Source organism: Phoxinus phoxinus (assembly GCF_949152265.1).
Source record: "Phoxinus phoxinus genome assembly, chromosome: 5".
Taxonomy (NCBI): domain Eukaryota; kingdom Metazoa; phylum Chordata; class Actinopteri; order Cypriniformes; family Leuciscidae; genus Phoxinus; species Phoxinus phoxinus.
The window spans coordinates 31,025,575-31,280,216 of record NC_136880.1 but is presented as its reverse complement, the minus strand read 5'-3'; the positions used below and the strand labels follow the sequence as shown (position 1 = coordinate 31,280,216).

The 254,642-nt window shown below is 37.9% G+C and overlaps 8 protein-coding genes and 1 long non-coding RNA gene across 27 annotated transcripts; 2 read left to right on the top strand and 7 right to left on the bottom strand.

Moving 5' to 3' along the window:
• Nucleotides 1-5,975: 5,975 nt before the first annotated feature.
• Nucleotides 5,976-24,215, bottom strand: smg7 (SMG7 nonsense mediated mRNA decay factor). 4 transcript variants are annotated; one of them, XM_079611993.1, is made up of 23 exons: nucleotides 24,086-24,215; nucleotides 19,857-19,888; nucleotides 19,354-19,471; nucleotides 19,056-19,188; nucleotides 18,613-18,784; nucleotides 18,395-18,466; nucleotides 18,139-18,289; nucleotides 17,880-18,015; nucleotides 17,624-17,786; nucleotides 17,017-17,173; nucleotides 16,621-16,691; nucleotides 16,469-16,529; nucleotides 15,393-15,524; nucleotides 14,629-15,046; nucleotides 14,399-14,540; nucleotides 13,930-14,303; nucleotides 13,387-13,731; nucleotides 11,710-11,859; nucleotides 11,087-11,164; nucleotides 10,633-10,789; nucleotides 10,296-10,466; nucleotides 8,623-8,774; nucleotides 5,976-8,491 (listed from the first exon to the last, which is right to left on the bottom strand). In XM_079611993.1, the coding sequence occupies exons 1-23, from the start codon at nucleotides 24,109-24,111 to the stop codon at nucleotides 8,378-8,380; spliced, it is 3,525 nt and encodes a 1,174-aa protein (XP_079468119.1). In that variant the 5' UTR covers nucleotides 24,112-24,215; the 3' UTR covers nucleotides 5,976-8,377. The 4 variants fall into 4 exon arrangements, with proteins under 4 accessions (XP_079468119.1, XP_079468120.1, XP_079468121.1 ...); XM_079611994.1 differs by having other exon boundaries at nucleotides 15,393-15,503; XM_079611995.1 differs by lacking the exon at nucleotides 11,710-11,859.
• A 3,244-nt stretch (nucleotides 24,216-27,459) lies between these two features.
• LOC306999221 lies at nucleotides 27,460-31,057 on the bottom strand. Its single transcript, XR_013797772.1, has 5 exons — nucleotides 30,925-31,057; nucleotides 29,406-29,454; nucleotides 28,991-29,151; nucleotides 28,818-28,907; nucleotides 27,460-28,246 (listed from the first exon to the last, which is right to left on the bottom strand). It is a non-coding gene; the product is annotated as an uncharacterized lncRNA (long non-coding RNA).
• A 687-nt stretch (nucleotides 31,058-31,744) lies between these two features.
• On the top strand, nucleotides 31,745-41,832 carry nmnat2 (nicotinamide nucleotide adenylyltransferase 2). Its single transcript, XM_079613745.1, has 11 exons — nucleotides 31,745-31,963; nucleotides 34,281-34,369; nucleotides 36,409-36,476; nucleotides 36,642-36,720; nucleotides 36,805-36,922; nucleotides 37,003-37,083; nucleotides 37,695-37,739; nucleotides 38,169-38,245; nucleotides 38,956-39,057; nucleotides 39,213-39,280; nucleotides 39,898-41,832. Exons 1-11 carry the CDS (start codon nucleotides 31,879-31,881, stop codon nucleotides 39,998-40,000), a joined length of 915 nt encoding a protein of 304 aa, XP_079469871.1. The 5' UTR covers nucleotides 31,745-31,878; the 3' UTR covers nucleotides 40,001-41,832.
• Nucleotides 41,833-41,982: 150 nt separating this feature from the next.
• On the bottom strand, nucleotides 41,983-54,574 carry lamc2 (laminin, gamma 2). Its single transcript, XM_079613744.1, has 22 exons — nucleotides 54,367-54,574; nucleotides 51,096-51,272; nucleotides 50,838-50,961; nucleotides 50,611-50,753; nucleotides 50,394-50,525; nucleotides 50,097-50,286; nucleotides 49,061-49,173; nucleotides 48,752-48,967; nucleotides 48,483-48,659; nucleotides 47,973-48,206; nucleotides 47,711-47,847; nucleotides 46,540-46,693; nucleotides 46,240-46,445; nucleotides 45,974-46,053; nucleotides 45,355-45,492; nucleotides 45,080-45,224; nucleotides 44,500-44,649; nucleotides 44,149-44,263; nucleotides 43,351-43,547; nucleotides 42,974-43,132; nucleotides 42,768-42,867; nucleotides 41,983-42,618 (listed from the first exon to the last, which is right to left on the bottom strand). The coding sequence occupies exons 1-22, from the start codon at nucleotides 54,440-54,442 to the stop codon at nucleotides 42,365-42,367; spliced, it is 3,417 nt and encodes a 1,138-aa protein (XP_079469870.1). The 5' UTR covers nucleotides 54,443-54,574; the 3' UTR covers nucleotides 41,983-42,364.
• A 3,931-nt stretch (nucleotides 54,575-58,505) lies between these two features.
• Nucleotides 58,506-116,576, bottom strand: lamc1 (laminin, gamma 1). The gene is made up of 28 exons (XM_079612486.1): nucleotides 115,886-116,576; nucleotides 80,802-81,106; nucleotides 77,884-78,014; nucleotides 75,377-75,543; nucleotides 73,639-73,827; nucleotides 73,214-73,331; nucleotides 71,137-71,235; nucleotides 68,752-68,888; nucleotides 68,512-68,634; nucleotides 68,217-68,406; nucleotides 67,647-67,759; nucleotides 67,256-67,477; nucleotides 66,592-66,780; nucleotides 66,239-66,484; nucleotides 65,479-65,632; nucleotides 65,224-65,366; nucleotides 64,933-65,111; nucleotides 64,691-64,847; nucleotides 64,268-64,473; nucleotides 64,054-64,133; nucleotides 63,828-63,965; nucleotides 63,420-63,564; nucleotides 63,172-63,321; nucleotides 62,544-62,658; nucleotides 61,772-61,971; nucleotides 61,416-61,574; nucleotides 61,231-61,330; nucleotides 58,506-60,651 (listed from the first exon to the last, which is right to left on the bottom strand). Exons 1-28 carry the CDS (start codon nucleotides 116,253-116,255, stop codon nucleotides 60,395-60,397), a joined length of 4,782 nt encoding a protein of 1,593 aa, XP_079468612.1. The 5' UTR covers nucleotides 116,256-116,576; the 3' UTR covers nucleotides 58,506-60,394.
• Nucleotides 116,577-120,189: 3,613 nt separating this feature from the next.
• Nucleotides 120,190-131,651, bottom strand: dhx9 (DEAH (Asp-Glu-Ala-His) box helicase 9). Of its 3 annotated transcripts, none has more exons than XM_079611821.1 (28): nucleotides 131,536-131,651; nucleotides 131,025-131,145; nucleotides 130,779-130,919; nucleotides 130,589-130,697; nucleotides 130,153-130,286; nucleotides 129,912-130,060; nucleotides 128,379-128,425; nucleotides 128,125-128,261; nucleotides 127,869-127,958; nucleotides 127,626-127,787; nucleotides 127,438-127,515; nucleotides 126,972-127,163; nucleotides 126,732-126,873; nucleotides 126,570-126,652; nucleotides 126,325-126,481; nucleotides 126,014-126,111; nucleotides 125,447-125,660; nucleotides 125,231-125,325; nucleotides 125,079-125,152; nucleotides 123,920-124,072; nucleotides 123,673-123,833; nucleotides 123,489-123,600; nucleotides 122,595-122,756; nucleotides 122,362-122,489; nucleotides 122,023-122,252; nucleotides 121,250-121,365; nucleotides 120,905-121,105; nucleotides 120,190-120,796 (listed from the first exon to the last, which is right to left on the bottom strand). In XM_079611821.1, exons 1-28 carry the CDS (start codon nucleotides 131,544-131,546, stop codon nucleotides 120,436-120,438), a joined length of 3,858 nt encoding a protein of 1,285 aa, XP_079467947.1. In that variant the 5' UTR covers nucleotides 131,547-131,651; the 3' UTR covers nucleotides 120,190-120,435. The 3 variants fall into 3 exon arrangements, with proteins under 3 accessions (XP_079467947.1, XP_079467949.1, XP_079467948.1); XM_079611823.1 differs by lacking the exon at nucleotides 131,536-131,651 and adding an exon at nucleotides 128,524-128,663; XM_079611822.1 differs by lacking the exon at nucleotides 131,536-131,651 and having other exon boundaries at nucleotides 131,025-131,139.
• A 606-nt stretch (nucleotides 131,652-132,257) lies between these two features.
• Nucleotides 132,258-207,398, bottom strand: rasal2 (RAS protein activator like 2). Of its 11 annotated transcripts, none has more exons than XM_079611818.1 (19): nucleotides 206,980-207,390; nucleotides 206,474-206,697; nucleotides 173,871-173,998; nucleotides 173,170-173,296; nucleotides 157,717-157,826; nucleotides 153,045-153,157; nucleotides 147,797-147,950; nucleotides 146,510-146,608; nucleotides 145,842-146,396; nucleotides 145,612-145,756; nucleotides 145,331-145,475; nucleotides 143,175-143,411; nucleotides 142,476-142,677; nucleotides 139,880-140,079; nucleotides 138,430-139,378; nucleotides 138,214-138,345; nucleotides 137,920-138,122; nucleotides 136,477-136,564; nucleotides 132,258-133,553 (listed from the first exon to the last, which is right to left on the bottom strand). In XM_079611818.1, exons 2-19 carry the CDS (start codon nucleotides 206,601-206,603, stop codon nucleotides 133,386-133,388), a joined length of 3,885 nt encoding a protein of 1,294 aa, XP_079467944.1. In that variant the 5' UTR covers nucleotides 206,604-206,697; nucleotides 206,980-207,390; the 3' UTR covers nucleotides 132,258-133,385. The 11 variants fall into 11 exon arrangements, with proteins under 11 accessions (XP_079467944.1, XP_079467941.1, XP_079467942.1 ...); XM_079611815.1 differs by lacking the exons at nucleotides 206,474-206,697; nucleotides 206,980-207,390 and adding exons at nucleotides 136,240-136,270; nucleotides 189,998-190,821; XM_079611816.1 differs by lacking the exons at nucleotides 206,474-206,697; nucleotides 206,980-207,390 and adding exons at nucleotides 136,240-136,270; nucleotides 189,998-190,821 and having other exon boundaries at nucleotides 139,880-140,058.
• Nucleotides 207,399-207,916: 518 nt separating this feature from the next.
• On the bottom strand, nucleotides 207,917-210,539 carry ankrd45 (ankyrin repeat domain 45). Of its 2 annotated transcripts, none has more exons than XM_079613186.1 (5): nucleotides 210,257-210,539; nucleotides 208,740-208,907; nucleotides 208,572-208,666; nucleotides 208,320-208,458; nucleotides 207,917-208,110 (listed from the first exon to the last, which is right to left on the bottom strand). In XM_079613186.1, the coding sequence occupies exons 1-5, from the start codon at nucleotides 210,492-210,494 to the stop codon at nucleotides 208,079-208,081; spliced, it is 672 nt and encodes a 223-aa protein (XP_079469312.1). In that variant the 5' UTR covers nucleotides 210,495-210,539; the 3' UTR covers nucleotides 207,917-208,078. The 2 variants fall into 2 exon arrangements, with proteins under 2 accessions (XP_079469312.1, XP_079469313.1); XM_079613187.1 differs by having other exon boundaries at nucleotides 208,320-208,374.
• dynlt4 (dynein light chain Tctex-type 4) lies at nucleotides 209,702-254,048 on the top strand. Of its 3 annotated transcripts, none has more exons than XM_079613183.1 (4): nucleotides 209,702-209,959; nucleotides 240,112-240,224; nucleotides 252,100-252,235; nucleotides 253,242-254,048. In XM_079613183.1, exon 4 carries the CDS (start codon nucleotides 253,253-253,255, stop codon nucleotides 253,943-253,945), a length of 693 nt encoding a protein of 230 aa, XP_079469309.1. In that variant the 5' UTR covers nucleotides 209,702-209,959; nucleotides 240,112-240,224; nucleotides 252,100-252,235; nucleotides 253,242-253,252; the 3' UTR covers nucleotides 253,946-254,048. The 3 variants fall into 3 exon arrangements, with proteins under 3 accessions (XP_079469309.1, XP_079469311.1, XP_079469310.1); XM_079613185.1 differs by lacking the exon at nucleotides 209,702-209,959 and adding an exon at nucleotides 246,067-246,121 and having other exon boundaries at nucleotides 240,204-240,224; nucleotides 252,100-252,177; XM_079613184.1 differs by lacking the exon at nucleotides 209,702-209,959 and adding an exon at nucleotides 246,067-246,121 and having other exon boundaries at nucleotides 240,204-240,224.
• Nucleotides 254,049-254,642: the final 594 nt, after the last annotated feature.

The window sequence follows — 254,642 nt, the reverse complement described above, 5'->3', positions numbered from 1 at the left end:
TAAGTAATATAATATAGACTCATCTGAAATTGGATGTGAAATAGCCAGTTGAAAAGATCCAGTTTGATTTCCTTTCAAAGACAATTCAATCTGCCGGTCCGTCCTCTTGATAAACCCATGTCTGCTCCATTCAGATGCAAACAGGAGACTGGAACAAAAGCCTTCAAAATAGAAACAACAAGACTTTGAGAATCAAACCTGTGATCATTTAGTCTTTCAGTCAGTTATTGGTTTAAAGCTATTAATACCATTTATAAAGGGATGTTCTTTCCAAACAGTGCTATGAGATTTTTGTACAGTCCCTAATGAAGAATGTATCACTGTGGTACTCCCGACACAATGAAAAACGTCAGTACAAAAACCTGACGCAATTGTGCCCTGTTGGGGGGTTGTCTTATACGGAAGAGAGATTGAGAGGCTGTCTTCTGAAAAAAGCTTCTCAGCAGACATTTGACTAAAACTATGTTAAAAACCCATTGCCATGAGATGAAACGCCAAGCTGCAGTGGAAATCTTCATGTCTAAGATGACAGAACAACCTCAGAAGAATCATTCAGCGCAGTGGCAGCTATGTAAACTCTGAGGTTTTTGTATGAGGCAAAGCGAGAAGTGAATCACTGTGGTACCCCAATCCACACTGACACAACTCGAAACAAAAACCAACAGCCATCCTCTGTGTGAAAGAGCAAACAATGACACATCAAACAGAAAAACTTTTCACAAAATATATGGAGAAATTGGTGCCTGAAACACTCGACAAATCGACAATGTACAGTAAGTGAGGAATACTACAGATCCTATACTTTGTGGAGCGGTCTGTAATTACATAATACTTAATAATAGGCCTATATTATTTGTAACAGGCATTATAATTCAATTCAATTCACATTTATTCGTATAGCGGTTTTAATTTTTTCATCATTTCAAAGCAGCTTTACAGAAAGTCTACGAGTCCATATTACAATTTTAGAGTGTTCTAAAGTTATGCATTTCAGAAATGTACATAGTGTCACAGTTAGCTAAAATTTGTATTTAATGCAGAAACAATGAGCTCATTGAAGTAATGAATACTTGTTTGTTAACAAATGATTATGACATTTAGAAAACACATTTATAATGTGTTATTATTAATTGAACTATTAATGTTTTAAGTTTATTGATGTATATTAAAACCATTATTCAAGAATAATTAAGGAATGGTTATTAGTAACTGGTTTCCAAAAAATTTAAAATAACAATAATTCATGCAGACAGTTGCCTGGTGTAATAAATACACATTATACAATTCGAGACTTGATTTCAATTCTTTCAGCATATATATAAACAGATGGAGTTATTTACCAAAGTTGGTGCCCCAAAATCTAGGAGAACACTATAATATATCATGTTAAAAACTCATTGAAAATCATTTATATGTTTGTATAACATAACTTCCCCAAGGCATTCCAAATTATACAAACATAACAATGATATTCAAAGAAATAGCAATAAGAACCAGAGCAGATGCTAACTTTGATTGTTGGCTCCTTGTTTATAACTTAAGTCAATTTTCTCCTCCGGTGCACATTATGAAATCTATTTGAACGGGTTAGTTTCCAATAGGCAGTTAAGGTTATTGTATCACCTCCAAAACTTAGCACTGTGTTGCGATCTGAAATGACATCCAAATAACTGTGCAAAACTATGCAATTTGGCAAATTATTTTATAAATAAATGTGAGGCAAGAAAATGTAGACTAAAAATTGTTTTTGTTTTAAAGAGTAGCCTACATTCTTGTGCTAGAGTTCGTAACGATTGTTAAAATTCTGTGTTGGTTATTTCATTTGTTTCATGTAATTATGTAATTGTGCATAGTAGACTAGAGTGCACTAGTGCAGTTAGTATAGGCTGCACAATTACGAATATTGTAGCTGCATGAGGTATAGGCCTAGTAAATGTTGATAACCTCAATGGCCAGTAGCCTACAACATGCATTGCATACCGTAGCCTATGTAATATCAGAATGGCATTTAAAACTTAGCCTTCAGTAAATGCGGATTCACACCAAGCACCATAACAACGAATATACGGTTTTAAAAATCGTTATTAAATGTCCACAACAAGAAAGAAGAAGAGGAACGATATCTTTGGAATCACCTTTTTTTTCAGCTGATGAACAATAAAAACATTGACAGCCAATCAGAATCCTTCCTGCTTTTAAAGCGGCAGGAAAAAAAAACTTCAGCGGGCATGGTGCGTTCAAGTCATCTCGTATAGATCGTATTTACGAGTTGAACGCACTTGAACGCCACCACAATGTCGTAAACTTTCACGTGCTATGGTAATTATGGTAAATACCAAAAGCCGACGTGGAAAATGCACATGAACACCCCCTCATGTGGTATTTTCCACTGGGCAACTCGTAGAATATTTTGATGCACGAGTTGCCGAGATGAGATAACCTTTGACATTTTCAACATGGCGGAGAGCGACGCAAGCGTTGTGAATGGTAAGCATTGTACACAACTAAACGTTTTTTGCTACTGTTAGCGGATTGTTTTTGTAGCCTATACAATGTTGTGTCATTAACAATTGTAATATAATGCGTTAACACTCAGTGTCAGTTTTAAAAATAAAGTTATGTTTGGTGTTACCTTCCCAGAGCAGATGTTAATACCAGTTCACAAGTGGAAAATATCATAAAAGCACTTGAACACAACACACTGGTAAATACCAGTTCACAAGTGGAAAATATCATCTTTTCCACAGCACGTGAAGGCAGCATAAGCCCCGATCTTTACGAGTTGTGGGCGTGTCACTGAGAAACATGGCGGCATACCACAATACAAGTTATATAGCTTGTCAGGCTTTTTTATTTACTGCGCAGTAAGCTAATTGCCTGCACAGAATATGATAGCATGATAAAATAACAATAATATACAACGATAAAGTTTGCAGTGGCTTCATAAATTAACTAAAAACATTAATAAAAAAAAATCAAAGCACACCTTATGCAAATCTTTGTTATTCATTTTTTAGAACAAGAACCTCACTGTATTTTTGTGTTATTAATTAAGAAAGTATCTTACTCCAACGAAAGTGACTTGAACGCACCAGCCGTCGTAGCTAAACACGACTTCCCACATCATGCCTACGAACTTCCCAGGAGGACATGAACCAGAACGAGATTGGTGCGATTGCGTTGGTGAGCGTGTGCACGCTTGTTATAGTAATTGTTCTTGGTGTGAAGGAGCCTTATGATTTCACTTTTCTAACTTTAGTTAGTGTGTAATGTTGCTGTTTGAGCATAAACATCTACAAAGTTACAAAGCTCAAAGCAAAGGGAGATATTTGCTTTTAAAGAAATAGCTTTTTAAGGACTACAACAAACGGCTGGTAGGAATGACAAGACATTCCTCCTGGGTTAGTGACATCACCAACCCTAAAATTTACATAAACCCCGCCCCCTGAACACGATTTATAGATTATCAAGACAGAATATGCTAATGTGTGTCATGTGTGAGAGAGATAAAAGGACGCAAGCTGTTGAAGCTCCTCCCCCTGTGCCGGGAGCAGCAGCTCATTTGCATTTAAAGGGACAGACACAAAAACGGTGCATTTTTGCTCACCCTCAAAAAGTGACAGTTTTAACGTGCTATATAAAAATATCTGTGGGGTATTTTGAGCCAAAACTTCACACAGACACTGGAAACATCAGAGACTTATTTTACATCTTGTGAAAAGGACATTATACCACCCCTTTAATGTACGAATGTAAGAATATTACATTTATATTAACTTTTAGTTCATATTTATGGCAGTGTTACGAGCTGTCAGGCCATGACTGAGGGTCTGGTCAAACTGAAAATAACATCATATAACAGGGTAGGAAACACATGCATTTTGAAATCAAATGACAAGAGTTTTTGTAGGGGCTCCTCAAAAATTGAATCAACGTGGTCCCAAGTACACACTGAAATATTCTGTGGCAAAAACGGTTCAATGGAGTTTGCATTGAGGAGAGATGATAAGGCAGCTGGCGTATATGTGGTAAGCTGATCTTCAACCACTGTGGTTTCCTGTCAGGAAGTGGGTGAGGAGCTGAGAGGTGTTCTAAGAACAACCCGTCCCCTTCCATTTCTAGACAGCATCAACTTCACAGCTCTTTCCTCTGTGATTTACACTAAGCACCATTTCCCTCTCCTAATTATAAAGTCAATTTTGTACCAACTCAGATTTATGATAAATTAGACAATGAGGAAAATAAATGGTAACACAATGAAGAGAGGTTCTATTTTTCTACATTAACTAAAGCATTATCAAAGAATGTAAAATATTTTTACAGCATTTAGTAATAGTTTCATATTCATTTCTGCATTTTAAGCCGTTGTAAATCAACATTAATGTATTAAACAAATTAAATAATTTATTTATCAATGAACTTTAACCACAATAATGCTGGGAAAAAAATTATGAACATTGTTAACTCATGAAATGTAATGCATTAAATACTATTCAAGATTATAGTAGTGTTACCAATTATATCTTAGTCCATTTAATGAACCATTTCCCCTCTGAAACAATTTCCTGTTAGGCTAGTAGTCCATTTGTATAATATTATCCCATTAAGATGTATAGAATAGAAAAATAATATTCTGAATACATACGGTTAAGTCCCAATACACCATCTAGGCCCAAGTATTAATGTGTACACTAGTATGAACACTATAGAGCTGCACAAAATAAATTGGGAATCAAATTTGAATGTGTTCTCTGTGGTCATGCTTGTCAAAGGTTTAACAGACATAGCCAAATCATTGTCATTTAGGAATGAGATCGCAATCTTTTATAATTTTCAACCAGTTTGTATTGTTACAATGTCTGTAGTACATGTTAAAAGTTTTCTTGTTCTACGTGTTACCTGGACCAAGAAATTCACATTTATTTGTCAGCAAAAGTCTTTTGACAACTGGTAAAAACTACCGATTATACTTCCACATTTTTGTATCCTCACCCACAGACACTCGGATCGACAGAGGGTTGTTAACAGAACAGTTATTGTAAGCCCTTTCACACCAAGAACGAGAACTATAAAGATAACTATATTAACATCCACACCAGGGGACAATATTGTTGTTTATTCTAAGCGCATGCTTGTCTGTCACTTTAAATGCTCCAGCTCGTTACAGCAGGATGGATTCTGATTGGCAGTCAATGTTTTTATCGTTCATCAGCGGATTAAAATCGCTCTGAAAGTGATTGCAACAATATCGTTTCTCTTTGCCGTTATCGTTATAGCTGTGGTGAGGACTCTGCTATTGTTTAATATTACGACTTAGAAATATATCTTTATTGTTATCGTTCTTGGTGTGAACGGTAGGTTTATCACTGAAATTTGTAAAAAAGGAAGCTTTCTTACCTGTACGTGACAGCATTTTGCAGATGTGAGACATGAAGCAATGACCAAATCATATTTCATAATGGTACTAAACATTTTTAACAGCTACAACATAGGATATTGGCTCACAGCATAATACCAGGCACAAACAATAATGTTAAAACGTATGACCCTGTAATCACTTTGGATGTAACGGTCGCCAGTGTCCTGACGGATTAAGACAAACCAAAGTGTGGGGTACAGAAAAGACTCCAAACTCTGCTTATGAGGACATGGTTTATTTTATTAAAGGCATAGCTGATTTCAGCGTTTACAAGTGTCCACAAAGAGACAAGAACACAATAAATCAAGCCCATTATAGAAGGAGATATCCTCAAACCCAACCATTCCCTGACAAAATCCTCTTTAAAAAAAAAAAAAAAAAAAAAAAAAGAATTTGACTGGATATCTCCCTCATCCAAAATACAAGGCATTCTGAAAGATGGATTTCATGCAGAATTTCAAGAGTGGCAGACTCAATTCAGGGTTGGGACAAACCTTCATAGTGGTAAATTTAATGTAAAAAGCTGGCTGTTATTTTTTTAATTATTATTATTTTTAGCTTTATTATTGGAATGTTATGTTACGGCCCAAAGGCGCAAGGCTGTTGTCCTGTGATCAGCATTGTAATGTACATCACTACAGAAGCCACAGTTAAAAGATGGATACTGGACAACAGGGAAAAAAATCCACATTTACAATGCAGTGAGATACAGGGTATCAAAAAAAAGCACATTCACACAAGACTGTGCACTACAAGTCCATCCAAAATAAAAGAATGTTAGACGTCCACAGCAACCAATCAGAGCACAGGCTTCTGAAAACTCCTTGCTGAACGATTCTAAGAGGAAAACAAAAAAATGAACAAAATGGGGTCTCAGCTCCCGCTGAAACTTTGCTTTGCTTATAGAATTATTTTTTTTTTTTGCAAATGATACTTTGACCTAACTCAACTTTTAAGATTCCACGTAATTATTAATTCCTCTTTTTCTTTTTTTTTATACGATTTTAAATGCAACAAGAGAAGCACAATCACACGGCAAATAGACACATCATTTAAAGTTTGTCTTTAATAAAATGTTCTCTACTCAAAAATAAAAACACGCTTTATTCTCATCATACAAGAGAGTACGTCTTTCATATAACCTTCGCCGAACAAAAACGCATTGCTTAACCAGGAAGAATGAACCACTGTGAACGCATTATAGATATCTCAGCCTATCCAACACTAACCCCTGGCCCCAGAACATTTACCAAACAGTGGCACCCATTACAAGGTCTCGAAGGCTTACTCAGTGCTATATCCTCTACTGAAAAGAGAACCGTTAGTTTTCAAAACAATATTCGATTTTGACCTTGAGAGAGAGAGAAAAAACAGGCTGCAAACAGGGCATCTATGATGATGTGACCACTTTCTAGCGTCACTTGACGCTAACCTGAGGCAACCGATGATATACATTACAAGATTTCAGAGTGAAGCAGTATTCGGGCTGACGCGCTTCCTCTTTTTTTAGTGCTTAGCATAACGGGAGCGCGGGAAAGCATCCTTTCGGAGATACGGTCTGTGGTTTTAAACCGATCAGAGTAGTTCCTGTTGAGATGGTACCTGAAAGAAGAACAATTCAGTGGCTGTGAGGTTGCTGTGGGAAAATGGGCTTCCCCCGGCTCGCGTCCCTTTCCGACAAGCCAACAGCGTCGCAGCTTGACCTGTTCGCCCAAGTTTCCAAAACCTTCCCTACAGTGCCAACGTGATCGCGATGCTAACGATTCCTTAAAACAAAAATAGAGAAAGAACAACAAAAGGAAGAGAGAAAACACAGACCAGGCACAAAGAGAGCTGATAAAGCTTAAAACTATTAATAAAAAGGCAGAACAGGAACAAAAGAAGCCGTTATGCTGGTAAGCTAGAGTAAAGAAACGAGGAAAGGAGGGAGAAGGGGAGGCACACATTTATATCGAATGAACTCCCCCGTTAGCAGTAAACTATTGAACATATTTACTGAATAATATTTCAGAGAGCTAAAACTGCTACAGAACAAGTCACAAAATACAGTATTGTTAATAATTGCAGTCTCTATTGCAGCTAATGATACTACATCCTACATCTATAGTCTAACCCCCGACTCCGCTTGATACTGATTGAGCTATAAATGTCGCTATGAGCTTCATAATGGTTCGAACTTTAGAGACGTTCCCTGTCCCGTTCACCAAACTCTTCTTACAAATCAACAGACTGTACATGACAACACCATGATCCATGCCTGTGTCAATCTAAGTCCTAATAGTCGAGCACGTTCTCTAGATGCGCACGTTCACGCCGATTGCATCATCCTTCATTCCGTTTTTTTATTTTTTATTCTGGACATAGCGACACGAATCCCTCTGAGAAAATGAATCCAGACTTGGAATAAAACAAAACCACTCCTTTCTTTTTTTTTTTGTCCCTCGTAAAACCACATCTGCTGTCCATAAACATCCCTTTCCGACACGCACGCCTACACCTAACTCCTCCACGTGCGGCGTGCCGGTCGCACAGAGCGATTTAAGCAGGTGGCATGTGGGCGTCTAGTCCAGAGTCTTAAGTCCAGATGAGACAGGAGAATGACCTTTGACCCCCAGAGGAAGCGAGGTGGCAATCAGAGAGAGTTTGTCCCCTCAGAGTCAGTGTTCTGCAGCGGCTACGTGCTGAGCAGCGTGACAGGTCAGGTGCTTGCACGCCCTCGTTGCCATAGAGGCACAGGGAGAGAGACAGACAGAGTGAGTGAGAGAGAGAGAGGAGAGGAGAGGGCTGCACGTCCCTCGTCGGTCAGGCGAGCGGTTCATTTTGAGCCTGTCGCTTCACATCGTTCGCCGTCTCCAGCCTCCGCGCGCAGATAATGCCGGAAATTTCCGATTGGAGCTTGTGGTGTTTCACCTCTTCTGTTGAATCATGTTTGACACAAGTGCGTCTTCCTGTGGGCTCTCAGTGTGGCGGGTTCATGTTGCCGTGGCCGCGCTGCTGCTTCTGTTTCTGCTGCATCAGGAGCTGCTCCAGCGCAGACGGACCGGGCTGCATCATAGAGCTCGACCAGATTGACTGCAGAAAAGGGGTAGAAGAAAAGGAAAGTGAAGGGATATTAAGACCGAAGAAAAACAACCAAGCAACTGAAAAAATATGTTGTAGCACATCTGCGGTTAGAACGTGTAGACAATAACACAACATGTTACCTTGAAACTGTCAAGGAGGACAGTAGAAGAGTCCTCCATTGGCATGTCCTGGGCTGCCCAGCTGCTGGTTGGCGCCCCCTGGTGCCAGCTGTTGGTCTCTGACACAGACGACGAGGCAGAAGGCAGGTAGTCCAACCCAAAGCCGCTCACACCTGAAGATAGTCATATTTACATACCAACCATAAAGTGTATATATTCAAATATGATTAACAGTTTATTAATTACTTAAAATAACAGAGGCTAGCAGTGGCCAATTATAAATATAGTACACAGTGAATATGACTTGATGACAGAGGAAAGTTGGATTTAGCGCAACATAGTTTGAAGTTGCTCACTCGTGCGTGTCCATTGAGAGTTAAACTCGTCCACACCCCAATTAACACTGTTTAGCATATTTAAAAAGTATTATAGGTTTTGTCTATCCATTTTAAACAGATTTGTTAAAGTTGGAGAAGAGCTCCTGTGCATCTTCTCAGGTTTCATTGCGGTCAAAATAAAAGTCCCACTCACAACACTTATGGCAAAACTTTTAAAAATCTCATCGGCAATGTGACCCTGGACCACAAAACCAGTAATAAGTCGCACGGGTATATTTGTGGCAATAGCCAACAAAACACTGTATGGGTCAAAATTATATATTTTTCTTCTATGCCAAAAATCTTTAGGATATTACCTAATGTAATAATAAGTATTATAAGTAAAGATCATGTTCCATGAAGATATTTTGTATATTTCCTACCTTCAATATATCAACTTTATTTTTGTGAGTAAATGCAACAATATCGCCAAAAGAAGTGGACAACTTTAAAGGCGATTTTCTCAATATTTAGATTTTTTTGCACCCTCAGATTCCCGATTTTCAAATAGTTGTATCTTGGCCAAATATTGTCCTATCCTAACAACCCATACATCAATGGAAAGCTTATTCATTGAGCTTTCAGTTGATGCATAAATATCAATTTAAAGAAATTGACACATAAGACTGGTTTTGTGGTCCAGGGTCACATTATACACTATATTGCCAACAATTTTGGGACACCTGCCTTTTTGGCACATGAACTTTAAAGACCCTTTGCAGCTATAACAGCTTCAACTCTTCTGGGAAGGCTTTCCACAAGGTTTAGGAGTGTGTTTATGGGAATATTTGACCATTCTTCTAGAAGCGTTTTTGTGAGGTTGACTGATGTTAGACGAGAAGGCCTGGCTTGCAGTTTCCGATCTAATTCATACCAAAGATGTTCTATCGGGTTGAGGTCAGGAATCTGACGCTTGTCATTGCACTTGGTGATGTAAGGCTTGGATGCAGCTACTCGGCCATGGAAACCCATTCCATGAAGCTCTCTACGAACTGTTCTTGAGCTAATCTGAAGGCCACACAAAGTTTGGAGGTCTGTAGCTATTGAAAGTTGGCGACTTGAATTTGCTTGAATTCACTGAGCTCTTGAGAGCAACCCATTCTTTCACAAATGTTTCTAGAAGCAGTCTGCATGCCTAGGTGCTTGATTTTATACAGGTGTGGCCATGGAGGTGATTGGAACACCTGAATTCAATGATTTGGAAGGGTGTACTTTTGGCAATATAGTGTATAAATATAACAGCTTTGGCAATATATAGGTCAACCGCTAGAAGAGATACATAGAACAAATAGAGTATGCTCTCAGCATGGGAATTACCAGTCTTATCAGCCTTCCAGCGGTCGGTTCCGCGACGGTCTCTGCTGTCAGGTGTCCCAATGGGGCCGAAGTTGGAGAAGGGCAGGGAGCCGTGGCTGTGGGTGGGTGGGGATGAAGGCAGGCTGCTTGGGTTGGAAGAGTGAGGGGACTGACTGGCTGGTGTTGAGTGATCTATAACAAAAGACAGAAACAGAATATTCAAAAAACGATGCTGTTAGTTCACATGTACAAACCTAAAATAAAGGCTATGAATTAAATTAATTCTCATTATATGATGTCTCCAAGCCATCTAGTTAATGCTCACATACTACAGTAAATCAAAATCACTATATGGTACCTGAGCTAGCAGGAAGGGAGGGGGACCATGGGGTTCCTTCAAATAGGGAGTAGAGCGAGGGCTCCTGGTGCATCATGGGTGCATCCGGCTTAGACGCAGGGGCCATATTTTTACCGTAGGCCTCGCTAAAAATACTGTTGTTCTGGTAGGAGCTGTCCTGTAAAACAGGACAGAAAAAGGAAAGAATAGTATCAGGAAATTCAAACTTGGTTATTGTACTTCTTTAAAAAGTTAACAAGTCAGAGCTGGCAAAAAAAACTGTAACTGTAAATTTTTTAGTAACATTACCAGTCAGTGCATGATTGGCAAGTAAAAATAAAGCAACATCCAGCCCATCAAATACAAATTTTGGTAATGTTTTAAAGGAAAACACTGCCACCTGGTGACTTTTGATCCACAATGCAAAGGAGGGCAAAAGTGTTTGTTTGGGAGAGAAAAAGCATAGCAGCTTTACCTGAATGGAAAATCGGGGGAGAAGAGAAGACTGCCCAATCACATCAGCTCCACTGTCTAGTCGTGATGGATTTGGCAACTAGAGGGAGAAATGCACAAAAGATGAGTATTCTACAGAACACATGCATTCCAACAGATAAATCATTTTTAGGCAAACCACAGAACAAGCAAAAACTGTATTTCCAGATATAGCCACACATTATAACAAATGAAAGATACAGTACCTAATAGCACAATACTTATTTGATACATGTCCAACATTTGGACACATCAGACTGAATTGGTTTTTCTTAAGATCTTAAAACCTTTTTAAAATCTAAAATCTTATTAAATTAGTTTTTTTATAGACAAATACAACTTGTCTAATTTGAATAAGAACCTCTTTTAAATACTGTTTAAAAGTATCCCAGGAAGCATCTCATGATGTTACATGTATGCCATCTCTGTGTTTTTTCTTAATTACGACGACTTATTATACGATTGCTCTAATATATTGGAAACCAATAGATATGTCCAAACTTTCAACTAGTATTGAAAACAGGGACCAGATCGTTTTTATCGATAGAAGCTCATATGAAAACTCTATCCACTCCCACCAGACGACAAGATAGGAGAACTACATACAAACATGTTCCTTCCAGGAGCAGAATTAAGAGGGCCAGCCAAGGCCTGGTAGAAATCATGAGGTTTAGTAAAGAGCAGCTCCTCCTCTTCTTCAAAGTCCGCCAGAGTCTTTAACAGGTCTGGGGGCAGAAGAGGGGAGCTCTTGTTGTCCTAGTGAGAAACAAGGCACAAAAGGGAAGGAAGGAGAGAGAGAGAGAGAGGGAGGGAGGAAAAGGGATGAGAGAAACAGGATGTAAGAAAATAGGAAGCAGCCAGTCAGAGCTATCAGAGAAAAACAGCAGCCTGTGAAGATCAGTGCCATTCTCAACCTGACTTCTGCTCACGGCAGCTGATAAAGCTCTTTGACTGACTCAAATCTAAAATGGTGTTTCAAACACACAAATGAATCACAGAAAGAGTTAGAGGTGGAAACGTGAAAGAAGAGATGAAAAATTTGAAAGCATGCGCTTCTCCACAACCGCTGAGATCAAGTTTCTATAAAACCCAATGTGGATGTAAATGATCCCCAGCTTATGCCGGAAAACCCATGATAATCACAGAATCATAACAGATCTCTTTCAGAGGCTGAGCCTGTATAAACCAAAGGCAAGTGGAAGGAATTGACTGAGAATGAGGAGGACTGAGGTTGTGTTCACAATAGAAAACTTGCTTACTGCTTAGGGAACACTGCACCGAGCAGAATGCTTTGAATAAATAATGTGAAACAAAACACATTATGAAACAATACGTGTTTAAAGCATTAATGAACTACATTGCATGCTCGACCTCATGTCGCATGTTTTAAATTAATGAGTGATGTCCAGTTATTAAAAAGGAAATTAAAACATTCAATCCAAATTTGATTAAAATGCCTAAGCTCTTGCCCTGTCTGAAACGAAGAAAATATATTAAAAAAATAAATGTAATTTTTTTTTAATGTTTAAAAGCATTACCGTTCAAAAGCATGCATTAAATTGGTATAAAGCAAGTGTGGTAGCATTTATAATGTTACAAAAGATTTGTGTGTCAAATAAATGGTGTTCTTCAGAAGTTTCTATTCAAAGAATCCATAAAATTCTTGATTTCCACAAAAATATTAAGCAGCTCAATTGTTTTCAACATTGATGCTATAATATTAGAATGTCATATTAGAAGGATCATGTGACACTGAAGACTGAAGTAATGATGCTGAAAATTCAGCTTTGCCTTCACAAATAAATTACATTTTAAAATATATTCAAATAGACCACAGATATTTTAAAGAAAGTGCAACGCCCACATCTCAAAGTCCAAACAACAACAATAGGTACACAGAACCAAGTCCCTGTCCTACATTTATTTGTCGATAACCCATTACATTTTGCTATACAACACAATACAGATTAACTAATTTGTCACTACTGCAATCTCATTGTGGCTTTACTTGTAATAATATATCACAATATTACTGTTTACTGTATTTTAGATCAAATAAATGCAGTCTTTGAGAGCATAAGATACATCTTTTTTTTAACTTGAGTAGTTTTGGTAGTTTATGCAAATATTTATTTATATTTAAATATAAAATATAGTTAAATTAAAAGTAATATATTTTTTTTAAGTTATCGATTATGCTATTATCATTATTATATTAAGCCTGACACTAATTTCTTGTAACGTACAACAGCTGTATAAACAGAGATGAAAAAGAGTGCTAACTTCATATGGAGGCCCTCTGGGCATGTTTTCCTGGTCGGGGCAGAACACTCCAGGCTGACGTTTGCCCATCCTGTCGACCATTCCGCTCCTGCCCTCTCCTCCCATGTGGTAAGGTGGCTCCCAGTAGAAATCCTGCACTTTGACCTCTGGAAACTTCATCTTTTTGTCCATGCTGGGCTGAGGGGGCTGCATGCTCATAGGGTGATCAAACAGCTTCATTGGGTCCTGGGTGGGCATGAAGAAAGGCTGTTTGACTGGCATCTGCATGGGCATTTTCTGCATGGTGGGCTGAGTTTGGTGCTGGCTCCACATTTGACCAGGCTGTTCAGGCACCTGCATGTAAGCCTGCAAGGACAAAATAAAATGGAGAAAGTAGAGAAAATTCCCAACAAGGTCAGCAACATCAATGTTTCTATGTAGTCTCCATGGTAATCGGACTTGTCAAGAAAACAGGAGAGCAGATATTGAACCTCAGCATCACAAGAGCAAATTAAATCGCCATTCATGTAATACCACATGCTTTAAATAAAGGCGTCGCATTACCTGCTGCATGCTGTGATGATGTGGTGGACTTTTGCCAAGCTGAGAGCTCTGCTTGGTGGGCGACTGCTGCGGTTGCTGTTGCTGTACTTGGAGCTGCACAGATTGCTGCAAGGCTTGTTGGGATGGTTGTGGAGGGGGCGGCTGTGTCTGCTGAGGCTGGGGAGGGCCCTGGTTTAGGGCTCCAGGGCCTGAGGGCCTCTGCTGGCTGTAGGGAATGTGTGAGGGTTTCCCTGTCTGTACAGAATTGGCAGATTGAGGGTGGGAGGAGGTCTGGAGGAAGGGTGCAGGTACGGATACACCTGTGGGGAAGGTGAAGCCCGGGCTCATGGAGAATGCCACGGGAGGTGGAATCACGTATGCTGGTGGAGGGAAGCCTGAGGGAGGAAAAACATGAGGAAATGAGCAATGACTGAACAGTCCATGTATAATAATGTTCAAGTGTGGCATGTATGAAAGAGTCTAAGTGTACCTGGTCTGCTGGGCAGAGGCGGGAAAGCTCCAGGGTGGTGGATGGGGATAAACTGTGAAGAGCATGTGGTTTGAGTCTGTGTGACTGGAGTCTTCCTCACCTCAGGCACTGGAGTCTTCCTTATCTCAGTCTGAGTCTTCACCTTGTAGCAAAAAAAAAAAAAACGAGTTCAAGTTTACACATTTGAATAAGAATTACAGCAAAATGAGGCACAATTGATTCTCCCTTACCTGTTTCCCAGCATCTGTTGTTTTATCATGACTGGTTTTCTTCACCTCACTCTTTCTTTTGCCCTCTTTCTTCTGCTCAATCTTCCCTTGTATTCCATTTCCTTTATTGAATCCAACTCTGTCCTTCCCTGCATCCCTTTGGTGCTGGTTCCGGTTCTGATCTCTACTCTGCTCGCGGGGTTTAATGTTCTCTTTGAAGGTGACCACAGGTCTCTCGCTGCCATCCAGCCCACTGTTCTGGTTCTTTCCAGCCGAGAGGACAGACTTCAGGCCCTGGGTGCTGTCATTGGAGGACTGCTCACCATTAGATGACTCCTGGAGGACTGGTGTGTCTTTTTCCTGTGGCTCTTCTACCACCAGCTCAGGGATATCAGTTATGAAGAGCAGAAGGCCATCACTTATGCGACACTGGATCAACCTGTTCATACCAAAAGCAAAAATTACTTTTTTTGCACATATGCCAGCAAAAAGCTGAGAAAAACTTTTAAAACCGGTAAAAAAAATAATCTGTGAATTACCGGTAGTCACAAAAAGTTCTCAAAAAAAAAGATAATAAAAGAAAAATGTGCTAATAAATGACAACAAGAGAAAGAATAAGGAAAAAGAACAAGATAAAAAATAAGCAAATATAAAAAAAAATTGTATTTTAATGCATATTTTACAGCTAGAAGAAATAAGACCGTTTTGAAGGTGCCAAACTTCAGCAAAGTCTAAGAAAGACCCAAAAAGTCTTGAGTAAGAAATTAATGAAAGTGAAGGCTCACCGTGGTTGGTTGTCAGCCACCCACTTGCCCTGGCTGATAAGTCTTTGGTGTCGGGCATGAACTAACAGGCTCTCCACAACACTCTGATGCCCTTTAGAGAAGTCTAGCATCCTGGAATCATTGAACAACAACCTTAAGGGGAGACACAGCAGGCAAAAACATTGTTTTTTTCACTGGTCAATTTTGAGATTTTGTCTTCAATAACTTGTCTTCTTTCAGACTTACACATTTAGATCTTTATCTTACTAAACTTTGTCTATTTCCGTCTGTAGATTTCTCCTAAATATAACAAAAGTTGGCATTCTAAATCAACATGCTGCTCCGCGATCCCTGTCCGCACCCTGTCATCACATACACCGTTGGAAAGCTCTCTCTCTCCCCTGTACAATGTTTTCGGATCCAAATATGGTAATTTACTTTTTTATCAGCAACCAATCGTGAAAGTACAATGGAGCATTTAACTCTTAAAAGCGAAATCTCATTGGCTGATGTCAATTTCTGACAACGTGATTCTCAAAGTGGGGTTTTTCTCATACTGAGCCAGAAATCTCCACTTCAGCAGCACTTACACCAAACTTTCCAGTTGTATTCCTATCAATAAGGTTTTTACAGAGGGGTTTGTTCATATCATTCAGATTCTGATTTATACAACCTTTTAGAACTAAAAACGGGGCGAATTTTTTTTAATTTTACGGCTGTTGACAGTTTTTTCTGATTAATGGTGTGATAAAAAGAGATATCCAAAATCCCCTCTGTAAAAACCTTTGACTCTAATATGTCAACAAAATGAAACAAGAATTTTGAATCTGGCTTTATCCAATGTTCAGATTTATCTTTTGGAAATATATGCAAATTAGAGCATATTTAATGAGATAATACCTAATTTGCATATTTAAACAAATATTCTAAAAACTTGTAATACAAAAGATATTTCATGCTGATATCCAATAGGTTTTTTTTCCCTATTCACCTGGGGTGTCTCCCCTTAAGAGAACAAGCTAAAAAGCTAAAAGAGTAATGTGTGTAAAATAAAGAGTCAAAACAACAACAGTAATAAATTTATAATGAAGGTTTACCGCAAAGCAGGGCGAAGGGCCAGAAAGCCTTGCAGCTCGAACTCTTCGGGCAATGGAATAACTGTGAAACAAACAATCATGAACATTAACAGAAAGAACTGTTCAAAAGATATTTCATAAGCAAATTTAAAAGTGTGATGCAGCACTCATACCTGACACATTTGACACATCCTCCTCCTTAGGCTCAAAGCTGTTCAGAATGGACACCAGCCATGGCCAGATGCTGTGAAATGCCAAAGATGTGTCATTTTAACAGTATTCAATACCTCAAAATCTTGGCTCAGGCAGAACCATTTTAAGTGTCACCATGAAAAAAATAATACAGACATGGCGTGCAATGGATTGTGGGTATTGTTGCTGGGATTATGCAGATTAAAGAGACTACTACAATTTTAAGAAACTAATACAAGTTCCCTACTAAATACAAACACATTAAAAATGCTAAATCTACAGAACTACTGAAATTTTGTTTTGAAACTGAAATAAAACCTACATCCTCACATAGCATTCAGCCCTATGGTGGAAAGAAAATAGGAAGTCTTTCTTACTATTGGCGCTTTTCCATGGTACTTTCATTAAACACACTGGGTCGAAGCCTCAGCCAGTCCAGAGACACTTTGATGGCAGGAAGAGGGCATTCCCCCATAATCTCCTCTCGGTTCTTATTGAGTAAAGCCCGGCTTAGCATCACGCCCAGGAAAGACACTAGGGAAAGAACATTTTTAACAGTAACATTATGGTTTCCACAAAAATCTTAAGCAGCACAACTGCTTTCAACATTGATAATAGTAAGAAATGTTTCTTGTGCACCAAATCAGCATAGTAAAATGATTTCTGGATAATCATGTGACACTGAAGACTGGAGTAATGATGCTGAAAATTCAGCTTTGCCACCACATGAATAAATCCCATTTTATATTTCCCATATAAAATATATTCAACTAGAGAATTGTTATTTCAAATTATAATATGTCACAATATTACTGTTTACACAGCATTTTTGATTAAATAAATGCAAACTTCTTTCAGAAACTTAAAAAAAAAAAAATGTATCCACCCCCAACTTTCGAATGTGTATATCTTTTAAAACTACAACTGTTTAACCCAGGGTTTAGAAAGAAAGGGTTTGGACGCAGTGTGATATAAAGGACATACTGAAGAGGCCAAGGAGTTGGATCCAGCTGATCTGCTCGTCCGAGCTGTAGCTGTGCTCATCTGCCTCATTGCTGAAGTCTCTGAGGTGGTGCAGTTCAAACAGGTTTATAACCGTGATGTGGACCAGCTGCTGGGAGCTGAAAGCTTTCTGAAGAATCAGCCTCTGTGGAGCGAATCAGTCAGGAGAATATTTGAGTATTCAAATTCAGACCAAGAAAATGATATGAAGTGCTATAGCTGGTGGTTTTGACTGCACCTGGAACTGCTCCTCTAGTTTCTCTCTCAGGGTGTTCAGCTTATCTAGGCTTTTGCAGAGATAAACATGGCCGTGAAACTTGATGAAGGCCTTAATGAAATCAGACACGCTCCATTTTGTTTTGACCTCATCGCGGCTGTGGGTTAAAGAGACGCAAGAGAATTAAGCACTAGTTTCTTACTTGCATATGATAATGTGAGCAAAATATTATGATCCTATAAATGTAAATGTCTGCAAGCCCTTCAAAAGACATTCTGACCTCTCAAGGGCCTTGGAAAGAGCTTTCTGTAGGTTGGTGGAGGCAGCAGGAAATGGGAATTTGACAGCAATGCTCCTGCAGTAGTAGAAGATTGTTGTAAGGTGGTCTCCTTTGGAGGAGGCCAATATGGCCAGCTGATTGTAAGGTTGACCTTAGAGCAGAGGGAGAAAAGTTTCGTTTTGAATTCACTTGTTTTTATTTTCAAATGTCAGTGGTGGGCTTGAGTATGTGAAAACAGGCAGAAACAGATACAAACCATTTGAGGGAACAAGTTGAGCTGCATGTCTGTAGTACGACTCAGCCTGGCTGGTTTGGTTCCGATAACGTGCTGTGGGTTACGTAAAATAAACCACAACCAATGAAACCACCCAGTGAATAACACCCAAATATTTCAGATTTATAAAAGCAGGAGAGCAGGTTGCTAATGCTCTCCCCAAAATTGCTACAAAAACGTCAGCAACTTAGGAACCTCACCAATATCTCCGAGATGGACGAGACAGTGCTGGCAGATGTAGGAACAGGAGCTGGGCTGGGGCTTCACTATGGCGCTGGTGCTGCTCTGTTTATTGCTGATGATGCCAAGCTGAGATGATTTCACACGGCATGGCAAGTCCACATTAAACACCGTGCACAGCTCCTGCAACAACTGAGAATCCAGAAAGAGATTTTAATAAAGGTCACTTTAGGTCATGGGAAACACAGTCAACAAAGAATAACAGAGCTTGTCTTTGGTTGTTTCAACCACAATCTGCTTAACAATGAGCATTGAGCACTGTACAATAACACAGCTTCCTTGTGTGTTTATTTATTTATTATTTGACACCATATTAGCAGCAATGGCTGCATTGCCAAAAGCAACAGCATTTCAATTAAAAAAAACAATTATGATTACAATATCATTTCAATACATTGCTTACTTGTGTGTAGAATCCACTAGCTGCCTCAAGGAACAGGGAGAGATTGGCCTGTACTTCACTTCGATTGGGGTTGGCCCTGTTCTTAGCTTGACTCTGTAGTGTTGTTATTTGATTCTTAAAAGCATGGTTCCAGCTGAAACAAAAGTATTTGAGGGACAAAATGACAGTGAGATCAGATATTTTTGACATAACACACAAACTTAGACAAGGCATGATGCATGTAAATTATGCAAATCATTATGCATTATATTCCATAATAATGATATCATCTAATATATATAATCATTGATATTCTTACAGATCTTGTTCTACTTTCTTGTCCAGGGCGTACTCCAGGTCCGTAACCAGCATTTTCTGGTACAAGTCCTGAAGAGCCTGCCGTGATGTCCAGACCTCCGCAGCACCAAGTTTAGAATCTGCATGACATGTGGAGTGGAACATGTTAAAAAGCTAATGCTGAAGCAGCACTGTAGAACGTGACTGACTGTGTCTAACAGTGCCTTTCAGTTCTCATTTGGAGAAAGATCTGCACGTCTTAGTAACCACATCCAATGCCATGGTTACCAAAGTGACAGGGATAAGATGACAAATATGAAACAGCAATAGACTCAAAGTAAGCTCATGCATCACATCAATAGTTCTAATAATATGTGCAACTTATGACCATTGCCATTATATTATTATTTTAAAGATCACAAGTTAGATAAACGCATCATTGATAGAATGCTAATAAATAAAAAGACATTGACAAAATGCTTAAGTCCTAACTAAATAGACTAAACTGGAGATGGTAGCACATACCTGTCATGTCAGCCTTCAGGGCCTCTGCCTGCCTGCTCAAAACAAGAAATGAATATGTTAATGAGGTGATGATTTAAGAGAGAATCATTGGACAAGGTCTGGTGAACACATCTCTGGAACAAGCACAACAGCATTGCTGTTTAGGGGCTTCAATGTTAGGCTATATATTCACAAACACAAGGCCATTTTGCACCTAATTTTTATTTGTTTTAACGGACCAATAAGCACAGATCAAGTGATGACACACAGCAACATTAAAGCAATGCCATTGGTCTAATTGACATAGAAATGTGTCAAATAGGTAATTGGCAATAATAATAACTTCTTGGTAGATATTTTAGTGGTTGATTTGTTTTTGCTAGCCTGGTCTTGCTCGCGCGTGAGCATGACGCTGAACTTTCATAGGAATTAACTAAAACGCTCCCTCTGCACCGCACCAGTGGACACACACTGTTACGCCATATCACAGCGGCCGTTTCATAGAAATTGAGAGGCAAGTGTGTCAGTAAATAGCTGAAAAAAGTAATGAGGGGCCTTGCTGGTGGGCATGTTCACCTCTTTGGCAATATCCAGTGCCTTCAGCTGGATGACGGCTCTGGTTATGGGTAGCCTCTTATTTATTTTTTGGCTATACTGACAGGCCTGCCGCAATAATCAATATATCGACTTATCACACGATATATGCATATGACCTCGATATTTTTTGGTGACACGATATCTTGCCCTTTATGTTTACATTTTGCCATTCCCACTGTCATCTCATCTGCTCTCCGTGTCAGCAAAAGTTGGGCTCAGTAAGCGCTTTCATTCACACAGCGGATATCAACAGGTGAAAAGGCAGCGTCATTTTGAGACGTTATTGTGTGTTCCTGACAACTACAGACAGTTTGGTAGAATAGGACTGAATCCACATTTAAACCCACAATCCACTGTTCCGGTATATATAAATGTCACAGTGCGAAATGGTGCACGCTCACAGCTAGTATTAAGGCTGTTTCACATGGGACGTGGCAGTAGCAAGTGTCTAGTTCATTTTCACACAGAAAGCTTTTTTTTTTTTAAACCACTGCACGGTTTTTCCATTGTTGTAAAAAAACATCTTTTGCAGCATCTCGTGCATAACGGCATCATAATCATGCGATGCTCAAGTAAAAAAAAAAATTAACAAACCTCTAGAAAAAATGTTTAACAGTAGATATGGCCCGTTGAGGCATCTGTGCCTTTGCTCATATGAACATCTGACAACTATAGGTAGGGTTTAAGATGTTTGAAAGCAACTAAAAAAAAAAAAAGAGCACAAATGTCAGGCATGTAAAAAACTTCCCCAGTGCCCAAAAGCCTCAGACAGTTAAAAAAAGCCATCTTGATAATGTTGCATTGGTAACACACATCCAATAATAGTTGAATACAATAAATGAAGAGTACAATAACAATGTACAAAATACATCATAGAAAACAAACCATTAGCATCAAGGCATAAAAACAATGCAGCACCGGACCAGTTGGACAGGAGACAATTCAATCAACTGTGCTCTCTAGCACACTACCACAACTTGACTGTCGACCTCAAAGCGGTCGCACTCATAACAAATGGTAGATCTCTTGGTCTGGATGCACTATTATATTAAACTTTTCTTTCAGCACTTAATAAAATTGTTAATGAAATCTTTGATTCCTTCCTCTCAAGATCCCACCATCAAGATTCCTTCCATCCTCACACAAACATCCTACCGCTAACCTCTGAATCATCAAAAAATATATATACAAAGACGGCTTCTAGTGTTGTCAAAATTCTCTCAAATGGTTCCAATACTCATTTCTCACAGTATCGATACCAGCATCGCTTTCTCGTTCTCTTCTCTCCGAAAAAGAATTGACACGGCCGTCGCTTCTCACTCGCTTGTCTCATTCGCTCCGGTTGAAGTGTGTTGTGTTTACAGGTCAAGAATTTAAATCCATGAAGCCGTATCTCAAACAGCTCACAATTACCAAATTTAGTTATTTTTCATGGCTTACTGCGCTTAAACACACAATACACACAAATGCAAACAAAATAATGTCAAAATACCCAAGTTGGTGAGTATTCTCATGACTGGCATGGTAATAAAGCTTTAAAATACTGCCGATGCCACTGTATTTTTTGAATGGTAGTATTGTCAACTCAAATACAGTAGTACCGCAAGTAATGTTGTATGTGCGGCAGGTACACTATTCAAAACATTATTCTGAACAACACGCATGTCTGCAAAAACATCGCAAGAGTCTTTGAGTGCTGTTGCCTTTCTGCTATGCCCTGTGTAGAATGATTCTCATCTTATATGGTATTGAGTGTTTCCCGACGCATCAGTTAATTTTGTAATGAGACGTTGCACATCGTTGTTCACGCTGCAGTTTATTAGGAGACAGGGTCTGAAAAGATTTTTTAAATAAGCTGCTCAAACATCACTTTTCAACATCATAATAGATTTAGATAAGAAAGGTATTCTCGCAGTTCGTCCATTGCTAAATGAGCAATGGACGAACTGCGAGAATACCTTTCTTATATACATTGAGATCTTGACCACTTCTGGAAGAGGTGTAATGGTTCGTTTCTAGAACCATCTTTGCGATAAATTCAATTTAATTCATCAACACATTTGCACTCAACATTTGTTCTTATCAATCATATCAATCCTTATAATGTGATTTTAATATTTGTAAATTAATTATGTGTCATAATATACATACTGCCCTCCAGTCAAAGGTGAACATTTTAATATACTGGGCAAAAATGCTCCTGTATGAGTCCTTGTTTTTTTATATTTATGATAGCAATATCACACGAGCTAGAGTGTTGTTTTTCCTAATATTAGCGTGTCTGCAAATTTATTTGTGGATCTCATTCTACTTATTTGAGAATAAGTTTCATTTTTGTGAATCTCTTTACATTCATTTCATATTTATTTGGAATAGAGGAGCAATTCTAACCCGATACTTTTAGCACAACTTCAAATAATAAAAAAGCACCCGCCTAATTTTGTCAAAAAGTCCCTTTCAAACATGTGGGATTGCTTACTTAATGAACTTCCCGTTAAAACAGGCAGCAGAATGAAACCACACACCTAGATCAGGTTAAATGTTGTTATGCAAGCCCTAGATGACATTAAAGCACAACAACATAATAAAGCTTTTCTGCTGTCTCTTGTCAGCAAGTACAACTAGCTGAAATGTGCCGCCCTACTGTCATCACATCACAAACATTTCTTTACAAAACTCCTTAACAACAAACGCATCTTCTCGGCACACAACTTAAAACCTGGCTTCACGATCAAATGGCCTGGATTTGTCATTATCAGCCGCCAAATTTATTTACATACGTTACTCCCTCAGTCGATTCATGTCACGCTGTTTTGAACCAACTCAAGGTTACTGAAGCACATCGGATACTAAAAAATAAAACACTGCCTTGCAAACCAGACATTCTCACAGATAAAGTCTAACGTTAATGTCATCTCTTAAGAAATACGTGTTGTTATTTTTTTTCGGAATGCCTGTTGTCTGTCCGAACCGATGCACGCTAGGTAAAACTATCGAGTGACATGAATAAAACAAGGTCAAAACACACTTGTCATCCACACCTTACATAAAACAACATAACAGCTTTATAAAAGCGAACTGATCATATCAGTTCACTGTCACCAATGGCTCATCACTGTAATTCGTTATTCATGCTGAAATGAAAGGAAAATGGAAACCTATGTAACGTTACAGCAGATACGCAACATATGAAACCTTGTTTTGGTTTGTTTTTTCGGGCTAATTTTCAAAGATAATCATTCACCCGAAGCCTTGCGTGACTAATGGAGCGAGCATGTGTAACCGGATTGTTTTCTGACTTCAACCAGTGGTATGTTTGTAGCTAACGCGGGCTAACATAGCACCTAGCATGCCCTCCTACAACAGCTGCCATGTAGTACACACGACTTCTAGTTAGATCAAGTAAATGTCGCGATTTGACTAACCACCCATCTATCAATGTTTTTGGTAATAGTCAGGACAATACGTCATCCACTTCTGCTTGTATTCAGTTTCGTGTCTCGTTTACAGGCTAGCATGCTAACTAGCCTAGCGTCTAGCACTGACAGCCAATGCTAGCCGAACAACATTCCGATAAACCACATTCGGCCTCAATGATAGAAACACGGTCTCGGTCGCCAATTCGAGTCTGAGAATCTCCGGATTTTACTCACCGTAAGTATTGGGCGCAGAGGTTCATCCTGTCGGATCGCCAGTCTTTTAGACAACGACAGGTTCACAAGCTAAGTCTACTCCCGTCGCCATATTGTCCATCATATCGTCATTGGTAGAAAACGGTCCAGACGTACACAGAAGAGCGCGCTGACCTACGTCACAGGCCCCGCCCCCTTGCTCACTTACAGTAATTACTCTGTAGCCCTATAGTTTGTCCAGATTTTTTATTGCAAAATTTTGAACAATGAACATATCAAAGGTAACCATGAGACCATCAATCATATCAAATCAAATACTTAGATAAACGTGAAAATATTAGCTAATAGAGGAGAACAAAACAAAAAAAGTAAGCTATTTGTCCTTATACAGATTACAACATAGCAAGGCCAAATACTTCTCAAGACTGAGCTGAGGGTTTACATAGCCTACAGTTTGACTTTACAAATTTTTCAGACACGGGCAGTTCTGTGCTATAAAGCAATACATCTAACTACACATTCATGCTGAGTTTAAACAAACATAATTAGGTGCTTTGTATGCTACATTTTTTGTTATTTACTTATAGGCTATATTCATTATTTTATTTTGATTTATTTATTTGTGGATTTTTATTTACTTTATTATCATCATTATTGTATTTTCCAGGCAATTGTTTTGCTCTCCACTGTAACAGTGGGTACGATTCCTCTTAAGACGACTGTAACTTTCTTTAATAAAAAGATAACATCCAAATATGTGTTGAGTAATCACTATAAAAAATAAACATGTGTCAAATCAAAGACATGCTAGGCTTTGAAAGTCAGACAAAACTTTATCACCGCACACTAAGGTTCAATTGCCAATCAAATTGCTTTCAGACCAATTTTACACATTTTACAAGGTCATTATCAAACTGAAACTGCCCGCCCTCCTTGTTGTGTCAAATGATTGGCACAAGCCCTGGTAATATTTATGTTGTGTAATGTTTTAAAGCAGTGTTTCTCAATTCCAGGCCTGCAGACCAAAATGTTTTAGATGTCTCATTTACTAAAACACCGGATTGAACTCATCAGCCTCTTAGTGTGTTGAATACGTCAGTAGATAAACGAAGTGGGTTGAAAAACTATTTTTTTCAAAATGTAACAGAAGTTGCAATAGTCTTTTCTTCCCTTTTGTGGTGGATAGGTCTATATGAGAGTGAAACAGCTTCTCGAACAAGACAACATTTTGGGCGGGACTTGATTTTGTCCATTGAGAATTGATTGGATCGTTGGATCATTGTGGTTTGCTATTGCTGCAATGAGCAACAGGTTGTCCAATAAGTGTCTGCAGAGAAGAGGTGTCGCTGTAAGAGGGAGGTGAAGTTACTTTGATTGTTGAAGTTCATGAGGGCAGGGCACATGCATTTTTTAAATATAATGATGTGCACAGATAAATCATTTATGATAAACACTGCAATATTCCACAAAAATGTGTTGATGAGTTTTTATTTTATGGTGACTTTAATAATTCTGAGAGTTTTGAGTAAAGAAAGACTAACCAAGAAAGACTTGGTTATATTTCCTTATGGTGGGAAACAAACAATAATCCTGCATAACTTCTGAAATATAATGATTTGTTAAACTGAGCTGTTTTCCCCATTTGAAACATGTTTGAGAGCATTATAGAGCTTGTTGTGCTCTTGATGAGTCACACTGTGACTGTAGTGCTTCGAATTCAAACGCCTGTCATCAAGGACGCGTTCGTTGTGCTGATAAACACATCACTGATGCAATGCTAAATATGTGAGGAAAAATGTTGAATCTATTCCCATAAGACATAATACATCTAAAGCTGAACTATATAGAGCACAGGCTTTGATTCAGTGCTGCACACATAGTTTATATGCAGTCAACTATTAGCATTTGCTCATGTTACCAAAACTTTTCAAAAAACTTGTAATACATTTTTAGTTTTTCTTGATGTAAGCAATCAACTCAGTAATTTTCATGGTGATATCTAAAGGTTAAAAATGTTACCCTATTCACATGAGAAAAAGAATGAATAGGCCTATAGGCTACATTTGGGTCTTTTAAACTTTCCCCTAATTGGGATTCTTCTGGGCTTTTTTTTCCTTACTCGGGACATATTGAGGATACAAAATCAGTTGAGTTTGCTTCTGTTGCAATTTGTCCAAGCACTGTAAAAAATGTGGCTGCGATTAGTTAAAATTTGTTGAGATAACTCAAATATCCAACTTAACCAAACTAAACTTAAGTTAACTAAACTTAATATTTTAAGTCAAGCTTGAACACATACTTTTTAAAGTTGAAACAATGTTGGATTTTAAGTTGTGCTAAATAATCGCAGCAAATTTTTTTTACAGTGAGGTTGACCCCCATTTTGGCTTAAAATGACTGGATTAGACTGACTAATTGTTCATTACAATTGTTCTTTGAATGAAGCAGACATTATTATCCAAAGCGATTTACAGATGAGAATAATACAAGCAGAAACTAATGACCCGAGAGCAGAAGCGATTAATCCAGCAGCTTGGTTCAGTAACTGGACTTTTAAATATTCTGGAGTTCAAATATCTTGGACAATATTCGCTGATGACCAGTTATGATTAGTTCGAAAAGCCTGAGAGAGATAAATCCAGTTGGGCTCTGTTCACTTCAAACTGATCTGACTTACACTTTATAGAAGCTTTTGTCTGAGGCAGAAGTAAGCAGTGTTAATGAGGGACACTGGCTTGCCTCTCTTGACTGCTTGTCTGCACATGTGTTTCAAATGTATTTTTAGTGTTGATAAACATGGGGTGCAAATGCAATTTACCCACAGGGGATACCAATCTGCTCCACTGACATTGATAAATTATCATTGCTACTATTATTTTGGAAGGATCATTGATTGTAAATGTAATATTATAAAAGGAAAGTGCAACTGTTCAGAAACACCACAGAGTCTGGCCCAGTTATGTGCCTCTGAAAGAAAAGAAAAAAAAGAATAACACTTTTTCAAAAGCTTTATTTTATGGGCCTACTACTACACTGTAAAAAATATCTACTTGGTTCTACTTAAAAGCATAAGTTAAGCAGCTGCCTCAAAATTTCAAGTAAAAACAAAATGGATTAATGAATTGTTTCAACTCATTATTTTGAGTCTTGTTAAGCTGTGAATTGCCTTCAGCGAGTCAACTTGACTAAACAATTATTGTTGTTTCAACTTTGCTATGCAAGTTCAAAATAAAGTGAACTCATTAATGAGCATTCTGTTCAATTATCCCCATTAGTGGGTTCAACTTAGTAATTTCAATTAAGTAATGTCTTTGAATTAGGGTATCAAGTTAAGATGATCTAAAATAATTTCTTGTTTTAACTTAACAATTAATTATAAACACACACACACGTGTACAAAACATTTTTTTTTATTAAAACCAATGCAGCCAATACAACACTATTCATATTCACCCAATAGAAAATACTTTCCATTAAACACATTAGCTTTTTTCCGTACACAACACTCTTTGTCTCTGGTAAGTTTAATATCTGTTTCAACTGTTTTATATTTTAATCAGCACAAAGATTCATTTAAATTTTACTTTTATAAATCATTAATCGTCTTAATCTGTGATGAACCCTGTTTCTGTGTGTGTTTGTTTGTGGTGTGTGTTTGTATGTATGTGTAGTGTTTGTGGTGTGTGTTTGTGTGTGTGTGTGTGTGTGTGTGTGTATGTGTGGTGTTTGTGGTGTGTGTTTGTGTGTGTGTGTGTGTGTGTGTGTGTGTGTGTGTGTGTGTGTGTGTGTGTGTGTGTGTGTGTGTGTGTGTGTGTGGTGTGCTTGTTTCTTTGTGTGTGTGTGTGGTGTGCTTGTTTCTTTGTGTGTGTGTGTGTGTGTGTTTGTGTACAAAACATTTTTTTTTTTTATTAAAACCAATGTTAAGCCAATACAACACTATTCATATTCACCCAATAGAAAATACTTTCCTTTAAACACATTAGCTTTTCCTTACACAACACTCTTTGTCATGGCAAAGCTGGATGGCACATCCTTAAAGTTGTGAAGCACAACAGTCTCCTTAACCACAACAGCCACATTGAAGACCTCACGTGGAAATGCATCCTGGTTTTCACCTTCATAGCCTATCAACAGGCCAAGTTGCATCCCCTCCATGGCTGCAGTCAGAGTCTCACCATGGGCCTTGAAAAGCAGAAGAAAAAAATAGTGTGAATGTTTGGGTCAAGAAGTGCATGCTCTGCAAAGCTACTTAAGTCTCATAAGCCTTGTTTTCAAACTAATAAAATAGTCTTGGGCTTTCAGGTGTGAGTGTGCATGTTTGTAGGGGCAATGTTGCAAGGTTACTGCAAGGGTGAAAACTTCAGTGTCCTCTCAGATCTGGGTTAAGTGTATGTTGCACTGGGTTCTCTCCCCATCCCTATTCTACCCCTCCTTTCTCCTCCCCCAACGTTGTTCTACCTCTCCTTCCTCCCATCACCACTATTCCACCCAACCCTCATCCTCCCCATCCCTATTCTGCCCCTCACCCCTCCCTGCATCATCACTATTTTGCTGCCACAGGACTTTATCAAGAACCATGAGTGTATCTAATCCAAGCTCTGTGTTAAAGGTTGTGTGTGTGTTTGTTTGTTTGAGTGTGTGTGTGTGTGGGGTGTAGTGAGGTGAGTGGTGTGGTGTGTGTGTGCACGCAAGTGTATATGTGGGTGGGTGCGTTCGTGTATGGGCTGTTATGCATGACAGAAAAAGGTCTTACGTCACACATCCTGATGATGTCTGATGGCTCTTCTCTTAGGTAGTGTGGCAGACCCAGCAGAGCAGCAGTCCTTCTCCTTTCGTTTGTGTCCTACAAGACAAAAATAAGCAGTGTTGAGATTTTATTGCGAACATCTGGTGCCCAATTTTACAATTCTCAGCTCGTCTACTCACGTCTTTCTTCAGACAGTCCAAAATGGCTTTCAGTGCAGGCTTCTTTGCCGACTTGGTCGCAGCTTCGTACACTTCCAGCAGTCTTGGTGTCAGGTCATCAAGTCCGTCGAGGACGACTCAAGAAGGTCTGTGCTTACGACTCTTTCGAACTCTGCCCGAACCTGAGGAGACAAAAAAGACAAAAAGGTTAAGAAATTAGAGAAAAGATTAGTACTAAGTTCACAACGAAGTTTAGCAACAGGACTAGTTCCTTGTTTGTGGTCCGTCAAATGTTTTAAAAGTTCCACATGGGATTGAAAGACGGTAAGACAATCCGGGTAAATACAACTAAAACCTGTTCTTCCACGTCCATGCTTGTCTTTGTAATGATTCACTATAGTCTTTTGAATGTATGAAGCAAAATTGCAAAACTTACAAGTCCACTTCATAAAATGAGTAGCTGAGCCTGGTAAATCATAAAACACCTGAAACACACAAAATAGAAGAAAAGTTTTAGCTGCTAAGAGATGTGAATTGCAAAAATGAACAACGGCACATTTCAAGTTAAGTCTAACTAACAAATTGGATGTATAAATTGTTGTATTGCTCTTTAGCACTAGCTAACGCGACCGATGTTCTGTAATAAGAAACAATAATGGGCTTGCAGCATTCGAGCGGCTGCTAATAATCTAGCACTAAGTTAGTTCGTTAGTATCGCCGCCATGATCGACAGGCAGCTAACGTTAATCAGCTCGCACTGGCAAGCGGACCCCAGCAAGAACAACCGCCTCAGTGGTTCTCCAAAATTATTTTGCAGCCCTGGGCATGAACATACACTACCGTTCAAAAGTTTGGGGTCAGTACGATTTTTAATGTTTTTAAAAGAAGTATCTTCTGCTCACCAAGGCTGCATTTATTTGATTAAAAATACAAACAAAAACATTAATATTGTGAAATAGTATTCCAATTTAAAACAGCTGTTTTCTATTTTAATATATTTTAAACTGTAAATTATTCCTGTGATCAAAGCTGAATTTATCATCATTACTCCAGTCTTCAGTGTCACATGATCCTTCAGAAATCACTATATGATGATTTGATGCTCAAGAAATATTCATTATTATTATCAGTTGAAAAAGGTTGTGTACAATTTTTTTTTCCAAAATTCTTTGATGAATAGAAAGTTCATAAGAACAGCATTTGTTTAAAATAGAATATGTTCTAACATTATAAATGTCTTTACTGTAACTTTTTATCAGTTTAACTCATCCTTCATGAATAAAAGTATTGATTTATTTTATTTATTTCCCCAAAAAATAAAATAAAAACTCTTAATGACCCCAAAATTTTGAATGGTGTTTAATGTTACAAAAGCTTTAGATTTCAGATAAATGCTGTTATTTTTAACTTTCTATTCATCAAAGAATTTTGAAAAAAATTTGTACACAACTGTTTTCAACAGGATCATGTGACACTGAAGACTGAAAATTCAGCTTTGATCACAGGAATAATTTACAGTTTAAAATATATTAAAATAGAAAACAGCTGTTTTAAATTGGAATACTATTTCACAATATTACTGTTCTTGTTTGTATTTTTAATCAAATAAATGCAGCCGTGGTGAGCAGAAGATAAAAGTCTGACTGATCCCAAACTTTTGAACTTTTTAAATGTTATAACCGTTAGTGTATTTGGCCTTGACATACGGTCTATCAGAAATGGTGTTTTCTACAACAGTTTACAGTGAAAACTGGTATTGTCTCAGATAAAGCTTTATCAACCGTCTCTGACTGAACTAAAAGACTGCAAACGTGTTCTAGCTAACATTAACGGACGCTGAAATGTGCCTCGCTTAAATGACATCACAGTTGTCGCACATATCAAAAGGTAACGTTAATCGCGTTATTGGTTTCATCAACGCACATTCATAATATCTACAAAACACGAACACTTACCAATAGCGAACTTGTTCACGCCAACCCGATCGCCTAGTCTGATGGAAAAATGAGGCACCTGGCCGTTTGAAGTGTGACTGCTTGCAGGCGGGAAAAAAGTGCTTGTCTCGTGGCCTCGTCGTCTGTAGTCTCCCGCACATGCGCAAAGAGCTGTCCTCCACTCAATTTAAAATGGCAAGTTCATTCAAGCACCTGTAATTTTTGATTCATTGAAGTAACTTATGAACCTAAATTGAAAGATTGAAAACTCAAACAATTGAGCTGAAATTTCATAACACATTATTTTGTGTCTGAGTTAATGACATATATAAGTTATCATAACTTTTTGATCAGATTATTTTTTACAGTGTATGATTCTCAGTGTATTTTCCTAAAATGTGTGTGTGTGTGTATATATATATATATATATATATATATATATATATACTTTTTACTGCAATAACAAATCAAAATCCTGATTTGTGTGATTTTGTCATTTTCAAGAAATAAACAATTCTAGAAATGATATGTGTAACGCACGTCCAAACGGCTCTAATCGTCTTTTAAAAAAGAAAAGAAAAACAAGAAATTGTATTATTATTTTTTCTGATTTTTTTTATAAAAGCAATACAAAGTAAATTCAATAAGAAATGCATTTCTTTCTTTCTCTCTCTCTCTATCTATTTAATTGTATTATTATTATTATTTACAAAAGAAATATCCCACCGCGTACTAAAAGAAGCGGAACCGGTAAGGTAACATAAGCGTTTTACAGATGACTCGGAACCAAGAGCCCTTGAATCGCATCACTCCGCGCATGTTCCTTTAAGTGCGCAGGAACAGATCGCAGTGACGCTCTGCCTCTCGCGCCTGCCGCAGCCTAATGAACCTCGCCTCTTGCTGCGGTCTTACAACAAAACAAAAGGCCTTGAATCCGCGACATATGTTTAAAAACGATAGATCACCACAAACACAATGACGGAGAACATTAAAACGCATGTCATTTTGCTGTCATGTGGAAGTTTCAACCCCATCACGAAGGGACACATTCATATGTTCGGTAAGTATTTCGCCTATTCTAGAGGGAGTGGATGCTCGAGTTGATTTTTTATTCAGCGTATGTTGTATGAGTATGTAAAGGGGTTTATGGTGACCGTGATGATTTCATACATTGTGATGTCACGCTTGATGATCGATAATCAGTAGATGTCTCTGTAATGAATTCGTATTGTCGATCGCTGTCCAAAGCGAAGGTGCTGAAATGGGCGATGGCCTCAGAACCCAGAATGATCAGATCATCTCTCAGAGCAGATGATGGGGCTGCGCAGCCGCAGGTTTAGCTAACAAATCTATGATTTATGACATTTCAACAAGTGTAATTAATCATTTATCCTGCGAAGGATACTTGACATGCTAGAGCGCTTATACAGGAAGATAAATAACAATCTACTGTAAATTTCACTTCAAGTGAAATAAATATGTAGGATACATTAAAACTCGCATGTTGTCCTGTTAAGAGACTTTATAGACATATCTGATATCTCTTGTCTTCATGCGTCAAATAGAACCTTAAGGAAATTAATAAAGAATTAGATTTTGATATAAATTGAAATAAATTATGGAGTTGATTTAAGACTATTTTGATTTTAAAATGTTTTTTTTTTCCACAGTCATTTTAAGTCTACTTGATTTTTGTTTTAAGTTTTAAATTGACTTTCTAGTTCAATGTCCAAATTGGTTGAAAGTGTAGTGAACTTATCACTGCATGTTGTCATTACATTTTACATTAAAAGCAGACAGTCATTGAAATAAGTTTTCAAATAAATATTGGGATGATTGTTTTACACTTCAGCTTTCTTATATTACAAAGAAATATGTTTGAAAGTCGAACAGATTCACAGCATGAAAACAAGGCAAGCATGAGGAAACGTCACTGCTCTATAAACATTCATCACCAAAATCAATTAAAACCAAAAGACAGACAACCGTTTCAATGAGCTCGAAAGAAAAGATCATCAAAATGAACAATCAATTAATGAATTACTCTTGGGCCTTAAAAGCGTAGATTTGGTTTTATACTTCATGACTTCAAGATTTATTAACAAAATTTCAGCTTGATTTAGATATCCTCCATAAAAAATTATACCAAAAATGGTTTTGGGTCCCTAAAATAAATGCATTGAATTTTCACGTGTTCAGACTTTCTGTGTTCTCACTCCTTATAGTTGTTTAGTTTGATTTGTTTTGTTGTATTTTCTAATAACAGAATATTAAGAAAAATTTGCATGCCTATTTCATTATAAAATGTCAATAATATTTGTCTACAGGTTTGATTAGTTAGGAACATCTTAAACATATTTGCATTTGTAAGTTTCGTCAATCTCAAAAGAGCATGAGGGTTAAAGATTAGCTTTGTAGCAATTATACCATCATGCATGTGACAGAAACTTGACTAAGAGTGCAATTGGGAAAGGAAGAGACACTCAGAGAGCAAGAGAGAGACGTGTCCAACTCCACATTTAAGTGTGCCAATAAACATACTAGGCAGGGAACCAACCTTATAAGAGCTTTGTACTTTCCTTAATTCATTTACTGCAGCTGAGTTTCTCAGTGCATAAGCAACATGAGGAGTTCCACCACCACAGTCCCATCAATACAGTTCTGCTGTTTTCCCCTGAAGCAAAAAGCTTCTGTGTGTCCGTGACCTAATTTTGAAGCCTTCTTCCCCTACTGCATGCCTTTGCATATATTGAGGTACAAAAATAAGAATGGGTTTATGGCACATTCTGAGCAGTGCTTCTGACGGAGATCAGCTGTATCGCTGAACCGCTTACATATCCGAAACCGATAAAGAAACTAAAGATTAAATCAAATACATTTAAATCCTAGCATTTCATCTAAGTTGAATATGTTGGTTTCCTCATTTGTCCTTTCTTTGTAGTTTATTTTGCACACTAGAGATATTTGCTTAGGATGTTTGCTCAGATTATTTAATATGTTATGTCTGCCTCATATTCCCCTGCAGGAGATCTTGTTTCTGACACTCATTTCTGTCAATGTTTTGATGGGGCTTGGGGGTGTGCGGATATATTAGACAGATGAAGCATTGTGCTTACGTCGTGAGAGAAATCAGATATCAGTCATCAGAGTTAAAACACATGGGCTGTGCTCACATAAAATACCTTGCTTCACTTTCTTATGTTTCGAAAATAATTCCTTTCTTTCATCCAAGCTGCACTCTTAAAAATAAAATGTCAACTGTCGATGTCATAAATAACCTTTATTTTTAAAAGTGTACCTTTATAGCACGGCATGGTATGTTACAGAAGTCAAATGATGGCCTTGAGATAATAAGGTAACCTTTTTTTGGTTTGCAGAAAAAGCCAGAGAGTACTTACACAAGACTGGACGATTCATTGTGATTGGGGGTATCATCTCACCTGTACACGATTCCTATGGCAAACCGGTAAGAGAATATGTTCAATTTAAAGTCTAAAGTCAGTTTAGTATTGCATATTTACGCAATATCACAGGAGCAGAGTGCTATTACTTCTTTTATTGCAGATAATCACATCCGATGTTGATATTCAGACCATCGTTGTGTTTGAAAATTGCAGTTCAGTAAACAAAAAGTTATTGTAGATATTGAGCAACTTGCATTTTTAGATACACATTGCCCATTCCTTGGTCTATTTTTGCTTTGTTTGCTGCTCCAAACAAACCTTGGACCCTATCATACACTTGGTGCAATGCAGCGGCATGCGCGACTCAAGTTTTTTTTTTGCTGCTTTCAGCCCGACGCAGTTATCATTTTCGTAACGTTGTTTAAATAGTAAATTGTGCGCCCATGGGCGAGCTGGTCTGAAAACGAGGTGTGTTCAAAACTTCAGGCACATCGGTTCAATACTCGAGTTCACGACTCAATCATCACTCATAAGACTCACAAAGTCTGTTGCTATTTTGAGGTGACTGAAATAGACTCCGCCATTGACCAACTGAAATCTGGTCTAAATCAATATTTTTTTGTTATTTAAAGGGCGCATTAGTAATGTGTGCCTATAGGCAGGTACACAACGCGCGTTCACTCTGCTTATTACACACACAGGGACGTGCAGCAGCTGCAGCACACAAACTAGCCAAATATTAAAAATTAAAGGATTACAATGTAAAATATTATTGTTGTGTACATAAAGATATGGTGGAATCCGGCTTGCCCCGTAGATGGTCTGCTTGCGCGCTTTAACCTCGCGCACAAGCACATCCTTGTGCTCTCTAGAAAAAACTTCAATCTTTCCGCTTGCAAATTCCGCCATGTAAATAGCGAATCCGCCATGGCGCGAGCGCAACTGGCTTTTAAAGGGAATGGGAAATTACACTCCCAAAACACATCAATTACTCCCCAAAGAATAGGGACAACCCTTTTAGACCATGCGCTGGACGCACCGACCATTTTTCCCGTCGTTAAAATAGCAAAAGTGGATTCGATTTCGGATACGCCCTGAGTGCACTTGCGCCGTGCGCTTTAGACCGCTTGTGAGGTTCTAAGCAAAACATGTAATGGTGTTCCTGAATGAATCCGTGTTTTTGTTTTTTTATCATTTGAGGGAATGATTCAGAGACTCACTCATAAAGATATCCACTTGTTTTGTTTCTGAATGAATCAGCATTTTTTAACGAATCGGTTCAATACTCGAGTTCACGACTCAATCTTTTGATGCCATATGTAACCTGAATATCTAACTCACTTAAAATCCCACATAAACAGTGAAAACTCTCACTGTTTTTGAGCTGTTATATCTATTATATTCCATTGAAGTGAGGTCACATCAAAGAAATTTCTGGAAATTTCACAGAGAAGACAGGTTCGTTGTCTAGCACTGCTTACATATAAGTCACTTTCAAATCAAGCAGGTGTCTTTTGGTAAAAATGGACGCATTTACATGACAAATTTGAACCGATTGTAAAATATGCGTGTAGGAATCTTTCGGGAAATCCCAGATTGTGTAGATTCCTATTGAACTGCATTTTGTCTGTGAAAATGTTAAATGTGACTGTACTTTAAGGCTACATCAAATTCTGTTCATGTATGTGAACAAAACCACATGTTAAGTAGGTTCCTGTTTATTTTTGTGCATATAAGGTTTTAATCTGAATCATATGAATCAGCAGAACTCAACTGGAATTAAAAATAACTTTGGCCTAGTTTTCTTCTCTCTTTGCATCAAAATATGAATAATAAATGCTTTAGAAAGCAGGATTCAGTCATTCCAGCTTAAATCTGTTGTGTTGGGAGAGGCATAACGTGTGAAAGAAACAATTTTAGGAATCAATGTGTTTTGAACCCTGATCTAAAAAAAAAAGGCAAATGTTTGAAAAATGGCTTTAGTGTTGATCAAATAGGTTTCCCTTCTTTGTTTTTCACAAGTTCAAAAATGTCCTTTATTGGTAGATGGATGCTAAAGCACTGACTTTTCCTTGTTTCGGTTTCTTTTCTGCCTTTCTAGGGCCTTGTCTCAAGCAGACATCGTCTCACCATGTGTCAGCTGGCAGTTCAGTCGTCTGATTGGATCAGGTAACTGTCAATCAGTCCAAATGGAGCCCGGCAACACCCTCATAAGAATGCTATGCAGCACTTACTTGTACTTCAGCATCCTTGAGCTATATTGATGATGGATAGCTTATATATTTCAGAATGAATTGGACATAAAATGTTTGATGGATTAATGGTGTTTTCCAGAGTGGATCCTTGGGAGAGCTACCAGGACACTTGGCAGACCACCTGCAGTGTTTTGGAGCATCACCGAGACCTAATGAAGGTTAGTCTCAATTTTGTCTTGAATGCTGTACGATTTTTACTTGTACTCCATCTTGAAGTGATAAACTGAGCTGTTCCTCTGCAGAGAGTCACAGGATGCATTCTGTCCAACGTGAACACACCATCCACAACGCCGGTGATTGGCCAGCCCCAAAATGAGACATCTCCTATTTACCAAAACACAGCAAACAAGTCTGTGGCTAGTAAGTGAGATGACCTCTGTTTGGTGTTCTGGAGAACAGGTTCATGATTTTATGATTATCTGATGCCTCTTTTTCTCCAGTTAAGCTTTGGGGAAAGATGAGCGAAAACCTGGGCAAAATATGTTGTGTTCGCCCACACATGGATCGTTTTACTTTTGTTGGTAAGTTGGCATATTCATGTACAGAATTTAATACATAACAAATATACATACCGGTAATATAAATGCTATATAATACAAATATAAATAAAACTTAAATTAAATGAAATATATTAAATGTACCTCTACCTGTCAATCAACAGTTTAATTTTTACTCTGGCTGAAATTAAACATTTGAACTGAATTTATTACGACATGCAGATTCATATTTGATTCATTATTTATATTTGAATATGTGCTACAGTATGATGATTTAATACATTACATTACACTGAATAGACATTACAAAAAGTCTAGAAGTTATTTAATTTTAGTGGTTTTAATTTTGTTATTGCATTATTTTTTATTAATTAACCACACCAAATTAATGCATGAAATGATTTCCCCCAAACTACTTATTTAAGTTGAATGTCACCATTTTAGCCCCTTTCCAGTTTGTGTAAATATAAAATGCCTTGTGGTTGGATTCATGCAGAAATCACATATTTCCGTATAATTATTTTGAATTATTCATACGCCTCGCACAGGATGTGTAACAATTTTACATGACTGTGGTGACTTTCAATGAATCAATCATCCTGTGACCTCTCAAACCTTTCTGTTTTTCTGAACAGACGAAAATGCCAACCTTGGTACAGCAATGCGCTACGAGGAAATTGGTGAGACAATGTGATTTTCCTTGCCATGGTTTTGGTTTTCAAATCAGTCCTTGCTTGTCACTTTGAGTCATCGTCGGAAAATGCAGAGTTTGCCCAGGGAGAGGGGGAAAAAATCACTGTGTATTTCTCCTCAAGAAAATATAAATAACATCAAATAAGACAAACACAGAAAAACAGTTGTCAGAGAAATAGACAGTAGACATCTTTCTATAATATAAGTCATTAAAAGTGATGGTGTTTGTCTATACTGTGGGGAAGAAGGCATCTAGTGCCTCATTCTTCCTCCTCATGGGGAAAATGCGACTTGTTTCTTTTATTTTATCTTATCAAAGTTGTTGTGTTTACCCCTACAGCGAAGGAAAAACATCTCATTACTGTGTCTTGTGTTTTTTATGGTGTGACGTGTAACTGTGATTGTGGCTTGTTCAGAGTTGCGTATCCTGCTCCTTTGTGGCAGTGATCTTCTGGAATCTTTCTGTATCCCTGGCTTGTGGAACGAAAGTGATGTAAGATTCTTTCTTTCTTTCTTTCTTTCTTTCTTTCTTTCTTTCTTTCTTTCTTTCTTTCTTTCTTTCTTTCTTTCTTTCTTTCTTTCTTTCTTTCTTTCTTTCTTTTCTCAAACATGTGTATAAAAATCTATAAAATCTATTATTCTTGCTCATATTTTTTATGTTCACCTAAAATAAAGCAATATCACACTCGTGAGAGTAAGCGCTGTCTCAGGTATAGTCACAGCTTTGTTTATATTCAGACCAATACCGCGGTTACGATTGTGATATACGTAGCTATTATTTCATAGTTCAATAAGCAAGAAGATACTATGGAGTACTTACATTGTAAGTACAAACATTTTGGTTATTTATTTTGCTCCACCACTAAAAAAAAGCGGAATCTAAGCCCTACTTTTTCCTATCCAGCAACTCTAAAGCCCTCAACAACAACAAAAAAATTCATTTAATTATAATTTGTATGATATTTTCATGATTTTGTAACTTGTAATTAAATTCTCAATTGTGCTTACCGCTGGCGTTGTTTTTGGATGTTGTATATATATATATATTTAGTCAACATAAAGTCAACATAAAACTTCACATTACTTTTATAATAACATGCATTGATGAATTTATAGTTATAGTAGACATTATAGTATTGTTAATACAAATCGAGATATGTGTTGTTAAACTGAACTAAATATCAGATTATTATATTCTTCTAGATGGCAGTGATTGTGGGAGATTTTGGGATAGTGGTGGTTCCTCGAGATGGAGTCGATACAGAAAGGATAATGAACCATTCATCTGTGCTCCGAAAGCATAAGGTATTAGTACCAAGCTATTTGCCTTCCTTTGTTAGTTATCATCATTGACTAGTGAAAAAAATTGTTTACAGCTAGTTTTACTACACAGTCAAAGCAGGGGATTTAGAGCATATTTGTTTTGTGACGTTTAAACGGCTTTGCTTTTCCTCTCACAGGACAATATAATCGTGGTAAAGGATGAGGTCGACCACCCGATGTCAATCGTCAGTTCCACCAAGAGCAGGTGCGTGTTCTTTCTGTCATTCATCTGTCCGTTCTGTACCGTAAAGACCCGTTTACACCAAGGGTGATAATGATATTAAAGAATAGCAGAGTCCACTCCTCACCACAACTATAACGATAACGGCACAGAGAAACAATATCGTTGCAATCAATATCGTTGTTTCCACCTAATGAATGATAAAAAAAATTGACAGCCAATCAAATTCCATCCTGCTTTAAAGAGCTTGAGCATTTAAAGCGGCAGACGACAAACTTAATAAACAGAAATATATTGTCTACAGGCGTGGACGCTAAAATATTTAGCGTTATCGTTTTTGGTGAAAATGAGACTCAATGATAAGATAAAGATACTGGTAGTTTTAAATTTAAATTTAAAGCAGCAGACAACATACCTGCAGCGTGCGCTCAGTGTTTCTTTACAAAATGACATCGCCAACTACTGGCCTGACATGCATAATACAGCATTTTTAATCGTTTTCGCATTTCTGTGTGAATGGGGAACGTTTTCGTGCAACTCGAAAAATGCAAAGGAAAAACTTTCCCCTTTTATTACATCGTTGTCATATAAACGCACCCTTCGAGTGAAAGGTCTTAACTCTTAGCTTTTCTCCTTACCAGACTGGCTCTTCAGCACGGTGACGGTCACGTGGTGGACTACCTGAGCCAGCCAGTCATCGACTACATCCTGCAGAGTCAGCTCTACATCAATGCTTCTGGATAGTGTGGGGAAGTCCACTTCCGAACCCGTCCGTCATCCCTGTCTGTCTCTCTGTGTGTAATCTAGAGTATAATCCTCCTGTGCTACCACTGCTTTTCCATGTAGAGGAGCATTAATCTGTCCTCCCCTCTTACTCGTGTCTCATTGGGATGTACAGCACTGTGCCTGAGGGATCTGCTCCACCAATCAGCTTTAAGGGACTGAGTGGGCTTAGGTGCCCAATAGGAGGAAGAGGAGAGAGCCTCGCCGCCACTATGACAGAAAAAGAGTTTGATTGAATGAAATAAACCATTGCCTGCTATAATGTCGGCCTTTGCTGTTGATTTGATACTCTCTGTTCTTGTAGTTGCATGCCTAAGGGTTTTCTTTCAGCGCATGAGTGTTTAAATGACCACGTAGACCATAGTCTGTGGTTACAGTGTTAACTGTGCTTAGACTCATCTCATCTCTAAATACATTTTCTACTCATCAATCAACTGTATGTACAGAAAACGTCTGTCTCATATACTGTATTATGCCTCAATGTTTTGTCTTCAATGTGCATTCATGTATACGTGGAGTATTTGGTTGCACATTAAAGAATGCAGTTTCATTTACTTTGCTTTTGTGCACATTTACTTCTCACACAGCTCCAAATGCTCGACATTTACATGCTGACATGCCACAGATGTGATCTTTAGTCACCGCCTCTGCATCAAACCATTCGTTTTAGTCAAGATTCCTTTCACTTTTTGCTTGTTTTGTGAAGAGACCATGCGCACTGACACCATTTGAGAGCTTTCTGTTCATGTTAGACATGGGCATAAAGAAATTCTATGCTTTTAAAAACTCCTCTATTTGATTGTTAGAACATCTTTTAAATGATTTGAGCTAACATGAAATGTCAGTCAACTGCACATCTAACACTTTTATAAATGAATCAAAGTGTATTTGATAAGAAGAATAACAGATTCAGCGAATTATGCGTATATTGCATAGTTCATTTTGAGCGGCTTTGCAAGTTTACACAAGGCTCTGGCTTTATGATATAAAGACTTCAATATGTTACTGTGATTTCTGTTTTTATATGATATATGATTTCAGCACAAACAAATAGGTGAAATATGATGTTTAATTTTGATCACTTTAACCAGAGACTATCATAAATGAAATTGGAAGCCAGAATCTTCAGAAAAATGAAAACGTATTACAGAACAGAGATTGTAACTTTATAAAATATTCGTTGTGTTACCAACTCATGCCCAGAGTTAACTAGGTTTCCTGTACCTAATATGCTGTTAGATATGTACACTATCACAGACATTGAAGGAGAAATGCCCCCCCCCCCCATTTCATTTTTTGAACGGATTTTACTTCTCTAATATACAAAAACAATTGTTAAACACACATTGATACCTCACTCTTTGCATCAGTATAATTTCATGATTTTATTTCCATTTTTTGCTGAGCAGTCACCATAGTAACTGCTGTGTTAGGAATCACTAGAAGACTTAATAAGAACGTATTCTCAATGTAAAAGATTGTAGGAAATACACCACAAATAATATATTTTTTCACGGTATTGACATGCTACATTCTTCTGTACCTCTTCAATCCTCACTGCTTCCTTGCATTCGTCATGCCTTCATTCAAACTCGTGATCAACAAGAGTAGATATTGTTGATGATATTGTTTGTTTCTTGTATTTTAATTGCCCTCATGCTTTTGAATTGATTATAGAGATTCAGGCTATTCAAATCTCCTTGTATACATATTAAACACCACGTAAGATTATAGGGTTCTGTTTTTAAGATGCTAAAACTGCAGAACTTAATTTTAGATCTTCAATATTATAATTTTATTTTTAAATTAGTGGTCTATGGTGAAAAGCATGTATACGTGTGTCAGCGTAATGTCATATATGAATATATTTTTATTTCATAGTGGCTATTCGATAAGCATTCAACCACTGAAAAAGTATGCTGCCATGACAATAACTCGTGTCCTTGATGAATACTGAATTTAATAAAACAAAACAGAAATCAAAAGAATGAAATTTGTTATGTTGTGCATTTCTTTTATATTTGAATGTGTTTTTCAACAGATGGAGAAGCAACTGGGTGTTACTTCTTCTCAATAACAAATAGTTTCAGATATGGTAAATATCTATGAATTACCCAAATTGAAATATCTTTGGCATCATTTCAAACTTCACAGTCAAAAATATCAAAAAAATAAACTTAAAAAATAAATACTAAAAAAAATCTCTCAAACAGTACAAAATCATGTTATATGCAACAAACACTCTTTAGTTGAAAAGTAGCGTCAGTAAGTTCATAGATTAAACTATGTAACATTGGGATTTGGCCCTGCAGTAACCCAAAGCCTTTACGGCCTTTCAATAGGTGGTGTGTTGTAACAGCCATTTGGAATGTTTTTACGGATCTCCTCTAAGTTGGCAATGTCAGCCAGGATGGTGTCGATGTCATTGATCATGCCTGAAATGCTGGCTCTCTGCTGGGCTTCCTTCTCCTCCAGCTCCCTGAGTCTGGGCCTCAGCTCTTTGTCCACGCGGCCGCGGCTTTTAGCGATGGCGTTCTCTAGGTCGGCCACTCGTTTGTCGTCGACTGTCCCAGGAGTTCCTGGAAAGCAATATTATAGTTATAGTGAATCCTTACTCATCGCTGGAGTTTGGCATTAAGATCAAGTTATGAAAATATTCTGCCTCCAGTCTAAGTTTCCCATACTTGACTGTATATTTAGCATGTAGTGAATTACTGTTAGAACTCACCCAGTGAGCTCATAATATCAGTGATTGTCTTTAAAGTATCACTAACAGCATCCCTGGCATTCTTTGCATTTCCAAGTGCGCCAGTAGACTCCATGACAGCCTGGTTTGACAAACAAAGGGAAGAAACTTTAGCATGCATCTCCGCTGGGGTATGTATGATTTCACATAGTTTTCTCAAATAGTTTTATGTAAGCAGACATTCTTACATTCTTCGCTTGATTAATCTGTGCTTTTGCCTTGTTTTTCTCATCATTCAGTCTGTCCCTAGTTACAGATGCTCCTATATTCAGTCCATCCACGTCCCCTTTCAGTTTAGTGGCAGCTTCCAAAATATCAGAAGAAGACGGAAGAGAATCGGACATTCCCTGTGGAGACACATACAAGCACTCTGTGAGCACATTCAAAACTTTCTGTATACAATTCAAATAGGCCAACTCATCTCAGGTCATTTAGTAAACTTGTGACAGACATTGTGAGAAACTGAACTGGTCTCTCTGTGAAATTTACATAATAATGGCATTGGCACCAAATATTGTTTTTAGAAATGAATTCGGTGAACACTCAAGATAACAGGTCACCATACCTCCAGTCTGGTTGCAGTGTTTGTAAGAGAGTCAATAGTATCCTGAGCATCTCTGTAGTGAGGAGCCATTGCATCCAAAATGTCCTGGGTCTTGGTGTTGTCAGCTATGGCCTTCTGGATGGTGGCATTGATGGCAGGCAGTTTTGCAATGGCAGCATCGGCAAGATCCTTATTACCACCAATCTGGTCATCAAAATCTGAGGAAAGACAAAAGAGACATTTAAGGTAAATTGTGTTGGATAGTTTAAATGATGGTAGAACACTATCTGGAGATATATACACTACTGCTCAAAAGTGCGGGGAGGTAAGACTTTTTCTTAAATAAATTGATACTTTTATTCAGCCAAGGATGCATTAAATGGATCAAATGTGGCAGTAGACATTTATTATGTTACAAAATATTTATATTTAAAATAAATGATGTTCTTTTTAACTTCCTATTTATCAAAGAACCCTAAAAAAATCATGGTTTTCACAAAAATATTAAGCAACACAACTGTTTTTAACATTGATAATAATAAGAAATGTTTCTTGAGCACCAAATCAGCATATAAGAAGGATTATGTGACAAATACTAGAGTAATGTTGTTTACATCACAGTAACAGTTATTTTAAATTGTAATAATATTTCACAATATTCCTTGTTTTTGCTGTATTTTAAATAAAATAAATGCAACCTCTGTGAGCAGAAAAGACGCCTTTCAAAAACATTGAAAATCTTGCCGACCACAAACTTCTGAACGGTAATGTGTATGGTATATGATATTTAATAGCTTAAAATCCATTGTTCATCCGCACCTTTGAGCGTCTCTAATGTCTTTTCCAGACTATCTTTGTTGTTGGCAAAGATTTCCAGAGATTTATTTTTGACTGCGTCAGCTGCGTTTGCCCTGGCAAGAAGTTTGTCTTGGACCTTAAATCAAATAAAAACATTAGTCAAAGTTTCCTGTTGACCCAGGAAATGCACTGAAGGTCAATGTTTCCACAGATATACACAAGTTAGTCTTGTTGCAAATTCTTGGTTAAATATCATCAACATAAAATCAAGCTCATTTTCAGTCATCACATTCTTACACATCTTTCACATATTTTCCAGTGGCTTCTGAGCATCTACAGTATCAGGAAGGTTTAACAGAGGATCTTGTTTACCTGTTGGAAAGTCTTGGCCTTGTTGAGCAGATCTGCTGTCTCTTTCTGTTCATTGAGCATATTCTGCTGAAAGTCCTGGTATTGTGATAGATTCCCCTCCACCATACCCTTCAGATTGTCAAACATGGAAACCACACCAGCAATATCCTTCTGCAGAAACAGAAAGGTTTTGACTAACAACTTCCAGAAACGCAATAGAGTCATACAAGTACACACACTCACACACAAATATACATTTTCAGAGGAACCTGGTTTAAAGGTCTTACTCTGTGATAATTTAGAGGTATAATAATAATAATTAAATTTATATAGCGCTTTACATTTAGAGTTTTTTTTTATGTTGAATGTGAGCTAAGGGAAATTTCGTATCTGATGCTTTCATTGTAGAAACTTTATTTTTACCGGTAATTGTGTACTACACGTTGTTCATTTTATATAGTGTATTTTTTTTAGACTCCAGTAACAGCAGCAAATGGTTTCTGGAAAAGAATCGAGTTGTGAAGAAAGACTTGAGGCTCCTGTATTCCCCTCTTTTTACTCAAACTCTTCCACACATACATATTGAATCCATATTCCCTACCGTCAGAGGCTTCGGAAGTTTCTTCTCCAGGTCAGATAACTGTTTCAGAGTGTTCTGAGCTACTCCGATCTCCTTCCCAGCTGCATCAGTTAGTTTAGTGGCCTTATTATCCATGTCAAGCACTTTGGTGACATCTGCTTCATACCTGAGAACAACATCATTAGAAAGTAAGCTCAGTCCTCTGCACAATGAAGGTAGAACAGTTCTGTACGGAGGAGAGAATGATCTTGTTTAACAATGTTTCTCATTCAAAAGTTGAGCTATAAGCAACTTACTGTCTTTTGAGGTCCTTGACCTTGTCTTTGACCGTATTTTCTCGGCTGATGACACCTCGGATGAGATCTAGGGCTTTCTCAGATTCGGTTAGAGAATTGGCTGCAATGGTCTCCACCGTCACTGCCTCACCTTGATGCCTGGAAAGGAAAACACCAGTCAGTTTTACACATAATTGATGCACAATGTACTGCAGATAAGCAAGTGAAGTGGAAGTCTATTCAATGGTTAAATTAATTTTTAATTATTCTCAAGTGAAAAAACATGCAAAATGCAACTAAATAATGCACAGTTATGATAGCAAAATAAATAGGCTTATCAGCTTTTAATCTTTTGTTGTTGATGTGCTTTGAGTGAGTTTGAGGTCCAATCAAACTCTGGATTTTAATATATTTCAGTGTTTGATTTATGACTTTTGTTCAATAATAATGTCTTCAGTGGATGTTCCATGTAAAGTCTGGAGCTAAAACAGTTCAGAACCACATTTTAATGTGTAACTGTGAAAACTAGTAAAGCCTTTGTTGGCTAAGCAAGTGTCTTATTAGTGCACATGTAGTTATGGGTCACAACATGTTGTGCAGTTTCAGTGTTTGCGGCATTTGAGAAAAACACATGACATACTGCTCAGCGAGATCAGCAGCTCTCTGAACCATATCAGACAAGGTGTCAGCACCCGGCACACCATCACCTGAGGGAATCTCCTGAAATAGACATATTACAAAAATACTGAGAATTTTCAAAACAACAATATTTATACTTACTAACCCTCTTTATGCGAGAATTAAGCTATAGATCACCTTACAACAACCGGCTGAAAACCAAATGCTAAAAAACACACCAATATTAATATAATACCACCCATACAAATATAATAAATAAGTACTCACAGCCTGCTGGATGTCCCGTTTGGCCTGTTGCAGTTTTAACCGGATGTCACTGATGAGGTCACGGATTTCTGAAACTTCCGTTCTGTACTGCTGATCCTTGTTTCTGATCCCATCCACTGTTGTCAACAAAGCCTCCATGTTTCTGTCCTCTCTCAGCTGGGATCGGCTAATGCTCGCCAGTTTATCCTGAAGCTGTTTCTCTGTACCTTTTTGGTATAATTAAAAAACATTAGTCTAACTGAAACAATAACCTAACTAGAAAAAAAATTATTAAACAAAACAAATGAAGGATTTTTGTACCTGTGAGTTCATTTGCTCTGATTTCCAGGTTTTGCACCATGACTTCTGCGGCCCTAATAGCCCGTTCCATCTGAGCGTCGTTGACTGGAACATCACCTCCAATTCCTTTAAATAAATCCTCCATTTCCTGCAGCTGTCGTGCATAAACCTCTATCTGAATTAAAAACACAAAGACCAACATTTATCTACCATAATTTGTCAACATTTATTCTTAATACCTCTACTTTAGCAGCTGCGCAGGGACTGGATCCAACGCTAAATGTCATCCTTTAATGTTTTTTAATCATTTTTAGCCTTGAGTGGGCGTTTTTCCTCTTGTTATATAGGTTTGGTAAATGCAATACAGTTAACAGCATTGAGATTGTGTATGAGATCAGTCTTGACTGTGTGTGCTGGTCCCTGGGCAAACAGCACATTTAATTCCACCCACACAGTCAGTGTTCAAGATCGGCTGCAGAGCAACATACCGTTATATCACTCCAGATAATAAACAATCATCAAACCCAGCAGGATTCTCTCATCTTTTCTTTCACAGCGTAGAGTGTAAAGTGCTTATTTTGACATGATAGCACAAATTAAATGATCGTCATTTTCTCATGGTTAAATCGCACGCACGCGCACGTGCACGCACACACAGTCACACACACACACACGTTTTCATGTTTTATGGGGTCATTCCATAGACATAATGATCTTTATACTGTATAAACTGTATATTCTTTCCCCTAACCATCACAGAATGACTGGTATTACTATCTTTGTGTGGACATTTGGTCCCCTAATGTAGGGTTTACCAGAACCACACACACACACACACACACACACACACGGATGATTAGTAATTTACAGTAAGTAATTATTATTTACAAGGACACATTAAATTGTTTAAAAGTGACAGAAAATAAATGTATAATATCACAAAAGGTTTCTATTTCAAAAGCAGTACAACTGTTTTCAACATTGATGATAACAATAATAATACTAATAAACGTTTCTTAAGCATCAAATCAGTATTTAAAAATTATTTCTGAAGGATCATGTGACACTGAAGACTGGAGTAATGATGCTGAAATTTTTTAATGTAATAATAATTCACAATGTTCCTGTTTTTACAGCATTTTTTATCAAATCATTTAGCATTTCTTTATTTTGTTTTCAGTTCTGCAATTACCTTGCTCTTGACTGGGTTAAAGCAGGATGGACATGTTGATTTCTCACACTTGAGTCCATCGTGACCTTCCTTACACTTGCACTGGCCTTTATCGCTGCATGAATTCGACACAGAGCCCAGACGATTGCAGTTGCAGGCTACAGTGAGAAAAGAAAGCAAAAACTGAGGTGACTTTCACTCTTATGGATTCTGTATTTCACTTTACTGGTATTGTATGCAGCATTATATTTATGCTTGTGAGAGTCAAGGTATTTTTCTGTACCCTGACATGGGTCTGTGGGGTAACTGTGATGGTATCCATCTTCACAGTTCTCACACTTGGGGCCGGTGCTGTGGTTCAGGCACTTCCGACACTCCCCTGTCCGGCGGTCACAGTTGCCGATGGCGTTCTGGTCCACGTGGCCATAGCATTTGCAGGGCTGGCACTGTTTGGGAGGGCCGTACTCTCCCAGGGGGTCTCCATAAAAACCGTCATCACATATTTCGCAACGAGAGCCTTTAAAAACACGACAAACAGAAATAATGAGATTCGTTTTTTATAGTTACATTTAAAGTTCCTCAGTAAATCTAGTGCATGGCTACAGTAGACTTGCAGTATTGTGCATGACTCATATGGATTACTTTTACGCTACTTCTATAGTGCTTTTTGACATACTTTCATTATATTGAAAAGACAAGCCATAAGGAAACATTTGTTTTGATTTTGGGTGTACATTCCCTTTAAGAACCATCTACGTGATGTTTCCCTGCTCTTTTGCTCTGTGTTCCTCACCTGTAGTCCCCAGGGGACAGCGGGCACACATCACATCCTGGGTTCCTGGAACAACATAGCAAGCCTCACCCTCGAGACAAGGACACTTCTGGCAGGAGTTGGACTGTTGGCGGTTGACATAATAACCTTTAGGGCACATCTGCAGATTTGGTATCTCATCAGCCGAGTAACAGCCTCCTGTAAACACAACACATCCACTTTTCTTAGCTCAGGCTTCTTCTTTTTCATAACTGAAACACAAACACGCATTAACCATTGAAATAACAAACCTGTTTCTGGATCACATGTTCCACCCTGACAGGAGCAGGGATCACAGGGGCTTCGGGGGCCTTGACCAGGGAAACGCCTCCTGTATCCAGTGGCACAGCGCTCACAGAACAGTCCATCATAACCATCAGGGCATCTGCACTTTTCTACCCAGACTGCAGGGGTGCCGGGACCCAGTTTAGCTGACACCAGAGAGACATCATCCAGATAACCACGTCCTGTTGTGAAACCAGACACACGTTACGTTCTGTGTGCATGTTTAAAACAGTTTATGCATGTACATAATTGGATTGGAGAGATTAAACACTCACCATTTTCACCAAATGTTCCTCTGATTTTAATGGCTGTAAGATTGCTCAGAAGTGTTTGAAATTCCGTGGACGAGAGCTGCGGTTTCCATTTGCTTCCAAGCTGTTCGTCCAGTCTGTGAAATATGTTAATAAGTATTATCAGCCTTAGACTTATACCTTTAAAACATTTTTTTTTACCAATTCTGGATGATAATGATATTAAATTTCATATAGAAAATTATTTTCATGTTTTGGCTGCTAATAAATTGCAGATATTAAAATTCTATACTCTTTTGTCCAAAAAAATTTAATTAACAACTGAAAATATATTATTTTAAATGTTACATGTGAAATGAATTTAGGTAGTACAGCATTACAATGAACAGTATGAAAAAATGGAAATACATTTTGATTTGCTAAATATTACATTTAAGTGATATTAAATGTATTACTGTTTTTTAATGATTAACATGTGTTAGATGACGAAAAAGGTAATCAATATAAAAACAAGGGAAATGAGCATGCACAATTAAAGAGATTCAACTTACTAATCATATATAGTAAATATTAATATTCTACAAACATTAAGCAGCACAAATGTTTCATTTGATAATAGATAATGTGTTAAATGTTCCTTTAACACCAAATCAGCATATTATAATGATTTCTGAAGGATCATGTGACAAGACTGGCTGCTGAAAATTCAGCTTTGCCATCAAATAAATAAATTACATTTTAAAATATATTAAAATAGAAAACAGTTATTTTGAATTGCAATAATCTTCCACAATATTACTGTTTTTACTGTATTTTTGATCACATAAATACAGCCTTGATGAGCGTAAGAGAAAAATATTTAAAAAATCCTACAAATTACAATCTTTTGAACAGTAGTGTATATATATTGAACAAAACGATCAAACCCTATCTAAAATTGGCCAATAACTGATATGCTACCCATATATAATGCATCCCTAAAAGAAAACTGTAGTCCTAAATAGTAGCAGGGACCAGGGCAGGAAGGACATAAAGATCTATTACTGATGATGTTACTCACTTGAATGTGTAGGCGATTTTCTTTCCACAGGGCACCACAGTTCTCAAGTCTCCTAGTGAAGCAGACACCTTAAGACCTGCTCCTTCCAGCATGACATCAGAGATGGAAGGACGACGGACGCCTCTGTCCAGACGCAGAGAGAAGGTGAGTGTCTGACCGTAGCTCAATGCCTTGTTCCCCAGGTAAGATGCTATATTAAACATAGAAGCACAAGAGTCAAGGAAATGGCAATGCATCAATTATCAATGCAAATTCTGATATTGCCAATAATTAATTTAAAAAAAAGTAATATCATACCGGGAGCAAACAGATAAACAGGAAGGATCTCTTTAGAGATAACCTCAAGGTCTTTGTGAGTGGGAGACCACCTGAATTGCACTTGTGAGGAGCTCAAACCTTGACCAGTGGCAGCCCGCCAGCCCTCAGGTCCTGTGAGACGGGACAAATGAAATGAACAAAGACAACTAAAACCAAACGTGAGTTACTAAGACCAGAGGTTACACATCAAGCTCACCATTTTCAAAAGTTGAAGTGATGTTGTGAATGGAATATCCCTCAGTTGAAGAGCATACACTTGAATGGCCATTGCAAAAGCAGGGCAGACACTCCTCTGTGTTATATGTAAGACGGCCATTGTTACGTGACCGACAGCTTAGCCTGCAGGAGAAGATCGTTAATTAAACCAAACAAACCTATTAATAGTCAGATAGCAGTCAGAGATGTACGGCCCATTATTCTCACCTCAAAGGCTTACATCCATTGGGAGTCACTTGAGAGCCATCATCACAGCGATCACACTTGTCTCCATAAATTCCCGGTTTACACACACACCGTCCCTCATTGTTGCAGAACGGTCCTTGAGAACCTGAACAGAACAAAGCATATGTGCATTTTGAACAACTTAACTACAACAACTTACAGGGTACAACTACAACTTAAACACTTTTAAAGCCACAATTAAAAACATATAACTAACTATATTTGCATTATAAAGCTCACCTGCAGTGTTGCAGTTGCAAGGCACACAGTTGTCTCCTGCCCTCTGGTGGTGGTATCCTTCCTTACAGTTTTCACAGTGCCGCCCTTCTGTGTTTCTCTGGCAGTTTATACAGTACAGTCCTAGATGATCTTCTCTGCAGTACTGAGCTTTACCATGACACGAACAAGTAGTGGAGGCTGCAAGACAACATGTCAAGATGAGTGTCAATAACTTTTCCCTGTTCAAAGAAGAGCCCCTATCAGGGGTGATTCTAGGATTTCAAGGGGCTCAGCCCACAATGAGGGTTTGATTTAAAAAAATAAATAAATTATATATTGTTTGTATAACAGAACAATATTATGTATAACCATTAACAATACAGTAGATTCTACATTACCTATCAAGTCAAACCCTAAATATTGAATCAATTTCTAATCATTTTAAATAATCAGCTAATATTCATAAATATTCATTAAGAATATAGACAAACTTTATATTACTGTAATCAATATGTGGGTAAAATATTTGTTTAAAAATAATTTTTCAACACATAGTTTTAAACACTATTATTGTTTTAACTCTACATAACTTTACAGAAGATCTAAATTTTTCATTTTTATTCAGGGAGATAACATGAAAAATGTGTCATGCTTTAAGTTTAGTGGAGGACTTCTGTCACCTGGTGTGAACCACACACTTTTAACATGAAAATGACATGAAATGACCACTATAACCAGTAGATGGCGGCAGAGGACCATTCATTTGCTCATTTGCCATGTCCACTCCCTTTTATAGTTATTTTCATGTGTTTTGCTTTTGAATTTATTATAAAAAATGTATATCGTAACAAATTTTAGCTATTTTAAGTATGAATTATAGCAAACGTAGGAAAAGTCACAAAGTCTCATGCCATTTAGATGAAAGGAATTTCATTTAAATAAACAAACAAACAAACAAACACATAAATAGCCCATGTTTTACAGTGGATGGGAAACGTAACAGTGGATGCTCTTGAATAGCTCCGACAACATATTATGTAAACTGCATAAAAAAGAACTAGATGCAGATATCATAACAATTTATCAATAAATGCACACACGTTGTCCTCTGCATCTGACGCTGCGCCCCTATAAAGATGTTCTCAACTTTCTATGGTTTAGGAATCTGCTGAATAACTTTTTTTCAGTTTTTTAAAAGAAAGCATCACATTGCTAAACTGGCGCCAGTCAAGTTTTTAGTGGTTTTGCTGTGAGCATGGGAAAGTAACATCTAAAGACCGTCTTATACCTATAAAAAACAAACAAGTGCCACTAATGCCGTAAATAACACCCCGCCCAAAGGTATATTCACTCACTCTCTGGGATATTACATAGACAATTACTCAAACCATAAGCTATAGCATACAATGACAAAACCACAAATGTCTGAGGATCAACAAGCATCTGAAAGACACACCGGACATCCAGGGTGGACGTCTTTTAAAAGGGAAAGAGAAATGCCCTTAGCTGTGTAAGCACATTAGATCATGTAGGATTACCTGCAATAAAACAGCCTAGTCTATGTTCAGCCAGGCCTACAGAATGCTGAACACATAGACAATAATAGATGTTAGATAATAGACTGGCTTTGAAGGTAGGACAAGCTCGCTCTTGTAGGTAATATATCACAAAGATATAATACGGTAATATCAAGTCAGCATGAACCAAACGTCATCCACTCAGAACAGACATTCCATTCCTTCTAATGTGGCAACACCAGGATCCCTCACAGGTGAGCAACACAGGCAGGCAGCAACAACAGCTAAACCTAACCGTAAGACAAGGGTCATCCTAGGACATGTTCAAAATAAACAGTGGACCCTTTGTACCGGTAGACTGATGTTGCGTTTCCAGTTTTAAGTTTTCAAGTTTTATATAGGCTATTTTCTTTTTTTTTCAAATTTATTTATAACAGCCTATGTGTTATATAACATTGGCATTAAATTAAATAGTTAGCAGTAGCACAGTTGCAAGGGTGTTAATACTAGGGCTGAGGGAGTGACTGCAATTAATTTTGATATGTGTCTCTCTTTTGACTGCCATAATTACCCTCTATAGCCTATTTTTTTCTCTTTTGGAAAATTATGGAAACGCTATCGTGGATTTTCTTTTGCTATTGGAGCAAATGGGAATGCAAAAAATATATTTTCTAGTCTCTTGAATTTACCCAAACATGACGAGTTTCGCTTCTGAGCGCCCTGAAAATGTGAAAAGGGCCCATAACAATGTGAGTTGTTGATATTTATGGGGTCGTTCTCACAGAAAAGCAGAGCGCATGCGCGAGATGCTGACAGCAGCTGGACACCTGGACACGTGCAAATCATAGACTGTAAGAAAATAGGTGCAAATATATCGAATGTTTACAAAGAAATACAATTAAATAGAAATACAATAGAGCGCAAAACAAGGCTCAGTGTAACGTGCTGAGCATGGACTTTTTTTCCTAGCTTTTTTTTCCGAATTGAATCATAATTTTTATCGCCTTTTAGCCTAATCCGCCTATTGTTGTAATATAGTGGCATAATTTGTTACATCTAAATAAAGCCTATTCCTGAACAAAAACTTTTTTTAATGTAGCCTTCAAAAACAAGACGACTTTTTAGTCATAAGCATATAGACTGTAAAAAAAAAAAAAAAAAAGCATAGGTCATAGACACTGACTTATGAATGTCTATTCTTACATTCATAATACAAGTTTAAACTCATACGAGTTTAAAATCACAATGGGTTATAGCAGCTATTTTTATAAGATAGGTAGGCCTATATGAGGTAGGCTATAGCCTATGTGGCCAATGTTTGTTGTTCGCTTATATTAGGCTATAGCCTATATATAATCAAGAGTAGGCTAGCCTAGGCCTAAATGCAAGTAGGCTAAAGTGAGACACTTTCTGATCACTGTCACTGTTGTTGTTTACGATGCCAGATACCCTACCCCTCAATAATACAATATAATTTTGGTTAAATTTATGAAGAGAACAGGAAAACCAATATTTAGGAATGTTAAATACAAAACCTTACTTTAGTTGTCCCATTTGGACACCTTAAAGCTTTCTTGGAATGTATTCTGCAATCTGCTTCTTACATTCGGTGATTAGGCTATATACTGTCTTAAAAAAGTCATGCCCACAAATTTTCAGCAATCGGTCTACTTAATTAAAATAGGTCTACTGCAAATTTAAGCCTTTTATGTAGCTACCACTTGTCAACGCACTAATGTAGAAAAAAATTAACATACAGGCAAAACTTCACTTACATTGAACAGTCCCGTGAATTGGATACCAGATGCAAGCTGCGCACAGGAAAATCCAACTGCTCTTCATTTTCCACATCCAAGAAACGAGATGTAACGGCACGATATGAAGGATATTGACGGTCCTCAGCGCGAGACAGACACCTGACGGTTGTGCCAGCTGATCCCTGCGCGCGCATTTAAAAACTTCCAACTTGACAAGCGTGGGCACGTCAAGCTCCGTGTCTCAACTGTATATTTACTCACGAGTGATTCACACAGAATATCCTTCGTGCCTGATAGGAAATGTATCATGCCATTCCTCACATAAAGACGTGTTTGATTAAACGCCTAGCTACCAGAAGTTTAGAACACAGCACAAGAACAATTAAACCCATTGTTTTAAAGTGTGCTATTAAATTATTTAATGCTTGAGGCTGTGCTCTTTTGTGCTTAATATGCAAGATATATAGTAGGACTAGGCCTATTGTTATTAATAAACTGAGAATGCAACAGGCAGCAGTAGCCTATACAAATTGAATAGAAGTCATTTTCTTAGAAATGTATTATTTAAAATTAATTTCCATATATTTTTGAGAAACATTTATAGCCTACAATTAGCCTATATCTAAAATAGAAAAAATATGATATGACTAAAATATTAAGAAAAAACTAAAAAAAAATCTAATTGTAATTATTATTTTCAAAAGAGTTTTCAAGTAGGCCTATGTTTTTAAGGTAATATGGGCCTACACTGTAAAAAATAATGTTGGTTTAACTTAAAAAGTTGTTGCCTTCAAATTTTGAGTTCGTTGTAATTAAAAATTTGAGTTAATACAATGAAGAAGAATGGTTTAATAAACAGAAACTCAAAATAGTAATCGTCACATGTTGTCGAAGTTGATTTGACAAAAGATAAAAAGTTGTGATAAATCATGAAACTATCTATCTATCTATCTATCTATCTATCTATCTATCTATCTATCTATCTATCTATCTATCTATCTATCTATCTATCTATCTATCTATCTATCTATCTATTGTTGTTATTATTATTTATTTAAAGTTTTTATTTTTTTATTTATTGGACTAAATTGTTAGAAGTTCACACCATGGCAAGAGAATGATGGCAAGAGAACCACACCCAAACTGAAGACCAAGCCATGGCTTGGCACCAAACCGAAGCCATGGACATCATAAACAGTCTGAGATTGCAGTTTTCTTCTTTACCACACAATCATCTATGGGTACATTAACTACAATAACTGATCCAATATGAGATTGCATTTCAAGTTTGGGCACATCAGGAACGAAATATAGGCATTACATTTCTGGAAAGTGCCTCACTTTTTGTGAGGGATCTTGTTTGGTATGGTATTGGTAACAAATGAATGAATGTCTAGTCTGAATTGACAGTGTCTATTGGGTGCATGGATCCTGACTTACTGTGGCACTGAATCATATGATGTTTGCCACCTTTTAATCATATTGAAAATGAGTAGGCTAATACATAAAAAAAGCCATTAGATCTTTTGACCGTTGCTTCGAAATCAAAACCACAGCTGTCATCAAAATACCGGAGCAAACTGAACTGCTCTGGAAGAGTCACACTGTAGAACAGCCAAATATATTCCACTCATGAAAAATCCAAAGCCTCAGGGCAGTGAATCTTCTAGTGTGTGCAGTCGGCTACGCCCTGTCACGAACTCTCCGAGAGGAAAGGAGAGACGCTGGGCTGAGTCAGAGGTGTCTCAGCTACGCATTACCAAAACACACCCAAACATCCAGTGCCACACATCTTTAACTTCCACACCTTGTTCCTCACACAGACGCAGCGATCGAGCCCCACCTAAAACCTCTGCAGGAAAACATGCTCAGACCCTTTCCCTCCGGCCGCAGAGAACAGAGTACATCTACCTCTCGCAGGACTGCCAACACCACACCCTCACACACACTGCAACAGGACAGGAGCAACAAACAGCACTCTCATAGATCACTGATGTACAAGAAATAACCTGCCTCTCAGCTATTACATCAAGCAAAACACTGCAATATTCATATTATGTGCGCCATATAAGTTTTGCACAAACTGACTAGAGTGAATGTGTGGCCCCAATATTTTGGACATTTATGTCACACTTTAAATTGTATGAGTGTCAGTGCATTAAATTATGGCATCAGAAAAAGTCAAAAAAAAAAATATATAGCCTAGGCCTATATAAAACAAAATAAAATCAAACTTTCAAAACAAATAATTTCCCAATTTTTTTTTAAGCTTTAAATGATAAAACAGATATAATATTCCAAATTAAAAACACGCATTGCAAAACCATTTGTTTTAAAATTTTGTCATCTATTTGGAAAAATTAACATGACATACACTGAAAAAGTGTGTTTTCTCAGCAATGTCATAGAACCATTTTTGGTTCCCCAAATAACCTTTTAGTGAACAAATCTTAAAAGAACAAGTTTTTTTTAGTGTGAAGAACATTTAAAAAATTTACAGAATCTTTTTCCATTATAAATAACTTCTTGTGTAATTGAAAGGTCCCATGGATGTTGTTCTTCAATACCAATAAAGTATTGAATACCAATACCAATAAAGAACATTCATTTTTAAGAGCTGTTCAATATTATTTTCAATAAGTCAGTTATTTTGTGTTAACAGAAACTTAACTTCAGTTGAACGACCATAAAAATAATGAACTCATTTGATTTGACTCTGCAGATGATATGTGCACATGATAGCTCTTTTACTGTAAATCTAGTCATCAGTCTGGTGGATTTTGAGAAAAACCCTCTTTATCTCTTTTTTTAGAGTCATGACTGCCAGCACATTAAAAGAGAGCCTCTTATGTCAAAGATGTAAATGACTTTTGGAAATACTAAGTTGCTCACAGTCTGTTAAGGACAAAACGGGCACAATGCTTTTCCTTATGTGTCTAGTTCACATTTTGTACTCTCAGGCTTGTGAAAGAGAAAAACACATTTAAAATCGAGTTTGATGAGTATGATGTGCAACCGCATCTGATGATGACCGCTGAATCATAGCCAAGTCTTACTAAATGTATTATATTGCTAATAGTGCTGATTTTGTGTCTCATGAGTGAATCTGTCTGTAATACTGACCAACACGATTAGGTAATGACTCTGTGTCATTTCCTGCACAGCAATAAATACTGTTTACTGCACTGCTATAATGATATGAATATGGTTTGAATTTAACATTGAATTACTGAATTGTAAAGAATCAATCTTCAGCAGTTTTTTTCATTTATATTTTATATATACTATCATTCAAATGTTTGGGGTTGGTTTGATTTTTAAAATTAAAATACAAATCTCTTATGTTAATCAAGGCTGCATTTATTTGATCAAAAATACAGTAAAAACAGTAATAATGTGGAATAATAGTTTTAAATAACTTTTCTATTTTTAAATATTTTAATTTTTAATGTGATGGCAAAGCTGAATTTTCTTCTGTCTTCAGTGTCACAATTCTTCAGAAATCATTCTAGTATGGCAATTTTTTCCTCAAGAAATCGTTCTTATTTTTATTAATGTTGAGAACAGATGTGCGGCTTAATATTTTTTTGGAAACTGTAATAGGCCTACATCTTGAATGTTATTCAAATGACAGTAAGAAATAAAAATCAAATCTGCATAAATTCATGTTCATGCCTTATAGGCTAGTTTTAATATTGTTTTTTATACCTGAACAAATATATTGAAATTATATATAGAAAAAAGGCTCCTTACAATAACATCATACTTGGGGGTTCTTGGCCTCTAAAGTGTGAAAACCACCAAAAGTGTACAAACTGTATCCATCTTATTTTTCAGGTAAAAGCGGGCGTGGCCATTTGTAATTTTAAAGTGTCTGGCTTCTGGTGTCATTCTTCCAGTTATTTTTAGCTGTAGCCTACAAAACAGCTCTTTATGTTGCTTGATATTGCAAACTATATGTTTTCAAAGAACATAATTTAGCAGGCTATGATTTATCGGTTTTTCCTCATGGGGACCAAACAAAAATAAATCCTGGTATTACTATTCTTATGGGGACATTTTGTCCTCGCAACGAAAGAATACCTGAACCACATACACACACATACATAAATTGAATTCTACAATGAAAATGAAGCAAAATCACACGCTGACGAATCCTGTAATAACCACTGTTTATTATTCAAATGTTACGCTCGAATTTACAGGCAAATGGGTAACAAGCAGAGGTGTGTCAGGTCCTGTGAGTGTGTTTATGAATACCTTGATTAAAACAGAGGGAAGGGAGTCTTTAAAAACCATTACACTCTCTAGAACCAAAGGATCACATAAAGACTTGTGCAGCAAACACATACTCTAACTGTAGAACAACAGATCACAAATACTTGATACATTATAAATTAAAAATACTGTTTATACATAAACGTGTACGTGTTGCACTTATGTCCGCAGTGGTAGAGTGGGGAGGTCTATAATACGTCTGATGTCTTATAGTGGCACTTTCCATAGTTGAATCTCGGTGTGACATTGTCGGCTGAGGAACTGCTAAACTCAGCAAACCTGTCAGAGTAAGACTGTAACTGAAGGAACTACGGATACGGTAACAGTAAGAAACAAACAGTGAAATTTACTAAAATCATCATTTGGACTTTAAAGACCTCTTTAACTTAAAATGCAACGTCCACATTTAGAGGATTATGTCCAAAAGTTTAGGCACTAAAATAGATGGTTAACTAGCAACACGTGATTAAGCTTACCATCTCAAGTAAAGCAAATCATTCCGATAAATATGAATTATTAGAGACATATGTGGATGTTCAGACATGATTGGGGGATGTACAAGTTAAAGGGTCAAGACATTACGCATCACCATCCGCTGAAAATTAACCACAAATAAAATAAATGATAGAGCTATGATGCAACACTGAGCCATGTATACAGGCAAGCGTATTATACCACAGAACATATATATATATATGTATATATACACATATAATTATATATATTATGCAGAAGTTTTGGCTGATTTTTTATTTTATTTTTCTCATTAATGAACCGATGAGGTGGCTGGTTAGATCTTGGGTTTAAAATCAGCCGTTCCTGAATCATTTAAGCATATTTACACAAATAACAATTCCTCAACTCTATATTATAATAAAAAAGGAGAAAAAAAAAAAAAACATTCACACAAAAATATAACATTTGAAATAATTATTAGCACCAGTGTATTCAGATAAAAGTCTTGCTACGCCAATGTACAAAGTTGCATAGTGTTGTGTTTTGCTCATGTTAATGTGATTCGCAGGACACCTGTAATAAGCAGCAGCGTCTGAAAAAATAAAAACAAACACAAAACTGAAATGTGTCACAACCATGAAATGTATGAAATCAGCTGAGCCATGCAGGGACTTCTAGTACTGAACAATTTATATACACACGAGCTGAAATACTGCATTTACGTGTACGACTCACTTTATCAGTACCAAATCTAGCACGAGGGGCGAAAGTAGATTACGAACAAATTAAGATTCCTTCACTGTTAGCTTTGAGCGTTACCGATGATGATATACACTAGCTTAAGTAGCAAACTTCCCCTAACAAACGTCTTGGCTTCTGATGGAGTCATATAATTCTGATTCTGTGGTAAAGATCAGAGAGGTTTGAGAGGAAGAGCTGGAGGTGGTGCAGTCATGTGGGTTTAAGGTCTCTAAAAGCTGGCTATAACGCACACACACACACAAATACTCACAAACACACACACACACACACACGCACGCACGCACACACACACACGGCTGGTGAGCGCCATTGCTTGGAGTTCTCTTCACGTATAATTTCTGCATATGAAAAAAAATTAAAAGCTGCTTTTGTCTTCTGTTTGTAAAACATGATCTTGAAGAAACGTGTAGAAATACAAACAAACAATAACCTAATAAAAAGGAAATAAATGCAAATAAGAGATTTTGAAAGGAAACAGCCTGTTTTGGTTGAGGGTGGTGTCTGATGAGGACATTGAAGAACACAGGGAGTGTAGCGTGTGGCGTGGAGGTTAAGGCCGCTCTAGAGACGGGGTGTTGAAGCAGCCTTCCGGCAGAGTGTTCTTGATGTCGTTGAGGTTAGCGATGTCCGCTCGAATCTCTCGGATCTGGCGGTCGTAGTCGCTGATCATGTCCTCCTGGCTCTTGGCGACGTCATTCAGCTCCTTCAGCTTCCTGTCCAGCTCGCTTCCTGCCATCTTGTCCTTGGCGTCTTTTAAGGCGTTATCGATCTGATTCAGCTTGCTCAGATCCACCTTATCGATGTTGCCTGGAAGAGGACAAGGTAGTGCTGTAATTATGTGTGTTAAGATGTGACTATATTTCACAGAACTACATTCTCCTGCACAATATAATGAGGAAATTAAATTTACTGATGCCAAGTTTATTAAGCTAAAAATCAAGTTAAACATTTTCTTTTCATGGCGTTAAAAGCTTGCAAGTTTTCGGTTAAAAGCTAACAGCTTAGCCTATTAGCTTACCAGTGTTTGTTTAGTATGATGTATATACTATACACAATATTTTGAATAAGCATTTATTTTATATTTTAGTTTTTTTCTATTTAGTTTTAGTTTAATTTAATTTCACTATTAGTAATTTTAGTACTTCAAATTAAACTTGTTTATTTCAGTATATATATAAATAAATAAATAAATGTATAAAAGACAAGAATATAAAACATTTAAATTTTTCATTAAAAATAACACTCATGATAACTGGAAAAGCTCTCGATTGACTAGAACAAAATATCATGATAACGATCTTGCATGACTTAAAACGCAAAAATGTTAATGGTTTGTTATTGTCACAATTCGTTATATTGATTGGAAACTACAGTAGATAGTCTTACCGAGCTGGCCTAATAATTCATTGATTGTGGTCAGCACGGTCCTGACAGCATTTTTGGCTTTCCTGGCATTGCCCTCGGCTTCTTTAGCATTATCAGATGCCTGTGAAGAACAGCAAAGTCCATCAAAATACAAATTCTGCAATGAGGTATTAAAACAAGTGGTCGACAAAAAGTCCAAAACGCACCATAGATGCCATCATCATGTCAGCGTCCGCCTCTGCTTTCTTCTTCTCTAGCTCTTTCTCAGCAGCTGTGAGCTGGTCCATCATATTGTTCACCTCTCCATCCAGTTTCATGGTGTCCTCAAAAGCTTTTTCTGCATCCGTCTTAGTTTTCGCCGAACCCTAAATTAGGAAAACGCAGATAACATAATAGTTTAGAATATATAGGCAACTCTTTGATAAAGAGGAGCCATGTGGCTTAAAACATCACATTTGGTAAGAACATGCTATAAACAACTGTGGTGTGACTATTTGATGAAGATACAGACATCCCAGGACTTTATGCTGGTGATATTCTTCATCTGAAACTCAACATGTACCTTCTGTACGTCATTAGCAATCTTCTCCGCTTCCTCTGCCTTTGCCTTAGCCTCTTTAGCATCTGCGGCAGCGTTGCCTAGAGCCGCCTCTGCTCGTCGGGTCTTCTCATTGGCTTCATTGATTGTCGCATTGATTTCTGGGATTCGCCTCATGGCATCCTCAGCAGCAGTTTTGTTGTCATTCACTCTCTTGTCGAAGTCTAAAAGTGAGACAACAATTTTTTTAAATGTATATATTTTAGGGCTCTGAAACGATTAATCGCGATTAATCATCCAAAATAAAAGTTTGTGTTTACATAATAAATATGTCTGTACTGTGTATAATTACTTTGTATATATAAATACACACACATGCTTGTATATATTTAAGTTGCATGTATATACTGTATATTGATTTATATATAATTTATATTATATATAAATAACACATTTTTCTTAAATATATACATGCACGTGTGTATATTTATATATACAAAATAATTATACACAGTACACACACATTTATTATGTAAACACAAACTTTTATTTTGGATGCGATTAATCGTTTCACGGCCCTAATATATTTGTTTAGACATATTTTATTTATTATATATATATATACATATATATATATATATATATATATATATATATATATATATATATATATATATAAAAAATACATATATATATATATATATATATATATATATATTAATTTATTTTCTTTCTTTTTTAATCATTATTTTAGAAAAATAATAATAAAATGCACCATAACCCAAAGGGCCCTCACCTCTGAGGTTGGTCAATATGTCCTGGGCCTCTTGGAAGGTAGATTTGCCTTTTTTTGCTGCCTCCTCAGCCAAAGCTTTCGCTGCGTCTGCACGTGCCAACAACTGATCAGCCGTCTGAAGAAGACAGGGGCAGAAAGAGAGTTGGACAACACTCTGTAAGTTCAGAAATTCTGTACTGACAAGCAATACTGTGGGTGAACAAATACACAATATTATTAACATTCAGTCTTAAAGTAATCATGAAAGTGCCATTTATAAAATGCCAAACTTTATCAAACATCTCAAAAAGTGAACTTACACTCTGAGCAGGTTTCATAAGCACAATGTCTGAGTTCATGGTTCAGCTCTTTCATTAAGAACATGACATTTAACTCAATCAGATTAGGATGTGTCTATGGACTAAGACCAGTGGCATCACTCGTCTCTCATCAGTATCATTTATGTGGCTCCTGGGCCTCGTGGCACGAGCTCCACTCTTACATATGAACCATGTGAAACAGCAGCTGAACTAAAAAAGCAACTGACGATTCTAATCTGTTCTTATTTTAGACCACCATGGCTTCATTTTGAAAGCTAATTTCATACAGCCGAGACAAAGCAAGTACATTAAAGTCAAATCTCATGTACCTGTTGCTCAGTCCTTCCTTTTTCCAGTAGTTTGCGGACCTCTGTCTCTTTGCCCCTCAGGTCCTCTCTCAGGTCGTTGTACTCCTTCTCGGTCTTGTCTATCAGTTTGTCCAGGTCTGACGCCTCCTTCTTAATCTTATTAGCCTCATCCTGTGGGAAACATAATTCAAGAGAATTTGATTATAATAATGCAGCCAAGATGATAGTGTAAATTCAGCAAGAATTAGAAAAAGTTCTGAAATCAGCACCTCTAAAGTTTTGGTGTCGACTGTAGGCAAGCTGGTCAGGTTAGCATAGATCTTCAGAGCTTTGTTTCCTGCCTCTTCTGCTTCAGCGTGTACTTTAGCAGCTTGTTTCTCCAGGTTCTTGGCCAGATCTTTTGCTTCTATATATCTGAGCACATAAGAACAGCATCTTCATTGTAAAGCATGACCATTTGCATTTAAAAATCACTATATATTTTTAAACTTAAAATCAGAATATAAAATGTATAATAAAAGTTAAAACATGATATATGGAGAAAAAATATATATAAATATATATATATATATATATATACTTGATATCCTCAGCTACTGGCTGAACAAAAATTTGATCATTTGTAAGATGCTTTGGTAAGAAAGGAAGTCCTATAAAAAAATATGTCCAGAACGTACTTCCTGTTGAGATCGTCAATGTCGCTGCTTGTCTTGTTTTCACCATCGAGCGCCTTCTTTAACATATTATAAGCCTTCGTGGAAGTGTCATTTGCATCCTTTGCAATCTTTTCAATCTGATCGGCATCTGCTTTATGTCTGTGCAAAGAGCCACAGAAAAGGTTATATAAAACTGTGCTGGCTGGAATGAAAAAGTCTATATTAAGACTGAAATAAAGTAACTCACTTTTCTGACAGTTTACGGGCTTCCTCTGCCAGAAGTGTCATATTATTTGGATCTCCAGAGCTTGTGGGTATTTTAATGTCCTAAAAGTCAAATAGAATGAACATTTTTAAATATTGGCAATTAGGAGACATTTTAATGGACTCCACAATCATTAGCTCAAGTTGTTTGTGGAATATTACGACATGCACTCTTGGCGACGTAGTCGAAATCTCACCACTTTACTGATGGCCTCTTTGGCTTTGTCCAGCTCCTCTCTAGCAGTGTTGATCAGGTTCTCTGCATCACGGACTCGGTTACGTGCTCTATCTGCCTGCGTTCCCGTGTTGTCCACCGTGTTCTTGATGTTCTGCAGTCTGTTCCACTGGTTGTTCAGGGTCTTGTTGATGTTGTTTAGACGGTCCAAAAGGCCTTTATCCACTTCTGTATGATAATAGTGAAAGATAACAGAATAATTATGATGTAAAATTAAATATATCTGCTCTACTAAGTAAAAAAAATAATCAGTCAATTTATTTTTTAAACATGTTTTTCTTATTTTATGCAGTTAATCAACATGATGTCCAATTAAATGGCTTAGATGAAAAAATCAGATTTTTTAAACAAATTATTGACACACTGACACATTGACAGACAATACCTTTGCTAGCCTGAGCCTCTTCCAGTAAGTCCATTATTGTTTTCTCTGCCTCCTTAAGTCTGTCCTCAAAGGCCTTGTCACTCACTGTATTCTCACTGTTGTCCAGATTATCTATCAGATTCTGAAGTTCAAGAAGCTTCTGTCTCTGCTGGTTCACCTGCACAGAAAGAAAACAGACGTATTAGAAGTTGTCTCTTCTGTTATAAAACAAAACGTCCTGGATTCATAAGACAACCTCATACCTTGTCTCTGACCAGGCTGTAACAGTTGGGACACTGCTGGCAGCCTGGAGTGGAGCGGTTGTAGAAGTAGTTCTCCTCACACATGTCGCAGCGACTTCCCACAAAGCCTGGGCGACACTGACAACGGCCATCTTCCTTGCACTGTGCGGACTGAGAACCTTCTGGGTCACAGTCACAAGCTGCAAAAACAAACCAATGGTAAACGGAACAAATCTAAACTCTAAGATAAATTATACAGTAATATTGCATTTAGTAGAACTGCTGACAAGGCAAAACAGCAGGAAACCGTACGTTTGCAACCCGACGAACTGAATCCAAAGAAGTTGACCTCACAGCGCTCACAGTGTTGACCTGTGACCCCAGGTTGGCACTCACATTGGCCACTTCCGATATCACACTGGCCATTTGTGGAGCCAATAGGGTTGCAGTTGCATCTGAGGAAACAAATTCAAAGATTTTAAAGGTTTCAAAAACATGCACTTTTGTTCAATATCCTGTTTGCAATACGGTATCAATGATATATGACAAGAGAGTTAGATTGAATACCTTTCACAGCCTTTGCCGCTCTGTAGGTTGTAGAATCCGGGCTCGCATGCACCACAGTCTCTGTTAATGACATGTGGAAGACACTGACACTGGCCCGTCACCTGCGAGCAGGTCGTCTGCCTGTCTACTGTACCGTATGGAGAACACGAGCACGCTGCAGAGGTGGTCAAATAAATATGTTATATAACAATAATATTATTATAGACTAACATTCAAAAGCTTGGGGTTGGTAAGACTATGTTTTTGAAAAATTGTTATCTTATGCTAATAACCAAGGCCAAAAATGCAGTAAAAACAGTAACATTATTAAAATTTTTAATAAATATTTTCTATTTTAATATTTATATATATATAAATACTTTCTTTATTCATGTGAAGACAAAGCTGAATTTTCTGAATAATTAATCTAGTCACATGATCCTTCATGAAATCATACTATTATGCTCAAGAATAATTTCTTATGTTGAATTTTTTAAAAATATTTTTGTAGAAAAGGGTACCGGTACAATATTTTTCAGTATTCTTTGTTGAATAGAAAGTTCAAAATAACAGTATTTATTTGAAATAGATATATGCATACTTGCTGAATAAAAGTATACATTTCTTTAAAAAACACACAATTTTTAAATGGTAGTGTATCTACAGTATATATACAAAAAAGAAACAAGACTATTCCTTTAAGCTGGCACAACATGGTTTGTCTAGCTCTGAGAAAGGTAAAAAAAGAAAAAAAGAAGCTCTTTGTTCCCGTTTAACTCACATTTGCATTTGTCAGCTACATTTGCGGCACGGGCATCGCCGTAGAAACCCTCTTTGCAACGGTCGCAGAAGACGCCGGCGGTGTTGTAGATGCACTTGAGGCATTCGCCCGACTCTCGGTTACAGTTGCCCACAGCGTTGGGGTCGATGTTGTTATTGCAACTGCAGGCCTGGCATGTCCTGGATCGACCTTTTTCACCAAGAGGGTCCCCAAAGAAGCCGTCGTCACATAGTTCACATCGTTTACCTGGAGACGGTTAATGTTTGGATGATTATATACTGTAATACTTACTATATTTATTTCAGTTGTATACTATACAAGCTCTAAACTCATTGAATTCTCCGAGTCTGTACCTGTGGTTCCAGTTGGGCAGTTTGTACAGACCACCTCTTTGGTCTTGGGCACCACAGCACACGTGGCACCCTCTGGGCAGGGACAGAGTTTACAGTCTGAAGAAGAGCCAACCGTAGAGTCCCCATAGAATCCATCCTTACACCTCTCGCAGCTCATGCCGGCCGTGTTGTGCTGGCAGTTACACATTCCTGGAAGTACAAAACAAAGACACTTTTTAATACCACACATCACCACAAGATGGCAACATTATACAAACACAAAGCCAAAAGTAGCACTAGTGATACTCCGTTTATTGCTGTAGTTTAGTATATTTATAGTGAACTTGGGGTAAGCATGGAATACCTAGAAAAGTCTCAAAATCTATATTCTGTATTCAGCCTATGAGTACTGAATCTTAAGTCTTTCTGGTGTATCTTCATTATGGATTAAGATCTTTGTACCAACTTTCTGGGTAAAATAACAGTTCAAGAAGTGACACTATATAACTAAATTCACATGTAGTATATTTCAATGGCTTTTATCTTCCGTAATGCCCTCATCTTAGATAATAAATAGTGAAACCAATATCCAGCCTGTAGGCTTGAGTCTCCTGAGAGCAGATAAGTAAATGATATATCAACACTAAGGCAATGCAACCCAAATAAGTCAGTTGTGATGACAAACCTGTCACAGGGTCACAGGTGTCACTGTGTCTGTTGCAGTTGCATGGCTCGCAAGGGCTAAAACGGCCCTGCTCAGGTTGGCTCCTCCTATATCCCAGATCACACTTCTCACAGTGCTGCCCCACGTAACCCTGAGGGCACGTACACGTCTCAACCCAACGAGCTGGCGTTCCAGCGCCACGGCGGGCGGTCACAAGGGACACGTTGTCTAAATAGCCAGCACCTACAGCAGAAATGTTATTAAGTTAGTTCAAGTATCAGTTAAAATGACCTTAAGAGTCTCGGCGACAAAACTCAAGGTCATCATAATCAAACAGACATCAAAACACATATGTTGTCTTCATAGAGTGACTAAAAACAAAATCTTTTCTTCAGGGAATTAGTAGACGTACTTCTTGCACTGTAGGTCCCACGAATCATAACAGAAGTCAGATTGTGCAGGAGTTTCTGGAAGTCGGCATGTTTCATTGTGGGTCTCCAAGGGTAGTCAGTGGTATCATGGAGTCTGAATGACAAAATAGATCATATTTAACATTTCAAGCAACTGGACAGCAGATAAGCTACATAGGTGCATAAATCAATTCATTTGCAAAAGATTGAGTTGAATATGAAATCTAAATATTTCATCTTTACAGCAGAACTGCATTTTAAAATGTAACAATGTGTGTAATAACTTCAATGTATTTGATATTTGTGAATATATATATATATATATATAACATTTATATAATATATATATAATATAAATCATATTTATTATTTAATATAATTGTTTATCATATCAACCAGATACAGCCTTGGTAATAATAATAATATATATATATTTTTTAAACTGAGAATACAGAATAGGCGCTAGAGCCATTATAGAGTATTTGAATCTGTTGATGTTAATGACGAAAACAAATTTTGATTCACCACAATTCAATTTCGGCCCTAGTTTAAATAAAAATCAAATCCATTACCTGAACACGAAAGTTTGTGTCTCCTCTCCTGGGTAGGAATTGCCCTGAGCAATAAGCGGCACAGCAACATGAAGCCCCGCCCCCTCCAGCACAACATCCTCCGCTGACAGTCGAGCGTCATGTCTCTGAATCCTGAAGTTCAGCGTGAGGTTCTGACCATAGCTCAGCAGCTGATTACCAAGAAATTTCTCTACAGAAACAAAAAAGAAAACATCCAGGTGATTAGACAACATGTCTTGCTGTCATTTAATGTTCTGCCACTTTAATACAGAGGAAATTGCATCTGTTTTTATACCTGGAGCCACAAAGTAGATGGGAAAGTAGTCTTCAGAGATGAGCGAGATCTCTCGAGAGCTGGGTGACCACTGCACGGGAACGCTGGAACCATCTCTCTGCTGTCCTTTCCAGCTCTCATCGTCTATTCAATGCCATATATTACAGATTTGATTCATTCTCCATGTTACAATCCTTTGGTTGACTTTACAGTGGCACATTAAAGAAATGAGTATATGTTGATTATTAGATGGATGCTCACCCCTGTCGAATGTGGAGGTGATTTTGTGTACGCTGTAGCCCTCGGCGCTGTCACACACAGTGGAATGCTGGAAGCAGAAGCATGGAGTACATCCCTGAGGATTTTGGGGGTCCAGATTGAAGTAGCCCAGTTTACACCTAAGAGTAAGATGCAAAAGTGTATTAGCAATGAGACAGGATGGCTGATTACATGAATGGTAAAGCTAGACTAGTTTTTCAACTAAAACCCCAATTAAACACACTTGAAGTATCGATGGAATTCCTACTGAGGTGTCATAACTGTTTCCTGTCATAACACTATGAATGTGTGGTAATTGTGGTTGTGATTTTGGTATGAATGCCTGGGGGAGTGGTTGGGGTGGGTGGGAGGTTTGAAGCTTGTCTTGTTAAATAAAAAATAAAAAAAACACACTTGAAGCAAATAATCAAGGTATAAGCATACTAGAAACTTCCAGGCAGGCACGTGGAGGCAAGTTGGAGCTAAACTCTGCAGGACAGTGGCCCTCCAGGAGCAGGTTTGGACATGGTTTATGTAGATTTAATTTGAGATTATTTTAGTTTTATTTAATATTTGACAACATGTTTCTGATGAGGGATGTTTCAAATATTTGAATTATAGCCATGACAATTATGCATTTGAAATACAATTTCTATTCCAGTTTTATTCATCTAGATTTTTCTTCATTTGTAAAAAAAAAAAAAAAAAAAAAAAAAAACTTCAAAAGGTGTTGTGAAATGTTGTGCAATGTGATTTATTCAGCATTAAATGATTGAGAAATACTGTTTTTGGATTTGTATGCAGGCCCCAACATAACATGTGGAGTGAGTGAAGTAAACGGGTCATCAGTTAACATCAGTGAGATCATCGTTGAGCCTCTAAAAACAAGCCACGCATTAATCAAGAGCTGGAGCTTCAGCCACACTCTCTTTAGTCCTTCTTGAACCTGTCTTTCCATTTCCGCCCCTCTGTCTGTCTCATACGAGTATATACTGAAGGGATTATCCTGTCCATGTGTGGCCAAACTCGGTGGCTGTGAGGAATGTCACAGCTGACATGTGAGTGAAAGTTTAGAGGTTTTTAATGCAAAGTGCAAAGGGAAGACAGGCAGGAAACTTGGGATTATGCTAAATCAAAATGCAAATGGCAAATACTTAAGATGATTGTTTAAATTAGGGTTTGGCAATTTTAAAAAAGCATGATATACTGTTTAATCAAACTACTAAACAAAAAAAAAAAAAAAAAAGAATACTGAATTCTTTTAATTACTGTACTTTATTCTAATGTTTCTTATCATTAAACATTAAAAAGTTTGGAGTCAGAAAGATTTTTGAAAAAAATATTATTCAGCAAGGATGCATTAAATGCATAATTTTACAAAAAGATTTTTATTTTAAGAAAATGCTGTTCTTTTTATCTTTCGATTAATCAAAGAATCACAAAAAATGTATCCTGGTTTACACAGAAATATTAAGCAGCATACCCGGTTTCAACACTGATAAGAAGAAATTTTTCTTGAGCACCCAATCATCATATTAAAATGATGTGACACTGAACATAGAATAAAGTTATATTAAATAGTAATAATATTTCACAATGTTACTGTTTTACTGTATTTTTGATCAAATAAATGCAGCCTTTGTGAGCATAGGTAAAAAAACCTCTTTAAAAAAACATTTAAAAATCTCAGAACTTTTGAACGATAGTGTGTAGTTTTGATTAGTGTGTAGTTACGATAGTGTGTAGTTATGATTAGTGTGTAGTTACGATAGTGTGTAGTTATGATTCACTTTTTTATTGTGTATTTAAAATTAATCACACTTTTTTTTAAAGACTCACAATGAAATATGTAGATATGACCCATCACAGTCACCAAGCTAGTTAAACTTTGGTGACTGCAAGTCTGGAGGCCCTACATGGTCTGGCTGAGGGCTCTCAGCTGGGAAACCTTTGCCATCCCGGAGCTATTTTCTCTTCCATCTGACACTGAGGGTCCTAATTCTGTTTCTCAGACACACACATGGCCCCATATCCTCTGTGTGTCACCCACATAGGGACTTTCCATAAGAAAATGGTGTAGACGTCAGATGGCCCTTTTAAACTTGTTTATAAAAGCTTTGACAGACATCCTCATAACAGAGCAGGAGCTGAAAGGTGGACCATCTTTATGGGCCTTCTGAAGTGTTGATGTTAGAGTTAATTCTGTTGATGACTACCTTCTAATTTGAGAACATATTAAACAAACCTAGTAATTATAACTTTTTCCTTGTGAACAAGTCAAGTATGGATAATGCTAACAGCGCAGGGGTTTTTAAAAAGCCACAACAGTTGCCATTGTGTGTGTGGGGGAACATGTGCATTGATGTTTTGTAAAGTAAAGAGTCTGACCTGTCACAGTTGAATCCATCAACATTTTCCTTGCACTGGCAGCGTCCAGTCTGGACATCACACTCCTGCGTGCTTCCAGATGGATTACAAGAGCAGGGTCTGTAGAGGAAAAGAGGGAGCAAGAAAGTCAAGGACAAGGAATCAACTTTAAAGACAATGATTGTTGAGTCTGCATTCTAATATAAACTTCTAGATATGAATGACAGCTTCTGGTGAAGTGTGTTGGTTGGTGGTTTAAGCCATGCCAGCAGGGCCTAAAATTAACACTTGCCAAGCACCAAATGAGAGTAAAAATTGCCGGCATTGTCAAGCATATGAAAAAGTATCAATCGCCAGTTGGCCGGTAGTATTTGAATCCTATTATGAATCCTAAGGGGTCGTTCACACAGAACGTGTTATACATTCCACTGCGCTACTTTGCCATTATTTTTCAATGTAAACACATGCTAGACGGACTTGTATGTCCGTTGCGCTCGCGTCTTTTGCAGCGCCGCAAGAGACCTTGCATTTTTTTTCCCTCCATTCCACTTCCCGCGTCTCGAGTTTTTCAAAGCAAAAACGTGTTCTGTGTGAATGGCCCTTAACAATGCAATGTTTCGAGAAAATTTACGTAAATGATGCTCGGGACAGTTGATCGGCCAGTGTTGCATCGTCACGAAAGCTTGTGCTTTTTGTGCCAATTTAATTATTCAAGCGCAAGATGAGAAAGGGATCTCAATTCATTACTCGTGTGCGGTATGGGAAGTTTTCTGTGCACAAACGTTCGAAGCTCCGGTCCAGAAAGCCACGCGGCTCAGACAATGCGTGAATGCTGAATTGAGCTTTCTTTAACATTTTCTTGTGCTTTAAAGGACAAATTCACCGAAAATTATGTTAAACAAAATGCCTATCTCTGCAAATATCCTAGCAAACATACCAGTAGTTAGTTATGTCTTAAGTGAATGTAAACAGTCGAGCAAGACAACGCATGTGTACAGTGTCATATATTAGATTCATGCATTGTCTTAAAGTGACTAATATTCCTGCTGCTGTCTGTGTTTTTAATGTTAAACAACAAAAGACAAAAAAAAAAAAAAAAATCACTCAGCTCTTGACTGATAACTTTATTAAGGATTAATTCAATTTATACAATGAAGACTATGCAGTGTTATTTTACATTTGATTACTTTATTCAATTTCTATACCTGAAAACTACTGTTAGACAAACTTGAAAAGCACTGTTCATTTCAATTGTATTTTTGTTCGACTTCTGTATTTATTTGTGCCATTGCTTTTAATTTGATTATTTGTTTTTATTATTTTACTGACCGTTTCATTGTCCTTAATAATGTTTTAAATGTATATAATAATAATAATAATACATTTTATTTAGAAAAGCGCCTTTCAAGGTACTCAAGGACACTGTACAAATTGGTATAGTCATGGAAAAATACAAAGAACTACTAAAACAACAATGCATCTACATTCATGGTTGAATTCACTAATAGTACGAACAGTACAATCAGATTAGGACCTAGATTACATACAAGGTACATAGAAAAGACATATAAAAATACACAACAAAAAAACGGGTAAAAAAATTGAAAAAGAAAAAAGAAATAATAATAATAACATAACAATAAAAAGACATCGAAATCAGAGGGCTGACAGGAAAGCTAAGCTAAAAAGATGTGTTTTTAACTTAGTTTTAAAAGTGGATATACTTGTGCTTTGGCGAATCACAAGCGGCAGAGCATTCCACAGTTTAGGACCTGCGACACTGAAGGCCCTGTCACCCATGGAGCGAAGCCGAGATGTGGGGACTGCTAAGAGACATGTATCAGTCGAACGAAGGGTGCGGGATTGCAGGTATGGGGTAGGTAGGGGTATATTGGTTAGGTCAGTAGTTTTAACTGTGGTATCGAAATTGGAATAGTGAATTGTGAATTTTCACTGGTCTCTAAAATGTTGGTGTCATTACTGCCTGTTTTTGCAAAAATAATTTCATGGCCGGTAAAAAATATTTAAGGCCGTTAAATTTTCTGAAAAAAAAGTTTTAGCCTCTGCGTGCCAGCGGGGATGAGTTAAAGCACTTTACCTGCAGCCTGCCTCAGTCAGTGTGTGGTACCCAGGCTGGCATCTGTCACACTTATCTCCCATCACTCCCGGCTTACAGCTACACCTGCCAGTGTTGTCACACTGAGTACTGAGAGAACCTGGAAATGAAGAACCAATCAAATAAATGGTAATGGTTACAAACTCAAGCTCTGAAGGCCTATTCAAATTTTACACCAGAACAAGATGTTAAAATCACATATATTATACATTTGTTTATCTTTGTTAAATTTGTATGTTCAGTGTTGTATTTTTGAATCTTTTTTTTTTTGTAAGATCCCTTGTGATTTTAGCTCCTTGAGTGAAAAAAAACCCAAAGCAAAAAAAATTATAAACATAAAAAAAATAAAAAATGCTTGGCTTTTTATGCATCTTCCACCTTGGTCCTGCAGTATGGCTGTTACCCACCGATAGGGTTGCAGCTGCAGGAAAGACAGCGCTGGCCGGAAGGATCTCTGTAGTAGTTGTCCAAGCATCGCTCACAGTTCGGCCCATCTGTATTGTCGGCACAGTTGCGGCAGTGACCTCCATGTCCAGTGGCCCGATACAGCTCAGAGTCGAAGTAACATTCCGCACTCTTTCCGTTACAATTACACGCTGAAACAGAGACAATCACAAGAAATGTAATGTAAAAACTCCCAGGGGCGGCATTCATGTGCCCATTATGCAGACACTCACATTTGCACATAAGATAAATGCTGGAAAAATCTGGGGTGATAACAGAGGAATTAGTCTGAACTACGCAGATGCGGTTTGGCAATCATCAGGATTTCGAGTAGGACTTCTGCCTGAGCACTTAGCGGACACAAGACACACTTAGTGGAAAGAAGATGATGGAGGAGCAGGAACTGTGTGGGTGTGAGAACACTGGGCCTCAGGCTGCTGTACATCAGATGTCCACATTAGTCATGCATTTCTAAAAAAATGCGTGGATGCATGTGTCCAGATGAGGGAATGGAGGACACCAGAAACTCCTTCCACACACAATATGATGGTTTAAAGAAAACAAAAATGACTCCGTATGGAGGAGGTTAGTCTGTGAGGAAAGACTGTGGCTCTGCATGTACTCATGAGAGAGGAAATCAAACAGGTGGGATTTTGTATCTTTCTACACATTACAGAAAAAGAGGCAGAAATGATCTTAGGCAGGATTTCTGAGCTTGTTTTCCATACATGGAAATATGATTATACTGCTAGCTTCAAAAAAAGGTCAAAAAAAGCACTATAAAAATTTCTTACAAGTGTTCTATAAGACTTGTACGCTATTTTTCCATGTCTTCTGAAGGAACAAAACCGAATTTGTGTTCTCATTTATGTGTGTTTTTCAAATTTGGCGAATCAGTCACATGACTAGCCAGGGCTAATTTTGTGTGACATGACATCAATCTTGGTGCAACACGTCTAAATGCATTTTTAATCTCCGGTATCAGTAAATTAGCAGTTAGCAGTGATTTAGCATTAGCAGTGAATAACATTTGAACAAATATTATTATTATTTTAATAAATGCCCACTAAAATGTATCTGTATATACATGGCTGCTTTGAAAGAAGTTTCTTATGCTCACCAATATTTAAAATATATATATATATATAAAATACTCTAACACAAGAATATGATTAGATTTAAAATAACTGTTTTCTGTATGAAAATATTTAAAAATGTAATTTATCCCTGTGATGACAAAGCTGGATTTTCATCATCATTACTCCAAGTCTTCAGTGTCACATGATCCTTCAGAAATCATTCTTATACGCTGATTTGGTGCTTAAGAAATATTTCTTATTATTAACCTCACAGTTAAATGGTTGTGCTGCTAAATATTTTATACATTTGATCAATTGTTTTTGTTGCACAAAAATTTCAAAAGAACGGCATTTATGCATTTATGAATTTAATGCACCCTTGCTGAATAAAAGTAATAATTTCGAATTAATTCAAATCATAATAAAGGTTATGATATTCTTAAATATTGGTTAAAGCGTGGCGGTATAAAAAGGTCATTTTTATTTATTCGTTGGTTTGGAATGATATGATTGTGAGTAAACGATCACATTTTAATTGTTAGATGAACTATTCTTTTATACGAGGAAAAAACATTGGAACAGAACATTTTTAGGAAGATTCAACCAAAGACTGAAGACTTACGCAGACACTCGTTGGGGTTTTCAGCGGTGGCTCTCCTCCAGGGACGGTCATTGTAGAAGGGCTTGCACTTGCTGCAGTCTGCTCCCTCGGTGTTGTGTTTGCAGTTACAAACCAGCTTGCTGCGCTCGTTCTTCACACACTCGCTGGCATGGCCATTACACTTGCACCTGGGTGGGGAGGAGGAAGGTAACAGACCGGTCAGGTGCAAAGGGCCACCACACAATGATAGGGCACACTTACTATATGTGTACACATCCTGCTGCTGTTGTGCGGAACAAAACCAAGCAGGCACAAACGTGCCGCAAAGCTGTTCAAACACAGAGCTCTGACGATGTTTGTTGAGCCTATCACTGAAACGTCACTGCACCTTTGTTGTCAGATTGAGTGGCTGATGTCTGTGTTTTTATCCTGCCTGTCCTTTGATAGAAGAGTATGCAGTAGTACAGTACAGTAATACTACGTACGGTATGCAGTGCTTTTGAACAGACTGTTTTTCATCCCAGTCTTTTAACCAGCAGTGAATATTGCATATAAAAGCATATCAAGTTGGAAATGTATTATATGCAATGCCAAAACAGAAGGAATAAAAGCATCTTAAACACAGTCCACTTGACTATATTTAGAGTCTTCTGAAGTCATACAATAATTTTGTGTGAGGATCAGACTGAAATTATTTTTTTTACTGACAATTGTAAATACCGTACACACATATATACATATACATTTTATTTAATCAGTTTTGGAGCTTGACAGTTCCATTCCAGTATTATCCAGTATTAAAATTAATAAATATAAAATACAATTAAATAATACATATTTTAAATAAATGCACAAGTACATGTATAAGACTGATTGAGATTTTTAAAAAAAATCCGTTAAGACGACAAACTACAATGGAAAAATATTTACAGCATAAATTACATAAATAAATGACAAAAGTCATGTGATTGTATAATTTGCTCCAATGATGTGCTACTATTACTTCCATTAAAAATCTATTATCTCCCATTTAATAAAATATAGAACATTTGATAAAAGTGTCAGTGGCTTCATCTTCGACTTCTGTTTTTCACAAAAAAAATGTGTTTTGTTTTTTTGCGGTAGTGACATTTTTGTTCACATTAACACATTGGATGGAAACCTTGCTTTTATGTGAATGATATTCCAATTGTTTGCATAATATTAAATCTGGACAGAAAGCTACACAAAGTAACATGACAACATTTTAAATTGTTTAAAAAAAAGTTCTAAAGCTCTTTTGCCAGATTACCAAAATCAATTGAACATCCATTCAGGTCCATAGTTTGGGCACATAAGAGGACTTGTTTGTCTTTGTAGGTGAATATGTTCTCTGCTGCATGTTTATGACAGAGATACTTTGACAGAGGCCTCAGAACAAGAGAGGGCTTGTGCAGCTGAAGCCACCTCGCACACATCGTTTCAGGTGTTCTTTGGCAAAGCCTTATGGAAAAGGTGATGTGAGGAATAATAACTTGGTGGAGGATATGCACTCATCAGGCATGCATTCTTCCCTAATATAAACTTATCAGGCATGTATTAAACCTCCCAGTATGCTACGTTTCTGGTTATCAGATCACGGGAACATCCGGCTGCCATTCAGCGCTGATGTGTCTGCTGGACAGGCACACTGAGGCCGTGAGGCAGCAGGTGTAAATTATTCCCTTTAGCCTCGACCTTGTTCCCTTTCCAGATTCTCTGCCCGCCCCATTCCAGTTCCTCTGTGCTCTGTAATCCAGCACTCCCAGGCAGGAATGTAGGGAATGTGGGCTGTGTAATGGAAATCTGCTCCACATTTCAAACAGATTAAGGTGAAAAGACATGCAATGGAGCACCAAGAGATGTTTCACACTTACTCGACAATGCTCTGATCCCGTATAAGGGCTTCTTCTGCATGTCCTTCATCTTAAAAGCTTACTGTCATAGTTCACAGATTCCACAGACAGGAAATAAAGAGGTAATACTTTCACTAAAGGACCTATGGTTCAGATAATGCCAAAGCAATTCCTTTTGGTCCTTTTATACATACACAATTGAACAAAAGGGTTTAAAACAAGGAAGTTGTGTGCCATTTCATACCTGTGTGAGTTCAGAAAAGCTTGTTCCCACAGAGAGTGAATTTTCCCTGCAAAAATATTTTAAAAAGAAACTACATCCCAAACCAACCCATTTCTCTCAAAGTGTGAAACTCACACTGCAACGATCTAATCTTTCAGAGCGTTGGCTCATTTATTTTGTTTGCACACTGAAAAACACTCATATCATCTTTCAGGTCACATGTGCAGCATTACCGGTACAGATGGAGCTGTTGACATCCTTGGTCTGAGTACAAGGCAGATATGTGTGAATGTCTCATTAAACTATATATTGACATATTTACATCGGAGAGTGAAGCAACACAAAGAACCACGTCCAGAACAGCTGGAGATGATTTAAACTTCTTAAACTTGCGTTCAGAGAGCAGATGTTGAAACTAAAAAAAAACGTACCTTCCTCCCACAGCAAAGTCTGAGATCGCGTAGTAGTAGGATTTGAGAACTTTGGGATCGTTGAAAACCTCATCTCCGAAAGTGTTTAATCTGTTCAGGCTCACTCTGATGTCTGTGGCAGTCACCCAATCCTGATAGAGAGAAAACAACAGTTGTGTTACAAATTATGCCTTATTTAAATAAAAAAACATGGGAAAACAAAAGCAAGAATGTAGATAGAGAAAGGTCAGTCATAGATTAGCATGTAACGATTTAGTTTCCATTTTTTCTGGAACAGATATTGGAGAGATTTTAGCAGGGAAGGATTCTTCCCATCTGTTCTGTGTCCAGATGTTTAAAGAAAATAAATCCTCAGGCCTCTAATCTAAACCAAACCTGCTGGAGTCACGTTGAGGCACTGTAATGTATGCAGAAAGGCTTCATGGGAAGAGAAAAACACCATTGTGACGTTTAGCATGTAAATGACATTTAGAATGATGTTGCACATTACTTGCAGTTGAACTTTGCCTGCTTTGGCCACATGTTGGAAGTGCCAATCTCAGAAACCAAAGAAAACATGACTCAGACCAAGACATTAGCTTTGCAAGCATTACCCCCAGCTTTACAATAAACCGTGCAAGCTTTTATTTTACAAGTGGGCTGACAGAATAGCACAGGGGTTTAAAGTGGAGCCAGGCAACCCTGTAACAATGCTGAACCTCTTCAGTCCACTAAACCCCTGCTGGAACTGAGGAGGAAACTTTCATTCTGACAGCTTATCCAGATATATCTTAGACATTATAAACAGTCTGTGTGGTCACAATTATGAATTTGGGACTATTGATATTAGCTTCTTGTATTTTAGATATACAATAAGCAGAATTGCAACAAAAAGAAAAAAGCAGAGATGACGTTAGAAAGCAAAGCATGAAGCTTGCAAAGCAATGTGTTAACAGAAGCTCAAATGTGTGTGTGTGATGCGCTAGAACAAACCTCATTGGTTCTCGGGCTTTATGCACACACATTTGAGCTTCTTACAGTACTACCATTTAATGGAGGTTGGCAAACCCACTTGAAGGCGCATACCGCCGCGCCAACTACTTGGAAACATATAAAACATAAAAAGTAACACCTAATTATCAACTAATGGTAATAATGACAGATGATGAGTAAAGAAACTTGTTGATCATTTCCAAAAGTCCACAAACAAACCTTCACTCATCACACGCTTCTATATTGGAGCAGGCATGACAGCCACATAAACCCACAGAAACAGATCCATTCCTATAAAAAGAGTTCGGAGCTTTGATATTAATAGTTTTACGCCACATGAGATGTCTGATATGAAGCATCTGGCGACAGGGCTAAAATACATTTGGTTAACATTACATTTGAAAAAATAATACTTAAAAATGTTACAACACATGACGCACTTATTTAGCGATACATAATTATATTTTGACAACCATTTAAGTTAAATGTGAATACTAATCAAGTAGCCAATGATGCATACTCATTACACTAAAGAAGAGCTTCCAAAATAAGTGAAAAAATACATCATAACTACTAACTAGAAACATTCTGACCTCAGGCGCCATCCTACAAGAATATATACTATCTATTTTAGATACTCTTTTGTGAAAAAGAAACTATAAAGACTGACTTGGAACAACATATGAAAGTACATGGTGAAAAGAAACTGATAAAAATGTTTCGAAAAGACACAAATCATCCCAAATCAGATCCCAGTGTTCCAGCTCTTGCATGTACACACCAACACATGCACTTTTCCAGCTGTGTCAGTGCACTGCCAAGCACAAGCAGAATGGGGTGGGAAATCTGGGGGCGTCACCTAGTAACATGTTGCAACTGCTGGCTGCGCTGAGCGAGCGGAAGGCGACGTACCACCTGGACATCACACCACGGGTCTCACGAACACACACCAACCAGACTGCCTGCCAGCTTCCATACATGAATTCAGCCATACATTATCTGCTGTCCACCCAATCCTGCTCATATCTCACACAGTTAACCTCTTCTCACTTCCCCGTAACCACGGCAGCATCTTGTTTTAGCTCGGCCTGCGAGCCGTTTTCCCTCCATAACAACACATTCCATAGTCAGCACACGGGAAGACTGACTCAGCTCTGAACGTCTGTCTCTTATTCAGCTAATTAGTCTGAAAAATGTTTTTTGTGTGGTTGTGGTCTCTGGGAGTATATCAAATTCTGATGAACTGAAAAAATGTAACAGTAGTATTTCTGCGGCGTGCAACGGGCTGAAACATGTTGAAAACTCACCGTAAACCTATTTAACAAAATAATGGTGGAAACTACTCCATTAAACTACTTTTAAAAAAATAATAAAAAACATTATTATTTTTTATTAAGCAAGGATGCATTGAATTTATCACAATATTCCATAATACTACTGCATTTTTAATCAAATAAATATGGTCTTATATTCTCTACCACGCATTTGATTAATAAATTGTTGACAAAATAATACCATTTGAACCTATATGTGAGCCACCTTCTAAAAATGTACTCAAAGTGGCAAGCCTACTACAATTTAACTATTATTTGGTATTACCTATTTTCCAGAAAATATGGTAAATGGAAAGTATTATTTTATTGTTATATTTTGCAAATACCAATATCTCTCACACACATAAACAGTTCTAAATTACGAGTTGTTTGTTTTAGGCTGCAGAAAGTTGCTCAATCTGAAATCTTGGAAAAGTAACTTGGCTGCAATCACACATGACTGCACAACCGTACATCTGGAAACTGAGATTTCGATTCCCACCAATAACTTTGTTATGTCTGAGACTGCGAATGATGTGATCGCTTTTGACTTCAGGAGTGAGTTAGGGCGATCAAAGAGCAGCGAGCGATCAAGGGAGAGATCACAAAATGAGAGATAGAAGACACTTTTACCTGCAGTACAGGGCTGTTGTCGAAGTTATATGCGCTGGGTCGGCCCTCGAGCGTGGAAAAGGCCACGTTTCCTCCGGTGAGGGGCGAGATGTCGCTAAACTCATCTGTGCACAGAGCCTGCTGCTCGTCCTCGCTCGTGCGGATAAAGCCACGGTTGATCTTGCTGTAGGTCTTCTCGCAGGAGCCGCTGTAGTACTGGTAGGGAACCCAGGGCCCGTCCTCACTGGTGCGCTTGTAGATGGCAAAGCTCTCAGGACGGCTGGTGTGGAACTTCAGACGCACGTAGGTGATGTCGAAAGCCTTGCCTGGAAGAAGATAGAAGGCAATGAATACTTCATTCTAAATGTAACACCATAGCACTGAAACTGAAACGGATGGATCATTAACACGGAGTAGAAAGTCCTAATATTCAAATGGGAAATCCAACCAATTTAAAATATGGGAAAGTCACAGATAAACATAGGTTGCGTGTCCTCAGCGCATCTGATCATATATTTAGGTAAACGTAGAAGGGGAGATCAGTGAGACATGTTCTATAATGTACAGAGAATGCAAGGCAGATTTCACACAGATATGCTGGTAGTAGTGTCCTCAAGCTAAAGGTAGAACTGGGTTCAGATAAAGCTGGAAGATGACTGGATGGATACCATTCCCTGCCTTTACCAATCTGCACTTTGGTACGGCCCACAAAAAGATAGAGCTGGATTTAAGGACTGGATAAGACACCAAATCAGCACTGCAGGTGTCAAACATACACACATCTCTGAAAGATTGCACAGAAAATGGATCAAGGTTAAGCAGACAAGCCTGATATTGCACACAGCTGGCATAATGCCATGCAAACATAAACCTTGTTCCACTCAAAATACCTCAGCGCTCCTTCCTGTCTGATAAGATCAGCAAATCCTTGTCCTCAAATTTCTATTGTTCTGCTCATTTTTCCCCCCTCTAACTGCTGCAAGAATCATGGTCATAACCACTTTAGAAATTCAGAGGGACACCCTCGTTTTCAAATGATTGTGTTCACACATATTTGTTGTTGTATTATTTATTAAAAAATACAATAGAATGTATACATACAATGACTTGAACACACAAATTCTATGATGAGCATGTCTTCAGTTTCTGAATAAAAATTGATCTTGATATTTTTGTTTTTGGTTAGTTTAGGATGTCAGATGGTGTAACTCCCCCAAAAAGTAATAACTATGAATTAATTAATTTATAATATAAAAATCTACTTTTACCTCGAAAAATCCATTAAAAAAATATTTTGAAGGAAAAAAAAAGACACGCATTCAAAATGTAAAGAAAAAAAGGATGGCTACAGCACATACACTAACGCTCAGTAAGACTTTTTTTAATGTTGTGATGTGAAATATTATTACAATTTAAAATAACAGTTTTCCATTTGACACATTTTTAACTGTTATTTTAAATAATAAATAGCAGTATTTTCAGCATCATTACTCCAGTCTTCAGCATCACATGATCCGTCAGAAATCATTCTATATGCTGATTTGGTACTCAATTGTAAACTTCTTGTGAAAATGGTATTTATATATATATATATATATATATATATATATATATACACAGTATTTAAACCATATGAATACATTTATAAAACTTTGGTACATGCGTTTAAACTAGTCTTCCTTTTCAAGGATTTTCACTTTTCTTTATTGTGGACTATTATCTCTCTGCCATGATTGGAATAATTTCTTCGTCAACTAGCCTGAAATTCTTTTTTCCACTCCTTGACACATAACATGCAATCAAACCTTGTCTCGTAAAATGACAAGACAAGAGCATAATCACATGCTTTTTTTTTTTACTTTTTTTACAAGAAGCTTAGTTTTTTGTGCTAGTCTGGATTTCAGAAGCTTTGCGAGGTCCTCCAGCAATTATATAGAGCGTGTAAAAACATATTTTTGCATGTCTGAGCAAGCTATGAGTGTTTGGGAGAGACTGTAACCAGGGGCCAAGGGAAATGGCATGGAAAGACATCATTTATTTAGTGCTAAGAAAATGACACCATCTTTCAAGCAGGGCCATGGGGGGACCAATGTTTGCTTTCCCAAAGAATTTGCTCTCCAAACAAATCCACAAAAACTAGGGACAACTGTGTGTTAAGTAAATAGACAGCGATTGCATCAAAAAGTCTAACTACAGCTAAAGCAGGGACTGGTTTAAAGCAATGACAAAAAGACTCGTTCCTCGCAGCAGTCTCTGAAGGCATTTTGGCTGTTAACATGAAAATGAACTTGCTGACTTTTAGGAGCCCCCAGCACACAAGGTCAAAGTTTGACAGAAGTGGGAGAGATTTTTACAATAGGGCGTGGGTTTTCTGCTTTTTTTGTTAGTGAATGAGCTGAAAATGCCAAACGTAGCTCTTAAAAAAAAAAAGCTTACAATGACTCAAAGGTGAATCAAAGAATAGCTAGCTATCATCCAAAAATTTCACAAAAAGCAAAAAAAACAAAAAAAAAACACAGAGTACTAGCCTATACTTCTTTTTCCTTACGTAAGCTAGTGCGTGGTGTCAGAAGACCAGGAATATATCAAAAATGTCATATGGGCTTTCCTGGTACTTCATCCATTTTTGAGCTGCTCTTTTCTCAATGGACATGGATAGTGACTACCTCATCACATTCTACTACACAATTTCTTTCAAGTTCCCCCCTGTGGAACTCAAATTCACAATGTTAAATTTTGAGTGAATTTGCACTTGCAATACAGATACAAAAAGAAACGGTGCTTAAAGGTTCACTCTAAAATGAAAATGCTGTCATCATTTAATCACCCTCATGTTGTTCCAAACCAGCATGACTTCTTCTGCAGAAAACAAAAGAACATATTTAGAAAAATATCTGTGTTCAATACAATAGACAATGTTGTTTTGGACCCCATTGACTTTTTGTATGGGCAAAAACTGCTAAAACATTCTTCAAAACATCTTTTGTATTCTACATAAGAAAAAAACGTAAAATGGGTTTGGATGAGGGTGAGAAAATAACAGAATTTAAAATTTTAGATAACTTATCCCTAAGAGTGACAAGAAACAACAAAAGAAGAAGAAAAAAACAGCGCTGGAATCACGCTCTTGCAAGAGTGAAAATGATGACGGTCATGCTCATGAAATAAGACAATATTCCCATGCATGCACAAATTCAGACAGCACAACTGAGTCAAAAGAATTTTCCAGCAACAGTTTTATCCAATAGTTGTCCATATTTCTTATGGGCCTTTCAAATTCTACTCTATTTTTGGCCAATTCTACTCGGATGACTCGCAATCCTTATCCAGATGTTTTCAAGCACAATTTGACTTTATTTCTCTCTAGATCATACTGTAGTAATTCATTGCAGTTCAGGTGCACTGAAACAAAGACTGGGAACAATTGTGGTAGTACAGAACATTGTGACCAAATAGGCCCATTTCCTAATCAAGTCCTGCTTTGAACCCAGGAACAATCCAAGGCATCCACATTTGACACTGCTACGCCATGGATCCGACAACAGCAGGATGACTTTTAAAACCTAATACCCAAACAAAGCAATGCTTTAAAGCGTTCGCACGCAAGTTGTGCATGCACTTCACTGACTGGTCTGGCACTGAGGCGAACAGTGCCATCATTGATGTCTCACCTCTGAAGTCTCCCCGGCATCCTCGCAAAACAAGGCGAACCAAATCTGTTGGCAAAGCAGTGAAGAATCAAGCCAGAAGCTGGCTGAGAGGGAAACAAAAAAGCCCCTTCACGTAGCCAACGCACTTCAGAAAGACAGACAAAGCGCACTTGAGCACTGACTCGTAGTGCTCACTGGAGCATTGCTGGAGCTCAAAGGCATGACTGAAGCAAGGGTGCACATGAAGAGGAAAGGGTCAGGCCCTGTGGGGGACGTCCTACTGGACTGTCTTTGAACTTATATTTGATGACATCTCATCTTTGTCACAAAGCCTTTTGAGACTGAGAGGGTGTGAATTCAGGGTCTGCATACTGAGAGAATTAAGGTGGAGGCCTGTTCCTAACATCTGCAAACAATGAGCCAGAAAGATAATAATAAATAACATAAATAAAAATGTTGTCCAATTACATTACACCACTGCAGCAAAGGTGGTACACAGCAGTTTTATCAGAGCAAAGAAAAAAGTCCTAATAAGACATATGCAGACACTCCAAAAATGGGAACTTGATGTTCTCGTGATCTCAAACATATTGCACATCCTATGGGCAATTAATCATTTCCTTTGGGTCAGCAAAGCAGACATTACACAGACCTAAACCATCATCGTCTGCAGCTGTGGGGGAAGTAGCCACAGGTGTCTCCTGAAGCTGAGAAAAATCACAGCGATGAGCAGAAGGAGTCTCTTTGAGTGTGCGCCAGCTGGGAGACTGTGCGTACTATGGAGAACATACTAGAACATATGAAACTTACTAAATATATTAGACTGTACTTCAGAATATCAGAGATTTGTGGAAGTAAACTTAATTTAGTCTTTTTATTATTTACTGTTATTGTGTGATTGCTGGTTTTATTTTATAATCCTCATGGGAAAAGTCACTTTCTCTGCTCATAAACTAACGCTGGTGTGAAGTCGACTGATGTATTGAGGTTTACACCAGGAGTTGAAGCTTTTCAAAAACTCTAATTAGGCTCATATGGAGGCAAATTAAAGGGTTCTTTTATCCCACCATTATTGGGAAATTCCTCTACTTAATCACCTATTACTGCTGCCACTGAATGCAGATATGAAGTAGACTTAAATCCAGAATGTGGTCCAAAAGACTGTGACCCCTAGTGAACAAGGTTAAACAAATGTTTTAAATGCAATAAAACACATATATATATATATATATATATATACAACTTTATAAATATATATTATACGCACACACACATTTAAAATGTTATTAAAATGTTCTTATTTGATTAGTGACCATCAGAAATGGAGAAAAAAGTAGTAGCCAAGTAAAGGGATGCACCGAAATAAAAATTCTGTGCCGAAACCGAAAATTCTCGATGCACTTGGCCAAAAAACAAAAATGCTTTTTCAAATTAATTTATTTCTTAATTTAAATTAGTTTTTTTTGCATAATTGTATTAATATTAGACATTTTAATGGAATTGAATTATTTAGGCATTTTCGGCCGATAATTTTCTTCAGATTAAATTTTGGTGCATCCCTAGTAACTTTTTCAAAATCGTACATTTTTTTTATTTTATTTTTACCAGGTATTTAAATGAAAAAAGCAGCAACATTTTCCTTAACGTCTCAGAGTGTTGGATGCCACAAATATTTTCCTATTTAAAGTCTGTATAAAATTAAATTAAAAAAGAAACATTGGCAAATGATTTCACTCTTGAAGAAGCTGCAAGAAGTCCATGAAGAATGTTATGCATTTAGTGGCACAAGCATGATGGCACTACATGGTTTTACCCAGCCCTTCAAGTTCAAGACCGCCCTGAGCAGAAGAACAAGAGGAATTCCACCATTCAATCCAGAACAATCAGGGTATTGATGATAAAAAAACCCCGTGTGGCTCCCATTGTGAGACTGAATAGATAGAGGACGGATATAAAAAAAAAAAATATATAAAAAAACTCAAACTCAGCTCAGATCAAACTGTCTCAGACATATCCACCATCAAGATCTCTGGAAATGTCAAGCACAGCTTTATCAGTTATCAGACAGGGACCTTCCACTTCATTTCCGGTCTTTCACAATCTGTTCTCACTCACACAGACACATGCAGTCATACATTCAGCAAATATATTTTTTTTCTTCCTTACAAAGTGTCCTAACCGGCTGTACCTTTGTGGAGCCCCGCTCACTGCAAAATTTCATTGGTCTAAAAACATTCTCCACAACAACAAAATATCAAATAACTTCTGATTTTGTGCTTAGTATGGTTAACTTGTCACATTGGGCCGAGTTAGAACCCTTTATCAGAGGGACAACACCCTTGAGGCGACCTTGGTTTATGTGCCTTGCTCAAGGTCACAATATCTCTGGTTATCAGCCTTGGGTATTTAGCCTTTACTATAAACAGACACATTGAGATGCAATTTCTCTCAGTCTCATACCTTTAACCAAAAACTGAGACTGTGTGACAACTTAGGACAGAAGTCGTTGAGGTGGGAGGAGGGATAGAACTTGCTGAACTGACTGGAATGTGCTTCCGTACATAGTGACGCCAGTGTGGGGGGTCAAGGAGACCGAAAGAGAGATTGAGAAGAGAGAGGAACATATGCTAAAGCAAGGGGACAACAGACTAAGAGAAAGAGGTAAAACACAGAAGATAACATCAAGAACCATGGGGGAAGAGACATATTTGATGAAACTTGTCACTAAATCAAAGAATGCAAGACAGACATGTTTAAATGAGAAAATAATCTTGGTTGGGCAAAAACTGCAAACAAATGTCAAATAAAAATACATTAAGCCACATTAAGGGGTCAATGCATGAGGAATTTTCCATAATCTTTCGTGATAAAAGAGGTTATTGTGCTATAAAAAAAAAAAACATTGTACGTTTCAGAACTCAAAATGTCATCTTCTGCTCCTGTTATCAAAAGATCATTAGATAGTTAATTAAGGTTTGGAGAGAAAAACACTTTGCCAATTTTATAAAAGGGGAAGGGTAAATGATGCATGCCATTAAATTTAAGGCATGTTCTCTGAAGGAGGCGAGGAAGTTTGTGAAATGCCACGGTGCGGTTCAGTGTGGCTTACCTGGTCATTATGAAAGATGAGAGAAGGGCTCAGGCAACACGCTGAGGCATGTGTGCCAACCATAAAAACTCTTATATTCAATAAGATTTTTTTTTTAAGAAACGGCAAGGATGTATAAGTTGATCAAAAGAGGTAGTTAAGTTTACATTGTTTTAAAAAAAGAGCAACAACAAAAAACCTTCTATTCATCAAAGAATTCTGAGATAGAAAAAAAAAAAATCTTTTCTATTTTTTTAATAAACTTTAACTATTATGCTTTTAGTTTATTTTTTACTCCATTAAATCATTAAAGCTACTGCAACACTGCAATAAAAAAGTTTGCCCTACGTTCTGTCCTTCTAAATATTTGTAAGTCCAAGCTGAATCACTTTCTTTATGTTTCAGACCTATCATAGCATGAATTTTAAACCAGCACCACAAACAGATGTGCGCATTGTGCTTGCGGCGCCATATATCAATATTTCAGAATGAGTCCAACACTAAAAAGTGAGTGAAGAAAAGCAGCAGCTGTCTAAAGACACTGCCATAAATCCACTTCAAACCAAGTGTGAGAGGTGACAGTGACCGTAGTGGGGGAACGATGGGGCCTTGAGACGGAAACACCTCAGCCATGAGAGAGAGACTCAATTCAGGAACTGAGAGTTAAGAAAATAACAAATCAGTCAGGAGATACTCTACATCCTTGAGTTTTCACTCCCACTAGAGTTCTCAATGGCCGCTTACCAGTTCCTCCCTTAAACACGGTGGCCAGACTCTGATTAGGGTGAGTGAAAAGAAAACACAAAAACTAAAACAAATGTCTTTGTTAGGAATGCCTGTCTAATGAAGAAGAGGGGCTTGTTCTGAAAAAAAAATAACTTGTGCATGCTTGCTTGGCAAGGCGGGGAGGAAAAGATTTAGCCTTTAAAAGTGTCAAACACATTTATTTGTGAGCTGAAGGTAAATCCAAGTTTTATGGGGGAAATGACTAAACTGAAAAGACCTTTGAAATGGAGAGGCCGTCCACTAGTCTTCTTTCAAAAGGAGGCGCTGCCAAGAGGCCCGGCTCAGAAAATCCCATCACAATAACATGGTCAGTCTTGTTGGTATGCAACTGTCACATGGCCCCAATTAAATCCTCTTAAAACAAACACCAAATAACCACCAATCACAAATGAAACCCTAATGCACAGGTCTCATTGTGTGGAGGAGTTCTGCCCATTCACAAGTTTCAAAGGTGAGATCCAGATCTTTGCAATCAGGGATTCCATTCATTATTGACATTCCGGGGTTTGGGAGGGGGGGGGGAAAGGTGGAGCGCTTTGCCGAAGGCCATGCTATGAATTCACACCTTTCAGCTAACCTTCAAGCCCTATTGGAGATGTTTGAGGTGATAAAGACCTACAACAATTGAGCTACAGCTCTGTTAAAACAAAAGAAAGATACATCCATTCAACAAGGCAGCAAATGGAGTCTCGGGCCCCAGGCTGACTGGCTCGCAGGGGACGACAGTAATTCAAAAAGCTGTTTACAGGACGGGGTAAAGCTCTGAATAAGTGGCTGCGTTATCTAAACAACTCTGAAAGCTTTACTGTTGTGGGTTTACTGCTGTGTGAATGTTGTAATCGTGGCTAAATTGATTATAAGCCATTCTAAAATGTCATGTGGTGGACTGAGATTTCTCAGAGATAAATTTATGGTGCGGAAAACCATTTTCTCTGTTTGGCGTTCCCCGTGAGAACAAGGAGCTACACCCTGTATGTTCAGACCTGCCTCTCTTGGAGTGGCTGACGGGAGGCGTTGGTCAGTTCACAACAGTCCTCTGTCATTTCTCAATAGTTGACCTTTGCACATCATCTCAAAAATATGTATTTAAATATGAGGGAAGAACAAAAGCCACTAAACTGAAAGCATTTATCTGTCAAAGTTATGTGGCAAAAAAAGGCAAACTACAGCTAGCTGTAAAAAATGCATATAAAAAGAAAAAGCTCACAGGAAAAAGCATACATTGACTGCAAAATATTCAGTTATTAATATTTTGTTCTCTCTTCTTTTTGCACGTGTTCATAATTTCTATGTATTGCCGCCTGGGCAAAAATTGTGTTCGCACAATTCGTTATCATGAATAGAACTATTGACTCCAAGCACAACCATCTATTTTCAGTTGCAACTGAAATGTAAAAAAAAAAGGTGCTCTTGTGAAATTGACCTAGAAAGAACCATTGTCTGCAAACAAAACACAAAATACAAACTGTAGCGAGCAGGACGAGGTCGAGGGCCGCGGGAGGACGGCGCGAGGCCGGTGCCGTGATTACTGATGAGCACGACGCACCGGTCTCGTATCTCTCACGGAGGAGCGGCGATAGTGGAGATCGAGAGAGGCCAGGCCTGGATTTATGTTGTGTTTTGTTATATGTGGCAGTCGTCCGTGAGGGGCTGCTGTCTTTACTTTCATTCTGTATTTGTTTATTTTATTATTAAAGTCTTTAAATGTTCGCCGGTTCCCGCCTCCTCCTTCCCATAACAATGAACTGTGTTAAACATATCCAGGTTTTTTTTTTAAACGATTTAATCATAGCAATGACAATTTCCACCATTTGTACTCAACCATTTCAATTATGACTAACTCAAGGTGTGCCTGTTTGCTCCAGGAGGAAGACGGTCTATGTATGGGGTGAGGTAACTAAGCTTGGACCTCTCTCTGCATTCCTTCAGCACTCTTCCAAACCTCTCGAACACAGCCGGAGGTGCACGAGAGGGAGACAGAGAGAGAGACCCTCAGGGAACTAGAAGGATTAGGGGTTGCTGTACGAGTACATGAGTGGGGGGCTGTCCGGAGGGAAAGCCTCAGCCCAAAGCTACAGTCCAATTAAACATCCTCTCATGACCTCACTGCATTCTTCCGTGGTGGGATGAACAATGACGGCTTTGACTTTTTAAACATGTGGGCATGACAGTTTTTTCCTGTACATAATTTTTCACCATCTGCCCATCGGCCTGCTGGGAGATACATGTCGAACATCTGTTCCCGTCCACACTTCCGCAAAACACTATCAGCCTGTACAGCGTGAAGAGAACGTTCTAACCAGAGAGAACGTTCACAGTACACACTTCTTGAAATTAATTTCAAAAGGTATAAAGAATTATTTATATTATTTGAACAAAGCATACATTTAACCTTAAAAAAAAAGTGTGGCACTGTTGCACAATCATATGCTTAAAATAAGCACAGTTGGGAGTGATCAGATTGACAGAAGAAACAAAAAGCTTATTGTGTCATTCGCCAAGTTTTCAATCGTTGCGCCCTACACACAGACAGAAAAAAGAAAAAAGGGAAATAAATAATGTTCTGTATTTTTTAAAGGCTTTCAAGCTTCATTTAACAGTCTGTAGTACACACAACTGATATTTGAACCGACAAATTATTTGACCTCTAGTAGGACCTTTAGTCTAATCTTGTTAAATATCTGTTTTGTTTTGATAACTTTAACACTTGACGATCTAACATTTATTGCTCAATCTTCTAATTAACCTTTGAGTAACTTCCAAGGCTTTAGAAAGGCCATAGCATTTAGTCATGTAACATGGCTTCCCAGCAACAGTCAAGCTCAATTTAACCTGTAACCCAAGCAACAGTTTCGGTTACTGATGCAAAATAATTACTATGACAGCTCATCTGGACAAAAAACAGAGAGAGAACGAGATTGTGAGGAAGGAATAAAGAGAATTTACACTGAAACCAATCTACACTCAGAACTGGAACTGACCATTTTACACTATTGATTTTACAGTGGGTAGGTGGAGTGAAGGAGGGTGGCATGCATTGCATTACAATAGAGGAATCCGAGGAATGCAGTAGAATACATAGTCAGAGCCCTTTACTAAACAAATCAGAGAGCACTGAATTTGATATGGTAAAGAAAGAAAAATCAGTACCCGTCTGCATACTGGACAAGTGAATTTGGTGCAGTCACACTACACTTTGACAACAAGTTGACCAATCCAGAACTTTACAACTCAGTTGATAACTAACTTCTTTGCATCATCTTCCACCATTTCATTTCCATGGGGTACAAATAGACATGAATGGAGCACAAAGCACGTGTCCACACCTTCAATTCTTATTAATGGTAGATAGCTGATATTTTAAATATTTTAAATGACTGACATTGGCTGATAAGTTTTTCTGTTTGGCTGATAAGTGTGTAATAAGCAAGCAGGACTTTTATTTTGACAGTGCTTAAAACACAGTGCCTGAGTGCAGATGCTACTTTCAGATATACTTAATTTTATTCATGTTTTAATTAATTATTTATTTATTTGAAAATGCCATAATAGGGTTACAAAAACAAGAAGTTGCTATCTAAAATATAAATGTTTATATTAGATTATTTTTATCAAGGTCCGTTTAAAATGTATAACTTGTTAAATTATTTATTATTATTTTAGTAAATATGATGTAAAATAACAAGCAATTGTTATGCTTGTTATTATATTTAAATAGTGTATGCGTTATATGTAAAACAGCTTTATTTCGGATACCCTGCTCTCACATTTAAACAAAACTAACAAACTATCTCTGCATGATTCATGACAGCAGGTAAACTGTTTTTTATTTTATCAAGGAAAAAAAAATACTGTAAAAGGTGACAGTTTACACTCATTTTTATTGCTATTACTTTACAGCTAGAAATACTAACAAATGTTTAAGACCATAATTATGTTAGGGGTTATATTGCAACTACTGTAAATGCATATTAATCAGACTAGATTAGACGGAGTAGATTAGTATTATTAATAGTAGATTAGAAAGTAAAATTTCACAACAGACTTCATAAAAGGCATTTTGCATTCCCACGATGACAATATATTTTCCACATGATCCATTCAAGTTTATGGACTTAGGAGTTACCATGTTAAACTTAAACCCTCATTAATTCATTCTGATAAGACCCATTTAGGCTGCCCTGAATTCATTGATCCAACTTCACCTAAACTCAATCACCCATACAGGACCTGCTGTTTGCTTGCTCTTTAGTGAGAAGTCAACAGCGTCACGGTGTTGAGCTCTGGGAGTGCTGAGCTCAGAGGGGAGCGTGAGGGTCCCCCTAGGGTGGCTCTCTGGACAGGGTGGAGGAGGCATGAAGAGGGGAGGATGAACAACAGAAAGGAGGGTGGGTAATGATTGAGTTTAAAGCCTGAGGCCCCCTGACTCGTTACGGAGCAGACAGACCATGGGACCACTGGTGTGAAAATCACTTATGGCTGGTGTTGACACGAAAAGCTGTGTTGGTGTTGCTGGTGGACAACAATACCCAAACATCTTTTAGGAGGGCATCTTCTAATGAATGAAAGATTAAACCAAGAGTCAAACTATAAAATCAATACATCACTACACAACTGAAGACTTTACTTAACATCAAGGGGCTTTGAATAAAATAAATATTTTGATTACAATCAAGAGATTTTCACACCAGTTAGAAGTAACTGGCTTCACACTGTTCAAGGCAAACGGGAGAACTGAGGATGGCAAAACAAAATGAACTATAGCGTTTTGACAGCGATGACCACCTAGGATCACATGGGGCTACAAATGTGTGTTTTATTGTGGGAAACCAGGGCAAACACATAGTAAAACAGAGTCAATAGGCCCACCCTGACTGCACACACACTAGAAGTCAAAAGGCACAAACAACAAACATTTGCAATCCTACAATAGATCACATCCTTTATCCTGTTTTTTTGCACATCAACCAAAATGGGTCTTTCATACCCCTTTTCCACCGACACGATTCCGGTGCGTGTTCCCGGCATTTGTCCGTTCTCAAACCATTCTGTACATTTCCACTGCAGAAAAGGGGGTTATGGGCCTGAAAGATCGATTCAACTCCGGCCCTAAAAACTTGCTTTCTCGTTGAGCAATGTAATAATGTTAAACTACACTGCTCTTTACATCTAAATATATAAAACTATGTGAGAGAGCGAGCGAGAATCAATGGTTTCAGTTTATATCCGAAAAAGGACAAAAGGTTAAAATGTAAAAATCATTTTAACTGAAAAAAAAAAACCTTCTAAAAGAAAACTAATTTCTGTGTTTTTTAACAATGATATTTTTAATAAATTGGATGAAAAGGACATACTATGATGATGAACAATTTTAATTAAAACAGTCTATGACAATATGAATAAATAAATCCAAGAGAAGACAATGGTTTAAGACGTAATTTTGCACCAACAATGCAATAAAAATAAAGTACATTATTTACTTTATTATAGTTTGTTAGTTATTTCATATTACTGGCAACTAAAGCATTTCTGCTGGAAAATATTATGCACTATTTAAAAGTAAAATGAACTGAAATTAATTACATGACAAAATATTAACATTTTAAAGGGCATATTCAACAAAAGAAAGTCATATTTATACAGAGCTTTTATACAAACATTCAACTTTATTCAGTGATTCAAACAGTTCAATTCTGCTGTAAACCAGCTCTAAAAAGAAAATAGTGCCATTGTTCAGCTAAGGTCAGATGAGTGTTGATTCAGGTCCGTTCAATAACTGTATAAAGATCATCATATATTCCATTATTTCTTTTCAACTATAAAGCAGCTCTATAGAAAGCGGTGGTGTCATCGCCCAGCTCAGTTCAGTTCTCATTCAGTGGTGTCAGTAAAGTCAAATGTGTATAAATGAGAACTTTGCATTGGATCACCACGATATATTAGCCTACATCTATCTATCATTGTTACACTCATCAGATTAGAAAAACTAATCTTTAGGAAATGCTGACTTTAAGCATTGCTTTAATTAAAATGTAACCATTAATCATTGCAGAATATTAAGTAAAATCAAAGATGTGGTTTACTTTGAATAGTACTGCATGAAACCAAAAGCTGTCATCACCGGTTCAAGGGGAAGCTTTAAGGCAAAGCTTCAAGGCACTGATGCGTTTTAAACCACACTGCAGTGCAGACGCACGCACGGTGACACCAGCCACACATCACAGCCTCCCGCGAACCACATCACACAGCGTTTATAGACAAGACTTTGTGGTTGACTAGTCATAACAATGGGATTTTCTTGTGCTGTAAATCCACACATGGTGGTAGCTTGTTGAGTTCTAGACAGCCGGAGAAGCTAAGCACTAACTAGTCTGGTCTTGTTCAGTCTAGTGTTAAAAATAGTAAAAGTAAGCATACCAGTCAGATTGTGAACTCATGAAATGCAATTAAAAGGTCACCAGAAAAATCACAGAATATAAACTTCAAGGAGTCATGACATGAGAAATCAAATCTTAGAAAAAATATTTTTCTGCATATCGTATACATTTGCTTTTTTATAACATTGATTACCACAAAATAATAATTGGCTTCTCTTTTCTTTAAAAAAAAAAAACAGCAAAAAAAAAATCGCTTATAATAAGGCACCTACAACGAAAGTGAATGAGGTCGATCCTTAAACGTTAGAATACTTACTGTTCCAAACATATAGCCACAAAACACCAACAATATGCATGCTAACATGATTTGTGTTAACAAATCAGTTACTATCATTTTCAGTGTAGTTCTATTGAATTTTAAAACGGTTTCCATGACAATGTACAAAACCCTAAAACAACCGTAAAAGTTAAGACCACACAGGTCAAATAATGTTTAAATATTTTATTTATTTATATAATAATAAAGCTCACATTTATGCTTTCAAATCCTCTCAAAAAACTGGCCCCATTTAGGCTACTTTCATTGCAAGCGCCACATCATAACCTTGATCTTGATCTCTAGAGACTATGAAATAAATAGTTGTTGTAATCATCAATAGCATCATGCAACAAATACTTTTGATTGAATATTCATTTAATAGAAAAGGACGACGTGAAGGCAAAATAAGGAAAAGCCTCTTCTCATTCTTTCGGGGCTGTACATGCATACAGAAGAGTTAATGATAAACACCCAGAACTTTACATTGACAAATATATTCCACAGGATGCCTTGGCTCAAAACTCACTTCACCATTCATTAACTTCAGGGCTTTTAAGCATGCAACAGCCTCGTTTCAAACCAACAAAAATCTCAAACCTTTCTAGGGGAGTTGAACTTGGGAAACGGGAGGAGGCAGTTTTAACCTATTCAAGATAATGCACGGAAAAAGCGGACACTGCGACTTTGGTCTGAGCTTGCATGTTTAAACATGGATGCAGGACATGCAACAGCTGCATAAACAATTACTGACGAGCTGCCAAGCTCCTCGTTCGACCCTCCTCAAATAACCATCCCTGTGCTGGGGTATACGTGATATTTTAAGGACTTTCTCAAGCAATGAAGTGAAGGGTCAAAGAAATAACAATCCATGATATTATTTACAACATCCTTTATTTAAACTTCCGACTTCTCGGGGTTACAACATCATCAGGGTCAATCAGCCAACTCTGAAACCTTGAAATATTTCGGCCGTTCAATAAACAACTGTGCCTGATGGGCGTTGAGGGCCTTTTATCCACTCAAGAACTGAGTTTTGGATTTATCAGTCCAGTTCGTTCTTGATGAGACTGAGGGGACTTTCACACTGGGCTCGTTTGCTGCGGTCCGAGCCCGAGCGCGATTGTTCCTGGCGCCGCCCGCAGCGTTGGCCTGGTTTCACACTCAACTTGATACATTGAACCCTGTTGTGTTTGCGTGCATATTACGTCATCGCAAACGTGCACGGCGCATGATAGAAAAAAGAATGCGGGTCAATATATTGTGTTTTTTATTAATTTAGTGTAATTATGCGCAGCTGAGTGAACAACACAGGTTTACTGTGCGTGTTTAAGGTTGCCTTCTGCTGCTTGCAAATGGACTATTTTGAGGAGACAGTGGATTTCCATATTTGTTGCCCTGATTCCACGCGCTACGCGAATACACAGCACTCTCACTCTCGCTCGTATCCAAGGTAAATCATCAACACTATCCTCCCTTACATGTGTTTTTACCTAAATACATAATACAGGGTTCCCACACCTTGGTTAACCTCAAATTCAAGGACCTTTCAAGGACTTTCCAGGTCCAATAGCCTAAAATTCAAGGACCTAACCCTCTGGTCATCTTCATTTAGGGGTCACACTTGGCTCTGTCGTGGTCGAAAGTGACCGAAGCCTTGACAAGCAACTTCAAGTGAACTTCTCTTTTAACGAAGCACGTAAATGCGCGTAAAGGCCAATTTATACTTCTGCGTCGGGTGCGCGCAGTAGGTATGGTGTAGCATACGCATACGAAGGTGATCCACTTGTCCGTGCGACACTTCTGTTGCGCAGCACTCCACTATATTCCTATGGGTGACGTCAAGCGACTTTGACGCGCTCGCAAAGAATTCCGGGAAGGCGGCGCTTCATTTGAAAAAATGCCACGCGTCAAAAAGCTGGCTGATGCCCATCTTTATGCAAATTAATTCCTTTGAAAGCAACGCGGCTATCCAATAGAAGCACGCACATGGAGACGGGGGGGGAAGTCTCTCGCGGGTCCTTTGTTCTAGATTGGCCGCTGGCTCAAAACCACGCCCATAGCGGTAAACTAGAGGAACGCCCATCAACGTACAAATGTGGGGAGGTGTCGTGACATCACACGACATCCGTGTCGGACAAGTGGATCAGTACTGAGACGTGTACCATACGCCGTACCCTTCGCCGTACCCTGACGCGCACCTCCTCAAAAATGTAAGTACACGTCGCGATAACACGGACCGCAAGATCTGTGATTGGTCGGCTTGGTAGCATTGCGTTTCCTCCTACGCGTTTCCGGCATGTTCTTCTGCACCGCCCGCCATTTTTAAATTCAGAAGTTCTGTAAATTCAGAAATTTCACTAAAATTGACTGTTTTTCCAACTCGATAAGCTCCAGCTCCAACATGATCCGCTCTCTTTCAGTCGCCATTGCTTGTAGTAGCCAAATCAAAACAGCCACGAGGAATCTATACACAGTGGAACATTAAAACCCGCCCCGCAAACTAGCGTTTCGGCGGTGTAACTGCAGAGCAACTCAGACATAAACGCAGAAGAATAAATGCTCACGACGGCGTCGCCTACGTGCGTAGCCTACGACGTACACTACGGCGTACACCTGACGCAGAAGTATAAATCAAGCAAGCTAGTACGTATAGGCCACAAAGTGTTGCCGAAGTAACACATTAGCGGACCGGAGGGAATAATATGGATTTTTTTCCAGAAAACTTCTTGCACAAAGTAAATTCAAGCACTTTCAAGGACTTGTATCTATTATGATCGGTTTCAAAAACTTTCCCGGGCCTTGAAATCTTTTTTTCCGATTCACAAACTTTCAAGGATTTCAAGGACCCGTGGGAACCCTGATAATAATCAGCTGAAACGCCTGCGCAGGTCACTTTACTTCCTGAGCAAGTGTGAACCCGAGTCCGTGTTGCTTCCACATTCACGCGAACCGCGGCACGGTTCGGGAGCAACCGAACTCACCACCTCCTCCAGGTAGTCTCGGGTTCGGTACCCCAGTGCGCACCCGGGTCCGCATGACAGCGCTCATATTAGCGATATTAGTGCTCATATTTTTCATGCGAACCGTGCCCGTTCCGAACTAGTGTGAAATGACACTAAATCCTCTGGCTTTAGGGTTCCCACACTTTCTGACTAATACATTTCCATGATGCTCTAATTACTTTGTAGTTGTTTATGATGACTAGATTTTTATTGTTAAGGAATTAAGGAACAATTAAGGAATTGTTTTATAGAGACTAACAAAAACAATGCCTAGATGAAAAGATAATATAATATATGATATTATATATATCCTAATTATGTAACTAAAACAGTTGGATTGACTAGAGAAATTTCAAACACCAAAAATTATGTAACCAAGCACAAAATAAACAAAATTAAGCTGCTCCACATGTAATTATTACTGAACTTTGTTGACAAAAAAAGACTGATCATTGCAGTCATGGAGTATTTAGGTACTCATGTCCATCAAAGTTAAACAAGCAGAAAATACGTCAAAAGAGCACACAGCGATGAACAAGTATTCTGCGGCAAAACCAATTTTCAAAACAAACATCCTGTTTGCGTGATTAAAGCTCAAGGTCATATGCGTCAAAAGTATGTCTGGTGAATGGAACTTATCGAGAGCAGCTGCGGTAAAGGACTTCAGTGTAGAGTTTCAGTCTCCTGTGTGTAAAACACACTGCGTGTCGGACACATTCCCCTTAAATTATTAGTTTATGGCTTCAACTTTTTCCTCTTTCCCTTCTTTACATCTACCATACAAGCATCATTCCTTACACAAAACAGAGTAAAATTAAACTGCAAGCATCTACATGCCTACGCAATGCATCTCTTTCCATCTTGCCACATTCACACACACATAAACACACACAGACTGTGTCTATAATTAGGAGAAAGGTCTCCCTGAGGCATTTAATAATTTCCTGTGCAACACAAATCGAGACAAAGAGGAAGACACACACACACACACACACACACACACACACACACACACACACACACACACACACACACAAGCCCCCCCACAAACAGTCCAGAGCACTTCCTTCAACGGTGCCTCCGGAGGTCAGGAGCCTAAACCGCTCATTCAGTCCCATTCCCACAGCCCAGGGTTCGGCTATGGCTGGGATTGTGGTTTTATCAGGTCAGAGTTTACGGATGAGGAGGAATGAGATTATAAACTGATGACTTTTTTCTGATTATGGTCATGTGCAAAAACCCAGTACTATTGGTAAATGGTAAATGGATTGCATTTATATAGCGCTTTCACAGACCCAATGGCCACCAAAGCGCTTTACATATTGCCTCACATTCACCCATTCACACACCGACGGCGGTGTCAGCCATACAAGGCGCCATCCAGCTCGTCGGGAGCAGCTGGGGTTAGGTGTCTTGCTCATGGGCACCTCGACACTTGGTCAGGTGGAACCGGGGATTGAACCACCAACCTTTCGGTTTGTAGACAACCTACATGAACCACTGAGCCACTGCCGCCAGAAATTTTGCTTTGAAATAATAACCCAAGGCGAATTGGATACAAGTATAGGTTATAGACATAGTTCACCCAAAAATTAAAATGCTATCATCAATTCCTCACCATTATTACATTGCAAATTTCATACAAAACGACACTGGACCCCATTTATTTTAAATGGTCATGCAAACAAAACAAAAAAAATTCCACAAAAGAAAAAATTCTTATAGGTTTGGAATGAACATGAGGGTAAGTAAATGACTAAATACATTTTGTTGGGTCAACTATCCCTTTAAACTTCTATAGGCCTAACTTTTCATTAAAGTGGAAATTTTGGGAACTGATAGTTAAGGGGCTAAGAAATAAGATCAGACTATCACCATTGAAAGGCTTCAATATATTGCAGCTGACTGCCTGGGTGTGATATTAAACACACCAGGACCATAACACCATCACTGTGTTCGTTTCCAATAGGTTCAACACTCAGCTGGCAACTTCCTGTCTGTCACCCTCAGCTGTTCCCTTAATAAAGCACAGCGCAGAGACAGCCAGCAGCAGGACCGCTGATAACAGCCATTACAAGAGCAAAAAAGATACAGCACAGATGCAAAGGGGATAATTGCTCTTTTCAAAGGGTCTTTTCTGAGATTGATAAGAGGAAGGAGACATCTCACTATCTCTCTCCTTTAATAGACAAAATCACCCATTCGCCCCTCTCATCACAAGCTGTAGGCCTACCTGTTGGCTGCATGATTTTGAAGATTTCCATCAAAGATGGTCTTGGGAGGATAATCGTGATGTTTAGACTGAACCAGCATGTTTAGACAACATTCAACAGAGGTTTCAGATTTTAACCAATCATATTACAGTCATTTTTCTCACAGACAAATCAAAGGCCAAAATTGTAACATGAACAAATGGATTTAGACTATGCTTTGTTTAATAACAGACGAGCTTGGCTCATCCATTCTCAAATTTCCAAAAAACTGAATGTGAAAATTTACATTAAAGCTAGGCAATGTTTTTTTATAAACACTTTGTTATACTAGTTGAAACTCTCTTCACAACATCCTGATTGCAATCAATAATAGTAGTTTTATAACAAATATTTAAAAAAAGTACATCTGTGGAAGTCTCTCAGGACAAAAAAAAAAATACTTCCAATTATTGCATTCGGTCCGAATGCAGTGATAGGATGTCGTACCCGACTGTCAACCTATGTATTTTCATACCTACCTGCACCCTGCTCGCGCAGACATCACACGTCATCAGCGCGTCCCATGAGGCTATGCAGAGTTGTAGACAGTCAGTCACAGAGTGCCATAAACAAACAGCTGCCACCACCTTTTACTGTTTTCCCTGAACCAAGAAAACAAGCTTATGCTGCGTTTAGGCCATATCGTAACCATTTCAAGATGGCAAACCATGGTTCTAAGTCAGAGCTCTCAAAGTTAAGTTTCATAATTATGGTAATGGTATGTGCTTTGAGACATGAGGTAGCAGACTCTGCTGTACGTGTTCATGTCTCGTGGAGGAGACATGTCTTTGGAGTTGGTCTGAAGTGAGGGTAGAATCGTATGCTTTCAAATCTAGCTTGCTATTGCTAGCCGCTCTGAAATTGCCTACCCTTTGTATGTCAAAATAACATAACTTTGAAACAAAGCTAACAGACAGACAGACAGACAGATACTCCCATTCATTTTTCTATTTTCTATGAGTGGTCAGTCTCCTTCTCCTCCTCTGGATGTGTGAAGGCTCAGGAGAGTATGCTAGGCATGCTAATGAGCACAAACTTGAAAATGCTGTTTGGTGCCAGGCAGAACGTCAAGCACATGCTATACTAGCAAACTCTCAGGGCAAAAAAAGAATGGAAGTCAGGTTAGATCAGTCTGCCAGGGCTAAATTTGGCCCCGAAAAACGAACTGAACGTAGACTGCTACAAGACAGCTGCTACGGCTAAAACAAGGCTGCAGGAATGCACAGAGAAAGTATCCAGAGTTTCAGGTATAGAAAATTGCTAAAAGGCAGGCAGATAGTGACAAGATTGGTCGTAGTTTCTGTCTCACTGCATGATTGTGCCACAACATACATGAACCGTAATAACAGTTTTTTCAACATGCTTCAGCAGACACATTCTTTTTAACTTAGCAATGTCTTGAATTGTAAATGACATCTCTCAGTGTCTGTCTTCTGCAAGAGACTTCCTGTATCGCCAGCAGCAGAAACATACAGCTGATCCGAGAGATATTATTTGGTGACATCTGGGAGACAGTCAACACTGTAATATATTGTTCTTGCTCCTCATATTTTCAATGGACAATGAGGAAAAACCCTTCCAAACTGAATAGAGTAATCACATGGCCAGACATCTGACGGACAGAAGAGAAGAGCTTCAGCAGACCCTGAATGTTAATTACTAAACTCTGACGCTATCATCTGACAGCTACAAGATCCTTAACGCTACCGGTGCCTCGTCTGTGCTCAGCTTATCCGAGTACAAGATACTGACCAAAGGCCAACTGTTTCCCACACCACAACATGTCATGACTTTATTAGGAAAATGTACACTTTTGAACACTTTAATTCAGCAAGGATGCATGCTGTTAAAAAATGACCCAAAAGGCATTTATATTAAAAAATATGTCAATCATGGTTTCCATAAAAATATTAAGCAGCACAACTAGCATTGCCAATAATAAGATTCTTGAGCACCAAATTATCATATTAGAATGATTTCTGAGGGATCATGTGACACTGAAAACTGGGATAATGATGGCTGATAAAATAATGGCTGATATTTACTCAAATACAGTGGGGGTTAATCTGTACAGTACACAGGAAATCAAGGATTCATTTTAAATGTAAAAGTTTTAGAATATTGAAAAATTAACAAAAGACATTCTGAAATGCATGCTAATTTTTCAATTCTGTTTTTTCATTCAAATATTCACTCTTATCAAATGTCTGAATATTGGTAGATGATTATTTGGCCAGAGCATTTATACCATTACTATATAGAAGCTAAAGCTATTTTAATTCAATATAGACATGAAACAATATTCTAATGGAAAAAGCCTGCATTGCAAGCCTGGGGTACTGTGTTTAAATATTTGTTTCTGCAGAAACTCACAGCATTTTATGAGGTCAAGGAGGCATACTGTACAAAGCCTTTAAATCCATCTTGAACTGATGCATGTAATTATGAGAAAGGAGGACTACAGAGAGCTGAACTTCATTTCCACATGACGAGTGATCACTGATATCAACAGTAACAAAATGCCCAACAGGAGCATATGGAAAATCTGGCCTTGGATTAATTTCCTCTTACTTCAATTACAAACAGCCAGGGCCTTTCTGCAAAAGCAATTAAATCCGGCCAATACCATACAATGCCAATACTGCTCTGTGATCTCACTGGTGAAATAAGGAGGGTGTTTTTGGAGTTCAAAGGGGTCAGGAGTCAATAATGGGCCAGTGAAAAAGGGAGTATGGGCGTAGGGGTACAAGTCAAGTGTGTCCTGAGGGCACCATATCCTCAAGTGTAGCGTGTTTCGGCACGAAGACCATCTATCAGATACAAAAAGCAATGACTACATCAAATCTCATGGGTCACATTATGGTCAGTGACATTCCAGAGTGGACTCATCCCTAACTGTAGGTAATGTAAACATAATAAAACATGACGATACAAAGAAAGGTTTAATCAAACCTTCTGTGCTAAGGGTTCAAAATTAGAATTTTTGCCAATCGTGATTTAGTAAATATAAATATATATATATTTATAAATAAATAAATAAATCTTTACTGGCCATTGAACAATTTGTCAACAAAATGTTATATATATATATATATGACAAATTGTTCAATATATATATATATATATATATATATATATATATATATATATATATACACACATTTTATATATAAAATGATATACAAATCTATTATCATATTTCTATTTATTATATTTGTATTATATATTATAAATATTAGTGCATTTTTGACACGACCCAATTCATGGTGTCAAAAAAAATTCAGACAGATCATGCTTTTGTTTTTCATATTTTGATATTGATGGCATCATGACAAACTGCTGTCGTTCCGCATTTGTAAGTCACTTTGGATAAAAACATCTGCTAACTGCATAAATGTAAATAATAATTTAAAAAAAAATTCAATTTTTTTTAACCAACTAACACTGTTATGATGTTTAGTTTAGAAGACCGTTTTGCTCCTTGATTTGAATCGCTTGACAATTAGGCTACACCGTGAACGTCAGATTATCATTCTTACAATTTGGCAATTGCATTATTTATTGAAAAAGTTACCATCCTGCAATTTTTTTTTTCAAAAATAGCAAAAAAGTTTCCTTCCAGTCACCAAAGCCAACTCTGTCCTTTGCGAGTGTTAGTTTATAATCCTGCTTGTGGAGAGATGTCCCAGTCAAAATCATTTCAGGCTCCTCGTGCTTTCCCTCCCTCGGGGACAACAGCGAGAGATGGACACAACGCCCTGGTGACATCCATTGACACCGAAGAAACGGTGCTCTAATTTGCTGAGACGGAGCACTTTGCCCCCCTTCAAGCCGCTCCCGGCCCTTCAATTTACCCTCTAAAGCAGGAATGTAAAGTTTCAACTTCAAAGTAAACAGTGATGAATGGACTACAAACACAGGCCGTGGTTAAGCTTTTAGAGTGTAAATTTGGTGTTTAACATCTCATCCAGATGAAGACTTCTCTAAGACGGGGCAATGAAGTTGAGAGTGAGTTCTAATTAAGAATTTTCAGTTTGAAAAAGAAAGCTAGGAAGACAAGAAAGAGGGAAAATGAGGGGATGGAGGGGGAAAACAAGCAGACTGAAAGGTGGGGGGTGTGTATGAACAGACAAGTAGGAATAACCAAACAAAAAGACTAATCCAGTTACTGGATAACCCTTCCCCCCATGTAAAGAAAAGAAGACAAAGGGGTTTTGTGAAGTAGAACTTGAAGAGGGTGGGTTAGAGATAGAGGGGGAGCACTGGCCCATGCCTCAGATCTAAAGATAGGACCCTGACATCCACTCATACACACACACACACACACACACACACACACACACACACACACACACACACACACACACGGCTGAGGCTTCTCCGGTGGGACGGTGCTTCATTCAAGAGGCTTAAGGAGAGAGCAGCCATTCAAGACATTCCTTAAGCGGCTATACCTTTTTACTTTAATAAGCTCTTTAGTGGAGTTCCCGGTTTTTATGATTGAAGCAGAAACTACGTACAACGCGAGGAGTTGTTCAGTGGTCGTTTTAAGATTAAAAAAAAAAATTCTCTCTGATATTCAGGCAGACATAATCAAAGCAGGACGATGAAGTTAATCGGCTTTCAAAATTCTCCGATTGTGCGCAACAAACTTTCCCAGACAGACAACGGCCAACTCGGCCGAATGTGGACAATGTGCTTATGCGCATATTACAAATAAATCAGCACTTAATCTTAATGTGAACAAAGAGCACAGATACTGAAACAAGATATACTGCATGTACCTGCTTAACAATGAACTGCATCAAATCAATGAGGATCAAAGAAGTATTCCAAAGAATTTCATCAAATCAAAAATATTAAATTAAAATCTAAAAAATGTATAAAATGTATATGCAACTACAATAAACAGAAACTACAGGTTACAAAGAGTGCTAGTATATCAATGTAGCACCATGATCAACCAACAAACAATGTATTAATTTACTTGTATTAATTTACCCTAAAATACTTCAAAATAAAACCCATATGTTCTGATCACATGGCAACAGTTGTGAGCGATAATTCACCCTTCTCTCTTAAAAAGCAATTATCTCAGCAGACACTTCAGCAGTTTAGGGTGTAAAATGATAAATGAAAATGAAACCGAGATAAGAGTGCAGTACAGCAGACGTGATCCTGTGGACTATAGAAATGCGTGAGTGCATCTTCTGATAAGACTGAACTGACTTGTAAATGAACAATGGTCAATCACTATCTTAGCATTTCTCTAGAGTTTGGACTACCACACCAGCCCTGCAAACTAGCATTCTGGCCAATTATCCAACACAAAGGCTGGAGGAATGTCACAACAAAGTGCAGAATTTGCTTTGTTATTCCTCAGGAGGAGATCGTGTTTGGACAGGGGAGACAGAAGGAAGTGACTGCTGAGACTCCGATTACAATCGTGGCTTGACGTTTTTCGGGGTTCCGGAAACAAAAGTGACATTTGGTCAACAGAGTGTGCACGAGAATATATAAGTTTCATTTTAACAGAATATTCTACTCATACAACATGTGGGTCATCTTCTTTACTAATAAAGCAGCTCTTAACATTAAGAGCCGTGTAAACAAAAGCTAAATTGAGTTACATGCTATGTGATGTGTTACTGATTCATGGGTTGGAATCAGAGGCCTTTCCTTACTCCGGATAGATGCCAAGACTCCACCTTTCCATCTGACATATTATGACTTATTTTCTCTCATAATCTATTTCTGGATGCATTAAACTCTTCCTTTGACAGGTAAGTGTTGCTAAACAAAATGATCTTGTGATGAATGAGTTTTATGCAAGGTTGGCATGACAAATAATCTGAAAGGAATGTGTGAAGGAACTGTCTAAAATCTGACTCATGCAATGCACTGTGAGGTCATGAAATAGTCTTGAAATCCAGCCTGCACTGAAGAGTAAAAAAAGTTGGTAAGCCACATAAAACTTGTAAATCATTTACAGTTCTATCACTGTGGAAAATAAATTAAAACAATCTCTGAATGTATAGAATTGATTACAATAAAATGATCGGAATAAAGGCCAAATAATTCAAGAGTCAAACAATAAACTAGTCATGGTTTGCCAAATGACATTATTTTTCTCACATGGAATAAACTGCCAGAAGATCGTTTGTTTAATATTCTGTCAAAAAGGGTTGAGTTAGTTTTCACTTCAGGAAAAACACAACACAGGAAACCATAGGACCTAAGGTACGACGGACTAAAACAACTATTTGCCCAACCACAAGAGGAAAAAAGCACTGTGGTGTTGTTTCTAGAACATGATATTTCCCAACATAACATGCTAATGGAGGCCAGATTTAACAATGGAAAATGTGATGAAAACACAGTGAATTCCCTACCATATTAATCTTATATTGAACCTTTAGCCAATTTTAACAACCGATTTGTGCAAATACATTTATTGAAGTACTAATGAACGCCTTGGGAATTAAATTTGCATTAATTAAGAATTTGTGTAAGCATGCAAAATGTGGACTACTATACCAACATGTCCAAGAAAATCATATCTACATTTATGTGCATTTCCATTGAGGCAATTTACAAGCACAATCTTACACTGGTTATAACCCGACGACAAGGAGCAAGAAAATGCTATTTTATCAAGAAAAAAACACTCATATTTCCCAAATAAACTAGGGTAATAGGCAATCATCTAGGTTTGTCAAAAGGGTTTTGCTTATGGATTTAACTTTTACTCTTCCAATTTCATGTCACATTTACTGGTGTTAATGCTTACATTCTGAAAACAAAGGTATGTTAAATTGTTGTGTGTAATCTAACTCACTGACTGTAACAAATCAACTTGAACATTTTCTTTATTGTACAATGTACATTATGTAGCATGCACTGGAAAAAGAACAGTTTGTCTCCAAAAGCAGGAAGCAAAGGTTTCTCTCTCCGATTGTAAACCTCATATTTTACTCTACTTTCAAATCATGCTTCACTGTAAAAGCATGTGGTATCACCGATGCCTGAGGGAGGGTATTTTCATAAAGTATGAACCAGCTGTGAAACATACACTGCCAGCACCCGAGCATGAGGGTGCTGGTCGAAGAACTAAAGAACAATAAATACACCAAGTTTTTCCCCATTGTGTTGGGACAACATTTCTCTTCCCATCTGGCTTGTGAAGCTCTGTTTATGTGTGAAAACAGCTGTATTTGGCAACTGACAATCTGCAAGGAAGCCGAGAGGCCCGATTCACTCTTCAATACCTGGATGCAGCGCTTTGAAGCTTCTAGAATGTTTTGTTAGAAATAACAGTGAAGAGCCTGACATTGGATATATTTTTGAAGAGCATGTTTTAAGTTGAGGTATCATTAAACTACACAGCTGCTTCGTGTCCTATTTGTGGGAAATTTAAAGTTAAATATTGTCTAAACTTGAATTAATGACTCCATAAGAATACTTTTGTTATATAGCGATGTGCAAAATACTATCCAATGGTGAAATGAGACATATAATTGTAAAATAACTGCTATACTGGCTGAGATATGGCATATGAGAGCACTGATATTACGTTTTTTTCCTGCAACTTCACAACAGGTTGCAATGCTGGCATCAACTAGGGCTGTTGGAACGAATTCCGAAATTCGAATATAATTCGAATATTAAAAAAATCAATACTATTCGAATGCTGAAGTTACTATTCGAATATTGCTTTTTTATTTTTTATTTTATTTTTTATTATATGATATCTTGCCTTTCTCGCCAACTTGGCTTACACAGGCATGTGAAAATGAAATGCTTTTGTTTCGTCTGATAAACAATTAAAAAATTGAATCGTAACACAATTGTGCGCGTTATCCACGCTGCATCGTCATAACAATACTGTCAATAATGGCGGCGAGCAATGTCTCCATGGAAACGGAGATCACCACTCCTGACAATTTGAGAAGCGATGTGTGGTGTTTGGATTTCAAATCATAAATGGGAAAATTAAATCACAAATAAAGTCTGAATGAAATATCACTCCTCAACTTGCAACCTTACTGTGCGTTCACACCGGACGCGAATAGCGCGTCAAATTCGCGCCTGCCGTGTCTAGTTATACACTTGACCACTTTTGTGTCCTTTCGCGCCTGACGCGCTATTCGCGTCCGGTGTGAACGCACCATTAGGGCACATCTGACAACGCTACACCATGACAAGCTAAAGGCGATCTGTCCAAGGAACCGCTGCTAAAACAGGCAAGAATGACTTATTTTCTTCTCTTCATCACGGGGCTTACTGGTCTGCTGTCCTAGCCGCGCAACAATCACTGACAGAGTTGTGAAAATCTGACACAACATCAGACAACTGATCAGTGGAAAAATGTCCATTCAAGTTGCCAAATTTAAGTCATTCATTTTGTTCCGCTGTTTTATTGTTAATAAAAAAACGCGATCACCCGTTTCTAAATGTTTATTGTAATGTTAGCTGTCCCTCTAGTGGACAGAACGTGTAACAACAACCAAATGCTATAGTGGCATTGACGATCCATAAGCCTGTGTAATGTCGCAAATATTAATAATAGGATGAATTTGAGCATTTAATATTCGAATATTATTCGAATATTAAATAAAATAAGGAATGGAATTCGAATAGTATTATAGAGGAAGATTGACAGCCCTAGCATCAACCCAAAGGCCATCTGCTGCGCGTCTTGTTCATGGGAGTATTTTCCTGCTTCTGATATCATTCTGTGAATGACAGGATTAGGGAATAAACACCACACAGTCTTATTCCACGCATACATTAGCACGTGTTTGAGCTGTCACATTCCCAGCATGAACTACATTTCCATACAGATCTAGACTCCAGATCAAACGAAGAAGGGGCAAAAGAATGTTGAATGACACCGCATGATTGATTCAGACAATATAGCGCCTGGCAGAAAAGAAACAAAGTCTTCTGCAAACATATGCGGTCACTGGACTGGAGGTTAATGCATGTTATCACCTGTAAAGACTTAAATAGGGTGGCCTAGTCGTACCTTAGTGCCTGCCAGCTACTTGCACAATCAAAGACATTTGAGAAGAGCTAAAGCCAAACAAGATGAACGCTGCTTGCAGGTGGAGCTGAGAGCATTGAGGGCACTAAGCCTCGAGGTATTGAAAGACCTAGGACAAATAATGCACATCCAGGGTGTGCGTAAAAAGGTAAGAACTAAGTACAGGGAAGTCAACTGTGGGAAAGTTTCCATTCCTTCTTGAACACACACACATCAAAGCAGCAGTACTACAAATCACTAAGTCTTTCCTCTCAGTATGGGAAAAACAAACAAACAAATACAGATTTTCCATAGGCACCATTTTGGTTGATATTACTAATTGTTTTACATTTCCGGTACCATTCGATATTGAATACTACTCAAAGAATTCCACTCTTTTTACAGATAATATATTTTGCCATCATCTAGCATTCACTTAAAGTTAATCTTCAAAACTCAAAAAATTTAATAACACTGTTAAATGTAGATATTCATTTGTAAAATTTGCTAAATATTACTTTTCACACTGTACGAACATTCTAATATGATGTGATGCCTAAATTTCCTCAAATCGTTTAAAAAGATTTCATTGAGCTTTGGATTTAAGTAATTTTTCACTTCTTATTGTGCTTAACACTTTTTAACATCAAGCACGTCCCAAACTTGCAATCACTTTCTAAGAGGCAGCTTTCTGTGTGCACACTTTGCCAAAACCACACCGAGTACCTTCAGGATATACTGCGCTTATAACTCTTTTTAACATCAAGCACGTCCTTCTCTTTATCTTCTCATTCATGCATTTCATCACAGTGTCAATAGTGCTGTGTCTGTGATACGCGTATATTTACATACCGCAATATACACGATATAGCAAAATCTAGAACTATAGACATTTTATACCGTGTTAACAATATCGTCATACCGCCCCGAGACAATTGGTTATAATAATTTGCCAAAAATTGTTTTACAGAAAACAATTTAATTTGAATAAAATAATCAGCATGAGCTACAATCAATGTGTGGATATCTACTATTTACAATTCACAGAATTCACTTCATACCAAAGATCATGTTCTCAAATACTTTGAGGGATCTCTCTTAATTTGGGAAATTCTCTGTAAAAACTGTTAAAACTTTTCTCAAGCAGCTAACTCAAAGAAAATCAGCACAGTGGCATGTAGAAAGTATCACCCATCATGAAGACAGGCTGATTTATACCAAACTAGCGTTAAATCTCCAGAGCTTAACTTTTAACGGGGTCCAGTCATTTGTTACAAGCACTAATCAGTGATGGCAAGGGCAGCAAACAGTGGCCCCCCCCCCGAGGGCTTGTTCCACTATTTGGCAGTCAAACGGGCCCACAGGACAACGCTCTCTTAAGTGACACCATAACCACAGCTCCCCGTCTGATGGGTCCAATGGCTGGCACCACAGACCCAGTGTGGGATCTTTCATTACACTTCTGCACAATCTGGAAAGGACTAGTGGCTCACAATGGCTTTATCACCAGGAAATGAGGGAGATTTTGCACTTTGTCCATCCTGGGTGGTCCGAATCACAAATCCTGCCCCTGGCTATACAATTAGAGCCACCAAATAGTCCAAGTCATTGCCTTCTAAGAGTGGTGGCATTGTAAATGTGGAAACATCATATTAGCTTGGATTGAATTTACTATAGGGATAGAATTCCAAACAAATTCAACATCAATTGCCAAATTTGTCTCCAAGGAGAAAAGCAGCAACAGGGCTGATGACAACATGAATAAAACAAAATCGTGCAGTTACATGAACAGCTCGACTACAAAGGTTTCATAAACACAAGTTTCCCACACTGAGATCATACCTTCCAGAGAATAACAATAGGTTCAAACCAGATAGCGCGCTCTTCTTTCCAACCCCCTACACTCAGATTGGTATAATTTGGACCATCTGGTCCTTCAGAAATGACAAGTTCTTTGATGGAGTTTGGGAAAAAAGTGCCTCTAAAGGGATGAGAGACGAGGACCCCAGAGCCCAGGAAACATTCTGTTTCCCACACTGCGAACACTCATCGTCTCCTCTCATTTGAGAAATTGAGAGAGAGAAAGAGAGAGAGGATGAGACAGGAAAAAGACAAAGAGAGGAGGAAAACAAGAACTGAGGACAAGTTCTTCTCCCAAGAGTTTGGCTCTTGTCAAGTAAACCAGGGTCAAACTTCTTAACATACTGTAAATGCACATTAGCTCCAAGTAAAACAAGCTGTTTCCTGGCACATAAATAATCTACACAAAACTCTTAAAGGAAGACAGCATTAAAAGGGCCACATTGTATTCCAGATAGGGTGTACCAGAATTTTCCCAGATTTAAACAATTAGGAGGCAGATGTTCGACCAGCTCTTTTCCCAGAAAACAGAAGTGAAAACAAGGACAGCTCCTGATAAAGCACACATGAGAACAGCACATGAATTCAGTGCAGTTACAAAACTCTAAGTATATGAAATATGAAAAAACAATCAGATGCAGAGTAAAATGCAAGGCACGGACTGACAGTTTGCAGTAAGCACTGTGGACCTATTTCTATCAGCAAGGAAGGAAATAGGGCACGATAAGGGCCATTCACAAGCTCAAGTTAATGAATCACTGACTACTGCAGTTGAAAGGAAAGGAAAGGAAATTCTCACCCTCCACAAAAGCTCCCAATGGTGTTTTGGAGAAAAACTTCATCTCAAATGCACTTTGCCAATTCAGGAAGTTTTGAAGAGATAAACCATTGACTAGTACATTTATGAAAGACTTAGACAAAAACGTCAAATAATTCTGACCATGATCACACTGACTCTACAATACATCTATCAATACTAGATACAATACAATAATAAGGGTTTTTTTCATGAACAAATGACTATTATAAAAAATAAAAAAATAAAAATCACGAAATTCTATAGCCCTCTAGTCATTGTTTTAGTCTTGATCCTTAAATATAACACTGACGCCTATGACAATTCTGGGAAAAACAATGTCCTTAAAGAAAAATTATCTGACATTTCTAGCAAGATATGACACAACATAATTACATTTGTGTTTGAAATCCCTTTAGGCTCTGTCTGACAAGTAGACCAATTTAAAGCAGGCAGCATCAACTATCTTCCATTAACCTGACCATTCTTCAAACCACCCCATTATATATATTTGCTTGTACAAGTAAAGATACATGTCTTCAAGTCTTCATTAGCCAGTGTCTGGATGATGATTCACATTTCTTAGTCTCATCACATTCTTGGAGCGTGACAGGCCAGCCAGAACTGGTTAATAAAGTACGAGTGTGGGACATAAAGAAGTGTTCAATAGTAAATCGACCCTCCTCATCTCTCCTCGCCCCCCTTAGTCTGCTAGGCCTGGCCAAATCTCCACGCTCTCACAGGACTCAGCAGTGTCAAGTTAAGACATGCCTGTTTCCGCCTCGAACATCCCAAACGAAGGCAGAATAAACATAAAAGCCATCAAAGGCAAAGCACATAAAATAAAAGCTTATGGCTGGGACCCAGACTTCTTGGGGGTTCCCACCTACAGAGTCACTTTAAAAAGAGAGAGAGAGAGAACAAAAACATGTAAATCAACAATCGTGTATCTCCTCTGAGATTTGAGCTTCAGTACATTTACCAAACATTTTTATCCAAAGCAACTTACAATTTAAACAAGGTGGAAAAAAAGAGGTGCAGATACACTTCATGCCATCAAAGTCGACCAATTACAGATTGTTGATGCGTATCTGTCACTATCCACATATATTTTAGCAAAATTTGAGAGCTTGCATAAACATGATGCATGGAAATATGGCCCAAATTGCATATAAAAAATGTGGCAAATTTCTAAATGCATAGGCTAATTTAGTCCAATCCAATTCTACCTCCAATTTAGTCAATTTCTTCACTTAATTTCAGCATATAATTAAGATGAAAAGCATAAAATATTGTATGACAGTTTCATACTGTTTTAATGACACAATTCAAATGCAAAATGCCTAAATTAACAAGAAGAACTAAAGTGAATTAGAAGAAAAGGCGTCTGACTGAACTGGCCCGTTATAGTCCACGTGCTAACAAATGGCTGCTAATTAGCCAAGTGTATGAGAGGAACATTAAAAGCAAAATCACTTCCTCTTCCATTATCTAAATGCAAATGTCTTGACACGCTGATTACAGCTCATTAGACATGCTTATTACTTACATTTGGTTATAGGCCTACGGATATAGCAAGCATCTACCTGGGAATGAGATGATGCAGAGGCCATGGCTTGCTGGTACTCTACTAATTGGTTATGTTAGTGCTCTTTTCCCACAGTCAGAACAACCTCCTTCTGCAACCCAATCGTTGTGTTTAGGCTGGCAGAAATTCAATGATTCGAGTAATGCGCACAACTTCACTGCCTAGTAGAGATGCCACTCCATGCCAAGTCTAACAGAGGGTCTATATTGTCTAAAACAGTAGAAAACCCAGAGTATCTCATGTGACCTTAGGTAAGCTTTCTCCATGACGGCCATCAGAACTGTCAGAGATTGTAGTTTAGGGCTGTCACTCACGATTAATTGCCGATTATTTTGATGATTAATCGAGTAATCAGATTTTTTTTGTGGTAATAAAAATAGAACAATTACCATTAAAATGACTTAAAATACATATATATTTATATATTGGTAACATAATAACAATGAGGCAATAATAACTGGTTCAAATAAAAAATAAAAACCAATACATTTTACATAATTAATAATTAAGTTAATACATAATTAAATTATACATAATGTAATATACATCATATAAACATGTACATTATACATTATAACAAATGCCTGTACGCCAGCGGCCGGGTTATTGTTGCTGTTACACATACAGCATGACCCTTGTTTAATATTGACCAAACGTTTATTTTAAATGTCCACTTAATCTTTAATATTTGGCCACTTCTTTATGATAGCAATGCTTCAGCCCCTGTAATTTCTTGGACAAGGAACATGTGGACATCAAAACTGGTAAACTCAGAGCAAGGGTTTAAAATTTTATTTTGAAATCACGATGAACAACAGTTCCCATATTTAGAAACATATTGATGTATTCTTCTGTGCCGGAGACCACATTATGTGTTCCCAAATGCACATTATTGGAACTCTCTGAGACGGAAGAAACTCGTAACCTGCACACATATAAATAAATAGTAGTAGATAGATAGAGTGTCGCGCTTCACCCTGAAACACATACATTTTTTTTTACTGAATCACATCCTTTATGATTTCATAATGGCACTATGCTATATTATGATTGTAAATGGTTTTAATTTATATAATTTGGATAATTTTGCCAGGGGTCAGAATTCAGCACAATGCCAGTCAATCAACACATGTCCAAATTGCAATTTAAAAAAAATAATCTAGTACTCAAATTTAATCAAGGAATTGTGACAGCCCTATAGTGGTTAAACAATCAAACTTGAGTCTTATTCAAGAGATAATGCACCTTGCTAAATGACGTGCATTATATAACAGTACAATATTGAAAAAAAGTCATTTTGAACCATGTCAATTAGAAACATGCAGATTTTGACAGCCTAAAGCTATCAAATAGTATCACTATTTCATAATGCATTTCTGAAGCAGGATTCTGCAGATCTCAAATGACTGTTATAATGCAGAAAACTACAATTGCCAGATGTTTCACATCTGTGCTGATCAAGACTCTGGTTTACTAGAACTTATTTATTAGACAGTAATACATATTTATGAGACGCTAGCATCTATTGTTAGTTACCATCTCACTACAATTGCTTTTGGTAACACTACTATAGGGGCCTCATTTGTTAACATTAATGCATTAGATAAACTAAACTAACAATAAACAATATTTTTACAGCATTAATCTCTGTTAATTAACAGATAGCCTACAACTTTTAGTATTAACAATGTATTAGTAAAATTGTATTTCAATTCTGCAGAAGCACTGTCCATTGTTAGTTCAAATAAAGAGACCTTATTGAAAGTGTTATCTTGTTTCTTTTTTGTAACTTACATTGACTAGAAAGAATGGCCACTTAATAGTTCATTTAAGACAAATCTTACTAGTAAGATCAAAAACACACACCAATGTCTAATAAAAAGGTAGCCTATATTAATTGAATAGTAGAATAGAGGGATACAAGCAACTAAACCGAAAACGTACAAGTGTCAAATGAATAAATAGGCTACTAAACAATGGACAGTTACTTTACTAGCAACAATTGAATAGCCAGAAGTGAATAGTTAATAGAATCATAGAGCTCACAGAGATTTCAATGAAAGAAATGCTATTTGTTACCAGTCACATTGAAGTAGCCTAGTTACGTGTCAATATCCATAGCGACCAGTAGCAAAGGGAAAACAATTATCCAAAGGAAGTTATATGAATGCATACTAGCGACTAATAGAAATAATAGGCTATACTAGATACTCATATGCAACTCACAAAAATTAGTTGGTGAACTTTAAGCAACACGTGTTAAATGTATTTTTCTTAACTTTAGAACAACTCTTCTTCACGGCTCAGGAAAACAAACATTTTGTAACCCGATTTGACGAGGATGCAAGTGAAAGCTGCTTACCCAGGTGAAGGGTCAGGTTGATAACGTTCGGGTACTGGATGCCCGCTAACATAGTCTGACTTTGCCACCAGGTGGTATCCGCTTGGTTGTTGTAATCGGTGAGATAAACAGCGCTGTGGTGCTGTCTGGGGTCCCCGGCATCGCAAATGTGGCATGATTTAGTGACTCCTGTAACCCCGGTCTGTACACAGTATTCTTCAGGCGGCGAACCGCAAGTGTTGGTGGACACCACGGTTACATTGAAAGCGGCGTTAACAAACTCTGGCATGCAGCGCTGAGGCCGATTGGACTCGTCTATACATTCATCCATCGCTCCATGACTACACGCTGCCCACAAAGTCCATAATAACAAATAACTAAAAAGCGACATTGTGTCCTTTAGTTTATGCGACCTCACGTAGCTACCGTCACTGTCTTGATCCCTTAAAATCCTCGCAGTCTTTAAAAAGTTTGCGGTAACTCGCCAGCTACCGAGTTTATGGTTTAATAAATAAACTCATGCGGAAAATGGTGGTAATCGCTTCACCTCCAGAAAAGCAATAGTTGTGGCTTAATCTCCTCGCGACTTCTCTCTTGCAGACCTTCACTTTATTGGTGCTTAGTAACCACCGCCATGGAAAAAAAAAACTTTTGGAGAAATGGAACTATATCCGACTACACCCTGGCAGCTAGTGCGCAAGTCAAAGTACTTCCAAAAAAAAATCCCTACGTCTACTTCCGCCTGAAGGATGCTTTGATGGACCGCCGACCCGCTAAACAAGGCAAGTCCGAATGGACAGGGAGACATGCGTGGGCGTGGCGAAAGGAATATGGGCGTGGCTTTACACTTTCCCAATTGGTCAGTTTTGCCAGTCATGTTCAGGAGTGGTTGGGGACAGAATTTCATAGGCTACCTCACAGATTCTCATGGGAGCGATGAACTGACCACTAACTACCCGTACATTTTTAAACAAATATGTGTGTTAAACCCAGGCTTAAACCCAGGAAAAAAATATCGTTAAAATAAGATGTTCACATGCGGACATGGTGAATAGTAGACCCTTTTAAACTTTTATTCATTAAAACACTTTTCTGAGATGTCCACCTACACATTTATCTTGTGGTATCTTCAGAGACATACTTTCTGGATGAATCCCCCGTGCTATGAATAGGCCTAACCAGGGGATGATAGCTGTTGCTTGCTGAGAGCAGTGGAGTCAAAGAGCAAGGTTATATATACCTACTCTACCAGGCAAGGGTGTATCCGAAAACTTTAAATAGCTGAGTGTTACGTTTTGTGGGCTGTTTATTAATATTTGACCAGCATTGTTTCAAAGATGTAATAAAGAACCAACTAAAAGCTCCTCCCACACTCATTCTGTCAATTTTTAGATTAATCCTTCAGATTTCAAACAAAAAGAAAATAGTTGTATTCTCAGGTAGGCCTTTATGCATTTTAAGAAAGCAAATGCCTTATATTTATTGTAAATAAGAAAGACTGATGAAAATTTAAAACATTTAAAATGTATGTTATAGGTATATTGCCTTTGTGATTTTTTTATGCAGATAAGCATCCTAACCGCTGTATGCATATTCAAAGGCTTCACAGAACTAACAACAGTACACATCGCCAATACACACTGCCCAGTAAAAATAAATTAATTGCTGTTTGGATTTAAATTGGCAAATGCTTAAGAGTCTATGATTGGATCTTTATTGCAGTGACAATTATGTTTCTATCATATTATATGTTTGCCAACAGTTCTTCTAACCCTAATTGATGGAGTGTGTACCAAAAATGTACGCCCCTCTTGATGGAAATAAATGTTGTGATGTTATTTCCATCAGGACGTGCATCAATTTTTGGCCAAGATTGTAATGACAATGCAAGAGTCGAGCACTCTGTAAAGTCTACTCCAGCACACCCCAAAGACTGTCAGTGAAATTAAGGTCTGACTCAAGAGGTGCCAATTCAGGTCTAAAAATAATTATTCATGCTCCCTCACAACCATTCTTTGACAATTGAGCCTGATGCATCTTGACATCGTCATCCTGGAATATGGCCATGATGTGTCTTCCTACATGGTTACAAAATGAAAATCTACACACTCCATCAATTAGGGTTAGAAGAACTGTTGTCAAACATATAACATGCTAGAAACACAATAATCACTGCAATAATGATCCAAGACTCTTAAGCATTTGTCTATTTAAATCCAAACAGCGTCTTTTTCTTTCTTGACTGGGCGGGCAGTAATAAAATCATAATACCGTAAAAATAAATAGTACTTAATAAATTATACAACAGAGAGGACTGGCTATTCTGATAATTTTAAAAATATATTTTCAATGAACTTTCTTTTTGCATGGGATTTTCGCAAATAAAGTTTGCTCTATGGTTTGATAGGAAAGTGAGAGCTGGAGTACAGCTCTTATCAGCAAAGGTATGTGTGTACCATTGATAAGATTTAGGCGGCTATAGCAGATAGGCCTATACTGTGCCTGATATTCAGCATGAGCCCTCTCAGATACCCAGCGAGCAGACTCTTCTGAGACATTCTTTAGATGCTATACGATTGAATCAAATGGTGATCAAAGAATGCAAAAAAAAACTCTAGTGTTAAAAAAGGCAATCAATCAGTTCCCATCAGCTGTGGAGATTAATTGGTCAAATTAGCATCTATCTATATAAGATAAAATCAGCTCTGTTAGAAAAAATTACATTTTCCTCATAAAACTAATATATCTATTTAAAAGGCAATAAAGCTAAGAGATGCTTATACGTTTTTCAGTCAAGAATCTTGATATCTACCTGACCTTATCTACATATATCTCTGACAGTATGCAATGAGCTCTCTACTAGACTTCTGTCCATCCATCAATCACTAGACTTACTTCATCCAGAACAGGGGAAATGAGAGCTAGATCTATGTCAAAATGAGAAAAAACTGTCAACACTTTGTCAAATACTCATTCCAGTCCCCCATACTGAGACAGTGCCCTGCTGCATCAAGCTCAGGCATGCCCAGGATGTGCATCGTCTGATACCTTAAAACTTTAAACAAATTCAGCAGCAATTGTTCTCTAAGGAGACTTAGTCTATCCAGGATACAAAAGGTATGTGCTCAACTTACCCAGAGGCTACAACTATTTTCTCCCTAAAGATATTCAAAGCATCCTCTCAAATATTTATATTTTTTTTGCTGTGGTGCTTTATTGAGTAAATCTTATTTGAGAACCAAGTAAAAATGTTAAAGGAACAAAAACAGCACACTGTGTGTATTTACATTTATATTTAGTTACAGAATGAGAAACAATTATATTGGCAGTTTAGGTTAGTTGTTCAGGGTTAAAATAAATAATAGCAAATTAAATACGTTTTAAATAATTGATTTAAGTTAACATCCATATGATAACATCCAAATGAAAGCACCGTCTGCTGCGGTTTTAAAGCGCCCTCTATCGGTAATCATTAGCAAACCCCTCTGCCCTAAAGCAAAAAAACCCGATAACTTGTTCGACTTGAACCGGCGCTGGGTCTGTGCAGCGCCGGTTCAAGTCGAACAAGCCTTTTAAATATAAATAGATAAACAAAATCAAGAAAGGTTGACAACATTTTAATCTTACCCACCAAACACTTAAACTAGATAAAAGTAAAAGGTAAATCTAAAGGGTTAAACATGGTTTGCTAATATTTAATTATACACATTACAATATTTCAAGGCACTCTGGTCTAACACATTTAAATGTTTCTGTTTAGCTTTATTTTGCCATGGATTTTTTTCTTAAAAGAAAAGAAAAAAAAAGATGTATTAGGCAGCCAAAATAACAATTTACGGTGCACATGGGGGGAAAAGGAAGATAAAAACGATTTATATTTTTCACCGACATGTCAACACACTTTAGATCTCAGTGTTCCAATAGGCACATGCACTTTTCCAGCTGCGAGAATGTCCTTTAGTATTTTGTGGTCTCTGGAAAGACACTGGGTTTTAATAAACTGAAATAATGTAATAATTATTAAAGTACAATATTAATGCATTTATCAATCAGCAATCCATTATTGTGAAATATAAATGTGTTACTTTGTAAAATTTCACACACATTAATGTCTGAAAATGCATACTTCTAAATTATGAGCTGTTAGTTTTAGGGAACACAATGTTGCTCAATCTGGATAGAAAAAAAACGTGGCTGGAGTTACACATTGCTGCAAAACCACACATCTGGAAAATTTCTGATTACCACCAGTAACTTTTTGGTAGGATTGTCAAAGAACTAATTTCTTAGAGGGCATACGAGAGATAAAGAAATGATACAAAACATGGATACAAAAGAAATTATTTAATAGAATACAATACTTAACATTTGCCATCTATTAAAAATGATTACAACATTGTTGGTCACAAATTGGCTATTTTTAATAACTGTTATTATCTGGGAATATGGCAGTCAAAGTTTACATTTTTCATACAACAAAATGAGAAAAGATTGAGAACCAACAAAAAGCAACATAAAACAAACATACTTTTCTACCATCTCGAAGATATTTCATGTTCAGTAATTCAGCTTTAATAACCACCCCTGTTTCCGCCCCACCCACCTGAGCCACCTCTGAATCCCCTCCCTCCATATCCTCCACCTCCTCTATATCCTCCACCCCCATTAGATCCTCTGTACCCACCCCCACCAGATCCCCTGGACCCACCCCCACCATACCCTCTGTATCCACCCCCACCCCCACCACGATAACCTCCTGATCCCCTGAAGCCGCCTCCGCCACCCTGGTATCCTCCACCTCCTCTGTATCCTCCACCAGACCAAGATCCACCGCCACCTCTGTATCCTCCTCCTCCTCCACGGCCCCTGAACTCTTCACCACCTCCAAAATCAGTACGGGCCATCTTGGGTGGACGTGGACCATCTCCAAAGCTGTAAAAACCAAAGATAAGATGCGTTAAATTAATTGTAACATCTCAAGGTTAAAAGGGACCTTCCGCTAAATAGGTCACTTAAAATGTATGGGTTCAAGTCTCTCACCGCGGGTTAGTGGCCATGAGGTTGATGCCTGCTGACGAGGGTCTAGACACAAGTCGAATGACGTTCAACAAGTGCTCGTTGGTGGGATCCAAATTTCTGATGTATTCCGGGTCTTTGGTCACCTCCACCACTAGGCCTTCCATTGCTGCCCTCAGAGCAGCCACACCAGCAGCTACATCATGGGGAATCTGCAATTTGAGCCTACAGAAGGAAGGAATATTTTTGATAATCAAGGAACACTTCTCTTTTGTTGATTTACTTGCAAATATATGGTTTGCTCCCAGGATTCAGTCTCAAGAATCAAGGAGCACTTTTTGGGGGGTTTTAGCTTTATGAGAAACATACCAATCATCAAGCTCAACAACTTCTCCATTGGATGTGATCTTCTTTGAGCCGAACAGAATGAGCTGAAGAGGACTGACAAGAGTCATTGATTTGGCTGAGATGGCTCGAGTTCGGATCTGTAATTATAAAGTACAAGTATATTACAATATTACAAGTACATTACAAACTATACTTGTGTACTCCTATTTTTTCTTTAGAAGATTTAAACTACTGTTCACAAGTTTGGGGTATGCTGATTTGGTGCTCAAGAAACTTTCATATTTTTCCAAATCAAGGCACTAATCACAGACGTTGAGGCGGGCTTTACACGATGACGATCACTCTGATTGGTTTTAGGTCCATCCAATTGCGCCCAGAGGCATTTGAGTGACGTCCGTTGGAGACGCCTCTTTGGAAATGGGCTGTGAATGAACCTTCCACAGACCCACTCTCAGTTACAACAGAAGGGTCTGGTGTCAACCAGGCTATAAGTATTTGTCGCTTTTGATCAATTGAATCCACCTTCCTTGCTGATCAAATGTGTTAATTTCTTTGAAAAAAAAAAAAATCTTAAACCCCAAACTTTTGAACTGTAGTGTGCAAATTCTTACAGACTTAACATACTGATGACTCATCTTGCACAACACAGTAGTTTGTCCAATCAAATGCTCTCTATAATAAGAATGTCCCACCCCTTAATAACACCTGCAGCTGACTAGCAAGTATAAAATTATGGCTCAAAAAAAATAAAAAAATAAAAAAATAGTAGTTTCAAGCTAGACTTTAAAACCAACCTTTTCCCCAAAGACAAAAAAGGGAGATGGATACGTCATATCGTGGTTGCTGAAAGGACAGTTGACTGAGGATTTGTGAATGAGAGCATTTCGTCCCTCTGTGGTCAGGATCTTCCTTTTCTCTTTGTGGTAGCACACGTTGGGGTAAGAGCCAAACGTCAGCAGAGAGATCACCACATCCAAGTTATTGTCTGGTCCCACGTTGTTAAACATCTGATTCAGGAGGCACTCTACAAGAAAAGGAGAAAATAAAAATCTAATTCAGAAACTCAAACAACATCTGTGGACTGTAATAAACAGCAGCACAACGCAGAAGTGCATTTAGAAGCACGGTTTAACCTTCAGGGAAGCCAACGTTAATAAGGATCTCCTTTAGCTGGACCTTGGCCTCCCAGGTCATCCTCAAAGTGGGCATGTTCAGCCTCTTGTGCTCACAAAACCTGATCTCTGCGTCCTCACCTCCCATCCTGATAAAATATAATCTATTTCAATTGCGAATCCCTAAAGACAAAAAAGAAAAGAAAAAACCCCCCCCACAATACTACACTTAGTACAATACACTCTGGACCCACCGGACTTCATCCCAGGCCTGGAAGACAGAGAGTAAAGCCACGTGATCTGAGAAACGTGTGCCCGCAAAGTTCCTATGAACAAAGCCGAGACGTTTTCCCTCGTTGATGAAGGGCTCTTGGAAACAGGACGCTGCTGAGATGGTGCACACTGCATCTCCAACACTACAGCACAAGCACACACATGTGTGAAAATGACATTACTGTTGTAAATACAACAGGTGATTGGGGAACAACAGCTCATTAAAAAGTATGTATACCAAAAAAGTATTTAATTATATAATACACATTATATATATTTCAATATCTATTATATATTATGCACTACTATTCAGACGTTTGGGTTTAGTAGGATTTGTAAGAAATTAATACATTTAGTCAGCACACATCAAAAGTGACAGTAAACAAAAATTATGAAATAAATTATTATATAAAATAAATGACCATTTTAAATAAATGCTTGTTTTAAACTTTCTAATCAGAATCCTAGGATTTTTTTTATCACGTTTCCATTTAGCAGTTTTCAACTTTTTTAAACATTGATTATAATTAATCAGTTTTTTTGTTGAGCAGCAAATCAGCATATTAGAATGATTTCTGAAGGATCATGTGACACTGAAGACTGGAGTAATGATTCTGAAAATTCAGCTTTTCCATCACAGGAATAAATCATATATTAAAAGATATTTAAGTAGAAAACTATTTTAAATTGGAATAATATTTCACTGTATTTTTAATCAAATAAAGCAAGCCTTGGCGAACAAAGAGACTTATTTCAAAAACTTGACTGACCCCAAACTTTTGAACAGTAGTGTACATGCATTTTTTTTTAACTTTTCATTTTGGGGTTAAATGTGACTATTTGATAAACACCCAAGGTTCGATGAATAAACTTACTTAAAGATGCATCCCATGATCATCATCTTTCCCAGACGTGGTTCAATGGGCAGTTTGGCCAGAACGCGTCCCAGTGGAGTCAGCTCATCATTACAGTCTAGAGCATCCAGCTCTGGGAAACAACAGAGGCTGGTCGGATTTGGTTCAATACAACATAATTACCATAAAGACATCGAAGCTGTACCTCTCAGTGTATGTTCAGCTTCAATAACGGCATCCAATGGAGGCGGCTCAATGGCTTTAGACAAGAAATTCCCGATGGCACCCAGTCTCAGTAGCTTAATGCTGAGGGCCACCTCATGCAGAGGCGTGCGGAAAATTTCTGGAGTCATATGGGTCTCCAGTCTGCATAACAATCATTGCAATCATCATTTCATATAGTTTGATTTTTGTTTGAGGTAGCATTACAACTGAAGAATGACATTTCATACTTGTCAAAGCGAGCTCTGCTGCACAGGTGAAAGCAGAAGCCTGGTTTGACTCGGCCAGCTCGCCCCTTCCTCTGCTCAAGGTTGGTCTTGGAGGCCCACACAGTGGCGTAGTTTGTCATATTGTTGTGAGAAGTGAACAACTTCACTTTCTGCCTGAATGACACATATTTGGTATTTTAAAACCATTTGCGGACAAAACGGAGCATATAGAGAAGGTAAATATACATAAAAGAAAAATACCGTATATACCTGAATATAAGACGAGGTTTTTGTCCTAAAAATAGGCTGAAAAATGGGGGGTCGTCTTATATTCGCGATATAGACAAAATCACGGGGGGAAAGGGAGAAAGAACGAATTGATATGAAATAGTGACTGAAACACGACCCATTAAGACAAAACCAGCTTTCCCTTCCAAGATGTTAATCTGGACAAAAATCCTGATAATCGAGCCGTCGTCTGATGAAATCAAATACACATAAGATAAAAACAATATCTGTGCTGTGATTTCGGCAATACTTGCATGTAAAATTAGAGAAGCAACATAATATCTGTGCTTAACTGAATTAAAACGCTGCTCCTCTCTGCCGCGCGAAAGACGCAGAGCGAGCGAGAGAGAGAGAAGTGCGCGCGAGAGACGCAGAGCGAGCGAGAGAGGTGCGCGCAAGAGGTGCGCGAGAGAGAGAGAGAGAGAGAAAGGTGCGCGCAAGAGGTGCGCGAGAGAGAGAGAAAGGTGCGCGCGCGTGCTGGAAGAGAGAGAATGAATTATCAGTGCAATTTTCAAATAAAATTATTTTCTGTTGAAAACCAGATTTTTTCCACAAAAATAAGTCCGGAAATGGGGGGTCGTCTTATATTCAGGGTCGTCTTATATTCGGGTATATACGGTAGTTCACCTAAAAATAAAAATGTCATCATTTACACAGCCTCATGTAGTCCCAAACCTGTATGACGTCATATGTTCTGCATTACAGAAATTTTTTAATAATATTGGAAACCAAACAGTTTTGGTTACCATTGACTTCCATTTTATGGACAAAAAATACTGAGACATCTCATAATCTCTTAAGTCATACAGGTTTGGAATGACATGCAGGTGAGTAAATGACAGAGTTTTAATTTTTTGGGGGAACAATTTCTTTAATTAAAGGAGCTGCTTACTTGCAGGAGTCAAGGACAAAGACCACATCATTGATGGTGATGCTGGTCTCAGCGATGTTTGTGGATAAAATGACCTGTGGCGTGATATAAACAATTAAAAAATAATAATAATACATAAATTTCCTATACTGAACAATAAAACTTTTACAGACCTTAGTCACACCGTCAGGGACAGGCTCGAACACTCGTCTCTGTTCTTCCCTGGGGATTTGAGAGTGAAGGGGCAGGATTCGGTATTGATGACCGCCTTAGGACACAATATCGAAGGAATCGCTATTAGTCATTTTAAGAAATTAGGGGATACTAGTCAATTTATCAGAAGAAAAGATTTCACTTGAGTGCGAGCAGAATATAAATAAATTACAGACCGAAGTGTGGGTTCATCTCCAGGTGTTTTTGCATGGAATAGATTAGGTTCCAGCCTGGCAGGAAGACTAGCACAGCCCCTGGGACCTCCAGCGTTTCAATGTACTTCAGCAAAGCCTCAATCAGCTCGAATGGAGTTTCCTTCTCATTCAGCTGAGACATGGCACGCTTGGTCTCAGGACTATACTCAGGCCCACAGATGACATTACAGTTCACCTGTAGAAAACAGAAATAGGCTCATTTAATTTATTGAAATCATCAAGTAAAACGTCACCTGAACGCTGCTGTGGAGTATCTAATGTTTAGTTAAATGCAGCTGCTCATCAGCTATGTTTTGGAAATCCGTTTTAGTTGTAAAATAATTTAATGCTTTTGATGTTTTAGGATTCATTGGTGAATATAAAGGTCAAAATAACATCATTAGAACAGGAATATTGTATTTCATCTGAATTAATACTTAATTTCCAGAGACTATTTTAATAATTGGTCTTAACTTCAATCAATGAATCAATGCATAAAAGCCATATTTAATATTTATAATAATGATTGTAAACAAAAACAAAACACACTTCTTCCTCTCCACCATCTTCATCTTTATCTTTTTTCTTCCGGTCCATTGGTGGTGGTACGAACTGAGTCATCTGAATGCAGTCTTCTAGGAAATACTCTGGAAATCGAAAAATACAAATTATAATCCATCAGGTTGTTGAAAGTACTTCAAAAGTGTTTTAGTCAAAATATTCTAAATTAATGCTCTATTATTGAGCAATGGGTTTCCAAAACAACTTACATAGGACTATTTAATCAATATCTGAGATGTAAGCATTGAATAATTAAAAAAACATTATAATACAGTGCATTGAGAAAACCTGCTTCTGACCTTGTACAGCATGTGCACGTCCATGCACCTCGATGACAGGACAGTTGAAAAAGTATTCCTTAAACATGGTGGTGTCAATGGTGGCAGACATGAGGATGACACGCACATCAGGGTAAGCCTGGACCACATCTCTCAACACTACCAACAGGAAATCAGTCTGGACAGAAAAACACACTTGTGAAGACAGGAAACCTCTGTCTGATATGGTATAATAAGCTGATATGGTATGGTAACAATGGACTTACATTTAAGTCCCTCTCATGGATTTCATCCACAATCACATGACTGATGCCACGGATACCAGATTCCAGCTTCCTCAGCAAAACCCCTGTGAATAAGACATCTTTAGCTATATTGCCCAGCTCTACGCAGTGTGCCGCAGACAGAGATTAAGAAGTGGAACTTACCAACTGTGCAGAAGAGGATGCTGGCATGAGGTCTGGGCAGGACAGACTCAAAACGCACACTGTAGCCACAGCTTTTCCCAACCTCCTCTGCCCTCTCAAAAGATACACGTTCTGACACTGACACAGCACTGATCCGTCTCGGCTAGGAGGATGAACGGTCGCAGAAGCAAGTCACTAAACAGGTCAGTCTCCTCAAGGTGACTGAGCACACAAAATAATAAAGTATTTCAACACACTCACCTGTGTAACAACGATATTGCATTCAGATGCTCTGCCTCTTTGTATGAACTCATCCAAGATGTACTGAGGAACCTGAGTGGTCTTTCCACAGCCGGTGGCTCCACGAATGATGACCACTGGGCTATTGTGAATGGCGGACATGATTTGCTCCTCAAAGTTCTTGACTGGCAACTGATTTCGAGCCGCTAGAATCTGTAAAAAGAACGTGTTGCTAGTTGATTTGACAATACTAACTGCATAAGAACAACTCCAAAATTGTAGTCTATGTCTATATATAAACTCCTTTTGTATGACATAACGGGATAGGGGGGTTTAATATGTTTGCTTTAAAAAAATGTGAAGTGCTTTTAAATCAAAATATTCAAAACATGTAAATGCCCTCAAAGCTAATACCCAGACTACAAGGAGAACCCATACAACTCCAATTTTTAGTTCATGCAGTCTTTAAAGGCTGTTTTTAGCTCACTGTCTGCAGATCTTTGTCCTGTTCAAGTTGAAAGTTGAGCTCCTGTTGCAAGTCTGTGCTGATCTGTTCTGGGGTACACTGCAAACCAAAAATAAGTACAATACGTTTTCAGTTGGATGATGTATATAACACTAAATTCAATTAAAATAATTGGATTAAAAAAGTTAATTGCAGAAAATCAGACTCACAAATGCCAGCGGTCCTTCGTCGATGTTGGAGCTGGTCCAGGGGTTCCAGTTGATCTGCGGTGGAGACCACGGCACCACTCCTGCCATGCTCTGCCTTTGTGAGGGCTCAAAGTGAGCCAACTTCCCCTGTACCAGAGATACTGGACTGTTGGGGTCCTGAGGCTAAAACAGGACAAACAAAGTTGTTGGCACATACTCATGTCACTAATAAGAAGTAATGCAGGTTTTCTGTCCAACACTTACAGGAGGAGGGATCTGGATGCCAAGTTCTTGCACAATACTGCGCAATTGCTGCTGTACATCATCACTGAGATTCACTTCATATACATCCACCTGTCATAGCAACCCAGACAGGAAGTCAGGTCATGTTCCTAACATGATTTAACATCTTGCTAGCATGATTTAACATCTTTATTATTATACATTTGAATGGACACAGTCTTATTATTGTCAATAAACACAGACCTCAAAGATAGTTGAACTGAGGTGTTAAACTCACACTTTCTCCCTCTTTCTTCTTGGTCAGTCCGGTGTAAGCCTCTATAACCCCCAAATGGTAAAGCTGACGGACAAGAGAAAGTGCACAAGACTGGGCCGCCAGCTTCTTTGTTGAGCCATGCTCACGGGCAAAAACCTCTAGAAGAGTAGGACAGCATTAGCAAGGACACAACTGCTGATTGTTGATGTGAAACTATTTGCCCTTGACCCTTATAGTTTAGTACATAGAAGGTTGCGAAGTATTCTGATACTTACTCCTACCAAGTTGTCTTACAAAGATTGTCATCTCAGCAATAAAACTCCTATAATAGAGCAACATTTTAAATCAAGACATCCAAACACGACATTTAGCCCACAGATGTCTTTAACAATGTAGCAAAAACAAACTCCACAAACTGACCTCTTAACCGGGCAGCACATGAGATCAACAGAGTGACATTTCAGCGCTGGGTCCGAACAACCCATCCTGAGCAGGTTTGTTTTTCTGCCAGACTTCTAAACAGGAAGTTATTCCTCTCAAGGTACTGAAGAACTCGACCCCTGATGGACGAGTGACATCAGAAATCACAACCAGACATTACTTTGCCTTTCCCACCTCTAAACCCAATCAATCACGTACTTTACCATGTGACCTCTTAGTGTAGCCTAAGTCATGTCACATGTTTTCCCCCATGTCAGGTTGTGATTTCTGGCATCTCTATTGTCCCTCCTTCAAGATTACATACTACATGGGTGAATCTCACAAAAGCATGTCCAGGTCACATTTCACTCTAAAATCAAGTAAATATGATAAAATAATAATAACTAGATATAAAAATTGTCAAGACAAACTTTTAAGTTGGCTTGAGAAAGCCAGGCCAGAAAGTTTGAACGCTTGAAGGTTTTCAGTTTCAAGTACCGGTAAAAAATAATTTGTCCCCACGGCCATTGCTACACTGAACAGCCATCTATAGAACAAATCATGTTTTTGCAATTTGCACATTTATGTTTTTAGAGCAAATCTGAGTATTGTTTAATTGTTTTTGTATATGTCTTAAATGTTTTAATGTAATGAGCCTGTTTTGTCAAAGACAAATTTCTGTCACTTGTGACAGACAATAAAGTTTTTCTATCTATCTATCTATCTATCTATCTAGTTTGAATGTTTTGAAGGAAATGGTCTATCAGAAAAACATATATATACAGTATATGTTGGTGACAAGATTAACATGTTGCTAGCATGATTTATCATTTTGCTAGCACGATTTAGTATTTTGCTAGCATGATTTAACATGTTGCTAACAAGACTTAACATTTGTATTATTATACATTTGAGTGGACACAGTCTTATTATTTTTAATAAAAATATTTGAGCCTGTTTTTAGAACCACTTTTTAGTATTGTGATATTATAGCAATTAAGTATATTATTCCTATACATTTTCATTACTGTAATTCATTCTTTTGACTCTAAAGTGAAATATGACCTGGACATGTTCTTGACAAGTTTCGTGAGATTCATCCATATGACATTGTTGATTTTGTAAGATAACATCCAAGATGAAGAGATTGTCTTTTTGTTGTCTGAGATCTCCTTGAGGTTAGATGTACATCAAGGAGTTCTCTGTGATTGTTTCAGTCCAGCAGAAGAACAAACCCTTGATACATTACATTCAAAAGTATGATTTTTGAAGAGGCATATCATTGAAAACATTTAGTTACAAATGAATATCTCTCTTAAACAGCAGATGGAATGGGTAAAAACTAAGCAGTAATAGCAAATGTCTATATTTGATGGGAATGTTCTGACCTGTTGTGGTCAGGCCCCACTTGGCTGTACTTGTAGTCTGTTTGGTTTTTCTCCTTCTGAAAGAACTGGTTCAAACGTGCCTTCGCATTGTCCAGAGTCCAGTTCCCATGCAGACCAGCGTTCAGATCAACTTCCTCGGATTCCAAGGTCTTGGGAAATTAAAAAAACGTAATTCTCAGAAATGTTCTATAATCGTGGTCAGACAGAAAGAAAACTGCCCTAAAAATAAATAAAGAGCTACCGCTTTGTCATCCTGTTCCTGTCTCTTGGAGTAATACTCCTGCAGGTTGGCTCCTCGCTCCCATTGGGCATTACCAAAACCAGAGTAGCCCAAACCTGTGACTCCAGGAACGGGTGCAGAAGCTGCAGAAGGTTCTGAGACACAGGAAGAATTCAGTGTTAGAAATGGTTTTAGTCAATGTTTAATATGGTTTAAATAAAACCAGTGTGTCAATGCAACTAGACAGTAAGCTAACTAGCCCATGCTGGTAGATGCCATAACTACACCAATCTGTGGGCAAAAAGCATCTTTCTCCATTGACAGCCATTTACATGTAGCTGTGTATTCTGACTAAATATTTAGAAACAACACCCTAAGCAGATAGGCCTACTTCATTACTTTATAGCAGATGTTATGTTTTAGTAACCGCTTATTGGATTAATTTAACGTCTCTAACCCGATTCCTTCTTCACAGCCAGATGTGGAGGTAGTGGACAGTTGGATGGGAGAGTTCCAAACTCAACAACTTCTTCATTCCCTCCATTCCCTCCATCAGGTACACTGACCTGAAAATGATAAACATAAACTTAGTCCTTCCTCATAACACACAACAGATGAGCTGTGGTCAACATAAATGTGATACTGACCCCTAGAGCAGGAACTTCATCAGGACTTATTTCTTTCATCCGAACAAGATAATTCACAAAATCTCGGGCAGCATTGGACTGAGCATCCTTTTTGTTGGTGGAATTTCCCATGCCAATGTAATTGTAACCCTCCACACGCACCTTAGTGGAGAAACATGGTTTAACATATATAGAGAGATAAATAGATAGATACACAGTACGGCATTAAATGAATCTATCGATATAGACATGTAGATGTGGCCTCACCTCACACACGAATTTCTGTCTGTTTTTATTCCCAGCTGCTCGGATGTCATAGTTCGGAGTTATCTTCTTTTTTCCACACCAAGCATACAGAAAGTTCTTAATGTCCGCCATTGTTGACGGTCTGCGTGTGAATTAGATTAATATTATTAATACGATTTGTCTTTTAAATTCTCAAAGATAACTTAACTCGGAACTGAGTGGAAGAGCGAATGACATGATAACTTATAACGTTACAGTAACACACGGCAAGAATAACTGTATCAATCTAGAGAAAACTAACTCAATAATGTGATAGTAAAACTTTGAAACTGTAAGCACACGAAAAATAATAATACATTTAGAAGATACATCTAAACAGATTTCTTTGGCTATATGTTTGCTGGTAGTCTGCAGTAATGAATGGGCTAACATTAACTTGGGTAACGTTAGCCCCCTACAGCCATCTCCACGCCAAATAAGAAAATTATTATCAAATAAAACTATTAACTAAAATAAAGATAAACTACTTTACGTTTGTAGCATACCAGAAAAAAACACAGCTCACGCAAATCCAAACAAGACGTACACGATGTTCAGAAAAGTACGTATGTTACACAGGACTCTAGTAAGGACTGCAGTAAACAACGCAGAACAGGAACAGGAAGAACCGGAAGTGACGCAGACCTCAGAGCGTAGCATAAATCCAGCGCAACATCGCTCCTGTCCTTGCAATGCAAATTTATACAATTTTAATCGAATGCTAGTTCCCATTTACTTGGCCCAATGAAGGTTATTTTTAAGGTTGACGCACAAAAATCCACATTATAATACATACTACTACTCCCATTTAACTTTCTGTAATGTGCACTATATGTGTATTATATGATTATATCCGTCGATTCTGCTGTCAGCTCTGTTTTTTGGAACATATTTTTTAAATGTAAATTTATGTATGTGTACATTGTATATGCGATATCCACTGTAGCCTATATAGTTTCTTGTGCAATGTCTGGACTACACACCTAAGAGGTTCATACATTAGCCTACCTGTAAATGCTGTAGTGAGTTAATTTTTTATCTTTCTCATAATATTTAGAAGATATACAGGTCTATATTCATATATTCACGTAATAACTTTAAGGATATAATAATCTTTAAAGTAATGAATATAAACGGCTAATGTGCAATAATGCAGAATGAAATTAAGAGAGCACAAATGATAAATCAATTTCAGGTCACACACAGACAAAATGATCAATGAGGCCACAATCATCTTTATTCAATGCTCAGCTTTCAACTTTGAGACTGACCATCAAATACATTGCTACGAGAACAGCAAACATTGAGGAGTTCTGTGCCACAAAAGGTTAAAGGCATTGATGCTTATATGGACAGTGAGAACACAGTGGAAAAACAATGACTTTCAATAAAGGTAACCGATAAACAATAGACAGGATCAGAAGGAGGGCAGTGAGGCTGTCTAGAACAAGAGGGCAGTGAGACTGAAGATTGGTGGTTTCACAGCACTCTGGTCAGATACACAGGGCAAAAAACAACAAAAAAGTTAAGTTAGGTTGAATGACTGTCAAATAGCCTACATATCTGACAAAATAAAACGGTTAATTCAGAACAATATTTTATTTCATTAAACCCACTGCTTCAGTCGTCTTTTTAGTAACATTAATGAACACATACTTATCTTGAATTTCATTTTCAAGATTTTGTAATTTTGCAAATGAACTGTGGCTGCCTTAACCGTGTCCTTTCAGTTAGTCACCTACAAATCAGCTGTAGCAACCTTTTGCAAGATAATAACATAAAATAATAATAATAATAAAAAAAAAATAGAAAATTTGTTAGAAAACTCAGAAAACTGAGTGCATAAAATTGCCTTTCATCTATTTCTGCCTGTCAGATTCTGCAACTTGCGTACATTTACATTTACGGCTGATACCTATGTGCTTTTCTTCATATTTTCTTTTAAAACAATTCTATTTTAAGATATGTACATCTCCTTCATATATTTTAGGCAATAATTAAAAATCTTTTTGCAATCTTAAATCAGCATTTATGCGTAAATCAGTATTTAAAAAAAAACTAAAACAACACAAACTCACTGACTCAGATCCGAAGCTACATTTAACTCTCCCACGCAATTTCAAAACACTCCTCTGCATTAGCATTTCTGTACATAACCAATATTAGATAACGTTTATATACAATTATAACCAGACATTCCTTGTAATCGCATTTATACAGTAGTCAGTCAGTTTTTAGGCATGTAGTCTGGGTACTCCGTCCCTGTTGAACTCGACCGATCGGTGCCGGTGATCTGTCTTGGGAGCACCAATCGGCACGGATCATCAAGTCCATGAGCACCAATCAGCAGCTGCTGTTCTTAAACTCTCCGTTCTCAGTGATTGAGAGCTTGGTGGGGTTGGTGGGCGACAGACCATTGCGGAGGTTGTGCATGCTGTATCGCTCTTTCACCTGAGTGAGGGCACCCATCAGCCGAGAGTTAGCTGCATCCAGGGAGCTGATCCTCTTCTCCTACAAAAGAGAGAGAAGTACATCAATATCTGGAGGTCAGAAGCAACATACATATGATAGTAATCTTGTTTCTTAACATTACTTAAATGAATAGGCCTATTCAAGGTTTAATATAACAACCAACCCTATATATATATATATACTGTAGATATAAACTTTATTATTTAAAGGTAGCATAACTTTGATTATGCATCACATTCTACTACACTTTTCTATTTCTATTTTTTTTTTTTTCAAACTTTCAATTATGCCAAACTTTCAAACTTTATTTGATTACAAATAAAATAATATAATACAATTAAGAATGTGAAATAGTGAAAATATTGAAAGTAAAAATAGTGGATGTATATGGTGAAATTAAATCTATATATATATATATTTTTAAATGTTTTATTATGTGTATATTTCTTTAAGGGTGCTTTCGCACATGAGCGTTTTTTTCAGAACCTGGTGCGTTTTCTCCCTTGGTTCGGTTTGTTTAGGCACATGTGAACACGGCAATTGCGATTAGATCCGCACCAAAACCATTGTTCGGAGATCGGCTGAACAAGGTGGTGTTGGTGTTGGTGAATTTCGACCCCCGCCAAATTATTACCCACCTAGTATTGGTAGGTTTAGGATTAGTTGTGGGGAAGGGGTTAAGATTAGGGGTGGGGTTAGGATTAGGCAATCAGGTACTGACTTGCAACGAGGGGGGTAATAATTTGGCAGGGGTCGAAATTCCGCACAACACCGGCCCGATTGCAAACGAACACTGAGGCGGTCCGCTTGTGGTGTGAAAGCAACGGACCAACAAACCAAATGGTATTATAATTCATAACAGTAAATGTGCTATATAAATAGCAGTAGTATTTGATTCTGTGAGTGAGAAGATTGGTTATCACAGCTGAAAACCAAAAGAGCACCTCGTCATATAAAAATTTTGTGACTGCGCTTCTCAGCGCAAGAATGCTGTCCAGATAGAGCTTTGATTCCTGCTGTAGCTGCATTATAACATTCATATAGTGTTTGCGTGTCTTGACACAGTTAACCTCTAGACAGCGCTGGGAGATTCAGAGAGAGCATGTTTGAATTTGCTGTAGTATTAATACGAATGTAGTATATAATTTAACAGCGGGAATGACGGCTACTTTCGTATAGTGTTTGCGTGTCTCAACAGTCACAAATAAAGCCACAATAAGCTCATGGAGCAAACTTGTCAATCATCTTGATGGACGACGCAGAAGAAACTCTGACCAATAAGAGGATTTTAGCCGGCGCATGTGATTTGCATAAATACATTTTAGTACGCTTTGAAAGGTTGCCTTGTGAAAGCGAACCGAACCAAGAAGAAAATGGAACACTGTAACAAATTAAGTCCCTGTTTCGGAACAAAACAAACAATCTTTAAGTGTAAAAAAGGCCTAAATGTATAAGCAAATCAACTCTATTGTCATTTTAATATGAAGATAAATTTAATAAAGGCAAATAATAGCTGACATAAAAAGGGCCCATTCATAATCTGTGCCAGCCACACACACACACACACACACACACACACACACACACACACACACACACACACACACACACACACACACACACACACACACACACACACACACACACACACACACACACACACACACACACACACACACACACACACACACACACACACACACACACACACACACACACACAAAAAGAGGACAACTCAAATCCTGCACAAACAATCAGAGAAGAGAAGTAAAAGCGAGACCATCGTTACACTATGAAATAATTATCTGCAGAGGACATTGGCAATTTGTGTGGAGTGCACACACACCGACTAGGGTGCTGGGAGTGTGGCAGCATGGGCAAACAGGAAGTGACTAGGCAAAAATAAGGAGGGTAAACAAAAAAAATAACAGCAGCCAAAGCTAGAGCTCACAGATACCAGGTACTGAATCTGCTACGAGCGATCCCTATTAACACACATTCCTCAACAGCACTAAACATCGGGAAGATGCTCTGACAGCTTTGAAAAGTGGGAAAAGCATGAACGTTCATTAACCCCAAGGAGAATTTTGAAAGTGAAAATGACAAAACAGACTGCAACTAAAAAGTTGAAGTATTCAAGTACATATTTTAAAGGTCAAGTGTGCAATTTTGCCACTAATGTTTTCGACAATCCAAATTTGTATGATTTCTCTTAAGTTCCTGATTAGAAATCCTACAAAACTGCTTTATGATTAACTGTTATTACAGCCACAAATGTCTTTTAAATGTAATATACTTTAAACGTTATTACTTGGGATTGTCCACCCAAAAACAAAAATTCTCATTATTATTATATATCTTTATTAGGACATTTTTGCAAGCTAACTGTTAGCCTGGTAGCTTAGTTTATACCCCATTCAATTTATTTTTTATACTTACACATTATTGTTTGATCAGTCAAACAATGTTAAAAGCACAAACCCAGTGTTTACTTTTTTCTTAAGTCAACCTACAGATGGCTGCACCATTGGTCTCTACGATTGAATATCTTATACCATAGAAAAACTACACACTTCACCTTTAACCCTTGTTTTATTATATCATCCGAAGTGGAGGGAAACAAAATGGCTTAGAGGACTGAGTGTTGCACAGGTTCAGGCCAGGCATGGGTGTTGGATTGGGGTGCGCTTACACAGGCCTAGCAAAACTGTCTGCTTGTACTTGCCTGCTGGTATTACCTCAGTTCCATTAGCGACCTGGAATTCAGTAGGACACAGTAACAATGAGCCAGTCAGCAGCCTGCTTATACCATCTGAGGTTTAGCAGGGAGTTCAAAGCATACCACTGTGCAGCGCACACAGGCCAGCACCTCACAACCAGACAATAGACTAAGATGATCTCCAAACTCACACTAAAGTTCCGTTGCATTCATCATGCTGGTTAATATGGTCTTCTGCAGTACCTGTGCATCAATGATCTTCTGTTTGGCATCTATGACCGCCTGCATCTCTGCATGGTCTCTCTTCAGTTCTTCTTCCACGGCCATCAGCCTATGAACCACAAATGACACAACACCCTGTCAGATTGCACATGGTTTTGCCATTACAAATCATTTTTTCCATTGTAGGTTTTTGGCAAGTTATTTATTTTTGTTTAGATCCAACTTTATTTTATATATTGTATTGTATATATGAACAAGACAAATAAAAGGTCAAATGGAAAACTTAATCCTAAATTAGCAACTTTAATTCACCAAGGCTATACTAAATTGATCAGTTACAAGACATTTATAATGTTATAAAAGATTTAAATTTAAAATAAATGCAGTTCGTTTGAAATTTATATTCAAAGAATCCACAAAACTAACAAAATCCAACAAAAACAATTAACATTGATAATAATAATACATGTTTCTTGAGCACCAAATCAGCATATTAAAATTATTTCTGAAGGATCATGTGACACTGGAGACTGGAATAATGCTGAAAATTCATCTTTGGCATCAAAGGAATAGAGTAGGGTCTCCAGTCCCCAAATTGAATGCTCTGATGGCTTAGATGACCTTTAAATGTTTAAAGCCCCCTGAAGTGCCTCGGAACATGCAGCTTTGTATGTTGCGTTGACGTTGCGTCGACAGTGTGACGTTTCCACTGACACAGGATGCTAAGGAGGGACATTGAATGTCTCCTCCACATTTTCAAATAGCCAATAGCGTGTAGTTTCCCTCACAGACGGCAAGTCGAACTTGACAGCACCATGGAAGTAAATCCGAGCGCTGATGATACGTTGGATTTAATAGTAGAGAATAAATTATAGCCATTTCTAGAATTGGTGGTGGTTGAGGAGATTCCCCCCCATTCTATGTAAAGCACTTTGAGGTCTCAGATAAAGCGGTATATAAATGTAACGAATTATTATTATTTCATTCCTAACCAACATAGTTAGAAAACTGAATAAATCTCGAGCGTTTGAGCAAACGAAGTTACCGAACATACATCTCCAACCCATATTGCTCTGTGACGTGTCAATGGTCGCTTCAGCTTCTCATCACATCTTCTGTCAAATCAAATGCTCTCTAGAATCTAAAGTCCACGGTGATGTCATAAAAAATTGTGATCCATTTTAGCGGAAGTGAGAGACTGCAGGTTTTGAATGCTTATATCTCCTGAATGCGAATTTGGACATTGTTTTGGAACACATCAGGTTATTCATAACCTTAAGGCTAACATATTCATACTAAAAGCTAAAATTTTGATAAACATACAGATATCGGAGCATTTCACTTGATCATTACTAAACGTTTCGACTGTAATTTCAGGTTTGCAATTAAAAGTTTTTCCACTCAATAAATAATATTTTTTTTATATATTATGTATTTTAATACTCTTCCTGTTCATACACTCACCTGCAGATAATACTCTTCATCTGGCTGTCTTTCTCTTCCTGCTGTCTGCGCAGACGGTCCTCGCTGTCCTCCAATCGAGCCTTGTATTCTAAGAGCAGCTTCTGCATCTGCTGTTCCTGTGCCAGTAGCCGTCTCTCATACTCCTCTAGTCGCCGACTAGATGTCCGCAGACGCTCCTTCAGCTTTGAGATTTCCTGTTCGTACTTTATAGAAGAAGAGTAAAACATCTTAAAACCTTCTACAGAGTGCATCCAATGCATATTTGCAGGCATTTTTCTTTATCGCTTTTAGTACCTTCTCTACATGTTTGGAATCGTCTTTGCTCTGGCCTTCCTCTTCCTCATCTTCATACTGGCCGTTATTCAGAATCCATGCGGCAGTTCGCTCCACTGGAGACATGGTGACTGACTCTACGGGGGATTGGACCTTACGGACACAAGCAAACAAAGCATTAGTTGGGCTCAAACATTTACAAAAAAAAAAGCACTCTTTTCTTTTTTCGTTCTTTACCTGTTTGTTGCCTCGCCCTCCTGGTACAGAGCTTTCTTTGGAGCACGTGGACTGCTGCCTGGATCGCTCACCGCTCTGCTGCATGGGTTCTGTGTTGACGCTGCCGCTACTACGGAGGGAAGTACTGTGAGGGAGCGACCTTGGGGTTCGTGCCCCTGTGTTTACTGCCACCAGCCCCACTCCTCGACTCTGTTGCTCCACCTTCACGATATGCGCAGTACCCGCGCTGCTCTGCCTTGGTACAGCCACCACCTGGGCTCCCGAGTGCTGGTCTGCCAGGGGCGGGTGCCAGCGTGCCGTGGGAGGAGGTGTCTCCTGTCCCTGTATGCTTTTGCGGCTGAGTTCCTCCTCCACGCTGCTGGTGGAGGGCATCCGGGCTCTAGGAGTGGCTCCCCGCACACCTGATGCGCTGGGGCTGGCGCTCCGAGAACTGCCCGTGCTCAGGTTCTCCGAGCTGGAGTCCGGCTGCAGGGACTGGGCGGAGTGCGTGGACTGGGTCGAGTGTGTGGACTGTGCGTGCAGGTTGCTGAGGTGGTAAACAGGGTTTTGGAAAGACAACGGTTGCAGGCTGCGCTGCTGGCTGAGGGAGGGGTGGATAGGTCGACGCACCTGCGGGGCACTCTGGGGCAAATTGTCCCTCAACTGGGGAACTTTCGGATGGACGGGGGGCTGGTGGAGGTGTGGAGGGGGGACAGGGCCGATGGAAGCTTGAGAGCCCACTCGGCCTAATCTAGGAGGGGCTTCGGGAACCGGATGCCCCTGAGCCAGGTAAGAGTCTTGCAAGTCCATTAAAGATACGCTGCGTCCGTTCGGGAGAGGGCTGTCTCGCTCCTCTTTGTCAGAGAAGCTCATGCTGTGCGTGGAGGACTGCTGACCCAATAAAGGATGCTTCCCTCGGACTAAGGCCTCCATGTGCTCCTGGACAGGAGATTTGATGCTCCTCATTTCACTGGGGAACGAGATACGCAATAATTAATATACGAGAATAAATGTGCCATACTATTGCACATGATTTAATATAGTCAAATTCAGTCTCAGCATGATGATGCACGTGCCATCGTACAGGCCTTTCTACAACCTATGCTACAGCATATGGGGAACAAGCCACTCGGCAAACCCAGTGGCGCTACTGGGGAGTATGGACTCGTCTTCGTGTAGAAAGGACGAAGAGGAGTCAGAACTGAGCAGAACTGACATCTGACAGCAGTTATCACATGCTGATGTCACGTGTCTTTACGGGATCTTTACGGCATGTGTGTAAATGCACTGACAGATTCCGGAAAATCATTGGCAGTGTGAATGATCCAAAATCAAACGGCATTACCCGTGTATTTTCCGGAATCTCTGTGTGAAAGGGGCTTATAATGGATCTTCCTTAAGTATGGCTTTAGAAGATCTGGAATGTAGCACAAGAGACATAGATATCAAAATAAAGAAAATTATGTCCTACCTGTCTGCGGGGTCTTCAAATATTCTCTGCAGTCCTGACGACACACTTCCACTGATGTCATGAGTGGAGCTATGGTCCTGGAAGCGCCTGAGCTGCTGCTGGATGGGGGTGGGACTGGACAGCGAGCGGGTAATATCGCCAAGGATTCGTGGCAGGGGCCCCAGTTTGGCCACCGTCGCCTGCAGGAAGGAATTGTCACCCTGGGTTGGTGCGTTACCATGGTAACCACATTACGGACCACAGAGGGCAATCACATGGAGCCCGAGAGTTTGAGGGTGCAGATGGCAGATTGGTGGGTTGGCAGGTGTTTTTTTTTTTGGTTGGTCGAGAGAGTAGGCACCATAATGCATTGGTGGTAGGACAGCATTACCATGGAGACACAGTGTGTCGTACAGGAAAGGGTGGAATGTATAGTGGCATGGGTAAACAGAGGAGAAAACAAAAGGGAAAAAGTCAAATTAGGGATAAATAAAAGGAAAACCAAACATGCTTCTACAAAAATGACAAAAGCCATTCCAAAAATAACAAACCAAAACAAACAAGGTAAAAATGGTCAAATGCAGGGCATGCATCAAACAACAACAGAAGGTTATGTCTGAGACAAGATAAAAGAAAGGTTGAGATGAATTTACTCATGACAGGAAACAAAAACATTGTGCAGGGAGGTTTTAATCGCAGACAAAACAAAACCATGCTCCAGACGCCACAGGTCAGCAAGAGTTAGGGGAAAGGCACGTGGGAATGCTTGAACACGCTGTGTCCAATACCATTAGACAGACTGTTCCAGTTTAAACAGGGACACTAACCTCGAGGATAACCTAGACAATGAGTTAATGTAATGATAATAACACTGCAAACAAGCGCAAAGCTTTTTTTTTTGGCCACACACAGCCCTTTAACAGTACTGCATAGAAAACATTTGAAATCAGCTACAACTTTACAACGTTTAGTGGGGATCAAGCGTTACTGACATAATACAAACAGCTCAACATAAGACATTTGCGGCAATACCTCTGAGGTATGAAATGTGCTTCCTGATTTTGAGATGTGGGCACTCTTAATTAAAGGGCACCTATTATGGAATTTTGAAATTTACCTTTCATGTAGTGTGTAACATAGATCTAAGTGAACAAAAACACCCTGCAAAGTTTGAAATATGAAAGTGCACCGTATATAAAGTTATTGTCTTTCAAAAGTAAGAGTCGACTCGGAGTCATTTTTATGAATCGTTAGAAGACCGAAGCTTTTTCTCTGACTAGATGACGTCAACTTGTCAAGTTATTTGAATACGATACGCCCACTTATTGCGCTCCAAGGCCAGCAGGGAAAATATCATGGCGACGAGACGCTGTGTTCTGCAGTGCGACTCAAAACCAAACTTTTTTCATCTGCCCAAGGAGGAGCATTTGAAGACTAAGTGGCTACAATTCATATATACAACTATACCACAGAAGTATAGTCCGAGCCTTGTGCTTTGCTCGCGCCATTTTGAAGACGATTGCTTTTTAAATGCACTCAAACTGGGATTCGCGAGCCGGCTGATATTGAAGGAAGGTTCAGTTCCAAGTGTATTTGCATCAGCTTCCTCCTCCGTATCACAACCTGTAAGTGCTATTAATAATTGTTGCTTTTTTGTTTTATGTAGTATATGCTTAATAATTATTTCGTTTGTTGTGTAAGCACCGTTTAGCTTCTAGGTCTTCAATGACAATTGTATTGAGATATGTGAAGTGTTTGTCGTTGTTTTCGGAGTTGTCTAAAGAATAGAGTAATACCTCGTAGTAACGTAACTGCATTTTATTTTTTTTATTTTTGTAAAAACGTTATGTTTATGCATCGGGCTAACGCAAACAAAGACTGATTGTGCTTTTACAATATGAACTCTGGGCTATGCTCGCTAACATAACATTACATTCTTTATCTTATTTTTAGTTTTTTACTACAAACTACAAAGCAGTGGACTATAATAATTATTATAACACAATTTAATTGATAAAAGCATCATTGTACTCCGTGTTAAACAATAAGTATTATCTATGTAAACACTGCTGGGTCATCTGACCAATCAACGCAGATTAGCGTCGCGCAAAGGAGGGGTTTGAAAAATTAGTCGTTGAACGATTCATTTGGGAGTCGGTGAGCAAATCAGGAAAAAATAAATGCATATTATACGACAACAAAAGTGTTTTTTGTCATTGCATGCATGTAAAACTGTTGTTGGGGACTCCCTAAACAACATTAGGAACATTTTAAATGTCATAATAGGTGCCCTTTAATACTTAAATGTCCACTCAGTAATTTTTTTTTGTTTATGTCAAGTAATATTCTTTTCGTTCATGTTGCATTTGTTTATGTGTAGGTACCATTCATTTCTAAGTCTAAAACTCTTTAAATGAAGAAAAAATTACTGAGTGAAGAGGTTTACATAACATCTCTGTGGTAGGCAGGTGCGTTTTTACCCCCCCCACCCCCCGTCACATCTTATGAACAAGAACCTCAGCTCTTGTAAATCTTTGTAAAATCAGACTTAAGCCTACGGTAGATTTCATTGGAAGAGGTATTGTTGCAGTACAATGGTTTGGAGGGATTGCAGTACCTTGTCCAGCTGAGACACCACCTCCCATAGTAGTGAGTGAAGAACTGACAGCTCGCGGCCGAGGTCGATGTAGCTCTCAAAGCCTGGGGTGTTGGAGATCGTCTCAAGATTCGAGATCTCAAGCAGAAAACGGGTCATACCAGCCCACTCGTGCTCCAGGAATTCATTCATGAAGGCCATATACTCCTCTTTGTTCCCAAATCTGATGTAACAGAATAAGAAATGCATGAGAAATTCTAAAAGTGATCTAAGGCAGACAGACACACTTCCAACTAACTATTAACTACGACTCTTGCCTCTATAAACTCATAATTAATGCTTATTAATAGTTAGTAAGGTAGTTGTTACGTTATGATGTAGAATATGGTCATGCAGAACAAGGGATTAATATGTGCTTTATGAGTACTAATAAACAGCCAATATCCTAGTAATATGCATGCTAATATGCAGCTAGTTAATAGTGAGAATTGGACCCTAAACTTCAATGCCTTCACTTAATTAATTAAATCAAAACCATTAGGATCTGATTTTTTTATACTATAGCTTATATGCCAATGGTTTTAAATCGATCAAATCGGCAGCGGATACATCAGTGCATTTCTACTATTTTCAAATGCAAGCCTTTTTTTCTTTTTTTTTCTAGTAAACATCAAAAAAAAAAAAAAATCTAGTACTGTATGAAAGGTGTTCATGACATACTTGGCAAAGTTAGCGAGATTCTGGATGACTTTGGCGATGAGGGTGAGTGTTCGAGAGGTACGGTCGTCTGGGTATTCCTGCATGAGACTGAAGAGGGATGGGGACATGATGGCAGGGCACAGGAAACGCAGGAAGAGGGATGCACTAATCAGACGCTGACTGATGTCCTGTTTCCCTCGAGCATGACACTGCTGCTTCCATGATGCAAACACCTCCTTCAGTTCCCGTGGAAACACACTGAGCAGAGCACATTAGCAGGTTAGGATGGAATTAAGGCAATTTCAAGCATGTACACATGAACAAACTATAAACAAGGACATTGTATTTGTAGTTAGCAGTAGAAGCATTGTGAACTACATAATCATCCTGGCAAAAATCTAACATATTCAAAAGTTAAAAAGTTTGGGGTTGGGAAGATTTTTTTTTTTAAAATGTTTTGAAAAACCGTGCAAATTTTTTTCAGGATTCTTTGATGAATAGAAAGTTCAAAATAACTACATTTATTTAAATGAAATCCTCTGTAACATTATAAATGTCTTTACTGGTTACTTTAGATCAACTTAATGCATCCTTTCTGAGGAAAACTGTCTGACCCCAATTCAATGGACAATAGAGATGCACTGATTAATCGGCTGGTGACCGGAATTGGCCAATTTTCACGTGATCGGCCATGACCGGCCGGTCAGTCTGACATATGCCGATTTTATGCCGGTCAAATGCACTCGGGCGCCGCATGATTAACATCGCGCAACATCAAGCGCTGCTCGCGCTTAATTAAAGTGAAAGCACGCTTTTGATGGACAAAATAAATATGATTTTACACAAAAAGTGCAAAATGCACAGAATTTGCATGTCTAGTGTGTTTTAACAAGAACTGGAGTAGGCTAAGTCAGAAAAGAAAATGAAGACTCAAAAATATTTATAGAAAATGTACTCATTTAAACTTGTTTTTTATTATTCAGTTTGGGTAAAAATATATGGTGTTTTATACATTTAAAAAAAGAAGATTTTTTTTTTTTTTTTTAAAGAGTAAACTATTCAGATATAGGTATATGTAGGTATAAGCTTTCTTGTATTTTATGTAATAGCCTACACAGACAGGTACAGTACATGCCCAAATCAAACCGAGTGTAGGCCTACGATTTTTTAAATATATCGAAGTATGACTGAAAAGACAAGATCAGAGCGGTTTTCTTGGTTGTTTTTGTTGTTTACCATTTACATGCAATTGTTGTACACCTCCCCATCTTAAACTATCAAGACTATCAAGTTTATTAATGGCCAACTTCTAAAATACTGCAAGGCTATATTTATTTTATTTTTTATTTGTTATTTATATATTATTTTATTTCCATTACCTGTTTTCCCTGTTTTCAGGGAAAAGGAAGGAAATGGTTCTTCAATAACACTGCACTTTAGATGTGTGTGAATTTCCCACTCTAGGAGTAATTTATATAGGCCTAGTTCTACTTTATAGCGATTATCTGTTTAAAAAAAATTCTATGCAAAATGTTCTATTAAAGAAAAGTTAGAAAATAAATATTTGTGTGTGCTGTAAAGTGGTTAGAAAAAATTCAATCTGAATCGGCTAAAATCGGTATCGGCAGGTCAAACTCGATGAGAAATTGTAATCGGCCTAGAAAATTGTAATCAGTGCATCTCTAATGGACAATAGTGTAAATCTAAACTTTTAAAATCTGGAAAAATAATTATATAAAGAATGCCACCAATTTATTAAACTGGAAGGCTTATAATGATCTAATCTTGATTTATTTAATTTTTTTAGGACTTTTCCAGTTGCTTATGATTTCTGAAAAATAATTTAAAAACATTTGTTTTATGTAAAACATAAAATTTTACATTTCAGCTGAGAATAACTAGGAAAATTTCCCATTTAACGTTTTATTCATTTCCATAACATTTCCAGACCTGGAAATATATATTTTACACACATACTACCGTTTAAATGTTTTAGATCGGTAAGATTTGTTAATGTTTTTAAAAGAAGTCCTTATGCTCACCAAGGCTGCATTTATTTGATCCGAAATACAGCAAACACAATAATACTGTGAAATATTTTACTAATTTTAATAAAAGTTTATGCTTTATACAAGCTCAGTCTTGTTTGTTATATTTTGGAATTGAAAGAAAGTTACCAGTAAGAGTTGATGATCTTGCAGAAGGCCAGCTCACAGCACATCTTCAGGTTACTTTGGTGCTCTGGAAGCTCACTGCCAGAGCACTTTGATGGGTCTACTTCACAATTTTCATCTGACTCATACAGGGCTTTAATAAACTCTCCTACAAAGCAGAACACAAACATACAGTAAAGGGTCTTAGATATACAAGCTTTAATTAGCAACTTTTTTCCAAAATGAGAGCAGGCAAATAGCACAATCAACCTCCTTTAATACACCAGGGTAATCCTTTCATTTACCTAGTGCATCATGTAGGTACTTCTGTCCCACCAATTTGAGGTATTCTTCAATGGCTTTGGTGGCTAGCGTGTTCTCTCTAAAGATCAGCACGTCATGGTCAGCACAGCGATCCACCTCTGACATCACCAGATCCGTTAGGAAGTCCTAATACAGACAGTTTAGTCGACCTTCAGTCAAACAAGTGATTTATGGATAATTTAAGTTGATGAGAACTTTACTGGCATCGTACCTTCGCCCGTCCCGTGCTCTGCAGTATGTGCACAAGCGCGCTGGCCATCTCCTCTTTGTTTTTCACGCTGATGACTGGCTCCAACACAGAGCACAACATGGTATAGTTATTGGTCACAAACTCCGCAAACTCCTTGTACTGCTCCATGGGCAGGATAGAGACCGTCTGGAAGCGAGATTTGATGCGGATGGAAGGGCCTCCACCTTTGGCTTTGCTGGTGGTGGGGGTGCTGATCGGATACCATTTCTCCACAAACTGCCTTCCCATCACTCCCTGCACGGGGATGTTCACCAGACCCACGTAGTTGTTTTTGTCCTTTTTCTTCTTCTTATCCACATCACGGTAGATGTGTACAGTGATGCTCTTCATGGCTGGAAGGCCGGAGAACTCAAAGTGTTCCCCCCAGAACAGGCAGTCGGAGCGGGTTTTGCTGGTGGTGCGGGCGTATAGCATGTCATCCAGACACAGCTCACAGAAATACTTCTTTTTCGGTGGCAGGTCTTTGGCCTCGATGATCCACAGGCGGAGGACGTTTTCCGCCCGCCGGCAGTTGTCCTGGTGATGGAACGACACCGATTGAATCACAGCAGCACATTTTAGGTATAAATCAAGCATGCATGGTTTTGTCTCGATTAGATATGACAAAAAACAAAGCATCTGATGGTCACCTTATTAGGCTGCACAGTTCTCTTGAGGTTCTCCATCCATTTGTCCCGTTCAGCAGCGGAGGAGCAGCTGAAGCACTTACTCCCACCCGAGTACGCCACCTACATGAGGAGGGGGAGAAATTCATTCATAAAGTAAAACATTAATTTAACCAATATGTTATAAAGACCTGAACTGCATCCACTATAGCCCTGTGGATGTACCAAGGTGCAGTTTGATTTCATTTACATTAATTTTGCAGATGCTTTTTGCTAAAGCGACCTACAAAAGATCAATGTAACAATGTAAATGCATAAAAAGTTTGGAGTGAATAAGATTTTTTAAAAAAAAGTTTATACTTTTATTAAAGGTGGGATCAGTAGTTTTTGAAAAACACTTTTGAAAACTTGTGTTGGACCGAGTACCAAAACACACTTTTGGGACACCGAGGTTGCTTTATTTCTTCTTAATAGCATTGTTTAGCTTTGTTTCACAGAAGTAATATATGCTGGCCATTGCTTGAATATGCTTGTGTGTCATCTTTCCTTGTTTTTTTCCATTTGTGATCTTATTGTCATTTGCTTCAGCTATGAAAAAGACACATTCATTTCCACAACAAATAAGCCTGAAGCGTCTAAACCTCCTCAACTGTCCGTTTCAAGCGTCGGATCCCAAAGTGTGTCTGAAAAGTAAGATAATACTCCTCATATAAGTTTGTTTCCTTTGGTTCCTCATTTAGTGATTGATATAACCCACTAATCTTGTTATAGTTGTAATATATTCGTTACTATGACTGTCGTGCTCATGCTATCGAGTTGATCATGATAACTGTGTTTATGGGATGGGTGTTGAGCGTCGTCTTCCACGTGAAACACACATTACTACCAAAATATCAACATTGGCCAAAAGTGTTTTTCAAAAACGACTGATCCCACCTTAAATGAATGCATTATAAGTGACAGTAAAGGCAAAAGATTTACAATGCAATTAAAAAAAAAAAAACTGAATGGTTTTGAAGGATTATGTGACACTGAAAACTGAAAAAATGGCTGCTGAAAATTCTGATTTGCCATTGCAAGAATATACTACATTTTAAAATATATTAATAGAAAACAGTTATTTTTGTAATAATACTATATTTACTGTAATATAAACTGTAGTTTTGACTAAATCAATGCAGCCTTGGTGAGCATAAACTGCTGCTTTTTTAAAAAGAAAAAAACCTGTACCAACCCGAATCATCTGAATGGTAGTGTACATATAAATGTCAATGTGATCATGGGAATAATGCTAAGAGGCAAAGTTTGTACCTCAAAGCAAAAGTCTTGTCCTAGAATGCTGCTGTGTAAAGGTTTGATGTAGACGTCCTCCTCCATACTCAGATCCAAAGCTTCAACAGCACTGCCTGGACTCAGCAAAGATTCATGGGAACTGGACTCCTTCAATTTGGGCAGGCCTCGTGACCTAGAACAGCACACAGAAAAAACAGAAACCTTAACTTAGTTACTCAAGATTCAGCCAGATCACTTAGTAATAATTACATCCTCTCTTCTGATTCTGATATTTCAGTCTCCTTCCTCACTGTGTCCTCAGCCACAGGAGATTTGAGATGCAAATAAGTACCATGACGAATGGTTTCTGCTCAGAACGATTCATTATAATTTCATATGAACTTAGGGTTGAGGTCATGTTTAATAAAAAAAATAAAAATAAAGATTTTACAGAGTATGGCCACAGGGAGGCAGCCAAACGTAAGAGTGAGAGTTTAAGAGATAAAACCAATAATTTCATTATGTGTATACACAATTTCTATTTCTTTACATTATTTAAAGCAATATTTATTATATAAACTCTGACATGCAAGAAACTACCAGAATTTTACTGCTTCCAGAAAGAAAGTTTATACCTACGAAAAACAACTAAAGATCCACTTGAAGGAGTATCCCAAGAGCATATCAGGATATTATCGCATTCCTAAAAAGAAACGATGCGTTTTCACTTCATTCTTTGGTGTAGGTGTAGAGCTACTTCCCCGTAGCTCAGGTGAGGTTAAAGAGGACGGCAGAAATCTGATGTGACAAACAAGAAAGAGGGCTGGCCAATGCAAAGTCCCCGTGAGAATGTTTCCATGGGGACCGCCCTATGAGGAACTGAGGAGCGAGGAATGAGTTGACTACACAAACATCTTAAACACTTCCACACACACACATACACCTCACACCTGCACTACCGCCACACTTGCACAACATCCACACCTTGACATTACTCACATGGTTGGTTTGTGTTTAATGAGGATTCAGTCATTAGATGAGACCAGAGGAGAAAAAAAACAATCACACCCCACACACACAACCGTGTTTTTTATGCTCGTCAAAGCTGCATTTGTTCGATCAAAAATGTAGCAAAAACATTAATATTGTGAAATATCATAATTTAAAATGACTGTTTCTGTTTAAAAAAAATGTCATGTAATTTATTGGTGTGATGGCAAAGCTAATTTTTCATCAGCCATTACTCCAGTCTTTAGTGTCACATGATCCTTCAGAAATTATTCTAATATGCTGCTTTGGTGCTCAAGTGACATTTGTGTTGTGAAATTTTCTTTTTCAGTTCTGTCCTGAAGATGAATATAGATTAGATCAATTACTGATTTTATCTTTCAAGAAAGCAATCATCTGTTAGCTTTTTGTTTTAAAGTTCACAGCTGCTATAAGGTTGAACCCAATGACACAGCACATACGACCAGACAGTTGGTCACACAACATGGACTATCCTGGTGTAAGTGGTCCCTAAATCTCCTGGCATCAGTTTCTCTCATTATGAGAAATTGTGGTGATGCCTGCTGACATAAAAAACAGATTACCACAATGATCTGGCTCAAATCCCAACAGCACTCAAACACAAGACCCATCTTTTCCCCCAAAACAACCATTATGTGTCCATCATGTTGTGATATGCCAGTCGGAATGAAACATAATTCAGTTATACAGCCCAGATATTGAGGAATAATACATAAAGACAACACATCTTCTCTGTGATCATACAACACGGAAAAAAAAAGCACAGCACAACTAGTATAGTTCGATTTATGAACAAACAAATCTCATGACATGAGTCAGTTTTTTATTAGTTTTTATAAAACTGTTCAAATTATCATTCTGAATTAGTCTAATGAATCTTTCACCAGATGAACTCACTGAATCTGTATGCAAATTTACTGTTCTGACTTGCTTACCAAACCTTCTGAATCTGACTTTCAGCATTTACTGCTTGTGGCTTGACAGACTGAATGCAATTGCATATGACAATGTGAAGTTAAAGATATCTGTCCATCTAGCCTATCCATCTCCTCCATCCATCCAGTATCTCTTTCCGTCTCCATTTACAGAGGTGTGGTACATTGAATCGGACAGCTGAGCTGATGCAGAAACAGCAGGGTGACTCCTGATGGAGGGCTCACTTCCAGCTCTGGATACGTTTCACCTGCGCTGACTCGGACAGCTAAGCAGATCAGTGCACAGTCAGCCCGTATCCGGACACAGCTCTCCCACATTATCCAGGAAATCTGATCAGTCCACCAGGACTGCGGTGCCACATTCAAGCTCTTTACAGTCAAAGCTTCCAAGTCTACTTTGAATATACAGGACTAGTATTTTCATTCAGACCACATAGTGAGAGGTGATTCTGCTACAGCAAAGGTCGATTACTTCAAAGCCTCTAATGTGCTATTTACATTTTCCTTTCAGCTACAAGTTTAAATGCTTCCCCATAGCCAGCCATTCAGTGAAGCTAAGAAAGCAGAAAACTCTGGTCTTATCTGAAGAGTGGTTTAGTTAGTTTGATGTTCTTGGCATAATACATGTGGCAACCAATTAAGTTTGGATTCATTTTCTTTGGCTTTGTTTAGCTTTTCATTACATCTAACAAAACATTGTGTAGCCCGAAATGCAAACGAACAAACAAGCAAAAAAATGAAATCAGATTTTTCAAACCTCATTCAAATGCACAGTAAAAATAAAAAGTCCAAAGTAGTCGATTGTCGAGTTCACGCGCGTGATCATAGGCAACTAAACCTATGCGTGTGAACTCGACAATCGACTACTTTGGACTTCGACCGAAAACAGGATGTAAATACAGGTATTTGCGCTGGCTGAAATAACAATTTTTATTCATATCTTTCACATCTACTGCAGTCAGATTCACCCGTGTTAACTCTGAAGGAATCATCTAACATGACTGGGCACTTGTATGACACAAAGGATGTTAAGAGGCTAAAAGCAGGTTTAAAACTTGCCCCATTGAAGTCAACAGGGTGCAAATTTTAAAAAGAGGATAACACTGTGTAGGCAACACCGATTTTTGTCGTTGTTCTCTGTATTGACAGCACTCCAAATTTACAAAAAAAATTAGCTCAAAGTTAAAAAAAATTGACCGGAGTTCTCCTTTAAGCAACTGATGCAGACACACCAGACTGAACACACAAATCAGATTTCAAATTTCAGTGAGGATAGCGAGTTAAATAGTAATAATATAAAAAAAAAATATAACAATATTTTTTTTCCGAGTCCGACTGATAACCCAATCGTTGCTGGTTCGATTCCAGTACCGACAGGAAATAACTGAGGTGCCCTTGAGCAATCCCTCCCCGGACGCCACAGTATAATGGCTGCCTACTGCTCCGGGTGTGTATCATGTTTTGCAGTGTTTTTATGTGTATGATGGGGAAAATGTGGAGGACAAATTCCAAGTATGGGTTACCATACTTGGCCTTCACAGGTCACTTTTTATTGTATGTTTGATCAATTAAATGAATGCCTTGGGGAGCATAAGAGACTTATTTCAAAAGCATTTAAGAATCTTACCGACTCAAAACAAAATCAAATGTATATAAATAAAAATAATTTCATTTTTACGTGAATATCCCTTTAAACACCCACACAAAAATGCTCATAAGTGCATGTGAATGCAGTGACATATAAACGTTGAGAGTTCAGCTGTAATTCATCTCAATCAAACCGTCACATGCAGTTCCTCTATCTTAGCTAGTAGCTACAGGGACACACACACACACTCTCTCTCTCATGCACAACAACACTCACACGCACGCTACTTCCAAGCATTACTTTATGAGCAAGAGCTCCTCACAAACAGATGCACTCAATCCACAAGGAGCAGCATGAGAAATCAGCTTGATTACAATTGCACCTCCTCCTCATCTGTAGTCTTCCCACAGCAGCTGTGGCCATTAGAGTATACAGAGAGAGCAGATACACCAGCAACATCACAGCCAGAGCTCACAGTCTCCTACCTGTTTCCAAGTAACTGCCACAAACAAAAAGGGTGGACAAGAAACGCAACTTCTGGTCCGTCACCACAGGTAACCAGCCCTAATTCACCCCTCAGGCCTGTGACACACTGATTGTGTAGTAATAAAGCAAAAGTGACTTTGCCTAATGCTATTAACAGCCCTGCTTATCCATTAATCCTCCAGCTGAAGTAAGATTTACAGCACTTACACAGCCGACCGGAGCACAGAGAGGAAGTACATCACAAGGAAATCTGACAAATCAAATGACAGAAAACAAAGAGGCACTGTCCATGTGATTTAACGTCTTATGGGTGGACCGTGTGTTGGACCAAAGAGGTCTATAATACCTAGAGACATTCATTTCAGAGGTGGCTGAAAACAAAAAGGGTCAAATAAAATGAAAAATTACAACTTTTGAATGGCAATCAATGAAGAAAGATGTTTTGGGTCTATTTTACAAAACAAAAAATTTAATTTAATGAGAACACATGGGAACTTTTCAATGATCATTGGAGAAAGATTTTTAATTTAATCAGAAAGAAACAAAAGGAGGAAGATTATTTTGGGTATTTTTTCATCGGCACGCAGGAGCTGTCGACCAGCTCACAAAATAAACCGTTTTGTTAGAACACGTGGGAACTTTTGAATGGGGACCAATGGCGAAATGGACTACGCTAACCAGCCAAACCATGAGTCAGACAGCCAGTGGGGCAGTAAAAAAGCCAACACTAAGTGCAGTCAAAAGATTTTTAAGATCATGCCAAGCATAAATTCAGTCAAGTGTATCCAAACTTACACTGGTAGAGCAAAAGCAGTTTAAATCGTAGCTTTGACGCATTAGTTTCATTTGGGACGAACTGCCAGAGCGGTTCTGCCAGAGAGCTGTCAGACTGCCTGAAAGGTTTAAAATTTCTTTTAAAACCGATCTCATGTTATGCCAGGTCCCAGCACAGCATATTTTCCAACCAGCTGTTCTCTATAAGAGACATGCATGAATTTAAAAGCTGTAAGCAAGCACCATTTCAATAGGTCCTCATAATAAAAGGAAAATGTATATCACTGTATTACCTACAAAGGTCAGATCAATTCAAATTATATCTATTCAGCTTTGAATTTTCTATCTCACAGATAACCACATTTGTCTCTGTGTCATTCTGGTCAGAGACAAAAAAAGACTGAAGGAAATTGAATGAGGTTCAGTCAAAGTTCACTCTGAATACATTTGAGAAACAAACCAGCATAAATTGTACCTGTCATTTTCTGTTGGTCGTAGTGACGGGAGTCTAAAACTTGTGTTGCGGTCCAGCTTTGTCTGACTCTTCGTCCTTTTGATGGATCCTTTCAGTCGTTTACTTAAAAAGCCCTGTGAAGCAGAAGAGCAGAGAAAGTCAGAAACTTAAGTTCTTCGGGCGCTGAATGACGGCTGAGTGTACGGCTTTGCCCTGCATGAGTAAGCGTCTGTATATTCAACTTTAAAGTCATGATCAATTATACATGTTAGACCACCCTGAGAACATATGACAATGGCACCATCACAAAAAAGCAGATGGCAACTTCAGCGAAGACTTCTTTGACCTTTCAAAAGCAGGTTTGTACTTTACAGGAGAGGCAGCTGAAGTAAAATCCAACAGACCATTTCAGCAGACATATCAGTCTATCTTGGCGGTGAAAATGCACTTGCACAGACTAATAAAGGGCGGCCAAGGCCGGCTGAATAGCTTACCGTCTGCATGTGGCACAGACAGTGCTTGCTCAGTGTCTTGGAGGAAAACAAAATATTAATAAGTAACCAAGTCAGAGAGTTCAAACGGTCACCTGCGGATATATGTGTGAGTAATATTTGGTTCTGGGTCAGAATGAGCTGTTCTTACAAGACTCTTTAGTTTCAGCAAAACAGGAATGAACTGAAAAAAACCTCAGCATGGGTTTATTCATTCATGTCCAGTTATTCATTCATCCATGTTATTAGCTCATTTCAGTCAGTAGGAGGGGCAACATAAATAAATATTACAAATAGAAATAATAATAATATTTAGTTTTAACTCTGAAATCAGACTAAAGGCGCATTCCAGAATTTTCTAATACTTTGTATCCGTACATACTACATACTATTTTGCAGCAAATCTATCTTAAATGACAACGATTTGACTGTCTATTAAACTTTAAATAAAGATTGTAACAATTACATCAGTGGCAAAGTAACTAACAAAATGTGTTTGTCATTGAATCCTTCATTCACTTGTTTCATTACTGGATGAATCAGAATTTTTGAAGTGAGTCATTAGCCCCTTTCACACAGCAATCCCAGTAAATTATCGTACAATTCCCAGAACGACTTTTCTGGTAAATAATACATAAGTGTGCTGTGCTTTTCACTCAAGCAATGGCGGCCTTTTTACCGGTAAGATACCATTCACACATCAGTGCCAAAATACCGGTAAACTCTCTAATGCAATAATCGGAATTGACCTTTAAAAGCTGATCAGTTTTCTTCATCCACCTGGATGTGGAGAAGCGCATTTTTCTTTTTCTGACAGGCATAAGGGGATGGTCGTGATTTTGCTCTTAAAAACACGAGATGCATAAGTTGCTATAGTATTGGTTTAAATTTTCTTTTAAAACTGATCTCATGTTATGCCAGGTCCCAGCACATCATATTTTCCAACCAGCTGTTGCATGAATTTAAAAGAAGATGGCTTGCTATATAAGACAGCACCATTTTTCAGTAGCTGCTCATAATTAAAGGAAAGTGAGACGAGTAAACATACTGGTAATGTACTCGTTATGTTACCATACTGGTAAATCTCCAGAACTGGTTTACTGGTATTTTTTAAAATGTCCTGTTTACACATATCTTAACGGTAATTTACCAGTTAATACTGTATGTGTGAAAGGGGCTATTGAAACATTAATTCAAAGTGATACATTTTTATTAAAACAAATAATTCAAATTAATTAAATATTATTTTTAAATAGACTGCAGGAATTAACATTTAGTTAGAACCTCTAGTAAAGTACATGCTATTTTGTTTAGTTGTCTGATCAGAAACGTGGGAAAATTGTGATGTCTTTTAAAAAAAAAACTGTCTAACACTGTTTACAGTGAATTTAATATTCTGAAGAAAAGAGGAAGGAGGAGAAAACAAGGAAGTAAAAAATCTAGAGTAATCTATAGTAATCACAGAGGGTTAGGTGAGCGGCTATCCATTAAAATCATACGGTACAATGACACTGACTGTCTAAAATGAAATAGGGCTGGGGAAGTAAGATCTGTCCTGTTCAGATAAGTGCCAGACTATAAGTAGGAGCGCGTTTGGCAAGTAAAAGGACCATTAGCAGTGATGAGATAGAAAGTATGTGATAAATTAGTCACTCCTCATCAGAGGGATGATTTGAGAAAGCTTTATGTCTGAAAGGTGAAATAGAGAGAGGGTGAAAGATAGAAGACAGAGCGATGAAGCACTGTGAGAAAGTAATGTGGAGGGAGTCACTGGACAAAGTCTGAGAAAATTAGGAAAGAGAAAGGGCATCTGAGAAAATTGACCAAAAAAGAAAACAACAAAATGTCTCTCAATTTCCACCTTGGAAGTATGTGGACACCTAAACACCACAACATTTAAAAAGCATTCAATCTTGAAATCATTGACATTAATAGGGAGTCAGACTTCCCTAACAGTGTTGACTCCTCTGGTAATCATGTGACGACTGCTGATGTATCTTAACATAGAAGCTACTATACTATATACTGACAGGCTTCAAGCAGTCTTCACATAATTCATTTATTATTATGCTGCCTTAACAGAGCCCATTAGTCCCAATGCACCTGTCAATCAATGCTTCTATATATTCCTTACAGAATTTGACTTGGATGTGTCTTTCTAAATAATATGAAGTCCCATTACAGCTCAAGTCTTTAATCTCAGTGCACCAAATCAGTTTATTTGTCTAGGACTTTTGTGACAGGGAGACCAATATGCACGATTAATCACTTATAAAATGACACACAAAAATGCTGTGGATATAAATATCTTCCATGTCCCACTTCCTGCCTGGTTAAAAATATCATCAAACAATTTCTAATGCATCTCCGAGGCACAGACTATTTCAAGAATGTGCCTTTGTTACAATATACGTATCGGAGAAAGCATTTGCTCATTGTTAATACATTGCAGCACTGAAAACCTTGCACAAAAACTGAACATGCAAACTTTATACATATTTATACATCATTCTGTCCTTATGCATAAGATCTGGCCTGGAATAAGGAAGACCATTAGTGGCTGGAGATAAACGGAGGACGACGACATTTCACTAATTCAGGGGCTCAAGAGGGTAATTAAAGTGGGGCATTTCTCCCAAGCAGGAATTCTGGTCTATTTCTACATCAGTGCAGTGTGACATGTAACCAGCCTCTTGTAAGAGACAATGATTAATGGTGGGGACTAACTAACAGTAGAGACACCAATATGAAACAATTCAAAAAATGTAAGTAATGTAATTTACTTATTTAATTTGACTTCCTTTCTTCAGTGGAGCATAAACGATTTTTTGAAAAAGAGTTTTTGTGTCCATTTAATAACAGTCTAAAGGCCCTTTCAACCTGAGTGCGACGCGTTAAGCAAATTGTCGACGAACTGGGCTCACACACCGAAAGTGAAAAGATTGATTGCCTTCAGCTAATTCACGCCTGCACGATAGGTGGCGCTAAATAAATTTTGTCCTCATGTATGCATCTCGTAGGTTTTCCCATTTGACTTTAATTTCGTCTGCTGCACAACATACAACAGTAAATTAAGATAAATAGGCTACATTTTGGTAGTATACAGAAACCATCATCGAGTGCGTGTAATAACTTCCGATTGCAAAATTATTTATTTTGATTATATAATGGGCAGATGTGCGTTATTTTGTAGTGTTTTTAAGTGATTGTCTTAAAGTTCTTAAGTTTCCTCAAATTCCACAGCTTCAGTGAACTGTCCTGCTTAGCATTTCTCATGTAAGCATTTTTCATTCTTTATTGTTATAGAAATACCCCGAACAAGGAAATGAACACAACGTAGTCATTCAGAAGGGCAAGAGTTCTGATCACATATGATTGACAGCTCTAGAGCAAACGAGCTCTCTGTCTCATAACAGAGATGGACAGAAGAAAACAGCACTCTGTACGCCATTTCAAGCACTTCAGATCGCATAATTCAGGTGGAAAATGAGTAAAAATTATAATCTGTATAAAGAACAGACACCAATGATAACATCAACATCCATTCTCATAGGCTACATTCGCATTGCTTAATCTTGCTCAGTGTGAAAGGCCCTTAAATGTACGTTGAGATGACGCTCTTGAATCGAAACAATAGTTCCCCATGGAGCTTTTCCCAACGGGCACAATCAATCGCAGCGTGACAAAGAAAAAAATAAATAAACGTAATCAGCGTGTAAATTTTTTTCCCCATCGCCCCGCGATGAAACGAGCCGTCCAATTAGATTTGAGCTTGTACCCGAGACGGTGCAGTTGTACAAAAGTGTGAGACTGGTAGTGCTGCTTTGAAAAGCTGTGTAAACACAGAAGAAAAGTATTCCGAAAGAGGGAAGAGAATGGCCAGCACAAATTTATTTTATTTTTTTGTGTCTTATCGTGCTTGAATGGTTTGATAGCAGTTGAATAAATGATAGTGCAGCCAATGGATGACGGGAAAAAAACAGATGCTGCGTTGAGACCTTATTCTGAGAGGTTTCTAAGATTCTGTTACCAAATAATGATGATACACTTAAAAATGACTGGACATCCCTGAGGCCTAAAAAATGAAATAATGGCTGAAGGACACCGAATGCTGGCACTGCAGACAGAGAAGTAACTGAGGTCAATGAGATGTGATGATGAGCTGGTGTAATGCTAATATGAGTTTTGCTGAATGAACTCACAGGCACTTTGAAGGGTGACGAGTTGGGGCCATCCATGGAAATGTTCTTCTCCGAGCTGCCCAGCCCCGATATGCTCCTCCTCCTGGGAGAGCGCTCCGCAGACGCTTCCGCTGTGAGTAGAGAGGAAAGGAAGGATTAGACCACAGAAAATATTCAAAGAGACTGGGAGGTTGTTTTTAAATGTTTTAATATGCACAATACTGATCAGAGAAGTATGAAGAGTAGGAGAGCTGTAACAGAGGGAGTAGCCCACTGTGGATCACTTCCAGGAGGGAGTTTGACGTTAGTGATAAACTACTGATAGTGCAGGCAGAGGAATCATCATAAGTGGAATCAACATTTGTACATTACACTACTACTGTGGATGCACTAATTTTGAAATGATGGCTGACACAAAATCAATAATTATTGTATAAAGTTATAGCTAAGATATATATTATGAATACTTTTACCACGCATTAGGGCATTCTGATTGGCTGACTTGTTCCAATAGGTACACAATTTTTCATATAACTGCATAGGCATAGCTAATAAATAGTTTTAGTTTTTATTATACATAGATAGGCCTGTGCCTGTACACACACACACGCACGCACACGCACGCACAATAAATCGATACAAAAGATTTCCCTTTCGATTCAAAGAATTCAGAAAAAAGGCTTCACGCTTTCCACAAAAATATCACCACCACTGTTTTGTAACATAGATAACAATAAAAAAAATGTTTCTTGGCTGCTGAAAATTCAGCTTTACCATCACAGGAATAATTACCGTATATTTTTATTTGATTAAAATAGGAACTTTTTAAATTTTATTTTGAATGTTAATAATGTCACAATATTACGTTTTTTTCCACAGTATTTTTTATCAAATAAATGCAGGCTTGGTGAGCAAAAGATATATATATTTTTTTTTTTTCTTACAGACCCAAAACTTAAACATAAATTAAGGATCCCTAATTATTACTTTTCAAATATAGGGGTGCCTTCCTGTGCCCCCCACTTATCAAACCGTCTCTACACCCCTGATTGATCCAGACCAATCTTAAATGGAGTCTGGGGTCTAATAAAGTCACCGGTCCTCTGTAAATCTATTTCTCCCCTAATGATGCCCAGCGGGTCCCTAACAAAGAGGCTGCTTGCGCCTGGCTAAAGTGCCAGTCAGACAGGTTTAAAAGAGTGATTTAACCCAAAGCTTTCACTAAGTCCTCTTAATAAAGCACTCATCCATCCACTCATAACGCCCACTCTACCTGCCGCCACCAGACGTCCAGATGCATGCCCTGTGCTCTCACATATATTAGTCATTTTCCTTTCATAGTCAAGTTTATTTTTAATTTCCTCGGACCGATTTATTCTGCATTTGCAGGGAGCCCGCATTCAATGTGTGTCAAGGATGGAGCAGGACGTAACCTACATCCGCACAGCCTCCCAGAGACCCACCCCTCGGGCCGTCCGCCTCACTGAAGAAGTGTAGATCACCCCATTATGAGTTAATTCACCCTGAGAAATAAAATCCCAGTCCATCAAGTGGGAATAGCCAGCCACAGAACTTCTGCCTCTCAGCGTCTGCACTGAATCAAGAAACACTGTTGAAATTGACCCAGAGGTCTTACTCTTTTGGCCAAGATGCTGGTTCTGGTTTCAGCTTGCAGGCCTCAGTGGATCCATACAATACAGATTGTGCCTGGTCTGTTGGAGAGCTGCCCACTGCTGCTCAAGATCACACCCTCCGCTCACAATAAAAGCTTAAAGAGATAGTTCGCCCCAAAATTCCAAACCCATTTTACTTCATTTTTTATGTGGGATACAAAAGTATTTGGAAAGAAATATGGGGCCCAAAAACTGCATCCCTTTTGAATTTCATTTTTCATGTTCCAGTGAAGCAATAATGTCATCCTGGTTTGGAACAACACGAGGTTGAGTAAATTATGTAACATTTCATTTGTTGGTTGAACTATTGCTTTAATATATTGGAATACACATACACTGACTCAACCAACCTCTCATCAAATGAACAGGACGTAATGTCTCTTAAACTACGCATCAGTCACACTCGCATTTGGCTGATATCCAGAGAGCCATTGATTAACGACTAAATTTAGCAGGTCAACCTGTTTTGCAGCCCAGGAGTGGTCCAATCAAATTCTGAGCAGTCCATCCGACTTTCTGATATTTCAAGATTAAGAAAAATTTTTATACAGCATCTCAAATTGCTCAGCTGCCCTATAGAAAAATGTGTGCATGCGATTAAATTTGTACTAAAACATATGAGATCAGATCATTGCTTCACAAAAACAGCAACTTCTCATGTCTTCTCCTTTGCATCCACAGCTGGGTTTTGAAGACTGCCTATTGTATTAACAAGCTCCTCGGATCGAACTCTTACGTACATCACTCACACTCTCCGTGAAGTTGCTGCTTGCATGAGAGCTCTGCAGTGCCGAACTCGACAAATCGCAGCAGTCCCTATGACTAAGCACAGTTGAACTTATATATTATAATCTTGGCACTAGCAACACCAAGATCATGCACACAGTGATAAAACATACATTTTGAATGCACTGTGCCACTTTGGATAAAAGCAAATAAAAATCAGCAAAACACCACCTTGCTTCGCCTCTGAACTTATCAAACAGGAAATGACTTGTAACCGCATATTCAACACAACTTCTTCAATCATTATGGATTTTTTAATGACCCTCCAGTCTGAGAGCAGGACGATAACTTAATCTATTAAAGTTAATCTAATAACACACAGCTGAGAAAGAGGAAGAGAGAGAGCAAGATACCTCTATCACAGCTGTTGCCCATCACCTGCTGAATAAATGGAGCTGGTCACCATTGGATTGGCTGGAGAGTGACCATCACCCTCGTCCAATGAGCTTGAGCGCTTTCCCTTTAATTGTCCATCACTCTGAGAGAGATTCCGCCGCATTGATAAACTGCAGCCTCTTCATTGTCCTGCTGTGGCTCACAGCCACATCGTACAGTCTTCCTCTCTCTCTGTACCAGCACTCCAGCGCTCTCCCTCAAAGACTGAAACGTCCTCTGCTAAACCTCTCTCTCCCGTCTCAGTCCATCCTCTTCTCTCTATCCGTTTCTCTGGGCAGCTATCCTAGTTCTCACTTTATCAGCCTCTTCCCTTTCTCTTTTTTGGCAGACCAGCGGAAGAGATTTTACCGCATTTACTCAATCAATCGCTGTAACCTCACTCCTCTGTTCCTCTCAGCAGAACTGCAAGCACTTCCCATCCCTCTCTCTCTCTCTCTCTCTCTCTCTCTCTCTCTCTCTCTCTCTCTCTCATTTGCTTGTCCCCCCCACCTCCTCGGCGCATCTGGCTCCGTCTGCCTGCTGCAGCCTTGCACATTAGGAAAAACCAAGAGGCGCTCTTTGCCTCAAGACTTTTGTTTTCATACTTCATGTGGGACACTGCTCTGGAGGCTTGTGCTGTGCCTGTGAATGCGTGTCATTGGAATGAGTTGTGTTTTAGAGGTCATTAAGGAATGGAGAAGTAAAATAACAGATAAGAGCATGTGTCAGATTACACAGGTCAAAGAATGTTAAGAGCTATTAGCTGGACGTGACCTACTGAAATGAGACAACTGCATGTGGACTGAACTGAAAGGGTATGGTGCACGACTTGATGTGCTATATTTAGCATGTCCTTCAAAATCCTTTACAAATTGAATAAAGCAATATCAGTTGCTATCAGGAGACAGGGATCAGGAAATGACGCAAGCCAAAAACAAACTAAGGCTGCTCACATTAGCTGTGAGCACATTAGCACGTGTTGGAGTGAAAAAAAAATGAAAACAAAAAACCCGGAAAAAAAAGTATTTTAAATCACCACTGATAACCCGTCAAATGTTCAAATTAATAATGTCTTAAACGCATCATACAACAATAAATGGTGAATAAATTACATGTGAATTTCATCATCATAAACCTGTTGGGATCTTTACACCGCAGACATTCAGATTTGTAAAAGGTCTGCAAAGTTTTAAGGATTCATTTAAGTGCACGACAAATCAAGTTTTTGTCTCCTAAAAGAAAGGAGAAACGAGTTGTCAGCAGCTCCAGTCTCACTTCCTGTTACATACCTATGTAACAAATTAGCATTATGTCATCCTATGGTCTAATTGGCGGCCCATAAACAATGTCTACTTTAAAACACTGTAGCTGAGGCCTTGAAGAGATTGGTTTGTGATTTTGACATGCCGAGAAGATGATAGTTGTGTCCCAAATGACAACCTATACACTATGCACGTAAACACGATGTACTCAATCGTGAAGTGTAGAATTTTGTATAGTTATTTTGTCATTCAACATCGGAGTCTGATGTCCCTCCCCCGCCGCTACGTAATTAAAGCTGCGACAGTTGAGTGCATGAAGTGTCCAACGTTCCATATTTCGTTCTTTCGGTTAATTGAGTGCATCTTGTTCCGGGTATTTAAAGTACCGTACATTTCTTATTTGGGAATTTTCAGTGTAAAACACACTACTCACACTATTTATACTACAAAACGTCATAGAATAGTGCATAAGAGAACAAATTGAGATGCACCTGCTGTTTTCAGCGTTGCAAAACTTTGCATGCACTTCAAAAGGATGAGAACCCACGATGGAATTGATGCATCAAGTATCATTTAAGACTGTTACAGAGGGTTGTGATATTACTTTTCTTATTTTTTCAGGATTCTTTGATGAATAGAAAGTTCAAATGAACAGCATTTATTTGAAATAGAAATATTTTGTAACACTACTAGTATAAATAATACATGTCTTTACTGTCACTTTGCAATCAATTTGCATTCTTGTTGAATAAAAGTATGAATTTATTTCACAAAAATTCTTACTGAACCCCAAACTTATGAACAGTAGTTTAAATAAACACATAAATAAATAAATAAACAATGACTTGCAGCAATGTCTAAAATTGTACTCCCCTCCACCCCCCCCCCCAAAAAAAAAATCACCTTTTGATAGTCTTTAAAATGGTAGAGCAAAAATGTTCACCGCATAGCAATGCAAATAGAGTCCAACTTAGGTCTCAACTCAAAGCTATATGAATCTTTGTACAATGCATCAGCCCAAAAAAAGCAGACACAGGCAGCGTGGACAAACCAGCTATTCTCAGTGACTACACATTCATTTCGCTCCCTTAAATCACAACTATTACATCACACCTACAATTCGTCCTGTCTCTCTCTCCTCTGTAACTCAGCCCATCCATCTCCTCACTATGTGCATCCAAGGTCAGACTGTCCCTGACTGTCCTCTGTCCCCTGGCGTCAGACTCGACAGGTCTCCCTGTCAGCTCCTCTGTGAGTCCAGCACAGCACAGTGTCTCTCCTTCTCTCCTATATCCTCCAGGCTTCAACTGCCCCTGGAAATCCACTTACTGCATTGATTTGGCCCAGCCCTTCCTCGGATCAATACGGCACTGGAGATAACAGAGGGGTTAAAATGAACACAGCAAGACCTGAAACAAGGACCCAGGCTGTAATTAGAAGTGATGCGGGTGCTCTGGTGTTGGTGGATAGGAGGGTGGGGGATGGTGAGAAAGGGTGGTCCCTAGTTAGCGCAACACCGTATTGCCTTTTATTGCCCTCTGTTGGGCAATCAATCGGTGGTAAAATGCCATTTGGAGGGTGTAAATGAATCAATACAGATTTAGCTGATAAAAAAAGACAATGATTTTGCCACAATGCATTTTTCTAGAGCCAAACTCCCTGCAACATTAAGCAGAACTACACTAACATTAGCCATCATTCTCTGCATGGATGAGAAGACCATCATTAAATGTATTGATATATGGATGCATTTGTAGGAGACACACAAAAACAGTTTTTACATTTTACTGTGTGGAGCTTGTCTGTGCAAAACTCTAAGCCATAATGCTAGGGTGGTTAGGTCACTCCTTCACTGGGAGTCATGAGATTTTTTTCAACCATTTCAACGTCCATCAACCAGAAAGAAAAAACGTGTCAACTTGACTTTCCAACACTCACTGGCCTCAATTTAATGAAAGAATGCCATTTAATTTTATGCCATTATTTATGTAAAAAACACTTAAATATTAAATAAAAACATACATACATACACATGTACACACATGCATATAACACACACACACACAGTATATATATAGCCTATATATACACACACACACACATAATGTAATAATCATATATATATACACATCACATAAAAAAATGGCAAGAAAATTAGCAAAAATAGCTAGTAATAATAAAGTAATCTTCAAGAGAGTATATTTTCAAACATTTTGTTAAAAAATTCTCACCAATGTTACCAAGATTAGATAGAACAAAAAAAGTATTTCTTGCAACAACAAAACCTAATTTAATGCTAATTCATTAAATAAAAAATTTAAAAGGTGACAAATGCGAAATTAGCCACCGACCGTTCAGGTTTAAGGCATGTAAAGGATCATAATAATACATAAGATAACAGGCCCAAAACTGTCTCATTGCCCTCATACTTCCTTGTTGAGCCCTGCCCAAGAACGAGTGTTAGCAATCATTACTCATTATCCCAGCATGATGACAAGAACAAGACCTTACAGAAGGAGAAACCTTGTTTAAACTTATCAATACTACATGCCTGAACAGTATGGAATAGGCCTACATGAAAAGGCTGCTTGTCAGGCCTCTCCACACCATCACAGTAAAGATGATGATACCTGATATGAAATGTGCAGGCCAGGCATTAATTATTCACATTTAGTGGAACAGCAGAGGCAACAGCAAAGTGGAGCAAAGCTTCACGCTTCCGCCACACGCAACTGCAGCATTTCTCTGCATCATAATGCTCAGAGACGGTAAGCTATGGGAAAATCCTGTCTGAAAGCCACTGCAAAACACAGAGGGGTTTTAGTCGGTAAGTGGAAACCACTGGGACCAGACAGGATTTTCTCACAACTACTTTTTACCCATCAGCCTGTTATCCCATTGATTTTTTTTTTTTTTTTTTTCAGTCAAGATATCCGCATTTTATGAGAGGTTATATTTATTTTTATTGCTGGGTTTACGACACTTCTAAACTTGTTTGTGGTGCTAAACCATATTAACAGATTGATGGCGCTACAGAACACTTCCAGAAGTGTTTTCTGACTGAAACAGCAATTTCTCTCTTGCTTTGCCATTTCAGTTCAGGTGGTCCTTCTTAAATACCATTGCTTTTGAGAATGAGTTATCCGAGCACAACAGTATATCTATTCTCTTCCTTTCCTGATGACGAGACTTCTTTCACTGTTTATTTTTCATCTCTCTGTTTCTACGTGATTCCAAATGTCTGGAATGTAGTGATGTCACAACACTAAGCTTAGACAGACACTGGAGACACGCAGAACATCCTTTCTACTCGTACACTCAGCAGACAGGTGTGGCGCAATATGTTAAGATCCTTGCAACTCACAGTTGCATTGCATTGTTTTAGTTTATGACGCCTCAGAATCTAAAGGTCAAACAGGTTTGGTCAAAAATGGCGGAAACCCACAGACAGGTTTTTCAAGTTTAATTTCAGGTGTTAAAAGAGTGGTGATGTTTAAACAAAGGGTCATATGGCGTACTAACAGTTAAGGCTATACACAATACAGCTAATGTATGTATATGACTGTCATATTTAGATGATGCTATCACAAGCAGGTTTCAGGCCTAAAAATATTGTCGCGGGGACGGGACGGCAACAAAGATTGAATGACTCCAAGCAGTTTACATCCAAAAAATATTTTTCATGACAAATCAAATTATTTCCATATGCTGAGAAAAACTAAAATACAGTAACTAATAAAGTTCAAATCCTGGGTGTTGCTCTATGATTAATTTCAAGGAAGCATCCCACTGCCTTTTAATACAGGAGCATAAAAGGATAGATGACATTAAAAGGGCAAATAAATAAATAACAGCAGTGGACGCCATGAGGGGTGACCGTTAATGAAGGATAGAGGTGCAGGCAAGCGGAAGAATCGATGCTTTCTTTCTACTTTATGTTAAAAGCACGATAACAACGAGCCATTGTTAATCTACATAAGGTTTAAATTAAACCGGACAAGCAAAAGGTCCCCTTTTAAACCCAGACCTCTAAAAAATTAGGAATGAAGCATTTCTGCTTTAAATTCCTCTTAACGATTTCTTTAGTACACGGTCATATTTAATTTGTTTATTAGATTTTAATTTTGTTTGTATAAAACACTACTGATTAAACTATTACAACCTAGACCGTAACAATTCCTGGTTTAAAACGTCGATATAAATAACTACACGCGATTCAGTATGCCAGCAGTAACCTCTTTGAATAATTCAGTGAATCAAATTTTGAACCGACTCAAGAGACATTTTACTCGGGAGTCGGGCTACTTCGGTTGGGCTGTGTGTTAGTGATTCACTTACAAAGAACCGACTCATAAGCATCATTCGTGGGAGAATCGGACTATGCTAGTCACGCTGTTTGTTTCAAACAGATTCGGAGACTGTTTTAATACGGTGTTCCGTCCGAAACGGCGGGAAAACAGTAACACATGTTAATGAAACATCCACATCATTAAATGAGAAAGAACCGTTTATCGACTGCGAATCATAAACTGAATCGTAAATAGTGTCGGCTATAAACGTGAAGAAGTTTCTACTTCAGACAACTGTTGAATGCACACACCACATCGTCAGTAGACTGCATTAGCATGGAAATAATAACAAGCGTGGAAATCTTAATTAAAATGTGGTGCTCGAACTGCACGGTGAAATAAAAATCCTTAGTAGAGGACCGAACGATCAGATATGCGGCGGCAATTCAAACTCTAACAACTTACTGCCGTACACAACCGTTGAATATAAAGTGCTTCGGAAAACATACCTATAAATTCCATGGTTGATATCGATCCCGCAATCAGTTATAGTCACATCCCTCCAAGAAAACAAAATGAAACAATCCCAGAGAGCAGATGAGATGAGATGAGCCGAGCCGGTGTTTAGTGAGTGAAGTCTCTCACACCCCCTTCACTCACTCGATACACTCACTGAGGAATGCAGTAAAGCCTGAGTCCGCTCCAGTCAAACCCACTCCGTTGAAAATCACAACAATGGGCTACTGGTCCTTTCTAAAGGATCCTTTAACTATAGGCGAAAGCACACTGTCTATCTTCAGACATTAAATTACCAGGAATGTACTTATACTAAACTATTTTTCTGAGCAACAGCATTGTGTTGCCTGTAATTTCATAAATAGGTGGATTCAAAATAAGTCAATTAGACTTGGCCTAATGTCATAAGAAAGACGAAAAAAATACTGTAGGCCTAACTAGATTTACATTTTCAAAAGTTTGGTTTATGTTTTAAATAAGCTTAGGATTTAGGGTTTGGTTCAGTGTAAATTAAATTTGGTTGCTGTGGTAAATATTCTAGATAGTTAACCCCAGAGACCTGCTGTTTAAATCAATTCAATAATGGTTATTTTTCCACTTAATATGGGATATTATTAAAGCTACATATAACAGCAACTCACAAGGTGAAATGTATCATAGCAACAAGTCTGGCAAGGAAATATTTGCAATTTGAATCTCCCAGCATGCCAAAGTCACACAATAGCTATGGTCACTACCGACTGGCATCGTTGCTGATTGTTCTAGATCAAATTTGGCTATATTCAGTTGGTATTTGATCTGTAGTTTTCCATTCCAATTCTAAGGAAATGTATTTATACGAATATTGCAACAATGCAAAACATTTGTAAAATGTAAACCAAAGATAAACCAATTCAAATGATTTTTAACATAGATTACAGAGTGCAAGATGGTTGCTCAGAGATGAACAGACTGAAGCTGCTGTCTTCTAGCTCACTGGAAAAGCTTTTATAGAGGTCAAAGCAACTGCACTCCAAGCCTATATATTTGGATTTACTTTACAGGGGAGTCTGTGAGGTGCAGGAATATTACAGGATCCTGATACTTTAGAGAATGACAGAGGAATGCTCTGGGATGAACATATCCACAATTCAGCCTTCTAACTTACTGGGAAGGTTTAGAGAAAGTTAAAGCATACAGAAATTTTGTAACCCTAATAAAAAAAAACCCAGCATTGCGATTTATTTGTTTTGTAAAAACATGGTCAAGGAGAAAAATGTAACAAGAAAAATTATGGTCTTAATATTAAAAATATTATAAAGAAATATAGGCTACAATGACTTTAATCTTAAATGTCCCTCTTTGACCAATGTATTTTCAAGATGGAGGCGAAACATGGCTTCCGCCATTCGAGCAGCTCACCCGTATGTATTATAAACGGCAGATGTAAGCTTACGAGAACATTTGATTAGTTGGTAGAAGTAATTATACATTAATGAGCACATATAATTTTGAAAGAACAAAGTGTTTTTTGCTAAGAATCAACTTAAAAAAATGACACAGTGTAGCTTTAAAGAGCAGATACTAATATTGATACATACCCAAGAACTTCATTCTTATGGAAGCTTATGGGTAGCAATATTCAATTTGAAATGTAATATGCAAAATGGCAATGCAATATGCAAAATGGCACTGCATTTCTGTATTTAAATTTGCATTTTCCATACCATATGTGCAACGTTTGGAGCAAAATTATAATTTAAATTCATTTATATTTTACATTTGTTATTTCATACACTAGCTTTGACATATAATTTAAACATAAGATTACCGTTTATGTACGTCTCGTGTTTTTAAGAGCAAAAATGCGTTCTCAATGTCTTTCATTCAAACGTCAAAAAATATTGTCAAATTGAACAGATAGGGAAACTAAAGCACTTCTCCTCATGCGAGCGGATGAAGACAGCGGACAGCGTTTAAAGATCATTTACGATGACTGACATGACAGAATTTACTGGTATTTTGGAGCTGATTTGTGAATGGTCTCTAACCGGTAATAAAAGCCAGAATGCCGTTGCTTGCGTGAACAGCATAAGTGTGTATTACCGGTCATTTACTGGGATTGCTGTATGAAAGGGGCTAATGAGTTCACTATACTCAAATGGCCTCCACAGTCAGATCTCAATCCAATGGAGCACCTTTAGGATGTGCTGGAACAGGAGTTGTGTGGCATAATAGCTTTTGTACAATGTTGAAAAACATTAATAGCTGTGAAGTTTTAAATAAAATGTTCATAAATAAAAAAACTTTAGGATGCTAAAGAGGGGTATTAACAGAGTTATTTTTGGAAATATAAATTATTGTTATTATTATTATAAATAACACTTATTAGCATCCGGATGGACATAACTTTATTATAGGCCTTTATTACATGGCTTGGCTGAATTCTAATGTAGAATGCGGTCTGTTATTTCTTGATAACAGATCGCTGCTAAATATAACAGACTGTTGCCATGAAAAACAGAGAGTTGCCATGGACGCAGGATTCTAACCGAACGGACTATTTTCTTTAATGGAAGCAATACAATCATTTTTAAATCAATGAACTCCATTTTAAATCAATATTTTGTGTCAAATTATTGATTTATTTGGTAGGTAGCCATGTAAGCGGGATAATGTACAGCGAGGCGGTTGTTATAGCGAATACAACCCTTTCAGGCTGATTCAAGTCCCAAACAGCCTGTCGGTGTTGTATTCGCTACAACAACCGCCTCGCTGTACATTATCCCTTACATAATTGATGCATAAACAACAATCAGTTGTTATAAATATATGCAATTAAGAAAAATAACATTTAAAGCAGGGCTATGTTTCGGGAATTTCTTCGCTGTATTCTCGCTTTTTGCTCGCAGGTTTCTCTATAGATCTCCCCCTACAGCTTCGGAATAGATATTTGACGACCACCATTCAACCCGAAAAAAGTAATATAACCATTCCAATGACTCAGAAGCTGTTCAGTTAAGGTAAAAAACCTGAATAGTTCACCTTTAAATTATAATTTTGCTACAATTTTAGCTTGAACATGTTAAACATATCTTATCATCTGTGATTTTAATATATCATATTGCATTGCCATTTTGCATATTACATAAACATTTTTTTTATCGCTACCCATAAGTTCAAGGGTATGTATCAAATTTAATATTAGTATCTGCTCTTTTAGATGAAAGTCATAATATTTATTGGTAATTATTTGCATATTGTATTGCCATTTTGCAAATTACATTTCAAATTAAATATTGTTAACCTTAAGCTTCCATACATTGCTTCCCCCAAAGAGCAGACAAAGATATTCGGCTATCAACATACTAGTAGCAGTTTTTCTTGCCCTAAATACGCCAGGAAGTACTTTTGATCTCTCTCGCCCACCACGTAAAATGTGAATTTTCCAGGACAGCATGCCCCATGACACTGCTCACTAAACTATTTTCATTCTCTTTATTTCTTTCAATACTAAAAAAATGTTGCACAAAGACCTTTATGGAAAACAGACTTGGGGAACAATATTAGTAGATCTGTAAAGCGGAGACATCTTCCTCGCATCGACATGTATTAATAGCAAAATCAATTGGATATATTAGGTAGTCCAACAATAGAATGAGATGCATTTCATCTACCAAAATAGATGACCATTATTCTACTTTAGTCTCTATTAAACGCTTCATTACTTTTACCCCAGAGGTTAAACGGAACATTTGGATGTTATCATTTCAAAATATCGGATTTGAAAGGGATATCTCATCTAGTAATTAAAATGCTGTCATTATTTACTACCCTCTTTTAGTTCTAAAACAGTATGAAGGTTTCATTAATGTATTAAGTTTTCTGTGGAACACACAAAGATATTTAAAAAAATTATTTCTTTACTTTTGTCATACAATATAAGTCAATGAGTCTAATGTTGTTTTAATTTGAACCCAATTTACTTTCCTTGCATGGACGAAAACAATTGAAACATTCATTCTACAATACATCATCTTTTGTGTTCTGCAGAAGAAAGAAAGACAAAGTTTGGAATGAGGGTGAGTAAAAAGAATTTGTATTTTTTTAGCAAACCTTTTAAATCAGATGTTTTCCTCTTGTACGTCTGTGTGTGTGTGTGTGTGTGTGTGTGTGTGTGTGTGTGTGTGTGTGTAAAATGAAAAACAACATCAACAATCCAAACATAGTTTATAAATATCTCTGTTTGCTATGTGAGAGAAGTCAGAAACTCATTGTCTTGACAACTGTGAAAGACGGAGCTGAAGCTTCAGTAAGTGATACATCTCTCCTCATTGCAACAAAAGAAAAAAAAATATGTATGATTCACAGATCGAAACACTAAAAACCACATATGATCTCACTAAATTTTTGTTGCAGTGTATTCAACAGCCTCTCGAGACTCAACGTGTTCTGAATGGCCACAGAATTCCTCATTGTCAAACAGAGCGAACATTAACATATAAATAACCCTCTCCTCTCGCTCTATGAATCCGTGGCGGTGCAGCTTAGGAGGGTCTGGAGAATGAATGACTCTCTTAGTCACAGAGATTTGTGCATTTCTCTGACCGCTGCCTTTAGCAACCAGCCCACTGGGTCAGTGTCCGCACCCCCGCACGTACTGGCGCTGAATGCAAGACCAGTCAGAGGGCAGCTTCAGTTATTGCCCCCCTCCCCTCCCCAGGCCTGGGAGGGAAAGCAACAAAGTCCCCCCCCCCCACCCGTCCACAGAGAGAGAGACAGAAAGAAAACTAACACATTGACAACAGTGAGTTTTGTTCCATGGAATTACATTCCTCTAACTCCTCCTCGCACAAGCACGCCCGGCCCACAGAGGTCACGGGATCAAATCTCTCCAAACTTACAGAAGTTACTCAAACATATTGAAACGTTGTGAGAAAAAGTGCAGATATGGAGGGATGAATAAGACGGAAATAAAAGAGAGAAGGGATGTGAATCATAATTCTTACAACCACTAAAAATTCCCCCAAATTAATCTAACCAGTTTGCATTGGGTAGGGACTAGGGAGCTTCCGTTTGACTCAGTTTTCATTAAAAGGGATAGTTAATTCAAAACGATCTAAATTGTGAAAGCATGTTCTTATCCTCATGCCACTCAACCCGTTTGACTTTCTTTCTTCTGTGGAACACAAACAATGACATTTTGAAAAAGGTCTCTGTTTTTTGTTCATACAATGAAAGTCAATGGGGTCCAATGTTGTTTTGGACCCCATTGACTTTCATTATATGAACAAAAACAGTTGAAACATTCTTCAAAATATCTTATTTTGCGTAGAAAGAAAGTCATTCAGGTTTGGATCAAAATGTTAGTAATCGCTAACAAAAAAAAGAAAGACAAAATCTCATGTAGAAACAATGAGGGCAGCGTGTGTATATGTGAAGAATTATGCATTTGATTCTGCAGTACAACTGATCTTTGTTTTTGCAAAATATCCCGCAGTTTTTAGCATGCATATTTTCGCCCCCAATCTGGTGTTTCTCTAAGCCCAGCCTGGGTTGTTGCCTTTTAAATCCACTGCTTTGTTACCCTGATCCTCCGTGCTCGCGGCAGTGGATTCAGAGTAATGGGCCTGGTGTTACAAATGCACCTACTGACGTGATTTTGTTCATGATTCACCTCATGCTCTGCCTGCTAGTGCGCAAATCCGTATTCTATAAGCTGCAGTGTCAGTGTGCCTGCTTAACAACATCTTAAAGCTACAGTAAATGCTAAAAGAGTGCCATTTGATCCACCAGTATAAGCTTCATGAAGCCCTATAGATAGAACAAAAAAGCTGTCAAAAGTATCTAGAGGTCCTTTTATTGTTTGAATCAGCGTTTCCACACCTTTTGATCAATGACATATCTGATGGCTCGTGATTACTGCATACAGGTTATTAAAATATTTTTTAAAAAGACTGCAAATGTAGTTTCTAGCCAATATTTTTTTTTAAATCTAAGCATAACTACATGCAGAATACCAAAATAAAAATGATTGATTGTAGCTTAAGCCGATAATTATATTGATTTTACATCCAATAACTGATAGATATTTGATATAATAATGATATACTATACTTATTCCTCAGAAAATAAGACGTGGATTAATTTAAATGCTACAATGAATATTGCCATTACAATATTGATTGGTTATTAATAGCTTAAGCCTATAATGATTTTCATCTTGTCTGATAACTGATACATGGCTGATATTAAAATGCAATATTATACTTGTACACATTTTTTTTATGATTTTTATAAATACAACAGTAAATCAATTATTATTTGCAAAAAACTACTTTTAAAATGTAACCATTTATCAATGCTATTAAATGTCATTACCGGTAATGTTAAAATTAAAATTGACTTTGCATGTTAGATGACGACGAAGGTAATCTAAATGTAGAAATAGGTGGAAATTAAATATATCATCTGATAACCCTATACAAATTATGTAATATACTCAGGTTTGTCATTTTTTTTCATGGATGTTCTGCCTGAAAGAGTGCACAGTGCAGTTTTGCCATCTTAACAGAAGCACCACATGGATCTTACCTAACATGGAGGTTCCCTCTGGTGGAAACTCTGGGAACGGTCCTTCAGAGGGCACACTGACTGTCCTTCTCAGGCTGCGGCCCTTTGATGAGGATGCTGTGGGGCTTTCATGGACCTCAGATGGCATCTGGGAACAAGTCAGAGGTCAGTAGGTGCAGGTCACAGGGGTACACATTCTAACAGCGGGTAAAAGAAAGTCCTTTCCTAACGTTGCTACTAATTAACTAACCGTTAAACTGAATCTGAAAGCAATCTGTCAATCAGAAACTATGTCAATACATTAAGTGAATTGATTATTCCCTTTAATAACCTCAAGGTGAAATCGGTTGCCCTGCACAGACAGTGATGCGCTGGAATTCAGTACAGAAGAGGACAAATCATTAAACTGCAAAACGAGTCTTTACAACAATTCGGATGGGACTAGTTTTCCTTAAGAAGAAGGTCAGTGTTAAATTTGCTTTGCGATTTTATTCGAATCACAATCATATGTAAACAACTCAAAATGTCGTTTGGAAAACTAATTCCATCCAGGCCAATAAATTCCATCCGTGCGTGATGCATTTAACCCTCAAAAGGGGAAACGTACAACAAAGCACAAACATCATCCGCGTGTCTTTCTTTAACCGTCCCTCGCTCTTCATTCGGAGGGAGAGGAAGAGAGAAGAATGAGGGGATAACGCATAGGGAAGGAGCGCTCTCACCTCTTCCTCCTTGTTGAGCAGGATGAGCTGGCTATCGGTCAGGATGCAGTACTTCCTCTCCCAAACGCAGGGCTCCGTGAATGGCGACTGGCCGCAGGAGAAGTGGTGGCTGGCCGGCCCCTTCACATCTGTGCACAGGGGACAGAAAAGACATCTCAGAATGGGTTGCCACAAGAAAGGATCACCACAAAAACAAGTCCTCTTCATTTTAACAAAGATTCTCTTCAGGAATGAGCAACGCTTTTAATGGGACTTCTAAGAAATGCGACTATATATTCCCTCACATCTTGCAGAAATAGACATGGCCCTTAGAGAGCCACAAACTCGCTCCTCTTCTTTATTTAATCACCAGTTCACCTCACAAAAATAGACTCCAGACAATGATGCTGTTCATAAGAAAATGAGTCACATTGGACTCATTAAATGCCACTGTGTAAGCAATTTCTGCATCACTAGCAGCACCAAACGAACTTGTAAAAATAACGACGACAGTCTCCAAACCTGTCCTCCATTGTTTAGACAAACAGTGCCACACAATGGCAGAGAGCTTCCAACATTTCTGGGCCATAATCAGTTGTTTCAGAGACATTTTTCTTTGAAATAACATGATATATACCATGCACAATAAGACCAGAGGACTATTTTAAGAATGTATATTTTGATTTCACCTTTGAAGAGCAAATGTGTAAAGTGTTCCACACACTGCTGCCTGTAGAGAGCAGCGTTACACTGGTTTACAATGTTGCTCATGTGCTCCAGCAATCCACCTCTTTTAAAGGAGTCAATCTCAGAATGGGAAAAAAAAAAAAACAGATAGGGGCAAACATCAGCTTTTTGAAAGCAAGAACTGAATATTAGATGCGTTATACCTTTCAGAGCAACGCAGGAAGAGTGCATTTTGGGAATTGTCACATATCACAACGAGTGGAAACACTTGTCAGAGAACATTACTGACAAAAAGCCTAACGGTCCTCCTTGTCTATTAGTTGATCATTTAGACCTTCGCTAAGCTTCATCAATCAGTTCTGGCTGGCAGTTTTGCTGTACGGTTGACCAGAGCGAGAGACAGAATGAACATGTCAGGATTCAAGGTCAGAGGTCAGCCCGCCCTGATGTCACTCTAGATCAGGCGAATGGGCCAATTGTGGCCGTACTTGAGTTTTTCCCAGGCCGCATGACTAAATGAACACCACACAGACGCAGAAGAAAGTGACGCAATGTGTCTCAAGAGGACGGGTGTGACGGCTGCATCTCCTCTTGGTTATTGAACGCAGTCGTCTTGCCCACGACTATTTTCCACATAAGCTATCAGCCTAAAGCAATGTTAGGATGAAAACGCACAAGGGAGAACGAAAAAACACTGGCTCTTTGAATGAGGTAAGATCAGGAGATTAGGCGAACAGAGAACTGATAGAAAGATTTAAAGAGCGAACTAAAGCGGAGACCTAAAAAAAAAAAAAAAAAGCCAAGTTGGTGTGAATGGAGCTTGGGGAAAAAACAAATGGTCAATATCTTATTTTTTATTTTTTTTAAATCAGAGAAACCATTTAGACCAATTTGCCAAGAAGATTCAATTGTTTATTATATAAAGTAACTACCGTAGTTAAAAATAATCAAGGCATGTTTTTTTGCTAAATTAAATAAATATTTCTTAATTTCAATTTATATGCACACATTTAACAGTATTTTTTGTTCAAAAGCTTGAGTTAAAATTGATAGTTCACCCAAAAATGAAAATGATCCCAGGATTTACTCACTCTGAAGCCATCCTAGGTGTATATGACATTCTTCTTTCAGACTAATATAATAGGAGTTATATTAAAAAATGTCCTGGCTCTTCCAAGCTTTATAATGGCAGTGAATGGGCACCATTTTAAGAATTTATTTAAGAATATTAAAATGTTAAGCATTCAACTGTTTTAACATTAATGTTAATGTTGTGAATTAGCTTTAGCTAGAAACACTATGATGCATACATCAGATGACTTTTGAAGTTTATCTTTTTTGTATCAATAATAATAACATTGATACTAATAAAAGTTTGAGCACCAAATCATATTATAATAATTTCTGAAAGATCATGCGACACGGAAGACTGAAGTAATGCTGAAAACAGTTTTGCCATCACAGGAGGAATATATTCAATTTTAAAATATATTAAAACATAAAATAATGTTTTTACTGTATTTTTGTATCAAATAAATGTATAAAAATAAAAAGTTGGTGAGCGCAAGAGACTTCTTTAAAGAGCATTAAAAAATTACAGACCCTAAGACCTTGAAATATGTTAAAGAAAATAGACTAAACAATAAATAAATAAACATTTTAAAATGATTATTTGATTCAGAACTGATAATTATTTTTAAATCAAACTTACCAACTCGTTTAATGTTGTTTTTGCCATTTAACATTGAATCAGAGACACTATTAGGATTCAGTTGGCAACCTACACTGACATTTTATGGAAAAAGAAAATCATACCAGTAAGGAATGACATGAGGCTGATTAAATGATGACAGAAATTACATTTTTGGGTGAAGTATCCCTTTAATTATATCGGCCCGCCCTAGCTATGAACAAAAGAGGTTGAGAGAGATCGAGCTCAACATTGACAACGAAACAAACTGTTCTTCTATTTATTGCTCTGCAAACAAGCATACAACTGTGTAAACAGACATGCTTTAATGGGTGTTTGGATAAGTGCTGGAAGGCAAACTGGCGGCGCTCCACTCAAGGCGGCTGTGGAAAGATGGAGGTGAAATGTGTGGGAGTGGAGGGAGCCAGTCCAATCTAAAGCCTGTCTGTTTGAGACGACAGCTCGCGCTCAGCGGCACAGTGGCAGCATATAACATATGGACGGGTGAGATAAAGTGGCTTCTCCAGAGATCTCATATGCCATTAAGAGAAGTGTGAAGCTGTTGGCAAAGCAGTTGACAACTCCATCTGATGGAACACAATATCTTCCATAATTATCTACGCATATTGAGACTCCCAGGCACGGGAGATTCAAAAATAACCCTGTCCAATAACACCAATATTTGCATTACAAATGTGTAAATTCTGCACCACTTGCATACTTGTCAACTTTTAACATCATGTGTACAGTATCATTATTTAAACTTCATCAGCCAGCATCATCTACTGTGCCACAAGACTGTCAACGCAGCGCCAGAGGAGATTTATTAGTAGGATGTTTAATTGCATCTCGTACAGTTTCACTGCCTCTGCATTCTAGTGAGGATGAGGGCTTCACCTGCGCCTGTTCATACAGCTATGTGCAAATCGCTGCTTCTCTCTGGGGAGAGTAAAAGGCCAGTGAACATTGAGGATCAGAGATTTCTCAAAACCAGCAGATGGAACAGTCTCTCAAAAGCCTTTATTCTTGCCTTTGGAAAGAATTCAATAGTGCTTTCAGAGCTGAGAGTTCTCATTTACATCTCACTGAAATAGTCTTGATTGCACATGGAAAGCTAGGCATTGCATATACATTTAACATAATTTGCAGCAATATTATTGGAAAGCTTTAGAAAACCCAGGATAAACAAATATGCTGGGTGAAAAGATAAATAAATGGGTTCCCACCCTTTTTAAATCAATATATTTCCACAATTTTTTCCAGTCGTTCATAATGGAACAAGTATATCTACATTCATTTAATAAAGGTTTTTGTTGAGGAAGATTTCCATTTCTATTTTAGGTACCAATTATTGGAATTAACAGATTTAAATAAATATAACAATATACAGAAGTCTCCAAAAGTTGCAAAAGAAAAGCCTGACATTTGAATTGCAGCTTATTGAGGAATCAGCTTTCTGAGAGTCCATAAACAAAACTCATTTCCATGACTTTTAACACGATTACTTTTCTATGAATTTCCATGAATAGGTCCCCTAATATTTCCAGGTTTTCTGTGATTATGGGAACCCTGCATGTAAGCTCTATCAACAGCATCTTGGGCAAAGTGCCAATTACAACAGAAAATAATTTTGACACATCCATCAGTTTCTAAAAACAAATAAACTTACTTACAGCAATGAACTTCTAAGTACACAAATATAAGCATTTAAAACATAATTTGATCTTTAATGGTCTAAATAAGTGGTTTATAACCAAGAGGCCAGGGCCCATTAGAGGGCATAGCAAACTTCCAAGGGGGCCTCATTTAAAATAAGAAAAAACAAGCATTAAATTATGCTATATCAGCTAAAAATCCAGATATTTATTATTAGAATTTACCCCTTATAAAGCTTTTTTATTTTATTTGAAAAAACACAAAAAAACCAGGGTTCCCATGTCTTGAAATATGAGTATGCCTAATTTAAAAAGTGCGAATTCTAAATCTGGAAAAGTCATTTAAATGAATGTGGGGTGGGGGGGGGGGGGGGGGGGGGGGAATCGTTATCCTAAATTGTTAGTTAATCATTAACAACTTACTTTAAGCCTTCACGTCAAAAAGGTTGGAGAACCACTGGTCTAAATCATGTTCATCATGCTACTTTTAGATGAAGATGAATGGGCAAAATGATCTGCTGTTGTAATCAAAAACATAACACAAATGTTGTCATTGGAGCTTCAGTTGTATTTAACCAATAATATTCCTTTAAAAGTATTAGCAACACAACTAAAGATACACTAGTCCATTGAGAAGGAAAAACATTTAACACTTGGTCAGGAACCCAATTACTGTGATCTTCTGCTAAATATAGCAGAGGTATAAAGACCCCTCCCTGAGGTGTTCGGACAATGTAGTTAAGTGTATGTCATCTGAAATCTAGTGTGAAAAACAAATCTGTCCTAACCAAGTCCTTCTTAAAAGTCCTGTTACATAAACTTTGCAAACTCATTTGGACACAAATGTTATTTCTGCAGAGTTCAGCATGTCCATCATTATCAACCAAACTCATCTATCACTCCAAATATTCTCTAGATCGAAGCGCAGCGCCAGCAATGACAGAGTACTCGCAAAGGATGTTACCCAACATGCTCTGTGGGTGGGGGGGTGTTAGAAAACATACTAACCAAACCCTGAAATGACGGGTCGGTTACAATGTCAAGAGACAAGGGGATGATAAAAAACCAGTATAGGCAGTATACAAAATAGGCAGTTTAATCTTATCTAAACAAATTTATTGCCATAGAATTTCATAAGAAAGACTTGAAAAATGTAGAAAACAAACACTTCTCTGGAAGGGAAATGCAACCACAGAACCAAAGGCTAGATCGAGTCACCACAGCAGAGTAACACAAATGAAGCATTCCTCTGAACAGGGATGTGCAAAACTACATGATTTCAAAATGACTATTCATGGGTCGCCTGAATGACTAGTTGACTAATCTGTTAAGGAAGCTCTTTAAAATTAGAATTGTTTGGGGTTTACCCGACATCAAATCAAAGATGCTTCTTAGAGTGTTGTAGCAGCTAGAAAAAGTGGAATAGAAGCAACTGTCTCAAGACTTGAGTTTTAAAAAATATGGACTACTTTTAACCTGATGCACCATATTAAAATAGCAACGCTTTGGATGACAAAAAAAGTGAGATGTGGTGCAACAGCCAAAAAAAGTCTGTCTAAGGGGCTATTCACACAGAACGCGTTTTTGCTTGGTCTCGAGACATGTTTTTTAAAAAGTTTAACTTCTTTTTTACTCAAGCGCCGCGTTTTTAAAACGCTGTCTCATGCGCGAGACGCTGCGAAAGACATGCGAGTGCAATGGTTACACACGTTCATCTAGCGCGTGTTTACATAGAAAAACAGTGGAAAATTAGCGCATTGGAATGGAAAAACACATTCTGTGTAAACTGCCCCTAAATGTGTATGGATGTAGTGGTGGTGATTAAAAGTGAGTTAATATAAAGACACTTTTTCGAGACAACAAGAATCTTTTTTTTTTTTTTGCCCAGCCCTAAAAAACAATATATGAAATTTATACTGTGCCAGTTTAGTAGTTTAACTAGCGAACCATTTGTGGCCCATCCCTACGTCTACAGCAAATTAAAAATGTGAACATCATACCCTGGCATCTGAGTTGATAATTTTGGCCTTCAAGATACACATTGAGGCATGAGGGCAATACTTTTAACAGCAGTGAGCCGTGGTGTGTAGAGAGACACCTGGGCAACAGAAAGGGTGTAATAAGACAGTAACCATGTGGGTGTCCTGGACGTGGTCCTATACATGCTCCCATATGTTTGTTTGTGCAGCAGCACAGCTTGAAAACACTTACTGCAGGGTGGCTGCCAGCTGATCCTGGAGCTGCCAGTTTGTGACCCCGTAATGGAGCTGGAGCCCACAAATAGCGCTTACCCAAGAGGTCAGCAAAGGTTCAGATAGACTAGCAGGAAGTGAACACGCATTTATTAAATTAAAGCTTCACGTCCAATATAGAATGATGATGTGATATGAGTGATATTATCATGTTTGTGAGACATCTGAGGTAATAGTTAACAAGCAATGGATTGTGTGTGTGCATGAAAGTATGAAAATGGTAAAACCGATGAGTCAAGCCAGTGTTGCATCTGCATATGTGGTACACCACGTTCTTCACATCATGATGAGTGCAAGAGCAACTTGGCACGCAGTCATGTCACAGATCAAACATTGTTGAGGAACATGTGTGTGACACTGACCCAAAGTATATCTCTATGATCACAGACACCCACTGAGGCCAAGACCGGCCTCGCATATGTCTGATGAAGGGTAATCCTAACCCCTGCAGCCCTGCCTGGAATGTCTTCAGCTGAAGGAGAGGTCATACCACCTGTCCAGGATGAGGTTTCAGACGGGGGAATGCCTGGGACTGATAATCACTGCCAAACACAGAGAAAACTCAACTGGCTCCTGCTTTTAAAACACCACTTTGTTAAGAAACTAAACTCTCCTCACCCAAACAAAGACCCCTTGCAAGGTACATTGCTTAAACTGGTGTGAATAGAATACATAATATTAGTTAGAATTAATAGGAATAAAATAGTCCCCTAAAACTTAACACTATTTACTTGCCCTCGTGTTGTTGCAAAACCCATGACTGCATTTCTTCTGTGGAACACAATAGGGGAACTCTTGAAGAACTGTTAAATGCCATATAAAAATGAAAGTAAATGGCAATGTTAGCTTTGCTATCAAACTCCAATGGCAAAAAGCACAATAATACTGGTCCATATGACTTATTTTCTATATTCCAAGTCATCTGAAGTCAAACTAGTGTGACAAATAGACAAAACCTTGTAATTTGTTGTCTTGAAAATCTCACTCTCCACGTATAGGTGGGCGATATGACCAAATTCTTATTTCACATAGATCGATATAGATTAAGTTATATGAATTAAGTATAACTTTATTCTTATTAAAGCTAAAAGGTTATTCAGTCAAGAGCAGTTATTTTCTCTTTTGCTTGATTCACATTAATGACAGAGCAGCAGGTAGGTTTATTAGGCTGCTGTCACTTTAAGACTAAATGCACGGATCTATACTGATACAAATCCGGTTTACATCCAACGATTTACTTTCACTTGAGACATAACCGGCTGTTTTTACATGAATACTCCACAAAATGGGCATGTGACAATAACACGTGTATTCGACCATTCAAGCGCAATAAGACTGATTTTGCGATCGCATGCCCGCAGCTTTCTTACGCTGTGTCAGTCAGCTGTGCACCGCATTGAGTTCTTTCACTGCTTATTGTGCTGAACACTTTTTAACATCGAGCATGTCCCAAATTCGCAATCGCCTTCTGAGAGAGGCAGCTTTCAGGATATATTGCGCTTATAACTTTTTAACATCAAGTATGTTCCCACTTTTTATATTCTCCTATTCATGCATTTCATCACTCTGAAGTGTCAAAAGTGCTATACATTTACATACCGCGTTATACACCATATAGCAAAATTTCTAACGATAGACATGTCATACCGTGGTATCGATATATAGCGTCATACCGCCCAGCCCTACCTCCACTGTAGCTCTTTAATTAAATATGGGAGCTTAAGTTGCACTGAATCAGGTTTGACATCATTTTAAAGTACATTCATTTAATTGCTGTTTAATGTTTTTATGTACAATTTATAATAGTCATTCATTTAAGACTACCGGTAAATATCAATTAATCTAAATAGGACCCATCGTTTTTTTGCAGCAAACATGGTTCCTATAGTTGAGCGATTCACAAACACTTTACAAAGCAAATCTGATTGATTGAGCGCAAATGGAAAAACATAGCTTCTCTTGTTTTTTCTCACGACAAACCACACTATAAAAGTGGTTCTTAGCGTATTAGCATATTGTGGAAATATGAGGAAAGCAGAAGTGTAATGAAGTAAGGGAACAGGGAACCTTTAGCTGTTGCAGAACTAAAATACGGATGTTAAGGATGTGCAGGCTTTTTACAATTACTAAGGAAAATAAATCTGTGTTGCACTAACAAGTCCTTACTACACTGTTAGACATTTCTGTAATCTGTACAGGTATTTACTATGTATTTTTCACCAAGTATAACACTGGCAAACACCACATACAGAGATTTACGGTATATTTCAAAATTGCTGTATTAGCCGTAATGGCCTCTTAAGGTGCCATTCCATCGTGATTTTTTATATTCCTCATTTTTAACATTTGGATTGACAGGATTTGCCTTACACTGTCTTCAACGCCACAACAGCATTAGGCGGTCTACATTGGACACGTTAAAAGTGACCCTTGCTAAATGCAAATCCGTTTCCATGCAGAAACTGAAAATTATTGGTACTGAAATACGATTCTGTGAGTGAATGAGTTAGAATGGTTCAAACTGAAAATTCAAAAAGGTTGCGAAAGATTCATAAAAAAAAACACACACAAGTTATTTGTCCACTAATTGCAGTATACTGGCCCCACAATAGATATGACCATGTCCATTTAATGCCTTTGTTTTACTCTACAGCATTCATTCCCTTTCATCAAATTCAAGACATATTGGAATCTCATAGCAATTGCAAACGTAGATCAATAGAAAATCATTCATCCTGTTTTTTTCTTCTTTCTAATGAAACTGTATTGTTCTGTATAATAGTGCTCTTGATTCCCAACCCTACATTCAATATAAGATAAATAAATCAACTTACATCCCTATTAAGCAGATATTCAAACATCCAGTCTATTGCAGTTTAGAAACATGAATTGGCCGATTATCCAGAGATCTTTCACCCAAATGAGTCTTTTCATTACGTTGGACTTTCATTAGTTTCATATACGTCCTAATGCCAAATTCCCACAGTGCTTGCCAGGTGTGCGCACACCCTGACACACAAACAGATCACGAAGGGGAACAGAAGATGCTTTGTGTCGCTCAGCCGCGGAGGCTGTGGAGCGTCACTCTCCTGCCCTCTCATGAGCCAACACAGTGCCCAACCACCTGGTCTCCGCAACAACCCTTAAACACAAACAGCCTGTCCAATAACAATGCATCAGCACAGAGGCAGGGGCGTGGACACAGCAGGTTGACAATTCATGTGGAAGAACATTAGAGTCAGCAGTCAGCACAGGGAAATTGTGCATGGTACAGTGTGTGTGTAACGGATGGAGAGAGAAAAGAACGAGAAGGTGTGGAACAGAAACTGGCTGCCGTATACCCCTGAATGACTGGTCCTCTCGTGTTATATAAATAGCCTACATGAAACCGTGAGAGAGAGCAAATGTTTTACCACTGTTACCACAGACTAACGGCATTACAAAAAAAATGTAAATAATGTTCAGTCCCATGTTTCTGTCAAGCACTTCCGCTCATCATATTCATATACGGCAATCATGTCACATGGTATAGTAAGGGTATCAGATGGTAATACTTGATACTTTAAAATATATTGAATGAGTGGTATGACAAATCTTCTACAAGAGAGAAAAAGGCTAACCAATTGTAATCAAAAATACAGTAAAAAAAAAAAAATCATATTGTGAAATATTAATACAATTTAAAATGTAATTTATTCTGTGATGACAAAGCTGACTTTTCAGCATCATTACTCCAGCCTTCAGTGTCACATGATCCTTCCGAAATCATTCTATGCTGATTTAATATATATATATATATATATATATATATATATATATATATATATATATATATATATATATATATATATATATGCATTATATTAACAAAATTATTAACAAGTGAATCATTTAGTTTAATTATTATTTAGTTTAATAAACATGGGTTAAATTTCATATATACATCAGTGAGTTTTGATATGGCATGTGTCAACAACAACAACAAAACAAGTGCAAAAAGTGCCATGGTATTGCAGATTGTTTATGAAAAGGATGTCATCGTGAAGGAATTAAATTAATACAGATCTTCGCAAATTCAGCGTACGCCCATACAGATGCATCCATAGCCATCTCACTCTGGGATGGCAATTCATAAGCCCTTCAAATTAGCAGCTTTAATTGGTGTCTGGGGAGATGGGGGAGTTGGGTCTACAGAGAGAGGAAATGACTGCAATTAACAGATTGGGCTATGATTGCAGCTCTGTGAGGATGCGTTTGTGGAGCTTCCAGCTGGAGGAACAAAGTGGGGATGCTTAGGGGAAGTTACAACTTTGTTTTGACACAGTTGGTTAAGCAGGATGTAATGTGCTAGGACCGGTTAATCAGTAATCTAACAGGGACTTGTCCGGCCTGGGAGGAACAGCTGTTGACTGTGGGGCGAGGTGGGGCAGTGCTCTCCTCTTACCCACGATGACCTCAGGACATACGAGGGCAGACACGCCACAGAGTAAATCACTCGCATATGAGACTAAATCTTCACTCTGGGAGACTAAATAATATCTATCATTAGCCATTGGGTAATAAATTCTTAGATTTTACTCGCCAGTGTATTAGAGGCTAAGTATAAGTTTAGCATAGATATATTTTCACTCGCTGAACACGCTGACTGAGCGCTTGGCTCTACGCCAAGCGATCTGTAGGCCTACAAATTCAATTCAGGTCAATTTATGCGCAGCGTGAGTGTACCTGTATTTGACATACCGTAAACTCTAGTGTGAAGGCGCACGACTCGCCGTTGCTTTGCTGAGAGTGCTGTGTTTCTTACACACAGAGAGACTCACACACCATGCAGAATTGACATGCTACATGTAAACAATATTCTATGTTGTATAAACACTGAATGACCAACAATTTCTTAAGCACCACCACCAATCCTAAGTTCAGTTAAAATGACAAACAGCCTATGCATTCATACATGGCTACAAGCTTTAGTTTTAATTAATAAAGTTCCATCATTAAATGGTGCTTCATTATCATAATATAAATGCTTGATTGACTGATGTTAAAAGTGTACAATCAAATTTTCAAAAGCTGTGCCATTTTACAAAGATAAGCTGATTTAGTGGAATCATACATACAGTATATATATATATATATATATATATATATATATATATATATATACACGTATATATACACACAGTATATGATTTTATACATCTGTTTTTATTTGAACAGATATAGATATTTAATTGTACATGCTCATTTCCCTGATTTTTACATTTAGATTACCTTTGCCAGCATTTAGCACTCACTTAAAGTCAATGTTTAAACACTTAATTGAATAACCCTGTTAAATGTTAGATTTAGAAAATCTCAGAATGATTATTAATTTTTATACTGTATATTAGAATAATGATGGCAAAATTCACTTGTAGTATTTAAAGCTATTGATTTTATTTTGTATTGTTATTTTATTCTAACAATAAAATGTAATATTGGCCATTAACAGTATCTATCCGCCAGAATTAAATATTTAAAATAGAATTTAAATTTAAAATACTATTGCGCATCCCCATTTATATTATTATATTATTGTATTATGGAATCTAGGCCATGCTAGAGTCAAACTCACCCAAAGAACACCTGCTGTTAAATGGATTCACTGTCTCTTTAAATGACCCTTAAATTCATTTAGAAATATAAAAAGGTGCCCTTCCGGGTCATTTCCCTAAAGCAAAGCTGCACAAAATGCTTCTGAATAGCAGAATGGAGCTTGTGGGTTTGTGCCATAACAGTGACAAGAGAGTGCTTCGTGTCATTCATAATTCACATCATCAGCGTCGCAACCCTTTTACCATCGTGCCACTCTAGATTTAAGCAGCTCGGAGACGACACACCATCGTCCCTTTGCCCTTTAATCTGCACGCTCAAAACATCTTCCTCCTTAAATCTGAAAGGCTGGATTTGCTCAGTCAGTTGTGACTCCCTGAAGAAACTCAAACACCACACTACCCAGACACTACGCCTACAAAACATCCTCTCTGCCCAGCTGAGCCCCTCTAAATATATGCATACTGTTGAGGGATGAGTTACAGGCACTGTTACTTAGGACACTAGACCCCATGAATTAAAAGTAATTATTAATAACATTTTGACTTAATTTGAATTACTTGCGTTATTGTGCAATTCACCCTGTTCAATTTGACATTTGTCAAACTCGACTCTGCAAGTACTGGAATGTTTTTTTTTTTAAACAGTGGTGAAGAAAATCTATTTCACTTCTTTAAATATGTGTGCGATTAGCACATTTGTCACGGCTACGTGTTTTTTTACACTCTTCAAACGTTAATGTCGCACGTGGAGGTCATGCATTTCTCACAGTCCGACATCTGTCATGTTAAATAATTAGCAGTGCTGGTATTCCTGTCCTCCATTGTTACAGAGAGGCAGTGCTCGAGGCTGGGCACCGAGCGCACACGCTTTTGTTCACCTCACAAGTACGACACTCCGCCACTGAGAGACATTGTTACATATTTAAATAGGTTGCCGTCAGCATGACTGGAACATTTGCATCTCTCTCCGTATATCCCCCACTCCTACATAAACTCACCTCCTGTGCGTTTGCTTCAAGCCTAGAAATTGACTACTATTATTGCATACTGTGATATTGTTTTATCAAAATTGTTATTACAAAAATAAATTAGATAACAAAACATATGCATTATAAATGCTTAAACAACCTCAACAATCATAATAAAAATTGTGTAGATGATGATTATATATATATATATATATATATATATATATATATATATATATATATATATACACAGACAAGCACAAACATACTGTGTGTATATATATATATACACACACACACACACACACATGTATATTATGTAAACAAAAACGTTTATGTTAGATGCGATTAATCACAATTAATTGATTTGATAGCACTGCATAAAAATATATATAAAACATTTTACTATTACATTTGATAGTATATAATAATAATAAAGGCTGATTTGGAGTCTAAATAGCCAAATTTTGTATCCTGTCTTTTACCACTCAATGAATTATATGTTGAGAAATGGTTATATGGAAATAAAAAAGAAAAGATAATTAAATAAATATGAACCCTATATTTATTTAAGCCAGTTGACTCTTCATTGGCAGCATTTTCCACTCTAAAGGATTAAGTGTCTTTACTGTTCCTGCTCGCTCTCATTCTTAAGACACGGAACGACAAAGGTTAGTGGGCCAACTCTTAGGGGAATATCTGCACGACAGAACGACATTGGGACCGCAAATTCAGCAGCGCTCCATTTTCAGCTGCAGGTCTAAGACTATCTGCTCTCACCACCCACTGTGTTTCTGTCAGGCTGCTGGGGCATTCCTGGAGAAACCAGCCCATGACGAGAAGTACTAAATGAGGAAACTGTGCTTACTAATGTGTCAGAAAGACCTAAATAGTACTTTATACATTCCACTTTAACACGGAAACTGGCTTTATTGAAGGCAGAGTTATTATTTCTCCATTCCACGGGGTCCTTTCTCATGATTTCTGCAGATCACCTCTGCCACAGCCTTTCATAGGGAAATAAGCCTAAAAGGTGGTGAGCCCACGGTCTTTGTATCTTTGCAGGAACATGTATTAGCATACAAAAGGAGGTGAGTGAGCTGCTTCCTACATTTCTGTGGAGGAAAAAGTTGGAATGGCTGGACTTAGGAGGGGGTCAAACTCCTGCTGAGACCCCAAGGTTTATTGACACAAACTCCATGCAAACCCATGGATCTGAATCACAGGAACCAAAAGCAATAATTACTTTATCAGAGCCAGTGCTGAGCTCTGATCTCAAAGGGAACGTTTTTGCTCGGTTCAGCTCTGTACCAAATTTATGCATTTGCCTTTGAATGCTAGCTACAGTAGTTAGAAATTGTATGTTAATGGTGATGGGAAATTTTGAACTATAGTTGGAAAGTGGGAAGTGAATCTAAAAGAGGAAAAGGTGTTTAAAGCTACAGTCTGTACTTTAGATGTCATGAGCTACATCTATTGGTTTCTGTGACGAACCACGCAGGTACTGGGCTACTCCACAGTGGTTCAGGATAAGACAAAAACACGGTTTGGAAAATGGATTGCATGGGGGTATCAAGCTACATTAAAGGGTTAGTTCCCCCAAAAATGAAAATGTTGTCATAATTTATTCATCATGTCATTCCAAACCCATTTCCATACAAATAAATTCAAAAATACAAATAAAGATATTTTTAATGAAACCTGCGTGATTTCATACAAAGCGACTATGTTTCTTCCGAATACTTGGATTACATCGCTGCATTATTATGGATTTATTTTATGAAATGCTTATGAACCTTTTTAACCATCAAAGCTTTGGTGGAGGGATAATTTCTCAGGTTTATATTAATTTGTATTTCAAATGTGAACAAAAGTATTGTGGGTTTGGAATATTATGAGTATGTAAATTACAAAAGTTTAATTTTTGGGAGAACTATCCCTTTAAATCTCAAACTGAATTCATGAGAATTCAGATCTGTGGGTTTGATATATTATGGTCCTTTCTAATAAGGTCACAAACAAAACAAACTAGTATGTCTTTAAAGGGATAGTTCACTTTAAAATTAAAATTCTGTCATCATTTACTCACCCTCAAGTTGTTTCAAACCTGTATTAATTTATTTCTTCTGCTGAACACAAAGAAAGATATTTTGAAGAATGTCAGTAACCAAACAGTAGTCTGTACCCATTGACTTCCATAGTAGGAAAAAAAAATACTATGGAAGTCAATGGGTACAGACTACTGTTTGGTTACTGACATTCTTCAAAATATCTTTCTTTGTGTTCAGCAGAAGAAATAAATTAATACAGGTTTGAAACCAACTTGAGGGTGAGTAAATGATGACAGAATTTAAATTTTAAAGTGAACTATCCCTTTAAAGAACGAAAGAAAGAATGAATGATGATATGGAAAGTTTAGAGATGTTTCTAAAGGTCTAAAGCTATTGCCACCATATTTACAGCTTGAGCTTCCAATTTTTTGTGTTTTTTGGTACACAAAATGAGATTAGACTCAAGCACCACATGCTTATAAACAAGCAACATCTACAGTGGGAAAATACAAGAAAGCTCAATAGCTTGCATCTCTCTATTTAAAGAGGAAGCAACATTTTACTCAAAAAGTGTGTGTAATTCCACCTTCACTGATGCATGGGACTCGACTCAATATGCCTGGCTTAAACCCCTGAACGTCTCATTGGGCTTTATCATTCTGAAGTTAGTCAAACCATTACTTACAGTACTTGCCACATATCTGAAAAGAATCAGTGCTCAACAAGTCCAATAACTGAACCAATTTTTTTTTTTTCAAAATCAACGTGGAGGCTGCACTTAAAAGGGATAGTTCACTTAAAAACTAAATTTCTGTCATAATTTCCTCACACTCAAGTCGTTCCAAACCTGCATGACTTACTTTCTTCTGTGGAACATTAAAGAAGAACTGAGAAATGTATTAAGTGTAGTACCGGTAAGTGTTTTTATTGTTCATACAATAAAATTCAATGGTAACTAAAACTTTGGTTGCCAAAATTCTTCAGAATAGGATATTTTGAGTTCTGCAGAACAAAAAAAAATGTCATACAGTTTGGAAAGACATGAGGGTGAATAAATGACAGAATTTAAATATTTTTTTAAACTATCCCTTTAAGACAGTAGTCCTTCAGTTAAACCATCAAGTGAGAACATTTATGTAGTGTATAATATCAAAACTACTAGGTAAAAAGAAGTTTTCAAACATAATCTAGTGTAAATGGTAGAGTGGTTGCCTCCCTGATGTGCCTTCAAACATTAATCAAACTTCCTACCGTCCTCTGAAAGTTGTCCGACAGCTGGCTCAGGAGGGGTATTTAAAATTCGGCTAATTCGTCTTGACATGGACAGCAGAATCCCTGAAAACGCATGAGAGCTTGGCACCCGTCTGAGCGGTGGAGTCTCAGTACGAATTTCATTCCCCGGTTCAGATGTAGATCTTAAATAAGGGGTTGAGCTGCGAGATAACCAGTCCCTCTGAAGATTAGCATGCTCCAGGAGGACACCCCGGCTGGTGACCCTCTGAGGGTCCGGGAGACTGTGGACCCTGGAGATGGGGGGATTGGACGGAGCCATACTGCTGCTGCTTCTGGACCATGTCAAGCTCTGCGTGCGCATGTCCCGTCCAGCCAGGATCCTTCTGTTGTGCATGTCCAAGGGCTCCTCGGGGGCTGAATTTGAACGATGCTTTAGCCAAGGCCTGCTGAGGAGACGCCAACGACGAGCACTCTCACTGCCAGACGAACAGCGTGATGGGTTCCTGTTTGACCCGGTTTGTTCCTCCGGTGTGGCATTCCGTGATAAACTCATGGTAAATGAGGAGAGAAAAGCTAAAAAAGCTGAACAATATCAAAAAGGAGGAAGCCAAAAATAAATTTCAGTCAGTTTCAAACACTACCAATTACATCATAGTCTCATCTCGATGAGCTAGGCTGGATCTAACCAAGTTATCCGAACATAATACTCTAAATTTGATGCCTGACACAGCGAATAACAATGTCCCTGAGATCGCTTTTAAGAAACATGCTGAGCAAATGTCTCTCGTCTTTCTCAGCGAGCAGCATGACGTCCACTGGTGAGCCACCACTTCCTGGATTCTGGGTTGCTGCTAGGCTTTCTGGGAGGAAATAGATGTCAGATATATGTGTGCGTAGAAACACTTTGCCTCACTATCCAATCAGTGCATGCGCTGCCCATCCAAGGGCCCCAATCTGTGGTTGGCCTGAACACCAACTGTTTCATGAAAGTAAAATCAGAAGAAGAACAACAAAAAAATACCCTGACTACCGTTCGTCAGTGTCAAGTCAATAAAATCTTTGTCACATGGATTAGTAAAAAAGCAACAAGAATACATTCAAGGAAGCGATGAAAATATCTGTTTTAAAAATAATAGTAGTGAAACTGGCAAAGAACAAAAATGTTGAATAAAAGAAATTAAGGTATTTGTACAAAAGGACACATGAATATAATGCATGTCATTTTGATCTTGATTACATGAAGAGGTTGAAAACCAATGCCTTTAACATATTGGCGGTCAACAGCATGTCGGCGCAACATCAGCACACCCACGTCTGAACAAGAGCCCAATGAACTCAAAGAGCGACAAATGAAAAAAAAATCCTTCCAAGTCTGATCCTTTCAATGCTGATAACCAGGGTTTTCAATGCGACAAGGTTTTTAAGAAGTCAATGGTAACCAAAACGGTTTGGTTGCCAACAACATTCTTCAAAATATCATCTTTAGTGTTCTGAAGAACAAAGATGATATAAATACGGTTGTCAGTATATTTCAATATTATATAATTAGGAACATTACAAACAGGTTTTTATATCCTATACTTTTAAATAACCAAGCCACTGGAAAAACTAGCTTATGATATGTCCTTGTGTGACATTAAGAAGAAACATACAGTTTGTCAGCAGGACTTCCTGTCATATGCCAGATTTTGGGATTGGGCAGTCCATTTCCAGAGCAACGGATTTAATACAAAAGGTCAAAGCAGTGAATATTAAAGTCCACAATCTCTGCTGAGATTAACCCATGTGGATTATTGACACTTCTGTAGATTATGACGATTAAAAGCCTACAATTTTAATTTGAGATTTAGGCGTACAGATCTATGAAATCAGGTACCAATGGATAATTGTGCAAGCAAGTGCATTGGGTTCAAAATATACCATTAACTGCCTTTACCATGGACAAGCATGTTCTGTTTTTAAATATACCGGTAAGTAAATTCTAGCAAAATTAGTGTTTACATGGTTGACATTATATGACGTCTACAGTCAAAGTGTGGATACCTGGTCATTCAAACAAACCAAATTAGATTAAATAAAGATTTTATTTATTTGACTGGTAGTACATATCATTACGATCTATTGGCGCTTTTCCACTGCATGGTACGGTACGGTTCGGTACGGCACGGCACGCTTTGGCGCTTTTCCACTGCATGGTACGGTACGGCTCGGTTCGGTACGGCTCTCTTATGGCGCATTTCCACTGCATGGTACGGTACGGTACGGCTCGCTTCAGCTCGCTTTAAATGGTACCACCTCTGTTGAGGTTCCAAGCGTACCGTACCGATACTAAACGTGACGTGAAAACACTGCAGATCACTGATTGGTCAGACAGAATCGTCACTTCAGCGTCATTGTATATTTGCTACACGAGACACTAAACCCGCTATATTTAAATAGCCAGACAACAGCAAACGCGGTAGCACCTGTTTTTAGAGTTTTTACTTGACAAAAAAAGTAAAAAAAAAATCAAACAAGAAATGGCTGAATCGTGGTCAGTGGACGAGGTGCAGACGTTCCTCTCGTTGGTTGCCGAGGAGCGGAAGTAGCACAGCTCTTAGCCACACACGGCTACCACCAGACATACAACTTAACGATCAGTCCCACCCACTTTGAAGCGGTACTAACTGCAGTGGAAAAGCAACCGAGCTAAAGCAAACCGAACCGTGCCGTACCGAGTTGAGTCGTACCACGCAGTGGAAAAGCAAAGCGAGCCGAACCGCTCCGCGCCGTGTTGAACCGTACCGAGCCGTACCATGCAGTGGAAAAGCGCCATATTATACTTATTTTACTGGCTACTCTCCCCTCTAATATCAGTATATCAACCATTAAAATAAATACAATGGTCAACATAAATCTACTCTAATGTGAGTTTCTTTTGGTAGCCTACAGATTAAAGAAAGTGTGGTCTCTTTGGTGCTCAGTGCAACAATTCAAACATTGTATAAATGAAGATCTAATAAATGTCAGATGTGCTTCACAGCATTTGTGCTCTTGAACTTCACATTATTTATCTGGGTGATGCAGGTCGTCCATAAACGTCTTTTTCGTCTAGTAGGCAGAGCATTTAATGCAGATGAGCGAAATAGCAACATTCATGCACTTCTATAATTATACTATTTATGATGGTAAAAAAAAGTTGAAGCCAATTCCAGCCTGGATTAGAAATCAGACTCCATGTGATAGTCCAGTCTGGACAGTAGCAATTAGCACCCTGTTACAGCCATCAAACAAGCTCAGTGCCTGGGGGCAGCGCATGAAAGCAATCATTAAACACCAGTCTCCCTCTCCACCACTGCGAGTGTGAGATTCAGAAAAACGCCATTATCTTACTTCACAATCTGATCTGAAAAAGTGCAAAGGTCACATTTCCTTTCCGTGTTTCAGTGATTATTCCACAAAGCAAATATATGTGGGCCATTACGACTGCTTAAAAGAAGTGCTAATGCAGGACTGATAACATTTGCAGGTTTGACATTGCTCAAAGCTTGTCGTCCCTTCCTCCCCCTCTCAAATCTCCACTCACCCATCACCTAAAAAAAACCCCCACCAAACTCTGCAGCAAAGAAGTACACATTGTCTACATCTGACCACAGGAAGTAATGACAAGTCCTCCAGCTACACCTACCGCCACTTTGTCAGTGATTTGTTTTTTTGTTTTTTTAAGCTCAATACTATTTAGTGCAGGAGGAAACCAGGAGGGACAGGGCATGCACACCACAACCCCATACTAAAAATAGCACCTCCCAAGAATTAGGCCCTACAAATCTGTCAAAAAAGTATCAGCAGGCGGGGGTGGGGGGGCACACCCACAACGCATGAAAGTTATATCAGCGGTTAGAATGCTCTGTAACCTTTGAAGGTCACCGATGATAAAGATAACGCAAAGACCATGAAGGCCTGAAGCAGGGTTATTATCATCACCTAAAACTATTAAAACATTTCTGTTAATTGGAATGAAGCTGAAAAAAAGTTACCATGGCAGTAAACTGAAATAAGTTTAAATTGAAGCAATACAGTTATTAATTGGAAATAAATACAAACTAAACTAACTAAAATTAAAACAGAAATACAAATCAATTAAAACATTTAAAATGACTAAAGAATGATATGGCAGTAACAGGAAAACTGTAAAAATATACAAATAAAAGCCAACTGAAAATATGAATAAAAATATAAAATCACTATACTATAAAGTATACTACTATACTATAAATCACTAAAAACTATAAAGTAACACAGGCCTGAATTTATGAAAACAAGGACATGATCTAAGGGATGTAGCCAATAGTAATATTATTAATCTATATTTATACAATTTAAAAAACCTGATTCGAAATTAACAAGAAGTTAAAAGGTAAAAACCTACTAGTTCAAAATAATCAAGACATGCTTTCCACTAAATTAGCACAAGGAAGAAAGATATTAATAAATAATTGTTACATGAACATGTATTTTAATAAAAGGTTCATGATATTCATGGTGTTGCTAAAAACACTGCAGCATCAAAACACTGCAGTAAATAATATATTAAGAATATTTGATGTAAAGCCCAGCACTAGCGGCTAGCAACATCCCATTAGTACAGTAAACACACAGACATGGACAAATTCTTACATGCATTTTTTTTCACTCAGCAGAACAGACCCCCCAGAAACAGAGGAGTGTGTCTTTTTAACCCACACATAGGTTAGCGCTCTTGCTTCAGCTCTTAAGGAGGGGACATCCTGCCACCCCCAGACATCACCCCCGTTCAGAGGCTTTATAAAAAATAAAAAAATAAAAACTTTCCATCTCGTCCTCAGTACAGCACGCCCACAAAGTGTTTCGCATCAACAACAGCCTGCGTGCGATGTTACTTTTGAAAAAAAGTGGGAAAACTAAGAGATAGCCTAGCTGACCAAACCACAAGGAGAAGATCATTAAAAGTGAACATCATCTGATTACAGAGGAGAGGACTTCTGTCATCATTTCCTCACCCTCATATCGTTCAAACCTGTATTACTCCCTTTCTACTATGGAACAAAATTGAGATATTTTAAAACAACTCTTAAGGCTGGGACACACCAAGCCGACAATCGGTCTTCGGACAATTTCGGGCAGCTTTTGAGCGTCGGTTGGCATAGCTTTTCCGGTGTGTTCTACACCATTGGCTCTAGTCGGACAGCATTGTTTTTTGGGGGGGGGGGCAATTCAGCAAACTGAATCATCATTGGGCCAGATTGGTTGTTCAGCTTGGCGAAAGAGTCAGTGCACGAGAATAAAAGTGAAAGTGATGAAAGCGAGCAAAGTCAAGATGGTACAGACAGAAGGCTGTTATAATTTTACATAACCTTACCTTAGCATTTGAACGCATAAATATTTTTCATAATAACATGAGCCGACTGGAATAAAGAAAGTGATCAGCGCGATCGATATACAAAATGGTAAGCAAGCGCTGCCTCGTATATCCGCAGTCCTAGTTTTGGTTTCCCTTTTTGAATGACAAAAATAGACAACTGATACAGACAATATATTCACTTATATGCAGGCGAAAGAACACACATGCTAGTTGACAGTCGCTTTAAGTCCTTTTGGTGTGTTCAAGTCCAGCTTTATGGCTGAGACAGAGCCGACGAGAGGCGACAACACTGTCAGCTTTCGTCACCGCTAGTTCTTTGACGTTGGCTTGGTGTGTCCCAGGCTAAAGTGTTTTTGTCCATACAATGAAAGTAAATGGCCTCCAATGTTGTTTGGACTAATGGTTAGTAAATACCGTGCTGCAGGGATGATGTATTTATGCAGGTCAAAACCTAAAAACAGAGTTAGCATTTTAAAGGGCACCCATTATGCAAAATTAAATTTTACATGGTGTTTGAACATAAATGCGTGTTGGCAATGTGTGTACACAACCACCCTATAATGATAAAAATCCACCCCGTGCTTTTTTTAAATCCCATAAATCATAAGCACAGTCTCTGAACAAGCCATTCTCAGATTCGGCAGTGTGACGTAGATTTGCACAAGCCCCGCCCACGACTGTTGACTGACACTGCAGGTTTAGCATAGACCCGCCCTGAGTGTGCGAAACACAGTCCGCCATTGTTTCGGGCACTGGAGCAGCTGTAGACAAGAATGCCTTCTAAAGCGATTGAGGTGTTTTGTTATAAGATGTCAGAATGAACATAGCAGTCTTCATTTAAGTCAATGCAAAGAAGCGTTACGCGCGTAAAAAATTCCTCTGGCGCGAGGAATGCGTTGGCAGCTCTGTTAAATCTCACGCGTTTGCAAATATGCGCGCATTCTTGCTGTTGTGTTTAAGGAGGCGGGTTTGTGCTCTATTAACTTGGACTGTTGCCATGCTCTCGGTGTTTGATTATTAATGCCTGTGCATCCCGCGAGTTGGACACAGTAGAGGAGAAGGTTAAACGTTCAGTTCAGCCTCAATTCTGTGTCGTCATTAGTAGTGTTAAAAGTTGTAAAAGAGCACCAAATTGAACAAAACAATATAACTACAAATTTTTCATTTATGAATATCAACGGTATTCTCGGTATCGCAAAATCCATATCATGGCACAACATAATACCGGTTGTCACGTTCATACCGGTATAGCACCCACCCCTACTTGTAACATGAAATCATTAAAACAGTGACAGTTAACAGAGAGCTTACATATCACTTTCATAAAGCATGAATGATTGCGAATGGGATCGGTATTGGCCATCTCTAGAAAAAAATCCTTTTGGGTTTTGTCGAGGGAACCAGAGTGATACAAACTTCTTGGTTGGCCAACAAAAATACATCATCATTGCAGCACTTTATGATGACAGAATTTAAATTTCTGAGTGAACTATCCCTTAAGGATTTTCATTTCAGCCTTTGTGCAGATCGTACTTTACAATTGGAAACTAAGAGGACAAATAAGGACTCTTGGAGTAGAACTGATGACCTATTGTTTGTGGCTCGTCTCTGGTGGGCTCTTTAGGGTGGCATGGGAAAAGGATGTCAAGAACAAGAGCACAGATTCACCTGCCTCACTGTACGCGTCCAGTCCAGCTGAGCGGTTTTCAAAAGGCGTTTGCTGCAGAGCCCTGATAAGATAGTAACAGACTGAATGGAAACACCAGACTAAAGGTCTTGTGCAAAATAGATGAGATGGCTCATCCTGGAAAGACATTTCACGGAGATGCACATACACAAAACAAGACTCACAATGCATTTAAAATATGTACAAAAATAGATACGTTGAAAGCAAATTGAACTTCAAATATGCTCGCCCTATTCACATACCTTCAACATCTTAATGATGCAGAGATTGCAGACGTCTATTTATGCAAAGGCGCCACATCAATGGGTTTTATCTCAGACTAAGTGATAGCCATCTGAAATCTTTTATGCAGTAACCGTAGAGCTTTTTCAGTTGTGGTACTGTAGCTGTGCATTAGCATGGTAAAACTCGTATTGCTTCCCACAGTTGACTTCGGTCAGTCAGACTCTGAGGAGCCCACAGTGGCTGACCCCATTTAGCCGTCCTCGATCAACAAATCAAATGAGGCTTTCAAAGTTGCCTAATATCCTTAGGGTCTGCAAAGCTGCAAAGTGCACGAAACACACTAAGGGAAGTCTGATTTTCTTCAGCCTTTCATTCGCGCTCTACTCTCTTTTGGCAGTTTGCACAGCATTGCTAAGCAATGAAGTGTGATCTGTGACTGGTATCATTCATTTGCAGGGCAAAAAGCACACAAGCTCTACATCAACAAGACACACCATAATGACCATCAGGCTGAAACACGTCATTTTGATACAAAGAGTAAGAACCAAGCATAATTTCTGACAGGATTGGCTGGTACTCACATTAGAGATAATAGAACACTATTAAAATGAAGGAACATCGGTTTGTAGTTCTCAACTGGTTTTGCTTCTATATATTTGCTTGATTGTATAATCAATTGGAGACCCATAATGAAGCAAAGAAGCAAAATTGTAGCCTACATGTTTGATTATAAGGATGTTTGCACAAAATTCTAATGTTGAAAAAAAAATTACATTTCAAATCACTTTCTATTCTATTCAAAGAATCCTGAAAAAATATGTAGGCTATACACATACAACTAGCGTATTTAGTCCAACACACAGCATTGTTTTGGATGTTCGGGAAGTTCCTTTGCAAAATAGATAAAAGACCCATCATAAAAAGCTGTCATAAAAGCCAACCAATCAGGTTGTGAACCTATTCCTATCCCTTTAGGTTTGATGTTAAAAATGGAAATGCCACGTAAAGCGGACCAGGTCTGAATGACCAAATGAACCAAGCTGACCTAACTACAAGTATGAACACATCCTAAGACTAACCTTGTTGAGCTATACAACAATTAGTTTTCTGTCGATGAAGGTATCCAAATAGTTGCTCACCTGTCTAATAAAACACAATTAAAGCGTATTTGGTGTTTCCATGAATTTTACGGAGTAGAATTGGAGATTGAGGGTAACGCAGATACAATGTCAATGACAAGGGTCGTTACACTGGTAATAATTGCTGATTTATCTGGATTTAAGCATTGTTGGAAACATTTGGGATAATGCAAGTACACAACTGAACAACATATATAGGCCTACCACTGTGCAAGTGTTTTTTTGGATATTTAAATACAGAAATCGTACATATTGTGCATAGACAACAGTTATTTATTTATTTTTAATAATATTTCACAATATTAGTGTTTGTAATATATTTTTTATTAAATGCAGTCTTGGTGAGAATAAAAGACTTAAAAAACAATTGAATGGTACTAAATGAAATGCAGAAAATGAAGCCTATTTTTAAGGATACATTTTTTTGATACGATAAAAAAAAAAAATCATTATCCCTATAATGTGAAAAAAAAATTCAACCAAGAACAAAAGAACTGCTTGGTTTGCAACCAGTCATCAAACCCTCTACAAAACAGCAGCTACACCTACCAACCGTCCATCTCCAAGAGAAAGACATGCAAAAGAGCACACACAGCTAGTGTCACACAATCAAATGCTAGCTCTTCTAATGGGAGGAGTCTTGTTATGCATCGTGATGTCATTCAGTCCCTTGCGCTTTCCTCAAACAAGCCATCTGAAGTGAAGCATTGTGTATGACAGACATTGCGTGATATGTGCTTAGTGGACTGAGCAAACCATTTGCTGAACTTTGGGTAGACCGAAGCTCTACAATACATGCTTCAAATTTTTTGCAATGCAAGATGTCGAAATCCCTTCTGGCTCTATGTTTACATATGCCAAGCCTTCCTAAATAAATGTGGTTGCCTTGAGTGCACCTACAAAGCCAAACATTTAAAGCTTTAGAACAGACTGTTGTGAAGGTGCTGCTGATGGCAAAAACGAAACACTAAGGGAGCATATCAAATAACCTTAGGCTTGGCGTCACATGAGTCTCTGCCAGTAATACGAGATTGTGGAAGTCCGAGTGCAGAGTTTTATTCTCCGTTTTATTCAGGCATTTTTTCCTCAGACTGGTCATGGTAATTTTCCACCTGTCTGCTCTGATTCACCATCTAGATTTTTACGATGAGGAAGTGCCTACCAAATATGAGCTGTCATGAATTATAGCAGTGCTGAATGTTAAACAAAAGAACCTGAAGGTTTATCTTTAATCAGACTTGTCTGTCTCATGTTCTTTCATCCCTCATCTTTTCCTTTAGAAATCGCTCGCTCGTTTTCTTCCTCGTATCTGCACACCATGTGTATCTTTATCTACAGCAGGTACCATACAGGCCAGAGGAGATATACTTCCCTCCTGACAGCTTGGCTTAGATGATCCCAGATGAGCGGAAGCTTTATTGATGCGTTTTTGCATTCGACCTGCTCACCCGTAATGAATCACATCTATCAAGGGGCTGTGATAAAACACACGAGTTACATTAACCCAGGGCAAGAGAGCATTTAATTAAAAGAATACGCTGCTTGGAGGATACAGCCCGACCTTGAGTAACTTCTAATGAATTATCTCTGAATGCACACACTGGATAAATACAAATTGAGGAACATTATAATTGGATATACGTAGGCCTACTTACGGGCACAGATGAGTCTCATTCCAACCCCAGAAATTCAAAGGCACCAAATCCTCAGTGCATTTCTAATGCGGAGACATGAGCTGGTTTACAAGAGGATGTTGTTCAACCTTAGGGGTGTTATCACAATCAAACCAATTAAGCCAATCAATCCTGACAATCCAGAGTCCATTGGGGGTAAGTAACACTCCTGTATCAGTCTTTAAAAGAGCAGGAAGGAAGCACATGCCACCAGTCTGCTGGCACGCTCTAATCGATAGCCCAGAGTGGCAGGAATTCTTTCGTAGGATCTCTTCCACATGGAATTAATATTCAGATGGGAGAACACAAGCTGCAAAGCTGCAAGAGTGTTCAAACAGACATTCCTAAGTCATTTATAAAGGAAAAAAGTTATAGCAAAGTTAATTTGTGTGCATAATTATTAGCTAATAAAGTGACAAAATCATTAATCACTAGAAAGAAGCCAAACTTCACACTAAATTCAGGAAGCAAAACAAAGCTAACTGTACAGTATAGCTTTTTTATATTATTATTTATGCTACAAGCCAAAAGTCACATCAATTCAAGTAATTAAAACATTTTTAATATTATAAACATCAAAAATTTAATTTCATATAAAATCTTGTTCGTAACTATTTATATTGCCTTTTAACGCATGTCAGATATACAATTTAAATGTAAAAAAAAAATGTATACATGGAAGACAGAAAAAAATCAGGTAAAAAATATATTATATTAATATAATTTATATATTTACTTCAAACAAAGGATAGTTTAATATAAGCATTTCAATCTGAGTAATATATATTAGTGCATCAGTATGTAAAAAAAATGATGTACAGTCAGGTTCATTAAAAAAAAATAGAGCCCAAATAGAGTGATTAGGGCTTCAAAGTGAAACAGGGTTCTTGTATCATTCTAAAGGGATGACAATGACCACCTTACTGTACATCACGCTGCTTATTGCATGACTACTTGCCAAATAAATAAAAAATAAGCATGAAATATTGATCTGAAATCACATTATAAACCACCGAGTAATAGAGATATGAAACTAGCACAGCTAAAGCAGGAAACTGGTTGGTCAGTTAGACCACAGAATGATGTGACTGACAGATAAGTATCAAGTATTCCAGAAAGTCATGTAACAATACAAAAAATAGGGTATTATAATGTTCTTCATCACCATGTTGTCGCAAGACAAGGAACAAAATATTTATCCAAGAATGATCAGGAGTGGGCCTGAAAACAGGAAAGGGGGCTTCCTGTGTTTTCAGGTAACGCCTGGAATCCCAGGACATTGTCTTCCAGCCACTCAACCACTGGAAGTGAAAGGAAAGGGTGGAGAACTGACAGATACCTGCCTTCGTCTCCTGGGAAACATCAGTGCGCCACACTCTACTGACTCAAAATATTCAAAAAATTGTGGGGTTTTTTACACAGATGACTTGCCCAGAAGTATCAGCATGCTCTTTTGAAATATCTACAGAGACAAAGGCACCTTTGAACCAGCCTTGTGAGAGGAAGCAAAGCAGGAGGCCTGGTACATCGGAGTTGAGCATGTGAAACTCTTGTGACTACAGTGAACTCAATTCAGCGGACTCTCTAATTAAGGGGCTTTTCAAACTGAACATTCAGCACCGCAGGCAACTCACTAACACGTTGGTGTGGAGTACCTGGCACTGCATCAAACTTGATGAGGATCTTGACTAGGCAGCATGTGTTCTTCACTACTCGTCATCACTCTTTGTGACACAAATAAATCACTGAAAAACTGTCATTGTCCCAGTTGGTTCCTCAGGAGTTCATACTAAAAAGATATGCTCCACATTTTCCTGTTTCCAGCTAAACTTTAATAAGCTTAGACACAAGGGTATTTCTCCAAGTAAATGGCATGAAGTGAGCATCCGCAATCCACATTAAACGGGGGCTAATCCCTATATATAAGGTGCTTAATAGACTGAAAATCAGGGATTAATAGAGAGGCAAGTCAAGGACACATTAAGTCACTGAAACGCAATTAAATCTGACTTTGTGAGTGCATTTTAGACAGAACTTTGGATGCAGAAAAAAATCTGGGCACAGCTGCTGCTCTACTGACCCATGGATGCACAGCTTATTATCATTTATGGGTCAATAAGAATTTGTTTATTTTTTTTTTATCGGCATCAAAATTGTATATATGCACTATTGTTAAAAGTTTGGGGTTGGTAATTTTTTTGAAAAATTTATTCAGCAAAGGTGCAAAACAAATACATTAAAATGACAGTAAAGACACTTACCGGTATGTTACAAAAGATTTCCATGTCAAACAAATGCTTTTCTTTTAACTTTATTTATCAAAGAATGCTAAAAATGCGCGGTTTCCACAAAAAAAATATTAAGCAAGTGTTTTCAACATTGATAATCATAAGAAATGGACACTGACTAAATCGGCATATAAGAATGATTTCTGACAGATCATGTGACACTAAAGACTGGAGTAATGATGCTGAAAATTAAGCTTTCCGTCACAGGAATAAATTATATTTTAAAATATATGAAAACAATTATTTTAAATAGTAATAATATTTCACAATATTGCTGTTTTTGCTGTAGCCTATGTTTTGATCAGATAAATGCAAACGTCGAGCATAAATGACTTGGGAGTAAAAGCAAATCTTACTGACTTCAAACTTTTAAACGGTAGTGAACATTGGGTAATATTGGATATTTTATTAGGTATGCTCATTTCCTCTCTTTTACTTTTAGAATAGTTTTGCCATCAACTAGCCTAATGCTTACTTAATCTTAAACACTAGCCTATTAATTTTATACACTGTTAAACGTAATTTTTAGCAAATATAATTTTTCATTTTGTAGTACATTCTAATGTTGTAATGCCAGAATCAGTAAAGCAACTAATATATATATATATATAGCAGAATGTTAATATTGACAAAAAAAAATCCCTAACTTGAACATACAGATCAGAAGTACTGGAAACTGTGATGGCAGCTCTGCCTTCTGACTGAAAGTCCACACGGAAATGTTTTGTAGTCATCTCTGAAAAGAATGGCCATGGTCAAAAACAAGTCCATGAATAGGCAAGTTGGCATGGAAAACATTATTCTTAACAGATACATAAGGGAAGTGGGAGAGAAGCCGAACAGCATCCTTATTGAGCTATTTCAGCTCTGGAATGCCGTGATGAACGCACTGGTGCCGGTTGCTCTGGAATTTTGGAATCCAGTCCACTGAGGTCATTCTCGGAACGGTCTGCTTACATCATAGTCCCAGCCCTGTCTGCTGACAGCTACAATGAACGAACGAGCGGCTCACGGCGGGTGGAGGGGAGGTGGTGCAGCAGGGCGCACATCCTGAGCCGCCCGCCGCTAACACAATCCCACTATTCACTCCAGCCCCTCCCCACCCTCTCTCGGCTTCCTCTACAAGATTAAACACATCTAAGCAGCAACTTCACAAACATTCATCAGCATTCACTTTCATCCACCATGGCAGAACCGTCCCGTACCTTTTCATTTTAGTATGAGGGACATGACGCAAGAAGCTTGGTGGATGTATGCAAACTTTTTGAACCTGCAGGCCCAGACAGATGCCAAATCTGACAGGACAACCTACGCACCCGCCAACCCCGAGCTTTAGGTAAACTAATAGAGGAAGTACATTTATATATATCAACATTTTTACTTGCATAACTCTAAGCAGCAACAAACCTAAAATTCCCGATTCCCGAATAGACTGCCGAATGCAATACAAACCCCCAATAAAGCACACAAACACCATTTACACAGGACACAATTGGCCCTTGAGTAAGTCTGTGGGAGGAACATGAACTATAACAGAACAGTTATGTTATTAGTTTCCCCCAGACATAAAACATACAGCTATAAACAGAGAAAAAGACTTCCCAGGAATAACAAGTCACTGAATGAACAACTCAAAAAAACGAAAGCCCATGCTCCGCCGATTATTTTAAAACCACGATTCACTTCCACTCTATCTGAGAAAGTGATGTTGAACATGATGAGCATGTAGCTGCCGTGGTCATTTAATAATGGATGATATGACATCCCTGCTTAGGCCAGCTTTAATGTGAGAGGGGGAAGAGGTCTGACTGCTCTCTGACTCTGTAATGACTCATTTCTGTCTCACTGTGAGTTTGCGCTTACACCAGTGGGACTTATAGTGAGTTAAAGACATACCAAAGAAACAAGAATTATGTCATATGGTGTTGGACAGCACATGACTCACTGGATAAAATGTGAAAATTCTTAACGCATTACAACAACACTTCACTGGATCCACTGGATAAGATTTGACTCAAAATAATGATTCTTGATCAAATTGGGAATCGCTACTTATGAACATGTAAAAGAGAGCTATGAGATAGAAAATTTGGAATGTAGTGCATAAGTCATGTACCAATTATATGATACATTTATGGCCCTTTTTGAAGCTCATTGTAATTGCATATGGGGAAAACACTGGTAAATGCCTCTATTATTCCTCTATGTGCTCCACAGAAGAAAGAAAATCATAAGGATTTGGAATGAATAACAAGAGGGTGAGTTAATTGTGACACTTTTTATTTTTAGGAGTAGCCTACTTAACCTTTAATTTGTTGGTTGATTTATATATTTTTTTTAGAACTAGTTGGTTCAGCTCCGAATTATTGGAAAATGTAATGAGGAGTCAGTGGCATAGACGGAACTGGATGTCCTGTCTTTCATGGTAAAGTCCCTGGTTTCGACTTACATCCTTAAATAAGACGACAACAGGCTGCCATGACAACAGCCCCTGGCAACATGTCTATAGGGTCTAAACAGCCTTAAAGAAGCTTTATTTAACAACACTGTTCTGGCAACACAATCAGTAACCATGGCTTAGGCTAAGTTACTATTATTCAGTTTTGTAAATCAGAAAAAAATGGTCCATAACAACCCCTCGTTAAAACTCCACCTGGAACCATGACAAAAGCACATTTTAATGTTTGTCAACAATACGATGTCCTATTACAGCTATGAGACATAAACATCCACAACCAGATCAACATTCAAACCTGTTATGTATAACCAGGATTTTCTCCACAGCCCTTCCCTTAACCACAAATCATAATATACACAGATTTGAATCCATCGTATCATGCTATTAAATCACATTAAAAGCAGTAACAGTAAAAGTGTACAAGATTAGGAACACTATATTAGCACATATGACCTAACCTAGAATGAATATTTTCAAGTATCAAGAATAAGTCACAAGCAGGAAGGAAAATAAATGTTTCTATTAGAGCTGTGCTACTATGGCAAGCCATCTTAATATTTATTTCATACAACTAACCAATAGGCTATCTATTTTAATGTTATAAAGTGGTGCAGGTGTGATATCACTTTGTAGTCTAAAATGCAGAAACAAGTTAGCATTTTAGCACTTCCAGTTCCATCATCCCGAAGTCAATTTATTTATTTATTTTTTAAATGGGATTTTGGTTAAATGGCTAAAATACGGTCTGCGATGAACAAAAGCTCAAGACACTTTCACTTTTTACTCTACAACATAAAATACATCAGTATTGCCCCACTCGGGATCTGTCTTGAAAAAGGCGTTGCTAACAATAGGCTAAATGGGACTAGCCTACGTCATCACGCAGAACAGGTAAACTCAGTCCGCTTTTAATTTCAGCCTTCATTTCTAACTAGGATGTATTCCAATGTTACCAAACTACAAGACACAGCCACAAAAAAATTACTAAAAATTAAAAAGTAATAATATTCAAATAATAGCTTTTAGGAAAAAAATTAATAGGGAACCAGCAACAATTGGAATTAATACTAGTTGAAAGTATAAATGGCAAAAAAAAATGCTATTTGTCTCGAAGCAGTTAATTGTCAGTATTGAGACTGACTAGCAGAAAAATAATAAATATTAGTATATGATTAGTGCTAGTGGGTTAGGGATAATTGAATAAAAATTGATATTTACCAATAATCCACAAACAAAACTATATCTATCAGCGATGGAGATCTTTATTGGTGTTTAACTTTTGAACGACTCTGTACTGCAGGTAAAGACCATTTAAAAACACAAAGTCGGACACAAAGTCAGTGGCCTATGCCCTAGTAGGCTACTGATGAATGTCCACAAACTCCCCCTGAAAAGGAATAGGCTAAATGTCAGACGGCTTGCCATAAACAGTCCTGCTGTCTGACAATGCTTCGCTAAACATGAGACTGAATTCCCTTTCCCTTCTGTAGCTACTAAAGAGTGATCGAAAATAAAAACGCAAATCGTTCAGTTACTTAATGTATTTAAGTTCAGAGTTATCTTTAAATTGTGATTCATATCACCGAGGTGTTAAGGTGAACAGAATCGAGACTGAAGACAGCGCGGCCACTGAATATCACTTACCGTAAACCCGCAACCATCCCTGCTGCTGGCAAAACGAGTCCATCAAAATCCCGTCGACCACTGGATCCAAAGAAATCATGCCTCCCAGAACGGAGTCCACGTCCCCAACGGTTACTGAATCCGTCTCCATGCTCGATACACCAGTTCACGGTAACGTCCAGGTAAAGACTCCAGTCCGGTGGATTTCCACGCGCGTGGCTGGAGAACCTCAGTCACAATGTTTTCTGTTCGTTTGTGTTGGTTTAGAATCACTGAGCTTAAAACCATACAGCTAAAAAAATGTTTAAATAAACCCAGAATAAACTAGCGACAGCAGTACGACAATGTTCAAACTATAAACGTTTGGATTTTCCCATGATTTTTCTTTTTTCAAAGTCGGAATATTATGCACGCGAGACTCTAATCCGTGTTTACATTACACTGTACCTACGTTGTCGGCAATAAAATACAATAAAAGAAGGAAATACTAATAAAATAAAGCTTTGATAGTGTATTAAAAAACTTACCAAAGCCAAAAAATTACGAAAGTGCAAAGTTTTCTTAACCCGAAGCAGCAGTCAAAAGTTAAAACAGAAACAAGCAGCAGCTCTTAACGTTATATTGGGAAGAACTGCTGTTGCTGGCCTGTGTCCATGAGTCAGGTCGTGGAAACAGCGGTAATAATTGAATGAATCCAGGCGACGGTTTTCCTGGATCGACGGCAGGAGTTTACTGCATTGTCCTTGCGGCAAAGATCTTCAAAATAACAGCAAGTATCTGTTTATTGTTCTGCCGTCCACTTAAAGTGTGACTCGTTGTTTGGGACTCCCTCCCTTCCTCCCTTCCTCCCTGTCCTGTGGTGAGGAGGACAGACAGCCCTTTTTCACACTTCAAAATCCAGACCGCTTTTCCACCTCAATCACATGCCACTGCCAGCCTGTGCGCTGGGATTCAGGGGAAACTAGAGGATGACCGAGAGCATCGATCAATACATATAATATTTTAAACCACTTCAGTCAGGCTTTTAATACGTGTAAATTGTAAAAGTTTTTACACATCAAGTTAAAAAAATACATAATGTATTTATTGAACGTGAAAGAGGACGAATTGAGACTTTGACAGCATCGATAGACATTGTAAGACAGATGTGGACTGATTATCGAGTCTGAGACATCTGCTGGTTAATCTCGTCACAAACCGTTTTTCTTTTATTTTGACATTGTTAATAGGCTTTGTATTTAGTTCTTGAGAACATATTTTGCAGCCATAACCCAGATTTAAAAATATATGTAATATTCAATATTGGAGATATTTAAGAAATGATTTAGCGGAAAGTGAAATGCGGCCTTTGTCTCCCTCTATTGTTCGTTTAGAAAAAGTGCAATACATGTTCTAAATTAAACATTTAAACCAGCAATTGAATGTAAATCATCAATTTTATTTTTAATTTTACAGTGTGTTGCAATGATCTGTCAGGAATCACAAAATGTTCATCTAATAGTTTAATTATTAATCTTTGTAAAGACTAAATGCAGAACATGTATTGAGTAAATGCAACCAACCGTTTTATTCATATATTTATTGTCATTAAACTACATGATATTACTGCCTCTGTGCAATGTAGTTCTACTGCTTTCTTGTCTTCGTTGTGGCTTCAGCTGTGAATAAATAAGACACAAAAACTTAATTTAGGGAATAAAAAGTAAAAGAAAAGAACATCTAGAAGAAAAACACATTTGACCGAAATGTAATGAGTTCAATGACAAAGAGTAAATTAATTATGCACTGTTAGATATAGAAAGGAAGTATAATAGCAAGTTGTTAGCTTATATGCAAATCATATAAATCAGATATAGCACATACTCACATTGTGTGTTAAGCTTGAGCAGAATAGGTGCCAGTACGTCTTCGAGGTGCTTCTCCTGGTCAATAAAGTCTTGAATTGTTGCATTTTTGGTGTTGTGTATCCAGTTTGATTTTGACAAACAGATGTTTATACACATGTTCTATATAGCAAAACACAAACAGTGATTAGACAATGTGTACATTTGGGTTTAGCAAACCCAGTGTTAGACTATCTGAAACAATTTCACTATGGATATAATGAATTATGAATTACCTTGTCCTCTTTACTGAGCTTTCCTTGAATTTTCTCTTGATCAGCGATAATGTCTCTGACTTCTTGTATTAATGCTTGCAAACTTTGTTTGGCCTCTGTTAGGAGAAAAAAAATCCTCAGTATTAATCACAACCAGATTTGATGTGCTGAAATATTTCACTTTCTCACCAGCCCATGCCAGATACTCTGCGCAGTCCAGTTTGTCATAACGTCGGGCCACATCAACAGCCTTCTCTCCGCGGAAATTGGTAGCTTGAAAATCAGCGTTGAGCTCAACCAAAGTTTTCAAAGTGTCCAGCTGACCCCACATGGCAGAACAATGCAATGGTGAGTAGCCTACAGTGAACCACATTGATTATTTCTTGACAAATTGTTCTTCAGTGCAACAGCTTAACAGTCGGAAAAAAAAAAAGGTTCCAAAAGTGAAAAAGTGAAAAGTGAAACAGTTCTTAAAAAATAACCTCTTTTTTTTAAAGAACATTTGAAGAATCTAAAGAACCTTTTCCAATTTAAATGACCTTTTGTGCAATGGAAAGGGTCAATTAAATTTTAGAAAATTCATTTTATTTTTTGAATTTTTTGAAATTATTGAATTTCTTTCCCTATTCACTAGTGTCTCCCATAAATGCCTGATAAACATGCTTTAGATCCTAGGGCCAGTTGTTCAAAAGTAATATGATTGGATTTCGGCTATCGGATTGGGTCAAATCTTGAAAATAGGTTGTTCAAAAAAAGAAAGAAAAAAAAGGATTCTGAAATCAGATTAGATCACAAAATCCAATCTTGGGTTTGATCTGGATCAAATCCGTTTGTGTTGCTCAAAACTTTAAGATTGGGATACATTTGATCTACAAAAATTTTTTGGATTATACTGATCCCAGCAGAAGTGTGGAATTCAGGAACAAATTTTTTATAAAACTTCAAATACTCTTGATTAGTTTAACTGTTAAAGTAATAAATTAGAAGTAGACATTAGGCTTCCTATTAAGCCTTTCGGTAGCCTATACAGTAAAGTAAAAAAAGAGATTTTGGCGCCATAAAATAATCCCCATACAGAAGTAAGTATATATATATATATATATATATATAAAAAATAGAATAGAATAAGGTTAAGAATAGGTTAAGGTTAGGGTTTTTATGTATCACTGTTTGTAAACTTTGGCAAGATCATAAGAGATGAACCACCACCAGTCAAAAGTTATTTGCGAGCTAACACAAAGTTTATCGGGAGAATGCAACCCAGAACTTTTCTAAAAGCATTGATATCCCAACCAGCCATCACCATATCCCCAGGGCTCCGTAGATCACAGCACTAGTATTCCAGATTTGGTCATATGAAAAAGTATCAGGGTGATACATACATTTTGCTTTGAAAAACCGGCACAAAGGTAAGATTACCTGATCCTGAATAGCAAAACATGGGATTTCCAAATCCAAATAATTATGATCCAGATTACATTTTAACAACTTGGCCAAGCTCAGAAACCATCTTAAATCAGATCAGTAGCCTAGCCTAGTTTAGTTTTTTTTTTTTTCAGCATGGTAGGCCTATTTAAGATTAATATTTTTCCATCCTGTCGTATTATGTTAAATGGCCCCATCTACAACAATAACTGCAGTAGTTCAATTAGCAAAGCTATAAGTACTTTTTTAACGAATAAACGTTTGCTAATTAATTAGCCTACCCCGCGCTGTGAATTCATTGACGTCAGCGCCGTTCTGCACGAGCTCGCGCACGATGCCGCTCCGTCCTAACGTACAAGCAGCAAACAGCGCATTTCGTCCCACCTCGTCTTTTTCCCACAAAATATTCTCCGGTTGTTTACTATCGGTGGCACTGTTACTTTCCAAAATACGCTTAAGTTCCTCTACATCATCATCTAAAGCACATAAAAGTACAGTTTTCTCCTCAGCTGACCGCATTATGACTTGCAGAAGAGGGATGGTGTTGTGAAATAAGTGCGTGCCTTGTCCCTATGGCAACCATAGACAGTAGCCTATATAAAGATGGCAGCCGTGCAGTCATTTTGGTCATTATTTTCGTTGGCCACTAGATGTTGCTGCTGCTTCTTTTATGAAATAAGAAGAGCTGAGAATCTGAGCTCAGCTGAACTGAGAAATTACATATTCTTGTTGATAGCGGTCATAGAAAGAAGATCCTAAGAAGAAAAGAAGCACATAACATCAACCCTTATTTATTTATGTAATTATCAAATTAGAAACCAAAAACTTTTATCTGCAATCTCAGCCAGGAATATGTATGTAGCCTACATAGAACAGACTTATGTTATGGATCATTACTCACATAAAGAAACAGGGCTATTCAAAAAATTATTAAAATTAAATGGAAAGCCCACGAAAGGTTCAGGCTTCTCTATGTAAATTACATTCTCATCACATTATAAAGGACTGATATTGAAAAGTAAGATCATAATCAAGATAAAATATGTATTTGAAGTAATTTATTTTGATTCTGCTAAATGAAAAGTATTGAGAAGTGAATTCTCAAATCGATGATGTGTTATATCAATGTACTAATCCACTTCATTTAGTAGGCTATTTACAGTGTTTTCAATGAGAGGAAAAGGGGGAATGAGGAATAGGGAGATTTCTTGCGGTAAATTTGTGATATTTCATTTAAAAGGGAAAAAAGTCATATGATACTCTTAAAGGTTATTCATCTTGTGATAATAAGCAATGGAAAGTCAACTGACACAGGGAAAGAGTGCAAATTCACCGTTGTTAACACGTGATGGCATTGTACATTCCAACAAGAACTTCCTCATTTAAGTAAACCAGGAACGTTAATTGTTAGCTAATGACAAGTTTAAATACCTGAAGTCAAGTCAAGTCAAGAATATTTGTATAGCGCTTTTCACAATACAGATTGTATCAAAGCAGCTTCACAGTATTAAATTAAAATAATAATAAAACGTCCATGTTTGGTAATGCTAATCAATAGTATTATTGATTGATTCATTAAATTGAACATCCCCAACTGAGCAAGCCAAAGGCAACAGTGGCAAGGAAACGAAAAACTCCATCAGGTGACCTAATGGTGACCAAAAACTCCATCAGGTGACCTAATGGTGACCTAAAACTCCATCAGGTGACCTAATGGAGAGAAAAAAAAACCTTGGGAGAACCCAGGCTCCGTCGGGGGCCAGTTCTCCTCTGGCGGTTATGAACTAGAGGCCGGATTTAACTGTAAGATTTAAACATTTATATGAATGCCTGGCTGAAGTGATGCGTCTTTAATCTAGTTTTGAACTGGGAGAGCGAGTCTGAGCAACGAACAGTATCAGGAAGGCATTCCAGAGTTTTGGAGCTAAATGTGAAAATGCTCTCCCTCCTTTGGTGGACTATCCTAGGTATGACCAAAAGCTCGAATTTAGCGATCTTAAAGAGCGCGATGGATTATAGGGCGATAGAAGATCCGTTAAATAGACTGGAGCTAAGCCGTTTAGGGCTTTATAAGTCAGTAACAATACCTTATAATTAACACGGAACTTTATAGGTAACCAATGTAGAGATGATAAGATCGGTGTTAGCCTATATGATTATATTTTCTTGATCTGGTAAGAACTCTAGCAGCTGCATTTTGGACTAACTGTAGCTTGTTTATTGAGGATGCAGGACAACCAGCTAATAAAGCATTACAGTAATCTAGTCTCGAGGTCATGAATGCATGAACTAGCTTTTCTGCATCAGAAACTGATAGCATATTACGTAGCTTAGCAATGTTTCTAAGGTGGAAAAAGGCCGTTTTTGTAACATATGAAATATGATTTTTAAAAGACAGGTTGCAGTCTAGTATGACACCCAGTTCTTTTACTGTAGAGGATAAAGTAGCAGGACATCCTACTATGTTAAAGTTGTATTGTGAGAGGTTTTGTGGGCGGTTTTTTGAACCGATAAGTAGTACCTCTGTCTTGTCTGGATTTAATTGAAGAAAATTACGCGTCATCCAATCTTTTATATCTTTAACACACTCTGTCAATTTTGATAATTTAGCGTTTTCATCTGGCCGTGATGAAATATATATTTGAGTGTCATCAGCATAACAATGGAAACTAATTCCATGTTTCCTTATCATATTTTCAAGTGGCAGCATATATATTGAGAATAATAGAGGGCCTAGCACAGATCCCTGCGGCACTCCATAGTTTACTGAAGTTATGATCGATTTTTCTCCATTTAAATAGACAAAATGGTAGCGGTCAGATAAGTATGATCTTAACCAGCTTAATGCTTGTCAATGAAGGCTATTGCAATTCTGGGTTAGCTACCTCAACTCAGCATTGGTGTCCATCATTAGCACCTTCAGATCATTAGACAATATGGCACAAGGATATGTGATATAATTCACTTATAGAGGAGAAGCATCATTTAATTTCGGAAATTAGTGACATCATGTCATGCCACACTGACAGTTGCATTGCTCAAGGAACGATCACATTACAGAGGGAGAGAGAGAGTGTGTGTGTGTGTGTGTTAATGGTGGTGTGTAAAGAATGTGGAATGAATGGATTCATGTCAAAGGTTCTGACTCATGTCATAGCTCTGCTTTCAAGTATCCACTACTGACCTGTGCATAAGTCCTGCTCTGTCATTGAAGTCTATTTGTAGCATGTGTGTGTTCAATGAATGACATGACTGTATTTCCAGTTGCTCTATTTTAGGCCAAAGAGGGAAACTTTTTTATGATGCGGGTCTGTAATTATAGGAATATCGGGAGCAGGCAAATGATAGGAAAAGAAATAGCAGCACCAAACACATGTCAGCTAAGCCTGAGAGAGAAACATGGAAGACAGGTGTTATATTACATTTCAGTTATAATTATGTAGTGAAAAATTGTGACATGCTTTTTTTTATTTTATTTCATACAAATATTTTATTTTATTTGATCTATTCTCTAAACTACTAGTCCTATAGTGTTACGGAAAGTGTATAGGATTGATTTAATTTAATTTCATTTCATTTTACAACATTAGCTACAACACATTCAAAATAATAAAACCTTTTTTTTTTTTACACGTTTAAATGGAAGAAAACATTGTTACAGTATATGCACATACACATGTGCTCCCTTGTTTGTCTATGTTTGCTTGTAATAGCCTATTAGAACCATCAGACACTAGCTCAGTAGACCACTTAACCATTTCAAATTCTCGAAGTTCTCAGTTATGGTGAGATGAACGCACGTCTGGCTGTTTTCACCATTTAAAGTGTGGACTGTCAGCATCTGTACTCAGAGCCGTTAAAGCCTGTGCAGTCATGCTTCACGTCTCCAAAACGGCAAAACAACATCTGTGCTTGTCTAAGGAGTACTAATGTGCCTGGGGCTGTCAGAAGCCTCAGAGATTTCACTGATAGGTGCCGTAATATAGCAAACACTTGTGGCTAAAATACAGTTGGTCCTTGCATTTATGTAGGTTGCGGCTGCTTGCATCAGCCCTCCTTTGTCCTCCTTTTGTAACTGATGAATGTTTTAATTACGAGTTTATATTGGTCCCAAGGCTAATCATAGTGGATTGAGAATCAACGCAGTCTTGTATTGCTGTGTAAGTCCATTACATCATCTTATTAAAGTCACTGAGCTCCATTTCTGCCAATCTGTCCAAGAATGTAATTCAGGCTAAAGCTGTTTGGAGCGACTGAACGAAAGACCTTCGATCAGGAATGAAAAAAAACTTTCATTTTGCTTCATCCTAAATGAAGAGCTGACCTTCTGCCCTATTAATCTAAAATAATCTCTTTCTGACGCCATATTCCTCGTTCTTCCGTGTCTGTTTTATACGTTTCTGCCTTGAAATTAGTAATCGGGCTCAGCTTGACCTGAATTCTGCAAACTGCACTTATGGCTGAATCACGGCGCACTAAAAATAACCCCGTTGGAAGACTGGGTTCAGGAAATGAGTAAAAGGCTTTCGGGTCCTAAGAGTCCAGTGATGTCCGCCGCTTTTCAGTGACTCCTCTACACTGGATTACAGCCTGACGTCTTGGTGACGTCTTCCACTGTGGGAGATCCAAAGAGAAATGCTATTTCTCTAAGCCATCAGGCAGATAATGGGGAAGTTTCAGTCTTTATGTTTGTTTCTGCCAACTCATAATGTTGGATTTCTCCTCTTCCTGATACTTCAGCCACACCTGTTTAAGGAATACAGGTTTAACCGCTTCGTACGCGTTGAGTATTCACATTCTTAAAGCATTTTATGTGGTTGCCGTGATGCAACCAGTCTGGCAGTTACATACACTCACCCATACAACTTATTATGTTTGGAATGACATTAACATGACCTTGTAATATGTGTGTGGTTTAGGAGTGAGAATTATTAGTATCATTAGTATTAGGTGTAATTTGAAGGCCAATAACATAAGTTAAATCAAATCTAACAGAGGCATTTTTTTGGCTGTTGGTCTGAATTGTGGCATAAGTATGGGTGAGATAATGAGAGGATAGATGGACAGCTACATTTGGTCTGAATGGTGGCATAAGTATGGGTGAGATAATGAGAGGATAGATGGAAAGCTGGATACATTACCGTCCAAATTTTGATGTCGGTAAGATTTTTTTGTTTTTGAAAGCCTCTTATCCTCACCAAGGCTGCATTTATTTGGTTACAAATACAGTAAAACAGTAATATTGTGAAATAATATTACAATTAATTTTTTTCTATTTGAATACATTTCATTTTTTGTAACATTAGAATTGTCTTTACTGCACTTTGGATCAGTGTAATGCATCCTTGCTGAATAAATTAATGCTGTCAAACAGATTAATCGTGATTAATCGCATCTAACATACACGTTTGTAAATATATATGAGTGTTTGTGTGTGTGACATACATACACACAGATTTCTATGCTTTAGTGTTACACACCACAATTTCTAAAAATAGGATTTTTTGTGTACTTAAAAAAGAGTCTTTCTCTTTTAAAAAATCACATGAATCACATGAAATTTTGATTTGTCATAAGCCTATAACTCAGAGTCGTATCCTGTGATGCTTTTCAATAGGGTAGGAAATTCTCTGGTTATGCACCTCGGTATCTTGTTGATCATCACTCTGGTTTTTGTGATGCGATGACTTTAGTTACATTTGTTCAGTCTTTCTTTGTTAAACTCTTTGAAGTCCTACTACTAGATTATTTGCATTGTCTTAACCACCATAATATGTATTCCTGTAATCAAACAGCAGGTATGGCTCCAAAAGTCCACACTCAAAATCTGAATTCTATTTAAATTGGGGATAAACCGAAGACTGTTAACTTTGGAAAGTGAAAATGTAGATTTCCAATTTGAGCAAGAAAAGTTATGACATAATATAGATAAATATTTAAGATTCTGCACTATACGATCACTTATCAACTGTAAGCAGATCTATGGCATTTATATTCTTTGTATAAGGTCAGATTTCCTTGAGACCTGTTTAAGAAATACTCCGAATATTTTTTACATTAAATGTTTCTGTGTGTTACATAAAGTAAAACATCACATCAAATCAAATCAATCTGGAATTAGTTAGAGCTACTGTAGTAGTGGAAGAAGTTGAAAATCGTGGAAGTAGTTGGCACCAGTTATGATTTAACATGTCTGCTCACAAGTTCAAATCATGTGACCCGCTCGATGGAAAAGAAAGTGGTTGGAAAAACAGTTCAACTATTTTAGTCTACAATGATGATGATCTCACTCTGCAGTGTGTTAACCACAAAAGTCAACAGGAAGCTGACATATCAGAAAAAGGCCATGCTGCATAGAAACAATCCAACGCAAGGAAACAACAGTACACAAACAATTCTGATAGCAAAGGGGCTGTAAACAAACAATGTGTTTCACGAACACAGGTGTCTATGTTGAGAGACGTTTCCACAGGATGCATCTATAAATGGGTTGTGCGTTCAGCTAACTGTGTGTAACACGGTTGACATACATAAACTTTTTTTTCCAGTGAAATCAGAGGCGCACTCTGTAGAGGTACACCTGTGGTCTCATTATGAAAATTATTTTATAGAGGATCTAGTTTCTTATTCAAAAACGTTATATTTAAGCAGAAGCAATTGATTTCCAAATTTTACAGCCCTAGGTGATGGCATAAGAGACAAGATTATTCTTTTACACAGGCTCAAGTTCCAGGTGGTGTTTATGGCACATACTCGACAACAGATTTTGATGCAGAAACAGATTGCTCCCGGTTCGATTGACTGTCATTACGCAGTGCTGCATTCCAGCTGCAGTGGCCACAGATTCATCAACTTGATATCGGTTTGGGTGCGGACCAGTGCCCCGCATCTCAAACATATTGCTTCCTTGAGCTCTGCCAGAAGGGGAGAGAGAATGTTATGGAGTCAGGAGAATTCGGCATTCTGCCATCTTTTTGTTCTAGCACATTCTTTTCCATCCATCCATCCATCCATCCATCCATCCATCCATCCATCCATCCATCCATCCTTCAGATGCAATATAATCCACAAATCATGGACTGTTTGTGTGATACTTTCATAGAGTTTTCGGGCTGCCTAACCAAACAATAACCTTTGAGAAAAGTTGCATTACATTTCATGTAAAATTTACTTTCTTTCTAATCAAATGAAGGATTTTGACTATGGCACAGAATAATGAAGCAAACCAAATCCCTTAGATCTCTTCTGTGTAACTTTGTTTCTTGTCATTTAGCAGATGCTTTTTAATCAAAATGACACTCAAGCTGATTGCAGGGACAGTCCCTCTGAAGCTAGACTCAGTTAAGAGTCTCTTTAACACATTTTACACTTCTTATGGGTTGAATTCTTATCTTGATTGGAATCTGTAACCTTTACATTGATAGCGTAATGAGACTGCCTGACTTATCAGACTGCATCAACAATAGAATAAGACAAAAGGTCAAAAAACTGACATTGACCTTGATCAGTGTTTTGCCCTTTAAGGTCATGCATAACCGCTTTTTACATCAGCTTTCAATGACGATCCAATGAGTGAATGTAGGAACGGGTTTGGGTGTTTACACAAAAGCAGAAGTTAGGACAATTGAGTGCCATTGATTGTCGTCAGCACTGTTAGTTCTGCATGACGTTCTCCTCTATTGTGTCCTGTGGATTTCTGCTGCACTTGATGTGCACTGTAATAATACCCTGTAGAGAAAAGTACCCAACAAACTCTTTACATCTGTCTCCAGGTTTTAAAATGTAATAAGTTCTAGAGAATGAGTCATATGTGATCATGAGGTTGTGCTAGTGATTTCCGTTGCAATTTGCACAGTTGCACCTCTGGCTCTTCTTGACCTTGTGTATGATGGATGTGAAATGGTGAGGTCTGCTCAGATCATAGAGGACTGTTAGAACTATGGAGAGTTGTTTACTGAGCAGCTTATTGTGTGTGTGTTTGTGCCCGTGCAAGAGGGTTTTTGTGGTTATGCTAAGCTGTTTCCTTTTTGTTCTGTTTTATTTTCACTCTGCATCTGTATCTTTCTTTCACTTTAGAGTCAAAGTCATCTTTGATCAGGTGGAAAACACGTGTTGGTTAAGAGAAATCCTTAAAGAATAATGCAATTGCTACTTTGATCTTGAAAAATAAAGCCATAATGCTTTCATAAAGTAGGCTATGATTTTATCTGTTCAAAAACCAATCAAACAGGACCATACAGTATATAGAGATGGGTATTCATCAGCAATCTGTAACTGTCTAGCTGAAATTCCTTTAATTATAAACTTCCTGTCTGTGTACAAATGACTAGGCCCACATATAATGTAGGTTTACCCTTTAAATCCATTCTTCAGAATTTTTCCAACAAAATCGGTGCAGAAATTCTATTTTTTTAAAAAGGCAGCAAATTTTGTCTGGGCCTAGCAATGACACATGACGATGGCATTACATGATTTTAATAATAATAATAATAATATACAATTAAATAGTGCAACGAATACATATTCTACTTTCCCTTTTTAGCATGTCTAAAAATGATTTGTAGTGTTTTGTGTTGGAACTGTGGAGAAATCGCATTGTTTGATGTGATATAAGAGCTTTTGGTTCAAGAAGATGCAAGTTTGTGCCTGAATATGATCCCATTCCAATTCTGTCTACCTCTATTATCCTAAAAGATACACTATGGCATGACTCATGAGGATTGATTATCCGGAATAATAAGTGTAGACATTTCAAAAAATTTAAGAGAGAGAATGACTGACCACCAGTTCCTTGATCCTCTCTCAGCTATTTTTAAAGGGACAAACACTTTCCCTCAAAGAACATATTATGTGAACATTTGCCTCTAGGGTACGGATAACAAGCTCAATATACTGTCAGATACTGGTGAAAGTCTTCCTGTCCATTTGGGAGTTTGTGAGGTGCTCTAGTTTTCAGGTTAGAGTTCCTAATGTCTTTTTGTCCCACTGAGTTGAGGACATACAGCTGTTTTTGTAGCTTGACGGGCAGTAGCAGATCTGCTTCCTGGGTGGCTGTTTATCTGGCAGGCAGAAAAATTTGTGCTTGTCCTGATTATGGTTGTCCTATATTCTCTCTTTTTAGGAGTTTTCTACAGTATTTTAGTTCGGTAGATGCTCCTAATGTGTTCAGATGATGTGGTGATAAGGTTAAGTGTTTTAATAAATTCCTTCACTAAAATGATTTATTTTGTCAAATGTTGTGAACTAATCATTATTACTGTTAATAAAACTGATCTAGTCTGAAATCTGAACTGCATTTTATAGTCTAAAAATATGTCAGGTGCAGGTCCACTTGTTATTTGTTGACTTGCTCTACATAGAGGTACCTGCCTCAGTACTCAAAAAAGACAGTGTTTACATACAGTAAATGTGGCATATATCTCTTGAGAAATGTCACAGTTATGTTAGCACAAACAAAACAGTCACTTGACGCAGTTAGGTCAGGCTTGTTTTCAGTTTTTACACATATATTTAAGACTCACACCTTTTTTGTGCATGTTTGCAAACCAGCCACAACCGCAAGATATTTCAGACTCCACAAGAGAAGTGCCATGTGTGGTTTTAGGGTCGAGAGAATGCAATCAACATATTTTGATGTACGTCATGGCGGTGCAATATGTTGTTATTCTTTGTCAAGTCTGAAATCACCAAAAATTCAAAATCGGTCTGTACTGTACTTGAATAATCACACTTTGTTATGGTTACAAAAGAAAACTTTACAAATAACCCAACAGATTTAAAAGTATACTGAATGACACTTTGCCTTAGTTTAGTTGGGCTCAGCAACCAGAAGTTAAAATAATTTGGAGCTTAGCTCCAGATAAGTATTTGAGTAAAATAATAAGCAAATGGCACCATTGCACTGAAACCATAACACACATCAAGAGCATTATCGGTAACGCTTTAGATTACAGCCCGGAAAGTACTGCGTAATTACAATGAAATTACAGTGTAACTTTCTGTAATTACAGTGTACCTATAAAGTACTTATGTGTAAGTATAGGGGAACAATATGTAAAGTCTTGGGAATAAAGGGGTAACAACCAGGAAAATACTGCGTAATTAAAACTAAATTACAGTGTAACTTTCGGTAATTACAGTGTACCTATAAAGTACGTACGTGTAAGTATATAGGGGAACAATGTAAAGTTTTGGAATAAAGGGGTAACAACCAGAAAAAAAAAAAATTATTTAGGCAAATTATTTATACTGTAAGTATTTTAGAACTACGGGGTACTTATACTATAATACAATCTTACTTTTGGGAGCAATTTAGCGAGTAGGCTACATACACTGCACCTTTTTGTAATAATAGTGTATACAAATACATAAAGGCTTTTTTCAAATTACGGGGTAGTCTATATATCAGTGCATTTATAAAGGCTAATTTGTTTTTATTGCAAAGGTGCACTGATTAAGTTGTTTCAAGGCAAGTAAAACTATTGCAACTTTTTTTTTTTTTTTAATGCTGGGGAAATATACTCTTTTCATGTAGTTACAGGGTAAGTATGACATTGCGGGCCGTAAATTAAAGTGGTGCTTCTTACCCTCTTGTTTCATGTAGTTACAGGGTAAGTATGACATTGCGGGCCGTAAATTAAAGTGGTGCTTCTTACCCTCTTGTTTCTTGTAGTTACAGGGTAAGTATGACATTGCGGGCCGTAAATTAAAGTGGTGCTTCTTAGCCTCTTGTTTCATGTAGTTACAGGGTAAGTATGACATTGCGGGCCGTAAATTAAAAGTGGTGCTTCTTACCCTCTTGTTTCATGTAGTTACAGGGTAAGTATGACATTGCGGGCCGTAAATTAAAGTGGTGCTTCTTACCCTCTTGTTTCATGTAGTTACAGGGTAAGTACAATAAAAACACATGTAAACACACAATCTGATATCACTTGGAAAACTTTATTTGAAAAACAACTTATATTTACAACACTTTGTTTCACTTGCTTGGTTTCCTCCTCCTCTTGTTCCTCTTCTTCTTTTTCTTTCTTTCCACTGATAAATCTTAAGAAGGAATCCCATGTCTCTTGCTATTCTGTATTATGTGTTAAAAGAAAATACAGTACAGAAATGTCCTCACCATTTAACTTACTCATCTTTTACCCTCATGTCATCCGAGATGTATATGAATTTCCTTCTTCAGATTAACACAACATTTTTTTTTAGAAAAATATATAATCTCTGTGAATGCATAATGCAAGCCCATGTGTTCCTAAAAGTTGACATCAAACAGCACATACAGCAATAACTAAAGTAATCCATACGACCCCAATGGATGAATCAATGTCTTCTGAAGTGAGACGATAAGTGTTTGTAAGAAAAATACCAAATATTTAAACATTTTAAAGACTATCGCTTCCGTTCCGGCCAACTGTCACTTGCGCGTCCATGAGAGGGTTGAGTTCACGCTTGACACGCGTGACGTAAGCGCGCCGAGAAACCAAATGTCGATTTTTTTTTATAATTTTTTTTATTAATGCTCACAACAAAATACAAACAATAACACATAATAATAATGAAAAACAAACAATACAGAAGAACAGAGATGGCAGTTCTCGCGCGAGTTTCACATCTAACTCCCGCGAGAACGTAATGAACGCGTGAAGCTTCACCAAACGAAGCCAAGCCGACTCTCATGCACTCCCTGGACGCTGGTGACAGTTGGTAGGTAGCGAAAAGATGAGTAAATTACGAGAACATTTCTGGGTGTACTGTATTTTCTTTTAATACATAATACAGAATAGCAAAAGACTCCTTCTTAAGATTAGGCTAATCAGTGGAATGATAGAGAAGAAGAAAGAAGAAGAGGAACAAGAGGAGGAGGAGGAAGTAGGAAGCCATGCAAAAATGTATACTTTCTGTCAGGACTTTAGTATTTGAAATGAAAAGTTGATTTTAAAAAAGGAATGAAGAATAATAAGTGTAATATGTTGTAAATCTTTTTTGAAATAAGTTGTTTTTCAAATAAAGTTTTCCAAGTGATATCAGATTGTGTGTTTACATGTGTTTTTATTGTACTTACCCTGTAACTACATGAAACAAGAGGGTAAGAAGCACCACTTTAATTTACGGCCCGCAATGTCATACTTACCCTGTAACTACATGAAAAGAGTATATTTCCCCAGCATTAAAAAAAAAAAAAAGTTGCAATAGTTTTACTTGCCTTGAAACAACTTAATCAGTGCACCTTTGCAATAAAAACAAATTAGCCTTTATAAATGCACTGATATATAGACTACCCCGTAATTTGAAAAAAGCCTTTATGTATTTGTATACACTATTATTACAAAAAGGTGCAGTTTATGTAGCCTACTCGCTAAATTGCTCCCAAAAGTAAGATTGTATTATAGTATAAGTACCCCGTAGTTCTAAAATACTTACAGTATAAATAATTTGCCTAAATAATTTTTTTTTTTTCTGGTTGTTACCCCTTTATTCCAAAACTTTACATTGTTCCCCTATATACTTACACGTACGTACTTTATAGGTACACTGTAATTACCGAAAGTTACACTGTAATTTAGTTTTAATTACGCAGTATTTTCCTGGTTGTTACCCCTTTATTCCCAAGACTTTACATATTGTTCCCCTATACTTACACATAAGTACTTTATAGGTACACTGTAATTACAGAAAGTTACACTGTAATTTAGTTTTAATTACGCAGTATTTTCCTAGTTGTTACCCCTTTATTCCCAAGACTTTACATATTGTTCCCCTATACTTACACATAAGTACTTTATAGGTACACTGTAATTACCGAAAGTTACACTGTAATTTCATTGTAATTACGCAGTACTTTCCGGGCTGTAATCTAAAGCGTTACCGCATTATCCTAATCAGAACAATCAGTGTTATAGATAATCAGTGCTGTCTGTGCAAAACTTGCGTCATACAATATCAGAAAACGATAATTGCAAAAGAGTTTAAATGAATATTTCACAATTACAATGAAAGGTTACACTTTATTTTACAGTATGTGTACTTACAGTGAAAGTACTGGTAAGGCAACTACGTGGGTTGGTTCAGGGTTACTACCTAGTTCTGTCAGGACCACTATCGTCAAATACGGTTGACAAACAAGTAGTACGGTTGAACTACTTTTTTTATGCTATAATTGTATCCTTTGTATCATCCTTTGAAGCTACCTTCCCTATTAATTGTAATTGCATGGAAAAAATGAACAGTATTTATATATTTTATTTTATTTTTGGTTCTAAATCAACATGAGAGTGCGTAAATGATGATGACTGATTTTTTGGGTGACTACTGTAGCTCTTTAACTGAAGCCTCCATTATGTGCAAATGTTCACACTATAATGTTGTTGTTGTTTTATCCGAAACTTACTAAACTAAGGGGAATCAAGGCTGTAATGATAGTGAAGAAAGGGAACTGATGAAAGTAAATGTGTATAGATTACATACAGTATCTTTTAGAAAGCATAGCAGATTTGGTCACAATTATGTTTGTTGTCTTATCAGTGTCAATAGAGTCCCAGGAAACTTGTAAATGCTCAAAGCCAAATTACTTTTGCCACACCATGTCAAAGTCTGCATCTGACATAAATGAGAGCAGATTATTACTCACACAATACAGTGCAGTAAAGTTCATGGATACAGCAAACAAACACTCCCTTTAGCTACAGTAAAGATAAACCACTATTTATGTATCTATGCTTGTATGCACACTGCATGTGTGAACAAGACAGGAAGACTGTGGCAGTCAGATGATCTTTGTTTCCAAGGCAACCGCAAGCACCATACCACCCACACGAGCTAGACAGCGATCCCAGAACGGGGTTTCCTCTCAAACATTGCATTTGCAGAGCCCGAGCTGATCCAGCCTGTGACAGCAGCCGCCTGTGCGTCACGGCAAGTGTTCTCCTGGCGTTTCACAACCGCCCACAGCTCCCTGAACTCTTTCCCTCCCCTTCTAATCTCACGGCTGTGAAAGAGAGACTTCTCCACACCTTAAAGAGTCACTTCCGGCGACCAACCAGGCAGAACGCTAACAGCCTTGGGCACATTAATGTACTTTATACTGTGCGATCTCAGAAATGACTAATCGCCTCAAGAATGTTTCTGATGGTGGCATTTTTCTTGTAATTTGTGAGACTGAAATTGTTTTAAAGGGATAGTTCACCCACAAATGAAAATTCTGGCGTTAATTACTCACCCTGATGTCATTCCAAACCTGTAAGACTTTCAACATCCTCGGAACAGATATTTTTGATGAAATCTGAGAGTTTTCTGTCCCTCGATACACAACTATCACTTTGATGCTTCAAAAAGTTCATTAGGAGATCGTAAAACTAATCCGTATGAATTGAGTGGTTTTGTCCAAAATTTTCTGAAGAGACACAATCGCTTTATATGATCAACAGATTGAATTTAAACATTAAACAATCATAAACTCACACATCAGTTGTGGTAAATGGAAGCTCAAGTGTTTGATTGATGTGCAAGAACCAATGAGGTTCATTCTTGTGTTACTCAGCGTTTGAGCTTCTGCAAGAACCAATGAGGTTCATTCTTGTGTTACTCAGCGTTTGAGCTTCAGCAAGAACCAATGAGGTTCATTCTTGTGTTACTCAGCGTTTGAGCTTCTGCAAGAACCAATGAGGTTCATTCTTGTGTTACTCAGCGTTTGAGCTTCTGCAAGAACCAATGAGGTTCATTCTTGTGTTACTCAGCGTTTGAGCTTCAGCAAGAACCAATGAGGTTCATTCTTGTGTTACTCAGCGTTTGAGCTTCTGCAAGAACCAATGAGGTTCATTCTTGTGTTACTCAGCGTTTGAGCTTCTGCAAGAACCAATGAGGTTCATTCTTGTGTTACTCAGCGTTTGAGCTTCTGCAAGAACCAATGAGGTTCATTCTTGTGTTACTCAACGTTTGAGCTTCAGCAAGAACCAATGAGGTTCATTCTTGTTTGAGCTTCTGCAAGAACCAATGAGGTTCATTGTGTTACTCAGCGTTTGAGCTTCAGCAAGAACCAATGAGGTTCATTCTTGTGTTACTCAGCGTTTGAGCTTCTGCAAGAACCAATGAGGTTCATTCTCGCGTTATGCAGCACGTTTGAGCTTCAGCAAGAACCAATGAGGTTCATTCTCGTGTGTTACACATCTTGTTCGAGCTTTAGCAAAAACCAATGAGGTTTGTTCTCAGCGGGTTCAGTTGAGCTTCTGTTTATGTTTGAATGAAATCAATGTTTATATGTGAATTAAAGCATTAATTAAATCTGTTCATCATATAAAGCGATCGAGTCTGGACTAAACCACTCTATTCATGGATTAGTTTTACGATGTCTTTATGAACTTTTAAAATCGCAAAGTGGTAGTTGCATAGCTGTCAACGGAAGGACAGAAAGCTCTCAGATTTCATCAAAAAGATCTTCATTTGTGTTCTGAAGATGAACAAAAGTCTTATGGGTTTGGAATGACATGAGGGTGAGAAATTGATGACAGAATTTTTTGGGTTAACTAAGCCTTTAAGTATGTTAAAAACACTCAAATTCTCATTCGTATCACTGTCCATTGATATTTCAATGAACGCATTTGTCTACTGGACTGACCACTGTTCATTGTATTCTTTGAGTCTGATACCACTGATGAATCAACTAGAAATTACATTTCCTTATGCTTTGTGCTGCTTCTCAGAGAAAATGTGCCGTCTTATGTTACCTCCAGTGAGAGTTCACTCTAAGCTTCCTTAGACCGCAGTTAGCATCAGGGATTTATGGAGCTCAGAGAGGTACTTCTCAATTGAGTCTTTGTGTAGTACAGCTTTAAATACTCAAGTTTAACCCCCTTCTGTATTGAACTTTGTAATGAGCACAAATCATGTAATCATGTTTATGTAATGTACAAGTTTAGAAGTAGGTCTGGGATGAGGAAATCTGGGATAAGATTTTTAGGTCTGGATCTTTTGCTTAATGCATTGGCCGGATATCAATGTTCACTTTTCACTTCATAATTTGCCTAAATATTTGTGTGTAAATATTTGGACTGTCTTGTATATTTACATATTATGTGTGTAAGTCTATCTGTCTGCCTGCTCCATCCATCCATCCATCCATCCATCCATCCATCCATCCATCCATCCATCCATCCATCCATCCAGTATATTAAATATATGGCCTCATTATCTATCTAGCCCCTTTCACACAGAGATTCCGGAAAATACACGGATAAAGTGACCCGGGATTTGACCCGGGTTCGTTTGAAAATGGTTCATTCACACTGCCAGTGATTTGCCGGAATCAGAGAGCGCGTTCACACACAACCCGGGTATGTCCCAGATAGACGCGTGACGTTATGATGTGATGTATAAGGTGGCGAACGAACGATCTCAGCTTCGGCGCGGATTGCAAGGAGCTCTCGGGTCTCTGCTTCAGTCCAGTTTGCAGACATCTTTTCGTTCTTTCTTGTATCGATGACGAACACAAACTTTCTTCTAACAGAGTAACAGAGTCGCACGATAACTGTCATTGCGAAGGCTCGTGCATCATCACTACGACACACCCCTTACGGCATTTGTCCTGGCTTTTGTTCACACAGCGCGCGTTCCGGGTCTGAACACGGCAATGTTACTAGGTCCCCAACCCGGCATCGATCCCGGCATTAAACCCGGGTCGTGTTTGCGTTCACACAGAAGGCGTTCCGGCAATTTGCCGGCAATTTGCCGGGTTCAAAGTGCTGTGTGAATGGGGCTTATCTATCTATCTATCTATCTATCTATCTATCTATCTATCTATCTATCTATCTATCTATCTATCTATCTATCTATCTATCTATCTATCTATCTATCTATCTATCTATCTATCTATCTATCTATCTATCTATCTATCTATCTATCTATATCATCTATGTAGGATACTTGTATCACACTATATAACAAACAAGTGCACTAACAAAGAGAATGGCATTCTTCTCTTTCAGCCTATAATGAAATAAAGAGACATCCTTCCCCCTGCACCTCCAGGAGGTCAGTGACAGATGGGGGCAGCTCTGAACTGGCTTCACAGACAGCTGCCAGGGTTTGGGGGTGAAATGTTAAAGGTCATCTCTTTTAGACTGCAGATCCCTACATTGCACACACTCATGGCGTGACAGACAGACTTGCTACAGACCCACTGTCAAAGTAGATTAAATCTGTCCCAAAGAGAGTTTTAGTTTGCTCTTGATCTGACGTGGGGGGTGTCGCTTCAGCTGCTGTCATCATAAATCATGTTGCATGTGGGATTCAGGTACCAGTATGAATGGGGTGCGTATGTGGAGTGTGTTTGTTTGTGGTGATGGGTGAAGGGGATGTTATGCTGGCTGACTGGCCTTTTCCAAAAGATATTCTAACGGGTTTTTCTCCAGTGTTATAACGTGTACAATCTGAGCACAGTCTATCACTGTTGCTTTGCCAGTAAAGGATATCCTTCCTGTGGATGTGAGGGGGTGTTTCAAGAATGCATATACACAAAGTATTTTTAAATATGAGTAAAAAGTGACAACATCAGTTAGAGAATCTGACATGGCCACAGACACATGCATATTTTTATCATTATAATTTTTACGCCTTCTTCACAGTATCATAAACTTCCTAAGGAACTTCCAATGGCACTTTTAAATAAATCAATGAAGACAGTAGTTTTGCTTCTTCACATGTCAGACACGTTAACGACCCGAAAAGTACATAATGCCAAGTACTGAACATATATCATTAGAACCAAACTTATAAAATAGCACAGGTCAAACCACAACTTCCTCCAAGCTAAAACTCAATCCTCTGGTCTGCAGACATTATGATTTTAAAGTAGGTTGTGGCCGTTAGTTTTACAGGTGTGGGAGGGATATAGAGGACAGAGAAAGAGAAAAAGCATTTAGGCTTTTATTTAATTTTAATTGCACTGCAGGGATTGACACCTTTTTGACATTATAGTCTGTGGTTTAAGAATGTTCCACATCACTTCAACAACAATTAATTTTCAAAAATGCATGCGAAATAAGCAATAAAGACAAACAAATCATACATTTTAGAAATATACAGCAATTTTCTAGTAGCTTTTTAACAATAAGACATTTGGAACACATATGTAGACAGAGAGATGTTTTGGTGTGTGTGTGTGTGTGTGTGTGTGTGTGTGTGTGCGTGTGCGCGTGTGCGTGTGCGTGTGCGTGTGTGTGTGTGTGTGAACAATGTGACTTTTCTGTGATAGTTATTTCTTTTTCTGATTTGTATTTGTTTTTGAAGCATACAAGTGCCATTACATTATATAACATAACATAACATTTAATTGTCAATCTATTTAATATTTAATTTAAATATTGGTTTCATGTTGAGCACTGGATGGATAAGCTTTGATTTGACCTTTTATTTGCCAATTGAGTTTCTATTGTGTTGGATGTTATTCTACCTTATCTTACATAGCATTTTTTTTTTTTTTTTTTTTAGTGGATACTTGGCAAACTGTCATTGTTCGACATTTTTTGGGGGCCTTTATTTCACCCGGAGAGAACCTCACTCGACATTACGAGAAAAGTTTAAGGTGCATATTACATGTTCTCTCTCAAAATGCCTTGTCAAGCCCTTAGGAAAACAGTAACATACTTCAATGCTCTGCTGGCTTGTTAAATGTGTAAAACCAGTTTCAACTTCTAATGAAAGGGCAAAGGAGGTTTTACTCGTCAGGGGTGTATCAGGTGTTCACCGCAGTTGTGCTTTTAGAAATGTGCTGAGCCCTCTGCCTATATTATACTTGCATGAACACATAAGGACAGAAAGACACCATGAAATAGCATTCCTTTAAGGAGTAACCAAGGCAATGCAGTGACAGGTGTACACACACACACACACACACACACACACACACACGCGCACACACACACACACACACACACACACACACACACACACACACACACACACACACACACAAAATCCATTTCATTAAGTGAAAAGCTAAAAGGACTGTTTGGGGCCTCCGGTCTGTGTTATACGCCCAGAGTGACAGACGTGCAGACTCCTCTATTGTGTGCTCAACGCTGTTGGGCCTCTTTCACTCTACCGCCGTAGGCTGTGTCGGGAGGGGCAGCTACAAGGGTCGCGTGCCCCACTTTCACAGCAGCAGATGGGGGATGAACCCCTCTCGCTGCTCCGAACCTCAGGACAGAGTGTGTCTACCCCACCTGTCAAGACCACACAAAAGCCAGACTGCCACGTCACAAAGGCCAAGATGAGTCTGCAGACTGCTGGACCCAAGGCCGCTTTTCATGCAGCGCCAAGCGTGTAAACACGGAACATACTGATATTTAAAACGGGTCTTGTAGGGGGTCACATGAATACTAACAACACACATCTGCCATTGATTCTTCTTGGTCGCCTTCTATCCTTTCTAAAGTTTACTTGGTTGCTAAATATAATGGTAATCATAAAAAAAGGTAATGATTTGGGTTCCAATTCTGATTTGTCTTACTGTAATGCAGGGTAACAATACTTTTGAATTTGAGGAAGAAATATTTGGAATACAGAAATATAATTCTGTTGCCAAATGCCGGGATCATTTTAAACTCATAATACATTTAAAACAACAACGAACAAAACATTTTCATAAAATAACACACAAAAAAAACTCATATTGTGTATACATTGTCATATGAACAATTAGCCAGTAACAACATAAAACAGTATCAGATTACTGAAAAACAACTGGTTCGTAAGTGTGTATATCACTAAAAGGAACTATAAGTCTTTCACTCTGGAATCAGATTTCTCTGTCGGCAATGTATATTTCACTTATAACAACCGGCTCATAAGAGTCTTTTGCTCAAGCATTGGACTTATCTTGCAGCGTAGATCGTTTATGCTGCAGTAAAAATAACCAGGTTATAAGAGTCTTGCTTTCAGGATTCAGACTGGAATCGACCTGTACGTTTTTGATTCACTCACTAGAAAGAAGCGGCTCAATAGTAATTTGCTCGAGAATCCAACATCTCTAGTGCGCTGTATCTTTTAAATTCACTGAAAAGAACCTGCTTATACATAGCCTGGCTCCGCCCTCCTACGTACTTCCGTCTATTTTCATTTTCCTTCAGTACTACGTCTGGGATTGTGGTATATTCTTGCGTTTTCTCCGGTCAATTTTTTACCGGTCCAATCAGCGAACAGAGGGAGTGGCTGAGAACGATGACGTTGAGGTTGTACGCTAGTTTGAGTCGTCATAGGTCACGACCAAACGTTAGCGATTGGTTATGGCAGATCCAGAGTAGCTCTGGGCAGATCCAATAGTTTTAAACTTCAACAGAGTACCCGCCCTCAAGGAAGTTAACACTTGTCAATGGAGAGTTTGGTAGAACCAGGCTAGCTGAGTAATTTGATACAAGTAATTTGCTCGAGAATTCAACTTCCCTGGTCGTGCTGTTTGATTTAGATTCACTAAAAAGAATCGGCTGAAATTTGCTCACTGATCTCATTCGTTCTGTGTTTGGCACTAGTAATACAGGAAACGCCTTCAGAATAGTTGAGCATTTGTTGAGAGAAACTTGCTAGAAGGTAGCTAAAATTCGGAGAATGTACCCTGTTAGCTGGGTTACGCTAAGTTTCCGCCCCTGTTTTCTGTCTGAAGTGGCCTATCGGTAAGGTAATATGTTTTGACAGTTTGAAAGAACAAGAAAATGTACTTAGCTGGATTGTAGGCTAGCCTGTGAAAATCCATTCAGCTTGCATTTGTAGTCATAAGTGATCTGCTGCTAAAAGGCTGTGTGAAAATTCATCTTCAGATTTCAAAACTTTCCATGATGTGTTTGTATAACTCATTTCACCTATAGCGACCTCTGTTTATTGATTTTATTGCCAATTTCAGATCATATATTCAATAGGTCTACGACAAGCAGGCTTTATTGTGTTGCAGTAGACATAGAAAAGTACTCAATAATCAGAACTCCGTATTGTAATACAAAAGATTCTACAACTACTCAAACCATGTTTACATTGACTGTTTTTACATTGGTTTTACGTAAGGGGGCATTTGTCTTGTGCGAATATGAATGGAGCGCACGTCTACAATGAGATGACATCATTCTGCTGTGTCACAGCACTGTCTGAGTGTGTTTGCCCCTCTCCATCTGTGTGTGGGCTGCAGCATATTCATGGAGTATCAGACCATCTCTGCCAGTCAGAGTCTGAGCCCTGCAATTATACTGTATGTATCTCTCTCTCTCTCTCTCTCTCTCTCTCTCTCTCTCTCTCTCTCTCTCTCTCTCTCTCTCTCTCTCTCTCTCTCTCTCTCTCGAATATTCCATGCACACGTCTCTCCTCAGATCCTCTTCTTGTGAAGCAATGCTAATTACTCTGATGAGGGTGCTTCATGTTGATTTATGCGATTGATTTCTGCACCTGCTCTTGGATGTTTGAGGGGTTATTTTAGCACTAATTTGGCAAGTGACGAGAGGAATCCAACCAGGACCTGCAACAATCACACTGTGTCCTCAATGCATATTTGATGTTAAAGGGATAGTTCCCCTACAAAGGAAAATTCGGTCATCATTTACTCACTCTCGTCCTTCCCAACTTGTATGACTTTGTTTCTTCCGTGGGACACAGAGGGTGAATTTTGGAAGCATACAATGGACTTTTCAATATAATGAAAGGATTGTCAAGCTCCAAAATGACAATAAAAGCAAATGCAATAGCTTTGTGTGAGACTTTGATGTTGATTTTTAAATAGTAATGATTAGTAAACAAAACATTCTTTTCACTGCGGTTGATAACCTGAGCAGCCATATAGATTCTGAAGTCAGGTTTGTTGCGCTTCCCAGAGTTTCCCAGTTGCAACTTCAAATTGAGGGGGCGTTCCATTTAAAAGTTCCTACTGGGAAATATGACTTTTCCACTTCCGAGAAAAAATGGAACGTACCATTAGTTCTCCAGTTCAACTCACTGACTCAGTGATTAACAGTTAACAAATATCAGTATTATCAATACATTTTAGTCTGCATCACAAAGCAATCAAATGTCTTCAGAAGATTTGAAAACACATAATCCACACAGATTGATTTATACCTTTATGGTATTTTGCATTTATTTTGAAGCAAAAACTTCAGTCCATATTCATTGTAATTGTCTATTAGGTTTATAGGTATATGGTGAGAAATATTGCCTTGTCACCTTGCTGAAATAAAAGTTAAAAGGTTATAAATAGTTTTATTGTAAAAAGAAAAAAAAGTAAAAAAAATGGTTTTCATGGTTTTAGTTAACTATAATACAGGCTACTCCTGTTGTTTGGAATTGGAACAACATGAGGATGAGTAAATGACAGAATGATCAATTTTGAGTCCACTTTTGGTTCAAAGTTGTGTGTCGGTGGCAAATTCTTTTGTAATCTCTTTTTGAGGTGACATTCCTCGAGGATTACATCACTCAAAAGAGGTCATATTGAAACACTGCTAAAATTCGTACTTTCAGTGGCCTTAAACAAAGAGCAGTCCACTGCTGTCAACCGTTAAACTTGTTGTGGCGTGATGTGTGCTGTTGCAGATGCACTGCATTACATTGGCCTCATTAACAGCGCTAGCATATAAATTGCAATCGGTCTCAGGCTTCAGTGCTACAGCTGTACGCTCCAACAGCATTTCAAAGCAGTCAATTACCCTCGCACGGAAACGCTCAAGAACTCCGCATCATTCTGCGTAAGCACTTGAGCTTTGAACTGTTCTTCAACTGTCCTGCTGTTTTCACATGCATTATATGCAACTCCATGACCGAATGAATGCATAGAAAAAATACTGCTTAGAGGAATCCATTGAAACTGAATGGATGTAATTTAAAGCCGTGTATGAGAGCGGACGGAGGCAAACAAGCAGGCAGGCAACAGGAAGTCCATTCAAGGATGTGATGTGTAACCTAATTCCTTACTGTGCAGATTACCACACAGCAAACAGAGAAATGACGCCAAGCATTGATCTTCTGTCGGGTGCATATTGATTCAATGCTGGCTTAAGGAGATGAGCGTTTTCCCTGCTTTAGCTACAGTTTATTAGGCAGTTCTTAAGTGTGATTCATTTATCAATATATTCTGTGTAGAATCTGATAGACTCGAGAAGATTTCCTGGATTTAAAGATTAAATTTTCTAAAACAGAAAAAATATTATTATTACTGTGAGTCTAGCTCGCGAAACGCTCATGTGTACCTAGTATGTTGGCAGTTGTGCAAAGCAGTCAGTGATTTTATCAGTTTAAAGTTTGAAGTGTTTAACTTTCAGTGCCCAAAGGTTGATCATAGCTTAAAAACAAACAATATGCAGGTATTTGCTTCTCCCTGAGAAAATATTCCATGCTTGTGAAAGAGAAACAAATGTCAAGGTATTCCTGAAACCCCAAGGCTGCACATTAGCATAGTATCTAATGAATGCTTGTGATGGTAGACATATCTGACATAGTATTGGTTGAGACTTAGGTGTATACTTTGACACATTGTCAGACAAAAACAAAAACAATAATGATAGTTATGTACTATGATATATCTGTGTAAGCATTATTTAGGCAGCAGAATAAACGACAGTCCAATTTGCCTTGTGTGCCATAAAAAAAAAACTTTTATGACTTTGAATGCATGTTAATTATAGTTTATAAAACAAATATTTTATGATAATGTTTGTATTTATTTTTATTTTAGTTAAAAGGAAAATGTTTTAATTTGGTTTTCATTTTAGTTTTTTGATGACAACAATAACACAGTTTGAGTGTTAATTAACTGTCAATGATTCCTATCAGGAAAAGGTGTGAAATTAAATCAAAACCTCAGCAAAATCTCAAGGGTGTTTTATGTTCACAATTTTAATTGGCCACCATATAAAATAAGCTGTGACGGCATTGGCAATGGTCCCATCCTTCTGCTGTAAATCTTTTATTGCTGTCATCTTGTTTTATGGAAAATCTATTGATTTTCTCCCATTCACCAGGACAGGAAGCCACAGACTCATTATAAAGCTGATTCCTTAAATTATAAATGTGTGTAAATGTATGCCGGTACCATGCTTTTTTTTTTTTTTTTTGCCAGTGTATATCTGTATATGTCTTTGTTGCAGAAATAATGAATCCACTTTCAGGAGACAAAAACAAAGCAATCAAAACTTATGATTTATTCAGGCTTTGTTTTTATTCCCTGGATTATTTCAGCTCACTTACATAATTACATGGCTTTTTCTCACTTAGTTCTTCTCTGGAGAGGTGCACATTGCTGGCAGGCGTGATTCATCATTTTGGGCTGTTTTGCTTTGCTCACTTAATTTAATGGAGCTCGGGCTACATGCCTTCCTGCCTCAGTGCTTATGTGGCCCATGTGAACTTTCTTCTAGATCAGCTGTTCTGACCTATTCAGATGCTTTCCTCTGATTAAAAACGCACTTTGGTGAGTTTGGTTTCCAGGAAGCCGACTTGTACAATTTTAGATCTGGTACTAAAAGTTAATGCTTTGTTGTATCTGAACTAATGATCATGGTAGATTTAACAGATCATAACCTGTTGTTCATTTACAGTATGTATTGTATAGCTACCCAGAGGATCATTTTATTGCACATTTGTTGGTTTTGAGTTCTCAGTTATGCTCTCAAATGTATCATATGTCTCCAAAGTTTCTCCTTAAAAACAGAAATAAGGCAATTGTTGACACAGTATGTGTATGAAGCTATAAAATGAATGCAGATAGCATTTCAAACTATTAGTTTATTTTGAATAATTGCTTGCATGCATATTAAAATATCTGGATTTATTGGCAAACTTTAGTAATTTGGCAAAACTGGGCACAGTTCTGAAAGAGGAGACAAAACAGTTTACCCAAAAATGAAAATGGTCATAATTCTGTGAAACATAGAAGATATTTTGAAGAATGTCTCAGTGTCCCATCCACCAACACCAACACCAGCACCCACCAATTCAATTGATAAAGCGTTGTCGGGATAATTTCGGTTTTGTACCCTAAAGTGATACAATTCTGTTTTAAAAATTTTAAGGCCAGACAAGTATTTTAAGGCTTGGTTATAGGGAATTACAAACCTGCGCACATACTGTATATTCAAATGCGCATAACTATAGAATTCATTCTTAATGCGCACGTGAGCGCCATCAGCGTTTCTCACAGGTTCGCGTTTAAAGTCTGTGTAGAGAGAACGGTGTCGTCCAAGTGGCCTCTAATTTAATAACTAATGATCCTTGCAACGGAAGTGAATCAATCAAAACTAACTTTAGACAAAACAATCAATAACTATGTTACCTTAAATTATCCGTTTACTACTGTAAAGACGCTTTCAAACAATCAAGATTGTTAAAAGCGTTATATAAATGAAGATGACTTGACTTGACTAGAAGTGAATTAAAATATTATCTTCTATTATGTTCCACAGAAGAAAGAAAGCCTGCTTGACATTTAATATCCGTGCGGTTTGGGAAAAGCAATTGAGATACTGTAATAAGATTTGTTTGTGATTTGGGAATTGTCTTTGTAATAAGTTCATCCAATAGAAAATTGCATAGATAGGCATTGCATAGAACCTGTAATAAGCATGATTAACCGACATAAGAAGATCATATCCATCCATGAAAATGAAACAGCAATGTGTTGTCGTCAAGGTGGCCACATGTCACACTCATCGATGTGTGTGGTGACTGGGAGAATCATGCATTAGTTTCCGGCACAGACTCAGTGAACTCATTCTATGATTATACTCTGTGTGCATGTCTGACGTATTGGCCAGAGACCAGAGACCAGGGAACCTGGTTGCTGCTGTTGTCAGGGCAACAGAGTTCAACTCCCTCATTTCGAGACATTGTGTTTGTACTTTAGATGTAATGGTAAGTGATGAATCAGTGCTTTAGCTTTTGTCATAAGCAGGGATGTACAGCCACACATGCTCTTATATGTTCTGCTAATGCGCAAGATGGATGTGAAATGTTCCTGTCCTTTCTCTACTATCCCTGTAAACAAAAAAGGTAGATAAGGATCATACAACTATTATTAAAAATGACTATTACCTTATTATCCAACTGTTGAATAGGGTCAGTGGACCCCCCAGATGTTTGCAAAATTTGTGAGATTGTAAAAAATATTTAAAAATGAAACCATAATAAAGAAATACCAATTTGACTTGGCAAAAATATTTTAAGTGTTCCCCTTCCTTGCAACATATGCAGTTTATGTATGTTTTATATGTATTGTATATATGCATAGTTTTCTCACCTTTGTATCTGCTTGCTTTCTGGTTGAATGCAATTATTTTCTGCACAGCTTTAGACCAATATTTGTTGTAAAAAAAGATTTTTTACAACAAATATTGGTGTAAAGCTGTGCAGAAAATAATTCCATAAAAAAAAGTGAAAATCAGTAAAACACTGAAAATGGGTTATAATTCTCTATTATTGGGTAAATAAACAGGTTGAAAAATTAACAGTATTCAAAAGTTTGGGGTCTGTATACGTTTATTTTTTATTTTTTGATAGAAGTCTTAAGCTCACCAAGGCTGCATTTATTTGATCATATTAATACAATAAAACTGTAATGTGGTGAAATAATATTTAACACAATTTAAAATTGATGACAAAGCTGAATGTTCTGATTTTGGTGCTCATGTAACACTTCTTATTAATATCAATGTTGAAAACAGTTGCTTAATATTTTTGTGGAAATAATAAAAAAAATTGATGATTCTTTGATGAATATAGTTGTCACGCATGTTGGTTTAATTGGATACTTCTCATTTCATATTTGTGCACCCTGGTTTCCTTCCCTCGCTTTCTTTCTTTCCGTGTTTGCTCCACCCCCTTAGGATATGAGGGAAGGATACACCTGTGTATCCTCGTTAATGTCTCCACTGGAAGATTCCTCATTTCTCGTTCCTCGCCTCCTCATGGTGCAATAAGAGAATTGAGATTTCCTTCAAGATGGCTAAATACGATCGTTTTCTGGGTCACGGGCTGGAGCGAGGAAACGAGGAAGCACCAATTTGAGAAGCACCCAATTGCTGCATTCGCCTACTTATACTACGCCCTATAAATATGTATTTATGCTTTGGGACACACTCACGTGACGTCATACAATTGTGTCTTTAACGGTTGCTCTCTGTCGCATTTTGTCAACGACTTTTGACATACTATTTTCAACATGCTTTGGGACGCAGGGATTGTATTGGTTTAGTTTTATTTCCTGTTTCCTTTAGGTTCCTGTTTCCTCCTTAGTTTAGGTTCCTGTTTCCTCCTGTTACATTTTAATTTATAAAAAGAAATTGAATCATTTTGTTTGGCTTTCATTTTAATCATTTTCATTTTTACACTATTACAACATATTACAATATTTTTTTTCACTTTCACTATTTTCAGTCACAGTATAAATGGGTCTTTGTACAAGCTGCCTAGCCATTGATATTCAAGGCTGTTGTTTTTCTCCTTAAAGTCCGGGACACACCAAGCCGATCGTCGGCCCGTTTTTAAGCGCCGGCCGACATAGTTTTTCCAGTGTGTTCCGCACTGTTGGCTCTAGTCGGACGCCATCTGTTTGTTGTAGCTAGAGTCTGCGTCGGCCGTCGGTGAGAGAGACAACTCTAATTAGCTGTTCAGCAAAGTGAACAAGACTAATACGAAAATAATAGCAAAACAGCGAGCAAAGAGGTCAAAACGGTACAGATAGAAGGCTGTTCTAACTTACCTGAGTGTTCCTTGGCGAATACTTCAATATTAACATGAGCGGAGTGGATTAAAGAAAGCGTTTAGTAGGATTGATATTCAAAACGGTAAGCACGCACTGCTTTGTTTACGGTTTGTGTAGCCTATCTGCAGCCTGCAGCGTCGGTTTCCCTTTTTGAATGACGAATATAGAAGAATATATCTGCAGAAAGACATTTACACGCCGGCGCAGAACGCGCATGCTAGCTGACAGTCGGCTGTAGTTCTCTCGGTGTGTTCAAGTGCAGCTTTGTTGCCCCGACCCAGGCGATGCGAGGTGACACAGTCGGCATTCATCAGCACTAGTTCTCTGGCGTCGGTTTGGTGTCCCTAACACCCATGCATCACATGTGGGACCATTCCCAAAGTCTCTTTGAGTTTCCCTGAAAACACCTCTTATATTTGTTTACTCTCTGAATCACTTGACCATGACAGAGTGCCTTTGCACCATTCTGTAACCTTCAACGATCTGCTAATGAATGAATGCAAGGACTATCTTGAGTTCTGAACGACTGTACCCTCAGCATTTATACTCAATGGTCAAAGTTTAGAATATCCACTATTAGACATCTTGAGCTCATGAACTCTCTTCTTTACTTTGATGTGTGGTTGAGGAACAGGGCCGGAGCCGTTTTGACATTCCATGTGGAATCTATATTACAGCCAGTCAAGATGATGAAGTCTTCCCTCCTGCTGACGCACACAGAGAAATAGGCCTTTACGAGCCTGTGCAGTGTTTAGAAAGGTGTCAGCTGCCTGTGTGTGAAGCTTGCATGGTGCGCTATTTCACTCGAAGGGTGCTATTAACTGTACAGCATCTCACACCTACGTGCTGTAAAGCTAGGAGAGACTGGGCTTAGGAAAACACTCTCAGACACCCATGGTGTCAGCCCTCTCACCCCACTGTTTACATTCGTCTCTCACACAGCATGGGAAATCACCCTGTGTGTCTGCCACCAAAACAGCATTACCCTCTGCTCAAAGAGACCAGTGATTTAGAAACATAATTGCACTGTATTTTGTTTCAGCCACATTATCTAAGAACCTCTTGGTTTTCTATTCTGTTCTTCTATTTTGTGTCTACTGGTTGGCATTGTGTTTACCATAGCATTTGAATGGATGTACAATTACATGGAAAAAAAAACATGGAAACATTTTTTTTTTGTATATAATAACATTTGTTTGTTTATTTTATTTTATTTTATTTACTTTTAAACCTGCAGTTGTTACCGGCATCTGTGAATTAAATTAAGTTTTGTTGGTTTAACCAATACATTTAGGTTGCTTCAGTGATGTTAATATTTTTTACTTCAATAAAATCATTTAAATGTTACAACACATTTTTAGGTTAATTTTCACATTTTCCCCCAATATTTTACAATATTATTTTGTTTTAAATAATGTGTATATAAAGTCAATGTTATTTTTTTTATTTGTTTGCCATGTCAATTAAAAACTGAACTGTGAATTATTTTAAAGAAATTCATGGTTTTATTCAACAAAGATGCATTAAATTGATCAAAAGTGACAGTAAAGACTTTTAGATGATACTTTTTTTTAAATAAATGCTGTTTACTGCTGCCTTTGAACTTTCTATTCATTAAAAAATCCTAAAACTACATTTAAATAGAAACCAGTTGCTTTAAATTGTAATAATATTTCACAATATTACTGTTTTTTACTGTATTTTGATAAAATAAATGGAGCCATGGTGAGCTGAAAAACGTAAAAAATCGTACCGACAAACTTTTGAACGGTATATATATATTGAGCCATGACCTATAACAATAAACTTTGATGTTATATATAATCTATAATATGTATAAAGAATTACAGCAGTAGGCTATATTACAAATCTCTTTATGAATCATAAAGAAAGTTACCACATGACTCACAGTTGTGCTTTTGCATTACTGATAATATCTTACATCCGGCTAATGAACATATATGGAAAGCGAGAGGGGTGGGGACGTAACCTACCATGGTGACGGAGTATAAATATGGATCTGCATGTGGATGACTCATCATATCCTTGATGTGATGATAGGTTTGGAGGTTTCCCATGGCAACAGGAACAGTTATATACAGGGGTCCCGTCTAACTGCGTAGATGGGTTGATAACAAGTGATGCTTAATTACGTAAATAGACTCCCTGTTTTATTTTTTATTCAATGTTCACAGTCAGCTAACACTGCCTGGATGGTAAACAACATTAAAACGATCCTCAAAACAACAAGTGAAAGTAGTTATCAGAGCGTGGTGAAGTATATCAAACCATCTGTCTATGATAACGCAATGTTTAACGGGTACATACAGCCGTTTCTGCAGTAGCAAGCACTGTTTACACTAATAACACTGTGTGTGGGCCTACACTAATTATTATTCCTTCTTTTTTTGGCAGAGAGATCGGGAAGCCTCTATGATGTGAAAAGCAGAGGACGCTGATGCACCTGGTTCCTGGACATTCCAGCACACCAGTGTTTCCCCTGGATGGAATCAAATGTGTTCTGGAAAGTAGGTAGCAACATGGACATCACCCCAGGAAACAGATGTGAGGGGAGAGAGAGAGAGAGAAAAGACAGAGAAAAAGAGAAAAGAAGGGGGTGGGGGCGGCTGCCATGAGGAGATAATGTGTGACTGGAAATACAATGAGCAAATGAGAACTTTTCACTCTCTCTTTCTTTCTCTCACTGGGAAGCCCCTCTGCCAGCCTCAGCAGACTGTACCCTGATTAATCGCTGCTATAATGTTGCAAGATTAATACAGAGAGCAGCTCTGTGGTGCTTCGGGAAGCAAATGCAAAGTACATGGTGGGAAATGCTCCATTTTTCAAGGGTTGGTTGCTGCACCTGTGCATGTCTGATCAGCAAGATGATCGATTTTGGCCAGGGGATGCATCCAAATACTTGTGCTTTAATATTAGGTACCGCATTTGATGAAGAACTTCTTGACTTATGCAGGTGTGTATGAATACATTCCTAATCATACTACTTCCACCATCCCATGGGACAGGGAACATTCTCAGAACTTTTGGCTATACGTTCTGGGAAAGGTTCTCTACAAACGTTCCTCTGTAACGTTTTCTTCAGTTATCTGGTCTTTAATAATTTTCTCAAAACATTAGCACAAAAACGTCCTTCATATTGTTTATACGTTTCTTCTGAAACGTTTCAGTTGGATGTTGATCTAACATTTTTCCAATTTTCAGAATGCTTCAGAATGTTCAGAGAACGTTCAACACTAACATTCACAAAATGTTTGCTGAATGATCAAATGGAATGTTTCCTTAATGTCTGCATAACCAAGGAAAACATTTTTTTTGAAGGCTCAGAGAACATTCAGAAATAACACGTTCATAACTTAAAGGTGCTGTATTTTTTTATTTTTACTGTAAGTCAAGTCAAATCAAGTAACCTTTATTTATATAGCGCTTTTGAAAATACAGATTGTTTCAAAGCAGCTTTTCAGAGATAACAGAAAGATAATGCAATAAAGTTTGTTAGAAGAAAATAGCATCACAGTCAAAATTAAGTGATGGTTCATTTTTGTTCTAAAATTTGTTTAATTTATATAGCCGCTCTGGAGAAAACGGTGATGTCATCGTGCAGCTCAGTTCAGTTCTCATATAAAAGTGTCAATGCAGACAGATCAATAAAATTGTTGCATCTTAAATATTAAAATAAATGTCCCCAACTTAAGCATAAAAATGCCATAATATGTTTGCAGAGATTTAGGAAACATTTTCAAATACTCCGAAAAACAATGTTAGAGCCACTTATTCTATTTTGAAATGTGCGTTCTGTGTCAGAATGTCTGTTTTTGTTTTGGTCTATGTGATCATGCCCGCTGCCAATTTACCCAATAGTATTTCGACACCCCGGGTTGCCAGTTGGCAGAAAACACAGCGTACTGCAGCCTTGGAATCCAGCATACGAACTGGGTCAGAGATCACAGATTCTACCCGACCTAAAAGGCCTCTGCATTAAAAACATTACAAACATACATTAGCTGATCAACTTACAGTGTAAGGATCGTCTCTTTCCTTTGTCAATTGCATAATCTGGCAACCCGTGTGAACTCTGAGTCTGAAGAAGAGGGTGAAACAACTCTTGGTGAAAAGAACCGCTAAAGAACCGCTGAAGAACCACTTTTTTTCAGAGTGTGCACCTTTAATGGGAATGTTAGCAAAACATTCTTAGAACATTCTTAGAACATTCTTTTGTTAGCTGGGATGACGGCGTTGTCCTTTGACCTGTGTGTCTTGAAAAGCACTGATCTAAGCAATCCAAATAATTGGCAATCCATGAAGTACCCATTACCACCATGTCATTTTGTAGCTCATGATAACTTAAGAGATCGGGTTGTGCACATAGACATAGCCATGAATTATCTTGTTGTTGATGATGATACGCAAAAACATGACTCGATAATCATTCACACGTCATGTGTCTCATGTGGTGTCTTGAATCTGTACTTTTAACCGATAAGATCCTCTTTTTCTCAGGGTGCAATCCTAAGGAGGAACAGTGTCCTCTCAACAGAAATCTTGTTGATTCCTTCCCATCAGCAGAGCGCTCATGCAAACAGTGGATGAATAAAATCACAGCTCCGCTCACATATCACAGCACATCCCCTGCCTCTCATGTACCAGGCGAGAAAGCACACAGTGTGTAGATTCGAGAAGGACATTGATTTAGCTTTATAAAGGTGCTGTGTGTCTATTACAGACTTGAGCAACAATGGAATGGCTCATAAACAGTTGCGATGCTAAAATGCAGAGAGAGTCCAGACGGATCAGTCAAAATATATCTGAGTAATAGCTCAGATAAGTTGAATTCCTTCTGTATCTTTCCTCCCATATAACATTCCCTCACAAGGCGAGCCGCCAATTTTTATGTTTTTACAACAGACAGACATTAAGGGAGTTTCACTTGTCACTCCTATAAAAACTCATTTTATCTTTTGGCCAGATTTAAGAGCGCTTGTATTTCAAAGATAATCCCCTGAAGTAATATCTCTCACCACACATCACCTGAGAACTTTGAAAATAACCTAAAAACACACAAAGTGATCCTTGTTGTTCAGTCGACCCTCGGTGGTAAGACTCTGTTCTGGACCTCAGAGCGTCCGCACGCTGTGTTGATCTACTGGAAAAGGTCATCTCAGCACTGCAGACACACCACCTGCCTTCTACTCGAATGAATGTACACCACTAGCTTTACTGTGTAGGCATAGACAGCCACACATTATCTGTTCCTAAACGTAGAGTCTATAGCAGAGAACATTAGGCTGCACAATTATGCTTTCTTATAAGATACCTAATTTTGGCCAGATTCAAAAGCAGCATCACATGTATCCTTTGTGAATTAGGCAATTGTGACATTCTTGGTGAAAAAATAAATCCTAAATGGTGGATTAGTCAAGATAAATACTGACTTTAATTATTTGTTATTACATAAAGCACTGATATTTAGCGCATTATACAGTATATATATGTAATTGTAACTTTTTTATTTATATATACTAATTTGTGTATTATAATTTTATTGTTTTTTATTAAAAAAAATTAAAGTAAGGTGCGCAATGAGACAATAAAAATATTGACTATAAATATATATAAATATATGCATCTGAAGTCTTCATATATATATATATATATATATATATATATATATATATATATATATATATATATATATATATATATATATATATATAAATAAAATTAACGCCAGACATAATATCAGCTTATGTTTTTACCCTTGGTGTGGCAAACATAGCAAAATCTGATCTGAATGCCTAGTAGAGAAAACTTTGGCAGTAACAAACGAGTAATAAGAGGTGTCCACATCCCATCACATTATGAAATAAATATTTATTTACCAGGGGTTTATGATTTACCAGGGGTTTATGATTTACCAGGGGATATTACCAGGCCATTAATTCTGACCACAATATATGTATATAATATGCGTTGTAACATGCTTACTGAAAAAAGGTGCGCGATTAGTCAATAAAAATCTTGATTAGTTGCTGAAAAAACTTAGTGGAACAGGGCTACATAAACTCTATAGGAACAGATATTATAAGGTCAGGAGGCACACCACACGCACAAATGTCACGATAGGGTATGGTAACACTCTTCAGTTTACTGTGGTGACAGTGCAGTCTGTGGATGGACATTTCCACTGTGTGAAACCGAGGGGTTGTTCTGTTGTTTCAGTATTAGTTTACTGTGGGCATGTTTATTTGTGTTATAAATAACCCCAGGGTTTAATTTGTGATTCTTATCAGCGTGATACAATCACACAGGTTTTTGCACTTACACGCTCTCATGCAAACACAGCCCATACAAACATTTGTATACACTGAGCCTAATGTGGGAGTAGAATTAATGAGGGGAAAATATTCACATGGAAAACCCATGAAACATGCATAGTAGTACACTGTGTTCATGGAAATTACATCCAATAAGCCATCAACATTAGTTTGGGTTTTGACAGCACAACAGCAGTACAATTTTTTTAATGATAAAAAAAAAAAAAACGAAGTTCAAGGTATAATGCTAGCCATGACACAGAACATCCCCGAATATTTATAATGCTTTATTCATAAGAAGTCTGGAACAGCAGAAAGTACAATAAATTCCCCAGTAGATTTCTTGTTCTCTTTTGTTGTTGTTGTTTTTACTCCATCTCTCTCTCTCTACTCTTGGAAAACGAGCAGAAGATAGTTGAGAGATGTCTGGTTTATGACTCTGAAGAGCAGGGGAGTTTTTGGAGAGACAGGCACGGGGCTGTCCCGTTCTGACAAAAGAACGACATTTTAAGCACAATTATTTAGAAAACAAGATTATATTTTAAAATTATTGATTTCTATCAGTGTTTTTATATATTTTTTAAGTTTTTTAAAGTCTTTTTTCAGGCTTTTAAAACTATAAGTAGTTGTTTTTTTTAGATTTACCGTACTCTTATTAAGTGCACATTCTTCTTCATCATCTTCTCTTTATTATTATTGTTAGGAAAGGCCCCTGATGGGTTTTCCTGACTGAGTAAATCACTTGTCCTCCGCCCACAGTCTCGCCCCCCTCAGTCTCTTTCTGTTTCAGCTCCGGCGTGAAGTGCGTGATGCTCTCGTCTCCCTCGATTACATTGTCATCAGTTCTGCACACCTTGAAAACCGTAACCACCTACTGTTTTGAATGTCACCTCTGAAATACCCTGTCAATGAATCAAGCACAAACACCCACATATTTCGGATCAAAAAAGTTTAGTTCTGAACAACTCAGTGTTGGCTGACTGTGTATAGCTAATAACAGTAACATGTCTCATATGAGCCGAGCCAGCGGCCTTCGGAAAGAGGATGAGAAGCTGAGATGATTTTGAGAAACACCTCTGTATTTTTTTTTTTGTAGCCAGACAGTAGTGACATTCCATTAAAATAATTTCTTAGTTTTGAAAAATTAGATTATAATTAATTTTTTCAGAAGGCTGGTTTCGGTCTGTTAGATCGTGTGTGTGTGTGTGTAAATTCAGGGTGATTGAGACACTTTTTCAAAGTTATCTCATATAATGTATACAGTATAGATAATGGGGTAGTTGTGCTTATCTGAATTCATTTTAGTCTATATTTTTATTTTTCCATGTTAGTTTTCATGTCACAGAAATCAGCTGACTTAAAGATGTATCTGTTAAAATAACTGGAAAAGTGTTATTATCTTGACGTCAATGCTTCTGATTAGAGAAATGTATGCGATTATATTTCCAAAAATTCAATATGATAATCTTGGCGTTGTGTCACCAAAAAAAGATATAATTCTTTTTACTGATAAAATGTGTCAAACAAAAACTTTGTACTTTAAGGGAAAGTACAAAGTCGTGTCTACCAGAAGTAAATCTCTTTGTCTAAACATGTAGGAGATACATAAATCCACTGATGTTTTTATACTTAAACTTCAAGCCTTTGGCTTGAGTGCTGCTGCGAGGTGCATCTGGGATCCAGGCTGCCATAATAATCAGCAGGGAATGTTGTGGGAATTCCCCCTATCTGTTACTTTGGAATGTCTTATTGGTCTGGCATAATATTTGGGCCTGTAAAAAGAGAATGTTCAAAGAAAGAAAGAGTGAGAATGAAAAGGCTTAAAGTCAAAGCCAAGGACAGATGTTGTACTTTACCAGAGAATATAGTCTAAAAACTTTCAAAGCTGTTTGTTCGTCCTCTTTAATTTGTATTAATCTCTCAGACTTTTGATTGTTTGCATAGGACATGGACAAGGGAAAAAACATAAATTTTTTAAAAGCATTTTGTATAGTCTACCTATGTATTAATTCCAGTCAAATTTCCATTTGCGTCACAGTGATACATTTCCAGTCCAGATGGTGAATGAGCAGGGAGAGCGGGTCGTACTAACGGTAAGTTATTAATAATAAACAGTTTAAGCAAAGATCAGCCGTCCATGTGTCATGTGTTGCATGTGATTATTAATGGATAAGACTGTGTCAGCGTATGAGAAATACATTTTTCCTCAATACTGCAACTGAGCTGGATGTTAACGACCAAGTCAAGTAAACAAACAAACAAATAAATAAATAAATAAATAAATATAGCCTATAAAGGGGGTTAATATAGATTATCAGAAAATATATTTACATAAATATGTTTTCAATATGTTTATAGCTTTTAATTTGCTCATATTTTTAATGGCCATTTTGTAAATTAATTTTCATCTAAATATTTATATTGTCCAAAATATATTTAAAAAAAGTAAATTTTGTATTTACCCAAAATGCATTTAAAAAAAATAAATTCTAGCATTTAAAGGTTTAAGCAGAATACATTTTAATTACAGACATGTTTCCTTAAGTAATTTCTAATTATATATATATATATATATATATATATATATATATATATCAAATTAACGCCAGACATAATATCAGCTTACGTTTTTACCCTTGGTGTGGCAAACATAGCAAAATCTGATCTGAATGCCTAGAGAAAACTTTGGCAGTAACAAACGAGTAATAAGAGGTGTCCACATCCTTGGCTGCTGTAGAAAGATCCTTCCTGCAATATTGATCCTATTAGTTAATGTTTTCGTCAAATGAGCTGCATGCTGCTGACGCATCAGATCTTGAAAGTCGAAGCAAAGCTTTGCAGTGAAACAAATCAGTTTTTAGGGAGATAGCACTGACCCCAAAATTGAGAAAACCGTGTTAAAAGTCAAACAACAATCTGACTTACAACAACAGTGTGACTTTCATCACATGTGCAATAAAGAATAACCAGACTGAAAAGGAAGCTGCCATTCTACACTCAACCAATTGTGCATGAATCAGTTCATTCAAACTTTGTTGTACATGTTTCTGGTTTAATGGCAGACCCCTTTCACAAACAAATACGCCCTCATTATTTTTTGCTGAGACAAACTAGGGGGCTTTCCCTGAAAATTCTTCAACACGGTCCAACAAACAAAGGTCTGCTTATCTAGCCCTGCCCTGGGCCTGTGCCGGTGTCCAGAGGAAGTCCACAACAGTCTCCCATCACCCACAGCCCATACAATCCCTGCTTTTGTCAGGAAACACTGAACAAGCCAACGGACAAGGCTCTGTTTGGTCTTCGGAGTCTTGCCATGTGGTGGGACTGAGGAAGTTAATAATTAAAGCCAGTCGCTAAACATCAGCAACTGCTCTTTCACTATTGCCCACTTCCTCTTTGTGTTGATTACCATGAGGTTTTCCTTAAATACGAATTCCTTATTCCTTATTTGAAAAAATTCCTTAAAAATCCCAAATGGAGTGGTTCTCAACCATGAGGCCTTAGGAAAAAAATGGGGGCAATATGTCTAAAAATATTTGAATTACCGGTAGTATAATTAACATAATCTTAATTTTGTGAGCTTAGAATTATAAGGTTCTATCTCCACTTTTGGTCGAAATTGAGTTTTTGACATAATCTGATCCATTAGGTGTTTATTAATGCCTGTGTGGTGTTACTTTTGAAAAAAAAAAAATGTTTTGTTAGTAGTTATTAATAAAATAAAAATGTTCCATCTCAGTTTTGCCAGATGGAATGTAAAACCTTTGATGCTCAATATCTCAGAACTACCCTAAACGGAGATAGAACCTTATAATTCTAAGGTCACGATTTCTAAAAATAAAGATGCACAACATTAAACTAACAGCATTTTCGACTTTATATATTTTTTATTACAACAGAATTACCAGGGGTACACATTCGAAAATCATCTTAGACATTAGTTGGAGTCAAAAAGAAAAGAATTTTATATGCTCCGAAATCTGCATTTACAGTCTTTCTCTTATAGGAAAAGCAGACCAAAAGTATTGATGACTCATCCTGCACTACACAGATTTGGTCCAATCAAATGCTCTCTATGAGAATAGCCTGCCCACCGACACAACTTGCAACAGTAAATAGAAAATCATGGTTAAAAGGATAGTTCACCCAGAAATGTATTCACCCTCATGTTGTTTCAAACCTGACTTTGTTCTGATATTTTAAAGAATTGACTGATTTGACTGTTTTTGTTCACACAATGAAAGTCAATGGAGTTCAAGGACCCATAACATTTATATGGAAATGGGAAGTCATACAGGTTTAGAACAACACGAGGACAGAATTTTTCATGTTTTGGCTGAACTGTCCTTTTAATAGTTTTGACGTAACTTAAGCCTGTTTGCCCCTAAAAATAAGGGATGAGCCCTTCATTCACAGGAAGTGTTTGTATAAGGGTCTCTCAGTTTATTTACACTACTGTAGAGCATATGAGTGATATCACCTGGCCAGCAGTGTCACAGTTTGTGTTACTCAGCAGTGACTCTCTCAGCACAGCCCACCAGCTGAACAGGGGTCAGGAGGGGGCAGGGCGCAGTGGGATTGGGCCCAGGAAATGGAGGAAGCTGTCAAAAGGAAACGAAACTCCTGTCTGACTCCATTTTTTTGTTGTGGTTCCCGAATGTGATTCACTGGTTCTACTCTGGAAATACTGGCAAGTGGGTGACACTACTTAGTCAGAGTGAGAAATGCGCCCCAGCTTTTTACTGTTACTTTTTACTCATGCAGGCTTACTCAAAACATCAAACGACTACAACGTCAGGTTATGAGAGCTGTGGGATATTTATGAGACAAAGTCAGATGTTTAAAAAAGTTTCATTTCATACTTTTGTCACAGTCAACAAATTAGCAGAGTTGACGATGAATAACAATTAGACTAACCTTTAACCTTTTTTATATTTTTGACAGAAGTCTCTTATGCTCACCATGGCTGCATTTATTTGATCAAAAATACATAAAAACAGTAATATTGTACAATATAATTACAAATTAAAATAACGTTTCTATTTTAATATATTTTAAAATGTAATTTATTCCTGTGATGGTAAAGCTGAATTTTCAGCATCATTACCTCAGTCTTCAGTGTCACAGGTTTTTTTGTCAATTTTAATAAGTTTAACCCATCCTTGCTGAATCAAACTATTAATTTAATTAATTCATTTATTTAAAAAAATAGGTATTTTCGTGCCATACCATGCACATCCACTTGTTTTGTGTATGAAACATTGTGCATTAAATTGTGATTCAGACATTTTTTTATTCTGACACCATGATTAAAGTCAATGAAAAATGCATCAGTGTAGGTCTCAATGAATAATGCAGAGAAACAGAATACTTTGATATAATAATAATAATAGGTCAAAATGTAAATTCGGGTCTGAATCTGGATAAGATAAGTATAAGATTTTCTTTCTGTGGAACAAAAAGTCTACATCAAATGGTCAAAAATCTCTATATTTCATTGAAGGAGATTTAAGTGAAGGTGCGAGTTTGTGCAGTTTACGTTGTAGAACAAAACGTACAACTATCGTCAAGTTATGTTTCCCACAGACCCTATTTTACGCATAAAAAAAAACAACTTGAATAGTACATTTAAATTTGAACTTACTTCGCGACCTTTAAAAAAGTACATTCTATATGAATGTGTGTAATATGAATGTAATCCGGACGAAATACCATGTGGCCATGTTGTCATTATCATGATGTGACCTACCAGCATAAGTTTTGTCGCTTCACCTCAATTCACAAATCCTCTCCCATGGCCTCATGGGATAGTAAAGTGTCCATCGAATGCGCACTTCAGAATCTCGCCAGAAGTAGTAGGTCATCCGAGGACTTTTCGAATAGGCCTACTATGTGTTCAGGTATACTACTCTTTTAGCATACTTTTTCATACTGTAGGGAAGTATTACATTTCGGATACAGCGTATCAACACTGCTTGCAGGTTGGTACACAAAACAGCCACTCCTAGTAACTACATAGCAACACCCTAGCAACCACCCAAAACACCATTGTAAAACTCTGGTGATCATTTGGTGGCAAACACTATACTTTTTCTTCAGAAAAGTCAAAGTTTCAGTACTGTACTGCGACGATCTACTTTTTGATTTATGGAAGAGAGAGAGTTCTCCATTCTGAAAACACGGTTTATCCATGGTTTTCCCCTCTCAAAGGTCTTGCCTTTTCATCTGTCTCCACTGTTTTGTTTTTTTTCAGCTTGTCAGCACTTTTCAAGCTCCACTAGTTTATTGATACATCTCCAGACATGTCCAGGCATGCTAGAACTTGTTGACCTGTGCACGTCTGTCATTTATTTCCAACTTCCTCACAAATGTCCCTATGTTTCGCATGACTAACAACAAAAAGATTAGAGGGGCAAATTTTGGGGTGGACCATGTGTGGAAAGTCTGTTTGACATTACGCATTTTCATGATTATGAACAACAATTTTCTATTAGATATAAAGTATTTGTCAGTGATATTCTTTGAGATAATTCTCCCAAGACTTATTGAGATGTTCTTTCTGAAATAGCCGACTGACATTGCTGGAATTGGTTTAGTGAGTCAGAGAATCAGCACAGAGGTACGTTTGATGGGCTGCTTGTGTCTGAATGTGACTGCAGCCCTCCTTTTCCTATTGATTGCAGTGGAAACAGATGGTTCTGCCTGATACAGCCCACTGGCAACCAGAGATCACCACCTTTTCTCTCTCAAATACAAGAGATCAGTCCATTTGCGATGCAGCTCCATATCACTATTGGAAGTACAAAAACAACATAGCAAAACATTTACCAAACTAAATAAATTTGATTACCCATGACGGACATTGGCCATAATTGTTGATAAGCCAATCAGGCTACAGTGGACAGTTGAAATAAAAGGCTTTCCATGACTACAAGCAAGTTCGTGGCAGACATCCAGGTTATTCAAAGCACCGTGTGAATGATTGCCTGGCTTGCGGGGCATTGTTTTGTGTGCCTGCCCATGTAGCCCATTTTGACAATAATTTACGGGATTGCTCTTTGCTTAGAGATGCACTCGCAACAGTGAGCGTGGACCACTTAGTGACAACATTGTGAAGAGACTCCCTCGTTGGAATACGACAATAATCATATTTTATTGAGCTCCTAAACGGGTAAGAAATTAGGGTAACCCATCATTGATTCGTGACGATACCGAATTCTACACTTAACAAACATTTTGGTAAAACACATTTTTTTTTAGTCATATTATCACTTAAGATTGCACTTGACTGTTTTTATGTTGTGGGTCTCAGAGACTCCAGTGATGTAAAGGTAAAAATAATATTAGTAATTTTGGAAATTTACCAATTGTTTTCTCTTTAAATTCTTTTAAAATGGTCCTCTAAACTATTTAAATTCCTTTGACATACATTTTTGAAGCTTTAAACCCTCACAAATTAGGCATGAAATTATTTAGAAACGACGTTGTTATATAGTATCGTGGCAATGTTTCTGTTTGGTGTCAATTTTACAAAAAACAAAACAGAAAAAATACAATCAAATTGATTTTTTAAAAGTCATCTGGGGTTTCTGAGACACCTAATATATATGTCATATTTTATATGTAGGACGTGATGAATGTTATCAGGTTGAAATAAAAATTTTAATCCATTCTGACAAAATGTTTAAATGTCAGGAAGTATCACACTGATACGTAAATATATTTGTATTAAATGTTGTAACACAATTAAGACAATGTATGTGCTCCATGAGTAACTTTGAAGTTCATGCTGAACATCTCTGACTCAAGAGTGATTTCACCTTGTTCATACTTGCTGCTCATGGTGTGGAAGCTGACGGTAAGGATGTGCTCATTAAATTATTTTATTTGAGTGAGGATGTAGAGCTTGCTGTTCTTTTCTAGTGACTCAGAAATGAAAGACTCATTTGTACTCTCTCTTCTACCCATACCTGTACTTTCACATGTTTCATCTCCTCTCATTACTTGCTGTAACTCTTCTACGTGAGTGTAGAGCATTAATTGTGGTGTGTGTATCTATTTTTGCACATAGATTATTATCACTCCAGAGTGGTGTGGAGGCAAAGACTGTGGATGGGAAAGGGCAGAAGAGCAGTGAACTGAACCTGAGGTGTGGTACACCTTTGACTCAGTCTGGGGACTCTAACAACATTTCACTGTACAGCCAGGTGGGAACTTCCCTGACGGTGCTGATCAAAAAGTGTTTCATATAGCCTATTAAAAAGCACCTCATTCTCTTAAATAAGCTCTTCGGGTTGGCTTCCATGAAACACCTTAAACCTGGTGCAATACTCATGGTTTTCAAGAAGATGTGTCTCGAAAACCATTCCTTTGAGTCTGGGCGAATAAACCATTAACAATTGAAATTTATATAGCTACTCTTGATAAAAAAAAATTTCAGTCATGAAATGTGTCATTTTATTGGGGATATCTAACATTCGATATCAAACAAAAAAATGTGTGTGTGTGTGTGTGTCAATAGATCAGAATTTAGATAAAATAATTTTAATGGCCTACTGTAAACACCTTTTGAAGCGATTTTGTTGGACACAAATTCATAGGGCCTGGGACAAAATTGTAATGTTGGACCCCAGCCCCCCATACACCCATAAACATTGATTTAGTAGGTCCCCCCTAGTCACAGGGTCTGGGACAATGATCCTGGTAGTTCCCCCTGATGTCTGCTCTGGCCAGACACCCTTTATAAGAAAGAATAACAAGTTACAAAGAGTACATACATCCCATACCAATGGATTTATGAGGGCCAAATGAGTAGTGGTTTGTCATATAACTATTAAATCTCAAATGCCTTTTAAATTAGATCCATATAAATGTTGTTGTTTTTTGATCAAGGAAATTATTTAATTTAGAAACCTGTGTCTTTGAGGAAGCTATAGTAAAATTTCAGTTTGTGTTACTGGGAAAGGCCCTTAGTCTCACACTGTAAGAATTCAATCATTGAACTTGCATGACCTCTTTTACAGAGTTTACCTTCCTGTAAGTTCACATCTACATGGGTAATTCTCAAGAACTGATGTCTTTTGTGCCTCAATGACTTATTACAGATATAATGAACAAGATACTGATCTTGACACTTTAATACCCAAGAATGTTCAAAATCACTTTTCAAAATCAAGGCTATATATCGATACAATGTGATTTGTCTCCTCACAGACTTCTTCATCATGGCCAATCAGCCTTTACCACTGTCACAGGAGACTTTAGCCCAGTTCAATCGCTCCCTGGCCACAGAACCAGGTACCTCAAGGCCGCCAAGGAGACGTCTGGGCTCCATCTCCACCCGCCGAAGCTCCAAAGACCAATCTAAGGACCAGCCCCACCACAGACCCCTGTTCCTCAGGGGCATGACGGGTCTCTCGTCAGAGTCATCGTTCCTGAGCCCCAACGTCAGCACTTCTCACATCTCCATCGGCAAGCGGTTCTCTTTCGCCGGCTGGCACCAGGGAGGAAGAGTGAGCTTCTCTGGACTCTACCTTCCCCAACCCATCCAAGAAGTCTATGTGGAGAACACCTACAGAATGGGACCAGAACCAGGGTGCCACTTCAGCGCCAGCAGGACCCAGCAGATATTACAGGCCACTTTGGATAGTTATTTGGAAGGTGTGAGTTACAGTCCTGACAGTTGTAGCCAACTGTGTCAGATGTTAGCAGATCTAGTTCTCAGTAAGCTAAAAGATGTCAATCCGCCACGATATAAACTCGTGTGCCAGGTGGTGGTCGGGCAGAATGATAAACAAGGTATACGGGTGGCCAGCTGTGGCCTGATCAACCCCAACACTGACAACTACACATCTGCTGTTTTCCAAAATCACTCACTGTTTGCTGTGGCTATGGTACATGGTATGTACTTTGAATGAAAGTTAAATCAACATCTCTTATTTCGTGTGTACAAAATGCACGAGTTTAAACATTCAAAGATATAAAATAAATACTGCTCATATAATTACACAAAATACAGCACTGGTCATCTGGTTTGGAATATTAAGATATTTTTAATGTTTTTGAAAGAAGTCTCTGCTTACCAAGGCTGCATTTAAAAACACAGTAAAACAGTATAATACTGCCAACTCCAGAATTATTGGCACCCTTCATAAATAAGCGGCTTTGAAAATAAATCTGCATTGTTTATCCTTTTGATATTTAATTAAAAACATTCACAAAATTCTAACCTTTCATTGAATTTGAAACAATTGAAATTGGGGGGAAACTCACATTATGAAATAAATGTTTTTCTCCAATGCATGTTGGCCACAATTATTAGCACCCCTATAAATTCCAATGAGTAAAATATTTCTGAAGTATATTCCCATCCTTATATATATTTTAAAAAATTTAGCACACCAGGGTGAGTGACTAGGAGCATGAAATTGTCCAGACATGACTTCCTGTTGTTCCATAAGAGTATAAATATGAGGAAACACAAAGGCCAAATTCCCTTAAAGGGCACCTATTATGGAATTTTGAAATGTACCTTTCATGTAGTGTGTAACATAGATCTAAGTGAACAAAAACATCCTGCAAAGTTTGAAATATGAAAGTGCACCGTATATAAAG

Excerpts from the sequence above, each read along its gene's own strand:
- smg7 (XM_079611993.1), bottom strand. The coding sequence starts at position 24,111 with ATGAACCTCTGCGCCCAATACTTACG. Across the intron at positions 18,785-19,055 it reads CTAGTGGATTCTACACACAA|TTGTTGCAGGAGCTGTGCAC; the intron begins GTAAGCAATGTA and ends CTGGATTCTCAG. Across the intron at positions 14,304-14,398 it reads GCCTCTGCCCAGCAGACCAG|GCTTCCCTCCACCAGCATAC; the intron begins GTACACTTAGAC and ends TTCCTCCCTCAG.
- nmnat2 (XM_079613745.1), top strand. The coding sequence starts at position 31,879 with ATGACGGAGAACATTAAAACGCATGTCATTTTGCTGTCATGTGGAAGT. Across the intron at positions 34,370-36,408 it reads ACGATTCCTATGGCAAACCG|GGCCTTGTCTCAAGCAGACA; the intron begins GTAAGAGAATAT and ends CTGCCTTTCTAG. Across the intron at positions 36,923-37,002 it reads AGCAAACAAGTCTGTGGCTA|TTAAGCTTTGGGGAAAGATG; the intron begins GTAAGTGAGATG and ends CTTTTTCTCCAG.
- lamc2 (XM_079613744.1), bottom strand. The coding sequence starts at position 54,442 with ATGTGGAAAATGAAGAGCAGTTGGATTTTCCTGTGCGCAGCTTGCATC. Across the intron at positions 48,207-48,482 it reads CTGTCCCCTGGGGACTACAG|GCTCTCGTTGCGAAATATGT; the intron begins GTGAGGAACACA and ends GTGTTTTTAAAG. Across the intron at positions 45,493-45,973 it reads GCTGCTGATCTCGCTGAGCA|GCATCAAGGTGAGGCAGTGA; the intron begins GTATGTCATGTG and ends TTTCCTTTCCAG.
- lamc1 (XM_079612486.1), bottom strand. The coding sequence starts at position 116,255 with ATGTCGCTTTTTAGTTATTTGTTATTATGGACTTTGTGGGCAGCGTGT. Across the intron at positions 78,015-80,801 it reads ACAACAGCCCTGTACTGCAG|GATTGGGTGACTGCCACAGA; the intron begins GTAAAAGTGTCT and ends TCTCTCTATCAG. Across the intron at positions 63,565-63,827 it reads ATTGACGATCTCAACAGGAA|ATATATAGAAGCAAAAGATC; the intron begins GTACGTTCTGGA and ends TTATGTGCTCAG.
- dhx9 (XM_079611821.1), bottom strand. Across the intron at positions 126,112-126,324 it reads ACGTGCACATGCTGTACAAG|AGTATTTCCTAGAAGACTGC; the intron begins GTCAGAAGCAGG and ends TTCGATTTCCAG. Across the intron at positions 123,834-123,919 it reads AGCAGAGCTCGCTTTGACAA|ACTGGAGACCCATATGACTC; the intron begins GTATGAAATGTC and ends ATTGTTATGCAG.
- rasal2 (XM_079611810.1), bottom strand. The coding sequence starts at position 190,532 with ATGAGTTTATCACGGAATGCCACACCGGAGGAACAAACCGGGTCAAAC. Across the intron at positions 142,678-143,174 it reads AATCTCGCTAACTTTGCCAA|ATTTGGGAACAAAGAGGAGT; the intron begins GTATGTCATGAA and ends CTGTTACATCAG. Across the intron at positions 133,554-136,476 it reads AGAAGATCATTGATGCACAG|GAGAAGAGGATCAGCTCCCT; the intron begins GTACTGCAGAAG and ends TCTCTTTTGTAG.
- ankrd45 (XM_079613186.1), bottom strand. The coding sequence starts at position 210,494 with ATGCGGTCAGCTGAGGAGAAAACTGTACTTTTATGTGCTTTAGATGAT. Across the intron at positions 208,908-210,256 it reads CAATGAATTCACAGCGCGGG|GCTACTCACCATTGCATTGT; the intron begins GTAGGCTAATTA and ends GGTTCACTGTAG. Across the intron at positions 208,459-208,571 it reads AGCTCAGTAAAGAGGACAAG|AACATGTGTATAAACATCTG; the intron begins GTAATTCATAAT and ends TTTGCTATATAG.
- dynlt4 (XM_079613183.1), top strand. The coding sequence starts at position 253,253 with ATGGCCAATCAGCCTTTACCACTGTCACAGGAGACTTTAGCCCAGTTC.